This window comes from Sarcophilus harrisii, chromosome 2 (assembly GCF_902635505.1).
Source record: "Sarcophilus harrisii chromosome 2, mSarHar1.11, whole genome shotgun sequence".
Taxonomy (NCBI): Eukaryota; Metazoa; Chordata; class Mammalia; order Dasyuromorphia; family Dasyuridae; genus Sarcophilus; species Sarcophilus harrisii.
This window is the reverse complement of record NC_045427.1, coordinates 478,302,854-478,526,123: the sequence shown is the minus strand read 5'-3', so window position 1 is coordinate 478,526,123 and position 223,270 is coordinate 478,302,854. Positions and strand designations below refer to the sequence as shown.

Below are 223,270 nucleotides of genomic sequence, written 5' to 3'. Positions count from 1 at the left end.
ATGGATTGAAGCTAGTATTTTCCCTTTCTGTTGTTCTTGCTGTTTGTTTGCTTTTTGTTTTCTCATTTTTTCCCCTTTTTTGATCTTATTTTTCTTACGCAGCATAATTATGGAGATATGTATAGAAGAATTGCACATGTTGGAACACAAGGTTTTGTAAGGGTGAATGCTGAAAAATTATCTATGCATATGTTTTGAAAATAAATTTAATTAAAAAAAAGTATTCCCAGTATTTAGCACTGGCACATAGGAGGCAATTAAAAAATGTTTATTGACTATCTGAGAGATATCGGAACTATCATTATTAAGTAATTTTTTCTTTTAGTTTCCATGGCAATGCCTATATCTTTTATTTATTGTCTTTATTGTTTACTACTTATTTTAATGAGTTATGATCCATAAGTGTAGTTAATAGAATATCTGGCTTTTCATAGTTAGCTTTGTCTTTACCATGGCCCAGCAGGTAAACAATTTTCTTTTTTTTTTTTAATTAAAAAAAATTTTTTTTTACTTTTTTTTTATTAAAGCTTTTTATTTACAAAACAATTCACGTACCCTTTGATCCAGCAGTGTTACTACTGGGCTTATATCCCAAAGAGATCATAAAGAAGGGAAAGTATGTGCACGAATGTTTATGGCAGCCCTCTTTGTAGTGGCCAGAAACTGGAAATGGAGTAGATGCCCATCAATTGGAGAATGGCTGAATAAATTGTGGTATATGAATATTATGGAATATTATTGTTCGGTAAGAAATGACCAACAGGATGATTTCAGAAAGACCTGGAGAGACTGAACTGAGAGATGAACTGATGCTGAGTGAAATGAGCAGGACCAGGAGATCATTATATACTTAAACAACAATAATATATGAGGATCAATTCTGATGAACATGGCCCTCTTCAACAATGAGATGAATCAAATCAGTTCCAGTGGAGCAGTAATGAACTGAACCAGCTACGCCCAGAGAAAGAACTCTGGGAGATGACTAAAAACCATTACATTGAATTCCCAATCCCTATATTTTTGCCTGCCTGCATTTTGGATTTCCTTCACAGGCTAATTGTACAATATTTCAGAGTCCGATTCTTTTTATACAGCAAAATAAAGTTTTGGTCATGTATACTTATTGTATATCTAATTTATATTTTAATATATTTAACATCTACTGGTCATCCTGCCATCTAGGGAAGGGGGTGGAGGAAAGGAGGAGAAAAATTGGAACAAGAGGTTTGGCAATTGTCAATGCTGTAAAAGTACCCATACATATAACTTGTAAATAAAAAGCTATTAAAAAAAATATGCACGGGTAATTTTTTAACATTGACCCTTGCAAAACTTTCTGTTCCAAATTTTCCCCTCCTTCCCCCAACTCCCTCCCCTAGATGGCAGATATTCCAATACATGTTAAATATGTTAAAATATATGATATTAAATCCAATATATAAATATATATTTATACAGTTATCTTTCTGTACAAGAAAAAATGGATCTAGGAAAAAAAAACCCAGCTGGTAAACAATTTATAAATACCAGAATTAAAATATAACAGGTAATAAACCCCTCCTGTTTAATTCTTTTGATAAGTTGGTTTGGCTGATCATAGGCATAGTCGAAAATCTTTTCTGTATTGTAGGTTTTTGTCAAGTTGAATAAAGTCTCTCCTCCATAGTTTGTCAGCTTAAATACTTGCATGGGAACTCAGAACACCTTCCTATTTTATGGAGAACTTTTCTTGTTCCCTACAGGAACCATAAATGTGAGCATAAAACAAAGAAATATTTGTGTAAGAGGTACTATAAGTCAAGAAATTGTCTCTGAGCAATTATAAAAGGTATATTTTGGGTTTTTTTATTGAGACCACATCTTATATTATTAGGTCTAGTTTTAGTAATACTGTTTAGCTTTGCAGTTCTTATCCATATGGTCAGACTTGTGCTTTGGGAAGATCACTTTGACAGCTGAGGGGAGGAGGAATACATAAACACACAATATTTCCAAGGACTTCTCAAACCAGATTTAAATGTAAGTTGTAGATGGGGAAATTTATTTAACAAAATAAATGAAACTACAATAAAACATAGATAACGTTACTATGATTTTCTAAGCCAATATTCTGCCCATAGGGATCTTTATATAGTTTAGTGATTTCTATTTCTATTTGAGATTGACGCCAAGGACAAAAGTAAGGAGAGGTTTGTGGCAGGGAGACCAAGCAAGAGGCTATTGCAATCGTGTGAGATGATAAAGCCTGCACTAGGGCAGTGGAAGTATCAGAGGAAAAAAGGGGATTGAGAGAAATAATTCATTTTGGACCCCCTACTCTATTCCAATCAGTATTTATCAATTTGATAGGACCGTGTCAAAGTTCTGTATATAACGCCCCCAGAGCTGTGAGCTGCAGATTCTAAGATCACTTGCTTAACTATAGAAAGTTAGCTGAAGGCCCTCCACCTTTGTTTTGCCTTGTGACAGATGACAACTCCATGGAAGTCCCCCCAAATATTTTTGTACCTCCAGACCAGTCACTTGTCCATTACGTCACTGACTGTGACTTGCACATTTCCTCCTGCCCAAATTAAGGAGAAGCCTGTCCATCCCATGTGGAAATATTCCTTGCTTCACCAAATTAAAACCCTGCTGATGTTATTTGCTTATCTGTCTTTGATAGAGCTGTTCCAGCATCACGGACATCTGGCCCTATTAAAATAGGACCTTGGAAGGAGGTTGGTGTCTCAGGCTGTGAGCCCGATCCAAGGTCCACTTCATTCCAGGGGTCCATGGCCATTGGCCCAGCCTCTGCTCATAGTGTGGGTGGAATTGCTGAGGTTTAAGACACCCAGACAAGGTCAGGGTCCCCAGGTTGGTGTCCTGGGTCTGGTGGAAGAATTCACAAACTCCGCTGTCTCCAAGTAAAGGGGCAAAGGTTGATTATTCTGCAAATGGCGGGCTAAGTTCCAAAAGCATTTTGGCAAAGAGCCAGGAGCAAGAAGATACATTTATAGGAAAAAGTCAGAGGGATGGGGTGCTCTGTGTTACCTGTGCTAATGTTGTGGTTTACAGGTAGAACTGAACAGTGGTTTCAAACACCCTGAGGCAACCTTCTAATCCCAGAGGCAAGTCTGTGGAAACTGCTCTCTGACCCACATTGGTCACTTAGGAAACAATGCCTCCAGTCCCTTGTGAAACCTATTTTCACTGGTCATAAACTAAGAGAAACAATTAGGTCCACCAGCCCTGCCCAGTTTGTGTCCCAATAAATCCTGAAGGGGCAGTTAAACTCCCCACAAAACTCATCCACAAGTTGGTGATGGCATGCGCCTCATTATTGTCTCAGAAACTTTGTCTTTTCCAACCAACAGATCATTATCTGACCCCACATTGTTTGTGGAAGAGGCACTGCCAAGGCCCAGTGGCCTTAGGGTTAAGGTCAGGTGGTCTTAGGGTTACTGCTGCAGCCCTCCTGGGAGCTGTCCCACATTATTCCCCCCAAATTCATTTGGGGCAAAGGGACAAAGGTCTCCTCTTCTGGAGCTGCTTCTGGCTGACAAGGGGTGCGGAGCAGGCCCTGCCCAGTGGGGAGGGGAGATCCAGGGGGTCGGCAGCGGCATCCAGGGGGTGCTGAGCCTCAAAATCAGGGAGCCGGTGACATTCATGTTGAATAAGTAGTTAGTTCACGGCCTGGGGTAAGTTCATCCTTCTCTGTCCAGTACATTTCAGTGTTTTCAGGAGTCCTGCAGAAGAGTAGTTTCACTTCCTCTGTGAATTCACAAGAATATCCAGGAAGGTCTGAGGAAGAAGAGGAACTTTTAATTCTGGAAACATGAGTCCAGCTGAGAAGCCCTTTGAGTTTAGTTGTAGTTGGAGTAGTCAGAATGACCCTACATGATCTTTTCCATGTTACACCCAGAGTTTCAGTACCTTGGCCTTCCAAGATTTCAGGTATACAGTGTCCCCTGGATTTACAGGGGAGGCAGTCTGAATATGAGCATCTGTAGGTTTAGGGAAATGCTCATTTGGCTGTGCAGAAAGAGCCTTCCCAACTGTAGCAAACTGAGCAACCACATGCTGTTCTGGAGCTACGAGAATGTCAGAGGATAAGAAAGGCCTCCCATACAGAAGTTTGAAGGGGCTCAGCTTAAAGTTCTCTCCAGGTGCAATGAGGACTCTAAGCAGAGGGGAGATTCTTCACTCAGTTCTCAAGAATCTCCTTTAGTAAGGAATCACTTGAGGGTATATGTAAGGACCGCGCTGCCGCCCTGGACACCCCAGAATCAGCCAGAGTCAGGATAAGCAAAAGTCCTTGGTCTTTATTCTTGGTCCCCAGACACAGGATTGAACAGGATGGAAGCAGATTCTCCACCACCGCCTTGTCCCATTTACCACCGAGAGTGTCCCTGGCTAGCTTTATTCCACTCCCTTGTCCCTCCTGCAATCCTCTATGGACCAATCATTGAGCCAGTATGGATAGTGGGAAGGACCATTTTCCAAGCATATGCCCATAGAGTATCGTCCAATCAGAAGTTAACCTCAAGCGCTGGGCAGCGCCTATCTCAGTGCATTGAATTCAATAGTTCCAGTCCTTACAGGTATAATTCATTTTCTCCAACTTTCCAGAAGATTGAGGATGTCAGGCAGAGAGATGATAAGTCATCTTAAACCTCAGCCATAACTTGGGTTATTTGAGAAATGAAGGCTGGGCCATTGTTGCTCTGTAAAGAGCCGGGCGGGCCAAAACGTGGTATGATTTCTTTTAGCAAACACTTTGATACCTCCTGAACTTTTTCAGTTTTACAAGGGAAGGCTTCTACCCAATTAATAAAACCAAAGTAGTTTGAAGCCCCTGCAAGGGGGCATAAGTGTTAAATCTATCTGCCAGTCCTCTCCTGGGTATGTACCCCTCTTCTGGATGAGTTTTTGGGGAGTTTAACTGCCCCTTCCGGATTTATTGGGGCACAAACTGGGCAGGGGAGGCAGACCTAATTGTTTCTTTTAGCTTATGACTAGTGAAAATAGGTTTCATAGGTGATTGTAAGGCATTGTTTCCCAAGTGAGTAGTTTAGTGTAGACCAGAGAGAAGTTTCCATAGACTTGCCTCTGGGATTAGAAGGTTGCCTCAGGGGGTTTGAAACCACCCAGAAGGGGTAAGGGTGTATCCCCTTTCCTTAGCAGGGGCTTGTTCCTGGGAGCTTTGAGGGAGTGTAGGAGTTGGGGAGTTAAAGGTGCCATGGCCAGGGGCACTTGGAAAGCAGCAGCAGGGGCGGCTGAATCTGCAAGCCTGTTTCCCTTAGCCTGAAGTGAATCCCTCTTCTGGTGTCTTTACAAAATATAAGAGAAACCTTTCTAGGTCCATGGAGAACATGTAGTAAGTGTCGAATTTCCCCTGCATATTTAATGGGGGAATGTTTGGCTGTTAAAAGTCCCCTTTCTTTCCATGTAGCTCCATGAGCATGCAAAACCTGAAAGGCCTATTTGGAGTCAGTGTAGATGTTCAGTCCCATCCCTTTCCCAAAAACTCTGGTGGGGGCCACAAGTCCGACCTTCTGAGCAGAGGTCCCCGGGAGTGGCTTAGCCTCCAAGATGCTAGTGAGGCTCACCAAAGGGTAACCTGCCTTCCTTTCCCCATTTTTAAGAAAATTGGACTCATCAATAAGCCATTCTCCATATAAGTTGTGGAGAGAAATGTCCCTCAAGTCAGGTCAACTGGAATAGAGAGAATTTAAAGCTCCCTCCCAGTTTTGAGTACTGTCACCTGACTGAGTGCCAGCAGGGAGCAGGGTGGCAGGGCGAAGAGTGGGGCACACCTGGAGAGTCTAACAGGAGAGCCTGGTAAACCTCCCACCAGCAGGCCACTGATGACCTTTGTCTTCCAAAAGGCTCTGAACCTGATAGGGAGTTAAAACCTGCAGTGACTGGCCTAGGGTGGGTGGGGAGATTTCCTTAATTAGAAGGGCCCTGGCGGCCACTCTCCAAGGCAGGAAGGCTACCCCAAAGACACCAAGTCAAGCTGCTTTGAGAAGTAAGCAGGGACTCTGGGATGGGATCCCAGGGACTGACTCAAGACCCCCAGGGCCTGGGGCAGAGGTCAGTTTAGCTGTTAGAGTATTAAGAATCTTGGCCTGATCAGGGCCCCAGTCAAGGGGAAGTATGTCAGGGCCCTGAATAGGATCATAGAGTAGTTTGGCAATTATCCCAAAGTTAGGTTTCCAGGTTCTACAGAATCCAGCCATATTCAGGAAAATTTCTTTGAGGTAGGCTCAGGGAGTGACATGATCGCCTGCTTCCTCTCTCACTGGGAGCAAACAGGAGGCAGGAGTTGATTCATGGCCCAAATACTTAACAGACTGAGACAACATGAGCCTTGGACAAAGAAACTTGATAGCCCCGGGAGCCCAGAAAGTTAAGGGTTTTTATGGCAGCAGCCAGAGAAGCCTCCTGGGTTAGGCTACAGATCAGGATGTCATCAACATGTTGGATGAGGTAGCAGTTGAGCAGCTCCTGTTTTACTTGCCACATCCAAAGTTACCCTGGGTTCAGCCATTATGAAGGATCCTGAGGCGATTGGAGGACAGGGCATTGGGAAAAAGTGACTCAACGCCTCTGTGGGCAGTCCCTTTTCCAGTGGCCCTCCTGTTTGCACTTAGGATACAGGCCTAGGGTTTTTCTCTAAGGACAGGTGCAAGACCAATGGCCCTGGTTGTGACATCTGAAGCACGAACTCCCATGGTTCCCAAATAGCTAGGAATTGAGCTTGTTCTCTGTTTCTAGCCCTAACCCTACGGTTTTGATTCTTTATGCACACAGTTCAGTCATTATTAAAAACTCCAAAGGCTGTTTTCAACAGTTGTGTCTGGAGAGTTTGAGAACTCATGGCTAACTTCTGCAGCTTCCAAATGTCTGGGGCAGACTGACTAATAAAATGTATGTTGAGGTCAGTGGTTCCCTCTGGAGAAGTGGAGTCCAGCTTAGTGTATTTCTTTTCTTTTTTTTTTTTTTTTTTTTTTTTTTTATTTAATAGCCTTTTATTTACAGGATATATACATGGGTAACTTTACAGCATTAACAATTGCCAAACCTCTTGTTCCAATTTTTCACCTCTTACCTCTTCACTCCCTCCCTAAATGGCAGGATGACCAGTAGATGTTAAATATATTAAAATATAACTTAGATACACAATAAGTATACATGACCACAACATTATTTTGCTGTACAAAAAGAATCAGACTCTGAATTATTGTACAATTAGCTTGTGAAGGAAATCAAAAATGCAGGTGGGCATAAATATAGGGATTGGGAATTCAATGTAATGGTTTTTAGTCATCTCCCAGAGTTCTTTTTCTGGGTATAGCTAGTTCAGTTCATTAGTGCTCCATTACAAATGATTTGGTTGATCTCGTTGCTGAGGATGGCCTGATCCATCAGAACTGGTCATCATCTAGTATTGTTGTTGAAATATATAATGATCTCCTGGTCCTGCTCATTTCACTCAGCATCAGTTCGTGTAAGTCTCTCCAGGCCTTTCTGAAATCATCCTGTTGGTCATTTCTTACAGAACAGTAATATTCCATAATTTTCATATACCACAATTTATTCAGCCATTCTCCAACTGATGGACATCCATTCAGTTTCCAGTTTCTAGCCACTACAAAAAGGGCTGCCTTAGTGTATTTCTTTAGAACCTCCACAAGGTGCCCCTGAAAAAGGGCAGGATTTTCTTCAGTTCCTCAGGGAACTTCCTTAAGTTTTTCATAATTAATTATTAATTTCCTTCTTCATGTCTTCAGTGAGGCAAATTAGAAAATAATTTCTCTCTCTCTCTGTCACTCTGTCTCTGTCTCTGTCTCTCTTTTTCTTATCCCCCTTTTATCCCTGCCCCCCAGTAATTCCACCTGGAGTCTGCAACTGGGACAGCAATAATCCTGAACGGTACCTACCAGAGGAGGAGGAGGACTCAGCTATATCATCCCCAAACTTCTGGGCTAAATCTCAGAGTCTCTTTTTCTCCTCTATAGTGCAGCAAAAAAAGATAATGATATTAACACCTCCCCAAGTAAGATCAAATTGGAGGGAGATGGCTTTAAAGCCTTCAATGTATTTAGTGGGGTCCTCAGAATAATGGCCAAGTTTTTCCTTAATCTGGAAAAGGTCTGAAATTGAAAAAGTCATTCTGAATGTTCCATCCTGATGGGCTGCTACTTCTTTCAATGGGAAGTGTTTAGGAGAGATGGCTGAATCAGGATCCTGAGGGAGAGAAAAGGGGTCCTGTTCCCTGTAGGGAAGGGACTGAAGAACGGGGGCCGGGAGGTTTCAGAATCTGGCTGAAGAAGTGAGGGTCCAGGGCATCCATGGGAAAAGGATTGAGTTGAAGAAACATTGCTGGACATAAGATCCAGATCTTGATAAGGGGGTGGTCCTGGAAGGGATTCTCAAGTTTCTTGATAAGAACTGCATGAGGGGACAGTTAGGGAATCCCATGTCTCTGGAAGATTGGAGAGGGGATCATCTTGGAAGTCAATGTCTACTTTCAATTTCTCTCCAGTAAATTTTACCAGCAGCATCCAAGGGCTGTCTAAATTTAGGGGCTTGAGATAAAGCCATAAAGGTTTGGACATATGGAAGTGCAGCCCACTTGCCTTCTACGCAGCACAACAAATCAAGCTGCAGGCTAACGCTATAGTTAAGGGACCCATTAATGGGCCCTTTTTCTTGGTCCTCTAAGGTATATTGAGGCTAGGCAGTTTCTTTTTTTTTTAAAGAAAATAAGTTTCATAACTTTAAATCTTTTGTCTCTATTTTTTAAGAGACAGCCTAAGGGAGAATTCTTAAGGATAGGGATAGAGGTGGACCATCCCATCATTGCCTATGATATTACATCTCCTCCTGCATCCCAGGGAAGGGAAAAGGTGGCAGATGTTTCCTAATCAGGAAGGGGACTATGCCAAGAATTGCAAGATTTCCAAGTTCAGGTGAGCCCAGTCAAGGAAAGTTTGCTGAGCATGGAGCTTCTAATAACCCAACAAGGCTTCCTAGGTGGTTGGAGAGTCCCAGCTATAGGATAAGGTTGAAGAGAAGCTTACCTTAACAAGGAGGATGTGAAATTCAGGGGTCCCCATATGGGCCACCAAATGTTGAGGCATAAGACACCTAACGATGTTAGAATCCTCAGATTGGTGTCACAGGTATGGCAAAAGAATTCACAAACTCAGTTTGTTTATACATTAAGAAGCAAAGATTTATTATGCTGCTAACAGTGCACTAATTTCCTAAAGAAGTTTAGCAAAGAACCAGAAGCAAAATAAATTTATGGGAAAAAGTTAAAGAGATCAGGTGCTTTATGTCACTGATATGCTACTTTTATGATTTAGAGGTTAAGAGATTTAGAATTAAGAAGGTTTAAAGGGTGGACTTGAGGAGTAGTCTGGTCTTTAGGATTATTGCTACATCCTCCCTAGGAGCTACACTACATCAGGATCATTTTAATTTAATTTCTATAGGATGAATTCAAGAGATGTTATAAAGATTAAATCAGTGAACCTTAGCAACGAATTAGACATGAGAGGGCTTTAAAAAAATAAGGAATCAAGGATGATACCTATGTTGTGAGCATGGATGGCTAGGATAATGCTAATAGTCTCCAGAATAATGAGAAAGTTAAGGAAGAAGAGAAAGTTTTGGGGAAAAGATAATAAGTTCTTTTCTGGACATGTTGAACTTAAGCTGTCTGTGAAACATCCAGTTTAAGATGAATGAAATACAGAAGTGTGAAACTGGAGGCCAACAGAAAAAGTTAAGGCTGGATATTTTTGAGAATCATCAGCATAGAAAATGATAATTGAATTCATAGCTGTTAGAATACATGGGAAAACTGCTGAAATACATGGGAGCCACCTGACAGTGGCTGCTGGAAATCCAACTCAGAATGAATCTCTTGTGAGAGGAGACTCGGAGACTCAGAGTCAGTTGCTGTTCTCTTACCTCTCTGACTGAGAGGCCATTGCATTGTCTGACCTCTCTCCTCTTCCCTCTGCCTCCAATTTATCTCATTCCCAGTCCGCAACACTTGTGTCAGCAAAGGCTTCCCTGCAACTCCTTCAGATGTTATGATCCACAGCTGTGGAGGCTCTCAGAGAATTGATCTGTCCCTGATTCAATTCCTAAAGAAACATGCTAAACATATAATTTAATACAATTGGCTTTAAGGAATTATATAAGTATTAGAATAAGAAAAAAGAAGAAAGAACAGGAGGGGGGGTGAAGATATTGACAAACTAGGTGAAAAGGATGAAGAATTAAACAAGAAAGGAGTGAAATACAATGCTGATGAAATTAGAGTGTGGTGCTTCACAGCAGGAGCCATTAGGGCATTCCTCATCCCCTGACCTACTCTCCTCAATTAACCCTTCATGAAGGGTGAGAGAACAAGACTCAAAACTCCATGCAATAAGGGCTTCCACTGAGCCTCAGATGTAGAATGACCCAGGGAAACAAGAGTCGGGGCGCTCCAAGACCTTAAACAAAAAACAGGTGGGGCATGATGGCAGCTGAGTTTACACCCAGAGAGTCTTTAGAAGTTTAGGACTCTGATATGATCAATCAACAGAAAAGCAATCAGATGGCAGAAAGGGATTACAATTGAGGAATACAGGCTTTCTAATCCAACAGAAGGGCAGTGTCCATTGCAAGCAGTTCCAATATAATTGCTAAGTTATGTGGAGAAATCCAGAAAGTGGTAAATGGAAGGGACCAGATAGGTTAACTGCTTGGGGGAGAGGGTTTGCTTGTCTCTATACAGATGGAGAAAGAATCAAATGGGTGCCAACAAGCCATATTTGCCTTGCCCATCAGATGGAGATAGAAAAAGAGAAAAACCTCAAAACAAAGGAGAAGACCTAAGAAATATCTGACACTGAAAGAGCATGGCTGATAATGAGTCTGTTGCAGGACTTTAAAAGCAACAGGAATCATTGGATTCCCTGAGACATGATAAGACTGATACAGGACTTCAAAATCTGCAGGAATCATTGGATTCCCTGATACATGAAGTAATGGAAAATAGATTGATTTTGGACTATTTCTAGGACTTATGAACATGTATAACTCCTCATGTTGATTTGTGTTGTTTGTTATGTAATACCTCTTCTGTTGACAGATTTATGTATACCTGTTTCAAGTGAGACCCTTCAGAAACCTGCTAATCTGATTTGATTCCCCATTTCCCTTTGTTGTTATCCTCTCCCTTCCTGAGACACCAGGGAGGGTATGATCACCTCCTTTTTTGGTGTTTTCACTCCTTTTTCTGAGGAATCAGGGAAGGTGTGATCACCTCCTTTTTGGGGTTCTTGCCTTCCTGAGAAGTCAAGGAGAGTGTGACCACCTATGTTCTAAAACAAAAGAAAGAAGGAAATGTAAAGGGCCAGAACTCTGAACTTGAAACAAGGATTCTTACAAGGTGCTAACTCAGTGGAATTGGTAAGACAATGTTTATCTAGTTTAGCATGGTGATTAATAGTTCTGTAGTCCATTACATGTACTTAGTACTTAATATAATTCTACAAGATTGACACCAATTCTACAGATTCACACCTACAATGATGTAATTAGAATAGAACATATAAGCTGGGACAAACTCAGCCAAAGTCAGACAACACAATAGCCTCAGTCAGAGAGGTCAGAGAACAGCAACTGCTTCTCAGTCTCCTTGTATCATCCCCTCACAAGACGAGATCCATTCTGGGTTGGATCTCCAGCAGCCACTGTCAGGTGGCTCCCGTGTATTCCAGCAGCTCTCCCGTGAATTCCAACACATAGGAGCTGATGCTGTCATCAAGTGAAATAGTTTAGGGGGAGAAGAAAAGAGGGATGCTTTTGGTCAGCAGGTGTGACCAGAATGGAGAGCCTGCAAAGAAGATGGAGGAGTGATCAGATATATTGGAGGAAAACCAAGAGAGAGTACTTTCATGAAATCCTAGAGAAAAGAGATTATCAAGAAAGGGGTTATCAAAAATGTTAAAGTCTACAGGAGGTGAATAAGGCTAAAGATTGAAAAAAAGGTCATTTGATAATTAAGATATTGTCAGTAACTTTAGAGAGAGCGGTTTCTGTTGAATGATGAGGTGTGAAGCCAGACTGTAGAGAGTTAAGGAAATGAGGGGAAAAGAAATAGAGGCCTCTATTGTAGACAAAGAGTTCTACTGTAAGCTCAACAAGCTTAGCCACAAAGGCAGGAAAGAAAAAGGGCAATAACTAGCAAATAGAAAAAAAAAAAAAAAAAGTAACTAGCAAAGATAAATGCATCAGACGAAGACATGAGCTTGTTTGTAAGCAGCAGAGAGGCAGACATAGGCAGGGAAAGAATGAAGATTGAAAAAGTGGAGATGATAGAGGAAGAAATATGTTGTATTGAATAAAAAGGAGTATTGGACAGACCAATTTCCACAGAGTAGGCACACCACAGGAGGCTGAGCCTTCCTAGGCTCAGATCACTTTTGCTTCAAAGCAGGGGTGTGATGGAGGCAGCTCTATCCTATCTGGTCTGTAAGAGTTCAATATTAAATGTCAATCTACTAATTAGGACTTGATTTATTTTTTTGTTCATTGCCTAATCTTGAGAAAGTATTGCTATTGCAGATCAAATTTAAATTTAAATATAAAAGTATGTGTGTATACATTTTCCCCCAGAGAGCCCAATAACTGGCACACCCTTATATTCTACATACATACACACACATATATATATATATATATATATATATATATATATATATTTGTTGTTGTTGTTTTAATTTTTTGTTTATTTTTTAAAAAATAGAAAAAAGAAAGACAGAAAAGGAAAACAAAACAGAACAGAACAGAACATTGTCATGTGTTCAACAGAATTGTCATGTGTCCAGATACAATTCCATGATTGGTCAATTCCAAAAGTGGGAAATCTTGTGTTTGGTTCTGGGAAATGTCCATCAGTCATAACCACTTTGTCAACCAGGCCTTTCATATATCATTAGCTAGAGGTCATCAGCTATCAACAGTTAACTGCAGGCTAACTCAGCAGGGACTTTCCAAAGACCCAGTCTCAGGAACTACCACAGGTCATATGACCCAAGTGGTTGGCCAACAGTATTCTAGGGTCCAGGAAACCTGTGGTTTTGAAGCAAAAGTCACTCATGAGTGAGTCATAGGAGAGGAGATGCAAATGACTCTTATTATGACCATTGTATTTGTCAGGAAGGTGAGGGTAGTACAGCAATCCCATTCTTCTTACAGTCTTATAATAGACCTAACAGTATGAATCTAGCTGATAAATTAAATACAATTAATATAATCACCAATACACAACAGATCAGCCATAACTCTTAAATAATAATAGTAATTAACATAACTCAAATGTAACCCCATTCTGCTTAATTCCCTAATATAATCACTGATACCCATCAAATCACAGGGGTATTAAAATTATCTTTACACAACATCTTTGCTTCGATGGTTTATTACTGTTAGGTCTAAGATATGCATATAAAATTATGACCCTCTGTTTATAGACTTTCCTATTTATGGGGAGATTTACTTTTGTTTTGAGTGTGACTTTCTTGTTGAGGTGACATCCAAAGGAAAGTTTAAAATGTGTTTGGTAGGCTGTAGAGAATTATTAAAAGATTATGAGTAGTAGAGTGGTGTGCAGATCTACATGTACAAGAAAGATCATTTTGGCAGAGTGAATGGGGAATGATGGGAGTGGAAAGACTTGTTAGGGGACTATTGTGAAAGTTGAGTATTAAGTGCAAGTGGTAGGATGTTGGGAATGGGAATAGAGGGGAGATAAACACAAGAAATAAGGAAAAGGTAGAATCAGCCTCAGAACTGATTGGATATAACAGATGAGGGAAAGTCAAAATAACCCCAAGTTTTCAGACAAGAAAAGTGAAGTGAATGATGGTGCCACTGATAAAAACAATTAAGTCAGGAAAACAGGATTTTGGGGAAAATGGAAATTTAAGATATGTATATTACAATACCATATCAAGAATTAGCTGCAAGTGACAACAGATTCGAGTACAAACTCATTTAAATAGGATGAAAGATTATGAACAGTATCACTTTCTTTTTTTTCTTTTTATCTTATTTTTAAAAATATTTTTTTCTCAATTACATGTGAAAATAATTTTAACATTTTTTTTTCGAATTTTGATTTCCTAATTCTCTCCTTACCTTTCCTTCCCTCTTCATTGAGAAGGCAAGCAATTTTATATGGATTATACATGGGTAGTCATCCAAAACAAATTTCTATACAAGTTATGCTGTGAAAGAAAACACACAAAAATAACCCCATTTCTTTTTATATTTAACTTTTATTTTTTAAAAATCTTGAAATTCATATTTTTTCTCCTCCTAGCTTTCCCCTATCCACTGAGAAAGCAAGAACTATGTTATTTATTATACATATGAAGTCATACAAATCACACTTTATATTAGCCATGTTGCAAAAAAAGAAAAGAAAGAAGAAAATTAAGAAAATAAAAAACAATATCCTTTGGTCTGCACTCAGTGTTCATCAGTTCTCTGGAGATGGATAGCATTTTTCTTTCTTTTTTTTTTAATTAAAGCTTTTTATTTACAAAACATATGCGTGGGTAATTTTCAACATTGATCCTTGCAAAACCTTGTGTTCCAAATTATCCCCTCCTTCTCCCCACTCACTCCCCTAGATGGCAGGTAATCCAATATATGTTAAATGTGTTAAAATATGTTAAATCCAATATATGTATACATATTCATACAATTATCTTGCTGTATAAGAAAAATCAGATCAATAAGGAAAAAAACTGGGAAAGAAAACAAAATACAAACGAACAACAGCAAAAAGAGTGAGAATGCTATGTTGTGATCCACGTTCAGTTCCCACAATCCTCTCTTTGGGTGTAAATGGCTCTCTTCATCACTGAACAATTGGTTTGAATCTTCTCATTGTTGAAGAGAGCCACATCCATCAGAATTGATCATTGTATAGTCTTGTTGCTATATACAATGATCTCCTGGTCCTGCTCATTTCACTCAGCATCAGTTCCTGTAATTCTCTCCAGGCCTTTCTGAAATCATCCTTCTGGTCATTTCTTACAGAACAATAATATTCCATAACATTCATATACCACAATTTATTCAGCCATTCTCCAATTGATGGGCATCCATTCAGTTATGGATAGCATGAGTCTCTGGAATTGTTCCGAATCATTTGAGTCAAAGAATCCAGATGTAAAAGCTTAATGGAACTCCATCATGTAATATGAAAGAGTGGCAACAATACTTAAGGTGAAGTTTAAAAAGGTCAAATACATGCAAAAAAAAAAAAAATCAGTGCTAGAGGTAAAACAAATTTTTTCTTTGTAAATACTATTATATTTTTTTTCCAATTACATGTAAGGTTTTGAATTTCAAATTTTTTTTCCTCTTTTTCTTCCCTAAGATAGCAAGCAATTTGATATAGGCTATACATGTTGATTGGTTGTTGTCCTTTGGAGAGGACCCAAATGACATAATCATGTTAGAGTCGAGATACAGTGTGTCAGACTGTGGCTAATCAAACCAATATGATGACCTTGGAATGCTCTGCCACGGATCGGACACAAATAGTCCTTATGAACATTTGGAGTAGCTTCTCTAATCTCGTGTTTCTTCTGGGCTAATTCAATTGTGCTTTGCTCATAGAACACAGTACCTTCTTTGATGAGAGCACGCCATGCTGGACAGTCCTGTACCAGTGTCTCCCATGTCATACAATTGATTCTGAAATTCTTTTTTAAAAATCTTTTTTATTAAATCTTTTTAATTTTCAACAGATATATATTTTCAGTTTTTCAATATTAACCTTTGCAAAACCCTATGTTCTGATTTCCTTTCCTTTCTCCCCATGACTCCTCTAGATAGCTAGTAGTACGATACATGTTAAACATGGTAAAAATACATATTAAATCCAATATGTGCAAACATATTTATACAATTATCTTGTATCAAGAAAAATCAAATCAAAAAGGAAAAAAATTGAGAAAGAAAATAAAATTCAAGCAAACAACAACAAAAAGAGTGAGAATGCTACGTTGTGATTCATACTCGGTCCCCACAGTCTTCTCTCTGGGTGTTGATGGCTCTTCTTTATCACAAGGTCATTGGAACTATCTGTGATTCTAAAGTTCTTAAATGATACTTTGAAAGTGTCCTTGTATCACTTTTTTTCTGATCACCTTGTGAGAGCTTGTCCTATTGAGTTCTCCATAAAAAAAATTTTATTGGTAAGTGCAATCATATTAAACCTGTTTCTGAGGTGAAATAATTTAAAAAGTACTCAGGGATCAGTTTTCAAAATAGTTCAAAAAAGGGAGAGATTCTAAAACAATGGAGTTTTCTTGGCAGAGACACTAGAGTGGTTTGCCATTTCCTCCCAGCTCATTTTACAAATAAGGGAACTGAGGCACACAGGGAAAAGTGACTTGCCCACAATCATAGAGCTAGTAAATGTCTGAGGCTGAATTTGACTCCAGCCCAGTGCTCCATCCACTGTGCCACTTAAGCGCCTTCTGCATTAATTCCCAGAATATGATTGGATCTTCTCAGCAAAACCCTCAGACAGACAGTGCTCTGCTGTGTGTCCTACCTGACCAGTTTGGGAAACAATCCAATCAGCTTTGCCGTTGCTCCTAGAAGTGATGTTGATTTAGCAAATATGACCCCATTCACCATTCTTGTAACTTTCTGACCCATTAATAGCTCACTGAGACTAAGGACTATCTTTGCTTTTATGCTTGTGTCAACACAGCGCAAGGCTGAGTTCATAGCAAACTTAATGCTTGTGATTTCTTCAGTTCTGGAAGAAGTCATCCAAAAGATGACTTCATAAACCTAGCCGGTAAAGAGTGCTTATGATGACACAGGCTGGATCGGAAGCCCACTGAATTATTTGTCCTTTTTTGAAGAGGACCAATGATGTGACTCGACTTGCACATTTATTGGATTTAAGTGAGCAGAGCTGTGCAAAGTCATCACCTTCATTTTCTCCTCCAGAGTCGTCAAAATCCACTGGCAAGACAAGTCAAGAAGAATGGTGAGGCAGCCGGGGGGTGGGGGTGGGTTTGCAGTAGATTAGCTTGGTACCTGTGACCCAATTCTGAGAGCACCACAGTCATACAGCCACCTGCATGGTGGGTGGAACAAACTGTCTTCATCTGCCCGTTCTATTGGGGGGAAGTCTTTACATGCTTAGGGTGGATTCCCCCTTAACTCACCAGTGCACTTGAGGCCTGCCGGTTACTCCCATCCTGGTTTAACCAGTCTGCCAAGATGGTTTTAGTGGGGATGTGGTCACTACACATGCAATAACTTTTTGGAGCCACAGGTGAGATTTGGGTGCAGATGCACACCAAAGACAGGATGAATAGCCTTGAAAATGCTCAGCAAGCTCTGATACCAGAGATGCTAGTCCTTGAATACCTCATAGGCCCCATCAGTAAGTTTATCTTGGACTGGGCCCCTGAAGATGAATAATGAGCTTCCTACAGTTGAATGGAAGTCAAAACTAATAATTCAAATGTACTATCATTTTAAAAAGATGAACAAACTTCTTTTTTTTTTTTTCCAATTTTTTTTATTTTTTGCTGAGGCAATTGGGATTAAGTGACTTGCCCTAGGTCACACAGCTAGGAAGTGTTAAGTATCTAAGGCCATTTTTGAATTCAGTCCTCCTTTCAGTGCCAGTATTCTATCCATTGTGCTCCTAAACACCAATAAACTTTTAATGAATCACAATTGTAGAGAGCAAATTGCAAAGAGCAATGGAAAGACACACAAATTCAAACTTGCAACATACTGAAAATCATGACTTGCACATAAGGAATGATGTAAAATATATCACAGCACAAGTATGGCTATAAAAGAAGATGGATGAGTCACAAGGATTATAGATGTTAAATTGCTATTTAAGAAATATATATTAAATTTTTTATTATAAACTTAATGACAATTAACCTGCTATGAAGGAAATTATTATTATTTTCATAATGATCAATATGACATATGTAATGAATATGCTAATAATCTAGAATTTTCAGAGCTACCATTCCTCCAGCAACTTTGACTTGGGAGTCAGTCTTATAATGCAACTTGAAATGATCCAGCAATTCTTGACAATGCTTTTTCCTGTGTATTTTAAGTAAGACTGCAGAACCTGTTCTGGTCATAGAACCCTAGTCCTGTCCCTGACCAAGTGACAGCTCCCATGATGTGAAACAATCATTTAAGAACTGTTCCCACAGAATTGGAGAATATCCGTATTGTCCTGCATTTGTTTGCCTGCACTGGGTTTGTCTCCGGCAACCATTTAAGCCCTGAAAATGATTGTATTTATAATTCACCTTTCTCTTTCCTTCCCATTTATGACTTGTGATTCTCACTCTGAAAATGATTAACTAAATGGCTACCTGATCTCTAAAAACCTGTTTCTGGGCCAGCTTTGTATGCCCCAATCATCCAACAGTAAAATTCTGTTAACACTGCTCTCCTGGAATCAATGAAAAAACATCCAAAGAAAGGTGGACTAGTTGAACTAGACCTAAAGCTATATTAGAAAGCTGGTAGTCATCAAGACCATTTGGTGCTAAGAAATAGAATAGTGGATGGGTGGAATAGGTTAGATACACAAGACACAATAGTCAATGGCTATAGTAATGTAGTGTTTGAAAAACCCAAAGACTCCAGCTTTTGGGATAAGAACTCACTATTTGACAAAAATTTCTGGGAAAATTGGAAAATAGTATGGGAAAAACTATGCATTGACCAACATTTCAGACCTTATACCAAGGTAAGTTTGAAATGGATTCATGATTTAGACATAAAGGGTAATACTATAAGAAAATTAGGAGAGCAAGGGATACTCTATCTGTTGGATCTGTGGAGAAGGGAGGAATTTATGGCCAAAGAAGAGCTAGAATACATTATGAAAAGCAAAATGGATAATTTTGATTACATTAAATTAAAAACAGCTTGCAACACTTCTTGCTTTCTGATCAGTTCTGGGTCCTCTTCACTGCCCATTTATAGCATCTGTCTAAAGCACAGATACCAAAAGACCAACTCTATGGGTTGTTTGTCCAACTATCCTATCATTATTTAAACAACAGGCACTCACCAGGAGATCATTATATACTTCAACAACAATACTATATGATGACCAGTTCTGATGGACCTGGCTATCCTCAGCAACGAGATCAACCAAATCATTTCCCTGAACTAGCTATACCCAGAAAAAGAACTCTGGGAGATGACTAAAAACCATTACATTGTATTCCCAATCCCTATATTTATGCCCACCTGCATTTTTGATTTCCTTCACAAGCTAATTGTACAATATTTCAGAGTCTGATTCTTTTTGTACAACAAAATAACGTTTTGGTCATATATACTTATTGTGTATCTAATTTATATTTTAATGTATTTAACATCTACTGGTCATCCTGCCATCTAGGGGAGGGGGTGGGGGGTAAGAGGTGAAAAATTGGAACAAGAGGTTTGGCAATTGTTAATGCTGTAAAGTTACCCATGCATATAACCTGTAAATAAAAGGCTATTAAAAAAAAAAAAATAAACAACAGGCACTCATTATCTACTTGTTTTTTCCTGGATAGATAGTTCGGCTTTTGGGAAACTGAATGGTTCTTTTAAGTATCCTGAATTTCTTTCTGAAAATCCATCTTTTAAAATCCAGTATTCTCACAAAAATGTTATCATGATGTAAACTGTGAAATACAAATAGTCTCTGAAAAATTAAATTCAAACTTATCCACAGTTATGGGGAATAGAGCAGCATTTGACACATAATAGATCTGCAGTGGATCAATAAACCATGCATAATATCAACTTGTGGGTGATCCTGCTTCTGAGTAGGCTTCTTAGAAGGGACCTTTCATTCTGGAACAGGTATTCTCTCACTATTGTAGAGCCAGAATTTGCCCTCACTATATAGTGCAAAAAAAAGCATTTTAACCAGTTTAACCAGAAGTGAATGTGCATACAAAAGGCTCTACTGAAAAAATTTCAGCCACTTACTGTTCATATGACCCTGAGTGTGTCTATTTTCCTATGCTGAGACTCAGTCTCCTCTTTAAAAATAAAGGGATGAGACTAGATCTCCTTTAAAGTTCTTTTCATCTCTAACCCTATAATTCTGTGATCCTGTGACTGGTATTCATTGTCCATTTTGATTCCAAATGTTATTCTTGGCATTTAATGAAATGGAGCCAAATAAATTAACAAAGAATGTTAAATCTGTGTTCCTTTCCATCCTGTCTAAAGGTGTTCTCTTTCAGTTTACTTTAGTTTTAGTTTTGTTTTTACAATACAGTGTTAATCTGTGAATCATCATCATCATAGTAATTGTTGTCATTGTCATTGTTGCTGTCAGTTGTATTTATAAAGCCCTTTATGTACATTAGGTTCATTGGGTGCTTAGGTGACAATGCTAGGCCTGGAGTTCAAATCTGGTCTTAGATAGCATCTTTGACAAGAAAATTCCAAATAGTCTTTTTTTTTTCCTGAGGCAATTAGGGTTAAGTGACTTGCCCAGAGTCACACAACCAGGAAGTGTTAAGTGTCTGAGACCATATTTGAACTCAGGTCCTGACTTCAGGGCTGGTGCTCTATCCACTACACCACCTGGCAGCCCCCCAAATGCTTGACTGAAAAACAATTATTTACATCATCTCATCTAATACTGATTATGCTGACTTCCTGTGGCATCATTCTGAATCTTTCTTTCTTTGTGTGGCATTCACAAAGCATTAAAAAGTCCCTATGAACGGTTTTCAGTGTACTGGTGGTCTTCTGTGTAAAGATTATGGAAAGAAATGGCCCAGAATGACAGTGGGAGAAGATGGGGGCAGCAGATTCAGATTTGCACTGGTGGAGGGAACATCAATCAATCTGTCAACAAGTAGTATACAAGACTGAATTCACTGAGCCATTGTATTAACAAAGTAGTCAAGATTATGAGCAGTCCTTGGAGAGATTTGTTCTAAGCTTTCCAGAAGCAATGCATGGAGTAAAAAGAGGTGGCACTTAGAAAGGGAGAGTCCTTTCTGATTTATAGTTCCAGCTCTGTTACTCCTCTCTGGAGCTCACTTAATCCTCCTTTTAACTGAAAGGTTCAGAGTGGGTGATTCCCAAGGTCCCTATCAGTTCTAATACTATAGGTTTCTTTGTGCAGCCACATGTACTCAAGGAAGGCCCTGGGAATTTTTTTTTTTAAGATGAAGGAAGTGACAAGTTAGCTCCATGATCCTTTTGTGTTTTTTAACCTCTTTATCTGCTCCTAATAATAATAATAATTAGTATCTTATTGTATTTTAAGGTTTACATACTGCTTTCCATATGTTATCTGTTTTAATTATCACAACAAATGTTTGAATTAAGTGTTACTATCATCCGACTTTCACAGATTAGGAAACTAAGGCTGAGAACCCTTAAAGTGACTGGCTCCAATAATCATCAATGTCTATTAATGTCAGTGATTAGCCCAAGGGCTTCATACTGTTGAGGCAGAATACCTTCCCGAAAAGATTAGGATTCCCTTAGTCAGTGTCCCTTAGTCAGTTTGGCAAAAGAATTCACACACTCAGTTAAGTCTCCAAATTAGGGCGCAAAGATTTATTATAAATGTGACTCCAACTGAAGTGGGCTAAAGTTCCAAGGGAATCTAGCAAGAGAAACAAAAAGATAATTTTATAGGAAAGAGAAACAAAGATTAACTATGTGACAGAATCAGTATTAAAATACTGCTATTGGCCCAGCATTGTTTACGGCACTCCCAAGCCAAAGTAGCCTTAGGGTTTCTCTCAGATCTTGCACCTTCTTGCACCTCAACAACACGATCCACTAACCCTGTGTGTAGTTTGACACCCGGAGGGTCCTAAGATGCCTTTTGATGGAGGTTTCTTAATTTTCTGGAGTAACATCTATTTTTTTTGTTTTCCACCTTGATTCAGATTCAGAATTAGAGGTTGTTTCCGTCTCATCCTCCTGAAAGTGAGGAAAAAAACAAGCTGCCAAACTTGTTCCAGCGTGCTTCTTGGCAATGGAGCACAAGGCTGCCGGGGTTAGGATAGGGTCGAGTGATTATTGAGAGTTGATTTCGCTCAAACGATTGCATGTGTTTAGAAAGACCGCAGGAAGCCCTTCATTTTTATCAGGAGGTGGGGACTTCTGGAAAGGAGCCAAGGAAATTAATCAGGGAGGAAGTAATCTGAAACTGACGGGGTATGTGGCAGCTTGTGTCGTGACCTAGAAAACTCGGATCCCATAGCCCAAGACTCCCGTTCTGGGTCTAGTTTGTCCCCAGTCTTGATCTGGTTTGCGTTTTCAGAAAGGAAGGAGACGCTCAGTGTTGCAGGACAGCACGGACGAGCACCAAACCGCAAAAGTCCCGGTTGTAGTTTTCGCAAGGAGTCCGGAAAATAGGTCGGAAGAAGAGTCCGACACGGTCTCTCTCCCAGGATTCCGAGCCCGTGGAACCACAACTCCCAGGATTCCCCTCCTCTCGGCTGGCGTGGAAATCCACCGGACCCGCCTGCCAGCCTTCCGAAGGGGAGGGTGACTCTCTGGAGCCCGCCCCTGAGCCTCGGCGGGTGGCCTGGGCGCTCGGAACGTGGTTGCTGCGGTTTCTGCTAACTGCGGCTGCAGGCGAGAGCCCGAGCGGTAGCCCAAGACCCCGGCAGGATGCCTGTGAGTATACAGGGGCTGCCTCTGTCCGCAGGGTTGGCTGCTCGAAATGGAGAGTGAGCACTTGACCGCTGCCCGGTGGGTGACGTTCTTGGGAGCCCGGAGTATCTTGAGCTGGAAGGGACCCTAGAACATGGAATGTTAGAGCGGAGAATGTGGGAGCCTGGAGGGACCCTAGCATGGAGTGTGCCGCAAAACGGGACCTTCGGGATCACCTCGTGCAGCCCTTCTTAATTTTTCAGCTGGAGGAAAGAAATCCAGAGAGAAAGCGGCCGTCCGAAGTTGTTTTGTCAGCCGGACTCCTCTTACTTTCTGCTTCTCCCCCGCAAAAAATAAGAATAAAAGTGCCCTTCCCTCCGGTGAGCTAGAAGAGATTTGCGAAGGACTCACGTTGGGAGTGAGGTCCAGAGGGGGACCCAGAAATAGGAGCAGGGCTCGTAAAGATTTGTAATTGGAACTGAGAGAGGAATCAGGGCAGTCGGGGGATTTCCAGTAGCCCCTGGTGTTCCCCAAGTATCCCAGTATGTCGTGTTATCAGGGCATTTTTGAAGGGAGCTCAGAACAGATTTTGTCTGGGTTGTTTTGTTTTTATTTTTATTTTTAAGGAGCAGGCAGGCAGAACATCTGCTCCAAAAATCGGGCGAGATTTTGTTTCAGTTTAAAAGGCACCCCGCCCCACGGGCCCGGCTGGTACAGTCAGCTGCCAGGCTGCCAATTTCAGTTGTCATTCCAGTTATCAGTCTAACTCGAGGATACACTGTAGCTCAGCTTGGGAAAGACTGGGACCAAAGACACCCCCTCATTTCGAAGATAATGAAGATTAACCGGTGTGTTAATCACCATTAAGACTTGGTTGGCCTTTTTTTTTTTTTTTTTTTTTTTTTAAGTTGAAATTACTTCCCCTAAAACCCATTTTCATAGACTTTAAGAGCTAGAACGAGGAACTTCGGAACATAACAGGAGAATATTAGATAAAAAAGAGAATTAAATGTATAAAGGTAGAATTTTGTTTTTAAAAGATGTTAGGGATGAAGAGGATAGAAACTATTAGAATATAAAAAACAGAATGCTGGAACAGAATAAGATCTTAGAACATTGACTAGAGAAAATGTAATTCATCTTCCACCCCCCAAGAAAGAGGAAGGGACTTAAGGGGACACAGCTAGGCAGGGGCAGAAACTAGATTGGGACATAGGCCCTCTCCTAAAGCATTTTTTTAAACACATGAGGAAATTTCTCCAAATATAAACTGCTAAAAACCAGACAAGTGTTGGGGGTGGGGAGGGAAGTCTGGAAGAGCAATGCAACAAGTAGATTGCCTACCTCATTCCTGCTAGATTCCCTTCTAAATTCTTGAACTGCAGTTTTGTCTGTTTGCTAGAACATGATTAAATCAATATAGTGTTCCACATTCTGAAATGCAGATAATCTAAATCTGTTTGACAAACGCTAAACTCCTTCAAAAAGGAGAAAAACAAAAAAGTCACCTTCACTTTTGCTCGTTTTCCCACAGAATAGCAAAAACTATACTGTCTTCCTTCCCCTCAGATCTTGGGTGGGTCCTTCTGAAATAGGCTGTGGTGGAGAAAGAAACAAGAGCATTGTAGGAAAGGGATCCCAGCAGGCTGGCCCAGTCCCAGGCCTGGTGGGAGGAAGTCTCCTTACCATTGCCATACATTCAGAGGCCTAGGGCAATTAATCACCCACCATTTACAATGCAGCATTGCATGCCAGTGGCTTTATTAAACTCGGAGAGGGTGTGACAGATATATCCTTGCCCAGCTGTGCTGGAGTGGGATGTTGCTAACTTGAGTCTGCTAAAGGGGGAAAATAAACATCCCATTCCTATAGTCTCTTAAGGTTTTCTTTCCTAGAAAACAATGGAATGAAACAGCAATTATTAAAAAAAACTTACTATGTGCTAAATACTGATGACACACACGTAAAATGAAGAAATTCATTGCTTTTGTGGAGCTCACATTCTAATTGGGGACAGAACACATAAAGGAGGATTGATGTTTGTAATGATCCCACGAGCCCCAATTTACAAAAGAGAAAAATGAAGCTCAGAGAGATCACGTAAACTTCTCAGGAGCAATATAAATTAATAAGCACTGGAGCTGGGAACCAGCGTTAGTCCTTTCAAGGCTTGGCTTCCTGAAGTTTCCTCGAGTCTAAGTAAATACCTTAAAGGTGCAAGAGGGATGTATCTGCTTTAATTTTGATAGGCTGTCAGAGCTGGAATAGACACTTAGGAACTATTTAGATCATTGTGCTCATTTTACAGATGAGGAAGCTGAGGTCCAGAGTGGGTGGAGAGGCTGACCCAAAACCTGGGGAACTAAATTAGGCTCTTCCACATGCCTAGAAAAACAAAAGCAGCTTCCTAGAGAAGTGTTTTCAAAGTGACCCAGGTGGCTAGCTCCTGTTTTTCTCAGCAGTTAAATGCAAGGACAGTGGGATAGAGCACTGGGCCTGCAGTTAGGAAGGCCTGAATTCAAATTCATCCTCAAACTCTGGCTGTGTGATCCTGGGCAAGTCAGTTAACTGTATTTGCCTCAGTTTCTTCATCTGTCAGAGGAGCTGGTGAAGGAAATGACAAATCACTTCACTATTTTTACCAAATCACACACAGTTGGGTGGGATTAAAAATGAATAGATAAGTGCATAGGTTGTTAGATATAGAAATGAACAGAGATGCCAAATGTGCTGATGACAGAAGACAAAAAATAAGCAGCTGGCCCTGAAAAGGCAATATCCTGCAATGCTGTAAGCACTCTGGGATATATGTGGTCACAGGCAGAAGTTTTAGGTACTAGCTACTTTTAGTTCAGAGTTTCAGTTCAGTTCTGTAACCTGATTCTGAACACCTTCTCCCCATGTATTTGTCAAAAATCTATGAAATTGTTGGAATTTTTCATGGAGTTTTAGAGTGGGAAATTACTTATTTACAGGGCTCATCTTAGCCATACACAGAGTAGGTGATTTGACAGACTTGCTTTAGTGGTGGGATTTCTTTAATTAGCTCTTCATTCATTCATCTGTGATTCAAATGAGAGAAATATGACTCCAAGGCCCTAGGTTCAAATCCCAGCTCTGCACTTGTATGACTATGGGCAAATTGTGGGATTTCTCTGGACCACATCTGTAAAATGAGGGACTTGGGGTAGATGGCCCTTTGTCTCTAATCTATGACTTTTCTGAGTGTATAAGATAGGCTGTGGTATGCCAGTCACATAAAACAAGGGTGTTCGTAGAGGTACTGCCAACCAGGAGAGGTAGATCAGATTGCTAATCCTCTAACCGACTGGTTTAGCAACAGAGGCTCCACACTACAAGTGGCAAAGACTAAATCCATGATTTAAAGGATGCCACAGACTAGAGAAAACACACAGGGAAACAATAACTGGCCAAAGGCCATTTTCTTCCTGTTTTGTTTTGTTTTTCTGTTCTGGGTGGAACTTGTGGCTCCTAGAGCTCACTGGGCAGTTCAGCTCTAACCTAATTTAACTTAGGACAAAGGGTGTGTCATAAGAGACGGAATGTACCTGGTCAACCTTCACACCTCAGGCCAACAAAAAAAAAATCTTAGCATATTAAAAATAGAGTTGAATCTTCTCATTTTATAGAAGGTGAGGAGACAGGGAAAGAGACTCCCCAAAAGGTCACATCATTTTAGTTGCAGAGGAAGGACAAAAATCCAGACCCCCAGATTCAACCAATTCCCTTTTCACTATAATCTCTCCATATAAAAATAGATTAACTGGGAGTAAAATGTAGGACTTCAGTTTTTCTATTAATATAAAAAAAACTTCTTTGATTCTGTGATACTAAAGATTATGAGGGAAGGCAGGAAATGGAGAAGGCCACAAGGCTTTATTTGTAGAGCAGATGGCCGATTGCCCTTGGTACTCCCACAGTTCCATGACCCTCAACTGGAGAATTTTTTTTTCCTGCCTTTAGGGAGCTTATATCTATATTTTTAAATAATTATAACTTTTTATTGACAGAACCCATGCTTGGGTAATTTTTTACAACATTATCCCTTGAACTCCTGTTCCGACTTTTCTCCTCCCCCCCTACCCCCTCTCCCAGATGGCAAACGGTCCTATACATGTTAAATAGGTCACAATAGATACAATATGTGTGCAGAACCGAACAGTTCTCTTGTTGCACAGGAAGAATTGGATTCAGAAGGTAAAAGTAACCCAGGAAGAAAAACAAAAATGCAAACAGTTTACATTCATTTCAACTGGAGAGATGTTTGAAAAACTCAAGGTCTTTGACAAGATTTAAGATAGCAAGTCTGGCAGCTCTTCTTAATAACTGTCACAGCCTGGTTGGCTGAACATCAAGGATCTGCCTTCTTGTGGTAAATCCCTCCACCATATGCAGGTCACAGTGTACCTTATTACCCGGGGTGGGAAACAGCCTGCCTTATGGGCCCCTTTATCCAGTGAGAAAAATCATTTGGTCTGGCCCTGCCAAGGTGATTGGAGGCAACGATGAGCTGAAAGCTAGGTCCAACAACCTCCCATTACTTGAGTTCTATGAGTTGACAATTTTGTATGACCTGCAAATGATTTTATAAATATTCAAATAGCCTTTGGCAGAAAAAAAAAAAAAAAAAAAGGTTCTGTAACCCTCTCCCTTAGGAAATAATAGTCATTTTCAATTCTGTTCAGCTCCAACACTCCCTTCAAAGTAACATGCGACTTTTCTGGTTATTAGAATCGCTTTCCTCCTCCTCCCCTGACTTTTTTCTTTATGAGAACAGGAAGTCTTCTATCCTATTGTCTCTTCTATATCTTGTTATGAATATCAGCTCCTGAGCTAGGGAGGAACAAGGGCTGCCCCAAATCAAATTCCCCAAGAAGATGGGATAATCTTTAAGAGGAAGGAGATTAGATGAGTCCATCTGTTTCCCTTGGGAACACTGAATAAGGCTTGAAGAAACAGGCTAAGGTTAACATTTCTGAAGCTCCTGCTCCCAGCAGGCTGAGGAGAGGACTAAGCTGGTGACAGAAGCGTGATTATACCATCTTTTCCCATGATGGGAGGGAGTTCATGGCTTCTAGGGCTATTTTTGCCAAACTACACAAGGACAAATTAGAGTGGTGGATTTAGCTGAGGTCTCCCTGCGAAACATTACCTAGGGTGAGGTAACTGGGACTAAACCCCAGGCCACTGCATTTAGAAGACAAAAGCAGCATTTGGAGTTCATTAGGGACACAGAAACTATAGAATTTAGGAAGTTACTAAGGAATAATTAGCACAAAAAACTTCCTGATGGTGACAAGGGCTAAACTCCTTTGCTGGGCGGTTTGTCTTCTTAGCAGTTTCCTGTCCATACTCTAGATTTTTAGTCCCCTATCTCTCTATTATCTTCTAGGGTATCTTTTCATGTTTGCCTCAGAGGCAGACATGCCTCCTTAAGGCTCTTTTATATAGTGATATAGAGTACTGAGGGCCCCTAGGCTGTGGGGTGGGTAGAGTGCCCAAACTCAAGTCAGGAAGACTCCTCTTCCTGAGCTCAAATCCAGCCAAGGATACTTGCTAGCTGTGTGACCCTGGGCAAGTCACTTCCGTGAAAAAAGCTGTCGAAGGACATAGCAAACCACTGTAGTACCTTAGCCAAAAAAAGCTCAAATGGGGAGAGGAGATCACAAAGAATCAGGACACGACTGAAAAAAATAACAAAATAGAGGACTGAAGGCCCAGAACCTCATTTGGGAGACTGGGAGAGCTTTCTGAGATAATAATATATATTATATCTTATATTATACCAATAGATATATTTATGAGATAAGTGTATATATAGAGTATATAGAACTCATTTTCTTTCTTCTCATACTCACTCTGCTTCTTCCCTTCCACATTATTATTAAGGGTATCACTATGCTCCATATTCAGTTAGTAGCCACAAGTCTTGGTGAATCTCCCTTTATAACAGGTGCTGAATCTCCATTTCTATGGCTACCATCAGCCACGCATCAGCCCTTACCTGGACCACCATAATAACCTCCAAAATGATGTTCTTGCCTCCATTCTCTGTCCTCTCCATCACCTATGCAGCTGTCAAGGTAGCATTGCTAAAGCACGGGCTGACCATGTCGTCCTCAGTGGCTCCTGTTAGCCCTAGGACCAGAGACACATTCTTCTGGCAGTTATTGAAAGGCCTTCACCATCTGAGCCCAACTTTCCAGGCTTGTTGCTTAAACCTCCCTCATGTGCTGTAGCTTTCAGCCAAACTGGCCCCCTTTCCAATCCCCTATATCTGCTATCCTATCTTCTGTCTCTGTACTTTTGCTCAGATTATTCCCCATATCTGCCATGCTCTTCATCTTCATTTCTTGAAATCTTTCCTTCTCTTTTAGAGCTAGAAAGTGAACCTTAGAACAAAAGTTGTTGGAGATAGAAAGGGTTTTAGAAAAAAAGCATGCTGTCATGTTAAAGCTGGAAAGAACCTTAAAATAAAGAATATTTAAACTAGGAAAAAAACTTAGAACTTAGAATGTAGAGCCAGAAAGAAATCTAGGACTGTAGGTATTGGAGCTGAGAGGAACCTTAATCCTTTTGACCTTACATATAAGCAAATTAAAGCTCAAAGTGGTGAGATGATCCATTCTAGGGTTAATAGTAAAGCTGGGACCAGAGCACCGAACTCCTGACTCCAAACCTAGTGACCTTTTCATTACATTGTGAGGTAAGGAATTCTTTGGAGGCAGATAATAATTCTCTATGTTTCTCTGCCATGACAAACACCCTTGTGATTTAGCTCTAGATAAGGGCAGCTCTTCTAATCCAGCTCAAGGAGAAAAGAAGTCTCTTTATAATTGTTAATTGTGGATTAGTCCACCGGAAAGCCAGGCAGGGAATCCAAACAAAATGGCCCTTAGGGAGAGTGGCCCTGAAGCTGGTGATCTCTGTAGTTGAGAGGGGCAGATACTGTGGGTTGATTCTAACCCAGTGCCATTATTCCACTAGGTTGGACAAATGGTTATCAAGTTCATCCCTCAGACCTGAGTGTCTAAAGAGTCTTAGTAATTCATGTTAGAGGAGACCTCTAGAACAGAAGGTTCATACACACTTAGTGTGGCAGGAACCAGATTAAAATGTTAACTGGGAAATATTTCGTAAAATTAACAAAAATATAGTAACACATAATGTTAATATGTGGTTTTTATAAGGCAATATGCAGAGGCAATAGGTAGTACCACGGATACAGCATACAGCTTTGGAGTTGGGAAGACCTGAGTTTAAATGTGACCTTAGCTGTGTGATTTCACCCCTATTTGCCTCAGTTTAACTGTAAAATAGGTACACACTGGAGAAGGAAATGGCAAACCAAATGGGATTATGCAGAGTGAGATCCACTGGATGGGGAAGACTGAACAACAAAGTCATTACAGCCTGGAGCCTTCTGAGGCTGTGCCCCTCCCCCCATCTTTATTTGCCTTTGACTTGGTTGCCCTGGAGTGTCCTACTCTGTCCCAGGGCATTCCTCCAGCGGCTGTGGGAGGCACTCCTGGAGTGCTGAGCTGGCTGAGTTTGAAGCTGCAGGGCCATTGAGAAACCATTCTATCACACATCTGGGGGAGTCGCTTTGTATTTCTGTGTCTCAGTTTTTTTCTTCCATAAAATTAATGAATTGGACTCTTCAAGGACTCCTAGCTCCAGCCCCCTGTGACTGTCAGGCTGCGCTCGATCACTCCAGGAGGAGCATGGGCCTGAGGAAAGTGGTCAACATTAAGTGGCCCGAGCCCCAGACTTGTTTTGGAGAAGTATTTCACCTGGGAATTGGGTGGGACTTAATCCTTTGCTTGTTCTGCCTCGGCCTGTCTTGGCAGCTGCCTCTCAATCTCCAGAATCCCTGACATCAGCCCTTGATAGAGAAATGAAAGCCTCTGTGGTGAAAAATGAGATCATCTCGCTTTGGACATTGCCATTATGGAAATTTGCTATGCTCGATTATTCATGTTTATAACAGGTGTTTTGTTTTTCTTGTTTTCTCAACAAGGAGAAAAAGTGGCTTTTTAGCCGATTGTAAAAACAGTTGAATCACTTTAAAAAGAAATTATTTTGTCTTTCCCTATCAGAATTCAGTTTAGCCTATATTTTGATTGTTGTGGAGGTGATTAGAAGTAGATTAAAATACTGGCTTTTTTTTTGCTATCTGGAATCCCCCCCATGTTGTGAGCCAGAACTTGAAACAAGGTGTTAAGTCACTAGAATTGATAGAAACAATGCTTAAGTTTACACCTTTGAGAGTTCACACATTAGAGTTCACAAGTTCTGGAGATTCACAAGTCAGAAACCCACTCTCTCAGAGGAGGAGTCAACCTTTGGATTCACACCTTTAAGAGATCCTATATAAGGAGCTCCTGGAGTCAGTTGAAGAGATTGAGAGCCAGAATTCAGTCAGGAGATTCAGAAGCAGGATTCAGAGGGAGCTGGAGACTGAAGCTGAAGCTGGAAGAGCTCTTGGAACCAAGGAGAGAGAGATAGGCCTCTAAGAAAACTAACCGGGCTATTTTGGAAGAGACAGTAAAAGATCTGGACCTTGTGATTATTACTTGGAACTGAAACTAAGGCTGCCTCCAGAAGCCTCCCCAAGAAATCTGCTCTCAGAGAACGATCATATTCTAGAAAAGAAGAGAACACCACATTTTGGCGCGCAACGTGGGGCCTTAGTTTCCTCATCTGTAAAATGAGCTGGAGAAGAAAATGGCAAACTGCTCCAGTATCTCTGCCAAGAAAATCCCCTACGGGGTCACAAAGAGTCAGACATGATTGAATAACAACAATAAAGCATTTATATATTGAGTTAAGGTTTCCAAACTTGTGGTGTTCTCTTCTTTTGTATAATATGATAGTTCTCTGGGAGCAGGTTTCTTGGGGAGGTTTTCTGGAGGCAGCCTTAGTTTCAGTTCCAAGTAATAATCACCTCAAATACAGCCTGGAGTTAAAATCCAATCTTTCATTCTTCCTCTGCCAACTTCAGCCTCTCCTCTTCTGAATCCTTCGTTCTGCCCAGCTGCAGTCTCTGGCAAGTGTAAACCCAAAGGTTGACTCCTGCTCTGAGAGAGTGGGATTGTGGGAGGTGTAAACTTGGATATCTCATACTGAATCCTGAAATCTCCCAAACTTGTGAACTAATGTATGACTAATGTGTGAACTCTCAAAAGTGTAAACTTAAGCATTGTTTCTATCAATTCTAGTGACTTAACATCTTGTTTCAAGTTCTGGCTCTTAACACCCCCACCTCAAATAAAGTACTTAGCTAATGCCTTTGAGGGGAAAAAAAAAAACCCAAACAAACAACATTTAAACTCATTAAAAGCATGGAATTCACTTGATAAAATACTTACGGGTGGATGTATATGGGGGAAGAATTCTTGGCATCTGGATCACAAGATGCATTAGCCTAAGAAGGTATGGAATTATCTAGTCTTGGATATTATCTAGTTTAATCCCCTCCTTTTGCAGATGGGAAAACTGAGACCCAGTACAGAAAGTAAAGTCTCTAGTTGCCTAACTGGTTGAATCCATCAACAAGCATGCATTCATAAGAAGTAATATAGTTTAGCTGAAGGATGGACTGAGACTCCAAGGATCTACATTTAAATCCTATCCTTGATAGCTGTATGAATCCCTTACCTCTCTGAGCCTCAACTTTCTTCCTTTTTTAAAATTTGAATACTATTTTATTTTCCAAATATCTGTAAGGATAGTTTTCAATATTCATTTTTGTAAGACTTTGTGTTCCAAATTATTTCCCTCTCTCCCTTCCCAAGAGGGCGAAGCAATCTGATATAGGTTAAATATGTGCAATTCTTTTAAACATATTTCCATATTTGTCATGTTATGCAAGAAAAATCAGACCAAAAGGGAAAAATCCATGTGAAAGAAAAAAACAAACAAAAGTGAAAATACTATGTATCAATCCTCATTCAGTTCTCTCTCTGATCAAGGATAGCATTTTTCCATCTTGAATTGTCTTGAATCACTGAATTGTTGAGAAGAGCCAGGTCACAGTTGGTCTTCACATAATCTTGTATCTGTGTACAATGTTCTCTTGATTCTGCTAGCTTCAGTTCATGTAAATCAGCCTGCCTATCATTTCTTTCTATCTTTCTCTTCCTTTCTCTCCCTTCCTCCCTCCCTCCCTCCCTTCCTCCTTTCCTCCTTCCCTTCCTCCTTTCCTCTCTTCTTTCCTCCCTTCCTTCCGCTGAGGCATTTGGGGTTAAGTGACTTGCCCAGGATCACACAGCTAGGAAGTGTTAAGTGTCTGAGTTCACATTTGAACTCGGGTCCTCCTGCCTTCAGGGCTGGTGCTCTATCCACTGTGACACCCAGCTGCCCTGCCTATCATTTCTTATAGAACAATAATATTCCCTTAACTTCATATACCATGATTTATTCAGGATACATGATCTGTATCCACTCAATTTCCAATTCCTTGTCACTACAAAAAGATGAGCCTCAACTTTCTAACCTGTAAAATGGAGGTGATGATAATTGTCAAATCTATTTCACAGAGATTGTCATGAGGATTGAAAGAGATAATTAGGTTAAGTGTTTTGCAGACCTGAATGATAATAATACTAGCATTTATACCGGGCTTTAAGATTTGCAAAGTGTTTTACAGCTATTATCTAATTTGCTCCTGTGAGGGAGGAGCTATTCCCATTTTATAGATGAGGAAATTGAAGCCTCTGTGGCAGCCCTCATCACCTGACACCTGGACTGTGGCAGTTAACGAGTCTGGAAGTTGGTTTTTCTGCCACAAGTCTTCCCACTCGGGTCCATCCTTCATCTGATATCATCAAAGTGATCTTCCTAAAGATCTGACCTTGTCACCTCCCTGAATGGGTAAACTGCAGTGACTCCTCATCCTCTCCAGGATCAAAAGCCTTTATCACCTGCCTCTGCTCCTTCCCGAACCCATCCAGGCAATCTTCTCACACCTCCCTCATTACCCTTTCCACTCGGCCCATCCCCCCTTCTCCTCTGCCCTCCAGAGATGAAGGCCTCCTCTGTGTGTCTGGAACAAGACACCCCATCCTTCTGCTCTGGGCATTCTCTCTCTGGGGGACCTCCTGCCTGCAATGCTCCTCCTCCTCATCTCCATCTAATGGCTCCCTTTTAGTCTCAGCTAATCCCCCTCATTCTCCAGGTGAGCCATCTGAGGCTCAGGGAGGTTAAGTGTTTTTCTTCAGGTCACAAAGGTAATAAGTAAAAGAGCCTGGATGGGAGCCCAGGTTTCCTGACTCCCAATTCCCCTCTGGCTGCTGCAGAAACAGGAAATCTGCAGCCCTCAGGACCTGGCACGGCACAGGGGCGGTTTCACGCCTGATTTATGAACAGGTGTATTTGTCAGAAATTGTTAGGCACGCCTCCCTTGGATCCAAGCAAGTTGATTTAACTTTTAACTAAATCTCGTGTTTCTTTTTCTAGGAGGCTGCCCTTGACTCCTTCTTTCCTTTATTTCAGATGCATTTCGTCTTCTCCAATGAGGTGGAGCTTCTCTTTGATTTCTGGAGGGTTCACAGTCCAGCCGGTAAAAGTGTAAAGCTTCCTCTTTTCCCTCTCTCCCTCCAATTCTCCCCCCTCCCTCTATTCCTTCTTCCCCACTTCTCTCCTCCTAGTCCTCCTCCTTGTTTCCCCCTTCCAGTCCTCCCCTCTTTTTCCCTCCTCAGTTCTCCCTTCTTCCTTCCTCATCTCCAATCATCCTCCCTCTCTTCTTCGTGTCCTCACCTCTAGTCCTTTCTCTCACTTCTTCCCTGTTTCCTGTCTTCCCTTATTTTCCTCTTTCCACTCCCTCCTTTAGTCCTCCCCCTTCTCTCCCTTTAATCCTTTCCCTTCTTCCCTCCTTCAATCCTTTCCCTTCTTCCTCCTCCCTTCAGTCCTCCTCCCTTGCTCCCTCTCTCCCTTCTTTCCTCTGACCTTCTCTCCTTTCCTCCCTCCAATCCTTTCCCTCCCTCTTTCCCTGCAGTCCTCCTCCTCCTTTCCTCTTTTCCTCTTTCCTTCCCCCTTTCTTCCCTTTTCCCTCCATTCCTTCCTCCCCTGGTTTCCTTCCCTTCCTTCCTTTTCCCTCAAATCCTCCTCCTTCTTCCCTCTTTTCCACCTTCCCCCCTTTCTTCCCTCTTTCCCCTCCCCTTTTTCCTCCAGTCCTTCTTCCCCCCATTTCCTTCCCTGCAGTCCTCTCTTCCCTCTTCCTTCTTTCCCTCCTTCCTCTCTTCCTCCTTCCTTTCCCTCTTTCTTCTCTCCTTGTCCTACCTCCCCCCATTCCTTCCCTCCAACTCTCCTCCTCCTTTCCTCTCTTACTCCTTTCTTCTCCCCTTTTCCTCTCTCCAATCCTTCTCCCTCTTTCCTTCAGTCCTCCCTTCCTTCTGCTTTTCCTTTCTCTAGCTCTCCCCCCCCCCGTGTCCCTCCCTTTAGCCCTTTCCCACTGGGCTCAGGTACTTGAGGACCCGTGTGCTCACCCATGATGAACTATTGCAAGGTTATTAAGATACAAATTGGAATTTGACCTACCTTGCTCCACACATGAGACACCTGACGGGTGACATGACATTAGGGCCCTCACCAGGCCCAACCCATTATCACTCTGATATAGAGTTGGGGGACCTGAGCTCCTAGCTCAGTTTGGACACTTCCTGATCATCGAGCTGTGGGTAGGTCCCCTGGATTTTGGTTTCCTCCTCAGTAAAATGGGGTTCCAATGGGGATCTTGAGGAGAAGGAGATGTACCCACCAATCTAAGAGCTAGCATTTATGTAGTTCTCTAAGGTCTGGAAAAAAGCTTGATCCTCTGAAGCAAAAAAATGCTGTTATTATTCCAATTTTCCAGACCAGAAAACTGAGATTAATTGATTTGCCCAGGGTTGTACAACTAATGAGCATCTAAGACAGGATTTGAACTTGGGTCTTCCTGACTCTTAAGTCTCTGTCCTCCCTAAAATGTGACAAATTGAAGTTACTAGTTGTATATGGGGTTTGTTGTTGTTTCTGTGATGTTCAATTCTTCATGACCCCATTTGGTGTTTTCTTGGCAAAGACCAGAGTACTTTGCCATTTCCTTCTTCAGTTCATTTTACAGGTGAGGAAACTGAGGCAAACAGGGTTAAGTGACTTGCCCAGGGTCACATTGGTAGTGTCTGAGGCTGGATTTGTGTGGTGTGAAAGTCAATCCTAGTTGTGAAAAGGCTTTAATTTTAATCTTAAACTGTTAACTCACCCATCTCCACAAAATATCAATCATAGGCGAACCCAGCCCTCCATCAGCGTTTTCAATTCTTTTATCAGCAACTCCATGATGCAGGTGTTATTTTACATTCCCATTTTACAAGATGAGAAAATTGAGGCTCATAGTTAGGATATTTATTTATGACTGAATAGACAGTAGCTAGGAGCTGGCTCTCTTAAGGGTGGTTTCCCTTGATTTGAGCCCAGAGGGCTTAAATACTCTAATAGAGTATTTGTTATATTCAAATTTTATTGTATATAAAATGGATATAGCAATTATAGGCTTTTAAAAAGTGGTGATGGGGAACTCAATTTTTTATGGGCCAATTCCTGTCTGTCGCTTCTTCTGGCATTCGGCTTCTCTTGCTGTCCTTTTCTGTGCTTGCTGCAAGATAGATGAACCACGGAGGGCATTCTGTTGGGGTAGAGGGACTGCTGCTCCCAGGTTTGCTCAGGGGTAATAAGAACAGTTCTGGGAAGGCAGGGCATAGTACACTAGGAGTCAGGAAGAATCCTGCTTTAGTTAATTGCTAGCTGTGTGACAAACAAAAAACTTCTCTCCTTGCTTTCAGTTCCTCATTTATAAAAGGAGGTTGGACTTCAAAGTCATTGATCCTATTAACCCTTCAAAGACTCTGATCCTATGAAGGTCTTCGAGAAGAAGTGCAACTGAGGTGTGCCCTCTGTGCATTGTCCTGAATGTCTTAGAGCAACCAGGGTTTGGGTCTTTGGGCCTAACTATGACAGGGTCATCAAGCTAGACTCTCCCAGTACAGTACAGAAAGGGGCACAGAAACCTATTTTTCTCTTCCATTCAATGCCCCCAATGGAAAAAAAAAAAGGAAAAAGAAAATCCCTAGAACTAATATGTAAAGTCAAACAAACAAGGAAAACAGATTCCCACACTGGTCTTTTGTGAAACTGTTTTCTACCATCTGAATCCAGTGTAATCCACAGAGAAAAGGTCCACAGGGAAGAGAAGATGGTGAAAGTAAGAATAACTGCTTATGTGAATGACATCTATACAGCTTCCAATGCGTTTTTATATTCATCAAAGCAAGTGTATGAGAGAGGCAGAGAGGAATTACTATCCCCATTTTATAGATGAAGAAATTGAAGCTCGGAGTTCAGTGACCTGTCCCACAGCACATAGATAGTGGCAGGGCCAGGATTGGAACCTGGGTTCCCCATCCCCTCTCCTAGTACACTTCCCCCTTAAGAAAACAATCACACTACAACTATAATTCAAATAAACACAGAGAGATGCAAAAAATGAGAAGTCCTAGCCCAAGAAATGAACAATGAAGAAGCCAATAAGATGCTTTTGGCTACCTTTAGTTCTGTTTTCCTTCCTTTTTCCTTTCTCTCCCTCTTTTGTGTAGTTGTTATTAGTGTGTTTACTATCTGTCTGACTGTACTGCTTTTAGGTGACTTATTTTAGTTCTTCTGGCTGCCTTGGAAGGGCAGAGTCTTGTGGAAATCAAGAGAAGTCTAGCATGACCATAAGGGACAAAGGGCAGTGAGGTGAAGGATCTAGAGCCATAAGTCTTGCTGACTGTTACTCAATAGTTACCATGCAGGGTAACTATAGAATATATAATATAAATGTAATATATAATATATACGACAGTTACTGTGCAAGGTAACTAAAACATAAATGTGACACACACACACACACACATATATATATATATCAACACACACACACACACATACACATATATAATAGCTACCATGCAGGGTAATTAAAATATATAGTGTAAATGCAATATACAAAATATGTATAATGGTTACATGCAACTAAAATATGTAACATAAATTATAACTAAAATATATATAATACATATTTACATATATATGTGTGTAGTACATGGTATAAATGTAACACACACACATATAAAATGGTGATCATGCAGGAGGGCCAGGAGAACTAAGTTGAGGTTTTATCCCATCTCATCCGTTCCCATTGCAGGCAAATCTGAGAGGCTCTATTTTCTCATCTGTAAAATGGGGGTCATGATACTTGTACTGCTTACCTCCCTGGGGTATGTTCGTGCAGCTGCCATAATTGCCTACGTGACCTGGAGCAAGATATTTCCTGAGTCTGAGCCTCAATTTCCCACTGGTGAAAGGAAGGGACTGCACTGGATGATCTCCAGTCTCACTAGAGGGTGTTCGCAAGTTCTGCCTGGAGCTCCCAGACCTGGGCAGGAAGGGGGTGTGAGCACAGCTCAGAGTCCAGGCTCGGAGAGGAGCCCAGTCCTCAAGACAAGTCTCTGGAAGCCCAGGGTCCCCTGGGGAGTTGTCAGGCTGGGCTCTCGAGCTGAGCTTCCTTCCACAGGCATGGCTGTTTCTGTGCTGGTGGTCCTCCTCCTGGCCGTGCTGTACGAAAGCATCAAAGTTGGCAAAGTGAAGTTGTTCCACTGGTCTCTGCTGCATCTGCCCCCAAACCACAGCCAGCCGCTGACGGAGTGCACGGACCAGGAGTCTACAAACTCTGGGTCAGCCCAGACCGACGGTGACCGAACCAGGTAATGCATGGGGGGGCCTGGCAACGTTGGACCAGCCCAGAGAGCTCCAGCCAAAGTGCTCCCGGGGAAGCTGGAGCTTTTGCAGCCCGTGCCTGGCCCGGGCCCTCCGAATCTGCCCCATTGATTGAACATGGTCCTCTCTCCCCCTGCTCAGAATCAGGTGGAAAGAACCAAGGCCTGAGAGCCTCCATGTGGTGATAGATGCTCCCAACTTGCCTCTTGCCTTTACTAGGACTTGCTTTCCTCGGCCGACTTTCACAGGCCAGCCATTAACGGCTCCCAGTATACCTCTGCCTTGTGCTTCCCGGGGTCTCGGAATGCTACTTGCATTTAGGCAGTGCTTTGTGGTTGTTAGGTGCTTTTGTAGCCATGAATGAATGGTTGATCCATTTATCGTCATCCCCATTTCACAGATGAGGAAAGGAGAGCGACACGACTAGGGCAGAGTCACACAGCTTGAACCCCGTCTTATGCCTAGGAATTGGCCGTTCTTCCTACTAGAGCCTAACTTTCCAGCCCTGACCCCCCCTCCCTCCCATCCCCTGCCCTTGGTCCTCTTCTAACTCTGTTACCTTGCCTCCCTAGGTGGTTCCTGAGTCACCTGGGCCAGTCTCTGATACATGTGGTCCAGGTGGTGGTTGGTTACTTTGTGATGTTGGCTGTGATGTCCTACAACACCTGGATATTCCTCGGCGTGATCCTGGGCTCGGCCATCGGTTACTACTTGGCCTACCCCCTCCTCAGTGTGGGCTAGGGGGCAGGCCTCGGGGGCCGCTCGGCACCCTGGAGAGCGCCCTCTCCTGTGCTTATCGAGGAACCCCCCCCCTCAGAAGCGGGCCCTTCTCCACAGCTGCTCCCCCCTCAGCTCTCTTGTGTGGCCTCTGAGGGGAGGAACAGGGGTCTGTGGGCTGACCTGCCCTCCTCCCCAGGGTGGCCCCCACGGGGCTCCTCGGGAGAGGGGAGACAGCGGATATCCATCATGCAATCTGCTCTTGGATTTCCTGACTTGGAGAAGGCAGGCAGACCATTTGAAAAGGGATTGGGGGTGGGGCAATGTTCTAGACATGCTTTCCTTCTCTATATTGTGCCTTAGTTCCAATGGAACAAGCCATGCAGGGTTAATTGCTCTCCTCTTCCCCTATCTATGGGAGAAGGGGCCATGTCAGCTTTTCAAACTCGCCTCTCTGCCTTAGGAATGCTAGGAAATTGCGTGTGCGTGCGTGCCTGTGTGTGTGTGCGTGTGTTGATCTGAGATTCATTTCCTCCATTCCTTTTCTTCCCACCCCCTAAGCCCCAGGTCACTTGCACTGTGGGCACTATCAGCACAAATAAGGTTTTTTAATGGAATACCCTCCCATTCTGTTCACATTCAAAGCCTGGTGGTGTAGACTGAGTCCTGGTGGCGGAATACTTGAATTTGACTCCTGACCCTGATACTTGGGAGATTTGTCACTTTCCCACTCAAACAGAATGGGTTAGAGTAAATCCTTAAAATATTTTCCAGTTCCAAATCTCTGGTCCATTTGCTTCACTTTTCTGAGGGGACCCAATGAACCAATTAACTTAAATGATGCTGAAGGAGATATTTTGAGGGCTGAGGGGCATGGGGACATTTCGAAGGGCTGGGTCTCAAGTGCAGAAGACTACCCTTCCAGGATGCTGTGAAAGGAATGATTCTGGGATTCTTGGGTTAACTTTAACAAGTGCATGTAGCCTGTTCGTGGCAGATGCAGGAATGTTACCCAGTGCTCCTGATCCAGGTAGGGCCCCTTCGATTGGACAGCACTGCCTGCTCACTGTCTAAAAGACAGTGGAGTTGTGTCAGGGAAGCAGGATGGATCTGGCCTTGCTAGTGTCATTATTGGTCTGGACACATATTGATGACCTCCCTTTCCATCATCTTATTCCAGTCCTTTTCTAATTAAGAAAAATGTCAGTGGCATTTAATAACCTTCAAGATCTCATTTTTCTTCATTGTCTCCTCCTGTGAGCCGGGAGAGAAAACACTGGATGTTCATTTAAAATATTCATTACCGTCCGAGTCTGCTGTTGGACAAAGATTAAATCAAACTTAAGCCATTTGTTCCTTAAAGAACTTATGATCTAAATAAAAATATAATTTATGTTTTGGCATCTTATTAGTACTTTTAAAAAAATGTTACTTTGATTATGTCATTTTGGGGAAGAGTATGGCAAACAAAAAAAGACATAATAGCTATGGAAGAAGAGCAGAACAGGTATTGAAGGGATAGAAATAATGAATAATAAAAATATAATTTTATATAATAACAATGGCAAGAATAAAAGAAAATCTTAAGATTAGTGGAATTCATTGCAAGTAATGAAATTTATTTTGTTAAGCGAATGGAGTTTCAGATGTCAAGCTGGTCTATCTACTTCAGGCTTTGCCTGGGGGTTTCCTATTTCCTAAGGGTCAGCAGACAAGAGATGAGTGTCCTTTAGGAGGAGAAATGAGTTCTGAGATGTCTCTAGAAACTGCCAAGACATCAGTCTTTTGATATAGCTTCTTAATGCTACTATCTGTGGATTATAGAACAGAAATGAATCTTTTAACCCCCTGACTTTCTCATGGTTCCCAAGGGGCAGGAGAGCAGGGAAGCTGTATCAAGTTTCCATGTAGATAATCTTATCAGGGTATTAGTATGATGGGATTTCATGGATATCAATACAATTTATTCTCCCCATCCCCAAAACGCTTTGGTTTTCTGTTAAATCATTAACTAAAAATTTTAATAATTAAATATTTTAATTCATTAGAATCAATGTTTTTAGCTTAAGGCTCTTATTCCAAAACATTTGGGAGAAATCACACCAAGATGTAAAGGAAAAGTCACCTAGTCCAAGGTATCAATCAGTATCAACAGATGAGGAAATTGAAGCACAAGAAGATGGCTGGGGAAGAAGTGGAAATAGAATAGTTCTGGAATCCAAAAGTCAAGGTCTGAATTCCAGTTTTGGGGCTTAATCGTGTAAACTTGGGCTGGAGGCTGTGACTGTTGTACTTGGGACCTGCCAGGGTGAATACGCCAGGGAGTAGTGGCTACTGAAGAGGCAGCATCAAGTCAAAATCTCTTGGGATTCCTTCAAGCTTTTGCTACATATTCCCCACAAATGCTTCACAGCATTCTTATTGGAGACTTCTGTTCTTCAGACTATTTGCAGTGGAAAGATCCACATAGATCTTTGGGGCAGCTTAAACAGTTCCATGGGAAGAAAATTTAAAGTACTGGGTACAAAGTAGATTTGAGGTTACCTGTTCTTTAGCCATTTCAAAGGGCTCGTTAAAATTCTTACTACAGGAATAGAGGCAGCAGCAATTGCAGAAATGCTTGAAATCTCCAGTATATAACACAATACACTGAGGTCTGTTCATACTGCAAATATTTTATTTCATTTATAATCATTTCGGTGTTTTTCCACGTGTCTCTTTATAGTTTCTCCCTAGCAATGTTGTCAATTTCTCATTTTACACTCTCAAAGGGCAGAGACTGAATCTCATTCATGCTGCAACCAGCATAGCACATAAAAGACCATTACTAAGACAGAGGTGAAGTTTAGGGGCAGAATGGGCATGGGAAAAGATTCAACTTTTCAGAGGCTGTTATATGCAATACCATCTTTAATTGGTACAAGAAAAATAACAGCATTTGGGGGATATGGAAGAGTTTTCATTTTAATTCATTAAAATTTCATTTTAATATCACTATGGGTCCATGCTAGTTGCATGATCTATGGACAATAACTTAAACAAGAAACTAGTTATCAATTCCCTCCAGCTTCTGGCTCTGAACAGACCCCTTCAAGCTAGAGCCCAAGTTGAACCCAAACTGGTCAATGGTTCAGGGATGCAACAACCAAGAAGGGGGCTACTGGGACCGACTCGGTATCCACCGTCAGGTTCACTGGAATGAATCTGCACTGGAGAAGGAAGATCATGGTTGATGGCTTATGGGCAAAAAGTCAAAGTCAACCAAATTCTATTCTGTCATTTCCTTTTTTTCCCCCTCACTAAGTAATGAGCTCTGGAAATATTTTTGCATATAACTGTTTGTGAGCTACAGATGGTTTTGACTTTATTTATTCATTCATCAGTCAAACATTTATTAATTTTTTGCTATATGCAAGGCACTATGCCCAGTAAGGCCATGGGCTCAAGATAATATGGAAATCTCTCCCTTTTCTTTGAAGGCCTAGAGAGAACCAGCAACAATTTAGGAGGAGTGAATTGTCCTAAAAACACAACATTGAGTAATCCCATGGATTTCTAAAGGAAAAAAGAAAACAAAAATAACCAGTTTAAAATAATTGGTTTGCAAAGAATTTAGAAATGGCTCCTGACCAGTCCTACCTGCCAGTCCTTAATTCTTTCAGAGAGTCATTCACCCTCTTCAGGTAAAACTGTTAGAACTAACTCAGGTAAAACCATTACAACCAAAGTCGATTTCATCCCAGAGCATTTCGAGACTGAGTTCCATTGACTTTTATTTTATGTTTGTTAATCTCAAATATTCATTAATGTATGATTTCAGACTTAAGGCAGAAAAAAAGATCTGAGAACCTAGGACTGAACTCCTAATGTAAGAAGGTGATCAGCTAGACAAAATCCATTACATGGAGGAAGGGAAGGAATCATTAACAAGCAGTTACCTACATTTTATCAATTGGAGGTCCCAAGATCATTTATTAGTATGGTGAGGCTCACTGAATCAGGTCAAGATACTATTTGGCCCCAATAATTATAGCAAGGAAGAGGCTTAAGTAACAGGAATGAGTTCAGTAGAGCACATTAACAAAGCAGGGACAAGGACAAATTAACTGACAGGGGTTGGTTTTAGGGCTGGGCAGGAGCAGCAATCAAAGGTCCTCCAACAGAGGAAAAGCAGTCTTCTGAGGTTTCATTTCTTTCTTTTCAATGCTGGCACTCCTGTACACCATCAGGCACTGCTACACACAGTGCCTACCAACTGTGGCTCTGGCTTTACTTACAGAAAGAACTAACTTACTAAAGCTTTCACAGGAGACCAGAGTCCAATGGCTGGCAGTGGCAGCACTTTTGGTGAGACAGAATTCCAAGGGTAAAGCCATGTTCCTTTTCAACAGCAAATGATCAGTGCAGAGGGCTGTGGGACTCTACGACTGAGAAATGCTTTCTGGTGCAGAACTCCAAATTTGGTTTTCAGGAGATACTCTGTAAGGTCTCAGGCCAAGGAGGAAAGAAACCAAACAAACTAGGAGTTGTCTTTAGCATCTCCTAGTAGAAGAAGATGTCACGGGACCATTCCAAAGGAGCTGCTGGAGATCAGAGTTCCATTTGCTTTATTACTTGGAAAAGATGTGTATGGACAGTAAAATGCCAAAGGCTGCTTTCTGCACCAGCAGCACCAGACACAAGAGGGATGCCCCAGATGGAAGGATGCTGTCTCAATGCTTACTGGGATGGGCCAGAAATTTCAGCCCGAGAGAGGGTTAAGAAATTCTGGACCTTACCCTGTTGCCCACCCAGAACCAGGGTCAGCTGTGCAAAACAGTGCTCAGAAAGACAAAGGCAGAGTAGGGCAGGCGGAAAGAACTCTATACTACTTTCAAATCTTCATCCCAGCCAGTCAAGGTCATCATCATCATCATCCTCCTCAAAAAGGGGCGCTGGGGGTGGGTGTCCCTTCATGCTCTGATAAGACAAAAAACAACCATAAGTTTTGGATTCTATCTGTGAAATAGATAATTTCCCGAGATTCAAAGATTCAAAACCTTTTTTCCAAGTCAAGCTGGACATGAGTTGTAGATTGAGAAAGGCAGCATTTAGCCCCCAATCACGGTATGCTTGGCACTAAGGAGGCCAGCTCAAAACAGCAGTCCTTACCCTTACATGTATACATGTTTAACAAACAGATCCAAATGTGTAAAGGGAAGAGAAAAATTCCTTTTAATACAGAAAATAGATCATTCTTGCTTAGCTACTTGGAATATTGCTTTATTTATTTTACAGTTTTCTCTCTCACATAGTCACTTCAGCATTTTAGATACAGTGTAGTAGAGATAAAAGGATAAGAGGAGGAGGAGGAGATGTGTCAAAAAATGAGTATGGACAGAGCAAAATGAAGAGAAACAATAAACAAATAGGAGAGAGTTTTGTCTAGAGTTGGGAAGTAAGAAGCCATGAAAAAGAGAGTCAGGAAAAGGCATGCAGAAAGAAATGGACTGTTTTGAAAAATCATTTTAATTTAATGTGCCAGTACTCCTAGGAACACTGCTAGAGTTCTGTCACCAGAGTTTTTCTGAAAAATTGGGGTAGAAAATACAGTCCCCTTCTGATGGACGTGGCCCTCTCTAGCAATGAGATGAACCAAATCAGTTCCAATAGAGCAGTAATGAACTGAACCAGCCACACCCAGCGAAAAAACTCTGGGAGATGACTATGAACCATTACATAGAATTCCCAATCCCTCTATTTTTGTCCACCTGCATTTTTGATTTTCCTAACAGGCTAATAGTTCACTATTTCAGAATCCAATTCTTTTTGTACAGCAAAATAACTGTTAGGATATGTATACTTATATTGTATTAAATTTATACTTTAACGTACTTAATATGTACTGGTCAACCTGCCATCGGGGGGAAGGGATGGGAGGATGGAGGGGAAAAATTGGAACAAAAGGTTTGGCAATTGTCAATGCTGTAAAATTACCCATGAATATAACTTGTAAATAAAAAGCTATGATTAAAAAAAAAAAAAAAAAAGAAAAGAAAATACAGTCCCCAACTCAATTTGGCTTTCAAAACCACTCTCATCCTTCTAATCCAGCTTCTAACTTTGGATACCACATAGTCAGGAACAAAGGGCAGCTCCACTCACTCCTTCAAGTCACTTATTCCTATGGGTGGTTAAGATGGGAGAGGTAGTAACAAAGGATAATGGGAAAAACTCATCCCATCTTTTGATGAGGTCATTTTTGAATTTCTTACTCTGGATACCTGGGGGCAGAGTTTTGGGGGTCCACATTGTAGGCTGGCTTTTACAATACGATACAATCCCACTTAGAAGCAAGTTCTGCCCTTGTAAGATACTGCTGGTCCAAGTGACCACCACAATCTATCATTTAATTTCAGATGGCAGTATGCCACAGGGAAAATTACCTTGGAAAAGGAGTCAGGAGCTGGGCAGACAATGCTTAGAAAAAAAATAAGCACTGCAGGGCCAGCTTGGGGGCCTCTATATTTACTTTTGATTGGATGTCAACCAATCGAGGTCATTATTGTCCTCGTCCATCAAAAGGAGCTTGACCTTTACCTTGCTTTGTGACCTTGGGCACTTGAGCTAAAGTGGGCTTCAATTTCTTTTTCCATAAAGTAGAAGAAATGGTCTATCTGGCATTGAAGGTTTCCTCCATTTCTAACGTTTTGTGTCCTACAAGGACTAAGATTCTTAGGAATGTTACCAGGCTGTTGTGGATTCCCTGGTTAGCATTAATTTTTTGAGGCGGTAAAAAGGGATGCCCAAACACCTAACTATATTTATTGACTGTCCACCCTGAAAGAAATCTAATTTTGAGTTGAAAGGCTACTACACTCTACTAAGCAGCTAAAATAAGAGATTTTTTTTTTTTATGAAGGCAGGGACTTGAGCATAGGAGTGAAGGATTCTGGAACAAAGATTCAGGACCTTAATGTTGTCATTGACATTGCTTCATGTGACTGGAAAATTCACTTTGGCTTAAATTTTTCATTGATGTTACAAGAAATGTGTCCTTGTACACTTATGTAGAAGTGGTCTGTGGTTTCTATATCTGTTTAGCCTCAATTAAAATCTTAACCTTACCAATTCTAACATGGTACTATTGGGTAGCACCTTAGCCAAGAGCACTTAGCTGAACATCAGAAAGCTTAGCTTCTGGTCCTACCTTGGCTACTAACTTGTCCTATGTCCCTAAGTAAGTCACCTAATTTGTATGAGACTCAGTTTCTTTTTCTGTAAGAAAGGGGAGATCATCTGCCCTATATTCCATTAATGAATGTTTAGGGAATCATAGATAAAGAAACACTGAGTAAATCATGGTCTGTACTAGGAGTACTGACTGGATGAAGGGTAAGAGGCTAGTTCCAGGTCAGATGAGTGATCTTGGACAACTCAAAACATCTCTCTAGAACTCTTTTCTCCTCTGTGAAAAAGGAGACTGGGTTAGATGGTTTCTAAAATCTCTTAATAGCACTGGCAACCTATGATTCTATTATTTGCCATCCTGTTCACGATCAGGGAAATTCAGTCTTTATTCTGAATTTTGACATGACAATAAGGACTAAGCTGTCTATGCTTTCTCACTTGAGAAAGCCTGAGTGAAAGGTCACAGCTTATGTCTCATCTTCTATAAAGAATAGTATGCAAGTACCCACCACCATATGTGTAGGACTGCCTCATTTCAAGCCCAAGATTTGTTCGACAGAGTCCAGCTCAAAGAACCTAATAAGCAGGCCACCAAGACTCCGGATTGTTTTAGCCTGGGTATTGTTTCTTAAGAATAGGTCATGAGGTGGTCACATACTGTTGCTTAGATTTGAGGTATCCAATATGACTGTATTATCCTAACTTCATAAAAAGCAAAGAAGGTTTGCTGTCCTTAATAGTCAACCCAGAAACCTCCTCATGCAAAAAGTGTCATAAGCTACTGTGTGTGTGAATGAACACTCCTTTATGCTCTATTTTGTATGCTGTACTATGTTTGGGGTTCCTGCATATTGTGTTTGTGTCCTTATGCTTTGATTCATAGTAACTACTCTAATGTTATGGAATTGATTTGCATTGAACACAAACTGTAAATAAAAAGAAATAAACCTGAAAAAAAAAATAGGTCATGAGGGTCTCTTGTAATGGTGTTAGGATAAGCCCTGAATCTCCTTACCACTTCATCTTCATCTTCATCATCAGGTACTGGAACTGGCTTTGATGCTTTCGGTGTTGCCCCTTTAAACAAGCAATCTTCATCACCATCTGTGAAACTGAAAGAAAACAAGGTTATCAGCCCCAAAAAGTATTGCTGCTTCTGACATGGCAGGAACTACTCTGTTCCTTCCTGGAACCAGAAGTTTCAAGAATCGTTTTTGTTTGTGAGAAGCTAGAATTAGAGTTAAGAGAAGCTATAATCTCTAGGAATGATCAGTTCCTAAGGAATAAATTTACCAATGCTGACAAATCAATTCTACACTTGCCATTAAAGGAAGACAGCAACCAACCTGGACTTTTGGTGCTCGTGCCCAAGTCTGGGGTTGGCTGCTGGTTCTGCAACATTCACAACTGTGCTCAGCTGCGTCTTGGCAGTTCTGGTTGTGGCAATGGGACAATCCTTCTCTTCATCCTTGTGGAGGGGTTTGGGTTCTCCTCTTGAATGTCCAGGTTTCACCAACAATGGTTCCCTTTCCTTGTGGCTTACAGCCTGATGGGTTGTTGACTGCAAAGTTTTTTTACTCTCCTGTCTCTGGGTCCCTGGCTCTGCCAATCCAACACAAGCCTCTTCTGATAGGCTGCTTTTACGACATTTCATTTTGTTATCAACATGAGTTTCTTTATACTCAGGTTCGCAGACTACAGCATTTCCCAGAACTGGTGGCATGGGTGGAATTGAAGTTGGGGGCCCTGGAATACCTCGAGATGGAACTCTAGCTGAACTTCGGGGGAGAGGGTTCCCAGGCACATCTAGACTTTTTTCTGTCTCTGAATTTCGCTTCCTGGAGTAGATGTCCTCCATCCCATTCTGTCTTTCAAAGGCTTTAGGCAGTTCACTCTCTGGCTTGTCTTTCTGCTCCACTGGTTTAGATGTGGGCTTGAGCTCCTCCCGATCCAGAGTTCTAAGACTTGGAGTTGGAATGGTTATGGCTGAGTGCTCCTTAGGTGGTTTCTGAAGCTGCTCTTCTTCCTCCTCGCTGCTGCTCTCCTGTTCTGACTCCTGGGGAATCAGGAGAAGCAGCGTCTCCAGCTGTCAGGAAAGCCAAGGGGGTAGGACATTAGTACTGATAGAAAAGCATCAGATAATTCATTTCCTAATTCTTTATAATAGAGAGAAATTCTTGTCTCATCGGCTAGACTGGTCTCAATATGACTAATCAACCATGAGCAAATAAAAATGATGTGGGGTAGGGATAATTGATGCTGCTGCTGCCCCTGCCACCACCACCACCACTAACACTACTTCTACCATCACTACCACAATTACTACTACTTTTCCAAGTCTTGTCCAAAGAAGGGTCCCTTCATTTTAGAGGCTGAGGACGATAAAATGTCAGGCTTATTTGATGTTCTTCTCTCTCTCTCTCTCTCTCTCTCTCTCTCTTTTTTTCTTGATATAAAGGACAGCTTTCTGATGGTAGGGGGAGTAACATCAGGAATATAAGGGATGTGTAAAAAAAAGGATACAAATAAAAATTTGTTTAAAAACAATAATTGACATTTATGGAGCACTTTATCATTTGCAAAACATGTTAAACAGATGATCTTATTTAAGCTTACAAGAAATCTTGTGAGGTAGATAATAACTCTAGATATTTTTTCCATTTTGGAGATAAGAAAACCAAGGCTAAGTAAGATTGTGTTTGAACAGTCACACAAGAAATGTCAGAAACAGGTATTCAAGTTTCCAAGTTGAGCACTCTACCCACAATCCCACAATGCTTCTCAGATGAGATGCCTTTAACAATTTCATATCCCTTTGGACCTCAGAAGGTCCAAAAACAACAAGATCCAAAATTGCTGAACATACTTTGATCGTATTCATGACGATGCTCAGAACAGTCCTGCCATCATAGGATTGTTCCAACTCAAATTCTCCCCTTAGGGACTGGAACACTTGATTCATGATCTTCTTTATCTGAACATGGTATGAAAAGAACATGAAGCAAAATCAATTTGAGTGCTAATATCAGATACCAGAGAAAATGATACCAAATGTTTTAAACATTTTTTATCCTAAGCCCAAAACATGAAGTTTGTTGCTTTAATCAAGACATGGTAAACAGTGAGTATTGCTTTGCTTTCTAGGAGAAGATTCTCTCCTTGGACTGGATCTCTATATTTCTGCTAACAGACCTATCAAAGTTGTGCACCCACAGACAGAGGTTGATAGCACAGAAGCTGATTTTCATTACTACAAAGACCAATAACACCATCGTCCCATTTCTACCAGTCTGCTGAAGTTGCTCCTGGTCCTGAGAATTGGCATCCAATATTCCTTTGCAGGAATCAGACATAAGTACAGAGAATAGTGGAATAGTGTCGTCTGTGCAGCAAGTCCCTTCCAAACTCCCATTTCAAGAAGGAAAAAGACTGAAGTCTTTAAAAGGCTGCCATCTGCACATCCTCACACTAAGCTGTCCCTGAGATCTTGGAATAACACTGTACTTAACATTCTAAGAAACAGCAGAAAGACTCAGGAAAATACAAACTCAGACAAGACATTCCCTCCATAGTTGGGCCCTAACATAAAGTCAGAAGTCAGAAAGTAGGTTGGGAGAATGAAAAAACAAAAAGCTGCCTCTTTCTAGCTAATGTTATGATTGGGATACTGTAGGAGGAAACAAAACAACTGAAATATGTAAAGGAAAAAGTAGGTTCAATAGAGAGAGTAAATTAGTTTTGCTTCTGTGATAATATGAAAAATTTTCTTGATGCTGCTCAGCGGCAACATGGCCACCCCTCAAAAAAATAAAAAAAAGTTCTTCGCAGGAAACGTCTGATTTGAGAGTCAGGGGTACTGTGCTAGTACAGCAAACTGTGCTGGGTGGGCAGCTGGGCCCTAATGACCTCTCCAGATCTGTAGAAATCTTTTTTTTTTTTTTTTTTTTTTTTTATTTTAATTTATTTATTTTTATTATTATAGCTTTTTATTTACAAAACATATACATGGGTAATTTTTCAACATTGACTCTCGCAAAACCTTCTGTTCCAACTTTTCCCCTCCTTCCCTTCACCCCCTCCCCTAGATGGCAGGTAGTCCCATACATGTTAAATATGTTAAAATATATGTTATACATATTTATACAGTTATTTTGCTGCACAAGAAAAATTGGATCTAGAAAGAAAGTAAAAAAAAGAAAAACAAAAATGCAAGCCAACAATAACAGAAAAGAGTGGAAATGCTATGTTGTGGTCCACATTCATTTCCCATAGTTCTTTCTCTGGGTGTAGCTGGTTCGCTTCATTACTGAGCAATTGGAACTGGTTTGGATCATCTCATTATTGAAGAGAGCTAGGCCTGTAGAAATCTAACACTACAGCAGGACTGCACAGATGCTGCCAATTCTTGTGCAGTTTTTCCAGATGAAAATTTATCACATGGCAAAAATTTTTCCCTTTCATAAGAAAGGCTAAACTTGAATAGTATTTGCCATAGGTCAAATGAGAACCAAAATTTTCCCTGAAAAGGGGACCAGGAAGATTGATGGTGATGACAGTGCTGGGACAAGTAGTCACAAGATACAGAGACTTCTATAGGTAACATGTGTGATGCTCTGAGCACTGCTCGAATAGGGTTCTCTTATTTATTTCTCCTTTCCTGACTCAGAACTCATAATTATTCAAGGCTAACAAGCACAGTAATACATCCTTTATCTGATATGAGGGAATGCAGCAGAGATAAGTTTCTTTTAAATTAAAGTTACTCCCAGAAGAATCAATACTTCAAAAAATTATACCTATTTTTGTTAGAAATCCTATTAAAATGTATGAAGCAATTTCTTACCATCTTAAACAATAAGCTAGAAATAATTTAATTTCTCCTACATGATTTAGTGCTCATGCTTAGTACTTGCTCTATATCATATAATAGTTCTCTCAGGGACTTCTCACAGTATAATGAGCTTATCTCACAGTAGATGGACAGAGACGGAAGTGTTTGGCTAATGGTGTCTATTTTCTATTGTTCTGTCTTTTCTATGTGCTTATTTTGAGGCTCACTGACTTTTGTAGCACAACACTGAGACACGTACTTCCCCCTTCTTTCAGCTTCCTTCTGTGGATGGTCTTGTAAGCTCCCTGAGGGCAGGAACTATCTTTTTATGTGTATCCCTGACACAGCACAGGCATGCATGATACAAAGCAGACTCACTATAAATATTTATTAACTAGTGACTGTTGTCTTGTGTGCCTGATAAATAAGCTTCCTAGAATTGTTGAAGAACCTGTAAATCAAGGCCTTTCTTTTGAAGTACATGGGTTTCTAACAGCTACTTTTGCTACTCAGAGATCTGTCATGCTAACTTGAAATATGTGTATATGCTACAAAGTTGCAGTTTCTGGGTATCTGTGGGATATTTTTTAAAAATTAGGTTAAGATCACAATTCAATGATGGCCTGCACACTGGGATAATCACTTGATGTGTGATACTTTACTCTGAGGCCCGCCTCCCTGAGCTGGCCGCTTACCTTCTCAGAAGTGTCTCGTGCTTCTGAGCCATGTTCACTTCCGGGTGTGTTCTGTTTGCGTAGCTCCTGAATCTTCTGCTCATAGTGGACCGTTAGACTCTCGATTCTGGATTGGAGGGCAATACACTGCAAATAGAACAAGTTATGGAAAGCAGTCTTAGAATGAGGACAAAACACAAAAAGAATATGTAGCAGGGACCAGAAGAAGCCTGCCTCTGCTTGGCCTTCCATCATTCCATTAAAACTGTTCTGTCTAAAATTACCAAGGATCTCAGCTGCCAAATCCAACATTTTTTCCCTCAGTGTTCCTTCTCCTTGACACTCTCCTGCCCTTGACTCCGTTGATCACTCTCTCCTCTTTGATACTGTCTTCTTTCTTAGTTTTTGGGATACCACTTTCTCCTCTTTCTCCTCCCTATCTGATTGTTTGTTCCTTCTCTTGTTTCCTTTGCTGGATCCTCCTCCAGATCACCCCCCATCTAACTACTAGTATCTCTCAGGGTTCTGTCCTGAGTTCCTTTCTCTTCTTCCATACTACTTCATTTGGTCACCAGCTTCCACGGATTTAATGGCTATTTCTATACTGATGAATTCTCAAATTTATCCATCCTGTCCCAACCTGCCTTCATACCTGCCCTTCTACCTCTTAAAATGGATGTTTAATAGACATCTTAAACTATACATGTCCAAAACTGAACTCATTATCTTTCCAACTAAATCCCACCTCCCACCCACAGCCCCATTCCTATTATCATAAAGGGTAACACCATCTTTCCAACCTCTCATGTTCACAACCTAGGACTCATCCTCAGCTGCTCACGATCCCTCACACTCTCTCCTTCATCTCAGTATCTAAGCTGTTGTCCTGCACGTTCTCTACTCAGACACCCCTGCTCTGAGGCAGCCCCTCATCATCTCACACCTGGATTATTGCAATACCCTGCTGGTTGGTCTGTCTGCTCAAGTTTCTCCCCACTCCAATCCATCTTCCTACCAAAGTCACCAAAGTGACCATATCACCCCGCCCCCACACAAAAAACTTGAGCAGCTCTCTATGACCTCCAGAATCAAGAACAAAATTCTCTATTTGGTGTTTAAAAGCATAATGTAGCTGCCTCCTTCCTTTCCAGTCTTCTTAGATTTCACTCCCTGACAGTCACTCCTCACTCACTGGTCTCCCCACTGTTCCATTAACATCTCTCTGGCTGAACCCATGTCTAGACTATATGCTTACCATCTGCCTTCCCAGACATCCTTTAAGTCCCAATAAAAATCTCATCTTCTAAGAAAGCCTTTTTCATTCTGTTAATTCTAGTGCCCTCCCTCTGCTGGTTATCTTCAGTTTATGAAGCTTGTTTGTGCATATCTGTTTGCAAGTTATCTCTTCTGTTAGAATATAATTTTCTTCTCCACTAATTCAAGACTAGAGACAGCATCGTGTAGTGGCTAGAGTGTTGAATTTGGAGGCAGAAATAGGCTCTGGATTCAAATCTTATGCATTTTTCTGCCTCTAAATTTGACACTATGCTGTGCTCCCCTTAAATTTTGTGTTGGTGAAGAGGGATGTGGCCTTTTTCCTGTCAGTTCTTTGGGTTTATATCTGATGGGAAACTCACTGCGCTTCTTCAGCTATTGGGAACTTGACATAAGATAATTAGGCATGACTGTAAAACCACATCAGTCTGAAAAAGAAACTGAATCCACAAGTTCACGATAAGTTGAGTTCAAATGATCTAAGTTTCACTTAAGAAAACAAAACACTAAGGCATTTTAAAAAATCACTAGGAAATCAGTTACTTAAAATTAAGTTTTGTTAATTTTTGATAACTTTTTTTTTTTAAATTATAGCTTTTTATTTACAAGTTATATGCATGGGTAATTTTACAGCATTGACAATTGCCAAACCTTTTGTTCCAATTTTTCCCCTCCTTCCCCCCATCCCCTCTCCCCGATGGCAGGTTGATCAATACATGTTAAATATGTTAAAGTATAAATTAAATACAATATAATTATACATGTCCTAACAGTTATTTTGCTGTACAAAAAGAATCAGACTTTGAAATAGTGTACAATTAGCCTTTGAAGGAAATCAAAAATGCAGGCAGACAAAAACAGAGGGATTGGGAATTCTGTCTAATAGTTCATAGTCATCTCCCAGATTTCTTTCGCTGGGTGTAGCTGGTTCAGTTCATTACTGCTCCATTGGAACTAATTTGGTTCATCTCATTGCTGAGCATGGCCACGTCCATCAGAATTGATCATCATATAGTATTGTTGTTGAAGTATATAATGATCAATGAAGGGGCTGGGCCAGGCGATCTTTAAGCCTCCTCCTATCTCTAAAGTTCTCTTTTTAGTATCCTATGTTTTCCCTAAGCTGGATGCTCCAGGCAGCAATGGCTTAAAGGATGTGCTATCCTCACCAGTACTTACCTTCTTTTGCATCTGTTCTGCCAGTTCTTGGTATTGAAGAAGTTTCTTCTTCTCCTCTCCACCTTGACCCTGCTCCAGGGCAGAAAGCTGAAACAAAACAGCATGGTAAAGATGAGCACGCTGAGGACCTGCCATTGCTCTCCCAAGAGTTCCAGATAATGTGTTCTCAGTCTGAGTCTTCCTGGTCCTTTGGGCTCTACCTCACATTTCCCAAAATGTAACTGACAACCTTCTAACTTGATTTCTTTTTTCTTGGGAAAGTTAATGGAAGAAAGAAACCTTAAGATAAGCAGAAATGCCAAGGCTGGGGGTCAGTAGCTACTAATAGCATTACTTCATTCTTCTATAACTGCGGGGTACTGCTTAAGATATCATAAATCATAAATGGTTATGTCTAAGGACACAGCACCAGGAAATGTTGGGAGCTAGATATAGAGACAATCCTAGCACCCTCTTCACCATGTCATTCTGCCTATAATTTAGCTACATGAACCAGATAAAAAGGCACCAGGTGACAGACCCCAGATATAACATCCCAAAGCACTATTATTGGACTTTTTCAAATACTGTTGCTTATTGTCAATATCACCAGTAAGTCTAGAAAAGACAGATTTCTGGTCAGCTGGGATACTGGGGCAGTTCTGAAGTTAACGAATTTAAAAACAACCTCCCCTTGCCCCTCTTCTGATGAATAAATATAAGATCCAAATAATCTAAAGAGGTTGTTGGCCAGCCTTGTTGCTTCAGTATGGCTCACCTTTTCTTCCAGGTGAATGAGTTTCTGTTGAGTAGCATTTCTCTGCTCACACACTGCTTGGTACTGCTGCAAATGTTCATGCTTGGCAGAAGCCAACAAATGCTCACACTTGGCTTCCCACTGGGATTTCAGCTCAGCTTGCATGAGAGACACCTGCCCAGAGAATTTATGTAAGATCCTAAAACTTATAAGGATACTTAGGACATTGGAGAGGGAGATTTTCTAAGCCTAAATAGTTTCTCCTTGTATAAGATAATATGTCAATAGCTTCTAATATGTTTCTTCTTCCTTAGTGGGGCTGTTTCATCAATCTTTTTAAGTTCTGGGGCCCTTGTGCCTATAAACTGGGGCAGAGTCCATTAGTAATGTTACTTTTGAAAAATAAGGTAAATCAAAAGACAATGATCTGAGCATTATCATTTATTAGTCAAGCTAGAAGTAATCAATAAATTGGGTCAAGGGTCTTTCTCAATGACCAAAGTTCTCCAAGGTATGACTTAATAAAGTTTACGATTGGTTACAGGATAGACAATATCACTAGAGTGAAGAAAATGTGACTGTAATTTTAAAGCAAGCAGACTAATACACAAGAGACTAGTGACCATTCCTCTCTAATAATTAAGGAATGTTCTTTGTTTTATAAGGCCCATCAGCAATTTGCAAGCCTTGATGCCAAGACCTGAGTTAGTAGATTCTCTGACACATAGAATGCTCTTCCAGTGAGATAAAACCCCCAAGGAAAAGCAAGGATGGACAATATACCTTTTGGTGATGATAAGTTAATTTATAACTTTTCTTTTTTTTGCTAAGGCAATTGGGGTTAAGTGACTTGGCTCAAGGTCACACAGCTAGGGCGTGTTAAGTGTCTGAGGCCAGATTTGAGCTCGGATCCTCCTGATTTCAGGGCTGGAGCTCTACCCACTTACCACCTAGCTGCCTCTTAACTTATAACTTTAAATTAATTCAGAGGAAAAGCTGACTCAAGTGATAGAGGACTGAGCAATTATACAAAATGGAACAGTAATAGAGAATATGATCAATTACAGAATAGAATCAATAATTAAATGACAGAGAGTAATTTTAATTTCATCAGTAGTTAATCCTCTGATATAATCATGTCTACTGAACATTTGAGGTGATGGGGCACTAACACCCAAGAAAGATGCACAAGTGAACAGCAACAAATAGCTTTTTCCCAAATCAGAATTTGCTTTGTGCCTCCTCTCTATTAGGGCCAACTTACCTCTCTGAATGCCTTTTGCCTAGACCTTTTGTAGTACTTGGCTGACCTTGTTTATTCCTCCTAGAACCCAAAGATTTTGCTGCCTGCTGTGTCTAATTGGCTGAGCTTATGTTTTAGTTAAATTCATATTTTGGCTGCCTCCTTTGTAACTTCCTACAAAATCTTTTCTTATAACACTGCTCCCCATTCTTTTCCAGCACTGAAATGTTCCTGGAAAGATGGATTTCATTTGATAGTTGTCCCCTTTGGTACCAGTAACTGAGGACTCCAGGTAACACTCCTAAAAGTCTAAAATGGAATGTGGAAAACTCATTCTTATGTCTGAAGTTGTCACTTCTTCACACAGATTTACAGTCTGCTCTTTTGCCACTCCCACATTTCCCTTACCTGTTCAGCAGCTGTTTGATCTGTAGACACCTGAGCCTGTTTTAGGAGTTGTCGAAGTTTTTCTAATTCTTCCTGGTGTGATTTTCGAATTTCAACTATCTCTTCCTCAGCCTGGCTTCGCTCTTGGGCAGATTTCTTCTTCCTTTCTGAAAGGGTCTTTGGAAGGAAGAAATTAATCCTAATTTTTAATAGTTTAGTACAGGTTAAATAAGAGCAAATATATCCCTAGGAATTTGCTTAATTGCTGAAAACTTAAAATATTTTCTTATTTAGTTATCTTTTCCTTTATATCCCCATTGAAATATACTCTAAGACCTGAGATCTTTGTTTTCAGGGCAGGCCATCTTTTCCTAGTGCTGAAATGAATTTTCAAATCAAGAAGGGTCCTTCTTCACAGATCAAGAAGACAGCTCCCAAACTTTTTCTAAAAGCTAGAATTAGTTGACTTGGTTGACTGGTCTATTATAGCGTCTTAGGGAAGCAAGTCAAAGGATACAGACAGACAATTTTCAGATGAATAAAGTAAAGTAATTTATAGTCATATGAAAAGCACTACTGATAAGAGAAATGCAAATTAAGACAACTCTGAGGTATGACTTCACAACCATCAGATTGGCTAAGATGACAGGAAAAGAAAATGACAAATGTTGAAGAGGATGTGGGAAAACTGGTACACTAATGCATTGTTGGTGGAATTATGATATGATCCAGCCCAATCTAGAGAACAATTTGGACCTTGCCCAAAGAACTATAAAACTGTGCATACCCTTTGATCCAGTAGTCTCACTTTGGGTTTATATCCCAAAGAGAGCAATAAAAGAGGGGGAAAAAAAGACTTACATGTGCAAAAATATTTTTAGTAGCTCTTTTTGTAACAGCAAGGAAGTGGAAATTAAGTTGATGTCGTCCATTAATTAAGGAATGGATGAATAGGTTATGGTATATGAATGTAATGGAATATTATTATTCTATAAAAAATAAGCAAACTGATTTCAGAAAAGCCTGGAAGGATTTAGGTGAACTGATGCTGATTGAAGTGAGCAAGACCAGGAGAACATTGTACACAGTAACAGCAAAATTGTGCGAAGATCAAAACTATAATAGACTTAGCTTTCTCAGCAATACAGATCCAAGACAATTCTAATAGACTTGGAATGGAAAATAGCATCTGCATCCAAAAAAGAGAACTATGGAGACTGAATGTGGATTGAAGCATAGTATTTTGACCTTTTTTGTTTATTTGGTTTTTTAAAATTGTGGTTTTTCCCTTTTTGTGTGTGTGTGTGTTTTTTTTTTTTTTTGCACAACATGACAAACATAGAAATATGCTTAAAAGGACTATACATTATATAGCTTATATCAAATTCCTTGCTGTCTTGGGAAAGGGGGAGGTAAGGGAAGAAGGGAGAAAAAATTTGGAACACATAGTTGAAAACTATCTTTACATGTAATTGGAAAAAAAAATAAAATTCTATTGGCAAAGCTTTAGTATATATATAAAAAAGAATCTTGAGAACTTATGCAACAAAAGTTACCTTTTCCAGAGATTCTTTCTTAGCCTGAAGATCAATCAGCTCCTCCTCTAAAGTTGACAACTTCAGTTCTAATTGCTTACGGCTTTGCTTTTCAATTTTAAATTGGGACTGAGCAAGCTCTGATGTTTCCTGGAGTTCTGAAAAACAGAAGCAGACAGTTGGTCCAAGTATGGATGAATGAAACTCTAATGGCTGGGCTGGGCAGGTAATTCTAAGTATCTTTAAGGTTTCAAAATTTTACTATACTATCCCATTTATTTGGGACAATTCTTCCTCCCCCCCCCCCCAACTCTATAAAAGGTTTATTGAGGCTGCTGTGCAAAGACATACTCATAAACTCATTCTTTTGCCCATTCATATTTAGCTAACAGGATAGTTGTACCTCAACTTGAATATGTATGAAGTGAAGAAAATATTCCCAATTGGAAGAAGTGGTTTTACTCTGGAACATACAACTTTTCTTTAGTTTTTATACAATGAGTCAGATCAAATAGGTCCCTGGAAGTGTTAACATTTTTATTGGTTTTTCATATCAGTTCTCCTCACTTCCTTTAAAAACAGTAGTGTGGCATACACTTAATTAAAGTAAATTAAATTCAAATAACTTCCTTTCCCCTTTCAAAATTGTATAGGTGATAGGGAATTCTATGGGACAATACAAAGGCAGGATTGGAAATCACTGAGTTAAACCTCAATTCAATATGTTGAACACAAAATGTAATAATAAATTCATAGATGTTTAATAAATGTTTATGAAATTAGTTTCACATAGCAAACTTAAATTCTGTTGACTTCTACTCTCCAACTCTCACACCAGTAAGAGTAGAATTGTTTTTCTTAACACACAACCAATTTATAATCACAGAATGTATTGGGGGAAGGACTCTGTTGTTCACATGGTGGCAGAGAGTGGTAGCACAGCAACTCTCTCAGGAAAACAGAGAACTCTATATTATACTGCAGTTTTAAACATACCACTGATGAGAGAGAGAGCTGTGAAAACTTAGTACATTTGCATCCTTGCATGAATAATCCTTTCAGAGTAATGAATGTTGTCTTTTATGTTTAAAAAAAAAATGGTATTGGCCAAATTTTTTTTTAATGTGTCTCTCCCTCTTTCTTTTTGTTCTCTCCCCTCTCTTTCACCCTCCCCCTTCTCTCTCTTTTTCTCTCTCTCTCCCCCTTTCCCCGGTTTGGTAGACAAACAGTAGTTTCCAGGGCACCGGGGCTGGGTTTATAATGGTCAGAGTCAGTCCAGTTCTTTTTTACCATGAACAGACCTGTGATCTGTGCCTGCAGTTTGCTGATCTGAGCCTCCCGGAGGTCAGCATCCTTCTGGCACTCTGTCAGCTGCATCTGCAAGTCTGTCTCTTTCTTCTGCTGAGAGGTCAGCTTCAGCTGCAGGTTGGAGACCTGGGCAGTCACCGACGCCAACTCTTCTGTGACCTTAGCCTTATTAACCAAATAGGGGAATTAGGAGGAAGTGTAAGCCACAACTAAGTTCTAGGCTAGTCACACTGCTCTCCTCTTCTAACCTACAGAAAATGTGCAATGAACAGGTAACAGCTTCTCACTAATACTGAGGTCAGGAACTCAAGGATGATAGTGTTTGGCATCTATTACTTAACCTGACTTACTGAATGGGAAGGACATTAGCACATATGAAAGGTAGTCTGGAGTTCTAAGAATAATGTTATTATAAAGAAAGCTGATCTATATACTCTATCCACAGACTTTCTGCAAATAACCCAGGATGCTGTAAGGTCAACTCATGAGACATGGAAAAAGCAACTTTCATATTTGTATCAAAGCAGGCCCTCCCAGGTTAACTTCTAAGAGATTCAGATTTGAGAATATTTAAAAACTGCTCAATATAACATATAATGCAGTTAAAATTTTTTCTTATGTGGCCTATGTCATCATACTGGGATTATCTGAATAAATATTTTGATATTGCTCTGAAAAGAAATATCCTTTTACTATAGTTGTCCTCAAGACTTTCCTTTACTTCTTCACATCTCATGACCTTTGGAAATGCCAGGTTGAGATTTGGATACTACATGATTACAGTTTTCCTGGTACTGCAGAGCTTTGACCTGAACAGTACCAGGACCTAAAAAATATAGAAACATCCATATTCTAAAATATTTTAAATACATAATCTGTGTAGTGGTGGTTCTGAAGGGGAAGTTCTCCACTTTTATGAGACCTTGCAGTCCAGTGGCTGGTTATATCAAAGAGGTGCTGAGCCAACAGATGTATTTAATGAAGAAAAGAAACAATATATAACTGTAGCTCTTTGGTAACAAAACATGCAATTATCAGACTCTCTCGAATATATTCTTAACTTTTTTTCTTCTGAGTGCTTCATTCTCAATTACTTTGGGTTATTATACAATGGGTATCCCAGATATGTATGGCTTGTTAATTTTTCAAAGTATTCAATTCCAACAATGTTTATTCCCACAAATGTCTTCCCATAGTTTCCAGGAATGAATAATATTAATAAATACAGGAGAATTTAAGGTCCATTTAAGACTGGACTAAGACAAAAACTTTCATGGGCAAAGAAGTAGATTTGGCCTACAGATATTTGCTCCTGGCTATGAAAGGAAGACATTAATATAATTTCCCTTGAGGTTCTAGACCTTTTGCTCCTCCAAATTATTATGTTGAAATTTAGCTTCATTCTCTCTAAAGTATGCCTTTGGGAATCAGGGTAACATAACACTAAATCTATAAATTTATGTATAAATTTATTATATTGGTGCTTAATTGAAACCAATAAATATCCCTCCAAAACTTTATTCCTTTGAAATGTTTTATAATTGTTTTGCACCATGTATACTGATTCCCAGATATTTAATATCCCAGTATCTTATGCATTTTATAGTTTCTTTTGAATGGCAGTTCCCTTTCAAATATTTCCTTCTAGAATCCATGACCATTATGTAGAAATGCTGATGATTCTGTGGATTTATTTTGTATACTGCTAATTTATTGAAGCTATTAATTATCTCAATTAATTTCCAAAGAAAATTATGTTATCAGCAAAGTGGAACAGTTTTGTCTCCTTTCTGACTTGGCTTATGCCTTTAATTTCTTTTGCTTGTCTCATTGTTAGTGCTGACATTTTTAGCACCAGGTCAAAAAATAACAGGGAGAACTGATGCAAAGTGACGTAAGAACCAGGAGATCATTGAGCATATTAACAGCAATGCTGTAATGATCAACTGTGAAAGACTTAGCTAGTCTGATCAATCCTATGATCCAAGACAATTCCAAAGGAATTGATTCAAAGGAATCTTGATGGAAAAATGTTATCTAGCTCCAGAGAGACAACTGATAAATACTGAATACAAATTGAAGCATAATTTTCCCAATTTTTTTTTTGACTTTTTAAAAATATGGCTAATTTTTTTTGTTATTTCATATGTATAACTGATAAGAAAAGAGTAATAATGATTTTTTTTAATAGTAGGGAAAGAGAACATTCTTTGTTTATTCTTGGGTTGTTTGGGAAAGTTTCTAGTGTTTTTTCATGAAAAATAATGCTAGCTTTTGGTTTAAGGCATATAGTAATTACATTAAAAATGACCCTTCTCTATGTTGTATAATCTGCATCCACCATATACTCATGTATTTTGAGGTATATATGCTTTTAATATGATTATGATGTATTCCTAGTACAAATCCATGGTAGTGAAAAAAATTGTTTTATAATTTTGTTATTGCTGTTTATTGTCTTTTTGTTGAGATTTTATTCAAACTTTTGAATCAATATTTATTAGTGATTGTAGTTCTCCTTTGTTTTCTCCCTCCTTGGCTTCAGGATTAGTGTTATTTATAGTTCATAAAAAGTATTTATTAGAATATTTTATTTCTAGATTTTTGAGAATGACATATAATACAAGTAATAATTATTCTTTAAATGTTTGATAGAATTCAGCTGGAAATACATATAAAAGGTTTCGCCCCCTCTCCTGCCTTTGGAAGTTCTTTTACTGCTAGTTTAATTTTATTATCTGAAATTGGATTACTAAATATTTCTATTTTATGGGGGACATTCATATGAAAACAGAGAATGCTCAATACAGATATACATACTTGAAAAAAATTATATACATGCATACATAATCAATTATAAAATTCAGGAATAATAATGATGTCTTAGGTTTCCTTATATAGAAATGAGGCAGGTAAGATTGAGCCCAAGAAGAGAGAAATAGCATTTCTCTGCTGACATATGTAGTAATAGGTAAACTCTGCAGTTCTGATTTGGGCTTCCTTTTCTAGGCCTTGTAAAAAAAAAAAAAAGTATTAAAAATGAAATTCCCATCTAAAATATTTCAAAGCCACCCCAAAGCAAAAACCTGGAGTTTAAATAATCAATGGGCTATAAAAGGAATGTATATGTTTAGGTGAATGCTTTCATTCGGGTCACAAGAAAAAAGGGTTACTTAAGTTAATTACATAACCAATAACATGTATGGGGAAATTTTCTAGAATTTGTTTCACTTTCAAACTCTTTGCTTGTCAGATACCAAAACATCACTATAATAAAAAGTAAATATCACCACCAAAAATAACTGCTTGACTAATGGAATTAATAAATGCTTTAATGTACACAGTATTAGTATAGAAAGAACATTGAGCTGGGAGACAGAATATTTGGGATCCTGGCTCTGCTGTTGGGAGTAAAACTGGGGACAAATCAATTAATCTCTCTAGGCTTATTTCCTTTTCTATAAAACAGGGATATTATCAGTTGCCCTCTACGTCATATGGTCACTAGAAGAAGCAAATGAGATAGTTTTAAGGAAGTACTTTAAAAAATCACAAAGTAGTATGCAAGTATAAAGTATTATTATAATTAGCAGTTGGAATATAACTGAAATAATCTATTTGTAATTTATGCAATTTTTAGTATATAATTCAAATTTATCCTAACCAGTACACCGGTACCAGAAGTTTTCTACTGTTTAAATATGGAAGGCAAATGATTATCAATAATGACAATGTCGTAATACTTCATTTATCCAGAAGCATGGAGATGAGGTCAACTTATTTTCCAGATAAGTGAAGTTTATTCTGTGGAGTGCCAAAACACCCTACCTAGTCTCCAATTTGAATCAAACTGAACAAAAATCTTTTTTAAAATGAACTATATATATTTCACTTCCCAATTGAGCAGAGTATAAAGAACATAAATTTAAACTTTTTTAAATGATTAGTTCTACCACAGGGGAAGTAGCAATAAAGAGAATTGGTAATATAAAGAAAATTACGCAACTGAGAAGATGGCATTAGCTCTAGCACAAAGGAATTGACTGGTTTGCTTCAAATGAATGTTTGAAATTTGAAGTCAAGTTTTAACTGGCTCTGTATCTACCTATGGTTTGAATACATGACCAAATATGAGCCAGGAGAAAACCTTGATAAAGTTAACCAAACAACCAGGAAGACAGGGAGGAATTATGCTTAGAGACAATACACAGCTCAAAATCTTATTCTCTTCAAAGGAAAAGCAGAGTTGCCATGCACAAAAGCTCTGGACCCTTGCTGACCCAAAGTCAGTTAAAAACTTATATCCTAGATGGACAAGCAAACAAAATACCTGTAAGAACAAGTCCGTGAGCACATGCGCAAGGAACGGAAAGAAAGAAAACACTAAACACCTACACCATGTCCGGATGGCCTCCCTTGGTCCCACCCCTCAACGAATTCTGCTGCTGACATCAGGTGCTGAGAGAAAAAGGAGCAAGAGGAAAAACGAAATGTTCTGAAAAACAAGCAGCAAAAGCATCCACATCATACCAAGAATGACAAGGGTCAGAGACAAGGGTCAAATCAGGCTCAGGAGCTAACAAATCACTTAGGAATCTGTAAAAAAAAAAAAAAAAGGTCCCTGGCAATTCTAATAGGTTATGGCTATACAGAAATCCAAAATCAATCCTGTCAAAGTGAGTAGTTAGAATTATTTCTGGTTAAAATTAGAATACTGTCTGAAGCAGGAGAACTTTAGTTTTCTCCCTAACACAGGGAAAGTCCCAAAGAAGAGAATGAAAGGAAGCAAATATAAGATAAGGAACCAGGAAGAGGATTAGGAATGAGAAAATGTTCAAAATCAGCTCAGTTTAAATGAGACTAGCAGGGATGAAATGAGACCTATGTGGCAAGTCTTTCATCATGCAAAGCCATGGTGAAGAGCCTTTTTAGCTTCATGAGTGAGACCAAACATGTTCTGTAGGGCTTGGTAAACCTGGGTCAAAGGGTAAGGAGAGGAAATATGGGAGGGAAAAAACGGTGACAGAATAAGGACTAGAGAAGGGAGAGGAGAAAACAGAAGGGAGAAACAGAAATATGACACAAGATACATGTGTGAGACAGCTGACTGAGAGATCATTCAATGTCATAAATCCCCTAAATCCAGAATGGGGACTTGTCACATTTGGTGAGAAGATGGGGCTAGAACATGCCAGAATCCTTCTTATATAAATGCAGAAGGGGAAAAAGTCATGTTAATGGTAATAATTAAAGAATACAATAAGAACATTAGGGGTAGCTCAAGAAAAAATCCTCAAACATGAAAGTATAAAGCAGTAAAATAAACTGTACAAGATTTAGCCTTGTGTTTAACTATGCAATTACACATTGTCCTCAGTTAATTTCCCATCAAAATGAAATGATCAGAAACCATTTCTCCTCCACATAACATAACCTTTCCAGACCTAGCAGGTGAAAAGGCCAATAACTCTCAGCTAAAGCTTTGCAACCCAAACAGTCTCCAATCTCATTGTTAATGACAGGAATGCAAACAAGCCTAATTCTTAAAACCAGTGCTTCCCACCAAAACCCCGAAACCCAAGCACTGTAGACATAAATGGTATTTCTTGTCTCTGAAATGGTATCACTCCAATCTGAAATCAGGATTTCAGTCTAATGCAGAGGCAGTATGGTGGAACAAGAGGAGCACCAGGCTGGACATTGCTAGATTTGCCCTAACCCAATGTGACCAAGTCATTTAAGTAGGTCTCACTGGTAAAACTGGAAAATTAAGGCCTGACCTTCTCCCAGGGCAGTGCTGAAACAACAGCTATGAAGGTTCAAACACAAAAGGTCTTCAGAAACATCTTTAAAAATGTAAACTCATTAGAATTAAACCTTAAACCCCAGAAAGATATGTTACCAAAAGTATTTGGGATTATGACAATTATCAGATGAGTTTCATTTTGTTCAATGAGTATCATTTTGTTTCTCAATATATAGCAGGAAAACTGTTCCACCAACTTAAAATTTTAAAAGTCAATGTGTAAAAGTATATGAATTTAATACTTCACTGAACTCAGAATATCCCAGTAGGTGAAAATGTGGGTAATATGCCCAAGAATTAATCTGAATTAGGAACTGGGATTATGATCACTCTACTTGAAAACTTTGGGTTCTTTTTTGTTAAAAGGGCTTAGCTGTATTCTGGCCCTTGAGGTTGCTGTTCCCAGTGCTAATGATTTTACCTTCTCCTGCTCAGCATGCAATACTCTTGCCTGCGTGTTTTCAGTGGCTATTTGAAGGGTGCTATTCCTCTTCTCCATCAGCAGGTTATTCTGCTCCACATACCTATGAAATATAGGATTAAGTCCAGCAAACTGCACATACACAAAAGTCAAACAGAGGGCAAGAGCAATCCTAAACAAAGCTATATAATAAATAGGAATTGTGAAGGTTTGAAACCCCCTTGGTATAGAAACTCTTCACTGCCTTAAGTAAGCTTGTTTGATATGAGCATTAAATAAATCATGTTTGTTTTTAGGGTCAGTTCATTGTGCTATTACCTCTGACTGCGTTCAATCAGATCAGTGATCTTGTCATTTTGTTCTTCAATCCGATTTTTCTTCTCAAGGATCTCCTGCTTCAACTTTTCATTTTCCTAAGTTTGAAATATAGAAATAAACAATTTAATTCTTTCACATATGAACAGTGGCTTTAAGAGAAGCAACATATTTAAGTCAGCAGAAGCCAGTCTTATTTTGTTCAATTTTGAGGCAAGAAACACCAACTCTTAGTCTTGCTATTCAGAACCCTCTGGAGAAAGGGTCTGTATATGACTCCAGGATACAAGAGATCAGACTCCATTTCACTTTAAACAGAACATTAAATTTTTTTCCAGGAAGATTAAGAAAGGAAATCTAAGGAAGACATCCTATGTAATGCAGATGGAAAAAAGTGAGGAAAAAAATGCAATGGTATAAAACTAGTTTTAGTACAAAAGGCAACTGGTAGAAGGTCAGATATATAAGACATCTTTCTCCAGTTAACAGCAGCTGCTGGTATAATTCTTAGTTTGGAGCACAAGCAGGGCTGAAGTCGATTCATGAGTCCCAGCTCAAAGCAAACTCTTTTCCCTCAGCTGCTGTGGCCCTCAATGGCTTGCCTTGTTTTTTCACATTCAACTGTACACTATGGTTACTTGTACATTGGTCTTATCTCTTCTACGAGACTATAAGCTTCTTGAGAGTGGGAAATATGTATTGTGTTCATCCCATCCACCTGAACAGTTATGATTACTGTGTATTTCCATCCTGCATGCCCTGTTTATTCTACTCTCTCTTCTTTCACCCTATCCCTCTCAAAAGTCTTTTGCTTCAAACCACTACCTCCCCCCAACTCACCATCCCTTTTATAAGTACACTTACCTTCTATTATCCCTCTCCCCTCTTCCTTTCCTGGGATAAAATACATTTTGATACCCAGATAAATATGTATGTTATTTTTTCTTTAAGCCAATTCTGATAAGAGTAACGTTCAAGCATTACCAGTGACCTCCTTCCCCATCTTTCCCTCCATTGTAAAAGCGCTTTCATACTTAAATTTTTTTTATATTCTAGCATATTTATTTTAAAAATATTTTATCATTATATTCAGCTCACACCTATACCTTCTTATGTACACTCCTTCTAGCTGCCTTAAAAAAGGAAACATATTTAGGAGTTAACAAGTATCATCGTTCTATTTAGGAATGTAAACAGTTTACTGTAAATGTAAACTTACTGAATCCCTTATGATTTATGATTTCTCTTTCCTGTTTAAATGCTTCTCGAGTCTTATGTCTGAATTTCAAATTTTTTTTTTCAGCTCTAGTCTTTTCATCAGGAATGCTTGAAAGTCTTTTATTTCACTGACTATTCATTTTTCCTCCTGAAGGCTGATACTAGTTTTGTTTGGTAGAGGATTCTTGGTTGTAATCCTAGCTTCTTTGTCTTCAGGAATATCATATTCTAAGCCTTCTAATCCTTTAATATAGAAACTGCTAAATCTTGTTCTATCTTAATTGTGTCTCTATAATATTTAAATTGTTTCTTTTTGTCTGAATGCAATTATTTTCTCCTTGACCTGGGAGCTCTGAAATCTGGCTATAATATTCATGAGAATTTTCATTTTGGGATCTGTCAAGAGATGGTCAGTGGATTTTTTCCATTTCTATTTTACCTTATAGTTCTAGGATTTTAGGGCAATTTTTCTTGATAATTTTTTGAAATATGATGTTTAGGGTCTTTTTGATCACATTCTACCATCCAATAACACTTAAATTATCTCTCCTTAATCTATTTTCCAAGTTAGTGGTTTTTCTAATGAAGCATTTCACATTTTCTTCTATTTTTTTCATTCTTTTGATTTTGTTTGATTGTGTATTGATATCTTATAGAGTCATTAGTTTCTACTTACCCAATTCTAATTTGCAAGGATTATTTTGTTCAGTAAGCTTTTGTATTTCCTTTTCTATTTGGTTAATTTTTCTTTTTAAGTCATTTTCTTCATCAAATTTTGTACCTCTTTTCATTTGGCCAATTCTGTTTTTTAAAGAAATTCTCTTCAGTGGAATATTGTTCCTTTTAACATTTATCCTATTGCTTTTAGTTAAAATATTCAGTATTTTTTTTGTGCCTCCTTTGCCAAGCTAGTGACTCTTTCTTGCATTACTTTCATTTCTTTTCTGCAATATTCCTCTGCCTCTCTTACTTGATTTTTAATCTTTTTTGAGACTTTGCAAGTATCAACTTTTGTCTCACTATCTTCTTCTGAGCTTGTATTTTGATATTCCCCGTTACCATAGTAATTTTCTATGTTCAAGTTCTTTTTTTGATGTTTGTTCATTTTTCCAGCCTTTTCTTTGACTTTTAACTTTATTTTAAAGTTGGTCTCTGCTCCTGGATAGAGGTGGCACTATCTCAAGCTTCAGGATTTTTTGTGTTGTGTTCAGTTAATTTTGTAGTTTTCAATTCTTCCAAGGTGGTATAATCAAAGGAGATGTGTAATCAATGCTTTCCTTGCCTGTGTCTGTAAGTGATCACAAGTACTTTTTTCTACCTGGAATTATGCCCAGAGTCCTTGCTCCTGCTAGTTCTCCTCCTTATCTTGGGGTTTTGACCCAGAACCATGTATCACTAATGCAACAGAATCCTGCACACAGTACCAGACAAAAGGTCTCCTCTAATCTTTGGACCAGTTTTTCTGACCCTCTTAATATCTCTGGCATAAGAGGTCCAGAAGCCAATGCAGTCATTACCATAGCTTCCACTGATTCCATTGCCCTTAAGGCCTGCTGTTGGAGGTAGCCTGCCCTGGACGGTGCTCCATTTTTACCCCAATGAGAAAGATTTTTCCTATCAACTTTTTAAGTTGTCATAGGTGAGAAAATTGCTTCACTGCATCTGTTTGTTTTGAGATAATATTTTTAATGTTGTTTATAGGGGAATTCAGAAAAGCTTAGACGAATCCCTGTCTTTACTAAGCCATGTTGGCTCTCTCCTCAGAGATCATGCATTATGTTTTATATTCCTCATGTACCAGCTGAATGCTTGTCTGAAAAGTCACTGACTCCGCCTCTCAGAGAGAGAGGCACTTTTTGCTGTAATTGTTGTGAGACTTTACTCTGACCAAGTTAAATAATTCTGGATAAATTGTTTCTTCAATTTTATACTTGCTGCCCATTTGTATGTTGGAGGTATATACAACTGATAAATTCTGAGGAAATAGAATCAAAAAGGAAGCACTACATAAAAAAAGCAAGTTCATCCTTACCTGAAGGATCCTTTGAATATTGCTCATAATCATACTTGTTTCCATGCTTACTGATAATCCAGGAAGGAGCAAAGAATTGCTAGCACTGTACTTCTGTAATTCTTCCACCTTAAAAGAAGATATCAGAAGAGATTTTGTTAAGAAGACCTCAAGCTAAAATGGTCGTCTAAAACTTGACAATCTAGATATTGAACTATTTTTGCATGATGATAACAGAGCAATCTCTAAGTAAATATCTCCTAGTCAACCATAAATGTCACCACTAAGTGCAGCATTATTTTTCTACCTATGGAACTGGTTGTAGCTCAGGCCAGGGGGCACCATCTCCTTCCTTCTCCATTAACTCTGTTATGCCCTATGTAGAGTAACTCACCTTGGCAGCAAGATGATCCACTTTATCAGCCACCTTGGTCACTGCCATTCGGACTTCAGTATTGTGCTGTCGTGCTTCAGTCATGAGCAATGAAGCAATATCGGCTGAGCCTAAAAACAGATATATTCTAAAAATGAAACAGTTTTAAGCAGATCTGGAGTTTCTTTTAGAAATGTAAAAATAGAAAAGGAGCTAGGGAAAGAGCAATGATCTTATTATCATTAATGATATTAGTAATGGAAAAATATGGCTATGATGTGAAAAGCCAGAAAAGAATACAAGTGCTGCCCATTTTAGACTTTTGTGGCAAATTCCTTTTGAGAATAAAATTAAATTATTTTCTCCTTTTCCCATTTTTCTGGAACCATGAGCTTCAAATTCCTCATCAAGAGATTCTGTGAGAGAGAGGACTGGGGGAACTGAGTATGGCTCAGCATTTTCACTCTTTGTTGTTGTTTGTTTGTATTTTATTTTGCTTCTTGCTCTCTCTTTTTTTACTGGTTTGACTTAATTTTTCTTGTGTGACACGATAATTGTGTGTGTGTGTGTGTGTATATATATATATATATACACACACACACACACATACATATATTGGATTTAACATACGGCATGGGGGAAAATTAGAACACAAGCTTTTACAAGAATTGTTGAATTGTCCATGCATATGTTTTGAAAACTAAAAAACTTTAATAAAGGGGGAAAAAAAAGAGAGAATCTCTGTAGGACAAGGACTACAACAATGTAAATCAAGACAACAATAAAAGTCAAACTGACAAAAGATAATGGTCAATATTGGTAACAAATTGTTAGATTTAAAAGACAAATTTCATTCTATTAACAATAGCTACACAAAAAAGTGGAAACTCACATGTACTATCTGCTGCAGTCAGATAATGATTCTATCTGATAGATAGGAGGCTGTAACTGTTTGGGAAAATGCATTTGTGTATGTAAACTAAGTGTTTATTGAGTAGAATCTGTTGTATTGAAATAAAATGTATAAATTAACAAATGTCTGAATACAGATACTGTGGGATCATTTTATCCATTGCCATTAATCAGTCATAAACATTTTTAAAGTAACTACTAGATGTCAAGCACTGTACCAAGTTCTGGGAATATAAAGACCAACAAAAAAAGAAAGACAGTCCCTACCTTCAAGGAGCTTACAGTCTAAGGGGAAGACAACATAAAAGAAAGATATGAGTTCTCATCTGAACTCAAAAACTTATTAGATGTGTCAAGTCACTGAACTTTGGCAAGTCATTAAATTCCTTTTTGCCTCAGTTCTTCATCTATAAAATGGGAACACATTGGAAGGAAATGGCAAACTATTGCAGTATCTTTGACAAGAAAACTCCATGGACTTTGTCCAGAAAGTCATATGAGTTGGATATAGAATAGACAACAAAAAAGAAGCTTTCGATTGAGAAAGCACCTGGGAAATGTCCATCAGTTAGAGAATGACTTAGAAATGGGTTATATGTGAAAGAAAGTACAAATGCATAAGAACAAATATAAAGAACTCAGAAAAACTTACATGAATTAATGCAGAGTAACATAAGAAAAAGCAAAAGAACAACTTACACAGGATAAGAATAATGTAAAAGAAAGCAACAATGAAACATGAGAGCTCTGGATCAGTATAAAAGCCAAAGCTTTTTTGAGAACTGAAAATAAAAGATCTCTCTGTCCTCTCAGGAAAGGAGCAGGAGACTATGCAAACAAGAGTGAACATTTACATAGTATGCAAAGTGCTTCACATGGCTCACTGATGCTCATAATAATCTTGTTAAGTAGGTGCTATTATCATCTCTATATTTGGGTTGGGAGAAACTGAGGCTGAATCTAAATGACTTGTCCACGGTCACAGCCTACAAACCTTAGAGAAAATATCTGAACTCAGGTCTTTTTGGTGCATGTCTCTCTCCTCTACACTGACACTAAGTACAGAAGATGGCACAGATGTGTTCGAGACGGTCAATGCATTCATTTTGTTATTTACATATTTACACTCTGTAACAAGGAAGGGTTCCATATGGTATTAATGGAAAGTAATATTAATGTTTTAAAAAAAAAATACATTTTTTTTATTTTTAAGTGCTCGAACCAAAAGTCATCAACATCCAAACATTTTGTCTGACAATTTTTGCTTCATGTTATACACATCACAGTGCTTTGGGAAGTAGGGAGAAAAAGAGAGCTAGAAAACAAATGGAGAAGGGCTGATAAGATGTTGGGAATAAGGTAGTGGTCATGGTCAAGGAAATGTAAATTTGTTTTTTCACATTCAGAGACTGAAAAGTAGAAAGAACAAGAATGAGTCAGGAAAGAAGAGCAAGAAAAATATCATGATTTGGTTTTTTTTTTTTCTCTTACCTTGAAAATGAGGAGTCTGAGAAAGTGGTCCTGGATACATGGGTCCTACAGGCTGTAGTTGGGAAGTGACTGGTGTAGCATTCTGGTGGTAGGCATAGGTCTGCATACCTGCATAGGGCTAAGAAAACTCAAGAGTTATAGCTGCAAAGATGACAGGAAAAGATAATGATCAATGCTGGAGATGTGGGAAAACTGGGACACTGATATATTGTTGGTACAGTTGTGAACAGATCCAACCATTCTGGAGAGCAATTTGGAACTATGCCCAAAGTTCTATCAAACTCTGCAATACCCTTTGACCCAGCAGTGCTGCTACTGGGCTTATATCCCAAAGAGATTTTAAAGAAGGGAAAGGGACTTGTATGTGCAAGAATGTTTGTGGCAGCCCTGTTTGTAGTGGCCAGAAACTGGAAACTGAGTGGATGTCCATCAATTGGAGAATGGCTGAATAAATTGTGGTATATGAATATTATGGAATATTATTATTCTGTAAGAAACAACCAGCAGGATGATTTCATAGAAGCCTGGAGAGATTTACATGAACTGATGCTGAGTAAAATGAGCAGAACCAGGAGATCATTGTACACATTAACAACAAGACTATATGATGATCAATTCTAATGGACGTGGCTTTCTTCAACAATGAGATGTTCTACTTGTTCAGTGATGGAGAGAGACATCTATACCCAGAGAGAAAACCATGGCAACCGAGGGTGGTATACAACATAGCATTCTTACGCTCTCTGTTGTTATTTGCTTGCATTGTGTTTTCTTTCTCAGTTTTTCTTTTTCTTCTTTCTCAATCTAATTTTTCTTATGCAGCAAGATAACTGTATAAATATGTATACATATATTGGATTTAACATGTATTTCAACATATTTAACATGTATTGGACTATCTACCATTTAGGGGATGGGGTAGAGGGAAGGAAGGGGAAATTTGCATCAAAAGATTATGCAAAGGTCAATGTTAGAAAAATTACCCATGCATATGCTTTGTAAATAAAAAGCTTTAATTAAAAAAAAAAGTTATAGCTGCATTTTGAAAGTAACTAGTCACCTCCTTTCAATCATACTTTTCTCTGATCAAGAAGATAAATCAATCACCAAGTACTAATTAAGTACCTTTTATGTGTCAAGCACTGTGCTAAAAAAAGAGTGAAACAATTCTTGCTTACAATTAGCTGACATTTGACCAAGTACAAAAACCCCACAAAACACAGTGTCCCAAAAATCTTAGTGAAATTCTAATCAAATAAAATGAAGAAACGTAAATATGTAAAAAGTGCTAAATACAAGGTAGTCTGGGAAGGAGGAGCAAAATTAGGAAAAATCTCATGCAGAAGATGGTTCTTGGGAAGCATCTTAAAAGGAACAGAGGGCATCTATGATGTTGCGATGAGAAAGGTATACATACCAGGCATGGGGAATGGCTATAATGTAAAGCCCCAAAGAAAGGAGATGGAGTGTTATGAATGAGGAACACAGAGAAGTTCTTTTCACCTAGGAGCAGAGTACAGGACATGGAGTAATGAGATTGGAAAGAAAAGCTGGGGGTATGTTAAATAAAATGATTTAAAAACTAAACAAAGGAACTTATATTTTATCCTAGAGGCAAACCAAAGCCTTGTAAGTGGATGAATAAAGAAGTCACAAAGTCAGATTTGTGTTTAAGGAAAACTATTTGGCAATAGAGTCAAGTTTAACAGGAGTGTGGTAAGACTTGAGGCAAAGAGACCAAATAGGAAGATTCTGTAATAATCTGAATAGTATAGAAAGTAATAAGGGTTTGAATTAAGGTGGTAACTGTGAGAGTAGAGAGAATGGATCAGAGAGCTAGACTGTGATGTGAGATCATTACTGTTTTAAGTACATTTCAGAGCTGGATGAGATCATCAACATTTGAAGTTATATTAGCATGAAAGCTGGCAGCATATCTACTTTGCTAAGTAGTTTTAAATAGGAAAACTAATCCTGCTAAGTAAGAGAAGAGAGAAACATTTTTCAGCATCTTTCCTAGCTTTCCCATAATATATTTTAAAGTAAGCTGCGTAACTGCCCGGCATAGTGACTTTTAAAAAAGATTAAGTTGTGTCTATAAGTATATTTGGGTAAAGATAGAATTATTGACTAAAATCCCACATAAAATCTGTTAGATTTTTTTAAAATAGCATTTTCCCAAATACATGTAAAGATCGTTTTCAACATTAATTTTTTTAAAACTTTGTATTCTAAATGTTTCTCTTTCCCTCCTTTACCCTTCCCCCCAATACAGTAAGCAATGTGATATAGGTTAAATATGAGCAATCCTTTTAAACATATTTCTATATCTGTAAAATGGCATGTAAGAAAAATCAGACCAAAAGGGGGGAAAAAACCCATGAGAAAGAAAACAAACAAAAACGTGAAAATATGCTTTGATCCATATTCACTCTGCATAGTTCTCTCTCTAGATGCAGAAATATGTCAGTCTACAAAGTGGCAAATCTGCTTTCCACACTTGCTCCTCTTTAAATCAAGAGGTTGACACAAAATGTCCATCAATTACAGAGCATCCCAGTAAATACTATCCCTTCTGTCCTAAGCTACTCTACGGACCATCTCCATGTCAGGCAATATTGAAAGAAGCTGGTGATAGACCCCTAAGTTGTTGGGCACTCTGAAATTGTAAAGAGGAATGGAGATGACAATTCACAGAAGCCTCTTTCTTACTCTCTTTTTCTAAACATTTTATTTATTTATTTTTTTTTTTAAATAACTTTTTATTGCCAGAACCCATGCCAGGGTAATTTTTTACATTATCCCTTGCACTCACTTTTGTTACGATTTTCCCCCTCCCTTCCTCCCCCCTCCAGCCCAGATGGCAAGCAGTCCTATACATGTTAAATATGTCACAGTATATCCTAGATACAATATATGTGTGCATAACCGAACAGTTCTCTTGTTGCATGGGGAGAATTGGATTCAGAAGGTATAATCCGGGAAGAAAAACAAAAATGCAAGCAGTTTACATTCATTTCCTAGTGTTCTTTCTTTGGGTGTAGCTGCTTCTGTCCATCCTTGATCAATTGAAACTGAGTTAGATCTTCTCTTTGTCGAAGAAATCCACTTCCATCAGAATACATCCTCATAAAGTATTGTTGTTGAGGTATATAATGATCTCCTGGTTCTGCTCATTTCACTCAGCATCAGTTCATGTAAGTCTCTCCAATCCTCTCTGTATTCATCCTGCTGGTCATTTCTTACAGAACAATAATATTCCATAACATTCATATACCACAATTTACTCAACCATTCTCCAATTGATGGGTATCCACTCATTTTCCAGCTTCTGGCTACTACAAACAGGGCTGCCACAAACATTTTGAGAAGCCTCTTTCTTATAGAGGTCCCTTTTCAAGAGGTACCTTAGAAGCACTGAGCATGCCAAGTAGACCTTCCAAGCTGAGTCCCCCTAACCTGCTATCACTCTTCCAGTTTACACTGTGAGCTTTCACTCTTTGTTGGGCAAGAAAAATCCAGGCTTATTCACATATAATCCTCAACTACCTTTTTGCTTAAAAATGTGTTACAGAATGACTAACAAGGGTAAAGACAGATTTAACCAGAACAGAATTATATTATCAAAAGATTACTTTAAAAAAAAATTCCTATTGCATCCTTATCAATATTAATACCTGAAAGGACTGGGAATTTCCAGGCAGATTTGAGTGAGACTGGATAGTTGCAATTGGCATTAAGGCAGCAGAGGGCGCTTGGATCCCAGGAACTGATGGTTGAGATGCTAAAATAAAACAAAATTTTTATTTTTATTCACCTCTTTGATGCACAGATGGATGCTACAGTTTGACTAATAGCCTGAGTACTATCATATTCCTCAGCCATTTCAAACTTCAAGCCTTATAATTCTGCTGCAAGTCCCTACAAATGAGACAGGACAACAGCTGGGTATTATATGTTAGGTACTCAGTCCTAAGATCTGTGTCAACTATCTGGAAAATAATTCAGCTGAGTGAGGTTTCTAGAACTGTGGAAGCTAAATAACTTATTAAGGTGTGAAGAGAAAATAAATGGAACCATTGAATTTCTTTTTTTTTTTTAAGTCATGCTCAAGGAATAAAACTGACATGACTACAAGGGTTTTATTGATCCAATTCATACACTTCAGAGGTACAGAAATTTCTTACTTGGTGACATCCTTGGCAGCGATGTTGGATGGGCTGGCTCAGGAGAGGGATGGATGGATGCAGTCATCATATGCTGACCTGTTCCACGTAGGGTATTTAAGTCCTATAGCAGGTACATAAGTCTTAGTTATTCATAACAGGACAGGGGACAAAGAAGTATTTATGCTGTATGGGATTCTCCTACAAGTAGAATCATATGTTATATAGGATATCCCCAAACCCTTACGTGTTGTTTTTAAGCTTGCTTAAAAGCAAGCCTTGTATTTACTCCTCAGTAGACAGGTAACAGAAAGGAAGCTAGCCAAAAAGAAGTCCATAGGAGTTGGGCCCATGGAGGTAAAGTACTTATGAAACTAGTTGAAAACTTCTATATGCAGACTACATTTAATCTTTAGTAATCACAAGCAAAATTTTAAAGATTTCAAATTGATCTTCATTCACACTAATTATTCATGTTTGCCCTATCTGATGAGAATAACCCTGTTTAAATCAGTAGATCAGCCATCTATGATGGCTGAAATAGTTTGTTCTCATAGAATAAGGATAAGTAAACCTACGAAATTATGTAGCACCTCCTTTCCAAACCACTTCTCCTGACTTTCCCCTCCTCCGCCTGCCCCAGCCCAGCTCCTATCCTCACAGTATCTCTGGGTACTCAGTAAATATTAAATAATAACGATAATTCATTATGACTCTTTTAGATGCTAATTTTATTTGTTCCTCTAATAAGAGCTATGCTGATCTCTAACAATTGCATTGGGAACAATGTATGTATGTGTGTATGTGTGTGTGTATGTGTGTGTGTGTGTGTGTGTGTGTAAATAAAATTATACCTCTATGTGTGAAAGACTCACTTGGGACAGTGGTGTAATGGAAAAAAGGTGAGGAAAATGGAAACAGCTTTAAGACAACACATATTATCATGGAGCTGAGAAGCAGACATGCCAGATTACAAGAATTAGAGTCCAAAATGTTTGTTGACAGGTTAGAACAATAAATGAAATTTGATAAGATGAAGTTTAATAAGATTAATTGGAAAATTCTACCCATGAGTTCAAAGAATGAAATACATGGGTACATGACTAGAAGAGACTAGGATAGACAACAGATTTGGAAACTAGAAAAAGTATGAGTTAACAGAGTGACTTAGAAACCAAAATGTTGCAGTAGAGGTGATCTAGGCAGAGCATAAGATAATCTTGAGTATTTTCATTCAAGTTTAGTTCTGTGTGCTTATTTTACAAAGGACAATGAAAAGATGAAGTATATCCAGGGGAGGGTAACCAGGATTGTAAAGGGATGTAAGATCTACCTTATGATAGCCAGAAGGAAGAAGGATGTTTAGCCTAAAGAAGAGAAAATGGGGAATAGAATAGCTATCTAAAAATTTGAAGGGTTGTACGTAAAAGAGGAATTAAACTTTTATGTTGTGATGGTTCTAGCAAATAGAACAAGGAGCAATAGATGAAAGGAAGCAGACTTCAGCTCCATATATGAATAATCTCCTAAAAATTCGAGCTATCCAAAAGCAGAATAAGATATTCTGAGAGGAAGTTGGTTTACTATCACCACAGTCTTCCAGTAGAGGATGCTGTACAGTTAGTCAATAAGCATTTCTTAAGTGCTTACTTTGTACCAGGAAGCATGCTAAATGCTGGGGACACAAAGAAAGGAGAAAAAGTCTTAAGGAGCCAACGTTCTGATGAAGAAAACAACATGTAAATAATTAGGTTTATACAAGATATATTGAGTAAAAGGGAGACAATTTCAGAGGGAATATACTACCTGCTGGTGAGGGAGAAGTTGGGTCAGGGAAACTCTCTTGCAAAGAGTAGGATACAAAATCTTTTCCCCCTCCTTAACTCTTCCCTCTCTGTATATTTTTTAAAATTTTGCACTTAAAATTTTTTAAAGATCCATTTTCATATATATGGGTGTATGTGTCTATGATTCCTTCTAACTTCCTTGTGTTATTTGTGTGACCTAAGCAAACATCATTTGTCTCAGTTTTCTTAACTTAAAAGAACATAATAGGGTTGTTGTAAGGATCAAATAACATATTTGTACCTAGCATGAAGTAAACGCTATATAAAAATTTTTATTCCCTTCCTTTCCTCTTTTTTCCATGCATTAAAAAAAATAAATATTAAAAGAAAATTTTTTGAGGCATTACTACTAACTGCCCTTCTTTCCCACCTTCATCAATTAAAAGCCAAAAGAAAGAAAAAAGGAATAAGTAAGTGTAATTAAGCAAAATAAATCCACATGGTGACCTTGTCCAAAAATGGATCTTTTTTTTTTTCTTCTTTTTACCTTGAATCCATTATTTCGGTCAGGAGTAGAATAATAACATGCTTCATTGAAATATGGATGTTTACTGCCTTGATCAGAATTCTTGAATTTTTCATCAAAATTGCTGGAAAGTCCTTTATTTAATTAAGATCCATTCCCCTCCTCATCCCCCTCACTCACTGGACTATTTCTAGTTCTGCAGGGTGAATCATTCCTGGTTGTCAAGCTATCTCTTAGGCCTTTTAGAATACTATATTCCAAGATTTTCTCTTTTTTATTATAAAGCTACTAGGTCTCATATAATCCTGACATTTGTAATAGTTTTTCTTCACTGTGGAAGCTCACAATTGTGGTTATGGTATTGATGGGACTTACCCTTTTGGGGCTTCTTCAAGGAAGTGATCAGAGGGTTCTTTCTATCTTCACTTTGTTGTATGGTTCTAATAGATCTGGACACGATTTTCATTTGTGATTTCTTGACATATAATTCCCAAGCTTTTCCCCCCAAAGTTATTAGATTCTTAAATTATTTCTCCTTGATTCATTTTATGAGATCAGATGTTTGACATTTGTCTATTTTTTATATTTTTGGTTTTCTTCTAATATTTCTTGCCGTCATTGATTCTACAAAGCCTTGAAATGAAACCCATTAAAAACTGAAATGAAACAGAACAAAACCCAATTCTTTTGAACATAATCCTAATTGCCCAATGAACATTATTTTTCTTAAAAAAGCATAGCCTCTGATACTTTTCTTCCTCAGCAGTGAGCATTCCACTCTTTCTTCACAACTTATAAACTCTAGTTTAAGTTTGGTCTTTAAAAATGTAAGAATTTGTTAGATAAGAATGAAAGAACTGCATTTCCCAAAGTGGAGAATCAATCATCTTCAGTGACACACAAAACACTAGTTGAGGGTTTAATTCACTCCTCAAACTACTTCTTGACTAATGAAGCAATTGCAATCTTGTGTATGTTCATCAGCAAAAATGCTAACCACATCTGAAAGAGACGCTTAATCCCCCTGTGCAAGACTTTGCCAATGAATTCTGTACAGGGTCCAAAAACATAGCAGTTCATGCTCCATTTGGCCTTGGATTCCTAAAGCCTTAAACCCCTACATTTGTACTACCAACCTTTAATATTGAAGATCTAAGAAGACATACCTCAATCTCGGAATCACTGGAGTCTAAGAGGTGGGGAGGAACAATGGGTAGCATGGGCTGGCCCATTTTAGCCATCCTAGAGATCAGTTTAGCTTTGGTCACATCAGGATTCTAGAGAGAGAACAAAAGTCACAAAATGCATCATTTTCATATGGTTTATTTGCCACTATTTTCTCATGCTGATTATAACTCATGGTGCCATCTCATTCTCTTAAAGCTGCCCAATTTCTCTCATTGGCTTACTCCCAAAGATCTCTCAGTCTTAATTCCTATTTTAGAAGTTATCAAAATCAGGATGATTCATTATCAGAAGGGAATGGATGAAACCAAACCCACAGCACACTGAGATAGGAGTTAAGGCATTTAGAAATCAGTCTTGGGAGAGGCTACACTAGAAAGCTGGTTTGAAGTGGAGCAATTGAGATCTAGGAAGACAGCAGCAAAAGAATTATGTAGAACTTAAGTTAACTATTGTTTGGAAACCTAAGATTATGTTTTGTTTCCCCCTTAAACATCTTACCTGGAAATGATATTTGGTTTATGATATTTTAAAATATGATCCTTATCAGTTAGTATAGTTGTTACCTTCCTGAGCTCCGCTTTTTAAAGAAGAGTTAGAGAAAGAACTTATGCTAAGTGATGAAAATGAAATCTAGAAACTTACAGGATTTGAAAGTGGGTAAATGACCTTAGATAATTTTTAGTTCAACTTAAGTCATTTGATAGATTAGGAAATGGAGGCCTAGAGAGGGAAAGTGACTTTACTCGAGAGATCTTCAAAGGAATGGAAATGGAAGGGTTTGGGTGAGGATGTAATGATAGTCTGGAAATTAAGACAAGCGGGGCAGGATAGAGTAGGGGGTGGTACTGGCTAACCAGTTATATTACAGTATTATATTACAGTTATATTAGATGTTATATTACTCCTCCATCATCCATTACTTTCTTACCATTTTACTTTAAACTACCCCTTTTTAAATGGCATACAATTTAAATATAATGCTTTTAAAAACCTTAGAGAACTACAAATGGTGACTATTATGATTGACAACTTCCCAGCTGCTTCTATATGAAAAGGGGTGAGAGGATAGAGCTCCTAGGAGAAATATAATATAGCAATAATTTTAATAATTCCCCTGACCTTAGACTGCTTCTGTTCTAACAATCTGTCAATGATTCTAAAGTCTTCTGACCTTAGAGTAGTCCTACAAATATTGCTGACTGTCAGATACATAATCTGCTAATCTAATCAGAGATAATCAAGTTCTTGAGATCACTCGTCAGTTCTACCTCCAGGCCATAAAATGAGCATATCAGTGACATGAAGAACTGGATAAATTTATCTGCTTGCTCCTGGTTTTTTACTAAATTCTTTTGGAAGTTAGCCTGCTTCAATTGGCATTACAATTACAATAAACTTCACCCCTTGACTTAGAGATGAGTTCAAGCCTGCAAGTTCTTTTGAGACCCCTCACATAGGTAAATAGCAACATTTTGCTAACTCTTTCTTGACTCCTATCTTGTCTGAAGCTCCTTTCTGTCCCTTTGGAAAAGCATCCCAAAAGGTATTAAGGGACCTTCTCCACTCCACTCCCTGGAGTCCTGAGTATATCTATTTTAGTTGTGGGGATTGCTAACAAGATCAATATACCCCAAGTCCCTCTGTTTGCCTCTTATCTTAGATCAGATTAAAAAAAGAGAATGCTAAGGAACTATAGGGAAACTAAAATTCTGCTTCACCTGTAGAAATAGGGGAAGCAACAACAACCACTGAGACCCCACACAACCTTGTCCAAACACTTTCCCAACCCAGGAGGGGGGAATGGAGATGGAGTTGGGTTCTGGCTCCATGGTCAGCATTTCCCTGAACCCTGGCATCTGAAACTACCATCAGAGATCCTGGCACCAGTCAACCCAGCCTTCAGCAGGTTCTTTCCAGCAACTGCCTGAGAAGAATCTGAGTCCCCCTGGTACAAACCAGCACAATAGTGTTAAGTGAGAAAGCTAATCAATCTCTGCATTTGGTAAGCCCTATCATTCTCTCAGTTGTGGATATGTATTAGCAATATAATTTATAGCAAATTATCTCTGCCCAGTTTTCTGATTTGTAAAGAGAAATAATAATTGTTTTGAAGATCATTTGATTGCAAAAATGCTTAACATAAAACAAATGCTACATGAATGTTAACTGCTTTATTGGCAGGGTTTTAAACTACTACAATTGCTTCATATTTGATAACTTTATGGGTTTTTAGATGTGACCAACATACAATGTCAATGTTGAGACAAATGAATGTATAGAGAAAAGAAAGTCTCTTTCTCTTTTTTTTCTCCTTCCCTGATTGTAGCAGAGATACATGAATGAAGGAGAGGGAGAGAAAGAAAATACACTGAGTTCAATGAAATTTGATACAGTAAAAGCAATTTTAAAGGAGCTTTAATTAAAGCCCATTAAAGGGTTATGAAATATAATCTATTTGCACTGATTATGTTAACAGAAGATTTAAGAATTTGGGAACTTAAAAAAAAAACAGAAAAGCAGTTTTCTACTACTTTAAAGACTATGGCAACAGTCTCCTTTTGAGTTATCTAGAATCAGACTTCTGAAGGCCCTATCAACTAAAAGAAGGTGAAAAGTTTAGTTAGCCTTGTTAATGTAATGTAGGGAATTAGATATTTTCACCTTTGCTAGAAAATTATGAGGGAAATTGTGTCAAGGCCTTGAATAAAATCATAGAGCTGCTTGGCAATAACTAAAGTTCATGGTCCAATTAACTCCCACCTCCCTAATGCACAGAGCAGAGAGGAAGCAATCATCACCCCCTGAACCTTCCTCAAAGAAACAGCCGTGACCTTTTCTGGGCATGGCTGGATTTTTTTAGAATCTGGACTTAACTTGGGTTCTTGCCAAACCTATCTATTCAAGGCCTTGACACAATTGTCCTCCAATGGGCCCCTGATTAGGCCAAGGCTTTTTACTCTATATGTTAATGGAAGACGAAGCCAGATCCTAGGGGCCTTGACTCAGTTCCTGGTACCCCATCCCAGGTCCTTGTTTACTTCTCAAAGAAACTTGGTGTCTTTGGGATAACCCTCCTACCTTAGAGCAATGGCTGCCTCATTCCTTCTAATGGAGGAAGTCTCTAAGCTCACTCTAGGTCAACCATTGGGGATTTTAACCCCCCACCAGGTTCAGAACGAGAGTTTTAGAATTGGGGAAAGGAATGAGAATGAACATCTATATTAACTCCAAATATGTGTTTTATGTTTTGCAAGCTCATGGGGCTATGTGGAAAGAAAGGGGACTCTTGATACAAAAATAAATAAATAATTCCTTCATTAAATATTCAGGGGAAATTCTACAATTACTACAAGTTGTCCATGGACTTTTATAAAAGACATCAGAAGGGGATTCACTTCAGGCTAAGGGAAACAGCCTTGCAGATTCATCAGCCCCTGTTGCTGTCTGTTTGCCCCTGGCCATGGCACCTTTAATTCCCCAACTCCCCAACTTCTACACTCCCTCATAGCTCTGAGGAACAAGTCCTTGCTAAAGAAAAGGGATACACCTTTCTCTTTCGGAGTGGTTTCAAACACTTTCAGGCCAGTTTCTAATCCCAGAGGCCAGCCAGTGGAAACTTCTCTTTGGTCTATACCAAGCTACTCACTTGGGAAACAATGTTCTCGGATCCCTTGTGAAACTATATTCACATGGGTCACAAGCTAGGAGAAACAAAACAGATCTGTCAGGTCCGCCCAGTTTGTGCCCAAGTAAATTCTGAAAGGGTTGTTAATTTTATTTTATTTTACATGTGCCCCCTTGCAGGGGCTTCAAACTGCTTTTGTTGTCACCTTTTTGTTCATATTTAGCCCCTGCATTTTTAATTTACTTGTGAGATTTGTTTCCTCCAGACTCCAAGTTATGAATTTCCAACTACTTGTTCAACCTGAATACCATCTACTAAATGATTGTAACAGTCAGCATCCCTTGAATGTTGTTGCCATCTTCAAGTCTCATGCCTCCCCTATTCATAGTTTGGACCCCACTAGACAAGGCCACCTCTACATCCCTTATCAGCATGAAGCAGCTCCAGAAGATGAGATCTCCATCCCTTTGGCCCCAAATGAATTTGGGGTTCAAAGTGCAGAAAAGGTAGAAAATGATAGGGTACAGCTTCTAGGGGGAAATACAGCAATAATTTTAAAGTCCCCTGACCTTAGAATGCTTCTGTTCTTTTTGGGACCCCAACCTTTTGTGGTTCCTTCTGAACCTCAACAGGGGAAATCCTTACTTAATCCTTAAGAAATTAAACTGAGTTGTCCTTTTGGAAATCTAAAACTTCTTTAAATACTGGAAGATAATTAATTTAAAGGGAAAATGTTCAGAATCTTTAAAAAGTGAGTAGAAAGAAGAACATGAGAAAAAGAATAAATGCAATTGATGGGGTCCTGAATGGTGGGTGTGATGGGCAGAGAGAAATTGAAGAATTGATAAAAATTATTCCCTAGGACAGGCAGGAAGAAGGCTCCCAAAATAGAGATCAGTTCCTTGGTCCTACCCTCTGAAGATAATCCAGTCAAATACAAGTTATATAAGACCATGAGGATAAATTCTCCCTATAAAACAATTTGTAGCCCATGCTATAGTAACAGCCCTCTTTTTGGGAGTTTTTCTTTTTCCTTCTCCCCTTTTTTTATGCCATGTGGTATTCACCCCTAACTCCATTATGTTTCCCAATCCCACTTTTCCTTACAACTAACTAACTCTTTTAGGATGCTAAGTCCTTTTCAGGATTTAGCCTGCCAGCTAAGGACATGCCCCAACCTCATGGGTTTCTACTGGGTAATTTTGAGTTCCACTGAGGAACTTGTCTTTCATATTCTCTCTAATCCTATTTTATACTTACCATTCTCAGTTTATCTATCATATCCTTTCATTTTGTCTGTAACCTATCTTCCTAAACAAATCTACCTTTTGCCAAAGAGAATGGCCATCATTAATTCTTCACATGACTGAATCCCAACTTTGGTGTCTGACATCATTTGGTGCCAAATCCCACATCATAGATCACATCATAAATACTTCCAAGAATAACATGGGGATCACATTTATATCTAGCAATTTTACCTTTTCTTAATTGAAGTATAAAATAATTAAATTCCACAGTACAGTCAATCTTCCCCCAACCAAATCCTCCTCAGACACATTCTTTTCCAACCTTAAGATTCTCCTTTAATAACACATTGAAAATAATGTCATGTTCAAAATCTATTTTGCTACCCTTATGTTTTCTCTTCTCTAAAATTTTCCCCTTTTATTCACGATAGCAGTCATCCTCATTTTTATAAAGATTACTAATATTTTCCAAAGATATCCAGATACTCCCACTCCCCCATAAAACTCTCATATAGTATACACAAGACAAACTAACAGTTGGACAGCACAATTTCACCTCAAATTCAATGATGTGAAATGTTATATTACATACATATATAAAAATAATACAAGCAGATTTCACTGGGCCAAACTTAGAGCTTTTAACATAACTTACTGAAAGTTGTTCACTGATGGAGTTTGACTTGGTTCGAACAGCTGGCTCTCTGAAAGGAAACAACACATATACAGTGAGAGACAAGATTAATTCAAATTATTCTTAGCTTCTTCCTCTGCTAATCTGGGCAGTTTATATTTTTATAAATATTCATTGCATTTCAATTAGATTGTCAGATTCATTGGCATACAATTGGGCAAATAGCTCCTAATTTCTTCTTGGGTGTTAAGTTTACCCTTTTCATTTCTGATACTTGTAATTTGGTTTTCTTCTTTACCCTTTTTAATCACATTAATTAAAAGCTTATCTATTTATTTATTTATTTTTAATAAAACCAACTCTTAGCCTTATTTATTAGTTCAATAGCTTTCTTACTTTCAATTTTATTAATCTCTTGATTTTTAGACTTTTTAATTTGGTATTTAATTGGGAATTTTAAAATGGTTCTTTTTCTACTTTAAGTTGCATGCCCAATTCATTAATCTCTTCATTTTATTCATGTAAGCATACATTTTCTCCCGTTTATACTTTTTTTCTCTCTCTTTTCACCCTGTCCCTCCTCATCAGCATTTTGCTTTGGACCATCCTCTTTGTCAATTTGTTCTCTCTTCTATCCACTTCATTTTCCTTCCCCTTTCTCCTTCTACTTTTCTATCGGATAAGACAAATTTCTATATTCAATTGAGTATGTATGTTATTCCCTCTTTGGCCAAATCTGATGAGATTAAGGTTCAAACAATGCTCATTCCCCTCTCTTCTTTCCATCTAGTATAACAGATCTTTTGTGCCTCTTCATGTGATGTAATTTATTCCAAATCGCCTTCCCTTTCTTCTTCGCCCTTTCCTCCTTTTAATTTCCTTTTTATATCACCACATCAGTTAACTTATTCTGATACCCTCTATCTATATCCTGTCTAATTGTTCTCAATTCTTAAGAGTTACAAGAATCTTCTTCCTGTGTAGGAATATAAACAATTTAACCTTTGAATAATTATTTTTTTTCTTTCTTGTTTACCTTTATATACTTTTCTTGAGTCTTGTATTTGAAGATCAAATTTTTTGTTCAGCTCTGGTCTTTTCATCAGAAATGATTTAAAGTACCCATTTTTTATTGAATGTCCATCTTTTCCTCTGAAACATTATGCTCAATTTTGCTGAATAGCTGATTTCATTTGCTCCAATCTTTTAATGTATAAGTCTTAGGAAATCTTGACTTTGATGTTCAATATTTCTTTCTGACTGCTTGCAGTATTTTCTCCTTAACCTGATCATTGTGGAATTGAACTACAACATTCCTTTGAGTTTTCATTTTGGGGTTTCTTTTAGCAGATGATTAGTGGATTCTTTCAATGACTATTTATTTTATCCTATGGTTCTAGGATATCAAAGCAGTTTTCCCTGATATTGTCTTGAAAAATGATGTCCAGTCTCTTCCTCTTCCTTTTTTTTTTTTTTTTTGATCACGGCTTCCAGGTAGTCCAATAATTTTTACCCCTCAACAGTATTTTATTTTTCCAAATACACACAAAGAGTTTTCAATATTCATTTTTGTTAGATTTAGTGTTCCAATTTTTTTTCCTTCCCTTCCTTCCCTTTCTCCTCCTTAAGATAGCAAGAAATCTGATATTGGTTAATTAAATACAAATAATTCTTTTAAACATATTTCTATATTTTTCATGTTGTGCAAGAAAAATCAGAGAAAAATCCAAGAAAGAAAAAGCAAACACGCAAACAAAAAAAAGGTGAAAATACTAGGTATTGATCCATATTCAGTCTCCATAGTTCTCTTTCTCGATGAGGATGGTATTTTCTATCCCAGGTCTATTAGAATTGTCTTGAATCACCACATTGCTAAGAAGAGCTAAGTCCTTCACAGCTGATCATTATATCATCTTGTTATTACTATGAACAATGCTTTCTTGGTTCTGCTCATTTCATTAAGCATCAGTTCATGTAAGTCTTTCTAGGCTTTTCTGAAAGCAGCCTGCTCAACATTTCTTATAGAACAATAATAATCCATTACATTCATACACTACAACTTATTAAGCCATTCCCCAATTGATGAGCATCCACTCTAGTCCAATAACTCTTAAATTGTCTCTCCTGAATCTAATTTCCAGGCCAGTTGTTTTTCTTTTGAGGTATTTCAGAATCATGAGTTTCCATTTATTCAATTCTAATTTTTAAACAATTGCTTTCTTCAGTTAGCATTTCCATTTGGCTAATTCTAATTTTGAAGCTGTTTTTTTCCCAGTGAATTTTTCCCCCATTTGGCCAATTGTATTTGTCAAATCTATGTTAAGATTTTTTTTTGTTTGTTTCTTCCTCATTTTTTTGGCCTATTTTGTGGCTTTTAAAGTTGAGCTCTGTTCTTGGGATACAGGGGCACTATCCCAGTTCTCTTGTGCTCAGGGTCAGGGGTCTGGTCACCAGCTTTGATCATTGGGACCTCAGATGCTATTGACTTGTTCACTATGCTAAGTCATGACTGTTACTGCCTGGTGACTGGGGCTGGCAATTCAGCTTCTGTACTGGGGCTTCAGGCTCCACCATTGGCCTGCTTTCTCACTGGCCTGCTGAGTGAGAACCAAGGGACCTAGTTGTTATCTGTGCTGTGGGTAAGAGCCTTCCATTGGCCTGCCCAGACACTGTCAGAGCTAGGCTGTGCTCCTCTTTTATCCAAATGATACATACCTTTTCTGAAGTCCTAAATTATTTTAAGCAGGAAAATTGTTTCAGTCTGTCTTTTTGCAGGTTCCATCACTCCAGAATCTGTTTAGAGGGTTGATTTAACATTGTTCCCAAGGGAATATGGGGAGAAATCAGGCAACTTCCTGGCATTTCTCCACCATCTTTTTCTGAACCACTTTAACAGATAAAAGTTAGGTAAAGGAATTCTTATTCCTTAAAGTTTCTGAAGGTGACAGGTCAAGATGTCTGCTATTAAAGCTAAAAATTCTGTTTTTAAAAAATGTGTTAATGACTTTTATATCACCTTCATTTTTTTTCTCTCTCCTGCCTCTCCCAAAGAATCAACCATTATAACAAAGAATAATATAGAGGAAAGAAAACAGTTCAACAAAAATAACAAATAGAAGAACAGAGCCTGACAACACAGGGCTTCACACTTGTAATTCAACAGCAAAGACGGGAAGGAGGGGAATTTTCATCTCTTACTTTCAGAGACAATATAAATAGGTATTATAATTACTCAAAATTTAGTTTTGATTTTCCTTTACTCTTTTCCATTTATTTTATTGAAGTCATTGCATATGGCATTTTTCTAGTTCTACCTAGTAACTTTGCTTCAATTCATGTTTTCCCATGAGTTTCTAAATTCTTCACATTCATATTACAATTCATTTATCAATTCTTCAAATGACAAATATCTACTTTGTTGCTAGTTCTCTGCTACTCCAGAAAATTCTACTATAAATATTGAAATAAATGGGATATTTCTTTCTCTCTCTGATTTTATTTCTGGGTCAAAGGGTACAGATATTTTATTAATTTTCTTTAGCATAATTAGAAATTGCTTTCCAAAATTGTTGAACCAATTCGTAGCTTTCCCAGTGTATTACTCTGCTTGGCTTTCCATGAGCTCATAAGATTAACTATTTCCATCTTTTGACATCCTTGCAAATATAGTGGGTATAAGGTAAAACCTCAAATTATTCTGATTTATATTTCTTCTATTATTTGTGATTTGAAGCAATCTTTCATTTGGTTCTTTATAGCTGGCAATTCTTTACCAAACCAACAAAATTCATTTGGAGGAACAAAAGTCTAGAATTTCAAAGAAAATAATTTTTTGAAGTCTTTAAGACCTCATATTATGCTATAAAGCAAGAATCACCAAATTAACTATTCGGTATAGGTGTAAAACCTGAAAAACTGATGAGTGGAGCAGAATAGTTAAGGAAAAATCAGCAAAACTTATTAATTAAATAAATAACCCAGTGTTTGACAACCATGAAAATATTCTTATTTGGGAAATAACTTCCTATTTAATATTATTTAGTCATTTCAGTCATATCTGATTCTACATGGCCCCTTTTTGAGAGATTTTGATATTGGAGTAGTCTATCATTTCCTTTTCCAACTCGTTTTACAGATGGAGAAGCTGAGGCAAAGTAAGTATCTGAATCTGGATTTGAACTCGGGTCTTCCTGATTCCAGGCTCAGCACTCTCTCTATTCTTCTATGTAGTTGCCCTCCTTATTTAATATGGAGATATAAAAACTTCTAGGAAAAATGTAAAGTAGTCTGGAAGAAATGATGCTTTTACACCAACAAGTTATACCACAGTTCACAAGAGATTCCAACTTAATATTACTGATGATACAACAAAAATATTAAAAGAGAAGCAGCAGATTATGGTTAGGACATTCTTAAGTAAGGTATTTTTAACGAATAAGAAATAAAGGCAATTACAAAAGATAATTAATTACATGGAACTGAAAAGTTTCTTCATAGACAAAATTAATGCATGCAGGATAAAAAATAAAGAGAAAAATCTTTGTTACGCAAATAAAAAGTACTCTTTGGATCAGAACTTCCATCACTAGACTTATACCCTGAGGTAGCCACTAATAATAAGAAAAGACCTCATATAAGCCAAAATACTTACAACTGAATTTTTTTTTTTTGCTGAGGTTAAGTGACTTGCCCAGGGTCACACAGCTAGGAAGTGTTAAGTGTCTTAAGACCAGATTTGAACTCAGGTCCTCCTGACTTCAGGGCTGGTATAGAATCTTTTGTAATAGTTAAGAATTAGAAATGTAGTAGATGTCCATCAAGTGGAGAAAGACTAAACCAACTGTGATGAATTAATGGAATTATAACTGTGCTATAAGAAATGATATGTTTAATTCAGAGAAACATCAAAAGATCTACATGAACTGATCTAGAATAAAGGAAGCAAAGGTAAGAAAAACTACTGATAATGAGAACAATGTAAATGGGAAAAACTATATACAAATACACAAAAATCAAAGGTGAAATTGGCAATATTGGCAATTATAGAGATGAAGCATGACTTGAAAGAAGGCCCATAAGAGGATACTTCTAACCTACCCCTTCATGGAAGTAGTAGGCCTATGGATGCTGTATATTGTACATATTTTAGTACTTCTTTTATGTATTAATCCATTGTGCTGATTTTTTTTTTCCTTTTCTTTTTTGTCTTTAAAAATAGTACTTGTTATATAGGATAGTTCTCTGGGAGAGGTTGGGAGAGGGAAAACTATGAGGACATAAAAAAGCAAAAGACGTCAACAAAATCTTTTTAGTAAAGAAAAAATACTTTTGTGACATTGTAAACACACACACACACCCATGCAGTATGTATGTATGTATGCATACAAGGACAGAACTAATATTAACATATAAGATCAAGAATCATTCATCAATAAATAAGTGGTCAAAAGGTATGAATAAATAAATAGTCTTCAAAAAACAAGTGACAAACTACTAACAACTATAGGAAAGATGGCTCCAAATCACTTTAAGAGAAATGCAAATCTATATACCTAAAGTTTTATCAAGTTGCTAAAGAGGACAAAAGATAAACTTAATATTGTCGAGTTTTTAGAGAGAAATACACAATAATATACATTTGTAGAAACATGGATGGATCTAGTTATTTTGAAAAGAAATTTGAAATTTTGCTAACTGCTAAGTGACTAAAATGTCCACACTTCCACAAATTCTACTAACGTTACAGATGCCAACATTCCAAAGTGTATGATAACATGCCTCTCTAAACCTGGTAGGGAATTTCCTCCTAGATTTTTTTTTTTTTTTTTTTTGATGTTGAAAGAGCTGGTAAAGTTCCAATTTCTTACCCAGGTTTAAAAGGCACTGCAGTAGGTGGCAGTAATACTGGTTCAGCACTAAAGTTATCAGCACCAGGTGTTGGAGAAGGAGTTGCAGAATCATGGGAATTAATGCTGTGCCCATCAGAGCCAGAATCTTTGGCAAATTTCACCTATGGAAAGAATAATCAGTACAGGATAGAATAATCTGTCTTGACTGAACTGAGCACTAGTCAAATCAATGTGGTTTAATTTATACCATTAGCCATAATTTGCTTAAATGTAATGGTAAAGAGAGGAGATGAAAAGCAGTTGCTTGGCTTCAGAGATCTCCCCTAGTTCTCATGGTTTAGGGTTCTATGCTGTGCAAGGGTAAGTCTTCCAGAGAAGTAAGGTGGGAGCAGGAGACAGATGTGTCTCCTGGGGTTACACTGTGACAAGGAAGAGAAAAATCTTAAGTTTTAGAGTTAGGAGGGAGAGAGGAAAGAGAGAACAGTATTTCAGAATAGGAGAAGATGTCTCTGGACAAACAAATAAAATATGTTTCTAAAAATAGATGGGAATTTAATATGTTGCAGTCCATTTTTTCAAATTCAAGGTAGAAGTAGGAAGATTCAGCTGTTTGCTATTCAACAACTGTGGTTTAGGTTTATCATGAATTTATCATATTTAACATGAATTCATTAACCAACCTCAACTAGGTTCCAGTTAATCCTTTAATTCCTCTCTAATCGAAACCCCAGAAGCTTTTCTTCATATTGCTCTCTTGAGCTCCCCATCCTTTGCCTCTCTCAGTTTAGGACTACAATTGTCTCTTACTTCTCTCTTTTCATCTCCAAATTTTTGACATAATTTTTTCCCTTCCCCAGGTACCTGACAAAGAGGGGTCCCTTCTTACCAAGGCCAAGCCTTCTATTTAGGCATTTAATCCTCCTTTTTCTGTCTTCTTTGGCAGTCTGTATCTTCAATCTCCTTCTCTCTCTAGTCTTTAATTTCTCCTTACTGAAATTACTCTTCTTTCCTGCCTTCAAACATGCCACATGTTCCTCTCCCCTTTCCTTAAGCCATCACTCCTTATTTCTTCTCCCTTTTCTAAGTACACTACTATTTTTTGTCCTCACTGGGCTCTCCTAGTCTCCATCCTTTGTCTCCTTCCTAGTTTATTACTCCTTCATTCCTTGCACTCTTCTTCCTTTCCCAACTATATTTTAAAGCGAGGAGCAGCTGCTCTATACTACTTTTTGAACTCCAGTCTCTGTCCTCTGGTGCTCTTTAAAGACCTCTGGCACCTTTGCTCCTATGCACACACTGCTAATTAGAGCTAGCTAAGCCCCATACTAATGTATGTTACATAGTCTCACTTTCCTCAACAATCTGTTCTCTCACTCACCAAAAGGGCTCTTCCAAACCTTTTCATACCACCTCAAGCCTCCCATAGCACCCCCCCCCCCCCCCCCCGCCCCCTCCATACTTCAGGAAGAAAATGTAAGCCATTTCATGAGAGATTCTTCCTCTCTCCTCTTTTCATATCACTTAGTTATCTTCTCCACTATCTTTGTCTCCACCTGTCTCTCCAGAAGGGTGACCCTTCCCCTAGATAAAGAAAATAAAGATTCCCCATCTTTATCTTCCCGCCTCTTCCAGTAGATTTCCCTATCATTCCCAAATCTCTCTCTAATCAGTCTCTCCCTATCTACTGACTCCTTCCCTACAGGCTACAAACAAGCTTATATTGTTTTCATGCTTTAAAAAACCTTCAATTTACCTTACTCTTCCTCCTACTTTTCATCCTAAACTTCTCCCTTTTGGGCTAAATTGTTGGATAAGGCCAAATACAACTGACATCTAGACTTACTCTGCATTCTAGATTTTAAATCCTCTGCAACCTGGCTTCTAAACTCATCACCTGACTGTACTGTCTTTCACCAAAGCCTCTAATGATTTTTTATTCACTATATCTAATTCTTTTCTCCTCATCCTTTTTGATCTCTGTAACTTTCAACACTGTTGATCACTCATGTCCTGGATACTCTCTCCTCTCTAGATTTTCATGACATTGCTCTCTCTGCTGATTTGACTACTCACTCTCAGTCTCCTTTTAGGTTATACTTACTGATCTGGGTTTAATCTGTGCAGATGATTCCCAGCAATGTAGATAGATGGATAGATATAGATATAATTACAAATTTATTTACAATTTCATATATATATATATTTAAAGTAAAGATAAAGATATCTATCTTTACCCCTAATTTTTCTCCTTAGTTACATTCTCCATCACCAACAGTCTCTTGTACTTTTCCAATTGGTTGTCCATAGACATTCTCAAACTCAATCTATCCAAAACTAAATTTGTTACTATTGTCTCCAAATCTTTCTTCAGAATTTTCCTATTACTGCTGAAAAAACCAACACCTCAGATGACCCAAGGCTTATAATTTCATCCTTGAATACTCTCTTGTGCTCATTCTACATATCCAATCTGTTGCCAAGACTTTGAACTTTCAACTCCCTTATGTCACCTTCTCTCCACCCATATGGCAATCATCCCAGTCCTGGCTTTCATCGCCTCAAGTACATCTAACATCCTTCAATACCTTGTCTTTTTTTTTTTTTTTTTTTTAGTATTCTTACATATTATTCCCCTCTACATATTTTGCAACCTGGTAAAAGTTGCCTTTTGCAATCCTTCATAACTGATCCTCCATCTCCTGACTGTCTTTTTCTCTGGTTGAACCCCAGGATTGAAATGTTCCTTATGTTTGCCTTGTGGGCTTCCTGATTTCTTTCTAGACTCGGCTCAAATCCCACTGTAGGAATCTTTTTTCATTCTTCCTCCTGGTCATACTTGCCTTCCGAGATCAATTTCTAGCTATTCTTAATATAAAATTATTTGCAAGTTTTTTCCTCCACTAAAATTTGAGCTCCCTGAAGACACTATATGTTTTTGCCTTTGTAACCTCAGTACTTAACATACTTCTTAGAAAACAGTAAGTGCTTAATAAATTTTTGCTAACTGATACTTGCTGTGTTTCCTCTAATCTTACTACTTCTCAATCCTTTGCAATGTGGATTCTACCATTACCAATGAACTGAAACTGCTCTCTTCAAAATTACCAATGATCTCTTAACTGACAGATATGATGAATCTTTTCTCAGCTCTTATCGTTTTCAACCTGATTGCTGCATTGAACACTGTTGACAACCCTCTCTTCTTGGATACTCTCTCCTCAAGGTTTTCCTGGCACTCCTCTACTGGTCTTGTTTTGTCTGATTGTTCTTTCTCATCTTCCTATACTGACTCATTATCCATATTACATACAAGTGTATGTATGTACACTTGGGAAACATAATGTTTCCCAAGGCTGTAGGAGACTTTGCTTATTCTTTTTCTACACATGGAAGTTATCTCATCAGTTTTCTGAGATTTAATTCCCATTTCTATGTAGATGATTCAATGACCTATATATCCAGTCCCTGTCTCTCCTTTGAGCTTCAGTTTGATCAGTTAGCTAATAGATATTTCAAACTCCCAAAGACACTTTATACTTATTATATCTAAAACAGAATTCATTTTCTTTCTCCTAAACCCTTCCTTCTCCCAATTTTTTTTTTTTTCTGTTGAAAGAATCAGCATCTTCTAATCTCCTAGGTCCATAACTTTGGGAAGCCTTGTTTCCTCACTCTCCCTCATTCCATATATCCAATCAGCTGCCAAATTTTACTATTTGTCAACATCTCCTTTATCTGTCTTTTTCTGATTCACATAGCTATCACCATGGTTCAGGCCTTCTTGGCTACATTATTACTATTTTTATTTTGTCTCTTCAGTTCAAGTCTCTCCCTACTCCAGTCCATCTTACATACTGGGTCAAAACAATTTTCCATAAGTATAGATGTGACCATGAGACTACCTATTCCATCATCTGCAAAGATTCCCTGTTATCTTCAGAATAAAATGTAAGGACCTCAGCCCTTTACCACCTGGCCTCAATTTATCTTTCCAATCTCAATGGATATTCCCCTTCCCATACAGTCATCTAGTCAAACTGGCTTTCTCTCTGTTCTGCATACATGATACCATACCTCTCATCTCTGTGCCTGATTTCAATTTACAGAGTCCCTCTCTTCCTTTACGATACATCTCAAGCCCCATTACCTGTGAGAAACTTTTCCAGATATTTACTAACTGCTAGTGCTCTTCCTCTCAAACTACATTGAAACTACATTTCAAACTACATTGAAAATATTTGTATTTATTCACTTTATTTGTATGCTGTATATATTTTTATATATCTTGTTACTTTGCCCATTGGAATGTAAGCTTACTAGAATGTAATGCTTACTAGCTGGGCAGGTCATTTAGCCCTGATTGGCCCCTTTTCCCTGTACCTCACCCCCAACCAAAAAGAAAAAAATGAAATAAAAAAATAAAACAATGTAAGTTTCTAGACAAAAGGGACTGTTTCATTATTTGTACTTGTATCTCCATCACCTGGCATTGTGCTTGGCATTTAATAGTTGCCTAATAAATGCAAGTTGACTGATACATGTTGAAGGATCTCTCTAGAACAGAAGAAAATGAAAGCCTATCAAGGTCACATCTAGTAGTGCTTCACTTACCCTTTTGACTTGCATCTCAAATATCAGGGTTGAATCTGATGGAATATGTCCACTTATACCTTCAGAGCCATAAGCAAATGATGGAGGAATAATGAGAAGTCTTTTTCCTCCTTTCCTCATGCCAATCATTCCATCTTCCCAGCCCTTTGGAGATCAGAACACAAGATTCAAGATTAGTTGGCATGAATTGTCTTAATAATAATCAGTCAGTAAATAACCATTTATTAAGTGCCTAATGTGTGCTGAGCTCTGAGCTAAGCTCTGGAGACATTGTAAATAAAAAGGCACAAGCCAGCCTCTGTCCTCAAGAAATCTATAGCCTAAAGGGGCAGACAACATAAAAACAACTATATTCAAAATAAATTGGAAAAAATTCACCAAGGAAGGGACTAGAATTAAGACAGATTAATAAAAGTTTCCTGAAGAAGATAGGATTTAAGATGGGACTTTAAAGAAATCAGAGAAGCCAGAAGATGGAAATGAAAAGGAAATGTGTTAGAGGCACAGGAGACAGCTGGTGAAAATTCCAGATTTAGGGAATAAAGTGTGTTGTTCCAGGAAGAGTAAGGAGGCTAACATTCCTGGATCAAAGAATACCCAGAGGAAGAAAGTGGTAAGTTGTAAAAAGACTGGAAAGGTGTGTAGGATAAAGGAGAAAGAAGGTATCAGATAATTTGAATACCAAAAAAGAGAATTTTATAGTTGAATCTAGAGGTGACAGGGAGTCACTGGAGTTTACTGAATTGGGATGACATGATTGGACCTCCACTTTAGAAAATGAAAGAATTGTGGCAGGCAGATCTACCAGCAAGCTTGTGGAGTCAAAATGGCAGAGTAAAGTCAAGAAGCTATTTGAACTCTCCCAGTTTCTCTTGAAAATCACATGCAACCAAGCCTCTGAAGAGAGTTTGATGAAATGAAACCACTCTCCAGCTCAAAACAGACTAAAAATGTCAATATCACTGGGGTGAAAAGGGACCCTGAGAAAACTAATGAGAGGGTTTTAATTACAGGAAATCAAGAACTAAGACCCTCAGTCCTGGTTCTACAGTAGAGGAGCAGTTCACATGATCAATGGGACAACTCAGAAGGCAAACTCTGGGAAACCAGGCTGTTTTCAAAACAGAGCAGGCAAAGCTACCTCCTGGAAACACAAGGGGTTCCTGTGCTCAAAGCCAAGGCTCAGAGCTGCAAAGGACAGCACCCTCCTATACTGTAGGAGCAGAGCTCCACCTTAAAAGTAAAAAAAGAAGAAATACCAAAAGAAAAGGAAAGAAAATGAGCAAGAAACAGAAAAGAATCTTGACCATAGAAAGCTACCATGGTGACAGGCAGATCAAAACACAGACTCAGACAAGGATAGAATGTCCACAGAAAAAACCTCAAAGAGAGATATGAATTGGTCTCAAGCCCAAAGAAGTTTCTTAGAAGTGCTCATAAAAGACTTTTAAAAGGCAAATAAGAGAGGTAGAAGAATGAGAAAGGAAATGAGAGGTATGTATAAGAGAGTCAATAGCTTGGAAAAGGAAGGAAAAAAATCCAACTCCTTAAACAGTAGAATAAACCTAATGGAAAAAAGAGATACAAAAGCTAACTGAAGAAAACCATACATTAAAAACTAGAACAAGGCAAATGGAAGCTAATGATGCTGTGAGACAGCAAGAATCAATCAAACTAAAAAGAATGAAAAAATGGAAGAAAATGTGAAATACCTCATTGGAAGAACAGCCAACCTGGAAAATAGATCCAGAAGAGACAATATAAAAATTATTGGCCTATCTGAAGGCCATGACCAAAAAAAGAGTCTAGATAGCATTCTACAAGAGATCATTAAGACTTATCAGCAAGGCATGAAATAATCCAAGCAAGAGGAGATAAAGTGCCAGTGTGAAACAAGACAGTGCTCTTGTCAGTGTGAAAAGAATGTATTCAAAAGACATTATAAAGGTGAAATGATAGGTCTTGGTAACAGATTGGATATGTGGGGTGACAGATAGTCAGGAGTAGAGGATGACGTCTAGCAGCAGAGTACCAAAGTCAAGAGGAGACCTCCAAAAGCTATCTAGGTCTTCACTGGGCCTAAGAGAGCAGTTACTGAAAGTGGACTTTCTAGACTTTTTTTTTTTTAAATGTTCTAATAGATCTGGTAAATCTAATGTGCACTGTTAAAAACAGGCCTTCCATGATTAGGAAAAATTACCTGCTTATAGTAATAACGCAGAGAAATAATGAACAACTAGGGGCAAGAATTCAGTAGCGATCTCTCCATGCACCAAAGTTAGACTATGAATATGGGCCCCAAAAAATACCCAGGAAGGGCCTTACCCTCCACCAACATACCTTCAGTACTTCTAGCCAATGCTAAGGAATGCCAGACAGGTGATATCTATCTTGCTTTGAAATATTTTTCTAAAGAGGAGACTTCTACCATTTTTCCTCAGTAGCTTTTTGATAAAGATTGAGTTAGAAGAGTTTCCCCCAGGGGAGAAAGGAAAAAAGACAAGAGAAATGAAAACTTTGCTGAACTTTCTTTTTTGTATATTATTTTAAAGGTAACATTTAAGAAAATATATGTAGTAATTCAAAGATTTCCCCCTCCCCCTCCTAGTTTCTAAAGAAGCCTTTTAGGATAGTCAGAAATATGACAGATTGGAACATAGAAGCAAACTTTTTAAATGAGTCCCACAATTGTTCACAGATTCAAAGAGGGAAACAATCAGTATGGCAAAGTAGAAGAGGCACTAAGTAGGAGTCTAGGACACTTAGGTTCTTAGCTTTGTTTTGTCATTAATTATTGTGTGACTTTGGCCAAATCATCTGTCTAGACCTCAGTATTTCTATATGTGAAATGGAGGGGAAAGGAATGTCCTGCCAGCTTTTAAACTCATTTCAGTCTAATTCAATACTTTACCTTAATGACTTTTCCTGATCCCAGCTTTAATCGAAGGAGTTTATCCTTGTTAACAGATGAGTCAAATACCTAAATGTAAGAGAACAGAATCATTGATTAAGGACTCAAACTGTAAAAAATAATAATTAAGATCAGCAAAGTTTTAATATAAGTTCAGACAATGATAGAAAAAATAGTTCAAGGTTTATGGAATATCCACAGTACAGTTTCATTTGGCTGTCAGAGGTTCTATTAAACTGAATATCTCTGCCAATATTATGCCAACATTTTAGAAAAACTGAAAAAGAAAAACTTAATTTTAGAAACACAAGTATACATCAATCAACAAATATTTCTTAACATATGAAGTACAAAGCACTATTTTAAAAGCAGCATGTGTGGAAGAGGAGCAAAGATAAAAACAAACAAAAAAATTCAAGGAGTATCCAATTTTGATGAGGTATTAAATAAGACTGTAATTAAATAAGATTGTAACTAATAATACAAAGCCGTAAAATCACATAGGCCAGAGAAGTCCTATAGCCAGTCTATGGAAAGAGAGAGCTACTTTAGCATTAGGATCTGTTATAAATTGAAATCAATACACTAGTATATTTAAAGCTAAATCTGTACCATTTAACCATTCCACTTGATATCTATGAACAAAGTCACCTGAATATAGCCATCTGTTTTTTCTAAATCCACCTTCCCCCTCTCATAACTTCATGACTGATTTTTACATTTTCAGTTCTAAGTCAAAAAACTCTAACCCATGATTTTTCTAAAATATGCTACTACAGAAGGGTTTTGGACTACTGCATTTACTAACCCAGCATCTTAGGTCAGAATTAGCATTCATAAAATTAAGAACACTCTATTAGACACTAAGAGAGCCAGGAAAAGTATCTGTCCTCCTAGAGGCATTTACAATAGAAATGGAGGGGAGGAGACTAAGTAGAGGAGTCAATGACATTAAATAAATAGCCAGGAGACTTACATGAACTGATGCTAAGTGAAATGAGCAGAACCAGGAGACCATTATATACCTCAACAATGATACTGTATGAGGATATATTCTGATGGAAGTGGATTTCTTCAACAAAGAGATCTAACTCAGTTTCAACTGATCAAGGATGGACAGAAGCAGCTACACCCAAAGAAAGAACACTGGGAAATGAATGTAAACTGCTTGCATTTTTGTCTTTCTTCCCAGGTTATTTTTACCTTCTGAATCCAATTCTTCCTGTGTAACAAGAGAACTGTTCGGTTCTGCACACATATATTGTATCTAGGATACACTGTGACATATTTAACTTGTATAGGACTGCTTGCCATCTGGGGGAGGGGGTAAAGGGGGAGGGGAAAAGTCGGAACAGAAGTGAGTGCAAGGGATGATGTTGTAAAAAAAAAATTACCCAGGCATGGGCTCTGTCAATAAAAAGTTACAAAAAAAAAAAACAAAAACAAAAACAAAAACAAAAAATTGAAATTAAAAAAAAAAATAGCCAGTCCCTCTCCCCTTTTCCTACTCTCCTCTCCTAAATGGTAAGTAGTCCAATATATGTTAAAGATAGTAGAAATATAAGTTAAATCCAATATATGCATAGATATTTATACAATTATCTTGCTGTACAAGAAAAATCAAATCAAACCAGGAAAGAAAATGATGAAGAAAATAAAATGCAAGCAAACAACAACAAAAAGAGTGAGAATGCTATGATGTGAACCACAGTCAGTTCCCCAAGTCCTTTCTCTGGATGTAGATGGCTCTTTTTGATCACAAGGCCATTGGAACTGGTCTGATTCATCTCATTGTTGAAGAGAAACAGGCAAGACTCACAGCCATTCAAGTCTTTCCAGCTTTCTATCTACTATACCACATTGTCATCATGAAACATACAAGCTAATTGGCAAGGAAAACAATAGAAGTTGAGGGACCAGAAAATGTCTCTGTAGAAGATGCTGAAGTGCACCTGAAAGAAAAATAGGATTCCTAAGAAGAAAAGATAAGAATGGAGGACACTGTAGGGCAAGAGGCATAGTAAGTGCAAAGTCACAGTGTCCTGTGTAAAAACTGTATGGAAGTCAATTGGGCTAGACTGCAGAGCTCGGAAAAGGGAGTAGTGGAAAGGCCTCCAGTTGCCTCTAAAAGCAAGAGTTAGCTCTTAGGTTTGGTGTTTCTTAGGGATTAGTGAGTGACCAAGGTCTCATATATACTAAGAGCCAGTATTTGAACCCAAGTTTTTTTACTCTAATCCAACACTCTTTCTACAACAGTATACAATCCCCTTGACAAGTTGTATGTTTTTTTTAAATTTCTCAAATGTAAACTTCTTTTTTTTAGATTAAGGAACTCTTTATTCTGTTCATTCCGTATTTATTCACAATTATAATTATCTTAAAATACTGTTAAATTTATAATTTAATCCTCTTTTCAAAGCCTTAACTTGAATACCAAAATGATTTGAGTTCAAAATGACTATTTCTCACTTCCTCCAGGACATTTCCTATCCAGGACAGATAAATGCAAAGTTCTTGGTTCAATTCATTTCAATTCTCTGATTGTTTCAGGGTCTGATTATGCTATTCATTCAGGTTAAGGAATCTATAATACATATTTTCTCAGCCAACTACCTCTCCAAACGTATTTTTAATGAGACTGTAAAAGAACCATCCTTCTTTGTTTAGAAAATACTGTCAACGGGGCAGTTAGGGGGTGCAGTGGATAGAGCACCAGCACTAAAATCAGAAGGACCCGAGTTCAAGTTTAGCTTCAGACACTTAACACTTCCTAGCTGTGTGACCCTGGGCAAGTCACTTAACCCAATTGCCTCAGGAAAAAAAAAGCTAAAAAATAAAAAAAAAGAAAATACTGTCAAAATACTCAAATTTGTGATCACTGTCTGATGTTCTCCAAATGGCCTTTCCTGAAATGATTCCTGATTGTCAAAAAGGATGTGAAAGGAAGAAATGGAGAACAAGAGAAGATTGCTATAAAAAATTAAAAACAGTAAAACTATTTCTATTTGCAAATAGTTATCTGACTGTAAAACTATCCCTCATCCTTTTAGTCATGCTTGATGGTTTTCAGTCTCCTCACCAACCTCACTACCTTCCCCTGTTTTCATCCTATTTGAAAATGCTCCTCTTAAGAGTGTGGCACCTAGAACTGAACACCATTCTTCAGATGGGGTCTGATCAACACAGAATATAAGAGAATTATTATTGATAATGCTGCCTAAGGTTGATTTAGATGACTTTTGAGATCTTTTGAGCTCCAAAATTCTATGAATCAATATAGTTGTATAAATAAATTGATATTCAATTGATAAATTATAAATGAATGGCTCAGTCTTCTCTTAAGTGGAATACAGATTAAGCACAGTAATATAAAGATTTATTGCCATTTTCCCTGTGTCCCTTCTAAGGGAGTTTGCTAGGCCTGTTTCATTTCAGTATTTTATTAATACGTGCTTAACAACAAATATGAAGATGAAGATAATGCACATATATTCTTATAATTTAAAAAACCAAGAATTTTATCATCTGCCATTAGCAACTTATAAAAAATTCTTACCTGGCCCAGTCCATGATTCTGGAAGAGCCATCCTGTATAGGCCACCTCCAAAGAATCACCAACTTGAACACCTGGACCCTCTCCTATAGTTAGATCTTGGCTCATCACAACTTCCAAGGAGGATACACTGTTACATTTGGCAATGCATATCTGCAAAAAGGAAATCACAGAAACCAAAAAAGGGTATATAGAAGATATTAAATTAATGCTTACTTTCCCCCAACAGTTGTTTCTACCAAGAAAATATATTTTAAAACTCAGAATAATCAAAAAGCCAATCACTGCTTTAAAATAGAATAAAATCTGCCTTGAATCACCATCCCCATTGAAGGAATCTTTCCACAGGTATTTTCTTTTCACAGTTTCTTTCCTTTTGCTTTCTTTTCCCCAATTACATCTAAACCATTTTTTTTTTGGGGGGGGGTTATACAAGCACATTCTTTTTTAAAATTATTTCCATATGAATCATGTTGGGAGAGAAAAATCAGAAAATAAGAGGGAAAAACCATGAGGGAATAAAAAACCCCAAAGAATGAACTGATGCTGAGTGAAACAGTTTTCTTGGTTCTGTTTCACTCAGCATCAGTTCATTCATGCAAATCTTTCCAGGCCTAATATTCTGTTACTTTCATATACCATTCAGCCATTCCCCAATTTGGGGGCATCTACTCTTCTGAACTTTTTGCGACCACAAAAAGAGCTGCTAATATGGACAAACGGTGCATATCCTTTGGTCCAGCAGTGTCTCTATTGTATCCCAAAGATTTCATAAAAAAAGGAAAAAGATCCACATTTACAAAAATGTTTGTAGCAGCCATTTTTGTAGTGAGAAGGAACTGGAAACTGAATAGATGCCCATCAGTTGGAGAATGGCTGAATAAGTAATGGCATATTAATGTTATGGATTTATAGTTCTATAAGAAATGATCAGGAAGATGATTTCAGAAAGGCCTAGACAGACTTACATGAAGTGATGCTAAGTGAAGTGGGTAGAACCAAGAGAATACTGTACACAGCAACAAGAAGATGGATGTAGCTGTTTTTAACAATGAGGTAATTCAGTCTAATTCCAACAGACTTGTGATGAAGAGAGCCATCTATATGCAGATACGAGGACTGCGGGGACTGAATGTAGATCACAACAAAGTATTTTCAACTTTTTTTTTTTGTGTTTTGATTGCTTTTTTCCCTCCTTTTTGATCAAATTTTCCTCGTGCAGCATAATTATGGAAATATGTACAGAAGAATTGCACATGTTTAATATATATTGGATTATTTACTAAGGGAGGAGATGGGGGAAGGGAGAAAAAGTGGTACATTTTTTTGAAAGGGTGAATGCTGAATAATAATAAAAAGCTAAGAGGAATTTTTTAAAAAAGAGCTGCAAAAAAAAAAAAACCTATTATGAATATTTTTGCATATGTAAGTCCTTTTCCTTTTATAATTTAAGATACAAATCCAGTAGTGGCATTGCTAGATCAAACAGTTTGATAGCTCTTTGGGCCCAGTTCCAAATTGCTCACCAGAATGGTCAGGCCATTTTACAACTCCACCAATGATGTATTAGTCACCCAATTTTTCCCCACCCCCTCTAACATTTATCATTATCTTTTCCTGTCATCTTACTTCATCTGAGAGATATGACATATCACAGAATTATCTTAATTTGCATTTCTCTAATCAATAGTGATTTAGAGCATTTTTTTCATATGACTACAGATGCCTTCAATTTCTTCTTCTGAAAACTGTCTGTTCACATCCTATATCCTTTGACCATTTATCAGTTAGGGAATGACTTGTACTTTATTAAATTTGACTCAGTTCTTTATATATTTTAGACATGAGACCATTATCAGAAATGCTGGCTCTAAAAACTGTTTCCCAGCTTTCTTCTTCTGTTCTAATCTTGGATCCACTGGTTCTGTTTGTGCAAATACATTTTTATTTAATGTAATCAAAGCTATCCATTTTGCATTTCATAATGTTTTCTAGAACATTATGAATCAGATCCAAAGATCTGATAGGTAAACTATTCCTTGCTTTTCGAATGTGCTTATAGTACCACCATTTATGCCTAAATCATATACCCATTTTGAACTTAGATTAACATTGGGTATGAGATGGAGAATTACTATTATCATTGACTACTGTGTTATGTATTTTTAACCTATCTCACTGATCCACTACTCTATTTCTTAACCTGTACCAGATGATTTTGATGACTGTTGCTGTAGGCCACTATCCTTTGCATTTTTCTTTTTCATTGATTCCTTTGATATTCTTTTTTTTTTTTCCCTGAGGCAATTGGGGTTAAGTAACTGGTCCAGGGTCACATGGGTCGGAAGTGTTAAGAGTCTGAGATCACATTTGAACTAGGGTCCTCCTGACTTCAGAGCTAGTGCTCTCTATCCACTGCACCACTTAGCTGCCACCCCTTGATATTCTTTACCTTTTCTTATTCCAGAAGAAAATTTTGATATTGTTTTTTCCAGTACTATAAAATAAAAATTTTTGGCAGTCTGATGGTATGGTACTGAATAAGTAGACTTATTTAGGTAGAATGGACAGTTTTATTATATTAACTCAGCCTATCCATAAGCATTTGATAGTCTTCCAATTGTTTAGATCTGACTTTGTGTGAAAAGTCTTTTGTGATTGTGTTCACACAGTTCCTGGCTTTGTCTTGGCAAGTAGATATCCAAATATTTTATTTTGTCCATAGTTATTTTAAATGGGATTTCTCTTTCTATTTCTTGCTGCTGTATTTTATTAGCAAATTACAGAAATGGTGATGATTTATGTGGGTTTATTTTATATCCTGCAATGTTAAAGCTGTTAATTGTTTCAAGTAGATTTTTGGTTGATTTTTCTAAGTATACCATCACATTATCTACAAAGTGAGAATTTTTATGTCCTCATTGCCTGCTCTAATTCCTTTAATTTCTTTTTTTTTTTTTGATTGCAAAACCAACATTTCTAATATAATACTGAATAACAGTGGTGATAATGGACATCCTTGTTTCACCCCTGATCTTAATGGGAATGTGTCTAGTTTCTCTCACATAATGCTTGCAGATAGTTTTAGATAGATCCTGCTTATCATTTTAAGGAAAACTCCATTTCTTCCTATGCTCTTTAATATTTTTAATGAGAATGGATGCTGTATTTTGTCAACAGCTTTTTCTGCAACTATTATCATAGGATTTCTGTTGATTTGGTCAATTATGCCAACAGTTTTTCTTATACTGAATTAGTCCTGCATTCTTAGTATAAATCCCACTTGGTAATAAGTATATTTTCCTGCTAAGAAACTATTATGATCTCTTTCCTAATATTTTACTTAAATTTTTAATCACTATTTACCAGGGGGATTGGTCTATAATTTTCTTTCTCTGCTTTGGTTTTTCCTTGTTTAGGTATCATTGTGTCATAAAAGGAATTTGGCAGACTGTTAAGGATTCCGAGAGCCTCCACAGCTGTGGATTATAACATCTGAAGGGGTTGCAAGACAGCCTTTGCTGACACAGGTGTTGTGGACTGGGAATGAAATAAATTGGAGGCAGAGGGAAGAGGAGAGAGGTCAGAGAACGCAACAGCCTCTCAGTCAGAGAGGTCAGAAAACAGCAACTGCCTCTTAGTCTCCTTGTATCATCCTCTCAAAAGAGGAGATCCATTCTGGGTTGGATCTTCAGCACCCACTGTCAGGAGGCTCCTGTGTATTCTAACAGCTCTCCCGTGTATTCCAACAGCAGGCTTCCTTCTTTGCCTATTTTTCCAAATAGTTTACAGAGAACTGAGAATAGTTATTCTTTAAATGTTTGATAGAATTCACTTGTAAATCAATCTGGGTTCTCAAAACTTTTTCTTAGGGAGCTCATTGATGACCTGCTCTATTTCTTTTCCTCAAATGAGGTTAAGTAATTTATTTCCTCTTTTGTTAATATGGGCAATTTATATTTTTATAAATATTCATCCATTTCAATTAGATTGTCAGATTTATGGGCATACAATTGGGCAAAATAGCTCCTAATTATTGCTTTAATTTATTCTTCATTGGTGAAAGTTTACTCTTTTTATTTTTGATGCTGGTAATTTGTTTTTTTTCTTTCCTTTTTCTAATCCAAAGCTTTATCTACTTTATTGGGTTTCCCTCCCCCCAAAAAACCCCAACTTAAATTATATTAATTAGTTCAATAGTTTTCTTACTTTCAATTTTATTAATCTCTGCTTGAATTTTCTAAATTTCTAATTTGGTCCTTAATGGGAGGTTAAAAAAAAGCTATTTTTCTAGCTTTTTTAGTAGCATGCCCAATTCACTGATATCCTCTTTCAGTATTTTATTCATGTAACTATTTAGAGATATAAAATTTCCTATAAGAACTGCTCTGGCTGCATGCCATAAGTTTTTGTATTTTATCTCATTGTGACAATTAGAATAATATCTCAATAATATAAGAATAACTCAAGTTATTCTCTTGGATAAAATGACTGTTTCAATGATTTGTTGTTTGATCCACTTATTCTTTAGAATTAGATCATTTAATTCCCAATTGGTTTAAAGTATATCTTTCCCTGGCTCTTTACTGAATGTAAGTTTTTATTACACTGTGATCTGAAAAAGATGCACTTACTATTTCTGCCTTTCTGCCTTTGATAATAAGGTTTTATGCTCTAATACATGCTGAGAAAAGGTACATTTTGATCCCTATTCAATTTTCTCCAGAAGTCTATCATATCTAACTTTTCTAAGATTCTATTTATCTTCTTCACTTCTTTCTTTATTATTTAGTGGTTAAATTTATCTAATTCTGAAAAAGGGAGTTCAATATTCTCTTAATAGTATAGTTTTGTTGTCTATTTCTTCCCATATCTGACAATTTTTTCTCTAAGAATTTGGAAGCTGCACTACTTCCTGCATTCATGTTTAGTATCGATACCACCTCATTGTCTATGATACCCTTTAACAAGATGAAGTTTTCTTCCTTCTCTCTTTTTTTGCTTTTGTTTTGTCTGAGATCAGAATTAGCAACCTCTGCTTTTATTTATGCTGAAGAATAATAAATTCTGTTCCAGCCTTTTACCCTTATTCTATATATATTTCTCTGTTTCGAGTGTTTCTTGTAAACAACATATTGTAGGATTCTGTTTTTTAATCCATTCTGCTGCTTCCATTTTATGGAAGTGTTCATCCCATTCACACTCATATCACCCTTCTCTCCTCTTACCCTTTTCTAATTCCCTATTTCTTGCCTCTTTCTCTTATGCCTTTCTCCTAGTGTTTTTAGCCTCCCTTCTACTCAGTCCTTCCCTTTTCTTTCCCCTTTCTCCTAATTCCCTATAAATTTCGAAACCTTCTTTGAGCCCAAAATGATGAAATTAAGCTTCAAACAATGCTCATCTCTCTCCTTTCTTTCCCTCTAAGATAGTAAGTCTTTAGTGCTTCTTTATGTGATCTAATTATCTCATTTTAGCTCCCCTTTGTTCCCCATCTTCTTTATAGATTATCTCCATATAATCCTTTTTGCACTGCTTAATGTCTTTTTCTTTAATATCATCACATCAGTGTCAATTTATACTTATACTCTCTTGTCTATATATATATATGCCTTCAACTATTCTACTAAAAGATACAGTTTTCAAGAATTACAAGTATCATTTTCCCAGCTACAAATATAAACAATATAACCTTTAAATAATATGGTTTTTTTCCTTTCCAGTTTATTTTTCTATATATTTGTTTCTTGAGTCCTGTGTTTGTAGATCAAATTTTCTTTTTAGTTCTGGTCTTTTCAATAGAATTGATTGAAAGTCCCCTACTTCACTGAAGATCCATCTTCTCCCCTGAAAAATAATGGTCAATCCTGAGGCATTGTTGACTCTTGGTTCTAATCCCAGATCCTTAGCCTCTCAAAATACGGAATTCTAGGCCATGAGATCCTATATTATAAAAGCTGCGAAATCCTGAATTTTTTTCCAACAGCCTGCAGTATTTTTTCCTTGACATTAATGTTCTGGAGTTTTGAAACAATATTTCTTGGGGTTTTCCTTGTGAAATCTCTTTCCAGAGGTGATTGATGCATTCTTCAATGACTATTTTGCCCTCTGGTTCTAGAATATTAGGGCAGTTTTCTTTGATTATCTCTTGATGAATGATATCCAGGTTCTTTTTTTGGCCATGGCCTTCAGGTAGGCCAATAATTTTAAAATTTTCTTTTCTAAATTTATTTCCCAGGTCAGTTTTTCCAATGAGGTATTTTACATTTTCGTCCATTGTTTCATTCTTTTTAGACTGTTTAACTGATTCTTGATGTCTCATAGTCATTATCTTTCATTTGCCTGGTTCTGATTTTTGAAGTATGATTTTTTTCAGTTAGTTTTTCTGTCTCCTTTCCCATTTGATTAATTCTACTTTTCAACTGTTGTTTTCTTTAATGAATTTTTTTTTTGCATTTGGAAAATTGTGTTTTGAGTTCACTGTATTTTTTAAAGTTGTTGTTGTTTTCTTCAGTCAATTTTGTCCTTCCTTTTCCAAGGTATAGATTCTTTCTTGCATAACTCTTGTTTCTTTTTCCTACTTTTTCTTCAATCTCTCTTATTTGACTTTTACAATCCTTTATAAGTACTTTCAAGAAGGCTCTTTGAGCTTGAGACCAATTCATATCACCCTTTGTGGTTCGTATGTGAGTACTTTATCCTTTTTTGAATTGGTGTTTTGGTATTCTCTGTTACTGTAGTAGCTTTCTAGAGTTAAGTTTCTTTTCTGTTCTTGACCATTTTCTTTTTTTTTTTTCCCTATTTTCTGGCTTTTAAGAATATAGGGTCCTGTACTACAGGGGGTTCTGAGTCATACTTCGGTATTTGCTTCTCGACAGAGAACAGGGGCCCTTTGTGTTTGGTTTCTTGCTCAGAGTAGAGTATAGCCAGAACCTAGTCTTGCCTGTTATTGCCTAGTTTCCCAGGCTGAGGATCTGCCTTCTGTGCTGAGACTAGAAACTGCCCCAATGGTCTACTATGCTACTGAGTCAGGCCAAGGGCCTTAGCTGCTGATCTGCTGTGTTTAATACCCTCTCACCGACTCTCCTGGACACCATCTGACCTAGGTTGAGCATCCCTTTCACTTCACTGAGACTGACCTTTCTTGAAGTCCTTCCAATCTATCTTGACCTGTAGAATAGTTTCAATCCATCTCTTCATAGGCTATGTCTTTTCAGACTTTGTTCAGAAACTTCATTTCATGTGGTTTTTGAGCAGCTTCCTGGCCTAATTCCACCATCTTGGCCCCTTTCTACAGGTATTAAATTGAACATTGTCTACTACGTGCAAGACACCATGCTGGAGTTGCAGTTAAAAAATAATTCTAACCATAATAGGAGATCCACGGAATGTGAGAAGGGAACAGGAATCCTCTCACAAGTTGACCTAGTGTTTCTCAAGAGCAGTGGTCTGGGGAAATTTTTGCCTATATAATCAGAACTTAAATCCTTTTTAAAAATTCAATTTCATTTTCTTTAGGTCCAAATTCTCTCCCTTTCCTTTTTCTCTCCTTCCCTTCGTGAAGGCAAGAAAAATAAAACCCATTAAAAATATGTATAGTTATGCAAAACAAATATCCACATTAGCCCTTTTTTAAAAAAGGAAAAGAAATAATTAAAAGAAAGTATACTTCAATCTGAATTCTTAGACTATCAGCCCTCTTCCTGAAGGTGGATAACATATTCATCAAGAGTCCTTCAATTTGGGGTAGAAGTCTTCCCAGAATTTGAAATCATCTTCTTTCTTGTTTCTTATGGCAAAATAGTATTCATTACAATCATGTACCACAACTTGTTTAACCATTCCCCAATTGTTGGATAATCCCAAGTTTCTAATTCTTTGCCACCATAAAATTTTTATATATATATATATATATATATATATATATATATATATATAAATAACATACACACACATACAAACACACACACAGAGCAGAGAACAGAGAGAGAGAGAGGGAAGACAAAGAGAGTTGTAGAACTAGTTAACAGTATCACTGAGCCTAAAGGTATATACAACTTAATAGTGTTTTGGGCACCTTTCTAAATTACCTTCCAGAAACACTAGTTTCACAACTCTACTTACAATACACTATTATAAACAATACATCTATTTTTTCACATTACCTCAAGCATTTGTCATTTTAGCCAATCTGTTCGGTATGAAGTGATACCTTAAGAGTTGTTTTAATTTGCACTTCCCTAATTATTAGTAATTTAGAGTATTTTTTCATGTGGTTATTAATAGCTGATTCTCTCTCTAAAAACTATCTATTCATATCCTTCAGCCATTTATCAACTGAGTAATGGCCATTATTCTTGTAATTATTGACAAGTTTAAATGGACACATTTTCTAAACTGAGATTTGACACATCAGCTAAATGTATGAAAAACTGATCTCATTATCCTTTCTTCAAGCCCTCCTCTCTTCCCAACTAACCTATTACTGTTGTGAAAACTGCTTTTCTTCCAATCAGTCAGGTCCACCATTCACGTGTCATCCCTGAGTTCACATTTTCTTTCATCTTTCAATCTACTTAGAACAACCTCAATTTAACATTATCTATGTTGTATTAAGATACTGGGAGGGTATAGGATACTCAAAGTTTCCAAAAGAATTTATTATCTTTACTCTAAACACACCCTTCTTGATTTCTTCTTTCTTTTGAGAGTTTAGCCATTCTTCCAACCACTTAAGTTTCACAATCTTAAATTCATGCTCTACAAGTACTTGATGGCCCACGCTTTCATGTCCTTATCCATTCTTGGGTCTAATCCATAAATTACCTAAATGGTATTTAGGTACCACAGAACTACCTAAATGGAATTCCTAAAGCATAAGTCTGACTATATAGCTCTTCTCCTCAAGAAGATCCAGTTATATTTCACAGAATATGAATTCACAAATTTTATGCTCTAGCCAAAGTGGCTTCCCAGATGCTCCCCCATAAGACCTTCCACCTCCTCCCTCTAGGTCTTTGTAGGGGCTATGCCTCCATCTAGAAGACTCTGTTTAGGGCTTGCTTCTATCCACTGGAACCCTTAGAGCCCCTTCAAGGCTTAGCTCAAGCAGTACCTCATATGGGAGGGTCCCTCGGATACCCTTCGTTGTTGGGCCTTCTCTCAACAATGGAACTATTTTGTGTATCTTTTGTAATTAAATGCCTTTGTGAATATGTCATATTTACTCAAGTTAATGCATGCTATTTTTCACTAGTAAAATGTGAGCTCCTGAAAGGCAGGGATAGTTTTCCTGTTTATAGTCAGTGTCAGGCACATGGTCACTGATGTTCAATTGATGACTACTGAATTAAATTGCAAATTGCTATTGTTTTAACTAAATGGTATTTCTTGTAAGTACTTGTACCCCAAAAGTTTTATCAAGTTGGGACAACTTTGAGAAATACAATATATTTAGATGAGGGGGGGCGGCGAGATGTTTCTTATAAAAAAAAAAAAAGTTCATCTTTGAAGAGATGAGAAATTATATCTTCCTCCTTTCCTTGAAGAAGCAAAACAAGTACATAGAAATAAATCCATTTATAGATACCAATAACTTTTAAACAGCAATATCTGGGCATTCACACTGCACAGACTCTCAAACTTGGAAAATGTGTTCATTTTGAACTTCTTTATTCTCCTCTTTCTACTTTCTACAAGGAATGGCTTGCTGGATGGGGGTGGAGGGGTGTCAATATTCAGAAAAGAAGGTGAATAAAAATAGATGATACAATTTTTAAAAAATCACTTAAGTCATTTTTCTGAACTGTTCCAGGTTAAAGTAATAAAATTAGTTTTTTCATATCTGACATTAAGAAAAATATAGAAGCCTTTGATCTTATATTGCTCTTGGAGCTAAGTAAACTCCAAGTATTCTAAATCTCTCCAGGTGAAAAAGTTCTAGCTGGAAAACTACATTTTAAGTTGATAAGATTATCGCTTAAAACAGTTCTAGATTTCTTTTGGGGAATGGCCTTTAAAAACAGTATGGAGGAAATCAGTCTTACTGCTTTATAGTTATGCATCATTAAACATTTTCAACAAACTACCTGTTTATTGAAATCCACTGCAGCCTTTTCTGACTCAAACATCATGGACCAATTTTGTCTCTGGTCATCATAAAAGGTGCTATAGTTGTTAGGCTGTACCTATAGAAAAAAACAGTATTTGAACCAATAAATCATGTGAGATTTCTAAATTTTTATTGTTACTATTTTTCAGTCATGTCTCACCTTTATGATCCCATTTGGGATTTTCATTTGCCATTTCCTTCTTGAACTCATTTTACAGATAAGAAAATTAAAGCACACAGCATTGAGTTACCTAGGTTCACACATTAGTAATAGTTGAAGCCAGATTTGAACTCTGGAACATGTCTTCCCATCTCTTAACACTCTTACTGCACCACCTAGCCACCCCTCACTTTCACTCACAAATTACATTTGACAAATCCCATTGTCTAATATTATTGTCAATACCTTGATTAAGATGTCAAAGAAGGCATCCCTTTCTGAATTCTCAGTTCCTGTTTCTATTCCACAGCCACTTAGGAAAGGTTCTAGTGGTTACAGGGAGGATGAAGGTAAATAGTGGGATGCAGCAATGGAACATTATTTTAATTCTTTGTGCTTCCTTAGAAAGTTATCCCAAGGTATATAGAATGATCAGCATACAATATAGAGATATTCAATGTTTCTTACCGTCAGTTCAAAATTTGGATGAATCCTGGCAGAGGTGATTGGCTGTTGTTGACTTATGTAAATGAGAATCCTGTACTGAAGTCCACCAAAGATGGAATAAGAAAAAAAAAGAGAAAGCAAAAGTGAACAGAGAATCCAACATTGGCAGATACTCATAGCTAAAACTTAAAAAGATCTCAGACTGCTTCCTAACTTTCCTAAAGAATTATCTCCTCCTTTTCCACATTTCCTTGCAATTTTGTTCTCTACATGTTTCATATCTCTCTATACAACTAAACATATTCTATTTTATGTGTTATATTCAAATTTTAAAGTAATTCCGCTAATGCAACAGAACTTATACAACTGCATTAATGCTTCCAAAAGTGAAATGGTGCCCTTGGAAAGAAGAAAAAAAGCTCCAGCATGACAAGCATGCAAAAGTAAAAAGGAACAATTTGTATAACCCATAGTCACGTGCAAAATATGATCAAAGGTATTATAACTTCGACTTTCATTTCTCAAGCTAAAAAAAAGATGACTTAAATCTTGAAGGAAATTATATTGAATTCACATTAAATGTGGCTACCCTGACAATGGACCAAAACAATAAAAAATAAAAGTCACAAAAAATTTGGGGAGGTCTTCTGAGAAAAGAGACAGGAACAAAATCTGATGAATGAGTTAGAAAAGTAGTATAGATTCCAGATTATCTTCAAAGTTCACTTGGATGTTACAAAAAAATAAATTTGGTTAAAAAAAGTGGTTATGGTTTTGTAAGAAATGACCAGCAGGACGAATACGGAGAGGATTGGCGAGACTTACATGAACTGATGCTGAGCGAAATGAGCAGAACCAGGAAATCATTATATACCTCAACAACGATACTGTATGAGGATGTAATCTGATGGAAGTGGATTTCTTCAACAAAGACAAGATCTAACTTAGTTTCAATTGATCAAGGATGGACAGAAGCAGCTATACCCAAAGAACACTAGGAAATGAATGTAAACTGCTTGCATTTTTGTTCTTCTTCCCAGGTTATTTATACCTTCTAAATCCAATTCTCTCTGAGCAACAAGAAAACTGTGTCGGTTCTGCACACATATATTGTATCCAAGATCTACTGTAACCTATCTAACATGTATAGGACTGCTTGCCATCTTGGGGAGAGGGTGGAGGGAGGGGAAAAAATTGGAACAGAAGTGAGTGCAAGGGATAATGTGTAAAAAATTACCCTGGCATGGGTTCTGTCAATAAAAAGTTATTTAATAAAAAAAAAAAGTGGTTATGAAAGGTATTAAAGGTTAATTTACAAAATACGTCATATAAGAGCTTTCTTATTAGAATGAGGATAGAGTAGCCTAAAAGAAAGACACTAAAGTCAAAAATACTTAATTGAAGATTTTGGATTTCTCCCTTCTGCCATTAGGACTTTGTGATCCTATGTAAGAGCTTATTAAATACTCTCCATCTGCAACAATAAATATTGCTGATGAAATAAGCAGAAAAAGAAATGTTCTTTCTAACTAGCTTACTTTTAAATTCTAAATTCTTCAGACTCAAATAAAAAAAGGGAAACACAAAATGGCTTAGTCACCAGAATGAACAGAAAATTATTTACTATGATCTAGACTCACAATCACCAAAAGAGTAAACAACCATCCTCATCACAAGGCCAACAAAGACACAGGGCAAGCTCAAATGACAACTGCCACCTCAGCAGTTTTAACTGAAAGAGAATCTATTTCCTGAAAAGAAAACTCCACACCTAAGAACTTACATAATACACACTTGGCAGCAGAAAAGCAAGATAAAGTTACAAATAGCATTACCACTACCATCCTGTTAGGCAGGACATAGGCTTTAATGTGAGTTTGCACACATGCATGTATATGTGCACACAGAATACATCGTACATCACATATATAACACAAATATGTGAGCAATAAACGAGTATACAAGTGTATACATGTGTATTTACATACACAAAAGCTTGAGTAGCTTTTAAAAGCTGTGAGTAGCTTAAATCTGCACTAAGACTTGGAACACCTGCAGGTGTACAGAGAATCAGGGCCCTTCTCACCTCTTTGGCAGTGTGGTTCCCCAGGACTGCAGCACCAAATTTTCCCTGCTTCACATATTGACCATTTGTGCTAAAGAAACAGAAAAATTGCTTAATAAAATACTACAAAGTAAATAAGTAGATATAAGTAGCTCAACAATGACTGCAACAATGTAGATGTAAGACTACAGAAGGAAATCAAGCTTTTGTCTAACTGGAAAAATTAGGCAAGGCATGGAGCATATAGTTAATGCAGCACTCCCACTCACAGCAGCAAGACTGAAGACAACTAGAGAGAAATCTTCCACACGCTATCATTTGTGGTAGTCAGTGTATCAGGCTTTTGTTTTATTGTTTTCCTTTGTCATTAAAGAAGGTTCAATGTGTATGAAATAACTGTGATGAAAAGAAAAGCATCAGTAAAACCTCTTTTGAAAATAACAAAAATAACTTAGGAGTAAGAACTACCCCTAAAGGAAATTAATTAGCCAATCATCAGAAAGGTTAGTATCTCACAATTGAAATTTTTTTTAATCGGCCCAGAAGGTATAATGGCACATCCTCAACATAAAGGAAGAGATGGGTTAAGGGAGAAGAGAGAGATGTGAAAGAGAGTGAGGGTGGAGACACTACACATTTATAGAGTCAGTCCCATGGAGAGATGAAGGCTATGTTTTTGCAATGGCCATACATGGTCACAAGCAGCAGTGCTGAGTCCCTTGGCAACAATGAAGGAGGAGTGGCAAAGGCATGAGACTCAATCCCAGGGTAGGAGTTCAATTTTATTCAAGAACAAGAGGGCATAAGTTAGGCAGGGTTCCCTAGAAAAGAAGGAAGTATTTTAAATGTTTTGAACCTTTACATTTTTTTGGTCAGGTGAAACAAAGCCTCTCCTATATTTGATGGTTGACTAGCCTGAGTGCTTGTACAGGAGCTGAGAGGCCTTTTTCTTTGCTGGGGAAAATTAGAACATGAATCAAACCCACAAGTTCTCAGGGGAAATACTGGGTGAAGGCATAAGCCAAAAGAGGAGATTTTATGAAAAGCCTAATAATGAACCTCGTCTATCGAAGCCAGAACTTAAGCTCTGAAACATGGGTTATTATAAAATATTAGGAACCCAGTGAACTCATAAAGAAATACACTGTCTTCCTCTCAATGGATAAGTACACAAAGCAGTATTAGAGCTAGATGCAAAAGGCTAACTATTGTTATCTTTTCAGTATCAGTGATTACACCTTGGAAATCAGCAAGTTACAATCATGTAAATTTGATTTATTGTTTGTTAACTGGTTAAACTTAAGAAAGTGATGGAGAATATGTAAATAATACAGATTAAACTTAAAAGTATGATTATGTACTCATTACACACACACACACACACACACCCCTTTTAAATGGATTTACTATCAGACATGGCCACTGAGCTTTGCTTAAATGTTTCTGTTATAAGAAAGGGTTCAATGTGGAGAAGGATGGAGATAGAAAGGGAAATGATTAATATAAACACAGAAGGCAGCAATACATTTTTTTTTGAGATAGTTGAGGTTAAGTGACTTGCCCAGGGTCACACAGCTAGGAAGTATTAAGTATCTAAGACCACATTTGAACTCAGATCCTCCTGACTTCAGGATTGGTGCTCTATCCACTACACCACCTACCTACCTGTCCCAATACATCTTTTTAAAATCATCTAACCCAACCCTCTCATTTTATACGTGAAGAAACTGAGAAATGATGAATAAACAGAAGTATTCTCATCCTTTCATAGCATATTCTATTAGCTACTTACAACCGGTATGCATGGACTGCTGTGGCAGCTAAGACTGTGGAAGTTCCACCAGAGGCTGAATTTGGAGGAGTTTTCTGTGCTGGCTGATTTGCTAGAGAGAAAGAAATTGGGACTTCATTTATTTCATACCTAGGACAAGTATTCTGCACTCAAATCAACCTCAAATATATATCTCACCTTCATATTTATATCCTCTTTTAGATTTTTCCAAGAATTTGTCTTACACATAATCTCATTTAATTTTTATAATCAGGTAATTCCAGTTAAGACAGGTTCTAGATGAACAATCTGCAGACAAGAATTGTTAGTAATTACCTGCCCAAGGTTATATGTTCTTTTAAATTCTTTCGGTGGTTACAGTAGGGCACACACAAATCATTGAATTTTCTTTAATTTCCCTAAAGTATTCTCATTTTCTTTTGTTTCTGTTCTCTATTTTCCTTTCTCACTCCTCCTCCAGTTATGTGACCATATGTATGTGTTTGTGTGTGTGTGTCTCCCCCCAATTCTTAAGGTCAATGGTCTGCCTTTATTGCTAATATTTATTTTTACCTCACCTACAGTTCCCATTGTTATTCCTTCCTTTATCCTGAGCCATAAAGAATAAAAAAGAGAAAAATAATTTCACTAAAGTAATATATCAAAAATATCTGAAATTGTATGTTTCTGATAAGTTTTAACTCTTTAACCCAGTAGGTCTCTTCAAGGTGGCTGATGAATCCTCTCCCCGCTTACTGGTATTATTCTAAGTAAAGAAGGGGCAAAAGTGCCCTGATGCTTCTTTTTCTAACAAATTTTAAAGTTAGGTCGTCCCTTTAGTCTCTTAAGAACTTCAATACATTAAATGTACAGCACCCCATTTACCTTCATTTTCAAATGAAGGAAGGGAAGGTAAAATGGCAGAGTCCTCCAAATCCTTGCCAGGCCTGAATTTGGACAACAGTGCTTTCAGTCAGGGGCTGACAACTTGTACCCAAATCAAAGATGACACATACCAGAATTTAGGACAGAGGTCTCCAACATGTACATTAGGATCTACAAAAAGATTTTTTTAAAAACAATAATAGCTTTTTATTTTTCAAAATCCATGCAGATAATTTTTAACATTCACCCTTGCAAAACTTGTGTTCCAAATTTTTCTCCATTTCTCTCCACCTTCCCCTCCCCTAAAAAGCAAGTAATTCAACATGGGTTAAACATGATGTTCCAAAGCTGAGAGAAAAGGAAGAACAGCTTGGCTCACAAAGAAAGTGAAGAACCCTAACAAAGTAATAAGATAAAAGGCAGCATTGGCATAATGAAAGCAGAGTTACCTCAGAGGCAAGAAGCCTTGGGTTCAAGTTCCGCCTTTGATACATGATGAGCTTTGTCACCTTGGCTAAATCACTTGATTTTACAATGCACCAGACAGCTCTCTAAGATTATAAATTGGAGAGCAGCTGCTAATCTAAGTGGAAGGATTCTTCACTGAGAATTCCTTGTACTGATTAAATCACCAGTGAGTCAAAACAAAACAAAAGTAACATGGCAGATCAGATTATGTAGTTCACACACCCACTTGGAGTAGAAAAACAGGGAGAAGCCTCTTTGTAGCTAACTAAAAGGTTGCCTACCAGTGTTTTGGACTCTCAGTTACTGAGACAATTAACAGTAAACTTACCAGCTGCTGTTATTGCTTGGCCTTTCTTAGGCTGCTTTGGAGCTGTATACTGGAAGAATTCATTTCCATGGCCCACAACCACTTGATCCAGTCCAAAGAGAGAAGCCAATTTAGCTCTATTGAAAGAAAAGGAAGCATTCATGATACTTCACAATAATCTAAACACATCACATGCCTAAAACATTACAGAAACAACTCAAGTTCAAGCCTCCTCAAATACCATTTGACAAACATCATGCCGTGCAAGACTCACAAGAACACCCTTTCTCTAGATTAGCCTGCTGAAAGCAGTCTTTAAAGGTGTTCAACAGATGGCCTGCTCTTCTTTCATGATTGTGGGCAAGTCCCTTCCCCTACACAGGCCTGTTTTCTCTGTTGTATAAGCTAAGGGCTGAGCTCAGTAATCTGTAAATATAGGATCAATTTCTTTATTGAATTTTCTAGAGAGTTTCAAATTCATGATTCAAATAAAATACATTTTAAAAAATGCTTCTCAAAAGTTAAACCATGCATTCAGATTTTTGGTTCAGAGAACATAGTGACTATAGCACTGTGATCCCTCTTTTAGCTCTCCATTTTTTGATTTCTGCTTTTACCTCTTGGCATATATAGGATAAAGGTAAATTTAAGGTACTTAAATTGAGGACCACCTAAATGTACATATCCCTGAATTGGGAACATACATATTTTTCAAATGATCATTCTCAAACTCCAGATAAAACAAATCCTTTCTAAAGACAAATGGTAGGGCAGCTAGATGCAGTGGGTGGGAGTGTGGATGGAGTACTGGCCTGAGAGTCAGGAGGATCTGAATTGAAATATGGCCTCAGATGCTTAACACCTAACTTGTGTGACTTTAGTTGTGTGACTCTAGGCAAGTCACTTAACCCCAACTTCCTCCCAAATAAACAAAAACCCAAAACAAACAAAAAAAAAGCACAAATGGTCAATTAGCCTCTTTTAGATGACAGCCTATAAAATGCAATACTTTCTCACATTCATAGACTCCTATCTATTCACAAAACATTTTATACACATCTCAATATTCACAAAAACCTAGAAACTAAGTGATACATAACACAAGACATAGTTGGTTACTACAACTACTCTGCCCACTCACTCTGGTAATCCAAATAGCCTAATGTGCCTAATACCCATTTTATCCTGACTAGTTTCCATGTTTTATCTTTTGCTCTGCCATTTGTGGAAAAACCTGTTTCACTGCAGCCATCAAGTAACAACATTGCTTCTATAATTGAAGCTTCTCTCTGTTGTGCTACAGTTCCCTTTTAAGGTCCTTTCCCAGTTTCCCTAATTGTCCTATTTAGTTTCTCTGCTTCAGGTTATAATCATTCCTTCTTAATGTTTGATAGGATAAAGGTCTTATATCTTAGACCTTAGGCTATACTTTTTCCCTCTTAATGTTTGATGAGATAAAGGTCTTTATCCTGATATAGAATATCAGGAGCCTCTCCAGTACTCCCATTATGTCACCTTTGGTACTCCATTAGGTCATCCCCATCCAGGTACTCTGAATTATGTCATTGCTTTTATTATCCTATAAAAAAACTTATATCTGACATTCACTGCTAGATTCTTTGAGATGATAGTCTCATTCAGCCCTGGGACCAAACCATGGATCCATTTGGTCCCAGTAAATCTCTTCCATTTAATAAATTACTAAATCGTTCTCTAATCTCTATCTTGCTGTTTCTCCAGCATTACATCTCCAGCTCCTTTTCTTCAATGAAGCCACAAATCTTTACTAACTATCCCTATGCACTGTGGTATCAGATGTGGGGATCCAAAGAAACAATCTTTCATCTCAAAGGGCTTATCTTACAAATGGGGAAAACAGCAACATCTATCTCTATGTAAATGATTTTATGTATATACAGAATTCATTCAAAGTAAAAAGGGGTTTACTAACAGTTGGGGGAACAGGAAAGAGTTCACAGCAAAGGAGATGCTGGAGGATCATCTTGAAAGAAGAGAGAGTTGAGGAAATGGAAGTGGGAAAGCCGTGCATGTCTGGCATGAGAATCAATGGAAAGGAAAAGAGAGGAGATGGAGTGTATGAGGGAAAAAAAAGGTTAGTTTGGCTCACTTGTAGAATGAGGGAAGGGGAAAAATACATAACAAGGAAGGAAAGTTAGGATTCAGTTGTGCAGGGCTTTAAAAGCTAAGCTAAAAAGTTTATACTTTATCAAAGAAACAATAACCACTGAAACTTATTAAGGAGGAGAGTGATGATGGTAAGATCTGCCAAAAAGTAAAATCACAGCCAGAAGCCTTTTCAGTTTAGGAGATAATCTACCACACATCTTCTATAGGTGTGCTGCATAAATTTTAAATTCTATGTGGGCAAGGAATTCCCCCTTTTTCTATAATGCATATTTGTTGTAAAGAAAGAGACACAAAGTTTGATTGTGGATTAGTTTCGGTAGTGGGATGAACCCATTCCCAAGTACAGGAAGTTTTCCATCTGAATAAAGTAGTACTTATCATTTATAGCTTTGAATAATTCAATATATGAAGCATCCCTTTGGTAATTTCATATAGTATTAAAACTGTAAATTTATCTAGGGAGTATCGACATTTTTATTATATGGGCATATCTAGTCACAAATATGACAAATTATTTAAGTTTTGTATATATATTGCCCTGGTAGATGATTCTCAGATTTTTTATGCATTTTGTAGGTATTTTGGATTATACGTCCTTACTACATCCTCCTTGATTTTATTATTACTGTAAAGAATGTGCTTGTGGGCTTTATCCTTGGACAATTCATTCTAAGTCTTATTTTAGTACTGATGGCAACTCTGAGTTGACAATTTTGACTTTACTCTTTCCCAACCTAATCCCTCCTACTTTCAATCTTAAAGATTATAGTAAAAGAAATCGGTTAAAAGTGTTAAATAGGATTGAGGCTCTACAAAATGAAGGCCAGCATTATAGTATATGTTCAAGAACAATATAGAACAGACAAAGATAGAAAAAATAAAATGCTTTTTGCCAGTTCTACTTGAGGTTACTTTGGTTCCTAGTTCCCCCCTTCTTCCTGCCTTCCTGCCCTAGGCAAATACCATGATAAACTTCCTCTTTCACCAAGCTCCTTCTGCTCACTTATTTTAAAGTTCTTATACTGTAATTTAACTCTTCCTCTCCTTATCAAGAAAAGTTATTCATATATGCTTTTTCAATGAATCTTACTAAGCTGTCCATTCCTTTTTACTATTGTTTCTTTCTGGTGAATAAGTTATCAATATCTTGTATCTATCTAGTAATTATGGCCTATAAACTCAAAATACAATTTCAGTGTCATTCTTGTTAAGATAGATGGCATATACTACAGATTAACAGATTGAAGAATATAGTGAACTGAAAATTCTTGACAAGGCAAGGCTCAAGTGTGCCAACTATATACTTTAAACATTGTAGAAGAATGGGTCCCATAGTCTCGCTTTGCATACAAAGTTAGGAAGAGTAAATCTTTAAAAATTCCTGACAGCAGTAGGAGATCTGGCAAATCAGCAATTCCTGAGATCCCAGTCCTGTCCTGCCCTTCCCTGCCCAACCCCGTTTAATCAAGGTCAGTACTATTCTGAGTACTTAACTATTCTCCTCCCATAACAATCAGATTGTAAATTCCAAGAGGTCAGAAGCCCAGAAAGTACATTTAGTAGAAAGGCTTCAGTGACTGAAGTCAAAAGGAGTGGATTTAAGAGCTAACTTTAATGTAACCCCACAGAGTCTCAGTGATAAAAAAGGGCAAATAGCTACTGTTATGCAAAATGTTACATTTAAATGTGAGCTATTATTTAATCTTTGTCTCTTTTCTAGCAACTAGATCCCGATAGACATCCCATGAATATAAGGTTGGATTAAATTACTGCTGTCTTTGTTAAAGAAACCAACTAGGTATACTTAAATTTATATAGTAATGATAGAACTTCACATTTTGTAGAGTGCTTTAGAATATCTCATGTCATCTCCACAACCCAGCCATTATTATTCACATTTTATGGATTAGAAAAGTAAAATCCACAGAGATTAAATGACTTTCCCAGATTACACAGCAAGTAAACTGCAGAAGAAGGATTTGAACTCCGGTTCAACTGTGCCACCTACCAGCTCAAGGAGAGTGAAAGAGTCAAAGTAAAAAGTCTGGAGTACTGCTACTGGCCAGGATTAGACATTAACTAACCAATACCAAGTTGGTGGGGGAAAAGATTTCTGATGATTTCCTGTATCATCCTATGGTACCCTCAGTTTAATGAAATTATAAAAGAGTAAAAACCAGTGTCCAAAAGTTTCTGATTTCTAAATGTTTACTTTTTGTTCCATAGGGAGCATATAGAAACCAGTAATAATTTCGGGGGACAAGAGGATAAAGAAAAGGAAATATTCTTTATGTGTTCTGGATTTGGTAGGGTAATGATCTAACTATCCTACATGTTGAGAAATGAAGAAAAGCCTCAAAACTTGTAACAGGAGAAAAGATCAGTAGGGAGAGATTTGAGGACAAAAATCTAAAGAAAAAAGGTCAAAGCAGCTACTTTATAATTTATTACATATAAGCAGACTCTCTCTCTCTCTCTCTACTGAACAATCTGTTAAGCCAGGGAGATATAAAGACAAAAGGATACCATTACTGCCTTCAAGGTGTTTACACATTTCAAGAAGTTGTGGAGAAGATTAATGATAAATTTGATCATTAATGTTTATTCACTGATATTACCAAGGGGAAAAAAATAGCCTTACAAATCAAAGAAAAGGAGCTTATAAAGTTGTAAAAACAGAGATTAGGCTGCTCTCAAGAGCAGGAAGAAATTTAAGAATTTTTAACTGAAAGGAGGCCTCCATTTTCAAAGATATTTTCTGTTCCTCCGGGATTTTCTAATAAGATTAAGGACAACAATAGCTAACATTTACACAGCATCTGCCTAACAATTATTATCTGTTAGATCTACCGGACAACCTAAGGAGATGCTAATGTTATTCCCATTTTACAGTTGAGGAAATTGAGATAGCATTGAAGACAAAATTTAAATTCAGGTGTGACACCAGGCCCTGCCCTCTATCCATTATAACACCAAATGCCTCAAAGAGAAATGAACAGTCCCCCCTGGACCACACCTAATATAGGAAAGTTCTGAAATTCCAAGATTAACTTTTTCCCCCAAATCACCTGACATTTAGTCTCCATTATTCAACCTCCCAAATAAGGAAAATGGTAGAGCAACCATCCCAGAAAGTCATTTTTTTTGACTCAACATCCCCATAAAGCTATGGAAAAGCTTACTTACATATGTATTTTCCTTAGTTCAGAACCTGACAATCCACCAGGCAATTGACCCATTATCAGATGCTAATTAAACTATTCATTATTTAGCCCAGCACCTCCAGTCAAATGGAGGAATTACTCTTCCAAAAGGATTTTAATTCTTCCAATTTAAGGAATATGCAAACAAGGCATATAATGTGTAATGAATAAGACAATTTTTACTTAAACAAGACAATATTAGGAGAGATTACTATCTGAAATTCACGAAGACTTCATGGATTCAGAGAAGCAAAGATGAAGAGAGAATAGAAGCCAGAAAGTTGAAAGGGGGGCAGGTGGGGGCAAATAAGGCAACTACCTTCGGTTTGGTCTAAATCGGTGAAATTGAAGAATCCCTTTCAAGGGATTCAAACCTTTTTCAGGCAGATTTAGCTTTGGGCAGCTAAGTGGGTGGCAAAGGAAGAGGTGGATTCGAATTTAGACCCAGATATATACTAGCTATGTGACCTTGGACAAATCATTTAAACTGTTTGCCTCAATTGTCTCTAAAAAGGGGATAAAATGTTTGTACAGTAATTAGCATGAAAATGGCATAGTAAGTCTTATATATTGGCCAACCAAACATCATAATGAATAGAGTGCCAAGCTTAGAGATATGAAGACATCTTCCTAAATTCAAATCTGGCCTCAGACACTTGCCCTGGGATCTTAAGCAATTCATTTCACCCTGTTTGCCTCAGGTTCCCCATCTGTAACATGATCTGGAGAAGGAAATGGCCAACTACTCCAGGATCTTTACCAAGGAAATCCCAAATGAGGTCATAGAAAGCTGGACTTTTCCTACAATCTTCCTCTATCAAGCTCAAATCAGAACTTTGATGGTAACTCTCCACTTTCCATTAGCAGCTGTACTTGGTTTGTATTACAGAGAACTGAGTGTTTCTCCCTTTTTCCCAGATCCCCTTCTCCAGCTTCATTTTGGGTATAGTGCTTTTACATTGTAATCTCCTTAAGGGCAGGGGCCCTCTTTCTTCTAGTTTGGGTCCCAGTGCCTAGCACAAACATAAAGCTTAATCTACGTTTATTGAATTGAACTGCTTATTGAAATAATCTAGTCAGATGGTAATGAGAACATGTACTATGGTGGTGGCAGGATTCCAAAGGGAATAATAACTGGTTAACTGATTGATTCAACTACTGATTAATGCAACAAATAAGGTTCTTAAGATGGCAGATACAGAATTGAAAGCAGGGTACCTTAAAGACTAACTAGTCTATCTTCATTTTACAGAAAATTGCCTACGGTCACACAGGAAACAGGTAATAATAATAACATAACATATTTTGTATGCTAAGCTTTTTGTGTCCCCGTGCTTAGCACAACCTCGGGGATTTAATTAACATTTACTAACTGATTAACTGATTAGATTGATTTAACTACTGATTGATGTAACAATTTTTAGAATGGCAGATACTGACTTGGAAGGATACCTTAAAGGTCAACTAGTCTGTCCCCTTTATTTTACAAAAAATTGCCCAAGGTCACACAGGTAGCAGATAATTTACATTCTGCATGCTAAGCTTTTTGGGTTTGGGTCCCAGTGCCTAGCACAACCATAGGGGCTTAATGTTTATTGAATTGAACTGCTTATTGAAATAATACAGTCAAGTGGTAATGAGAACATGTACTATGCAGTAGAATTCCAATGGAATAACTGGTTAAATGACTGATTGATTTAACTACTGATTGATGCAACAAATAAGATTCTTAGGGTCCTAGACACAGAGTTGGAAGCAGGAAACCTTAAAAGATCAACTAGTCAATCCTCTTCATTTTACAGAAAATCGCCCAAGGTCACATAGGTAGGTGTAATTATGCTAAGCAATTTACAATTACAAGGTCATGTGATGCTCACAACTGCTCTGGAAGATGCCATTATCCCCATCTCTCCGATGAGGACACTGAGAGCCCGTAAGGAGACTTCCGGCAGTGAGCCTTGCACGGCATCCTTGAGGCCAGGCCACTAGGCCCGAGAAGAGGGAGGCCTAACCCTTAGGTTTTCAGCATGCAGGAGTTGGGGGGAGGCTGACACGTCAGAGGGACGCCGTGGTTCCAAAAGCCGGAGGGGCAGGATGAGAAACCAGAAGTGGGAAAGAGGAAGTCTGGCGAGGCTGAGAAGCACCGTCGGTCTCAGCTCCTGCAGAACTCTCCCCAGGCTCCCAAGATGGGCCTCAAGTGTCTCAATCAGTACCAAGTGAGGCCGGCGAGGCCGGGGCTCGCGGGGGTCCCGGGCACTCCCTTTTCAGGAAAGAGGCAGTGGAGGGTGGGAGAACGGGGCGGGAGGAGGAAAACTTTGGGCGAAGTTGGGGGGACCACTCGGAGCCGCCGAGCGGACTTTGCAGAGGATAAGGAGGAGCAGGGAAGGGAAGGGGCTTCACCGAGAAGGGCACGAAGCTGGGGTACGGTACGGTGGAAGGAAGGGGACGTGCCTGGGAGGGGGAGGGGCGGGAAGGGAGCCGGAAGTCGGGTAGCAGGGAAGGCCTCTCACGAAAAAGGCCCCAGCTCGCGGCGGTCCGAAGCCGCCTCCCCGGGCCAGGCACTCACCCGCCGCTGGGGGAGAGGAAGTCGGCGTCATCCTCATCGCCAACCCCGAACATTGCGCCTAGGCCGTCGCTTCTGGGGAGGAATGGGGACAGCCGCCGGTGTCGTAAAAATGCCGCGGCGTCCCCAGCCCTGCTTTCCGGCGGCTAGGACAGGAGAAGGGACGCCGCTAATTCTAAAGAGGAGACCGGGCAAAAGGAAAGGGGGGAGGGAATAAGAAAGTGGGGCTAGAGGCCGGCAAGGGAAGCCACGTGAGCTCGCGTATCACGTGACGTAATTCGTGCCGGCCCAATTGCGGCCAATGGGGCGTGGAAGGTGGGAAGGAGGAGGGAGGAGCGGCGTGGTGATTGGATGGACCCCGGAAGGGGGCGGGGGTAAGGGGGATAATCTAGGGCGACTGCGACGGTGATCGCTGTAGTCGTGGACTTGTAGGGTCTGTGGTCACCTTTAAGGTCTCAAGGGCTTGTGATTGTGTAAGGTCTGAGTGCACTCTGAGGACCTGGTGGCGGCCTCTGATTTCGAAAGGTAAGAGCGCATCCCTTCCTTCTCCCGGAAGCCTCCAGCCATCCTCTTGTACCATTGCTTTGGAGCCCGATGAGGCCCCCCTTTCTCGGCGCCCGTGGTCCCGTTTGCCCGCCCCTCTCCCCCGCCCTAAGCCCCTTATCTTACGTACGCCAAAGAGGTCCGACGGCGTCTGTCCCTATTCGACGGTATTGGGGATAGAAAGTGCGAATTTAGGACAGACGGTGCCTTTTGGGAGTGAAGGGCCAGAAAGTGAGACCCGTCTCCGGGCCGAGGAAAAAGTTATTAGGTGACCATTTATTTAATTATAGGTCACTGCATCTAAAGCAGCGAAACGCCTTAGAGGTCCAAGAGGTTACTCCACTTGCCCAAGGTCACCTTTTGTTTTACAAATGGGGAAACTGAGTCCCTGGAAAGGAGTCCAGGGTCACACAGTAATGGAGGATATTTTGGTAGCAATGAAGAAACAGATCAAGAAAGGAGCATACAATTCAGGATGAGAAGGAGCTGGACTCTTACTTGGAAGTCTGAGACGATGAGAGGAGTCCTGAACTTGAAGTCTGTAGAGACATCCTTGAACACAATGTTATTTTAGGCAAGTCTATTAATCTGTAGAAATGCTTGGATTATTTCACAGATTTATTGCGGCCATCACGTAACTAGTCGCTAAGGCACAGCGCCATTATTTGTTACACATCAAACTTTCTGCTAAGGATCTCCTTTCTACTGCTCCTCATCTTTTCCTTCCAGCCCCTGGTTTCCTTCAAATCCCAACTCAAATCCTGCCTTTTTTAAAAACTTGGCTACAGGCTGCCTTTCCCATAACATTTATCTTTTATTTATTTTTAAATATACTTAGGTGTGTTGTCCATTGAGGGCAGAGACTGTATGTACTATCTTTAACAGCAGGACCCCAGACTTTAACTGCAATCCTTAATTGGTCAATTAAAATTTTCTGCATTTCATATTTTGCCTAGTATTATACGTAGGTGTTAGATCATACCTCTTAGCAATTAGATTTTAAACAACTTTGCACAAAGAAATGCCAAGATTTTAGACATTGGTCTTTGCGTACTATCTACAGTGCTTTTGTAAAAAAAAAAAATTTCGTAGTGTTTTTGCATCTTTTCCACACTCAAAACAGCTTCGTGAAGCCAAAAAAGTTTGCCCATTTTACTGATGAGAAAATGGAGGCCTTAAATTTAAATGCCACGTGAATATCACACTGTTAGTAAGTGGTGGGTCTTGAGTTAATTGTGCTGACTCTAAACCAGGTCCGGGACTCTCTTTTGCCATGTTGCTGATTTGGCAAATTTTGGGTTGTTTACCTGCTTATTACCTCTACAACCATTCACCCATTACAGTCTCAGAAAAATGATTTGCCTAATATGTGAAAATAACAAGGAATCAAAATGCATTGCATTGAAAAAGTATTGCACTGAAAATACAGATGCAAAAAATGCTATAAAGCATTTATTAACCACTTACTACGTGCTAAGTACTGGAGAACGATGAATGTTGACTGGAGGGAGAGAATGTATCTTGGAAGTCAAGGGATGGGATTAGATTTCATTTGATCATCATTTGATAAGCCCTTTCCATCCTTTTTTTTTTGTTTTGTTAAATCTTAGCCCTTAGGTGGGCTCCAGAGGATAGGAATGGACCATCACATTTCCTGTGGTATAGTGTATTAAATTACTGTTGAAAGACTCTGGGATTCTTCCCCACTTAAATGTATATCTAGTGGTTCCCATTTTATAGATTAGGATGAGAATAAAGTTTTCCCCTTGATACGGTTGATAACAAATGACATCAGTGCCAATGATTTGTCAGAATTCTTAGATTTAGTCCTAATCTGTTGTAGACTCTTGTATGTAAATTTTTATCTACAGGAAAAAGATGCATCCAGTCTAATAACTCTATGAAGGGTGAGATTATAAGTATAAGCCTACTTGTTTGGACAAAGAGTTTTTGGTCTAGGATGCCAAAATCTATTGGGAATAAATTGTGGCACCTTAATCTTTAGTGGGGTTGAGAATCAGAGCTGATCTCTGTTGACACTACTTTCCTACCTTTAAGCACAAGCTAAAAACAAGGAATTGGAGGTTTTAATTGTTTTAAGCAATTCCTACATAGATTCATAGATGATAAAGAGGATATTACTAAACTTTAGTGGTTCTTATACATTGTATAAAAAGCAGTTGGGTGTAAGGTGATCTAGCATTACAGCCACTTAGGCCTTCTGGTACTAAGACTTATCATTTAACGTGTAAACATCTTTTCAGACCTAAAAAAATGACATAATGGGTGATGCAGTAGAGGCAGCTCTTCATTGTTCTAGGTCTATAACAGACCTATATTCATTTATATGCTGAATTCATTTTAGAGATAGTATTAGAACATTAGAGATAGAAGAACATTTCTTGATGTGGTGAGGTGATGAGAACAGGATGCTTTGAAATTCTGTATAGGTTCTACATATTCCTACGATACTACAATGTATTTGGTTGTAGTGTCCCAGAAAACACAAGACACAGTACAGAAGTACATTCAACCCAAGAGGGAAGTAGGTTAGGACAAGATGAGAAGGGTGGGTTAAGAGGGATTGATGGATAGATGGCTGTACAGGTATGTCTGTACATATGTATGCGCAGGTTTCTCCAATATAATAGAATCTTAAAGGCAAAAAAAGAACAAGGTCTAGTTGTCTCCTATGGTTGGTAATTAACCCGGGTTAAGGTTCTTAATGGAATCTGGTTGTTTCAAAGGTTACATCTCCTGCATTCCGTCATCCCTACCTCATCAAAAAATTAACACTGAAAATAAGCATCAGTGTTTGGAGAGGAGGCACATTTTGCTGGGTTTTTTGTGACCTCATTCTTCACAGGAAGAATTCCACCAGAAGGCAGGTTAAACACTGCCTTCTCCACCAGCAGGCTGGAGGATGCTAATCCTAAATTTAACATTTTGCCCTCAACAGAGAAATCGTCTATTTCAAGTTTTTTTTTTAGTAATTTCTGACCAAGTAATAGTTGCATAGTTACTTTGTGTTTCAAGGACTTCTAAGAACTTCCTTTAGGAAAGAAGGTGCCTTGGTGACTCTGCTCCTGGTGGAATAGTGGTTTAAGAATGGGCTATATTCTTAGGAGGACCCACCCTTAGGAATGTAAAACCAGCTGAGAAGGAAGAGGTTGCTAGGACCCACCCCCCAACCCCTCCTTTTCCTTACACAATGGCATTTGGCTTTTGTATACAACCTGCTTTTGCAGGCATTGTGCAATACAGCATCATGAGATGGAGGCTTGCCTTGCAAAAGTAAATAATGGGAAATGATTTAAAGGACTTACAAAAACCTTTTCCTGGACAGTCAATCAATAAATGCTTATAGGCATTTTGGACGGATTTGGGAGTTCCCCTAAAGAAATGAAAGAAAGTGGCGCTATTGAAAGATACTGTCTATTTTGGTTGGGTTTGCGGAGCTACTGAGGAATTAACAAACTGCTCAAATACTAAGAAATGATGTTCATGAACATCAGCAGCCATCTGAAATTTGCATGTCATTTCTGAAAATTTTCTTAATTTAAGCTGCATTATTAAAGGACACTTGCAGTTCAGAGCAAGGAAGTCTTTATTGTGTACCTAATTAGAGCTGGAAAGATCCAACTGTCTTAATTTAGATGAAGCTTAAAGACTTCTCATGTCTAGTCAGACTTTCTCATGTTGATGCTGTATTTTTATAACTTCGTATTCTCCAGTCCTGTAATGAACTGTTAGCAAATTTTATCTTATATACCTGACTATAATAGTGTAGGAATATATATATATATATGTCAGTTGTCTTATATTAGAATGGAAGCTCCTTCCAAGCATCCAGCAAATGCTGGATAGGGCTGTAGAATTCCTCATTTTCATTTAATCAAGAAGTAACATTTGGCATACAATAAGCCCTATAGATGATATTATTGATATTTCCTTCTATGCTGTAGGTTTTAATCCATCAAGCTCGGTCTTTATAAAATGCCTTGTGATTAAAATGATAGGAGCATAGGTTTCCTAATTCCACAGCATGCAAAATCTTGTGACATTTTTATTACATGGTATTAGGGATGTGCCAGAGGGGGTTTAAAAGAACAAATCTCTTACTTCATTCCAGGATGTGGGTTTGTAAAAAGAAAGTATCTGGTGGCTGTAGGATGCCTATTGGACTTAGTCCCTTAGATTATTATTGCATAACCTTAAGTTTGTTTGTCATATCAAATTTGAGTTCCATTTCTGAACAGGCAAAATGTCTCTAAAGACTTTGAAAATGTAGTTGTATGCTTAATCTAAGATCAGGTGAGAGTGCAAGAGGGAAATTGGGAGTTTCTATGTTCTTTGCTACTGAGCAGGAATGTGAAGGCCCAGAAACCTTTGTTGCAGAGCAAACAAAGGAATGGAAGGGAGGCTGTTAGCAAAAATTGTTAGATCACAGTTAAATAGCTGACATTTTTTTATAGTACTTTAAAGCTTTAAAGAGCTTTAATCTCATTTGATTCTCTATAAAGATTTAGGTATAAAGATATATATACTATAAAGATAGGTGCTGCTCCTTATCCCTATTTTAGAGATAAAGAGGCTGAGAAGGATTAAGTGGCTTGCTCAGGATCACATAGCATCACAAGCATCAAGTTTACAAACTAGAAAACATTGAGACTTTTTTGTAAACTGATTAGAAAGCAATTATTATACCGGTCAACTAGAGAAAAAATCACAAAGAAAAGTTAACAAACTTCGCATTCGTAAAGTTCTGATTTAGAGTGTTAAGAAAAAGATTTTGATAATTTTGATAATTTTAAATATTAAATTTGTTTTAAAAAGCCAAGAAATTTGCTGAAAATGATTAGTTTCCAAGTTCAAATCCAGCCGCAGATAACTTGATCTGGACAAATAAAATGCCATGGAAAAGGAAATTGCAAACATTTCCATATTAGCTACGTTAGAAAAATAGGAAAATAAAAAAAGTGAGAATGTTTCATTAAGCTTTCACAGTTGATTATCATTACAAGATGTACAGTGTTCTTCTGGTTCTGCTTAATTCACTTTGCATCAGCTTCCTGAAGCCTATCCCCTTTTGTTATTTCTTACAGCTTAATAGTATTCCATTGCAATCATACCATTCATTCCCCAAATGACAAACATCCCCTTGATTATCTAATTTTTTATCCTCATAAAAAACTGCTAAATATTTTTATGTATATATAGGTCCGTTTCCTTTTTCTCTGACTTTGAGAGAGATCTAGTAGTCCTTTGGACATAATTACAAATTGCTGTACTACAGCAAATCCCTTTGAGCCCTTTTTCTGTCATTTTAGCCAATCTGATAGCTCTGAAATGGTTTCTTAATAAATTACAGCATTTTTTCACCAGACTTTTGAATCGAGAACATTGTACACGGTAACAATAAGATTATTAGCTCAAGCTGATTCAATGCAATGGATTGAGGACAGGTAAATGACTGTAAAGTACTATTAAAGAGACTAGAGGCATTCAGAATTTACGGTCTTCAATATTATGCCAATATTGTAGAAAATAGAACCTATAGGTTAGGACCTGAAGCAAAGAATTCAGTTCAGAAAAGGTTCTCCCTCCCTGGGAAAGGAAAGTGTTTGCTATATTCCAGGCACTGTACTAGCTACTTATTTTTACAAATAGCTTTTCTTTTGATCCTCACAGTTGAGAAAACTGGCTAACAAAGCTTGGTTTGCTTGTCCAGTTTCTCACGGCTAGTGTGTAGTGAGAACAAGAGACAGGGCTGTTGGAACTAATTTCATGGTATAGTGAAGAGACTTTGGCAGTCTAGCTATGTTTTTGACAAGTTTTGTGTGGGGATCAGTTGGTGCAGTTCAGGGTACACATTTAATTTCTTCCTAGTTTTAGCTCAGTTTCCTTAGATTTAGATTTATGCTTTATGCCTAGCATTCCAACTAAGAGTTCAGTCTAGAAACTATTCCAATAACTACTTCCTATTCTAAAAATGTTCTTCCAACTTGTAACCTCCATCTTCCTTCTTGTAGCTACTTCAACCCTGGTTACAAACTCTTTTACTTTTACTTTTTCTTTTTCTCTCATTTTCTTACTCCAACTTGGATACTAACTTTGTACTAATCTCTACCAGTCACTTTTTTACCTTTTATCAGTTGTGTCCTAAATTGGCATATTTCCCTGGTGCACACTGGATTGATTATAACATGTGGGAAGATAAGTACTATAATGTATGTTCTTTGTATAGCCTCTGTATCAAAACCCAGATTAAAGGGTTTACTTTTTGTCTAATATGCTATTAATATTGTAGGAAATGGGAAAACATTTAAGCTTTGACTTCTACTCAAGAAACTTCAACCAATATTTAAGAACCTATGTAAGGTACTTCAGAAATCTAGAAGCAGTCCTATCAGGGATCCTGTGTTAATTAATATGCATGCACTTATTGGGACTGGTAGGAAGTGATCCAGTAAAGGGGCAGAAGAGAAACTTGTTTTCTGGCCAGTTGCTCTGTCATGTGACTGACTAGGTCAGCTGTGTTGGGCTGAGAGAAATTTGATTTTAGTTTTTCTGTACCCCCTGTGCAAAAGATCCAGCATCCATACTTAATTGAATACTTATTCATACTTATTGAAGGTGTTAAGTACTTGAAAGAGGGCCTCTTTGAAGGGATCAGCAAGTACTCACATCCCTGAGCCATCCTCAGAATTTGGTTTGTCTGGAAGGAAAGACCCTGCTTTGGGAACACTAAACCCTGTCTGACAAGTCACTGTTAGAATCCTAGTGTTAACTCAATGGAATTGATAGAAACAATGCTTATGTACATACATTAGAACTCACACCTTTAAGAGTTTTACACATTAGCTCACACATTAGATTGAGAGCCAGAATTCAGTCAGGAGATTCAGAGGTAGTTGCGCCAGAGGCCAAAGCTGGCAGAGGCAAAAGACCTCTCAGAACCACAGAAAGCTAACTGGGCTATTTTGGCAAGAAAAGATTGGATTTTAATTCCTTCCTGCATTTGAAGTGATTATTGATCTGAGCTGAAACTAAGGCTGCCTACAGAAAACCTCCCCAAGAAACCTGCTCCCAGAGAACAGATTATATTTTAGAACTGCAACTGTCATTTATTTGTATTGGGAAATCAATGTTTTTCCTAGGATGTGTTCATAACAACCATGTCGATTCTATATGTGCTGTGGATCTCCATATAATTTGGAGGTCACCCTACATTCTTGAAAGCTTTGCCCTGCCAGGCCTTCCAAAACCATTTACTGATTTTACTTGTGCCAAAAATTCCCTAATCAAAGAATTGATCATGTCATGGCTCCCTAAACTGACTGCTGTTTCAACCTCGGTGCTCCTTTTTGACTCCCTCTGGCCAAATTGGCCTTTCTCTGTTCCTCATTCCCAACATTTCCCTTGCCTTTGCACTGGCAGCCTGGGACTGGGACTAGAACATACTGTCATCTCTTCAAGACAACTTTGAAGCTCCCTTCTACTTCCTTGAATTTGATTACACTTAGTTTATAGCTTATAGTAGGCATTTGCATACACTCAACTACACTGAAGTCAACAGTGCCTGTTGAGTGGTAACTGCCATGTCTTTTTTCTTTTAGGTTTTTTAGGAGGGAGGGTCACCTTTCTTTAATTTCTGGATATTCCCAACTGCCATCTCACTCTATCCAGTGAGCCTTGTAACAAAGGAAAAAGAACATTCCACACCCACTACAACAAAAGCAAGGAAATACAATCCTTCATCTTTTCACTGAGGCAAAATTCCTGTAGTACTTTAGCTTCTGGAAAACTTCCAAGCATGTCAATCAAGTATTTGTTATGTAATACTACTTATGGTATTAAACCCGATTCTTCTTAACTTAGGGTATAGGAAAGAGGTAGAGAGTTGCACAAGGAGTACAAGTGAATTAATGAAAAGTTTTAGTAAGCTCTCTGGAAAGCAGTAAAGAGGATGACAAGGAAACCTTGATTTCTTTGTGGTGCAAAAGAAATCATCTTTTCATGTCATACAGTCATGTCTTAAACACAGGCCTTGTGACTCAGAAGCCTTGCAGCTCTCACCTTACTGCTCCCATTGTTTTTTTTTTTTTTTTTTTTTATTAGCCTTTTATTTACAGGATATATACATGGGTAACTTTACAGCATTAACAATTGCCAAACCTCTTGTTCCAATTTTTCACCTCTTACCCCCCCACCCCCTCCCCTAGATGGCAGGATGACCAGTAGATGTTAAATATATTAAAATATAAATTAGATACACAATAAGTATACATGACCAAAACGTTATTTTGCTGTACAAAAAGAATCAGACTCTGAAATATTGTACAATTAGCTTGTGAAGGAAATCAAAAATGCAGGTGTGCATAAATATAGGGATTAGGAATTCAATGTAATGGTTTTTAGTCATCTCCCAAGAGTTCTTTTTCTGGGCATAGCTAGTTCAGTTCATTACTGCTCCATTAGAAATGATTTGGTTGATCTCGTTGCTGAGGATGGCCTGGTCCATCAGAACTGGTCATCATATAGTATTGTTGTTGAAGTATATAATGATCTCCTGGTCCTGCTCATTTCACTCAGGATCAGTTCGTGTAAGTCTCTCCAGGCCTTTCTGAAATAATCCTGTTGGTCATTTCTTACAGAACAGTAATATTCCATAATATTCATATACCACAATTTATTCAGCCATTCTTCAACTGATGGACATCCATTCAGTTTCCAGTTTTTAGCCACTACGAAAAGGGCTGCCACAAACATTCGTGCGCATACAGGTCCCTTTCCCTTCTTTATAATCTCTTTGGGATATAATCCCAGTAGTAACACTGCTGGATCAAAGGGTATGCACAGTTTGATAACTTTTTGAGCATAGTTCCAAACTACTCTCCAAAATGGTTGGATTCGTTCACAACTCCACCAACAATGCATCAATGTCCCAGTTTTCCCGCATCCCCTCCAACAATCATCATTATTTTTTCCTGTCATCTTAGCCAATCTGACAGGTGTGTAGTGGTATCTTAGAGTTGTCTTAATTTACTGCTCCCATTGTTATAATTTGCAATAACATCTCCATTCAGCCAATATGTGGGGTTTGGGTGAGGCTGTAGGGTTCAGTGGACTTGAGCTGGAAAGGACTTCATAGACCATCTAGTCCAAGCTCATTTTATACACACTTTGCTTTCAGCTATTTCTCTTCTCATGCTGCCGCTCTTCTAAACTCCAGGCCATGCTCACCTAGGTAGTTTTATTAGTCTCATAAATGAATGCTGAGCTTTTAATGGAGTTGTTTGAAGTAGTTTTACACCTTAGATATTGGGCATTGAGGCCCTTCTGAGAAAAACTTCTCTGCTGCAGTCTGATTTATGAGATTCTGCTCCGCAATCTTAAGGTACATTTTTACAAACTATCTCCTTTAGGTAAAGGGGCTTTTCAGAAGAAACGACTATACTAGATTCACATGATTTATTTATAGGTGGAAAGAAGGAATTTCAAATAATTCTTGGAAATTCAAATCTTAGTTCCCAAATTAGGCTGGTTATAATTGCCAGAAGCTTCAAGTCTGGATAACTTATTTCTAAATCAAAAAAAATTGTTTTTGGCTGAAGCAATTGGGGTTAAGCAACTTGCCCATGGTCACACAGCTAGGACAAGTTCACTGGGTCTTCCTGACTTCAGGTCTGCTGCTTTAACCACTACACCACCAGCTTACTACTTTTATCTTATTACTATTTGGATGTAACTTTTGGATCCTGTCTCTACTGTCTTTGTAGTGGCAAAGAGCTAACTGATATCTTCATTCCTTTATTCCGATCGATTCCTTTCCTATATCATTTTCATATTGAATTTCAGATTGAATTTCAGTTTCACAGATCTGACCACTCGGCTAATGAGCTAATTCTTTGCAAATCTAGGAATCTATTTTTTATTATTGGGTGGTTAGAAGACATCTTAAAGGAAACCATTCAACCATGTTCAACCATGTCAAGCCTTAGCAATCATACCATCTAACTAAACCATATCTCATTCTCGAAAAAGATCATAAAAATTTTTACTGGAGATTTGCAGCAAGGACCAAATCGTGTTTCCTCCACCCCAATCTAAAATAGTGGGCTCTAGTAGGAAATCGCTTTCTGCCAAGAAAACCCCAAATTGGGTCACAAACACTATTGAAAACTGAACACATGAGATTACCTTGGTTCCTTTAATATGGCTACTAGTTTAAAAAAAAAATCCCTCTTAGTGCATTGAAACCTTCCTTCTTACAAAGGAAAAGAGGAAAAGAACTTTTTGACAGTTATGGATATGTGATGAAACAGAAGTCTATGCAGTTCTACCAGGGACTCTTGTGTTAGCCATGACTACCTAACTGTCATATGGTTTAAAACTCTTGACCTTGAGTTTCCCATCTCTGAAGCATAGACTAAACTTACTTCTTTTGTTTGCTGGTTATGTGAATTTGAAGAGGAATATGACCCTAATCTTCTTAAGGATAAAAACATTCCCTGCTCAGTTGTGGAGAGAATGGAGTCTCCAGAAGAATTGTCTGAGCCTACTGATTGCATCTTTTTGTCTGAGCCAGAGGAAAAAGAAGGCCCCTCTGCCAGGTGCTTCTCCACACCTGAGTTGTAAATAGTCTGTGTAGGCTCTAGTTCCTTATGCACCATTGTGCAATAACGGGAAAATGCAGAATAGACTGGAATTTGGACTAAGCCTGGAAGCCCTGTGTGGCACCACAAGGTTGCTTCAAGGCATGGACCATAATTTCCTGCCTGAGTCCTCAGATAAACTACAGGCAATCGAGGTGTCCTGGTGTTGCAGGGTCCTCAGGTTTGCCAACATGATCTTGGGGATCTTTGTTTATGTGCTTGCAGTAATATTAGACATTGTTTTGGATGTACTAGCATGGAAACTCCTGCACACTGACAACTTTGGATTAATCTTGATCTTGACCTTGATCAGGATTAATGTGAGGAAAAGTGAGTTTTGAACCCAGATTTTCCAGGGTTTTTAATTAAGTAGATAACTTGGATTTATCCTTCTGTAAGCATATAAATACTGGAAAAACCATTTGAATCATAGATCAAGCTTCTCATTTTTTAGATGTGGAAACAGGTTTCAAGCACACGGTACTGTTCTTTATTCCAAAACTGCCCTCTAGCTGGAAATAGTACTCTGGAATTGGAAATAATCCCATTTGAGTTTTGTAGGCAATGCAATTAGAAAATTGTTTAGATCAGCAAAAGCAAGTTTGTTATGACTGACTTTTCTTGATCCCATTTGAGGTTTTCTTGGCAAAGATTCTGGAGTGCTTTGCCATTTACTTTAGTGGATTAAGATAAGAGTCCCACAGCTAATGTCTGAAATCGGCTTCCAGATCTTCTGACCATCTGGCTGCTTTTAGAAGCGAATATAATAACTTAATTTTATGTAGATAATTAAATTTGTGTCCATTAGAGACAGTGACTAAGGATTGAAATTGTGGTTCTTAGTTGCTGATTAATTGAGGAGAAGCAAGTGTAGAAGAGGGAAATGGAAGCTAGAACCCACTTGGTAAATGAATGGTAAATGAAATCCAAGCCTTAGAACTAGATCCAGAAAAAAGGTTTGAGATGGGCCACAAACACTACAAAGCCCAGCAGCAAGAGATACAAAGATACAAAGAGAAATCTAAGCAAATAGAAAAACAATTAACTCATGAGTAGGCCTTCAGATAAAAAGGACCTGAATTAAGTTACTTTCCAGTGCCATACAGAAAATTTTGAAATTATTCCTAAAATATTATAGAGCTTGAAAAAATAGCAATATTTATTTGGTTAAAACGAGATCAGATCAAGGAAATTGGAAATTGTCTAAAACCATTATGGAGTCATCAACCATTTAATACTAAGAAATAGTGATTGAATCAGTGGAATTAATTTAAAATAAATTAATAATTAGTAATATGGATCACAGTAATATAGATAAGTATAGTATAGATAAATTTTGTAGGACAAATACTAGGATTTTAATGATCAAAATAGTTAAAATTCTTGGCATATTTGAGAAGGAAAAACCAACATGAGAAATGGAAGGTCTAAATTAATTTCCTGAAGTCACAGTAATGGCTCAAGTTCATTTTGCATTACATTGTAAAGTGAGGATTCTGTAAACACTGGATTCTGTCAAGATAGCACCTTGATCCTTTGTATATCTGGTTGAACTGAGCCTCAAAGGCTCATGATTACCATGAGATTAAACTATTCCTTTTAGACTGCAGGTAAAGACAGCAAATTTTGCTGTGACTGTCTGGACTTAAGCTTGGTATTTCTGAGATCAATTCAGGTGAAACGCTAAAAGTAACTATCTCTAAGTATAAATTCTGTTGGTAATTGGAAAGGAGCCACTAGGGAGGAGTTCAATATGGGAGAGGGTGTGTATGCTCCTGAGTGCTGCTGTGGAGAAAAGGATAAACCAAGTGGGAAAAATATGAAAAAAGTTATTGTACTCTGCTTTCCTCAAGGTTTTCTTTTTTGGAAAAACTGATCCTGTGATGGTAGGAATGGTATGAAGAACTGTTAACAGCTAACCTTCCCACATTCTAGGGAAGGAAGGATAAGGATATTCCTCTAATCCAGCTTTCTAGAATTTAGTTTGTCCTAGAAGTTTTGGTGCACATTGAAGTTTTGATTGGCTTACACCAATCAATTCTGAGAGAACACTGAATTTGTAATCTGAATTTAGCAATGTTGGCATACTGAATGACCAATTTCGGTGTGTAAATTGGTTACCTAACAATATGCTATCATTTTTAGCTGCAACAAGTTGTTTCTTTTGTTTTTAGACAGAGCAGAAATTGTTCCCTTAGAATTTTTGAAAACGATAAGATGAGAATGGGAATAAGTCACAATAGAGGTATATAAAGGGAGAAAAGATTTCCCATAAGGTGGCTTAGTTTGGCTTAGTTTCCATAGTAGCAGTGTGAAAATCAAACTAGTTGACCGTTTTATGTCTAACAACTGCAAACACCATTTCTACTTTTGGGTCCATTTCTATCATTGGCTTCTTGAGTGAAGTTCAGCCACAAATGTAATAGTAATGCCAGATTTTTGAGTTTTATAGCATCTTGTAATTGACTACACATTTAAAGTGGAACTTTGGCAATAAATAAGCTTGTGCCAGGAACTTGACCCATCAGTTGTACGTTGTATTTGTTTTGTTTTCACTTTATCATGAAATCATTCACAGGGAGAATGAGGAAGAAGCCTCACTAATATAATGTCCACTATGAAAAGTCTTGCATTGCCAGAACCAGGGGAACATAAAGGGAATAAATCCTTTAATAACTTAGGAATTGGATATGTATTGTGTCAATAACATGGTATGAATTTGGGTTGATAACTATTAGACAGGATACACAAGTTTTGACTTTATTCAATTTGGGAAAACCCAATTAGTTCCAATAGCTTTTTGCTTTCTGTATTGCACTGTAGTACATTCAAATTCTTATCACTCAGCTTGCCTGGGGCAGCAACAGACCTTTTTCCCCAGAACATATCACTTAAATCTGGAAGTCCAATATGGAAGAGACCTATTCTGATTAAATTTAGGTCTGCCAGTTAAAATTAATATTAACTTTTAATTGCTTTCATTGGATATTGGAACAAGCTTTATAGAACAGTTGCCCAAATCCGCTTGAACATTCTGTTTTTTTTTTGTTTTTTTTTTGAAACCCTAACATGTTAATTCCTTTAGGGATATTTCTACCTTGGATATTCTTTCACACTGTTCTGATTTGTTATCTGATTTGTTAAACTATTATATTAGAAACTTTTTGTAATTAGAATTAGAAACTTAGAATTTTTGGTTTCCTAATTGTTGAAGAGATTGTAGATTTATATACTGTACATTGATACTTTAAAACTTCGTCTCACAGGATTCTGCTATTGATCTCCAACCTTTGCTAGGAAGATGAACCACAACCACCATATGCATGATATGAACCATATGAATGGTACTAGCACTATGCCTCCCCACCATCCATCCACTACACCCTGTCATGGAGGTCATGGAGATCATGGAGGTCATGGAGGTCATGGAGGAGGAGGAGGAAGCATGATGGTGAGTAAATTGAATGATTTGTATGATAAGTGTGATCCCCTTATCCTTAAATTGATGATCAATGGGCAAAATTGGGACAGAACAATTTAGCTCTGTTTTTCTCCACAACCCTATTTGTCTATGCTGCCTTCTAGGTTTTTTGGGGTTATTCATTCCTTATTGATGTGGTTCTTCACTGCCATATTATAGCCAAGTATGCCATTAAAAAGGCTTGCATGACTGTGCCAAGTAGGGAGAAAACTTGATCCTTGTTCATGATTGTGTTCCTTTAAACCAGGATTTTAAATTCCACTGTGACATCAACTTTTTTAGGTTTGATTCTGGATCTAACTTTGTTTATTCCAACAGCCCATGACCTTCTATTTTGGCTATAAGAATGTGGAATTGCTGTTTTCTGGATTGGTGATCAATACACCTGGGGGTAAGTAAGCCAGCTTCATTCATCCCTTCATTGTTGCATAGGAATAGCTTCTATGAAGGAGTCAGGAAATTTGTCATCATGGAATCCTTATATGCCTTATAATATTTAAGGCATATATTATAACCTCACAGGGAAAAAACCCTACCCTTCAATGAAGAATGTTCACAAAAATCATTATTCATATTGTACTGAATTAGCTACCTTTTGCTCATTCCACATGCTCAGTACCTGTATGAGGCTGATTTGCATGCTAGATGGGAATTTCCCTAATGCCTTTGGATACAAGGAAATGGAATTTGTTGGAAAGGATTTCATCAAGCCTTTTTATTATCACTAACTTTATAATTGCCTATCCTCTTCAAATTGGCTAACCTTACAGACTTGATTCTTAGCACTGGGCTTCTTTTTTTTTTTAACCTTCTCACTTGTGTAGGTTGTAGTAAGAAATGACAAGCATTTCTTGTTCTTTTTTAGAAATGGCTGGGGCATTTGTGGCTGTCTTTTTGTTAGCGATGTTTTATGAAGGCCTCAAGATAGCCCGGGAGAGTTTGCTCCGTAAGTCCCAGGTCAGCATTCGCTACAACTCCATGCCAGTCCCAGGGCCAAATGGAACCATCCTTATGGAAACGCACAAAACTGTTGGGTAAGGAACACCTTATTTTGATTCAGTAACTTTTGTTTGATTCAGTAAAAAGTGAACGAATCTGAGAGCCAAGTCAATTCACTCTGAATTGAACAGAAACAACTTTCAATGGTTGCCCTTAGGAGTATGGGACTATATATCATAGCCAGGCCAGTCTGCTAGTTTAGAGGAAGAAAGGGAAAAGTCATTTCACAAGCATGAACATTATACCAGAATCATGAAGGAGGGCAACTTTTGCCAAAATGTTTGCTAAAATGGTAATACAGAAAGTATAATGGAGGAGTGGCATAAGGTTTTCCTCAATTCAGGATTAAAATCCAAATGTTACATCCACAACAAAACTGCCTACAAATCGTAGGCAGTTACTACTTTACAAAATTACCCAGTTAGTTCTTGGGGGACATTACTATTTGAGGAAATCAAGAAAGATAGCTCAACAATTTTTAAGTCTTATTTTTGCTGCACATCACTTCTAAAACCAGTATTTGTCATGATAAATTTCACCTTATTATGCTGTTACCCTAATTAGTTGACTAGTCAACTATACTGTCTTAATAACAGACTGATTTATAGATGAAAGCAACATAGGAGAAAAAGGGAAGAATGACATACACTGTAAGTACTTAGAAAGTGAACCTTGATTTTTGTACTTTTTTTCCTAGGCAACAGATGTTGAGTTTCCCTCATCTTCTGCAGACAGTGCTGCATGTCATACAGGTGGTCATCAGCTACTTCCTTATGCTTATCTTTATGACCTACAATGGATACCTCTGCATTGCAGTGGCAGCAGGTGCTGGAACAGGCTACTTTCTCTTCAGCTGGAAGAAGGCAGTGGTAGTGGACATCACAGAGCACTGCCATTAATGTCACTCTAGAATGTGATGTGGCCTTATTTACCACAATGGGAAGTAACTGGAGACTGAGGGAGTTGATTCCAAAGTCCTCCCGTTGTCCCTCCGTGGCCCCTTGCCTACCATCACTTTCATAGACAACAAATCAAGGAGGTTTGTCTACTAACCTCCAAGCTGGATGATGCCCTCCCCAAACTGTTGATTTCTGCTACTAGACTGAAATCCTCAGTTCTCCACTAATCAAGGTAGTCTTTTTTCTAATGAATTTGATTATCTATTTCCCCTTTTAAATTTTAATTTTTTTTAAAATTTTTTTGAGTCATGCAGAAGGGGTAACTCATACCCACCACATAACACTATGTTTGTTGGACTGAGTGAGGAAATAGGGTGTGCCTTTGCTGAGGTGTGAAGTGTTGCATGGCAATCTGAGAATCTGAAGAAGGATTTGAGCTAAATAAAAGTGTGATAGCATAAAACATGTGTTCCCTTGAATAATAGCATTCTGGGTCAGAAAGCTTCTGTTTACCTTTTTATTCTGATCTCACCAATCACAATTGACAATCAACTTAATAGGAAATATTTTCAAATAAAACCATTGGCATATTTTCATCTTGCTCCCTTAGTTGTTTATAGTTTTGTGAAATGAAAATTCTCATGCTTGTCTGTAGTAGTTATTGGGGAGGGACCCCAGCACAAGAGTCCTCGATTAAAAGGGAGGCATCTCTGAATGATTTGCATTTCCCAGATTCCTCTGCTGGTTCCACCTTACCTCCATTTCCTACTAGAGAAGTCTCCCCTCCTCCAGCCTGTTCTGTCAGTGTCAGTCTTGGCCCATGGGGCAATGTATTAAAATAATACAAGGTCTGTCTTTAGCTTTAAAATAAGGACTGATTTTGACCTTTAGTTTAGCCTCTAAATTCGTTCAGTCTTTTTTCATTTGAGGACTTAATTGCCTAAAAGAATGACCTTTGTGAATTGTGATTTCTTCCCCAGTATTCTCAAGGGGTCATTCTTCCTGTTGAGCTAACTTTGCAAAAGTCCTAACTATCTCTATAAATCTTAATGAGCTGGCCTAATCCTGCCCTTTATAGTGCTTGATACTCTATGCCCTAGGGCAAAAGAGACAAAGTACAACTGCTGGTGGGTTTTTTTTAGTCTACACTCTTCCTAGAAATGGTTACACCCTTTTATGATTGTAGGAACTCACTGGGCTTCATGACCCAGAGCCGTGCTACCAGTGCAAAGAGCTTATTTCCCAGCTGTGCCACATACCTGTTTGAGTCACTAACCCTCCTTGCACCTTAAAAATAAGGGGCTCAGAGTAGATGACCCAAGTTCCCTTTTAGCTATAAATCTATGATCCTACCCAGGTTTTTTCTGGAATACATTCTTTGAGGTTACTTAGTTCCCAAAATCGAAACTTGGCACATTTGGTTATTTAAGAATAAATATTCCCTTTATTTATATCTTCTCAGTTTTCTCTACTATCATAAATTATTCTACCTTTGATTGGGCATTATTTTTTTCCGTCAAATCAGCTCCCTGAGAAGCCACTTAGAAGTGCCTATGGCTGGAGAGTGAGTATATATCCCAGAACTCTGTGCCTGACAGCCAGCACCATCAATGCTATTCATTGATATTCATCTCCTTACTTTTAAAGCCATGTGGGATTTTTGAAGGCTTTGAGTTAAATGGGCTTAAAAGGCAAAACTTTGTAATTATCTCATTTTCTTTCTGAGATTCAAATCAACTGAGCATGTGACAATTATCAAGGAGGACCTTCACAGTCCAATGCTGTGGATTTTATGTCTATAATCTGACAATGTCAAGGAATAGTAAAACTAATAATGAAATGGTGCTGAAATCCTTTCAGTCCTGTTGCTTTCTAGGAAATCTTGACCTAGACTGGGAGATAAGGGACCACACCCAGTAAAACAAATTGTATTTAAAGTTGCCAGAGGGAAAAACATTCCCTAGCTTCACTTTCTTAGATTTTATGCTATTCAGGATATTTTGTGTACGTTTGTCTCTTGTCTGTGCCTGTATTTTGAAGGATTTTAACAAATGATTGTATTACTGGAATGTCTGCTTTTCCTTCCAAACTGTTAATTGGGGTTCTGGTGATATACAGCCTCATCCATCTTGTTTCATTCCTTCCTCATTAGTTTTCTAAACCATTTGTTTTTCCTTGTACATTCGCCTTGTAAGGCCCCCACATTGTAACCCTCTGCTATAGAGCTCAAAATGTACTGTGGGTTCTACAAGTACAGAAACCAATTCACCAAATTTGCCTGTTGAGGTCATACTTGCAAACAATGGACATGGTTCCCAAGAGTTGAGTGGTCTTCTGCATATGTGTGTATAAAATAGCTCTGTCTCTGATCTGGGGTTGAAAAACTGAATTACAACTATACACTAATGCATAAATCCCTAGTTTTCCCAGAGTCCCAGGGATTTCCCCTTAGAAGCTGGTATAGTGCCTTGCACATGGTACTAGGATTCCAAATGTTACATGTACATTCAGTGAGTGGCAACCCATGGCCATTGTGGAAAGGTAGGACACTCTGTCTGAATTTCCTCATGGCTATAGGAACACTATTTCCTTTCCACATGGCAATGCCACTCTGGGGTTCCCTCCTTATGCTGGTGAGCCACACCAGCCTGCCTCTACCAAATGACTCCCCATTGAATGTGTGGTCACTTGAAAATACAGCCACTTTCCTACCTGTAATTTTCATCCTGTCCTCCCTTATACTTCAGTCAGATGTTTCAACAGAAGCAAGTTTCATTTTACAAAATGCCTTAAAAGTGTGGTTTTTTTTCTTTGTCCATTTTAGATTGTAAGCTCCTTGAGGGCAGTTTTGCTGTTACACAGCTGTAGAGTGCCTAACAGTGCCATTTGCAAAAGAACAAAATAAATATTTTGATTCTGTATGTGTTTTGGGCCACAGTGTTTTCAAAAAATTGAGTCAGTCCCTTTGGAATCCATGTTTTGCTATTGCAGAGTATATGGTCTATACGTCTTTTTTTCATCTTACTCTAAACTGAGGACTAAGTCCATGAATGATCATAGTGCAGTAAAATCAAAATGGCTCTTGGATAAAAACAATCACTACTCCCATCAATATGTTGAAACTGCTTGGGCAATTTTCAGTCAGGCTGGCCATACTTTTTGTTGTGCCATAGAGTCCCCTGACCTGTGTTCTATTCTGTAGATTCTTGTCTAAGGAAATGAATGAGCTGAGGTCAATAACTATTTACTGGAGCTCCAATCAGAGCCAGGGACAAAATCAAAATTTTTTAAAATAGTTTCTTAAAGCATCACTCTTCGGCTGAAAGACTGATAATAGGTTTTCAAGAATTTGATTATGTTATGACAAGGGTGCAATTCTTTTCTGGTTCAGTAATATTCAAGTCAAAGGTGTTAAAAATCTCCATGTGAGAAACTTACTTTGTCATTAAGTACAGCTCGGCTCTTCCACAAGTACAAAGAGGAAGAAAAACCTGGAAAAGAACTGGTTCCTTTTCCCAGCCCAGAAACATACATGGATGCCAGATTGGGAGGGAGAGGGCAGTCCAATCTAACCTGCAAGGTTTGCACAAGACTAGTGCCTGGGTATCGGAACTGATCCACTAGACAGGTGGTAGGACAGTAAGTAGGAACAGATTAGCTATTTCAGCACAAATGGGTAAATAGGCTATAAAACAGGTAAAGAAATGAGCTTAAATGTTGCTCTGGCTCTGAAGTAATCTCTCATTCAATCAAGTTAGCAGGTCAGGAAGCTCAGACCAAGGACAAGCCTCTTGACCTGTCAGTTTGTACCTGTGCTGTATTCCAAGTGACCGAGTAGCTGAGGTCTACTAGAGCTCCAATCAGAGGCAGGGACATAAAATCAAAACTTTTTAAAATGGGCATTTTTTCCTTAAATATGTGCAGTCTTTGCATTTACATACCTTGTACAAGACAAATCAAAAGTGAAAAAATAAACGTAAAAATACGATCCACATTCAGGCTCCATAATCTGTATGTGGATGGCATTTTCCATCCACAAGTCTGTTGGAATTGCCCTGACTCACCATACTGTGATGGAGACAAGTTCACAGCTATTCATCTCAAATTCTTGCAATTATATACAATCCTGCTCACTACATAACAGCATCAGTTTATATAGGTTTTTCTGAAATCCTGCTCATTTCTTAAGTGTGAAAACAGAAAGGATGGAAATGCAAACTAGGGTGTATGAGGAAAGAACCTGTGATTGGATTCTAGACTAGGAAGGGGCAAGAGAAGCAGTTTTATCAGATACCCAATATTAAGCATATTTACTCATTACCTTCTTAAGATTGGGATTAGAGGCAAAGAGGAAAAAAAGTACAATAGAATAAAATGGAGGGACATAATTGTAAATGAGAATAATGTAAAGATGTAAATGGACTGAAATGTAAAGACTGGATTCACAAGAGCTCAAAATTACAATTATGTACAAACGAAAACAGGATAAATAATTGAAATAACAAGAGGGTACTAGATTTTTTTAAAATGTTCTTATAATATTTTATATTTCCAAATACATGCAAAGATAGTTTTCAACACTGACCTTTGCAAAACCTTGTATTCCTTATTTTTTCTCCCTCTTCCTCCTATCCGTATTAAGTCTCCATAGTTCTCTCTGGATGTGGACATTTTTTCCGATCCCAAGTCTGTTGCAACTGCCTTGAATCACTGCATCGTTGAGAAGAATCAAGTGCCTCATAATTGATCATCACATAATATTATTGGTACTTCTATACAATGTTCTTTTGGTTCTGCTTATTTTACTCAGCATCAATATAAGTATTTCCAGCCTTTTTTGAAATCCTGATGATTGTTTCTTTTTTTTTTTTTTTTTTTTCTGTGAGATAATTTTATTTTATTTTATTTTTTTTTATTTAATAGCCTTTAATTTACAGGATATATACATGGGTAACTTTACAGCATTAACAATTGCCAAACCTCTTGTTCCAATTTTTCACCTCTTACCCCCCCCACCCCCTCCCCTAAATTGGCAGGATGACCAGTAGATGTTAAATATATTAAAATATAACTTAGATACACAATAAGTATACATGACCAAAACATTATTTTGCTGTACAAAAAGAATCAGACTCTGAATTATTGTACAATTAGCTTGTGAAGGAAATCAAAGATGCAGGTGTGCATAAATATAGGGACTGGGAATTCAATGTAATGGTTTTTAGTCATCTCCCAGAGTTCTTTTTCTGGGTATAGCTAGTTCAGTTCATTACTGCTCCATTAGAAATGATTTGGTTGATCTCGTTGCTGAGGATGGCCTGATCTATCAGGACTGGTCATCATCCAGTATTGTTGTTGAAGTATATAATGATCTCCTGGTCCTGCTCATTTCACTTAGCATCAGTTCGTGTAAGTCTCTCCAGGCCTTTCTGAAATCCTGATGATTGTTTCTTATAGAACAGTAATAGAACAAATATATTCCATTACCATAAACCAATACTATAACTTATGCAGCCATTCCCAAACTTACGGACATCAATTCAGTTTCCAGTTCCTTGCCATAACAAAAACGATTGCTATGAAAATTTTTATCCGGGTCCTTTTCCCTCTTTTATGATCACTTTGGGGTATAATAGAGACATTTCTGGTTCCAAAAGTTATGTACAGCTTTATAGTTTCAAATTGTTCTACACAACGGTTGCATCATTTTACTACAATGCATTTGTGTCCCAGTTTTTCCATGTCCCTTGCAACATTTATCATCTTTTCTTTTCAGCCATTCTGAGAGTTGTCTTAATTTGCATTTCTATAATTAGTAGTAATTTAGAGCATTTTTTACGACTAGAAATAGTTTTAATTTCTTAATCTGAAACAAAATTGTTCATATCCTTTAACCATGTCAATTGGAGAATGGTTTGTATTCTTAACAAATTTGCTTCAATTCTTTATGTATTTTAAAAATGAGGCCTTTATCAGAAACACTGGCTATTAAAATTTTTTCCCAGCATTTTGCTTCTAGAAGGCACTTGAATTAATAGACTGGGAAAGGCTCCTTGTAGAAAGTGAAATTTGAGCTGTAATTTAAGAAAATCTGAGAATCTGATAGGAGGAAATGAGGAAGGAAAACAGTCCAGGCATAGGAGATAAATGACCAGAATGTCTTGATAGAGATAGCAAAGAAGCAGTGTCACTGGATCAAAGGGGAATGGGAAGTAATATGGGGTAAGAAGACTATTAGACAATTCAAAATGTCAGCCTGAATATCAGAGATTAGGGATGTATAAATATTTGAAAATCACCAGCATAGAGATGAGAATTGAATCCATAAAAGGTTTTGGACAGTATCAAAAGTGATAGGTCAATATCAAAGTATCAAAGGTGATAGGTCATCACATTAAATTAAAAAGGTTTTGCACAAACAAAAGCAATGTAGACAAAATCAGAAGAAAAGCTGGAAACTGGGGGGAGGGGAAAATTACAGAAAGTTTCTCTATTAAAGGTCTTATTTTTCAAATATTTAGGGAACTGAGTCAAACTTATGCAAATGGGAACAAAAACTATCAATTATATGAAAAAAAAACATGCTAAATCACTAATAATTAGGAAAGCACAAATTAAAACCCCTGAGATACCCATTAGATTAACTAAGATGGTAGAGAAGGGAAATAATAAGTACTGGAGAAAATGTGGGAAAATAGGACATAAATGCACTATTGAAGCTGATCCAACCATTCCAGAGGAAAATTTGAAACTATGCCCAAGGCATTGTAAAATTGCACACCCTTTGATCTAGTAATATCCCTATTATGTTTATATTCCAAGGAGATGAAAGAAAAAGGATCCATACATACAAAAATATTTATAGCAATTCTTTTTGTTGTGGGAAAGAACTAAAAATTGAGGGAGTGCCCATCAATTGGGGAGTGACTGAACAAGTTATGGCATATAATTGGAATGGAATATTATTGTGCTGCAAGAAATAATAAAAGGAATAGTTTCAGAAAAACTTGGGAAGACTTCTGATGTAAAATGGAATAGAAATAGGAGAATGTTGTACATAATAAGCAATATTGTAATAACCAACTGTGAAAGACTATCTACTTTGATCAAAACAGTGATCTATGACAATTCTAAAGGACTTAGGATGAAAAATATTATCCACTTCCAGATGAAGAACCTATGGTTTTTGAGTGCATTTGGAAGCTTTTTTTTTTTTGTCTTTATTTTCTTGGTTCTCTCCCACACACATACAACATGGCTAATGTGGAAATGTTTTGCATGACTTGACATGTATAATGATTATATATCATGCCTTTCAGAGGGTGAAGGAGGGAAGGATTGAAAGGAAAAAAATTGGGATTGAAATTATGTAAACCAGTTTGTTTTTTTTTTTTTTTTTGAGAGATAATTGGTAATTTTGGGAAAAAAATTTGGTTGAATGAGAATAGTTAAGACTGTAGGGAGTTAAGAAGAGAATGAAAAGAAAAGTAGTTGTTGTGGATGGTCTTTTCACGGCCATTAAAATGTAGGAGAGGTATGAGACAATAGCAGAAAAAAAATAGCAAATGATCAGAACAAGAAAGGGCTTTTGTTTTGAGAATGGGGAAAATTTGGATATGTTTGTAGGTAGTAGCAAGGCAGCCAATAAAGAGAGATTAAAGATTAATGGAAGGATTGAGAAGACAGGGGTAATCTGCTGGACCAAAAAGGATGGAATGGGATGATTTACCCATGCAGAGGTTTGCCTTGGTATAGAGAAAAACTACCTTATCATGTGTAAAGAGATGAAGAATGACAGTGGCAGAAGGCATTTGAATACTGCGAATGATTTGCCATTTTTGCCAGTGGAAATTGCCATTTCCATTTCCAGCTCATTTTACAAATGAAGAAGCAAGCCAGTAGGATTAAGTGGCTTGCCCAAAGTCACACAGTGTCTGAAGTTGGATGTGAATAGATGGAATCCTCCTAACTCCAGGCCTTGTACTTAATCCCCTATATCACCTAGCTGCCCAGAGGCATGTGGGTGATGGAAGATAAAGAAGAGCTTTCAGCAAATAGTCTTATTTTTTTCTGTAAAATATAAGGCAATGGAGAGACTTAGATGAACTGATGCTAAATGAAATGAGCAGAACCAGGAGATCATTATACACGGCAACAAGAAGACTATAGGTTCATCAGTTGTGATGAATGTGGCTCTCTTCAACAATGAGATGATTCAAATCAGTTCCAATTGTTCTGTGATGACTATGGGAACTGAATGTGGACCATAACATAGCATTTTCATTCTCTGTTGTTTGCTTGCATTTTATTTTGCTTCTTATTTTATTTTTCTGGTTTGATTTGATATTTCTTGTGTGGCAAGATAATTGTGTAAATATGTATGCATATATTGGATTTAATATATTTCTACCATGTTTGAAATATATTGAGCTACTTGCCATCTAGGTGAGGGCGTGGGGGAAGGGGGAAAATTGGAATACAGGGTTTTGCAAGGGCTAATGATGAAGAATTAATCATACATATGTTTTGTTACTTTTTTTTTTTTTTTTGCTGAGACAATTGGGGTTAAATGACTTGCCCAGAGTCACACAGCTAGGAAGTGTTAAGTGTCTTAGGGTGAATTTGAACTCAGGTCCATTTGAACTTCAGGGCTGGTACGGTATCCACTCCGCCCCCTAGTAGCCCTCTCATGCATATGTTTTGAAAAATAAAAATATTTAATTAAAAAAACAACATAAGACAAGATTCTCAGCTTTGAAAGTAGTGAGGAGAAAATCATGGGAGTTGTGGAAAGGGTCACTGTGGAAAGTGGAATTGTGAATTAGGGTGATGCAGAAGATTGTCTAGCAGCAGTGAGGGCCTGGTTCAAGTTATGTAACATAAATATATACAGGCCCTGGTCAAGAAGGTGGAGTGATTTTTCTTCCACTTTGTTCAGCAGTTGATATATATAGGAATAAAGGCAGTGGCTGATGGGAGTTTTCCAAGCTGGAAGCTTAGCAGGGTATGAATAATAAGGAGAAAAGGGACTCAAAAGAAGAAGACAATACAGTTGAACTAGTTCACTCAGGGCAAAGATGAGGAAAGTAGAGCAGACTGCCCTCCTGAGCTGATACCTAAACATAGCTAGAAAATGAGAGACTCTTGTTAGTTTTCAGGTAGAACTCTTAGTTGCTCTGGCATGACTTTGTTTTAGAATAGACCTCTCAGTATATATAATTAATTTTGCACTGAAAACCACTCTGGGCAGCTTTTTAAATTAGTGTAAGAGTGGGAGATTAGTGATAATTAAATGAGGGTTTATCAGAGGGAAGCTGACAGCAATATGTAATTCCAGTTTTCATGGGATTACCAATGGGGCAGTATTGGGGTTTTCAGTCCCTGTTCGAGCGCCAAAATGTTGGTGGGTTTTCTCTGGAAAGCAGCCTTAGTCTCAGTTGCAATCAATAATTAATCCAAAATCTCAGCCAGCTGCTAAAAATGCAAACGTTTATTTCTCCTTACAAATTAGCCCGGTTAGTTGAGGCCTAACTCTGCCTGGCTCCAAGGGATCTTGCAGTTTTGCCTTTGGCTTCTGCCTCTGCTTTCTTCAGTCTCCAGCCAGCTCCGACTAGTGGCTTCTCAATCTCCAGTCTGTCCCACCCGAAGAAGTCACCTCAAGCTTCAAAAGCTCTCTATATTTATGTGATCTCCCAAAGGTTAACTCTGCCTTCTGGAGGGAGAGGGATTCTGGGTTATCTCCCAGAGTGCTCTCTGGTCCTAAGGGAGGTGTGAATTCACCTCTCATACTAGCCCTGAACTCTCTGTGAACTCCATTGAGTACTTAGATACTTGAGCTCTCTAAAGGGGTGAACACAAGCATTGTTCAATCAGTTCCACTTAGTATCTTGTTTCAAGTTCTGGCCCAAAATAACTCTTAAGATTAAATTAACTCCAATGTCTTTTAACACTTTGTAAAGAAATGTCTTAACACTTTAGTAAAGATTCCAACAGGGCAGTAAAATTTTGTCCTTAATAACCTTCAGAGAACTTGATTGTGTAATGATCAGGGAAGATAAAATAGCATTTGGGAGTAATTACTCATTCTGGAATTGGGAAATAATTGTTTTTGTGCAAAATGATTAGCACTTTGATTAATTTTGAGGATCAGTTTTGGGTGAAGAGTTGAAATATTTAATTGTAATTTCTGTAGGTACTTTGAGGAAGAGACTGCTAAGTTGAGAAAGTCGTTTTTAATTAGTCTGTCATAGACAGGATAGCAGTTTTGGTTGTTCTTGAATCATTTCAGTCATATCTAACTCTTTGTAACCCCATTCAGAGTTTTCTTGGCAAAGATACTGGGGTGGTTTGCCATTTCCTTTTTCAAAATATTTTACAAATGAGGAATTGAGGCAAACAGAGTTAAGTGACTTGCCCAGGATCACACAGCTAGTATGTATTGAAGACAGTATTTGAACTCATGAAGATGAGTCTTCCTGATTCCAAGGCCAGTGTGCCACCTAGCTACACTTATTAAGAGTCATATATTATCAATTCTAAAAATATTTAATGACAACCTATACTTCAGTGGCTCTATAATACCTCCAAGATCAAAAATAAGCTCCTTTGTTTGGTTTTGAAAAATTTGTGCTTTTATTTAAATTAATCCTTATGTTCAATGCCATCCCAATTAAATTACCAAAAAATTATTTTGCTGAATTAAAAAAAATAACAATTCATTTGGAAGAACAAAAAGTCAAAAAAATGAAAAGAACTATTGGAAAAATGTCCAGGAAGGAGGTTTAGCAATATTGGTTTATTCTTAAAGAAATGCAAATTTAAAAAAACAACCTTGAGACATCATTTTACATCTATTGGATTAGTTAAAACAAAAAAAGGGGAAAATGACAAATTGTTAGAGGGGATGTGGGAAAATTGGCATTGTAATTGGTAGAAAAGTGGGTTAATTCAATCTTTTTCGAGAGCACTTTCAAATTATGCCCTGTACCCTTTGTTCCCCCCAATTTATTTTATTTTAAAAGACAGAATAAGAAAAATAAAAAAAGGAATACAAAACAAAATGAAATAAAAGGGAACACTGTCATGTGCTCGGCAGAACATCAGGGAGGATTCAAAATATATAACAGATTACCAGTTCATGAAAGTATATTAATAAAAGAAATTATATTTCTAAGTGTCCATCTTTTCTTTACTTCCTTGTAAATTTTTCTTCTCTGCTGCACAGCTTTTTTACTTTATTCTTTCTCCCCTCTTTCATCCCCTTCTCAATCTCAAGCAGGCTATAGTTAAGAAAGGATATATTTATGTGTATATATGTGAATATATACATACACCTACATCTTTCCTATCTTTGCTAACTCTGCTTTAATTCTGCTCTTTAATTTGCCCTGCTATTACTTAACCTCCACCCACAAATCCCTCCCTTGTCTTCTTCCCTTACACTTTGCTTCTTTGTCCCATCTCTCCCTTCTTCTTTTTAGATTTTGGAGGATGCTATACCCTTCATGGTGCCTATACCCTTTGACTCTGGAATACCACTGTTGGGGCCATTTCCCAAGATGATCAGGGCAAAAAGAAAGAACCCATATGTTCTCAAGTATTTATAGCATTTTTCATTGTGGTAGGCAAATAACTAGATTTTGCAGGGATGTCTATCAATTATGGAATGGCTAATCAAGTTGTGATATATGATTATGTTGATATGATTCACTACTATGCTATGAGAAATAATGAGCTCAATGATTTTAGAAAAACATGGAAAGAGTTGTATGAAAACAATGAAGAACAAAACAAAAGTATATCCAAGAGAACATTATATATAGTAAGAACAACTTTGAGTGACCAAGTAATTCTAGTTATAAATACCCAAATTAACTACAAAATACCATTGAATGCTATCTGCATCCACAGAAACAACTGATAAATACAAATATGTATAGTATGGTTTCACACGTGTCTCATGGTGGCCATGAGGGGGAAGGAGAGATTAAAAAAAGATATAAGTTTATTTTATATTTAAAAGGAAAATAATAGAACACAATAGATTTGCAGGGAAATCTTTTTTCTATTCTGCTTTGGAAATGCCAAGTCTTGGCTCAAACAGGTAGTGCCTGCCCTTTAAGGGATGACTTCCAATCAACCTTACATATCTTTATATGTACTAAATTTTGTATATAATTTATTTATTAAGATGTGAGTTCTTGGAGATAATGTTTTTGCCTTTCTTTGTATACCCAACTCTTAGCACAGTAGTCTGGCACATATTAAGCCCCTAACAAATGCTTGTTGATTGAATGACTGGTTAATATAGGGCTGATGGCCAGGGAGAGAACTGAATTAAAAGATTGGAGCTCATTGTAGATCAAGAGAACGATTTGGTTTTGGGAAGCCCAGACAAAGGTAGAAGGCCAATTGTCTATAATCAGACACAGAAATTTGAGTGCATGAAGACAGGTGATTCATTTATGGATACTGGCAAAATCAAGGGTATGATCATCTTTCTGTGACTGAAATAAGGTAAAGGAGTAGGTCACGGAAAATTAAATTGAGGACCTGGGAGTATCAACTAAAAGGGGTTATCTATCAATTTTTATGCTGAAGTCCCATAGTAGGAGAACAGTTGGGAAGGAAATAAAGATTGTGAAGGAAATAAAGATTGTGACCAGGTACTGGACTCATTGAGGAAAAGCTGAAAATAACAATGGCAAATAAGGAGTATTGTGTTTGGGGTGCAGGGAGGAGTGGGGGAGTGAGAAGGGGAAGAATGGGGAATGAATAAAATTACAGCCAGTACTGGATGGGAAGGCCAGGAAGCTGTGTCATCCAGAGGGAGCGAGGTCTCAAAGAGAGCCAGAAAATGGAAGGAATGGTAAAAGAAAAGGGATGGGAAGTTAGTTGAGATTTGATTGGGTGTGTGTATGTATGTAAGGAATCATCCTCTGGGGAATCGGGAAGAGGGGATTAGATGACAATCTACTAGGATTCAGAATCATGGGGACAGGGAGGAGATAAGTTATTAATCATTTAAGTGAAAAATTCGTATATTTTCATTGTCAATAATATTATGATCTCAATCTCTTCAGAGGACTGGACAATTCAAATGAGGAAATAAGAATTTGGAGCAGAAATAGTGGTGAATACTCTCCTTCTCCCAAGGCAGGACACCTAGCTGGTGAATGGCTCCCTCTCCCTCATCTCAGAACAGGAGGCTGGTGTGATGGAATGGCATTTCTTCCACATGCGGCTTGTGATTAAAAAGGAGATGCTCAGGATGCAATGGTAAGATGCCCACCTCTCCACATTCCACTCCCGCAAAAAGCGAAAGTCTAGGTGGGAGGTAGCAGGGGGAGAAGGTAACATACCCTCCTTTCTCCAGAAGCTGGAGACACATGGGGCACCCATCTCTTCTCTTCTCACTTCCACTGGAAGCTGGAGGTAGAGAAGGGGTGGCTGCAAAATAATGAGATCTGATTTTAGACATGGCAAAGCAGAAATTTATTTTGCTTGACTACCTATTTCTTACAAGGATTGGTTATGTTTTCCTTTGTTTTCTAGTTGAAGATTGGAAAAGGAAAATGAGAGAAAGAAGGGGAAGGTGTAAGCCAGTTTGAAAATGGGGCATGCCACGAACTTAGCCTCCCAGAGGCATGGAGAAAGTTTCAGGAAATCTTGAGCCAAAGGAAAATCATCTGGACTTGTCCATAACTTTTGAAGAAAGTAGAAAAGCACAAAGAAAACTACTTAGGTACGAAAAGGATGACACTAACCTAGGCTGCAAAGGTATCCCTAGATACTATTATCCCTTCATCAAGTGTATTACCAAATGACAGAAAAACTTCAGTTATTGTAGATTCTAATGAAGAAAATTTTTTTATTCTCCAAAACAACATCCACTTGGATTCTTGGGGCTAAAACATAGGTTCCCGCTCATTGATAATTGATTCAATTAAAGATTTTCATTTTCTAAAGTTGTCTTTATTTATTTATTTATTTTTTACTTATTTAATTCTTGTCTTTATTTTAAAAAACAAAATACAATTTCTCTGGAAAGGAAGATGACAATGTTCCAGACACCAACTACAATTCAAATTTTTCTTGAATAAAGAAACTAAGTCTCACTAGGATCTCAAGAAGGCAAATTATTCCAATAATCTTCAAGCATTCAGTTCTGTAAATATTTTAACTTTTCCTTAACCTCATTGCTTTTTCAAAGGCAGGCACAGGATTTTTTCTATAAATTCTAAAACTCAAAGCTTCCAAACTGAGATGAACGATTATTGGGTTTGGGCTGAGGCTTATAACCAATTCGGTCATTGATCATTTGTTCTCGGGTCTTGTGGTCACTGCTCAGGCCAATAGCTCCTTCCCCATCACTGGCTCCCACCACATCCACCTCTTCTCTTTGTTTTTTACGGGTCTGAAAATAGAAAAAGTTTAGAAATAATGCATGAATCAATTAGTGTACTGTTCAGAATACTCATGATAAAGAAAAAGGAAGCTAAAACAATACCTTTGCAGCTGACCCTACCTTGCAGTAAGATTCACATTGGAACAATATTACTTTTTTATTGTATTAACAAAAGCCTTAATTTTTTCAATATTTTGATAAAGTCTGGTAAATAAATTCCTTTTAAAAAAAACTTTGCACCCACTTACAAAATGACTACCTTGAATTTACAAACTCTGTTTCACCTTTTCTTTTTTTTTTTCACTTATCTTTTCAAAATGAGCAGACTAGTGAATGAGTATCTTAAATCTCTATCTTGATTATGAAAATTAATAAAACTGAAAATGATAATAGCTTCCTAAGAGGTAATGATGAAAAAATGTTAAATCTGAAATCTTTCATTAGATACTTAAATTACTATATGATGATGTTTATGTAATACTTTTAAAGTTTGTAAAGTATTTTACAAATATGATCTCATTTTGTATTCACAACTCTGGGAAATAAGTGTAATTATTATCCCCATTTTACAGATGAGGAAACAGATAGAGGTTAAGTGACTGGTCCAGGTCACAAAGCAAATCTCTGAAACCATATATGAACTTGAATCTTCTTGAATCCACTTCCAGTATTCTATCCACTATGATACCTAACTGCTTCTATATTTCATTATTCTGCTATTGTTTTCTCTGATCACTTAAAAATAGTAAATTCAAAATATTTTATCTGATCAAATACTTTCCATAAGACACAAGTTTAAAAAAAGTTTAAACCTCTCCAAGTTTTACTAGATCTCCAATCTATACCACTAATATAGTATAATTAAATTTCTGCTCAATGAGATTTATTCGGCAGCTTTGTGGCATAGTAGATAGAGTGATGGGACTGAGGGTCAGAAAGACTCAACTTTATAAGTTCAAATCCAGCCCCAGATATTTATTGGTGTGTGATCCTAAGCAAGTCACTTAATCCTATTTGCTCCAATTTCTTCATCTGTAAAATGAGCTCCAAACTAGTCCAGTATCTTCACCAAGAAAACTTCAAATCAGGTCATAGAGTCAGACATGACTAAATAACAACAAAAGGCTTTTTTGGAGGAGAAGGTTGGGGAGAAAGAACTAAAAAAGCAAGCTTCTGAAACCACTATGTAAAACAGACCAGAGACTGTCTTAATTGGCTTCCTGATGTGATCTACATATATCTGAAAGCAAATATATTTATTCTTTTACAGGACACACATACACACACACACGTTCCTATATACATTGCTTCAAGGCATGAAAGAAAAGAAAATTGCTAAATGAAATTTATTCATTGTTATTCATTGTTGCTACATGAATCTTTTTAGGCAGTATTCCTCTATCACTATCACCATCATTCCATGTACTTCCCAAAGTGACCTTTTGCTGTACAAACACCTAATTTAGTGACTAAAGTCTGACTATGGATACATCAGCCCTAAGAAATAGTCATCTGAAAAGCCTATGCATGACACAGTGCTGTGTTCTAAATCTTGAAATTTGGCAGTGCACCAACCTGATTGACTTCTATAGCAAACCCAGTATTTTAAGCTAGCTGAATTTTCTTGTAATGTCTACCTGTCCTGCTGACTGGGCAAATCTTCATATTAACTGTATTGGTGACACTAGTGACTCAACATTGGTTAGCTGATACAGCAGAGTCAAAGTTCAATATGCTGGCATTTCATAAGCCTCATTACAACCAAAGTTTCTGACTGTCCCCCCAAGACTTATTCTCCTTTTTAAAAATAATAGCTTTTTATTTTTCAAAATACATGAAAAGATAGTTTTAAACATTCACCCTTGCAAAACCATGTGTTCCAAATTTTTCTTCCTCCTCCCCTAAACAGCAAGCAACACAATACAAGTTAAATATGTGCAATTCTTCTGAACATATTTCCACATTTATCATGCTGCACAAGAAAAATCAGGTCAAAAGGGGAAAAATGAGAAAGCAAAACAAGCAAACAAAAAAGGGCAAAATACTATGCTGATTCATCTTCCATCTCCTTTGTCTGGATGCGGATGGCTCTTTCTATCACAAGTCTATTGAAATTGCCTTAAATTATTCCTTGTTGAAAAGACCAAGTCCATCACAGCTTATCATCACATAATTTTAATGTTGCTGTTACAATGCTCTCTTGGTTCTATTCCGTTCACTTAGCACCAGTTCATGTAAGTCTCTTCAGGCTTGTCTGAAATCAGCCTGCTGAGACTTAGTCTCAAGAAAACTTTGGAAATTGATTGGCGATAGGTAGGTGGGAGTGTTGGGTTCAACCAGTGATTTCATTGGTATGTGAAGCTCCCAATGAGAAAATCAACAGAGAAAACCAAAATTCTGGCTCCTTCAGGGAAACCTGAATTCTTGGCACGTAACCTGTAAAGCTCTATTTTCCCTAGCCCTAAATCCCTCATTCTCCTCTGGGCAAAATGCGTTTGGATTCACAATGCCTGTTAGTCCAGAAACTTTCCTTGAACCCCTGTGCCCAAAGTCTGTGGTTCACTCCTGGTTTTTCAATTTGACATTTGTGGTTCTCTTTTTGAACTCCCAAACTGTACTCTCTAGTCCTCATATAGACCCTTCACTTAAGATCTCTGGCTTTGCTCTGAATCCATGGAGTCTGTAACATTCCTTTATACCCAACACACATAGTCAGCAGTAGGCAAATCAGAGTGCATTCCCAACAAGGGCTCATGTTGCAAGCCTTCATACAAGTATGGAGTGAAGGATGATGACACACCAGAGGCCCAGATAATATTCCTCTTGAGTTAAAGTTAAAAGTTATGATGCTGAAAGCATTCTTCAGTTCTTTAGAGGAAAGGAAAGCCGGTTACAAAACATTTTAATAAGAGAAAAAATTCATACAATTTTTAGAGTAAATATTATATATGTAATTGATGATATAATTAAATTCAAGCTTTTTTTGTTCAGTCTTGGTTAGTTTTGTTATTTTCGGTTGTGTATGACTCTTTGTGACCCCGTCTGGGTTTTTTTTGGGAAAGACACTCAAATAATTTGCCATTTCTTTTTTGAGATGAGAAAACTGAGGCAAACAGAGTTAAATGACTTGTCCAGGGTCACAAAACTAGTGTCTGAGGTTGTATTTGAACTCGGGTCTTCCTGACTCCAGACTATCCACCATACCACTTAGCAGCCCATCAAACTTTTAAAATACATAATAAAAACTATTCATATTCACTACTACATGCAAAATGACCCAGTTTCAGATTCATGTGTGGTTTGCCCTTCTTGCTACATAATATAAAAATTTTTATTATTGTTTCAAATTTATACATGTATCCTGTATAAAAGTGATTATTTTGCTGTGAAGTGACTTTCAAATCAAGGTTCTTTCAAGTAATGATGTGAACACCTACCCTCTTTTTAGGATTCTTCTCCCAACTGAAATAGTCTCTTAGACAGAATATTTGGACTAAGATAACAAATCCCCCCTAAAAAAAAACCCTAGGGGCAGCTAAGTGGCACAGTAGATAGAGCACTGGCCCTGAAGTCAGGAGGACCTGAGTTCAAATTTGACCTCAGACACTTAACACTTCCTAGCTGTGTGACCCTGGACAAGTCACTTAACCCCAATTGTCTCAACAAAAAACAAACAAACAAACAAAAAAAACAACTCCCAAGATGTAGCAGCTTACCTCTAGATCCTTCCGGATACTCTCAAATTCCTCAATGTCATCTAGCTTCAGCTCCAGGCGAGTAGGTTTTCGACGGAGCATCCTGGTAATAGTTCAACACCTATAAGCCAAATCCACTGAGCTATCAAAATTTAGGGAAAAGGAAGAAGCTCCACCATATTCTGGTGGTGATAGATGTGTCTGCAAACAAACATAAAAGCCAAATAATGATACCATAGATGTACACACAACCATCTAAGCTTCAGTAACCAGTAGATATTAATGATTCTGATATAAAATCAAGAGAAGTCCTTTAATTCTCAGGGAAATGTACAAGTTTGACAAACAGCTTAAAAATAACTTTCCGTCATTCATAATTAATTGCCATTTATGGAATGGATAGTAACAATAAGTTTAATGTCCTTCAAAGGGGGTTTTATGGATTTGTGATCACCTTTAAAAGCATAATTAAGATTTCATTTCAAAATGATTGTAAAAGTGCTTGGCTTCCTAATCCTAATGAGAATTCTCTTTGACACATACACATAGGATGACTTGATGCAAATTGCTTTTCAAGTAACAAAAAAAAGAAATTAACAACTGTATAGATTTGTACTAAAATATCTTTAGAGGATCCCATTATCACAAATTAACAATCCTAGGGTCTTATTTTTTTAGCTTCATGATCTAAATTTTAATGTGCCTTTTTTTTTTTTTTTTTTTTTTTTTGGCTTTTCATATCCTTAAAAAGTTTTAATGATTTTTTTTATGATGTCATTTCTGAATTTTTCTTTCCTCTCCGAACAGATTCCTATTAGCAATATTAACTTCCCCAATTATCAGGATTGATTTAACAACTTTTCTGCATATTTTATAGCTCCTTCTTTTTTTGTAATAAAGAATGGTTATTGACCCTGGATAGACCGAAGTTCCTCAATAAGTATGTATGCCAGCATGTGATTTCCTACTGTGTTTTGGAATTCTGGGCATACTGAACACACTCTCCATACCCACTTTAATCCTGTGTTCAAAGTTCATGGCAAGGGATCTGAGAGATGGACCGAACGGCAGGGTCAGCACATCAACTGAATATAAATATACTGGTCTCAAAAGGGGTAAGCGACTTCTCAGTGGCTCCTCTTCCCCACCATTTCTACTTTTTTTTTTTTTTTTTTCTATCTCCGTAATGAGAAGGGGAGAAAAAGAGAAACGTCGGTACAGGAAATGATGGCGAAAGTGGGGGGAGGGGGAGGAGGGAGTGACCTAATCTCAAATCCCCGGCCCTAAATTTCTCCATCTGTAAAATGGGAGAGCTGACCCATTCCCCCCAAATCAGTGGGATTAGATGGGGGGAAGGTCAACGTTTCCATGGCAGCAGAGGGGCAGGCCATCAAATCGGAGCTGACTGGAAGGGAAGCTCGTCCGCCTGCCTCCGGCTCCTCCTCCCTCCCAGATCACGTTCCCTTCCCTTTCCGCCCTCCTCGGACTCCCCTCCCCGGTACTGGGTACTTGGCTCGAAGCAAGTCTTCCCGTCCTAACATCCCCCTCCCCTCGCTTGGCTTAGTTTGCTTTAGCCCAGTCCTGGGGTAAAACCGATTTCTCAGATCCTGACTCGCGCCAGCCCGCTCCACTCTGCTTTTCCCTCTACCTACCAACCTACAATAGTCTCGACCGCAAGGACTACGCTTCCCGGGATGCCTCGCAGTCCCTTCCTTATTCGTCGCCACCGATTACCCCTCCCAGAATGCTCTGAGCCTTATCCTACAAACCGGAAAAGATACTCCTCGGCAATGACTAGAGTCCCCTGCGCCTCCCCTGCGCCTCCCCTGGGCTGGCGGACTCCGTGTAGTTCCGGTTGTACGCTACTTCCGGTGCGTTTCGAAGTTTCCGCTCTCCTGAGCGTGGATTGAACGCTCCGGCGCTGAAGTCGGTGGCGGTGGTGGTTTGTTCCCCCGGTGATTGAAATTCCCCCCGCGACATGGCTTCTTCTCGCGCTTCGGCCACGGTGAGGCTCCGGCTTTGGTATTTGGGGTTGGCTGGGAGCTCTCTGCCCCCATGTTTGGGAGTCAGAATTGACTTCTGTCGCTTCCCTACAACCCGCGCTCCGGGAGAGCAGAAGCCGGGGCTAGCCCCCTGAGCTTGGAGGCCCTCCCCAGGGACCTCAGGCCACAGCTGGGGGGGGGGGGGGGGGGGGGGTTGGAGTTCTAAAAGAGGGCGTGGCTATTGTGCATCGCCATGTGCCGGGAGGTGGGAGATTTGTCATCTCTTCCCAGCTCTCCGCTCCGTGTCCTCCCGTAGAGTGCCCTAGATTAGCCACCGCCTTGGGTTCTTCTCACCTCTGACATTTCGTGTTCCATCACTTGCGTTTTAGTCGTGGCTTTGTCTGTTACTAGCCGTGTGGCTTTGTCTATTACTAGCCGTGTGGCGTTGGTCAGATCACTTAATCCCAGTTCATCATCTCTAAAAGGAAAGTGGCGAGAGGCAAGTATTAGATCAGGATTTGGGGAGGACTTTCTAACAAGAGTCTGGGAAAGTCTTAGAGATGGTGCGTTCACCACCAGTTAGAAATGAGAAAAATTTGAATGCTTGAGGGACGGACTAAAAGACCTAGACTCTTCAACTCTAAGGTTGCTTCAAAAGGTGATAACCATAACCTTCTGCCTTCACAGGATTATTGTAAGATAAAATGGAGATTATGCACGTAGAAAGACTTTGATATTTATAAAGTTCTATATAAATTAAAGTAGTAGGCATGAAAGATGAAAAACCAGCCCCTAATTTAGAATTTCATTTAGTTTAACCAGAGGTAAATTCTCTGAATTGTCTGAATGAATCTAAGGAGACATTGAATTTAATTGCAAGCTTAGGTTTTTTTCTTTCTTTTGGGGGAGTAAGAGGGGGAAGAGGGCAATTGGAGATAAGTGATTTGCACTAGAAAGTGTGGTGTGTCTGAAGCCCAATTTGAATCTATCCGTTAAGACATGTAGTTGCCCCCAGCTTAATATATAGCATAAATGAACACTCAGTCTAGAGCTCCAAGAGAGGTTGCACCTGCCTTCAGAGGTTTTTTACAATTTCATAAAATAAACAAAGCTTCAAAATATCATTTTTCAAAAAATCACTGAAAGATGGAGTTTGTTAATTTCATCCAACACATTTCTTATCCTAAGAATGCTCTTATATGACACATGCACGAAAAAACAATTCCTGCCTTATCTGAGTGGGGAAAGAGCTCCATCTGCTATCTTGGTATAGAGCAATAGAAAAGAGCTATAGAATAAAGAATAGAATTTGGTTCCAGAATTAATACTACAGGCAGGTCAGAAGGTTGCTCCAGCTCTTACTTTAGGTTAACTCTGCTGTTTGACTATATAGGCAACCAAAACCCCTAGCAGGACTCCTGAAGATACTGCCTCCCCTGTGGTGAAGAAGCCTCATATCTACTATGGCAGTTTGGAAGAGAAAGAGAAGGAGCGTCTTGCCAGAGGGGAATCAGGGATGTTGGGGAAAGAAGGAATTAAAGCTGGAATTGAGGCTGGAAATATTAACATAACATCTGGTAAGACTAATTTTGAGTCAGTCTTTTGTTTTGGTTGTTCTACCTGGCCTTAAAGAAGGATTTTGTAAGCTAGGTGTCTTCTGCCTTTACTTTGAACCTTGATAAAAATACATTTTGCATTGTCAATAATAATCTTTCCTGGAACTTCTCTTTACAAAAGTGGTTTATAAATTCTGTCTCTAAGGCTAAATTTTACTTGCCTCCCTCATCCCCATATTTCTAGAACTTACCTGATCCCATAGAACAAGGGTCCTCGAACTACTGCCTGCGGGCCAGATGCAGCAGCTGAGGACGTTTATCCCCCTCACCTAGGGCTATGCAGTTTCTTTATTTAAAGGCCCACAAAACAAAGTTTTTGTTTTTTACTATAGTCCAGCCCTCCAACAGTATGAGGGACAGTGAACTGGCCCCCTATTTAAAAAGTTTGAGGACCCCTGCCATAGAACTTTATATTCTTTGGGATTAATATTCTAAGTTGTATTACATTAATCTCTTATGTGATAGTTTATTTTGTTAGATTGTAATTTCCTTTAAGGTAGGGACTAAATCAGCTAGTTTTATTAAAGGCTTACACTGTACCAGGCACTATCCTACACACTAAGCATGTAGTTGCAAAGAATGAAACACTCTGAGAGTGTTTCACTCAGAGAGACAACAGATACATATGTATATGTTTTTGTATATACACACATAAACGTAATATGCATACTTACATGTTTCATAAATTTGAATAAATACAAATATATACAAAGTAGTTAAAGACAAAATTGTTGAACAGAATGTCTTGTCTTTGTATTTCCTCGGTGCCTAATTTTGAATGTTAGAGTGCCTATGTTCCTGTCTTGAATTTTAGAGTTCTCCAAGTAGAGTCATTCTTCTTATCTTGCATCTTTCCAGATGCCCTTTTCTCTCCTAAATTTTTTTTGGTAGGCATATTCCTATGGATTATAAGTATTTTTCCTAGAAAGTTGTTTAGAGTAAGTTCATATAATCATATTCTGCTTTCTCAAAGAACAAGTTTAACATTGTTATAACAATATTGTTTTGGACCAGCGTGGTTATGTTTATTCCTTTTTTTTTCTTTTCCCATGTTTTTAGCTTATCCTTTCTATTTATACTACATCTAAACAACTGAGACACCACAACTTAGCCAAGAATCCTTAGTATTGGGTCCAATACCCAAGATGGCAGAGAGGACACACATTTCTTTCTGACCTTCTCCTCCAACCCTCAGACTAATTAGCAACTCTAGCCTCTGAATTAATTCTGCAGACTTCCGCAGGGCAGAACAGACTCCACGTGGTAGAGAATTTGCAGGAAGGAATCTACAGCAGCGTTGTCCACTCTGCCCTGGTTGCAAGCCAGTAGATCATCAGAGTAGTTAGAAAACATCCAACATAAACACAATGGGTAAATGGTGAACCCCGTAAGAATCTCATGGGACTTGGCCATGCCCACCCAGCACTGGGAGCAAGTCAGCACTCACTCAGTGCAGCTGCAGCTGGCTTATAGAGGAAGCTTGGAAAACCTCCCTTGCCCTAAAAGCAGACCTTAACTTTTTTTTAAAAAAATGACTAAAAAAGTAAAGAGAACTCTGACAATAGACAACTTTTATAATAAAAGAGAAGAACAGATTTCAAACCTTGAAGAGACTAAAAGCATATTGTCTCCAGATGAAGCCCCAAAAGGGTATATAACTTGGTCCCCATCACACCAGGCCAATAGAAGACCTTAAAAAGGATCTTAAAAGAGAGCTAGAAGAAAAATGGGGAAAGGAAATGAAAACTTTGATAGAGGGTTTGGAAAAGGCATATAATTATTAAAGGAGTTGATAAAATGGAAAAAGAAAACAACTCCCAGAAAAACAGAATTTGTGAACCAGAAAAAGAAAATAACTCCTTAAAAGACAATTTGTGAAATGGGGGAGGGGGGAGAAAGAAAAGAACTCCTTAAAAACATTCTGATGGGGGGGTTTATAAGTCTTCCCAGATTGCCTAAGGGATTCAAAATATCCTGTCTTAGCTTATTTAAATGAATCCAAGGAGATTTATTTATTTATAATTTATTTATAAATAATTGAACACTCAGTCCACAACCCTAAGAGAGATTTCACCTGTCAGAGTATCCACAGAATTGTGAATTTCATTTTCATGGGGAGTTTATCATTCATGTATTAGTGTTTCTATATCATCTTTGCTTTGAACACAAGGTTATAACTTATACCTTTCTTTTTCTTTTTAAACAAAATATCTAAACAGTTAATTTACTAAATGTATCAATAATTCTGAGCTTCTGAATCTATCCTTTCCAAAGTTTTGGGTCTTGCTCTTTTGTTTAGTTGGGATTATATCAAATGGAATGAGAAAGCACTGAGTCTTTACCCTCCTTTTAAAGCTGTGACATTTAAAATTTTTTCTTTCTCATTTTTGGAGGATGAATTCCTGATCACTGTATTCTATATTGCCTTTTCTTTATATAGGGGAGGTTTTTGAAATTGAAGAACATATCAGTGAAAGGCAAGCAGAAGTATTGGCTGAGTTTGAGCGACGGAAGCGAGCCAGGCAAATCAATGTTTCCACGGATGACTCGGAAGTTAAGGCTTGCCTTCGAGCTTTGGGTGAACCAATCACACTCTTTGGTGAAGGCCCTGCTGAAAGGAGAGAGAGGTGATTATTTCTTAATGACTAACTAACCTCCCAAAATGTCGAAACTTTTCTCCTTTTTATAATCTAGTCACAAGATTTGAGCTTATCAATGAAGCTGAGACTTTGATCATTGGTTTGAGGCGCATCTTATTTCTCTACTATTTTACTTATCTTTTTTAGGGTTTTTTTTTTCTCCCTGAGGCAATTGGGGTTAGATGACTTGCCCAGGGTCACATAACAGGAAGTATTATGTGTCTGAGGTCAGATTTGAACTGAGGTCCTCCTGACTTCAGGCTGGTGCTCTATCTACTTTGCCACCTAGCTGCTTAAGTGATTCTTAAGAGGCTCTTAAGCCATTTTGAAGAGAACTTTTAAAAATACAGTGAAAAGGGTACTTGAATAATACTGTTATTTTAAATCAGCATTAGAATTTGGTGTTAGATTAATATTTGTGTTTGAGGCTTAAAAAGTTATCTGAGAAAGAATAGATATGCATTTTATGTATCACTTGAGAAGACAGTGATACCTTTTACCTTCCACATGTAGCTGCCTAAAGCAAAGTAAACTAGCAATGCCATTGGTGTTAAAGGATTGGGAAGAATCATGTGTATGTTACAGAGATGAACAGATCTGGGGAAATTGACTAGCTTCAGAGAGACCTCCCTGTCTTAAGGAGGCATAGAGCTGCTGGATTCTGGGAAGATGCCATAGTAGGATTCAGAACCTGCAGAGGAGATGGGACGCCTAAGAAAAAGAATAATGAAATAGAAATAGATGAATTTTTTTTTTTTATTGAGATTTTGGGGTGGGGAGAAACTATTGTAATTTTGACTTAGTTTTAATGGTTGTTGTCTTTTATGAGGGACAGTTTGGGTTAGTGGGTAGAGTCAAGCCTTAAAATTAGGAAAACCTGAATTAATGCCTTGCTTGTGTGAATATGAACAAAGTTACTCTCTCTCTCAGTATTCTAGAGAACTTTCTAAGAAAGAGTTATAGAAGAATTGCTGGATCACATGAAATAGCATTAAGCACTTAACAAATTCTTTTTGACCTATGAAAACTAATCTTTATCAGTGGAAGGATATTTCATAGTTGGAGTTTCCCAAACTGATAAAATCAGAATTCTGGACCCCAAAATGCAAATTCATTTTCTTTTATATAATATTTTTAAAAAATCTCATACTAACTAAGTTTAAATCCTTATCTGCTTTTTACAGATTGAGAAATATTCTCTCTGTGGTTGGCACAGATGCCTTAAAAAAGACCAAAAAGGATGATGAAAAATCGAAAAAGTCCAAAGAGGAGGTAAGATGTCCTTGCTAACTGTTAGTCTGCAAAGTAAGGAAAGCATTTCTCTTCTGTTATCTTTTTCAGGGTTTGTGCCATTAGAATTAGACTGTCTGCTGTACAGAAAGTGTGCTTTTGAGTATGTCTAGTCTTTGGCTAAGACACATGAAGTGTGGCCATTGCTCACCTTTCAACCTTGAGTGATGGTGAGAGGAAAATTCAGATTGACATTTCTTTTCTTAATGTGTTCCTCAGTATCAACAAACTTGGTACCATGAAGGATCCAACAACCTGAAGACTGCTAGGCTGTGGATTGCTAATTATTCACTACCCAGGTAAGGAGAGACCCTAGGATAAGGGGTGAAATCTGTCTTTTAGTGTTACCTCCCAAAATGTAAGAATTAGCCTTAGAAGCAATGTTTAAATGAAATTGCAATACAGAAACTAATCTTGTTTAGTGCTGCCAATCACAGTGTTGTTTTTAGATGGGCATTTAAAATCTGTTTGATGATGATGATAATGGTGATGGTATCCTATGTTACAGAGCAATGAAGCGCTTGGAAGAAGCCCGTCTCCATAAAGAGATTCCAGAGACATCTAGGACATCCCAAAAGCAGGAATTACATAAATCTCTTCGGGTAAGAGATATCCTTCAAGCTATTGTCTTGAAAGTGTTTCCGGTCCACTTTTTCTCCTGCCCTAATCTTTTGTTGGGAAGGAAAAGCAGGGGTGAGCAGTTCCTATCCTCAGCTTGCTACTTCTTAAGGAAGGGCCTGAGTTTTCAGGGCCACATGCTGTGTTCTGCTTAGCACAGGCCTGTTTTTGCTTGGTTTACCAATCCCACCCTCTCAAGCCTGCAGCTGTTCCCATTGACATTCCCCCAGCCTTCAAAGTGATGGCTAAGAGAACAGGCCTGTAGAAAGCAGTCTGTTGAATCCCAGGAGATGTCTCAGATCTTTCTCAGCATGGACAAGACATCAATATAGATATCTGCTAACCAGGATTATGCAAAAAAAAATAAATTTTTTTTTAACCTTGTTTGAGTCACAAATTGGGTTGAGGATTTTAAATTGGGGTTTGATTAGTGACTGCCATTTATTTTCTTTTCAGTCTTTGAATAACTTCTGCAGCCAGATTGGAGATGATCGTCCCATCTCCTATTGTCATTTTAGTCCCAATTCCAAACTCCTGGCCACAGCGTGTTGGTAAGCTTAATTTCATAGGGATATTTTTATTTGGGATAGGCAATTCATTAAAAAGCAGTGTTAGGATTTAGATATACTCTTCTCACATCCATTTCCTCATCTCTTCTTGTCTATCCCCAAGTTTTGATGCTCTAGAGCTGTACTATATTGTGGATTTTGATTTCTTTTTTGACTTCTGAATTAGATTACATTTGTCAGAAACAAGATGGAGCATTGCAGCCTACTCTGAGCTCACAATGCATAAATAGAGGCTCCAAACAGAAAGGACCCAGGCAGTGAGGCCACAGGAGTAGATTTGACATATTCCTGCTTAGTCCTTTTCCCTTTTACAAGAATAAACTGCCCTTTCTTCTTGCTGCACTATGCACAGATTAGGGGTGGGAGTTAGGAAGAGACTGTCCTTTTCTAATGTTATCAAGATACTTTTTCCTTCCTAGAACAGCCCTGGCTGAGATGCTTTCCTTTATGTTTGATAGGAGCGGGCTGTGCAAACTCTGGTCTGTCCCTGATTGCAGCCTCCTGCATACCCTAAGAGGTAGGTTGGAGTTTCTTCCTTAGAATATGTTCTCTTTCCAAGACCAAGTTTACTTTCCGTGTTCAGCTGTGAGACACTTTATAGTCTTTATTGACCCTCTTTTTGCTTCTTTGGTAGCCAATATTTTCAGTTAAATTGAATTTCAATAAATATTTACTAAGAATCTATTATGTTCATGGCACCCTGGGAACATAAAGACAAAAACAAATTCAAAAAAGTGGTTTATTCTCTCTAATATATTACATTTTATCAGATATATGTACAGTTAAGTAAATATTGCTACCTTGAGGAAAGAGAAAGCACTAATATTTGGAGGAACAGAAATGGCTTTTCCTGAAATGATCCTGAAAAGAACCTAGATATCTAAGAGGCTGAGGTGAGACAGCAAGTGCATCACAGGCAAAAGGGACAGCCAGTCCAAAGGTACACAGAAAATAGACACACAATTTGGGGGGGGATAGCAGATAGGCCAGTTTGTCTGGAACACAGTAGGCTGAAGAGGAGTGAAATAAGCCAGGAAAATGGAAAAGTAGGCTGGAAGGCCACACTGTGAAGGACTTTAAATACTCTTCAGAAAGCGACTGGAGAGAAAAATCAAAAGTGACTCTGCAATAAAAATAGGAAGATGTAGAGGGGGGTCACAGAAGGGAATGAAGTTTGTTTGGGACATGATGAATTTGAGAAGCCTCTGGAAAATAAATGCAAGATATTTCCAACCAGCAATAGCTAAAGAAATAGTGTTGGAAAGAGATCAAGGTTTGATATGTTAACTGGATATTGTTTACAAGGAGGTGGGAATTGAACTCATGGGAGTGGATGAGAGCACCATTGGAAAATGGGAAGAGGGAAAGGGGCCCAGGCCAGAACCTTGCATGGAGCAGATACTCAGTAAATGCTTTTTTGTTTGATTTTTTTGGTTACTTCTTAGAAGGAATTTTTTTTACATGTCATTTCTTCCATTTTGTTGGTTTTCCCATTTTCGCCAAATCTCTTGCATTCTAGTGTTCACAAACACTAAAACTTCCATAGATTTAAAAAAATTTTTTGTATCTTTGCTGTCAAACTTTTCATTTCTATTTATCTGACTACATCATTATTACTGTGTAAACCTCTGTTTAGTATGTTTCAGTCATTATAGTATATTTTAGGAAAAAAAAGTGCTAGTTATGATTTTTATCTTTTAGGCCACAACACTAATGTTGGAGCAATTGTTTTTCACCCCAAATCCACTGTTTCCTTGGATAAGAAAGATGTCAACCTGGCCTCTTGTGCTGCTGATGGCTCTGTGAAACTCTGGAGTCTGGAGAGGTAAACTTTGTCTGCTATCCTTCACATCCCTCCCAGCTCTAAGTGCTGTGAAATAGGAAATAAATTTTGAGGGGGGACTCCCCACACAGAAAAGGATCAGCACCAGCACCTGTCCTCTACTTTCCTATTGGAAGTTTCTCTAGGTTATTGAAAGTCATAATCTCTTGTCTATTTCCATCTCCATTCTCAGTGTAGCAGACAACAAAGTAGTAATGTCTTAGCTAATAAGAAGAACTATCCCTAAGTGCAGTGGGCTTTTTTGAGAGATAGTGCAATTCCTTGGAGGAAGCAATTGCAACATTGGAATGAATCCTAACCTGGTTATATTTTGTTTTTGTTTTTTTTGTAAATAGTATTTTGTTTTTCAAATACATGCAAACAGTTTTCTGCATTCACATTTGCACAACTTTGTGTTCCAAATTTTTCTCCCTCTCCTCTGGATTCCTCACTGTTTTGGAGAAGAGCGAGGGGGAAGAGAAGGAGAAAATTTTAGAATACAAGGTTTTGCAAAGGTAAATGTTGAAAACTATTTTTGCATTATATGTATTTTGAAAAATAAAAAGCTATTGATAAAAAAAAGTGCAATTCTTTTAAACATATTTCCATATTTGTCATGCTGTGCATGCACACACACACACACACACACACACACGTCAGAACCAAAGGGGAAAAAACATGAGAAAGGAAAAAAAACCAAACAACAAAAAAAGTTAAAAAACATTATGCTTTGATCCATATTCAACCTCCATAGTTCTCTCTTTGGATGCTGTTGACCTGTGATGTTTTTCCATGACAAGTCTATTGGAATTCTGGATATGCTTTGAGTACCTCAGACAGGACCTCATCCCTTTTGTAAAGAGCCTTCCCCCCACCCCCCAGGACATCACTGACTCTTTCCTCTTTTTCCCTACTTCTCTTTATTCTCCACCCCATTCTTCCACTCTGTCTTAGGGATACCTTTGCTCTTATGGAGGGCATTACATTCTGCTGCCCTGCAGCTCCCCGAGTTATTAAACTTTGCCCCATTCCTGGGTCTTTTTTCCACTTTATCCTACACTTCCATTGTGTCCTCTGGAAGAAACTGTTCTCTTACTAACCACCTGTCCTTCATATTAGATCTTTCCTTTTCCCTCAGAAATTACTTTGTTGATAATTTACATTTATCTGTGTACATGTTTTCTCCCAATAAAATATTAGCATCTTTAGGGAGGCGACTGTTAAGTTTTGTCTATGTATTTGTAGTGTTGCCTGGTACATAGAAGTCAGAAGAGAAATTCTTATTGAATTTGATTCCTTTTTGTTGCATAAATACTTCTGATTGACTGAAGGAGGAGCTTTCAACTGAAGCTCCAGTATTTAATCCCACAAGTATTCCAAGGAGAATGGTAACTAGTATGTGAAAGGGAAGTAGAAGATTCTTTGTTTTGATTCACTCTTTATTTCCGTTGAGGAATGCATGCCCAGTTTTCTCACTAAGCTCTGAGTACCAGGTTTACTCCTAGTAGAATGCCTTTTTTAAAGAAAACAATAGCCCAGTGAACTTTTGAATCAGATTAGGTGTCCACTGTGGTTAGTGGGGCCCACTAATGATTTCTCTGGCAAGGCATTGATTCTTAGTGACAGCCACAGAGGAAATAAAGGGTTTTTGTTCGGCTGTATTGCCAAAGCAGCAAAGCCTCTTCAGAGTCAAAGTTTTTTGGTGAGAGTGTACTTTCCACTATTGGTACTAACAAAATGGCTTTTTTGTTGTCTTTTTAACTGGTATACTGTTGCCTAAAGTGATGTTGATGTTGGCTGGCCAATATCTGAATACAATTGCATGAGCAGATTCATGAGGTGTTTTTTTTAATTATTATTATTATAGCTTTTTATTTACAAAACAAATGCATGGGTAATTTTTCAGCATTGGCCCTTACAAAACCTTTTGTTCCAACTTTTCCCCTTTTCCCCCCACTCCCTCCCCTAGATAGCAGGTAGTCCAATACAATGTTAAATATGTTAAATCCAATATATGTATACATATTTATACAGTTATCTTGCTATGCAAGAAAAATCGGATCTAGAAAGAAAGAAAGGAAAAAAAAAACCTGAGAAGGAAAACAAAAACATAAGCACAAAATAACAGAAAGAGTGGAAATGCTATGTTGTGGTCCACACTCATTTCCCATTGTTGAAGAGAACCACATCTGTCAGAATTGATCATTGTATAATCTTGTTGCCGTCTATAATGATCTTCTGGTTCTGCTTATTTCACTTAGCATCAGTTCATGTAAGTCTCTCCAAGCCTCTCTAAAATCATCATGCTGGTCATTTCTTACAGAACAATAATATTCCATAACGTTCATATACTGTAACTTATTCAGCCATTCTCCAATGATGAGCATCCATTCAGTTTCCAGTTTCAAGCCACTACAAAAAAGGGCTGCCACAAACATTTTTTCACATGAGGGTCTCTTTCCCTTCTCATGAGTTTTTTTTTTAAGAGTTAATATCAGATTGCTTGATGTCTTGGTGAGGGAGAAAGGAAGAGAGGGAGAAAAATTTGGAACACAAGGTTTTGTGAAAGTGAATGTTGAAAACTATTTTTGCATGTATTTGGAGAAAAAATAAAATATCATTTTTTTAAAAGTTAATTGGCATAACAGTCTGCCATGCTGACTTGCCCACTAGTCTAGAGAGCTTTAATTGGCTTTGGTAATGCTGCAGCAAATTTATTCCTCTGGAGATTTGATTAATCTTATACGTACACATTGACAAAGTTTCCTATTTTAATTGCTCTCTTTAGGAAGTATGTTTATTCCCTTTCACTAGTGTTTCAAGTCTTTCTGTTGTTGCCAGGTAGCTAGATTTAATAGCAATTAAGATGAGACTAAACTCTGAGCTTTGGGGTTAATTGTTCTTTGTGGAATTGGAAAAAATTCGCATTCATAATTTGTTTTCAGTAAATTTGGTTGGAGCAGACCTTCCCTTCACCTCTAACATGCATTTTTCCCAGTGTCCCAACACTGGTGGTGACAGAGTAGCCACATTAGCTGAAATGTGACGATTATTCTTAAGATTAAGCAAAAAGAATTAATATCAGGCTGAATTGCTCCTGATTATTTTCTAAACTCCAGGTAGCATAAGCATTGGGAACATCTTAAGAAATGTTTTTTTTGTTTTCCTGACTAAAAGTGTGAATTGGTGTAAAGCTGAGTGTAAATCATTCAATAAATATTAAGTGCCTTCTATGTGTGCCAAACAATGTGCTTAGTAATAAACATCATATTTCATTGGATTGTAAATAGTTTGTTTTGTTTTGTTTTGTTTTACAGTGATAATGATTGTCTTTGAATTTTTTAATCTCTGGGAAAGTTGTATAATACAAAATAGTTATGTTCTGAATTTTAGGGCTAAATGCAATTGAGTAAAAATCATTTAAGCATCTCCTATGTGCAAAATGCTGAAAATACAAAGACAAAATAATCCCTGACTTCAAATTCAGAGTGTTCAATTTGGAATGGTCAAATGTTCCAGTTCCTTGAGACCTAATTAAAGGATATGTGCTTTTCTTGAGGCAGCCATTCAAATGTGTTTTTCATTCAGATTTTCCCATGTCCTGCCATACCAGCTCTCTTACCTTCCAACAGTTAAGGAAAGTGGAAACATTCTTAAGTCAGAAATAAGTAAATTTGCAAAGAAATCCCTGAACATTTGTAGATATCTTGAGTCATTGTTGCCATAAGAATGTTTAGTCTCAGGTCACTTGCAAAGACCCAAGCAGCCTAGTATAATGGAGTGAGCTTTAGATTTAGAGCCAGGAGACATATTCTAAGCCAAGGTATATCAGCTGTGCACATTGTGATCTTGGGGGAGTTCGGTCACTTCCTCTATCTGGGCTTCAGTTTCATGTGTAAAATAAGGGAAATGAACTGGGTTATCTCCCTTAAGTTTTCTCCTTTCCCTAACATTTAAAGCCGTTTTGATTAGCTCCCCAGTGCTGACCCATTTGTTTTGGATGTAGTTCAGCTTGGTCACTGTGAGAACAATGCTTTTGGCCTAGAGTAGATGTTCTAATAAATACTGAATAAATAATTATGTTGTACCCTTCTGATTTGCTTGGATTCCTTGCAGTGATGAGCCTGTGGCAGATATTGAAGGCCATTCGGTACGTGTAGCAAGAGTGATGTGGCATCCTTCAGGACGTTTTCTGGGCACCACCTGGTAAGACCTTTTGGTCTTGTTCTCAGACAAATCTGTGTCAATTATCTGTTTCACATATCTGTCTGTTTTATCAGAGTTCAGAGAAGGGGTTCTTAACCTTTTTGTGGGGTCATGGACCTTTGCCCATCTGGTGAAACCTATGGACACTTTCTCAAAATGTTGTCTTATAATGCATAAATTAAAATACTTAGAGTTACAAAGAAGACCAGCTATGTTGAAATATAGTTGTCAAAATGTTTTAAAACAAGTCCACAGGGTCTAGGTTAAGAACTCCTGTTTTCAAAAAATCCCCTTCAGTAGGGTTTTCTTAGAGTGGAGTAGGACATATAATCAAAATAATTAGGAGTATAAAGAATCTAGTTATTTGTTTTTGAATTGCAAACTCTTGATAACTTTTCTTGAGAAATTTTAAGATGAGAATTAGCTACTAATTTTTTGAAGACCATGGTTTCTTCATCTTTCTCATCTTTCATTCTCTCTCTTTGTTTTCCTTGACCAACATGTTGGGGACCCTGATCTTTAATAACCCTTTCAAGATCTCAGTTAATTTCAGAAGCTGTGGTAGCTTTATGACCTGGATAATGGCAAACAATTGAAACTGTTCAAGGCAGATAGATAGTTTTGTGGTTATTGAAGTCCAGACTGTTACTGATACAGAAAAGTTACTTTATGTCTAGATATTTACCTGAACAATTTTAGAAGCACAACTTCAGCTGTAGGTCCAGTATTAACCTTTTCATGATGCCTTACAAAGTAGGCTCTTAAGTATTAATCTTTTCCTTTTGATTTTTAGCTACGACCGTTCATGGCGCCTGTGGGACTTGGAGGCCCAGGAAGAGATTCTACATCAGGAGGGCCACAGCATGGGCGTGTATGACATTGCCTTCCATCAGGATGGTTCTTTGGCTGGCACTGGGTAAGATTCCTAGGCCTTAAGCATGACCCTAAGCTGCTAATAGTAACTAAAAAGATCATATTCTGTATTCCCTTTGTTTCATACAGAATTACATTTTAATATTTAACAGTTGCTTACCCTTTTCTTAATTGTCCTCAGAGTGATTTGATTCCATCAGTCTATTCCTCTTTTTTTTTTTTTATTCAATTTTACTTTGTTTTTTGGTTCTAATTTTTTTTGCCTCCTATACCTAACTATCAGGGACTGCTTCCTACTTTTAATCCCTTTTCCTTTTGCTAAAATTTAAGCCTGTTCTTATTTGGACCTATTCTTACCAGAAAAAATGATCAACATCATTTAATTTTTCCTTTTATTGTTAGGATCTTAAGGTGGAAGCTGACATAATGAATTGTTCATTGTGAATCTGTTTTTCTTAATAGGGGACTGGATGCATTTGGTCGTGTATGGGACCTGCGTACAGGTCGATGCATCATGTTCCTAGAGGGCCACCTGAAGGAGATTTATGGGATCAACTTTTCCCCAAATGGGTATGCCAAACTTCTTGAGTTTTGAGGGTGAAATGGGATATTGGTCAAAATTCACATAACCAGATATGATGAAGTTTTGGACTCTGACTTGGGTCCTCTTTTTCTTTACCACAGCTACCACATTGCAACTGGTAGTGGCGACAACACATGCAAAGTGTGGGACCTCAGGCAGCGGCGTTGTGTCTATACCATCCCTGCTCACCAGAACTTGGTGACTGGAGTCAAGTTTGAGCGTAAGCCTTTCTTTTTGGATTCAGCTGTCCAGAAGACAGAACAAAGACATATAGCTTTTTCTTTACCTTTGGAAGTTATTCTGCTGTCCAGGCTTCAGTCAGCTTACCCTAAAAAAGGGGGTAAAATATGCAGAGGAAGCAAATCAGAGTTTCCCTCCCTCAATTTATAACCTTTCTTTGTTTCCCTTATTTTAGGTAGAATTGTGGCAGATTGCTTTTGGTTACTAGGTTAGAATAAAGGCTCTCATTTGAATACTAAATATCTTCTCTGAACTAACAACAAAGTTAGTTGTTTCTATTCCCATAGTTATATCTCGGAGTTAATCTATTTCTCATACAGGTCCTGAGATTTCTGAACTGACACATGGCTCACTCCCTGAGCACGTTTATTATATGGAAACAAAAAATCTATTCTAGACAGATTGTCCAGCTTTAATTTGGCACTTCTATCTTGTGTTGTCCTCTAGTTGTTTTAAGCCATGACTCTTCCCTTGTTTCTCTCTAGCTATCCATGGGAACTTCTTGCTTACTGGTGCCTATGACAACACAGCCAAGATCTGGACACACCCTGGCTGGTCTCCACTGAAGACCCTGGCTGGCCACGAGGGGAAAGTGATGGGTCTGGACATTTCTTCAGATGGTCAGCTCATAGCCACCTGTTCCTATGATAGGACCTTCAAACTTTGGATGGCTGAATAGATTGTGTCCATGGACATGAGTCTGTGACTCAGATGTCTGGTCCCAAGTGCTTCCTTTTTTTGCCAGTTTGGTCAGAAGAAGGGGATCAGTGTGGAGTGATCGACTTTGCCACTCACTGTGTGTAGGAGGGGCAGTTTTGCCCCACAGCAGCCAGGCCAAGTGATCCTGGGCTATTTCACTCCCACTTTAAGGAGCTCTGCGATGGACCATGTTGGCATTACCTTTTTTTTTTTTTTTTTTTTTTACTTATGCTGTAGTGAATTTCTTCCCTTATGGTCATCATCTGTTTGTGTGCCCTTTCCCTTTCTCAACATCCCGTGGATTATGGTGCCTTTCTTCCCTTAATAGAAACTCCATCATGGCCCCTGAAACCTGACCCACTAGGTCATGGTCATGTACTGTAGTTAGACATGACCCTAAGAGCACGTGGCTGGACTTCGCTTGGAAGCTGACAAGTCTAGATGTGTTTGTGAGTGTGCACTGCTTCACACTTCCATAGTATCATCAGAGAAACTATCCTTCCCCTGAGAATTAAAGAATGAACCAGGATATGAACAACTTCCCAGGAACTTTTGAGGTCAATTCCTGTTAAATTAATGTGGAGTGCTGAAGCAAGTTACAACTAAAAATTTGTCTGGGAATTGTCTTTTCTGTGCTTGTTTTCATTTTCATTTGGCTCCTGATGGGCATTCCTTTTATGTTCCCCTCACTCTTGTGTCAGGAGTGAATAGTAATAAAAAGATAACAGATGAACCTTCTGTATTTTGTGTGCTGTGCTGTATATTGGTCACCAAAAGGATTTAACTAATTCTTGGATGTAATACTCAAACACTCAGAAGGGAACCACTTAACCTTTTCTTTATATCTCATTCCAAGTGTTATTACAAAGTGTCATTTGATGTAATCCTTTTCTTACCAGTGACCTTCTGAAACAAACAACCCTGCCTGAGATGCTTTTTTAAGATTTCTGTTTATTACAGGTAAGACATCATGAAAGAAACAGGTGGAGTGTTCTGGGTGCATTGTCAGTAGGGGTCTCTTCTTTAATTTTCTTGTCAAGGTCATTAACCTTCAATTGCTTTTTACTCTTTTGTGCCCCAACCCAATCACCAATACAAAATTATCTCAAAACTACTAGGAATTTGGAGGGGAACAAAATTCTGTCTGTAGAAGTATTGGAAGAATCATACCTGATATTTCCTTCCCCTTCTAAACTCAAAACCCTTTTTTCCCCCACGAATTTCACTCCAAAAAGAATCTTTCTTTGTGACCTGCAGCCTGAGAATGTAATTTCTGAGTAAAATGTTCATTTTTAACCAAATTCCTTTATCCCTTTAGCATAGTACCTGGTGCACAGCATACTTAATACTTTGCCTATCAACTATAAAGCAATTTTGTCTGTTTCATAATGTTCCAAAAGTGTTTTACTTTTCTGCTTCCAGTCCCCAGTGAGCATTAGGAGGCTCCTCAACGGGCTCTCAGCTTTGCCATTTGCAAATAGTTTACATAGGCCAACTACCTCGGGCTCTTCAAATGAAAAGTTTGCTCTTTAAGTATCAAATGGGTAAGACAATCTTACTTTGTTCATGGTAGACAATGACTTTTTTTGGGAGGGGAAACAGCATTATGAGGCTTGTGGTCATCAGCATTTTGTGTTGTAGTAGAAAAGGCACTAACTAGCTGTGCAATGGGCGAGATCATGTTACTTTTTTGACCACACTTGTGCTTTTGCTAAATTGATCAAAGAAAGCCTGCTTGCCTGCCTTTCTGCCTCTAAGGGATGCTGTGAGCATCAGATGAGAGATAGGAAAATTAAAGCCCTCAAAGATGAAGACCTAAAGAACCATGCAAATTCAAGATTGTATTTACTTCCTTTAAACAAATGAAGCCCATGCTTTTCTCATGTTGTGGGGATGTTTCAACTGCCCCAAGGGTTTAGGTTCTATTTTGACTGAAAAAGAGCTCCAGTTGATGTAACTAGTGAGGCATGATGCAGAGGAAAGATTTCCTTTCAGGGATCCCCTGGGGTGTGCTTTGCCTGTCTCTAGGCCTCTTGTTGGCTTAAGCCATACTCTTGAGCTGCTAGAGCAAGGTGAGCTCACTACCGAGTGTGCCTCGGGCTGTAGACCAAAAGTGAAGAAGGTAAAGAAAAGAAGCCATCGGGGAGCTTGTTGACTGTAGACTGGTGCAATTCTCTCCAGTGGCACAGGCTTGGAGTGACATAGACTACCTTGATGAGATAAACAAGAATTTGCGCAATTACATGAAGGGAAAAACTTTCTTTTTTTTTTCCTCTACTCAACCAAGAGAAAACTTGAAATTCAGCCTATAAGTCCAATGTGCCTGGTTTTCCTGTTGAGGTCACAAGGGTGAGTTAAGGCAATGTGTTGAAGTGAAGAAAAGGATGGCTTGGAGTCAAGCCTTTGGTTTGAATGCTGACTTCTTTACCTCTGTGAACTCGGGCAAGTCACTTTACCTCTGGGGCTTCCCTGTCAGTCCATTTAAACTCTTCAAGTCTAGTTTTCTTGTTTAAATAATCTAGAAATGTGGAGGTGGACTGAGGGGTGAGGGCACATTACATCTATCAATATACAGGAGAGAAGCAAGATCGTTATTTTGGGATGTCAGCATCAGAGAGTGAAGGGAACTAAAGGCAAAAGCTTTTCTATGAAGTGCTAGGCTGAACAAACAGTACTATTAGAAAAGCTCAAATATCCTGATGGGATTGCTATATGGTTCTATTCAGATTGAGTCAAACAAGCTTAGGCCCAGTGTTCTCATCATCCTGGGCAGTCCAAGTGGGGACAAGGAGCCAGTGAATTAGTCATCAATTACCAGTGACTGGGAGTGACAGCCTGGAATTCTCATGACTAACACATTTTCACTGGTTCAGAACTGGAGTTCTAATGTAGGAAAGTCAGAATTTCCATATGGGACCTCTCTGATTATCCAGGAGCTTATGTGAAAACTATTAGACCTCTAAACTTTAGAGAATCTCTTACTCAAAGGAACCTGTTCTTATACCATTTAGTTCTTAAATTCCCTGCCATCTTGCCAAGAAGGAAAAATTAAATGACTTGTTCCAGCAGCCCTGACCTTGACCTCTCATTTATAAAATTCTTTAGAATCTTTATTCTAAAACTCTTTATTCTTTGGACTCCTATTTGGGGTATATACACGGTAACATGGATCATATAATACATTTTTTCTCCTGAGGCAATTGGGAGTTAAGTGACTTGCCCAGGGTCACACAGATAGGATGTGTTAAATGTCTTAAGCTGAATTTGAACTCAGGTCCTCCTGATTTCAGGGCTGGTGCTCTATCCACTGCACCATCTAGCTGCCCCTGATATATTTTGATAGCAAATTTTCTCCTATATTAAACAACTGGGGAGATGGATCCAAGCAACAAGCTAATTCTATTGCCTACAAACCACTTGGATGGGAAAGGAAGGAGGAAGAAAATGAGGAGTTGTCATCACAAGGTCTGCTTAGGGCAATGAATGAGAAGAAGAGAATTGGATAATTCCTTCTACATGAATCCTCATCTGGCTACCTATTGGTTTCCCCAACTTTGTTTTGGTCCCAATTAAAATCCCATCTTTTATGAGAAGCCTTTCCCAACCCTCTTAATTCTAGTGCCTTCCCTCTAATAATAATTTCTCCTTTATTCTGTACATAACTTATTTGTACATATTTGTTGTCTCCCATATTAGACTGTAAACTCTTTGAGGGCAAGGATTGTCGACTCTTTTTTGTATTCCCAATACTTAGCAAAGTGCCTGGTATATAGTAGGTGCTTAATAACTGTTTATTGCCTGACCCATTTTTAGAAATCTATCAGAAAACAACTTGGAACAACTAGGACTGAAGCTGGGAGGGGCTTAAGGGGACGGTGACTTACTTTAGGGTCTGAAGCCAAGTTGTAGGCTGCTGGGTGCCTCCATCTTTTACTAGCTTCTCCATCTTAGGGAAACCAGGAATGATTTGCCTTCTGAAGTAACTTTTGGACATACATCCTTCTTCATCCTTCCCCTCTCCCTGCCCCCCAGAAACAAAGAATTGGAATCCCATTTCAGCATCCTTGGAAAAATGGCACCCTAATCCCTTGTTAGCCCGCTGTCTCAGGTCTTCTTCGCAGCAAATAGACAACGGCTTCCTGGATTGTGGCTGAACCCAACGCTGCAGAAGGGCACGAGTTCTGGGCTCTGCAGCTTCCCCATCCATCTGGAAAGTGTGGGTGTGTGCTGGGCAGGGGTCGGGCGTTCTCCCTAGGAGTACCCAGTCCATGTTAGTCTGGCCCTCCCAGAACTCCCTGTATTGATTGGCTTCGTGGTCCAAGTCTCATCCTGCACCCCAGAAGAACTGTTTAGTCCAGAAGATGGAGAAGATTAACAGCATGGCGACACTGAGGATGACGGCCATCAGGTAGGTAAAGATGCGGAACTGAGGGTTGCGGAAGCACTCGCGCAGGGACAAGTGGCTAGGGACGGGCACAGGGGCAGGGGGCGCCGCCCCCTGCTGGGCTGGGCCGGTCTGGCTCTCTGGCTCAACATCCAAATTGAGGGTGTAGACCCTGGGCTGGCGCAGGAAATATCTGTTCTTGCGCTCATCCTTGAAGCTCAGATGCCGGCCCTCCAGGATGATATGGTTGGGCTCCAGGCGCAGCAGGGTCAGGACCGCGGCGTCCGTGGGCAGCTCCGTCACCGGACGGTCCGAAGCCAGGATCGTAGGGTGGCGGCAGAGGGGGCACAGCAGCCGGTGCCTCGAGGAGGACACCAAGCTCAGGTGGGCCAGGCATTCTATGCAGAAGGAGTGGCGGCAGTCTAGTAGCTTGGGGGTTCGGAAAGTGTTATTGAATGAGTTCCAGCAGACCGGGCACTCCGCCTCAGGCTCGTTCCCCGGTTTTTCAGCCATCTCTCAGACCGGGCACATAATGGGCTGCTCCATCCAGACAGAAGGCTGAGCCTGCACTCCTGGAAGTACATCCACCACCTGCACTCTCTCCATCTCTCAGAAAAAAAAAAAAAAAAAAAAAAAAAAAACTTGAAAAGTGGAGAATCACAGCCCCCACGCGGCCAAATTCTCCAATCCCCTGGGACTGGGAACGGGGAGGTCGTCACCAGAACTTTTTGCGCCTTTCCCTGAAAGGCGCTATAGCAAGCCGAGCGTCTGGATACTCTGCTTTAATGAGCTGCTTTGGATAAGCCGCTTCAGCCCTCTGCACCCACATGGAGGCGATAGCTGTCCAAGGTCTTGGAGGACAAACGGAGTTCTGTGGTCGCCTGCAGTCGCTCCCCGGAATAAGGACGCAGGGGCATGAGGCTCTCTGTTCACTCCCAGTTTTCTTACTTTGGGGATAAATGTCCGTTACTTACCTCTACTGAGTCCAAGTAGGCTCAGTTCAGACTGCATGAGTGGATTGTATTCCCCACCCTTTGGTACCAGGCTGTGAGGAAAACACTGGGAAGATATTTGCTGAAAAGCACAAATGGACGGTACCATTATCTGGGAAATGTCCTTCTGTGGTCTGGAGGCTTCTATGAACACTAAGAGAAACTCTTCAAAATCTCCCTTATTTCCCCAATCAGAGCCCCGGAGCCCACCAACTTCCTACCATTCAGCGAGTCTTCGCTCCTTCCCCATCTTTCTCTCATCCTCTTTTGTTTCCCAGAATTCCCAATCCCTCTTCACACACCCTTTTCCTTCCCACTCCCCAAAATGCTATTCTGCCCCATATGAACCCCCACCTGAATGTCCAAAGTCCAACTGGATTATGTAGATTGCCTCAAGAAGACGGTATTTTCCTTCTTGCTTTTCCTTGCCTGCCTTAGATCCCAGGTACCCTCCCCAGTTAGTCTTCAGGAGGTTGCTTTCCACTTGTAAAACCTGCCGCTGGTTTCCATGGAAGCAGCTTCCCCAGGTATCTAGAGCTGGGAGCTCCTCACGCAGCAGCAGCCAAAGCTGGGGGAGTTAATTGGGAGGTTATTGGACCTTGCTGGTCCCCATAACTTTACAAAACCTGCCCCAAGCTATTGAATAGAGACAGAAAGAGGGACAGGAAGACTTCTTACAGAGGACAATTAAAAAAAAAAAAAAAATATGTGCAGTTCCAGACCTAAGTAGGCACAAGAGGTGGACAAGGCAGCATTGATGTAGTGGAAATACCCCCGCCAAACTCTCTGGAGTCTCAGGACCTGTATTCAAATTCTGACTCTGCTCAGCTCAGTCACCTGAGCTTCTTAGCCTCAGCTTCAGGGTGGGCTCTATCTGTGAACTTTTAGGGGTTGTGAAGGTTCACTTCTGTGATTTCATCATTACAGGGAACTTAACAGTCGGAAAAACTCCCTCTACAACAGAAAGTCAAGAATTGTTCTGCAGTTTATAATTTCAGTAGATTATATGAGTTGACAACAACAACAATAATAATAGCCAACATTTTTATAGTACCTACTACACGCTAAGCACTTTACAATTATCTCATTTGCACCTCACAACAACCCTGGGAGATAGGTATTATTTTATCCTAGTTTTACAGATGTGGAAATGGAACACATCTGGTAAATGTGGAAGACCAGATTTAAATTCAGGTCTTCTTGATTCCAGGCCTTTATCTACTGTTCCATCTAGCTGCCTAATTTTATTATATGTTTATATATATATATATATATATATATGTATTAAAACAAGAAGAACTTTAAATAGAAGTTCCCAATTTCCTATAAAATCCCCACTTTCTGTTCTCAATAAATATGAACATGTTAATTTTGTTTAGTGTTTGTTAAATTCAGATTAAAAAATACCAAAATTTATTATCTCGGGGAGTTGTTTGGGACACAAGTGAAGTAATGCAATGAATCACATAGACAATATTTATCAGAGACAAGATGTGGATCCAAATTTTTTTGATTCCTAAGAGCAGCTCTCTTTCCTCAATGATAATTGTAGGTATTTATTTCCAACATTTTTCAATAATGGACCAATCAACCCTGTGAATATTATCAAAAAAAAAAAAAAAAGAGGGGGAATAAGCTATGGACTCAGACAATAGAGTCTGATTCCAATAAAATCCTCCTTTGATGTTTCATAGAGATCTGGACGTATTCTTGGGTTCCAGCAGTGATAGAAGGACCCAGGGTGGTCACTATCCCAGTATCCCAGAGAAGATACTTTCAGTGGAGCACAAGCTCAGAAAGTTCTCAGTAAGTCAGACTGATTTATGGTACAAATACATAGTCTGCTATCCAAGGATCCCCATCCCTATATTTATTTATTTGTTTGTTTTTTCCCATATAGGAATGTAAATGGTTTATTTGATTTTTTTGGTTATACATATACTTTTTTTTTTTTTTTACATATTTCCTTATGAATCAAGTTAGGAGAGAAAAATCAGAACAAAATGGAAAAGCTACAAGAGGGAAAAAAAAAACAAGAAAAAGATAAAGTAAACACAGCATGATTTGCCTTCAGGCTCCAAAGTTCTCTCTTTAAATGTAAATGGTATTTTCTATTCAAAGTTTATTAGGGCGACAGAGAGGTGGCAGAGTGGATAGAACACTAGCCCTGAATTCAGGAGAACCTGAGTTCAAATGTGATCTCAGACACTTAACACTTCCTGTGTGACCCTGAGCAAGTCACTTAACCCCAACTGCCTCAGCCAAAAAAAAAAAAAAAAAAAAAAAAAGACAAAGTTTATTAGGATTGCCTTGGATGTCTGACCTTTGAGAAGAGCCAAGTCTTGATTGATCATCGCACAATCTTTGAGAGTATAGGAATAAATGGACTTTTCCTTAAAATAATCAGCAGCATCTATTTAAAACCACCAGTAAGCATCATATGTAATGGAGACAAACTGCAACCATTCCCAATAAGATCTGGAGTGAAACAAGGTTGCCCACTATCACCGTTATTATTTAATATTGTATTAGAAACGCTAGCTATATCAATAAGAGCTGAGAAAGAGATTAAAGGAATAAGAATAGGCAATGAGGAAACCAAATTTGCCGATGACATGATGGTATACTTAGAGAACCCCAGAGATTCTGCTAAAAAGTTATTAGAAATAATTCACAACTTTAGCAAAGTTGCTGGTTATAAAATAAATCCACATAAATCATCAGCATTCTTATATATCACTAACAAAATCCAACAGTCAGAGTTACAAAGAGAAATTCCATTTAAAGTAACTACTGATAATATAAAATATTTAGGAATCTATCTGCCAAGGGAAAATCAGAAACTTTATGAGCAAAATTACAGACCACTTTTCACACAAATTAAGTCTGATCTAACCAATTGGAAAAATATTAAATGCTCTTGGATAGGGCGAGCAAATATAATAAAGATGACAATATTACCTAAACTGATCATCGCACAATCTTGCTGTTGCTATATACAATGTTCTCCTGATTCTGCTTATTTTGCTCAGCATCAGTTTGTGTAAATCTTTCCAGGTCTTTCCAAAATCAGTCTGTTCATCACTTCTTATAAAACAATAATATTCCATGACTTTCATAAACCATAATTTATTCAGCCATTCCCCAACTAATGGGCATCTACTCATTTTCCAATTCTTTGCCACTACAAAAAGAGCTGCTACAAAGATTTTTGTACATGTGGGTCCTTTTCCCTCTTTCTTTATTTCTTTGGGATACACATCCAGTAGTGACACTGCTGCATCAAAGGGTATGCACAATTATATAGCCCTTTGTACATAGTTCCAAATTGCTCTCCAGAATGGTTGGATCATTTCACAATTCCACCAACAATGTATTAGAGTTCCAGTTTCCCCACATCCCCTCCAACATTCATCATTATCTTTTCCTGTCATCTCAGCCAGTCTGAGAGGTGTGAGGTCTTATTTCAAAGTTGTTTTAATTTGCATTTATCTAATCAATAGTGATTTACAGCATTTTTCCTATAACGATACATGGTTTTAATTTCTTCATCTGAAAAGTGTTCATATGCTCAGCAGCTCTATATTTAGAGAGGATCATTGGTCTCTCTTGGACTATCTCCAGATTTTACCTCCTTCCTCTCACTTGTCACATGAGAAATCTTGGTCCTGGGGTCCTCCTTCCTTCTCTCCCTGGTGACTCCCTCCCTGTTATCATTCACTTTTTGTAGGAAGGTCACCAGCCATATTTCACCTCACTCTCACTCCAATTCTCTCCAAACTCCTCCTCTTTCTCCTTACCTCTCACATTGTCCCCCTGAGGTATCCTTCATCAATTCTCGGGCCTTCTAACATCCCTGTATAGGTTGTTTCTTTTCATTAGTCTGTGAGAGATTGCTGTCCTTGTATTTACATCTTCAGGGCTTAGCACAGTATCTGACCCATAAGTGTTTAATAAATGCTTTGGGAGGGTGTAGGGAAAAAGGGAAATAATTTTTTGGTTACAGTAACTATGAATTATCATCTATGAAGTTGTTGAGGGGTGGTCATCTGGCTAACCCATGGCTCATGGGCAATATTTATGATCTGAGATCTGGCCCACAATTGCAAAGAGGAGGAGAGCCCATGGAAATACCACCAGAAGCCTACATGGGGGAAAATACAGGATTGAAGCTAGAAGATCTTTCCTCTAGTGTCCAAGAAGAGTTTCAGGATAGAATTATATTTTTTACCTATCTCTAATCTAGGAGCACAAGTTGAGGACAGAAAGGACAGAATGAGAAACAGTTCCCCAATTCCCGACCCAAGAGGGGAGGGTAAACTCTTAGCTTTTCACCCTCTCCCACAAAAAGGTGGTTACACAAAAAACCATCATGAATACTGAATAATTAAAAACCGCATCTATCTAAGCAAAAAAAGCAAACAAATTGAAGTTCTACAGATTAGAATATACCAAAGAATACACAAGAGTAAATAAGCTTTTCATTTGGGATTGAATTAAAATCTCAGTTCAAAGAAGGTATGATCTCATCATGCAATGTCTATTCTCCAGAGGTGTAAGTGCTAGAACTCAAGGAACATTAATGGAGTCTGGTTTTCCTACATGTGTGGCTCAAGAGGCTTCATCCAAAAGATTTTGAACTTTATTCAAAAAATATTTTCCTATTCAAAGATATTTGCTTATCTCTACCACAAGTCTCCCTACAAGTACTTTTCCTGAGTGTTTTCCAGTAAACTCCCAACACAAGTATACAAAATGGTGCTTGATGTTCTCTCAGCCAGTCAGGAATCACATTTCCCTCTTCTTACATAGAGCTAAAATATGACCCTCAGACCTGAGGACTATACCTCAAGAAAGTCGTCCCAACGAGGGCAGAAGTCTGGTTACATCTGAAACAGAACCCATTATCTTTTCCCAAAAAATGCAACTCCCTTCCTAACCTCTCTATTTCTGTTCAAGGTATCACCATTCATCCAGTCACCTAGCTTTCTAATCATAGTATTAGCCCTGATTCTTCACATTCAATGTTTCTAAAAAGTTGCCAGTTTTTCTTGATTTTATCTTTACAATGTTTTTCAAATCCATACCCTTTTTTCTACCCACATGGTTACCATTTAAAGCCTGACCCTCATCATCTCACCTAGACTATGGTAACAACCTCTTAATTAGTATACTACCTTAAGACTTTCTCCCTTCTCCCCAGAGCTGCCAAAGTGATATTCCTCCAGCACAGCTCTATCTACAGTTATCCTTCCCATATCTTGGGGGCTAGGGGTGTGATGCCCACTGAGATCTGGAAAATCTGTGTAAAATTTTTTGGCACTTCCTTCATACCAGAGAATTCTAATTATTATGGTATGAAAAGATCAAATATGTTATACATACTATACATATATTTTATGCATTTTAAATTTCTGAGCTCTTTCTGTATCATCTGCTGGGTTTTGTTCGTTGTCTGGGGCTTCTACAAAACTCCCCCAAAATTCCCATTAAATTTCTTATGCTGATATGCTGAAATTTAGATGAAGAAAGATGACACGTGGAAAGCTCAAATGCTCATTCCCTGCTCAAGAAGTTTCAATGATTCCCTACTGCCTCTAACCTCAAATACAAACCCTTCTGTTTGCCATGTGAAGCTCTTCACAATCTATCTTCTGGGTTTATTCTGTATTATTCATTTTCACACATTCTATATTCAGCCAAACTCATCTCATTGTTCTTTGAAAACAACATTCCAGCTCCTGTCTCTGTTTTTTGCACAGCCTCAAATGCCCTCACTTCCTCTCTTCATAGGGTTGGGTTTTTTTGTTTTTGTTTTTTAAAGGCTTAGCTTGTGTCAATTTCTACATGAGGCTTTCCCTGACTCCTCTTCTCCTAGCAATTAGTGGCAATCCCTACCCCATCTCCCAAATTATTTTATACTTACTCTAGGAACTGCTCAGAGAGATAGGGACAGAGACTCAGAGATTTTTGGGAGTAGAGGAAGAGAGAGGAGAGGAATAGAAGAAAGAGAGAGAGAAGAGAGGGGGAAAGGAAGATGAGAGGAAAGAGAGAAGAGAGTAAAAGAGTACAGGAGAGAGAAAGAAGGAAGAAGGAAAGGATGAGAGAAGGAGGAAGGGAGGCAGAGAAGAGCAAGAGTGGAAGCTGGGATGGAGATAATGATACTATCCATACTTACTTTTTCAAGAATTTCCCAAGGGGTAAATTCTGGGACTTTCTCATCTGTATGCCTTCTCTGATTTTTGTTTGCTCTCAGCTTTGGTAAATGGGTTTATTTGCTATTTGCTATCTGTGTTCCACTGCAGACGAGGCATTTGGTGAGAGGTAGTCAAGTCTTAGATATATAGTTTGAAGCATTCCTTTTCCATTAAGGAATAGGGATCAGAAACTTGAATCTAGAAGTTCTTTCATTTAGACTAACAATATTTGAAGTGAGAGATAGATATAATTCTTTTCTATCAATAGCATTTTATGTTTCCAATCACATGTAAAGATGATTTCCAACATTCATTTTTGTAAGATTTTGAGTTCCAAATTTTTACTTTCTCCCTCCATCCCTTTTTTCTACCCTCCTCCAAACAGCAAGCAATCTGATATAGGTTATACATATACAATCATTTAAAACATATTTCTATATTAATTATGTTTTGAAAGAAAAATCAGAACAAGAGGGGAAAACCCCAAGAAAGAAAAAGAAAAAAAGACAAAAAAAATAGCATGATTCAATTCATATTCAGTTTCCATAGTTCTCTTTCTGGATTGCATTCTCTATCCCAAGTCTTGGAATTGTCTTGAATCACATAGCCTTACTCTAATTGTATATAATGTTCTGCTTCTGCCTGCTTCACTCAGCATTAGTTCATGTAAATCTTTCAAGATTTTTCTGAAATCCTCCTGTTCTTCCTTTTGTATGGCACAATAGTATTCCATTACATTCATATATCATAACTTGTTCAGCCATTTCCCAACTAATGGGCTTCCCCTCAATTTCCAATTTTTTGTCACCACAAAAAAAGGGACTTCTCTGGATACAAACCCAATAGTGACATTGTTAGATCAAAGGATATGCACAGTTTTACAGTCCTTTGAGCAGAGTTCCAGATGGCTCTCCAGAATGGCTGGATCAGTTCACAACTCCACTAACAATGCATTAGTGTCTCTGTTTTTCCACATCCCCTCCAACATTTATCATCTTTTCCTGTCATCTTAGCCAATCTAATAGGTATGAAGTGATACCTCAGTTTTTATTTGCATTTCTCTAATCAATAGTGGTTTAGAACATTTTATACGACTATAGATGGCTTTAATTTTTATATGAAAATTGCGTATTCATATCCTTTGACCATTTAAGATAGATATGATCCTAACTAAGAACCCTTTCTCTGAAGAGAACAGAGTGGTCAGCTTTTGTCTCCCCTCCTCAAAGAAAAGTCTCCCTTGAAGAAAAGTGGGTGAAAGAGACTCTAGACCTATCTATCCATGGCTAGAAGGGAGCCACAGACAGACTAAACCCAGGTGGATGTGTAATCTATGTGATCAAAGCACACTATCCCATCCCTTACACATTGCTTACCTTTTATATCTACTTAGATGTGTATATGTTTCTTTCCTTAATTGAATGTCAGATCCTCGAGGGCAGCGACTATTTTATTTTAGTCATGGTATCTTGGTATCTTCGGCAAATAGCATAGTGACTGGCACATAATAGGTGCTTAATAAATTATTGCTGATTGAATTAAGTTCAGCAAGCATTTATTAAACACCTGCAAGTTTTCTATTTTTCTTTTCTCTATTCCCTTTGTTTGGCCTTCATCTCTATAACGATACTTACTGGACACAATTTCATTTTTTCCTCTGTGAATGGGGCTGGTGATCTGATTCAAATGTTTCATGGACAAAAAGAGAGAGAGAGAGGGAGAGAGAGAGAGAGAGAGAGAGAGCTTGGAAAAATATGGAAAGACTTGGATATATGATGGAAGAAACAGAACAGAGAAACAAGACAAACAAGCATAGTATGATCTTATGTAGATTCATATGAATGTGTATGTACATATATATGTGTGTGTATGATAGATATATATGTATATGTGTATGCATGTATATGTGTTTGTATGTATGTGCATATAAACATGCTGTTTATACATGCATACACACATATGTGTGTATGCATGTGTGTATCCATGCTTAATTGTAGCTTTCTTAGATTGGAAAGGAAAAAAAAAGAATAAAGTAAAAAATACACAATAGAGAACAAAAGAAAATCTACAAGCAAAGCAAAGATGGACAGCTCTGAACACAATGTGTAGTATTTATTATATATAGATCTTCTTGAAATAGAAGTTTATTGCTTTATATTTTGAATCCTCTCTTATGTTCTGCTGAGCACATGAAAATTTTTTTAAAAATTGATTTAAAAGAAAAGGAAAAGAGAGCTTGGCCTTCTCCAATTCAAAACTAGCTTGACTGCTCCTTAAATCTTCCAGGAGCTATGTATAAATGACTTGGATAAGGGATTTCCTTTCTCTGAACCTCAGTTTACTTATCTTTGAAATGAGAAGGATGGACTATGATAGCTATGAACCCTTTCCATTTAGAAGGCTGAGCTGGAAGGGCCCTTATCTCAAGGAATTCAGAGTACCTGGGAAAGGAAGGCACCTTGAAACTCCTAATCATTCATCAAACCCACGGCCTGGACCACTTTCTCTGTGCCCTTTACCAGTCACCTCAGCCCTCTATTTCTCTTCTTCATGGACTATTTTAGCCTCCAATTGGTGAAGGGAATTCTTAATAAAATTTGAGGTGTTCATTTGGTTCTTGGTCTAGCCAACATGATTTCATGTTTTTGACCCTAGAGTCCTCAAAGCTGCTTTTTTTGTTTTTGTTTTTGTTTTTGCTGAGGCAATTGGGGTTAAGTGACTTGCCCAGGGTCACACAGCTAGGAAGATTAAGTGTCTGAGACTGGCTTTGAATTCAGGTCTTCCTGACTCTATCTGATGTGGATAAATAAACTCTGTCCCCTTTTGATCTGTAAAATCAACACTGAAATTGCGTACTCTTTGATTTGTAAAGAAGGGAGATTTGAGTCTCAGGGCCTCCTGGGAAGCATATCTGCCCAGACAAGTTAAGTGGCGTTATCCCACTGGGTCTTTTCTAAGGCAAATCACTCCCCCCTCATTGGTAGCCAGATCCTCATTCAGGAAGCCTTAAAAGTGATTCCATTGACTTGGAGATCTGGGCCTAATATTGATAAAGCTCTAGGCCTGGGAACATTGGCTTTCTTTTCAACCTGAAACCCAAGCCTCAGATTTCCTATTAAAGGGTATTTCTAGACTCCTGATCAGGATCAGGGCATAGCTGCCTGTCAGGACTCCTGTCTGCTGGGAAGACATTCTCTCCTCAGCAGAAAATCTTTTGTTATTTCCCTACCACTGAGGAAGTCGGTCTCCTAGCAAAGCTGACTTCTCATCTTACAATAAATGTCCCTTTTCGCACTTAAACCTTCCAGGTTTGCGAATTCTTTCACAGAAAACCTGCGCGACCAGAATGGATTCCCACACCTCCCTGCCCTGCCTCTAACCTCATCGTATCCACTGCCATCTGACTAACTCCAGAGAATCTGGTAACTGTTTTTTAAGGAAGCATTCGGTATTGTGGATCCTCCGGAGTCTGCTGGCAGGGACCTCTGTGGTCAGCTAAATCCAACCCATTGTATAAGAGGAATGACTGAGGAAGCATTCCCTGAGCACTCCCTATATAGGTCCAGCCTTATGCTAGGTGCTAGATATAAGATAGCCTCTGCTCTTAAGGACTCCATCTCTAATCAAGGGAGGCAGTGCATATAAAGGAGCTAAGGTAGCAACTGGAGTCATCAGAACTGGTCCCATGTAGGAGGTGATATTTGAATTGTTTTTTGGTTTGTTTCTTTGTTTGTTTTAAGCTGGGACTTCTAAAGGGGCAAGAGCCAGGAAGTAGCACATTCCAGATACCGGGGGATAAAGGCACAAAGACAAGGGATAGCATCGTACTTTAGAGGTACAAGCATAAGTCTACTTTGAACTGGGCAGTTCAAGAAAGGGAGTAATCTAGAATAAGTCTGGGAAGGTAGGTTGGAGTCAAGCTGTGAAGGACTTTAAATCTTTTTTTTAAATTTTTTTTATTATTATAGTAACTTTTTATTGACAGAAGCCATGCCAGGGTAATTTCTTTTTACAACATTATCCCTTGCACTCACTTCTGTTCCGATTTTTCCCTCCCACCCTCCACCCGCTCCCCTAGATGGCAAGCAGTCCTATATATGTTGAATATAGGACTTTAAATCTTAAATTGAATATATTTGCTTCTAGAGGCAGTAAGGAGCAGTTGTTGCTTCCAGACTAGTCCCCTTGGAGCCACACAGCAGCCCTGTGAAGGAAATAGGTAAGAGAGAAAGATTCTTTTTTTTTTTTTTTTAATTTAATAGCCTTTTATTTACAGGATATATACATGGGTAACTTTACAGCATTAACAATTGCCAAACCTCTTGTTCCAATTTTTCATCTCTTACCCACCCTCCCCAGATGGAGGATGACCAGTAGATGTTAAATACATTAAAATATAAATTAGATAAAATAAGTATACATGACTAAAATGTTATTTTGTGTACAAAAAGAATCAGACTCTGAAATATTATAAATTAGCTTGTGAAGGAAATCAAAATGGTGGCAAAAAATATAGGGATTAAATTAATGTAATGGTTTTTAGTCATCTCCCAGAGTTCTTTCTCTGGGCGTAGCTGGTTAGTTCATTACTGCTCCATTGGAAATGATTTGGTTGATCTCGTTGTTGAGAATGGCCAGGTCCATCAGAACTGGTCATCATATAGTATTGTTGTTGAAGTATATAATGATCTCCCTGGTCCTGCTCATTTCACCAGCATCAGTTGTAAGTTCTCCAGGACTTTCTGAAATCATCCTGTTGGTCATTTCTAAGAACAATAATATTCCATAATATTCATATACCACAATTTATTAGCTATTCTCCAACTGATGGACATCCATTCAGTTTCCAGTTTCTAGCTACTACAAAAAGGGCTGCCACAAACATTTGTGACATACAGGTCCCTTTTCCTTCTTTTAATTCTTTGGGATATAAGCCCAGTAGTAACACTGTTGGATCAAAGTGGTATGCACAGTTTGATAACTTTTTGAGCATAGTTCCAAATTACTTTCCAAAATGGTTGGATTCGTTCACAACCCACCAAAATGCATCAATGTCCCAGTTTTCCCGCAAATCCTCCAACAATCATCATTATTTTTTCCTGTCATTCTAGCCAATCTGACAGGTGTGTAGTGGTATCTTAGATTTGTTTTAATTTGCATTTCTCTGATTAATAATGACTTGAGCATCTTTTTCATATGACTAGAAATAGTTTCAATTTCTTCATCTGAGAATTGTCTGTTCATATCCTTTGAATCATTTTTCAATTGAGAATGGTTGATTTTTTATAAATTAGAGTTAATTTTCATATATTTTGGAATGAGGCCTTATCAGAACCTTTGGTTGGAAAAATATTTTCCCAGTTTATTGGTTCCTTCTAATCTTGTCTGCTTTTAGTTTTGTTTGTACAAAACGTTTTAGTTTCGTGATAATCAAATTTTCTATTTTGTGATCAGTAATGATCTCTAGTTCTGCTTTTGGACATAAAGTCCTTTCCCTTCCACAGGTCTGAAAGGTAAACTATCCTGTGTTCCTCTAATTTATTAATAATTTTCATTTTTATGCCTAGGGTCACAACCCATTTTGACCTTTATCTTGGTGTACGGTGTTAATGTGGATCAATGCCTAGTTTCTGCATATCAGTTTCCAATTTTCCCAGCAATTTTATCAAACAGTAAGTTCTTATCCCAAAAGCTGGGGTCTTGGTTTGGTCAAAGACTAGGTTGCTATATTTGTTGACTGTTTTATCCCTTGAACCTAACTTCTATTCCACTGATCAACTAATCTTATTCTTTAGCAATACCAAATGGTTTTTTGGTAACTGCTTCTATAATATAATTTTGATCTGGTACTAAGCCACCTTTCATTTGATTTTTTTTTTCATTAATTCTTTGAAATTTTGACCTTTGTTTTCCAATATGAATTTTGTTGTTATTTTTCTAGGTCATTAAAATAGTTTTTGGGAGTCTGATTGGTATAGCCTTAAATAAATAGATTAGTTTAGGTAATATTGTTATCTTTTATTATATTTGTCCTTCCTATCCAAGAGCATTTAATATTTTTCCAAATTGGTTAGATCAGACTTAATTTGTGTGAAAAGTGGTCTGTAATTTTGCTCATAAAGTTTCTGATTTTCCCTTGGCAGATAGATTCCTAAATATTTTATATTATCAGTAGTTACTTTAAATGGAATTTGAGAGAAAGATTCTTTATCCTCATTGCACAAAAGAGGAAATATCTCCAGAAATTTAAATGAAGTTTTAAAGTCACAAAATAAATGAGTCAGAATCAGAATTCAAGTGAATTTGATGACATTTTTTACACAGCAGGGCTGTTTATTGAGTCTATATAAAGTGTGGGAATGTGTGATTTTTAATTCAGAAGATAGGGTGTGGCTCTTGAAAACTAATTATTAAATTTTTACTTTTGAAATCAGCATATGTTACCAAATTAGGGCTTGATTGATTATTTTGTGGCTTGTTCAAACTTAAGAAAGTGATAGAGAAAAGTTTTTGTTCAACTTAAAATCATCAAGGTTAAACATTTACTAGAATATAGGCATGGATATTGGTAAAGGGCCACCTCCAGGAAAATCTGAAGTTTGTTTTAAGGACTACCACTTCTCCCCACCTCCATCTCCTTTCAGTAATTCCTTCAATTCAGTGTCCTAAGGCAGCCAATACTATTTCTGCTAAACTAATTTTTAATAAAGAGGGGCTAAATAACTTATTCCTTTTGCTTTTCTGAAAGTACAAGAAGTGAATGAGCAGCACTTAATTCAAAGGAATGATTTTTTAAAAAATAATAGTTGTTTATTTTTCTAAATATATGCAAAGATAGTTTTCAATATTCATGCTTGCAAAAACCTTGTGTTCCATATTTTTCTCCCTCCCTCCCCACCCCCTAGACAGCAAATAATCCAAAATAGGTTAAACATGTGTAATTCTTCTATACATATTTTCACATTTATCTCGTTTATCACAAATTTATCACAAATATCATGTTTATGCTGCACAAGAAAAATCAGATCAAAAAAGGGGAAAAATGGGAAAGAAAAAAAAAAAAACAAGCAAGCAAATCACCACAACAAAAAAGGTGAAAATACTATGTTGCGATCCACATTCAGTCCCCACACTCCTCTCTCTGGATGCATATGACTCTCTCCATCACAAGTCTATTGGAATTGGCCTGAATCACCTCACTGTTGAAAAGAGCCAAGTAAAGGAATGATTTTTTGATGGTAATATTTCACATATGTCTGGAGGGAACACCTAAGTGGTACAGTGGATGGAGTGCTAGATTTTGAGCAAGATCAGAGTTCCAATACTGCTGCAAATACTTTTTATGTGTGTGACCCTATGCAAGTAATTTTACCTCAGTCTCTGTTTCCTTATTTGTAAAATAGGAATAGTAATAATAGCAACTGCCTCTCTGGGTTGTTGGGAGGACCAAATGAGATAATATGTTGTTTTGTTTCAGGAGCCACCTGCCCGTAACTGCTGGGGATCTAATTCTGACCAGCAGAATAGATCCCTTCATGTGAGAGGATGATGATGATACAAGGAGACAGAGAGGCAGTTGTGTTGTCTGACCTCTCTCCTCTTACCTCTTGCCTCAGATTTATTTCACTCCCAATTCACAAGCAACATCTGTCAGTAAAGGCTGATTTGCAATTCCTTCAAGTGTGTTACTCACAGCTGTGGGGGCTTTTGCAGAACCCACTGGCCCCTTAATGGTCTCCTTTAACTCTTTACAGGCTTTTTGGGTTTTGCATTTAGGCGTTAATATTATGCAGATTTGAGTTATTGTTATTATTATATTGTACCACCCAGAAATGCTGCTGGCCAGGCCAGCCAGGAGGAATAATAATATGTGTGAACTTGTGTATGGCCATGAATGATAGGGTTAGTGATGGAATGGAGATGGGGATGGGGATGAGAGGGAGAGATGCAGATGAAGGTGAGGATGACAGATATGGATGGGTTATGATTAGGGATAGGGATGAGGATGAAGGATAGGGATGGCAATTGGGTAGATATATAGGTAGAGAGATTTGTATTGAGAAATAATAAATAAAGAGTGGAAAGAGTACCAAACTTAGAAAGAGGAAACCTTAACATCCAGCTCTGAAACTTACTGATTGATTCTGGACAAGCACATCAGAGAATCATTTGGTCTCAGATTGGGGGCTTCCATGCCCAAAATACTTTGGACTTGGTGCAGTGATTCTGCTTCCAACAATACTATTGCCGACGCATATGGTACCATGGAAAGAGATGTTTTCCCTGCAAGTCTGACAGCCCAGAAAATTGCCGTCTCAATATGCCCTGTTTGCTACAGCCCTTATGCCTTCCAGAAATCTGTTCCCCCCCTGTGCTCAGAACTTTGCATGCAATATCTGTTCCGGATGTGTCTTTCCTTCATGTTGGATGAGTTTTTCTTTTGTCCCTTTTGCAGGACTGCTACCCCAGAGGGGGGAAGCTCCCATCCAACAAGGAGATCTTGTGCAAATTTCTCCATAAATGCAATCCTTGCCAGATATCTGGTTGGAGGGAAGTAAAATGTTCCATTTCCCCAGCCCTAGTCCCACTGCCAAACCTAGGCCAGGGGACTGAGCTAGCTCTAGAGACACTGGTCACCCTGGAACTGCTGGCTTCTGGCTATACCCAGCAGCAGCTGGCTCAGTCAGAAGAATGGGTGGCTATCCCTCACACCCCAAGTTCTCCTCTGACAGAGAGCTGTGCCAGGTCCTCTGGGCCAGAGGACAGTCACTCCCTGACTACTTATCATCCTGTCTATAAATGACGTCCCACAACAGGAGCTGTGATTCTGTCACTAACAAAATGTGTTTTGGTAAGTCTCTTTGGGCTTTAGTTTGAAAGATGAAGGATCCTGAGCAAAACAAGCAGAACCAGGAACATTGTACATAATAGCAGCAAGAATGTGCAGTGACCGACTGTGTAAGGTTTGGTTCTTCTCAGTGGTTCCATGATCCCAAGCAATCCCAGCAGACTTTGGACAGAAAATGCATCCAGAAAAAGAAGTATGGAGATTGAATGTAAATCAATACATGCTATATTCACTTCTTTTTTATGTTTTTTTTTTCTCTCCCATGGTTTTTCCTTTTTGCTCTGATTTTTGATTCATAAAATAATGTGTTAAAAATAAATTAAAAAAATAAAAAAACAAACAAAAAAGAAAGATGAGGTTATTGGAATTTTGCCAAGGTTCTGGCCAGTACTTTTACCATAGGAAACAGGACGTACTGTGACAATTTTACTGCTGTTAGTATGAATACTAGTGATTAGGCAGGGGGAGGAGGGCAACTCCTATCAATTCTATATTGGCATTTCTGCAGATGCAACTCTAAAGTTAATGTGTGCTGTTCCTCTGGTGAATAAAATTACAACTGACCTTTTAAAACTGTATATACTCTGTAGATTGATGAGAAAATGAGGGATCTCCTGTTGTTTTGGGGGCTCAAAATATGTCAGTAAAGGCAACTAATATTGTACACATACAAATTTACTTAAGGACAAGTTCATGAATAGTTTCATCTTGACTTAGTGTAGTTGATGTCCTGATGGTAGTTGGGAGAACCTACTAATTTATCATTTCTTCAGAAACATGCACAAGTACAATATATTGTCTGGGTTTTCATCTTCATTTATTTTAACTCATTATTATTTAATACAAAAACATACCACATGAAATAAATGCCTGATCTCTAAAATGAGTAAACTCAGGTTTCACAATAAAAAAGTGCTATTGGTGCCTTGGATCTTGTATGTTTTCAGTAAGTATGTGCTGAGTGAATGGATTGAAATCTTTCATTTGATACAATTCATCAATCAACTTGTGAACAGACTTTGAAATTCACATTGAACATGCCCATGTAAAGCAGGCAATACATTATTGTTGATCACCAATCACAATACAAATATAGAAACCGTTATTTAATTTTAAAATTACAAATCAAGATAAGTTCTTTTCCCTAAGTCATTCTCAAGGGATTTAATATAACCTCTACGTGAAGAACCAGAACATTTCTGTTCACTCACATTTTAAGCAAAAACATTCACAGCACACTACCCTTAGCATATAGTGGGTCGGGTTCTGCCAAGTGCCAAAACCTGAGAACAAACCAAGCCTCTTTGGAAGCTAGGGATTGTTTTTTAATTGGAAGCAGCAACTTAGAAAACTCTTCTTGGTAGAAAAGAATTTGTGCTGTTTCCAAGAGAGAGATCTTTGGGCACTTTGACAGTCTGGCTCAGGCTAGTAAGAGCTGACTGAAAGGGGACTTGTGTATAGTAAGTGTCCAAAAAATCGTTCAGTGAATTGGGCAAGAACACACTGGTAAGCAACTTACATCTTTAACACACAGCTTAGCCAAATACTAGAAATGAGATCCTAATCAGTCGTTAGTAGTTTAACATTTTTTTTTCCCCAAGTAAAACTCATATAAATCATTTGAAGACAAAAGAGACTTTAGAAATCACTTAGTCCCATCTCCTCATTTTACAGAAGAGGAAACTGAGGCCCTGAGAGGTGAACTGATTTGCACCTAGGGAGCAGCAAACTGAGCTCTAAATCTTAACCTCTGACATCAAATGTAGGGTTCCACTTACCCCACCACTATTCTGTCTCACTTTTGGGTCCTACACAGACTAATGAAGCAGCAGCTGCTACTTTGGTGCTTTAGTGAGAAATTGTTTGTCTGAAAATGTAATTTTCTTTTCTTTTTTTTTTTTTTTTTTAATTTGCTGTGGCAATTGGGGTTAAGTGTCTTGCCCAGGATCACACAGCTAGGAAGTGTTAAATGTCTGAGACCCGCTTTGAACTCAGGTCCTCCTGACTTCAGGGCTGGTGCTCCATCCACTGCGCCACCTAGCTGCCCCAGAAAAGTTAGTTTTCTTGGGAGCTAAATCAGCAAGTTTTCCTCCCTTTAATTCTTTCAGGTCCATAACAGCTGGCCTTGAATCCTGGTTGCGCTAGCTCTCCTACTTCTCCCTACCTCCTCTCTCTCTTTGGAAATAAGAAGATGTCAACTGCAAAATGGTGAGAGATTTCAGGAAGCCAAATGTCTTGAATGCAAAGGTTTGGGCTCCAAAGGAGGCAGAAGGTCAATCTTCTTAGGTTCCTGGAGGCCCCTCTTGGCCCTTAATGGCGATCCATTTCGTATCTAGTTATCCTCAGATACAAGGTAGTACAGCTTTAAAATAATCTCAGATAACAGGCTCCTTGAGAACAGGGCCAGGGCCAGAGATTTCTTAACCTATCCTATCTTTAGCACTTATTGTGATTAATACTTTGTACTAAGAAGGTATTTCATTCAAGTTTGCTAAGGTTGATGGGATTATTTAAATAAGAAGCTTTGCAACATGAGACAGACTACAGAGAGGATTCAAAGATAAATAACTTAAGTAGAAAATATGATTTATGAGGAAAGGTTAAAGGTATCAGAATTATTTAATCTGGAGAAAAGAAAATGTGATTGTTTTACAAAGGATAGTGTATTCCTCCATCTCCACAGAAAACAATCTAAGATGTTTGAATTGTACAAAAAGAATGCTGGTGTGTGTTTTTAGGTTGGCTGAAAAACAGTGGGGAGACAGGAAAGAGAGGAAGAAAGATGGAGAAAGAGAAAGTGGGAGAAAGCGGAGAGAAAACCAGACATCCCAGCAGGGACATGGTTAGGACTTATCTCCCCTGAGGACAAACTGAACAGACTCTGATGGGGCTCCACCTTAGCTCCTTTTTGTTCCTTCCTGGCTCTGCCCACATCTGCCTTTGGCCTCACATCCCACATCTAGCCTATCCTGGCTGTGTGATCCTGGGCAATTCACTTAACCTCTACACAGCTCTCTAAAGAAGATTAGTTTCAGAGATAGTGCTGACTGACATCAACAAGGGGAGGCTCTCCACCTAGTTCCTAAACACCTCTTGCCTATCAAAGTGGGCACATTTTGGATGGTGGGGCAATATGTTAAAATCAGAATTATTTAGATGAAGTTTGGCTTAAGAACTTCATAGTTTCATTTCTAAAACTAAAACTTTCATTTTTAAACTAAGCCAAATAATCCTGTTTTTTAAAGAATAGACCCGTGTTTCAACCTCTGAGCTAACACCCATGTATCATTCTTAAATGTGTTCCTTATGTCCTCCTGAATGGCGTGGACCTAAGGGAAAGAAACCTTACACTGAGAGAAAGGAGATTTCAGGATTTGTTTTTGCCCCAGGTTCCTTTACAAAGGAAGGTTCCAGGGCATCAAAACTTGGCCACTTCCTGCATCTGCAGCCCTCTGCTGTTATGGATCCTAAGTAAGTGAATTCCAGAGTTGAAACTTGCACAAAGAAGGGAGGAAGTGTCACAGACGGCCAAGGAAACCAAAGGGCCAGATCCATCCAGAGGGAGGGTGAAAAGGCAGGCTGGAAAAAAGAACAGGAGATGAGTTTCTTTGAAAGTACACCTTTGCTACAATCAACAGTCTTGGAGAGTTCCCCAGAGCACTATGACACGGCATTGTGTGATCGAAGCTGTTCTGGACCCTCACCTTGAGAGTAGCCCTTCATCCACCACATCATGCTGTCTCTCATGAATGGTATTGGACATAAACATAAAAATGTAATATAGTACAATACAATACACTATAGTAGAGTGCAATGGTAATAGCTAATATTAATAGTATCTTAAGATTTGCAATGCACTTTAAATATGTTACCTCACTTAAAGTTCACAATCAGAGTTCACAATAATCTTTTGAGATAGGTACATACAGCATCATTTTATTCAACACATATTTAATTCAACCAACATTTATTAAGCAGCTACTATCAGTCAAAATTTTGATGACTGTTATCTCCCAACCTCCAGAACACTCTCCTTCCTTCCTTAAGGAATTCAGTTCATAGCTCATTCTTTCTCTCTTCAACTCTTCCCTTTATGAGTTTTCAAAATCCATGTTGATACCTCCTCAAACAATTCAACTGTTTCACTATCTGATCCCCAAAACCTACTTCTCTACCCCACTTCACACAGAGGTCAGATCCTTGATCCTGCCATCCCACCACAAATGTTCCATTTCCATGTTCATGAAATTCCTTTACCTACTATAATTATTCCCTCCATATGGTGACTTTCCCTGTCATGATTTCAATATATCCCAAGTTGGCATAAAAAATTAAATGGGAATTTTGGGGGAGTTTTGTGGAAGCTGCCAAAGATGACACAGAAAAAAGTTTAGAAACTTAAAAATGTATAAAATATATATGTAGCACTGTATAATATCAATGGGGTTTTATCTTTTAATACCATAATAATTCAGACTTCTTTTTTGGTATGGAAAGGACCAAAAACTTTTACATGGATTTTTCAGATAGTGACGTGGAAAGTATAATTCTAAGTTTTTGTTATCCTACCTTCCCTCTGCCTTACAACTCCCCACCCTGCTTTTTGTCCCCTCTCTCTGTGACTTGTAATCCTTCTGTTTTTCTTCTAACCATTACATTTGTATTACTACTTGCACAGCTCTAGGCTATGCTCTTGTCCTTTGCTCTCTCATCCTCTTGCCAGCCTTGCATTACTTCCACTATCTGCTGCCTTTGCTCTTGCCCTCATGCTGAATGGAGCTGGAGAAAATCACAACAAATTTATCATCTCAACCTAGCCCTTATTGCAGTAAAGCAACCTCTTCACAGCAGCTCTCTCAATTCTTTCTATCCCTCAAACCTCTCATGACTTTCCTAATCCTTTCCCTCTCCACTGAGAACTTTGTATCATATTTCACTGAAAAAATTGGGGCCATTTACCAAGAGTTCCCTCTTCTCCCCTGCTCATTTCCTCACTCAAGAGACCTTCTGCCACTACCTCCTCCTTAATCCACCTTCCAACCTAAGGCAGCTTTTCTCCTAGGAAAAGCCCACCCCTCTACATGCACAAAGGATCCCCATCCAACCTAATTTCTCCACAAGTTCACCTGCTCTATCAGTCCCACTGTCTCTCTTATCCACAGTCTCTCCTTATTGTCATTGCCAGGTTCTCATCACTTCAAACTTGGAGTAGTACAGTGGCCTTCTGGCTCATCTCCTTGCCTCAAGACCATCATCTACTCACTATCTGAATGATCTTCCTCAAACCTGTTTTATGGTTTCTTTGAAGTCTTGATTAAAATTTTTACAAAGAGGCCTTTCTGAGTTCCCTTTCCTCTGAGATTGCCCTCAATTTATCCTGTTATATCTTGTTTGCACATAGCTTTCTGCACATGGTCTCCCCCAGTTAAATTCCTTGAGGACGGGAGCAGTTCTTGCTTTTCTTCCTATCCCCAGCACTTAACCTATCACCTAATATCTAGTAAATATTGATGAAGTTGGCTTGACTACTGGTGTAAGGGGTATTGTGCTAGATGCTGAGGAAAGAAAGGAACAAAACAAAACGTGGTACCTGTGCTGAAGGGACTTATATTCTACTTAGATATTAGAACATATAGATGAACAAATACAAACTAATTTGATGTGGGAAAGAGCCCCAACAATTGGGGAATGCAAGAGAGAAAAGGAGTAGTCACTCAGTTGAGCCTTGAAGGAAACTAAGGAGTCCAAGAGGCAGAGGAGAAAGGGAGAGCAATAAAAACACTGAGGCCAAACTGTGAAGATATTTTTACAAAGAGAAATTCAGAAAGAACGAGAAGACTTGGGCTCTTATCCTGGCTCCCAACGATTGCATCTTACTTCATTGAGCCTCAATGTCCCCCTCTCATCTTTGAGGTTCTCTCTAGCTCTGATAGTTTGTGATTTGGAATAAAAAAAAGCAAATCAAATACTAAAGCCATATTTACTAAGGAGATATAGCATAAACTGCCCACTGTGGGAAACTGAGGGCTTTTAATGACCTGTCTCTGAAAGAGATTATGAAGTGAATCCCAGGAAACTCATGTAACAAGAAAAGGTTTCTGGTCCTCAAATGTCTTCTTTTTGGAGGCCTGTTACAATTATCTGAGAGATAATAACTTAAAGTTCAATTAATCTAGCTTTGTGAATAAATCCAACAATTTTTACTATGGATTTACTCTCAATTATTACAAAATGAACTTAAAATGGACAAATCTACTCTTTCACTCATCATTTGCAGGTGCTAATCTTACCTTTATATGATTAAAAAACCTAATGTGTGAAAAGAAGCTTTTAAAATGTTGTACTTTTAATGTTGTACTTAAAAGACTGTACTTTTAGTCTGTCACTGGATTGTTGCTATTCAGTGTTTCTGACTGACTAGTATTGTGCCTCATGGCTTTAAATTTTTGCTCCAAAAGAGTCAAGCTGATTCCCACTTCTGCAAAACAAGTTTTCTCAATGATTTATGTATAAAAAATAGGATTTGAAGTTTTCTAGTCATTTAGAGTTCCATCTAAATAACTGTATGTACTTGGCATATAGAACAGAATGTGCTAACTCCTATTAATCTGGGTAGCTATGTTCCTTGAAATGTTTTTTCTCTCTGGCTTCTTGGTTCTCTTGTGCACTGAAGTATTAATGATCCTTCCAGAATCTGAAGCTGTTGTTGGGAAGGAGAGGACATGATTAAGAGAACTTCTAGATCTGGGGTTCATATTTTAATCTTGCAAAAAATCCCTTATAAAGTTTTCATTAATTTTCCTGACTGTTATTTTGAGCATTATATTTTACATTTGAGTAGAAGATGTGATTTGATGTGCACCAGCTGTAAAAGCTATTTAAAATATAAAGGCTCTCTGGCTCAATTAGTGACAATATCATTATAACTGCTTCCACTAAGGGATACAGAAAGAATGGTCCCAGAAATTAGGGAGGCAGTGAGGCAGGCAGGCATCAAAGCCACTGCACACATTAAACCAATGTAAGGAGAATGATTAAAACCAGCACTCATTACCATAATGGTGCTTTTGGAGAAATAGATAGTAGGAGTCTCACCTCCAGTATATTGGTTCCAAATCTTCACCTTGTTATCATATGATGAGGTGGCAATTGCTGGTATCAGAGATAACCCATTCGGCAGGAAGACACAGGATGTCACTGTCTGAAAATGCCCTTTGTACTCACATATTTTACTTCTAGTTTGTCTTAGGTCCCACAGCTGTAACATAATGACATAAGATGTTAAAATGGACCCTCTTAAACATTTTCCTCTAGTCTCTTAACTGCTTTATTTCTCAAGACATCTGCCTAGTCACCCACCAATTATCACCCACTGAGTAATAATTATTGAGTACCTCCATGTGTAAGGCATTAACCATTCAGGAATGTTGTAGAAAGACTCTGTTCTGTGGGTTTAGTTGATGTGAGTCCTATAAACTCTTATTAAGAGAGACTGTTGCCAAACAGATAGCCACAGCCTCAGGCGAGCTGGAAGTGACCCTGCTGCCCAGAGCAGCCCTCAGCTGCCCTGCCCTGGGTTTCTTTGAAGTCTTATGTTACGTAAGAGATTCTTACTCTAAAAACAGGAACTGAAGACACAGGCACATTAGCTTTGCCTTCTAGTTAGTATGCAGATGATGTACCCAAGAATAATGTCTAGAGGAAAAGAAGCAGAAGGTGCCACTCAGCTCCGAGATGCCCACACTGACAAGCTGGAGCACATTCAGAGCAATGAGACCCACATGGTCGAAGATTTAGCAACCGTGTCTTCTGAGGACAACTTGGAACTAGGCATGTTGTGTGTATAGAAAGGGCTTAGGGAGAATCTTTTCAATGGCCAAAGGGTATTCATGTGCCAGGAGTAACCTGTTTTTTTTTTTTTTTTTTTAATCTCTTACTGTTGCTTCACAGCCTTCTCCTCCAAAGCCACTGCTACAGGAGATACAGTAATAACCATCTGGACTGACGTCACAGTAAGTCTGAATGTGTTGCTTTACTGGAAATTTATGGGCCACTTGTAACTTCCGACTGTCCCAAATTCTGAAATTAATTGAGTTAGAAATAGTGGATTAAACATACACAATATGCCTACTTTAGGTAATCTGCTAACACAAAATATTTAGTTCTTTGCTGCCCAAGACCAAATCAGAATGGAATGTCCTGTGCTAAGAGGCAATGCTCTCTGAGATGGGTCTGTCCACAGGCTTTCAAAATTAGTGCAGTGGCTCTAAGAAATGACAGTAGTTGCTGAATGTTCAAAGATTTAATTGGCAAGGTTTTAAATAAAGTGACTTACTTTTTCCAGGTAATTTGTGGCTGGTGACCCAGATATAATCATATTGTGAGATGTATGTGACAAGGAAATTGTTCTAATAGAACTGGACAGTATTCTAGAAATCATATTCCTCAACATGCACATGGGGTCTATTTGTGGAATTATTTCCATTACATTTTCTTATATGGTTTCCAGCATTTTCTATGTGGAGTCTATGTCATAATCTAGAATTTCTGCCATTATCAGATAGATAATTCATTAATTCCATTAATTATAGTTCTGCTTTTGCTCCACACTTAAAAAGCAATGCCTTCCCCAACCCACTTCTTCCCCAATCTATCTTTTTGTTAATAGTCTGCACCACATAGGAAAGGAGAAAGGAATAAGTATTTATTAAGTACCTACTATGTGCCAGGCACTATGCCAAGTGCCTTGCAAATAAATATCACATTTGATCCTCACAACAACCCTGGAAAGTAGACACTATTATCATCTCTTTTTATGGTTGAGGAAACTGAGGCAGATGGAAGTTTAAGTGACTTGCCTCAAATGTCTGAGGCCAAATTTGAACTCAGGTTTTCCTGAGTCCAGGCCCACCTGCACCACCTAGTTCAGAAAAAGAACAGACTAGTAACTAAAAAAGAAATCTTCAGTTGGGAGTAAGTATACAATCACAGAACTATCAGGCAGCTAAGAAGAGAAATGAGGATAAGAGCCAGCAAGAACAGTTGGTGACGAGTTGGGGGAGACCAGCTCTGAACAAGCACCTCCAAAAGGGGGCATGGTGGTGGCAACAGATTTAGTTAGGGCCCTAGGGGTCTCCTAAGTAGGGCTGTGTAGAGGGCACAAACAGTGAGGGGACTCTGAGTGAGGTATAAGACCCTTCAGCCCAGAGGGAACCTGCTAACAATATTTGGTTTGGCCCCCCATTTCCCCTAAGGGCTCTCGGCTTTTCTTAGAAGTCAGGGGCAGTGACAACCTGTTGTGGATGAAGCAGAGTGAGACCAGGTGGAAGAGTGATAGTAGGTCGCAAACTACAGACAATAGCAAGTTGTTTATGTGGTCCCACGTGCCCAGTATATACTGGGCACATGCCCAGGGTTTTTGGTACTTAAGAGTATGAGGGTATAAAAGGGGAAAAGACCTTATAATAAAGGGACTCCATTTTTCCACCATCCTCAGGAGTCCCGCCTCATCACTTCTCCACTAGAAAGCAGGATATTTTAATCACCCCAGCGTGGGGGCTCTAGAAAGCAGGACACAACCAAATGCGGTCCCTCTACTTTCTAGGTGGGGACTTCCTAGGAGGCAGAAGGAAGGCAACAGAGGAATGAAGCTAACGTTAAAGGACAAGAATCGTTATATACACATGTGCCCAGATGCCCTAGTCCAAAAGCTAACAAGGTGAGCTTTACAAATCCCTCTTTCATCAGCAAGCCCACCTGATAGTTTTATCTTCTGAGGTCTGGAGAAAAAGTGATTCTCTAGGGATCCAGCACAGATGAGTAACCTAAAAGAAATGAATTTTTAAAAAATTTTGAAATAAATCCCACTAAACAAGGCCCTCTCTAATTTTTCTATAGTTCTAGCAAATCAATTGTTCCACAGAGAACATTTGCACCTCTTTTCAAACACTAAGAACTAGTAAATGTGCTTCTAAGGAACTTTGTACAAATGCAAACCTACATGGTTTATTTTTAAGTCAATATCAATAATAAACTTGTGTCAAGCATCTCCTATGGGATAACTATTCATTTGTTTCTGTCTCCTCCTTTCCTACACAGTTAATTTCAGAAAAAGACTGAAAGCAGCTCAAACATTTCAAGACACTATCATTAAAATAAAATTTTCTGTTTACTTTGTAAAAACATACCAACCAACAATGTAGACATTCATATATTTTCTGACATTTATAGAATTGTAATAAATTTCTGCTACCTATCTGACAAGGTTCCTTCCTTGTTTTCAAATCCTTTCTTATCACATTTTGGGAAGCAACCAGGGATTATACCAAAAAATGATTACTGATCATAATCTGATGATTCTAACTTGTTGGCAAAATCACCATTTCCCTTCTGTCATTTGTTCTCTTCTCCACCTCACCCTTCAGCCTCCCCTACCCCTGTCCTGGAGATATTTTCCTCTCCTTTCCTTGATTTGTTTCATATTTAGCCCATCTGGTGACCTATGTTATCAAGGCAGTTCTTTTTTTTTTTTTTATTTATTTAATAGCCTTTTATTTACAGGTTATATGCATGGGTAACTTTACAGCATTAACAATTGCCAAACCTCTTGTTCCAATTTTTCACCTCATCAAGGCAGTTCTTAATGTCAACAAATGGAATGCCTAAAGCTCATGCTCAGATGAGTGGAAGGAGGGTTTGGAAGACCATCCATGGCCAAATGCACTGCATCTCTGAGGATTCGATAAGATAGCAAATGGGAAGGAGAGCCAGAATTCTATCCTTTGTCATTAGAGATGGGCAAGTGGATTTTCTCTCACAACCTAGTCTCTATAATTAGAAAATGATGAGTCTAACCATTTAAATAAAGGCAGGAATTTTGGATAGTCTTCTGTGTATAACAGATTCATAAAGTCAGGAAGAATGAAATCTTTTAAAGCTGATTAAATGAGATTGTATGTAAAGTGTTTTGTAAACCTTAAAATACCACATTTACAAATGTCAGCTATCATTATTATGTAGAATCGTGGAAACATAACTCTTAGAGCTGAAAGGAACCTTAAGAGACTTCTTTTCAATCCCTTCATTTGATAAAGAAAGAAAATTAGGCCCAGAAAGATGAAATTATTTGATTAATATCACACAGCTGGCTAGTTAGTAGCAGAGCTGAGACTAGGCACTGGAGGTCTGACTTTCCATCCAGAATTTTCTCCCCCCAACACTACACTGCCTACTACAGACATCGCTTTTTTACCAAGTTCTTACCAGATTTCTTGAAATAGTAGCTTTCTGAAGACATTCTCCAGTCTTTACATCCCACATGCAGAGAGTATTGTCCCGAGAACCAGTACATATCTGTGAAGAATCTATAAATGGTTTTAAGAAGGAAGTCTATGAGATTATGATGTTAAATAGGATTTAGGAAAATCTCAAGGAAAAGCTTTGCAGGTTAGAAAAAAGTTTGACGTAGGTTTCACCTGGATTCACAGCTAAGCCTGTAACAACCATGTCATGGCCTGGAAACTGTTGAATTGGTTGAGAATTTCCATTCAATTCCCATAGTATTGCTGTCTTGTCACGAGACGCACTGAAAAATTGGTTTGATCCAAAAACACAGGCTACCTGTTCAAAAAACAAAGCAAAAGATCCATAGTTTTATGTCCAAGATAGCCTGAATTTCAAAAGGAGAGGCAAGACATGCACAATTCTCTAATTTAAAATAGCACAGTAAGAACTTTTCTCACAAAAAACCCTACCAGATATTCTTCATTGTATGGTGGCAGTGATTCCTGGTTTTTGATGGCCGTTTGAGAGGAACTAGCTCTAGCAGATTCTACAAAACTGGAAAGGCTTTTAATATAATCCCCAAAACAGACTATACATGCTGTCTAAGGACTAACCTAAATATGGAAAAGCTTATTACCAAAAAAATTTGGCCACTGGGTGATGAAAGTTTTTGCCGTGACAACCCAGGAAAGAAAGAGAAATACATAAAGATCCTCAGTCCTCTATTGGTCCTTCCACCTCTGGAAGGTGATGGTGATGGTGATGGTGGCAGAGTATTCCTAAGGGTAGAGGGTACTAAGGATTGCAGTTTTAAAATCATCTATAAACATTTATATAACTGATAGTCCTCTTGGATTATAACCAGTAAACTATTGGAGGAAATAATACTAAAGTATTTTGATGGATGTGTGGATCTCATAAATCCTCCTCCTTCTACTGATGGAGTTGGCAACTCATCCATCTTGTACAAGATTTGTTCATGTCTTCCCATATGTAAGTTATTTATCTAATCTGCTGGAGGTCTGCTTCTAGATTATATGTTGAAGCACTGTTGCTGTAAATGGAATTGATGTGGCTCAAGTAACTGTTCCCTGGAACTAAGAGAGAAATTATCAGGATTGCCCTCTGATATTGGATTCATGGTGTAAACAGAAATTAATAGATCCAGGACTAGAAATGAGAGAGTAAGTAATCCATCTTAATATAGGATTTTTACCAGTTTGTGAGTTCTGACACAGCATTCAAGCCAGTCATCTGTTATTGTCCACTTGTTATAAACCAATAAACATTTATTATACGCCTACTATATGCCAGGCACTATGTGAGGCTCTGGAGATACAAAGACAAAAAAGGACTTTACATTCTGTGAGAAGGAATGATATGGACATACAGAAGACAACACCAACTATTTGCAAAGTAAAAACAAAACAATTTGGGAGGAAAAGCACTAACTCAGGGGAAATCAGGAAAGATATTATGAAAGAGGTATCACTGAAATGGGAAGAAATACAGGCATCTCTGAGGGAGAGATGAGCAGGGATTACCTCCCAGAAGTTGGAGACAGCCTGCCAAGAGGCATTGGGATGGAATGTGCTGGGGGAACAAAGTGCAGGAGGCCAATGGGGCTGGAATGGAAAGGGAGGGGAAGAACAAAACTCAATCAAGGGAGGAAGTTGCTGTTTTTCTTCCTCTCACTTAGCAAAACTGCTGGTAAAATGCTGCCTTACATCTAATGTAAGCAAAGATACCTAGAGAATGAGAAAAAATCTTGGATTATATTATTATCTTTCCAAAAGTGTTGGGAAAATTTCAGTAACTTTCCATTACGCCTACTTTTTCATAAAAAAAAATCTTAATATGGACAATCTATACATGTATCCAGTGTATTTTTGCTGAAAAAAAAAATATGGAAACAGGAAAGTTTTCACTGATAAATGTCAGCCAAATCTTCATAGTAACACAACTAACTGCAAAGTACAAAGACAAGAATCCGCGTTGATTGAATGCTGATTATAAAAAGCATTCAACATGAAGTAATAAAATCTTAAAAGTTTTCCCAGTGTTTCCCCTGACATAGTAACATTACATAAGATTTCTGATAGATCCAAATGTAGAGATAACTTGTCCAGCAATCCTCTGATTATCAGTATTATACATAGCACAAAATAGAGACATATTTCCCATAATCATGGTAGATATGATTATGTAAGAGCAAAATGTAAAAGGGATGGTGAAACCCTCCAAATGTATCTATTGTTAGCTAAAATTGAGCTGACTGCATCAAATTCCAGGAGACCACTGAGATTTAATGAGCTTCATAATCATTCAAAAGAGATGGACCAGGGAAGCTAGATGGTGCAGTGGATAGAGCACTAGACCTGAACTCAGGAGGACTGGAGTTCAAATCAAATCAAGGACACATAACACTTCCTAGCTATGTGACCCTGGGCAAGTTACTTAACCCCAAATGCCTCAGCAAAATAAATAAATAAATAAGAGAGAGAGAGAGAGAGAGAGAGAGATGGGCCAAGTTGTATGAGCAGTCTATTAAATTAGCTCATCAGAACATATATCTCGAATAGGCACTGCAGTTGGATAATGAGCTAGGTACAGAATTGAAGGGAAGGAGGGAGAATGCTGAAGTGTACCTGGGAACCTGCAAAGCATTTTCAGTGATCTGAGGATATTCCTTGAAACAAAAGCCCATATTCTTTATGCCAATGCATTTCTTCTGATGCTCTATGATTGTAAATTATGTAAAGCCACAATTAACATGAAATTAAAATTGCAGGTGGAAAAAGGTTAATAAGATTGCAGCATATTGATTAGCATATAATTTGTCATTAAGGAAATGTTTTTTATTAGAAAAGAAAGGATGTTGGTCATGAAGTTACAAAGAAAGATAACAACAGAGTTCATTAACAAAGATGAATAACACAATTGCTATAGCAATGTCCATGAAATGTTTGGGAAAAAAATTCTAGAAGATGATCTTCAGTAATCAAGGTAGATCTTAAATGATTTGTTTGGGAGGAGGTTAAGAGGAGACATGAACAAGAATCATATAACCCAGAGGACTTGATATGTGTGCCAATGGAATACCTACAATGATGAATTCTTGGATCCTTCAAATTCCTAAGGTATAAACCGGGAGCTTGTTAAAGATCACTAAATATCAGGTTGAGTTTCATTATGTCCATACCACTGTTGGCATTGCTCCTTTCATTAGTTTTATTTAACTTTTCTTGTCTATAAAATCTGTCTCTTATCTTATACTTCTTTTGTATCCCTCACAACACATAATACAGTCTCTTGTATTCAATTTACACTCTGTTGACTATGTGAACAATGCAGTTTGGGTCAGGAAGAATTTCTTCTATACTTTGATTTGGGAAAGGGTTGATTCTGTTCTCTCTTATCCATCAGTAATTGGGAGTATAAATAAGTCAGATGCGTCACACTTAAGCAAAAATAATAGCATGAGTAGTATGTTCTTCTGTTTCTGGAGTAGGGACTCACAATATCAACTTCTCAAGCATTTTTCCTTATGATTAAACAGTCAATCAAAAAATTAGGGGAAAAGGAAAAAGCATTTATTAAATGCCAACTATATGTTGGGCACTGTACTAAGTGCTTTACAAACATCCTATTTAATCCTTACCATAGTTGGTGAGAGGGGGTAGATGCTATTTTTATCTCCATAGGAAACTGAGGCAGAAAATTTAAATGATTTATCCAGGGTCACACAGCTAATAAGTTTCTGAGGTTCCATTTGACTTCGGGTCTCCCTGACTCCAGGTCAAGCATTCTATCTACTATGCCATGTAGCTGCCAACAAATACCAATAAGCATTTATTAAATGCCTATGATATATATCAGGCACTGTTCTACATCATGGAGATAATAAATAAAAATTAAATAGCCCCTGTTCTCAAGGAACTTATACTTAATAAAGGGAAACAACATAAATGGCTAAGACAAGATTTAGATATAGATATATACACATATGTTAAAGTATATATAGATATATATACACAACATTAAAAAATACAATTTAATTTGGAGGAAGAAGTACTAGCAGTTGGAGGAATCAAGAAAGGTTTCTTGTAGAAAGTGGTACTTTTGCTAAGTGTAGAAGGAAGCTGGATATTCTAAAAGGGGGAAGTAAAAAAGCCCTATGTACTCAGCACTCATGGTGCAAAGGTATAGAGATAAGAGATGGAAGGTCATGGGACAGAGACAGTAAAATGTCATTTTGACTGGGCAACAGAGTAAAGGAGAGTGATGTAGAATAAGATCGAAAAGGTTGGCTGCAGCCAGGTTGTGAAGAACTTTAAATGACAAACAGAAGAGTTTATGATTAATTCTAAAAGTAATATGGAACCACTAATTATGTAGTACTAACTAATCTTTTATCAATTCAGGTTTTTTTTCCCCCAAAGGTTGGACAAACTCCCTATACATTGACAATTCATCGCCACTCACCTGGGCTGTTTTAATAGCTAACTGGTCTCTTTGCTTCTGGTATCTCTTCTCTAATCCATTCTCCACACAGCTGCCAAATTGATATTCATAAAACATCTGACCACATATATCACTCTGCTATTTGAAAATCTTCATCTGGCTCCTTATTATTGCCTTTAGGATAAAATGCAAAAATCCTCAGGCTGGCGTTTAAAGCCCTTTACAGTATGGCTCCTGCCTATCTCTTATTCACATCACTCCCCTTCACAAACTCTCCACTCCTGAAATGGGCCTACCAGCTGTTTGTTCTGCACAATATTTCATCTTCTGCCTCTTTCACCCTGTGCCTCTGCCAGGAGTTCTTCATATGGCTGGAATGTACCTTCTGTTTCCTTCCCTCCCTCCCTCCCTCCTTTCCTGTGCTTTCTTCCACACACAGCCCAGATCTGACTTTCTTTTCTGCTATCCCTTCCCTCCAGTTGTTAGTACTCTCTCCATTCTAAAAATTACTTTCTGTTTCTTTGTATAAAGTTCACTTTTCTGTGTACATAGGGTACTGCTCTCCTCCCCCAGCCAGGAGAATATAAGCTGTAAACACTTTGAGAGCAGAGATGGTTTTGGTTTTACCTTTGTATCTTCAGAGCCCAGATAGTTGCACATAATAGATATTTTTAAATGCCTGTTGAATTAAATTAAGTATACCTTGGTGATTTCCCGTTCATGTCCTTTGAACTGTTTCATTGTATCTCCAGTTCTCCAGTTGTAGGCCACAACTATCTGTGCAGAGAGTAGTTAGAACCATTTATCTTGACAACAATTTTTTGATTCAAATTAATACTAAAGTACTACATCTATAGATCACAGACCTCCAACCCCTGTCCTTACATTACTCCTCTTAGTGTCAGTCACCTTCACCCCTCTACATTGTGAAGGGTTTCACTCTTTCCTTTGGTACATAGATTGTATCAGACTAAGTGATTCCTTTAATTCACTTCCTTGTCTTCTCATCACCTTCTAGATAACTTCCTACTCATCTGTTCTCCTCCACTGAGGCTAAACTCTAATCTAAAAGTCCAATAAAGTACACTCAAAAGGCAGTTTGCAGAAGTCAAGGTTTAATGCATTGGCCTTTAAAAAAATTACTGATGTGTTTTGTTTTTATATCCTAGTCTATTACAAATATATCCTCCCATTCATTTTCCCATGAAATTGAATCTCCTTTGTAACAAATGACAAGTTAAGCAAAAATAAACAATATAATGAACAAGTTTAATGATGTATAATTCTGGATCCTGCAGTCCCTTACCTCTCTTGCCATATAGAAAGGCATTTTATTACCAGTTCTCCAGAACTGAGTAGTATCACCAAAGAATGACTTCCTTTTATTGTTCTTTTCATTTATGTTATTGTAGGAGGCAGCCAGATGGCACAATAGAGTGTCCAGCTTGGTGTAAGGAAGACTTACAACTTCTGACTTCAAATCCGGGCTCAGATACTTATTAGCTATATGAAGCTGGGCAAGTTACTTAACCCCAACTATCTCCAAAAAAGAAAGAAAATATTAAAAAAAAAACAAAAACAACACAGGAAATAAAGCAATCACATACAAAAATATGTGATGTGGTAGGTTCCCGAAAAAGGTATGAACATGCTCCCTAAAAAGGAAGAGAAGACCACAGTACAGAATGGTTGATTTAATCAGTGGTTAATCAGCTGATCATTCAATGGTTCCTAAATCTATAACAGCAAGCTGCAGCTAATTCTAACTCTTTTAACAACTTTTAAATTCTAATTTTCAGATTGTCAACTATATTTAATCAGATCTGTTCTCCCAGAGCCTCTCTAATTATTCTGTTCACCCTTGTTACAAGTGGCACTGTCATTTTTACCTTATCTCTTCCTCCTGAAACACAAATGTCTGAATTCAGAGCAGTAACTGAGTTGACAGCATCAGTATGAGCTTGTTTGTACTCCTCGACCACGTTAGTGCAACCATTCTCTTCCACATATCCTTCAGTTCTGGTAAAAAAGAGATTTAAATCAAAGTATAAAAATTTCAGGAGGGTAGAGGAAGAAGCTACTGACTAGGAGGGAAAGGAATGATCTGAGGTGAAATGGGGATCTTAGGCCAACATAAATAGGAGGACCGAAGCACAGAAAGTGCTAGGGGCAATCAAACACTGAAAGGCTGGCTTAGGAACTGAGAGTTGTTATCTCTCTGTAAATGCTCAGGTAAGCTGAACACATCCAGGTAAATAGGTCTTGTTAATACTCAGGCAGTTTTTCACAAAGATTTGCCTTGATGTAGAAACAGATACTAAATATGTTAGACTTTCAAGACATATCCAATAGGAACATACAAATTTGTCCTTCAAGAGATGGTAATTCAGTCTCACTGGTCACCCTCTCTAAAATGTTTTGTTTAATGGAAGTGGCTTGCAATGTGGCTCTTTAATGGAAAACTTGGGGAACCCTGGGTTAAGGCAAGATCCCTGTACCTGTATTTGTAGGTGTTATGTTTGATTTTACTCTGGAGTTTTCCCATGGTTCAAAGCACTCAGTCAACACCTTTGCCAATGCCGCCTGCCACTGCTGGCACATCTGAGCTGGCATTCCTGGGAATCTGTAGAAGTTATGTCACCCAAATGGGTTACAAACAGTAACAATAACATCATTGTCATCATCAACAACAATTCTACCAGTGATAAAGAAGTAGGGGCAGATGGTCAGAAGCCTCAATAATAATAACAATTCTACCAGGGATAAAAAAGTAGAGGCAGATGGTCAGAAGCCTCACTTCTAGACATCTGAGCAAGTAATTAAAAGACTGAGGAATTAAGGAGATTATGTGGAGATTACAAATCTTAGGTGAGGTGGGTGAAAGGGGAATGAGGAGAGAGGCAGGTCAAGAAGTAACCCATGTCTTATATCCCAAAGAGATATTAAAGAAGGGAAAGGGACCCGTATGAATGTTTGTGGCAGCCCTTTTTGTAGTGGCAAGAAACTGGAAATTGAAGGGATGCCCATTAATTGGACAATGGCTGAATAAATTGTGGTATATGAATGTTATAGAATATTATTGTTCTATAAGACATGACCAGCAGGATGAATACAAAGAGGCTTGGAGAGACATATATGAACTGATGGTGAGTGAAATGAGCAGAACCAGGAGATCATTATACACTTCAACAACAATACTACATGAGGATCAATTCTGATGGACGTGGCTCTCTTCAACAGTGAGAGGATCCAAACAATTTCCAATTGATCTCTAATGAACAGAACCAGCTACACCCAGAGAAAGAACACTGAGAAATGAGTATGGACCACAACATAACATTTCCACTCTTTCTGTTATTGTTTGCTTGCATTTTTGTTTTTTCTTCTCAGGTTATTTTTACCTTCTTTCTAAATCTGATCTTTCTTGTGAAACAAGATAAGTACATATAAATATGTATACATATATAGTATTTAACATATACTTTAACATATTTAACATGTATGGGACTACCTTCCATCCCTTAGGGGAGGAGGTAGAGGGAAGGAGGGGAAAAGTTGAAACAAAAGTTTTTGCAAGGGTCAATGTTGAAAAATTACCCATGCATATGTTTTGTATATAAAAAGCTATAATAAAAAAATGGAAAAAATAAAGAAAGAAGTAGCCCGTGTAAATAGCCACTTCTGTTTTAATATTTGTGTCTTTCTTAACCATTTGAAATGAAAAAAATTGGGCTATTGTTATTTATTAGGTTCCAATTTTTTTTTGATAAGTCACCAAGTTTTTGACCATTCTGCCCCAAACCTATTTGACCTGGTTTTTGAGAGATTTGAGGTAGTCTGTAGCTTTTTTTGTCCAATTAGAACAAAATTCATTGTACCTGCTCTTAATGAGTTTATAATATAATGAGGAGACAATAAATACATATAAAAATATAGACAGAATAATTATAAAGTCAATAAATACATATATATAAAGTAAGTGATTACAAGGTAGTTTGTGAGGAAGGACACTAACAGGAACAGAATAGGCTTCATGAAGAAGATGGTACTTAAAAGAAGAAAGGGCTTTTATGAGGAGGTGACAAGAAGAGAAAGTGTCCCAGGCATATGGAACAGTAAATGTAAAAACACAGAGATGAGAGATAGAAGTGTCACATATGAAAAACAAAGAATTTGGCTGGAGAGCAAAGTGCAGCAACTGGAGTAAAGTCCAATGAAGCTAGAAAGATAGCTTAAGGTCAGGTTGCATAGTGCTTTAAAAACTAAACCTAAGAATTTCCATTTTTATCCTATAGATAATAGGAAGTCACTGGAACTGACTGACATAGTTATATCTGTACATAAGTTAAATTACTTTGGCAATTATACAGAATGAATGACTGGAGTAATAAAAATCTTAAGGCAGGGAGACCAAAATAAGAGGCTATTGTAATAATCTAGATGAGAAAGAGATAAAAACCTGAACTAATGTGGTACTTATGTAAGTAGAGAGAAGGGATCAGTTGTGAAAGATGTTGTGAAGGTAGAAACAACAAGGTTTGGTGACTGATTATATATGGGTTCAAAGAGACAGGAATTAAGGAGATAATGTGGAGATTACAAACCTAAGGGACTGGAAGGATGGTGATAGCTTCAATAGAAATAGGAAAGTTTGAAACAGAAAAGGTTTGGGGAGTAAACAATGATGAGTACAATTATGGATATGCTGAGTTTGAGATATCTTCAGGATATCTAGTAGGAAATGTCCAAAAAGTGATTAATGATGCAGGACTGAAGCTAGGTAAAAAACTAGGGCTAGAGAGAGAAATCTGGAAATCATGTGCATAGTTGGTAGCTAAATTCATGAAAACTGATGAGACTACTAAGAGACAGAACAGAGGGAAAAGAGAAAGAACAAATGTATAAGATGCAATAAAAATGAATTGCTTGATATTCATAAAGTCACTATATCAAGCATAGCAGTAAAACAAAAAAAAATGTATTTAACTTTTTTTAGGTTTTTTGCTTTTGTTATTTTTTGATACTTGCCTAACATAGATTTGCTATAAAAATAGTTAATAGGGAAATAACTTGAGATGATGGCTTTGTTTAACATTTACGAAATTTTCATGAACAATCCAAGCATAATTGTTAAGAACATGTGTATTAAGAGGATATAAGTGGAATAAAAGTTTTATGAATGGATATTTTTAAAAAGAGGGAAAAAAGAGCATATGACATAATCCTGGGAAACACTCAAAGATATAGAGGTGGAATATGGATAATGAATTGGCAAAGGAGACTGAGGACCAGAAGAATTGCATCATGAAGACCCAGAGAAGAGAAAATATTCATGAGCAGAGATTGGTCAACAGTATTAAATGCAGGTGAAGGACCAATAAAAGACATGTAACAATTACAAGAACATTGGTAACTTTGGAGATGATAGCTCTATTTGAAAGAAGTCAAAAGCCAAATTGCAAAGGGTTGTTAGCTGAATGAGAGGAGAGAGGAAGCGCCTTTTCAAGGTGTTTAGTTGAAAAATAAAAAAAAGATATGAGGATGAGAGCTTCAGGAGGGTGGCAGATTTAGTGAAGGTTTTGTTTTTTAAAGATAAGCAAATGCTGAGGTAGCATGTTTGAAGATAAAAGGGATAAATCTGTGGACAGGAAATGACTGAAGATTTGAAAGTGGGAGAAGATGATTGAGGTTGTAATCTTCTAGAGAAGATGAGAGGAGATTAAAAAAAAAAAAAAAAAAAAAAAAACAGACACCTGGGATTCAGATTTCTAGAAAGCTAGGAGAACTAAACAGAGATAGGGAAATCTCAATAGCTCCAAAAAAAGAAACATGCCTTGTGGACATATCTTATTTCTTTTAGGAAGAACTGTTTCTAGAGATATATCTCAATTGTAACTCTGTATGTAGCAGATGCTACTTAAATGTTTGCTGAAGTAAAGATGCCTGGGCTCCTAATCTACCAATTTATTCCTTTTCCCAAGACTATTAAAAATTTTAAAAGAAAAATCAAAAATACTATTGTTTTAGTACTATAATTACCTTTGGTGTTGTAATTACACTGTTCTCAGGTTGAAATAATTTGATTGGGTTCTTAAGTCTTCAAATGATAATACTTTATTTGTAAAAAGCATCTGTAGGCTGGTCAATGTGGGAATTCGTTTTGTTGACTGTATGGTTTGTAATGAATTTTGTCCTTATTTCTTTTTCTTTTGGCAGGGGGAGGGAGAAAGGCAGGAGAAAGAGAATGCAGATCTGAAAATAAAATTTATTTTTAAAAACCTATTTGTAGGAATTTACAATAAAAAGATAAATTATTAAACAAAAAAAATATATTAAACAAAAATTACTCATCTTGCATTGGCCCTGAAGTCAGGAGAACCCTAACTCAAATCTAATTTCAGACGCTTACCACTTACTAGTTGTGTGAACCTAGTAAAACACATAACTCCAATTGTCTGGGGAGGGAGAAGGAAAATTACTCACCCCAAATCCTGCCAGATCTGCGTGGCAAAAGGATATATCTAAAGATTTCCAAAGCTTGTTCTGGGAGAAATGATTCTGATGGCCAATTCCTTGTCACTGAAATTAGTAATAATAAATAGTTATTCTCTCATCGGTCAAATAATTCCACAGCAAAAGGATTTATAAAGTAACCTTTCTTTTCTAATGGATATTCTGAGATTAATTTCATTCTTTCCCAATAATTGAAAAAATTTACAGTACTGCAAAAATTCTTAGGAACAAATGAAATGCATAGAAACATTAGAGATAAATTAGTTCATCCTCCTCCTAAATGTATAAGGATAAGCTTAATTCCATTAATAAGTTTTTATTCCGGCTCTTCATCAAATTTGTTCTTTTGGAGTCCCAGATTTGTAGTTCTGTGACGGCAATTTCATCTATTTAAAACAATGTATTTTTTTTTTATCCGTATTATTCGCTGAATAATAGAATGGCAAGAGCTGGAAAGAGCCTTACATTTTACAAATGAGGAAAATGAGGCACACAAAAGGGAAGCAATGATCCAGTGTCGCACAGAGATTGAGTAAAAGCTACGGTGAGATGCTTTGGGGCGACTAACAGAGAAAAGGAATGAGGGAGACAGGGAAGGGGAAAGGCTTTGCAACTACGGAGCCCCGCCCCCCTTCCCGAGGTGAGGGACCGGGACCGCAAAGCAGGAGGGAAAGGAGAAGTAGGCGGAAGGACGGAGGTCAGGGCTCGGAGAGATTCAAACAGGACCATGGGCCTAACGCCATCTCATCTTAGGATTACGATCAGAGGCGGAAAGGGCTTTTGGGCGCCATGGGGTCCAATCTTCTCATTCGTAGCTGAAGAAACGGAGGTTCGGATAAATTAAATTTAAGAGCACACAGGAGGCTGGATTGGAACCCAGATCCTCCGAGTCCATGGCTCTCGCCCCGGGACCACCCAGAGGGGAGCGAGAGCCCGAGGGCGGGAACGTCGGGGCCGCCCCTCTGCCCAGAGCTGCAGCCTGCTCTGGGGGGGGGGGGGAGGGAATCCCGTGGAGTCCTTGCCCTCGTCCTTGCCCTCGTCCTTGCCCTCGTCCTTGCCCTCGTCCTTGCCCTCGTCCTTGCCCGTCTAGGGAATCGATTTCTCCACGTGGCAGGGATTCGACCCTTCCCCCAACCCCCTACACGTTCCCCTTCAGCGTCATACGCACTGTCAGGGATGGTGAAGAGGCCTCTGGTCTGCGACTTCTAGTCTCCATGCGCGCAGGAGTTCTTCTAGCCGTCCCTTAGCAACGAGGCGCCCGTCGTTAGGGCGCCCGTGCGTCTGCGAAGTGCGTCCGGGCGGCAGCGCGGGAGGGGTCGAAGAGAGTTCCGCCAATCGGGAGGCCCCGCCCCCGGCCTGTCCCCCCTCCAGGGGCGGGGCTTCCGCGCCCCGCCCTCCAGCGCCCCGCCCTTCCGCGCCCCGCCCTTCCGCCCGGAGCCCTCGGGGCTGTGGGAGATCTCTGCTTTCCGGAAAGTGGCGGTGTTGGGGGCTTGAGCCTGGCCTGAGGGGCTCCTGAATGCTAGAAGGTCGGGAACTTGGGAAGCCCGCTCTGGGACCGGTTAGCTTTACCCCGGCCTGGGGAGCTACCCGGCCGCTGTCCCAGCTGCTCCCTGACCGGGGCGAATTCTGCCGGCGATGTTCCAGAGCTGTGTAGCTTTGGGCAGGTCCGCTAGGTGGCGCTGTGGAGCGACCAGAACTCTGGGTCTGGGGTCGGCAAGGCCCAAGGTCAAATGAGGCCTCCGCCACTTAACCGGCTTGTGAGTCCTGGGCAAGACACTTTTTTTTTTTTATTTAATAGCCTTTTATTTACAGGATATATACATGGGTAACTTTACAGCATTGACAATTGCCAAACCTCTTGTTCCAATTTTTCACCTCTTACCCCCCCCCCCCCTCCCCTAGATGGCAGGATGACCAGTAGATGTTAAATATATTAAAATATAAATTAGATACACAATAAGTATACATGACCAAAACGTTATTTTGCTGTACAAAAAGAATCAGACTCTGAAATATTGTACAATTAGCTTGTGAAGGAAATCAAAAATGCAGGTGTGCATAAATATAGGGATTGGGAATTCAATGTAATGGTTTTTAGTCATCTCCCAGAGTTCTTTTTCTGGGCATAGCTAGTTCAGTTCATTACTGCTCCATTAGAAATGATTTGGTTGATCTCGTTGCTGAGGATGGCCTGGTCCATCAGAACTGGTCATCATCTAGTATTGTTGTTGAAGTATATAATGATCTCCTGGTCCTGCTCATTTCACTCAGCATCAGTTCGTGTAAGTCTCTCCAGGCCTTTCTGAAATCATCCTGTTGGTCATTTCTTACAGAACAGTAATATTCCATAATTTTCATATACCACAATTTATTCAGCCATTCTCCAACTGATGGACATCCAC

The 223,270-nt window shown here is 38.2% G+C and overlaps 7 protein-coding genes across 22 annotated transcripts; 3 read left to right on the top strand and 4 right to left on the bottom strand.

Moving 5' to 3' along the window:
* Positions 1-22,242: 22,242 nt before the first annotated feature.
* Positions 22,243-41,242, top strand: SLC31A2 (solute carrier family 31 member 2). 2 transcript variants are annotated; one of them, XM_031954672.1, is made up of 4 exons: positions 22,243-22,749; positions 34,243-34,309; positions 38,339-38,528; positions 39,114-41,242. In XM_031954672.1, the coding sequence occupies exons 1-4, from the start codon at positions 22,744-22,746 to the stop codon at positions 39,280-39,282; spliced, it is 432 nt and encodes a 143-aa protein (XP_031810532.1). In that variant the 5' UTR covers positions 22,243-22,743; the 3' UTR covers positions 39,283-41,242. The 2 variants fall into 2 exon arrangements, with proteins under 2 accessions (XP_031810532.1, XP_031810531.1); XM_031954671.1 differs by lacking the exon at positions 22,243-22,749 and adding an exon at positions 22,849-23,105.
* A 673-nt stretch (positions 41,243-41,915) lies between these two features.
* FKBP15 (FKBP prolyl isomerase 15) lies at positions 41,916-126,585 on the bottom strand. Of its 3 annotated transcripts, XM_031954668.1 has the most exons (30): positions 126,372-126,585; positions 118,476-118,591; positions 116,816-116,906; positions 115,045-115,114; positions 112,980-113,054; positions 112,329-112,427; positions 102,247-102,396; positions 98,691-98,759; positions 95,780-95,923; positions 91,187-91,329; positions 85,341-85,389; positions 79,789-79,899; positions 76,331-76,433; positions 75,821-75,927; positions 72,144-72,261; positions 69,762-69,871; positions 69,389-69,496; positions 66,142-66,236; positions 65,824-65,926; positions 63,992-64,054; positions 59,590-59,761; positions 58,310-58,446; positions 56,775-56,930; positions 55,145-55,297; positions 54,388-54,474; positions 51,955-52,080; positions 49,295-49,402; positions 47,775-48,514; positions 47,444-47,540; positions 41,916-44,217 (listed from the first exon to the last, which is right to left on the bottom strand). In XM_031954668.1, the coding sequence occupies exons 1-30, from the start codon at positions 126,422-126,424 to the stop codon at positions 44,140-44,142; spliced, it is 3,831 nt and encodes a 1,276-aa protein (XP_031810528.1). In that variant the 5' UTR covers positions 126,425-126,585; the 3' UTR covers positions 41,916-44,139. The 3 variants fall into 3 exon arrangements, with proteins under 3 accessions (XP_031810528.1, XP_031810529.1, XP_031810530.1); XM_031954669.1 differs by lacking the exon at positions 63,992-64,054; XM_031954670.1 differs by lacking the exons at positions 116,816-116,906; positions 118,476-118,591; positions 126,372-126,585 and having other exon boundaries at positions 112,980-113,049.
* SLC31A1 (solute carrier family 31 member 1) lies at positions 125,867-145,869 on the top strand. 2 transcript variants are annotated; one of them, XM_031954674.1, is made up of 5 exons: positions 125,867-126,021; positions 140,836-141,020; positions 141,369-141,441; positions 141,916-142,084; positions 142,747-145,869. In XM_031954674.1, the coding sequence occupies exons 2-5, from the start codon at positions 140,871-140,873 to the stop codon at positions 142,946-142,948; spliced, it is 594 nt and encodes a 197-aa protein (XP_031810534.1). In that variant the 5' UTR covers positions 125,867-126,021; positions 140,836-140,870; the 3' UTR covers positions 142,949-145,869. The 2 variants fall into 2 exon arrangements, with proteins under 2 accessions (XP_031810534.1, XP_031810533.1); XM_031954673.1 differs by lacking the exon at positions 125,867-126,021 and adding an exon at positions 126,724-126,893.
* An 11,043-nt stretch (positions 145,870-156,912) lies between these two features.
* CDC26 (cell division cycle 26) lies at positions 156,913-162,909 on the bottom strand. 9 transcript variants are annotated; one of them, XM_003757310.2, is made up of 3 exons: positions 162,820-162,909; positions 161,072-161,171; positions 156,913-157,364 (listed from the first exon to the last, which is right to left on the bottom strand). In XM_003757310.2, the coding sequence occupies exons 2-3, from the start codon at positions 161,150-161,152 to the stop codon at positions 157,188-157,190; spliced, it is 258 nt and encodes an 85-aa protein (XP_003757358.1). In that variant the 5' UTR covers positions 161,153-161,171; positions 162,820-162,909; the 3' UTR covers positions 156,913-157,187. The 9 variants fall into 9 exon arrangements, with proteins under 9 accessions (XP_003757358.1, XP_003757359.1, XP_012409370.1 ...); XM_003757311.4 differs by having other exon boundaries at positions 161,072-161,251; positions 162,820-162,908; XM_012553916.3 differs by having other exon boundaries at positions 161,072-161,251; positions 162,711-162,888.
* A 5-nt stretch (positions 162,910-162,914) lies between these two features.
* On the top strand, positions 162,915-178,925 carry PRPF4 (pre-mRNA processing factor 4). The gene is made up of 14 exons (XM_003757309.4): positions 162,915-163,055; positions 164,426-164,609; positions 167,089-167,275; positions 168,472-168,559; positions 168,797-168,876; positions 169,086-169,179; positions 169,652-169,746; positions 170,223-170,281; positions 171,466-171,589; positions 175,703-175,792; positions 176,586-176,708; positions 177,128-177,235; positions 177,350-177,468; positions 177,974-178,925. Exons 1-14 carry the CDS (start codon positions 163,029-163,031, stop codon positions 178,165-178,167), a joined length of 1,572 nt encoding a protein of 523 aa, XP_003757357.1. The 5' UTR covers positions 162,915-163,028; the 3' UTR covers positions 178,168-178,925.
* Positions 178,926-182,511: 3,586 nt separating this feature from the next.
* On the bottom strand, positions 182,512-183,084 carry RNF183 (ring finger protein 183). Its single transcript, XM_003757357.2, has one exon. The coding sequence runs from the start codon at positions 183,082-183,084 to the stop codon at positions 182,512-182,514; it is 573 nt and encodes a 190-aa protein (XP_003757405.2).
* Positions 183,085-201,976: 18,892 nt separating this feature from the next.
* On the bottom strand, positions 201,977-222,176 carry WDR31 (WD repeat domain 31). Of its 4 annotated transcripts, XM_031954662.1 has the most exons (12): positions 222,037-222,172; positions 220,839-220,934; positions 220,395-220,607; positions 216,854-216,978; positions 216,245-216,374; positions 215,058-215,132; positions 210,083-210,227; positions 209,871-209,971; positions 208,365-208,432; positions 206,546-206,687; positions 205,704-205,866; positions 201,977-202,187 (listed from the first exon to the last, which is right to left on the bottom strand). In XM_031954662.1, the coding sequence occupies exons 4-12, from the start codon at positions 216,898-216,900 to the stop codon at positions 202,027-202,029; spliced, it is 1,032 nt and encodes a 343-aa protein (XP_031810522.1). In that variant the 5' UTR covers positions 216,901-216,978; positions 220,395-220,607; positions 220,839-220,934; positions 222,037-222,172; the 3' UTR covers positions 201,977-202,026. The 4 variants fall into 4 exon arrangements, with proteins under 4 accessions (XP_031810522.1, XP_031810524.1, XP_031810523.1 ...); XM_031954664.1 differs by lacking the exon at positions 215,058-215,132 and having other exon boundaries at positions 222,037-222,176; XM_031954663.1 differs by lacking the exon at positions 220,395-220,607 and having other exon boundaries at positions 222,037-222,173.
* Positions 222,177-223,270: the final 1,094 nt, after the last annotated feature.

What these genes read in the sequence shown, in the direction of transcription:
- SLC31A2 (XM_031954671.1), top strand. Translation starts at nt 22,926, where the DNA reads ATGGAGTGTGCCGCAAAACGGGACCTTCGGGATCACCTCGTGCAGCCC. An exon ending in TAAAAGTGCCCTTCCCTCCG is followed by an intron (nt 23,106 to 34,242) that starts GTGAGCTAGAAG and finishes CCTTTATTTCAG; the next exon opens with ATGCATTTCGTCTTCTCCAA. An exon ending in GAGGGTTCACAGTCCAGCCG is followed by an intron (nt 34,310 to 38,338) that starts GTAAAAGTGTAA and finishes TTCCTTCCACAG; the next exon opens with GCATGGCTGTTTCTGTGCTG.
- FKBP15 (XM_031954668.1), bottom strand. Translation starts at nt 126,424, where the DNA reads ATGTTCGGGGTTGGCGATGAGGATGACGCCGACTTCCTCTCCCCCAGC. An exon ending in AGAAAGAATCTCTGGAAAAG is followed by an intron (nt 56,931 to 58,309) that starts GTAACTTTTGTT and finishes TTCCTTCCAAAG; the next exon opens with ACCCTTTCAGAAAGGAAGAA. An exon ending in ATCAAACAGCTGCTGAACAG is followed by an intron (nt 55,298 to 56,774) that starts GTAAGGGAAATG and finishes TTCTCTGGGCAG; the next exon opens with GTGTCTCTCATGCAAGCTGA.
- SLC31A1 (XM_031954674.1), top strand. Translation starts at nt 140,871, where the DNA reads ATGAACCACAACCACCATATGCATGATATGAACCATATGAATGGTACT. An exon ending in GAGGAGGAGGAAGCATGATG is followed by an intron (nt 141,021 to 141,368) that starts GTGAGTAAATTG and finishes TTATTCCAACAG; the next exon opens with CCCATGACCTTCTATTTTGG. An exon ending in GAAACGCACAAAACTGTTGG is followed by an intron (nt 142,085 to 142,746) that starts GTAAGGAACACC and finishes TTTTTTTCCTAG; the next exon opens with GCAACAGATGTTGAGTTTCC.
- CDC26 (XM_003757310.2), bottom strand. Translation starts at nt 161,152, where the DNA reads ATGCTCCGTCGAAAACCTACTCGCCTGGAGCTGAAGCTAGATGACATT. An exon ending in GTATCCGGAAGGATCTAGAG is followed by an intron (nt 157,365 to 161,071) that starts GTAAGCTGCTAC and finishes TTCTATTTTCAG; the next exon opens with ACCCGTAAAAAACAAAGAGA.
- PRPF4 (XM_003757309.4), top strand. Translation starts at nt 163,029, where the DNA reads ATGGCTTCTTCTCGCGCTTCGGCCACG. An exon ending in CTCCTGGCCACAGCGTGTTG is followed by an intron (nt 169,747 to 170,222) that starts GTAAGCTTAATT and finishes TATGTTTGATAG; the next exon opens with GAGCGGGCTGTGCAAACTCT. An exon ending in AAACTCTGGAGTCTGGAGAG is followed by an intron (nt 171,590 to 175,702) that starts GTAAACTTTGTC and finishes GATTCCTTGCAG; the next exon opens with TGATGAGCCTGTGGCAGATA.
- RNF183 (XM_003757357.2), bottom strand. Translation starts at nt 183,084, where the DNA reads ATGGCTGAAAAACCGGGGAACGAGCCTGAGGCGGAGTGCCCGGTCTGC.
- WDR31 (XM_031954663.1), bottom strand. Translation starts at nt 216,900, where the DNA reads ATGGGAAAACTCCAGAGTAAAATCAAACATAACACCTACAAATACAG. An exon ending in ATGAACGGGAAATCACCAAG is followed by an intron (nt 210,228 to 215,057) that starts GTATACTTAATT and finishes TTTTTTGAACAG; the next exon opens with GTAGCCTGTGTTTTTGGATC. An exon ending in AGGCTTAGCTGTGAATCCAG is followed by an intron (nt 209,972 to 210,082) that starts GTGAAACCTACG and finishes AACCATTTATAG; the next exon opens with ATTCTTCACAGATATGTACT.